General features: G+C 48.3%; 1 protein-coding gene, 1 long non-coding RNA gene and 1 pseudogene across 7 annotated transcripts; 1 reads left to right on the top strand and 2 right to left on the bottom strand.

Moving 5' to 3' along the window:
• Positions 1-46,864: 46,864 nt before the first annotated feature.
• On the bottom strand, positions 46,865-286,696 carry GLI2 (GLI family zinc finger 2). 6 transcript variants are annotated; one of them, XM_036236014.1, is made up of 14 exons: positions 286,299-286,696; positions 224,738-224,918; positions 104,161-104,266; positions 83,515-83,717; positions 79,930-80,115; positions 69,979-70,180; positions 68,325-68,541; positions 66,867-66,989; positions 63,799-63,933; positions 59,623-59,772; positions 55,989-56,153; positions 54,506-54,787; positions 52,650-52,974; positions 48,676-51,113 (listed from the first exon to the last, which is right to left on the bottom strand). In XM_036236014.1, the coding sequence occupies exons 2-14, from the start codon at positions 224,886-224,888 to the stop codon at positions 48,676-48,678; spliced, it is 4,683 nt and encodes a 1,560-aa protein (XP_036091907.1). In that variant the 5' UTR covers positions 224,889-224,918; positions 286,299-286,696. The 6 variants fall into 6 exon arrangements, with proteins under 6 accessions (XP_036091906.1, XP_036091908.1, XP_036091907.1 ...); XM_036236013.1 differs by lacking the exons at positions 224,738-224,918; positions 286,299-286,696 and adding an exon at positions 161,184-163,571 and having other exon boundaries at positions 46,865-51,113; XM_036236016.1 differs by lacking the exon at positions 224,738-224,918.
• On the top strand, positions 88,094-95,241 carry LOC107501919. Its single transcript, XR_001594897.2, has 4 exons — positions 88,094-88,231; positions 89,595-89,735; positions 94,689-94,778; positions 94,944-95,241. It is a non-coding gene; the product is annotated as an uncharacterized LOC107501919 (long non-coding RNA).
• Positions 209,415-209,533, bottom strand: LOC118614765 (annotated as a pseudogene).
• Positions 286,697-288,358: the final 1,662 nt, after the last annotated feature.

Raw genomic sequence — 288,358 nt, 5'->3', positions numbered from 1 at the left:
CCTTTACCAAGAGTATCAGGTGTGAGAGGTTAAAGGCAAAGACACCCACAACCAGTGACAAGGGTCGACGGGTCTGGGGAGAGTGCTCACAATATCCATCTTAGAGTTTTTGTCCAAGTCGGGAAAGCAACCTGGATGTTGGGCAAGACCTGGGTCTCCATTTTTCTGATAGTATTGTCTGTATCTGAAAGGGCAGCCACTGGGGTGGGGTTAGCAGTGTCCTCCTAAGTTCCCGTTCACCTGAAACTTCACAATGTTGCTAGGAAATAATGGAAAATAGAGTCTTTATAGATGTAATAAGTTGGGGTGAGACCCTACTAGATAGTGTGGGCTCTAAATCTTATATTACCAATTTTATTATAAGAAAACAGACTTACAGAGAAACATGCAGAGGGAAGGTGGAGGCAGAGATTGGCGGGTTACAGCTACAAGCCAAGAAATAGCAAGGATTGTTGGGAGCCACCAGAAGCTGGAAGAGGCATGGAAGGATTTTACCCAGAGTCTCAGAGGCAGTACAGCCATGCTGATACCTTGATTTTGGACTCTAGGCCTTCAATGTGTGAGAAAATGAACCTGTTTTTTTTTAAGCCACCTGGTTGTGTTCGTTTGTTAGAGCAGCCCTGGGAAACAGCAACCAAGGATGAAACTGCCACCACGAATCATAAAGCATCCTCACAGAAACAGCTGGGCTCTCCCTGCCTGTACCAGCCCACATCTGAAGTCAGCCTACTTGGCCTTTTCAGTTATAGGAGCCAGTAAGTTTCACTTAGTGGTTTCATCCAGGTAGAGCTGAAGTTTCTCTTCTCCTAACCGAAAGCACCATAAATGACATTGATTTTCTAACGCACTGTCTTTGGAGAAGATGCTGGATCTAAGTACTGAGGCAGGTGCCAAGCTGCCCTGGCATCAGCCACACTGGTGCAGTGGGGGGACTGCACCCTGGGTCCTTGGCCTGCCCGGGCCTGTAATACAGGGGCAAATCTTTCCTTCTATCCAGTGTGAGGATCCGGGCTCACAAAACTGTTCTGGTGCTTCCATCCAGGGGGCACATCTGTGAGGCCTAGTTTTTTCACATTAAGTAATTGATTAAAAACTGAGGAGGGGTTTTGCTATTTAATTGTTTGAAACCACAGCTCTTTCCCTATAGAATTGGCCAAAACACTGGATCTGAGTGACCTTGATAAGCACTGAATCTGCAGAGCCTCCCAAACTGGAGACTCCTTCCCTTCTCCCTCAGTGCTCATGGTCCCTGATGGGTCTGCTACTTGAGCAATGACAGCCTCATTTGACAGAAGGTTGGCTGAGAGGCAGGTCAGAGTCAGAATCCGTGCCCCCTGTGGTCCCCGTGGCCTCCGTGGCCCTGCCCAGAGCTCTCTGCATCCGACATCTGTGAGCAATACATCCTTGATTCTGCTACTTCGTTCACTCCCAAATTCATAAACAACATTTACCCAGAATCTACAGTGCATGGAGGTCTTGGTGAGTACTGAATTTTAAATGGCATCTCTAAACACAGCCACAAAGCACCTTAGCAGGTAAGCTAGTGCAGTTAGCTGTGATGGACTTAATTCCACTTAGCTGGCTGGCTTCCCCAGGAGACAGGCAGGAGGCCCAGATCAATTGCCAGCTGAGACTGTTCTCTTGCCTGGCAGTGTGCCCCTGGTGAAATGTCCCCAGCGCCCCAAACTTGCACAGGGAAATAAATGAAAAGGTGTTCTTTTCCTCTTCCTTCCATAGGCCCAACTGTTCTGAAATATTTATAGGGTACCAGGGGCAGAAGACTTCTGAGGAGGGAAGGCAAGGAGAGCTGGATCCCAGGTGCTGCAGAGATATGCCAAAAACAATTGAGCATTTGCCTGTTACCAGCTGAAGCTTTATTGGAGCTGATTTATACACAGAATTCTCTTTGAAGTCCATAGGATGCAACTGAGAGATTTCAACAGTTTGGTTTTTTGAAAATTTCCCTCTTAGAATAAAGAGGCCTGGAGCATTTGGAAAGGGCATAGAGGGATGGGATTTCATTTTGATTCTGCCTCTGATTAACTGCATCACCTTGGGCAGGCTAATTACTTCTATTGAATCGGTTTCGTTATCTAAAATCAGGATGGTAATTCCAGATATCACGGATTGCCATGGAGATTGCATGAGTTTATGAAGGACTATCACTTCCCCACAGTGCTGATCCCTGCAGGGGCTCCGGGTCCCATGGAAATTTTAACTTTTCCTCACTTGTCACTGGGAGTCCCCAGGGTCTGGCTTGGATTTTATGTACTCTCATTCTAGAGCTGCACAAAGGACAGCAGCTCAGTGTAAGCAGTTGTCTATCTCTAAGTTAGAGAGGACCTTAGCGATCCTTTTGCCCAACCTCTAACCTAATAGGGTGTCTCTCTTCTTTGTAGCCCCTAAAACATGGTCATCTACATTTTGGGGGATCACCTATGCAGCAGCAGAGAGCACAGTGGCCAGGAAGCCTTTTGTCTCAGCCTGAGCTGAAAACAGCCCGTGACTGCTCACACCTTGATCTCCAGTTCCATTTGCCACTGTGCCAACTCATCAACTCTTTGAAGATAGTCACACGCCCCTATAAAGTGTTCTGCTAAATGAGGTTCTCAAATTCTGTCTGAGGACCCTCTCTATCCTCCCTGGGGCCTGTGAAAGGCAGGTTCTAGGGGTTAACTTCATGTTACAGATTCAAGTATACAAAAGCCAATCTCCATTTTGAAATCAATTTAATTTCTGGTGCTGAGCTCCCATTCTGTTTGATGGATCCTAGTTACTCACACATAAATGGAGTCAAAATTAGTGATTTCTTAGCCATTGTGGGTTTAAGCTCCTATCAGTTCAGAATGCTCCCTAACCTCCTGGAACCAAGATGAGCAGGGGAAAGAGAGATGCTAGGCAAAGGCACTGAGTGAGGCTATTTCCACTTCTCAGTGGTCATCTGGCTTGTACTTGTATAAGACCAAGGTGTGCTATATCCTGTCCAGCCTCAGTTCAAGTTACAGCCAGTGCTCCCTTGCCATAGTCTGTGTACTCCAACCAGACTCCCGACTACCGTCTGGGGATAGAGCTAAGCCCTCACCCCATTGTACAGCACCTTCCTCTGATGTTTATGCACCTAGTAGTTCTCATAGACTTGCTCTTTCAGTTAACCTCAGGCCCGGAAAAACTCATAGACCCTCCCATGCCACTTCATAGTCAGGATGTTCTCTGGGGCTGTCTGTGGCTCTCTCAGACTTAGATACCACCCTGCAACTCTTCAAAATTCTACTGTCACACTGAGACCTGTATGTGAAGTTTCACTTCTCTCAGCCTGAAGAATCTCTGCACTCTTCCCCCCCAGATTTAGGGGACTCTGTTATGGTCCCCTTCCCCAACTGTCTCTTTGTTGATAGCTTTATCTTTATTTTAGAGATGTTGCCAACCCTTTGTTGTTAGTCACAGAGCACCTGTAATGCACCAGGACCAGGTTAACGATTCACGTCCATTATCCTTATCTTCACAGAGTTCCTGCAAGGACAGCGTTAGGTCCACATTGAAGATGACAGCACTGAAGTTCAGAGAGGCTACATAATCCCCACAGGGACCAGGGAGAACATCCTAGATCATAGCCTGGGAACATTGTATGGCACTCATTATGAGTCTCGTGCTAGAAGATGAGTTCATGGAGTCAGGGACCTCGGTCTGGATCTGGGACTTGGCACAGAGTACAAGTCTGTCACCATCTCCTGGCTTGCAAGAGCGGGGTATTGAGCAAGTGCAGGGGCAAGCTGGAACTGCCAAGGACAGGAAACCAAGAACAGCTGATGTGCAGGGGAACTGGTGTCAGAGTCAAGAGTGAACACTTCTCCTTCTTTCTCATTGTCTGCCCAGTTCTGCAAAGCTACTGTATGCTCCCTGTGAGAATGGCATTGACTCAGGCTGACCATGCAGGAAGTGCCGTCCAAATCCCTCCACCTCACCTACACAGCCCAACTGTTTAAAGTCTCCATGCCCATCTGATTTGTTCATACCTCCACTCTTGGTCAAGCCAGTTGTGGCTGGGAGATGGGGCCCTGGCAAGGAGTGTGGGCATGCAGGAAGTAGTGGGCATTCCTACCTCCTCACTCAGGGAAGAGCAGTTGTATAAATCCCGCTCAAGCTCACTCACCAATAACTACTGGATCGAGGACAAATGCCAATGTTCGGACCTTTTCCTGTAACATCAGGCAGCCATCCTTCATTGTTTTTGTTATTTTCTTGGCAGATTAGCTCTGTTGGCAAATGGCCCAGCTCAGTATCTGAGCCTATTGGTGAGCAAGTCCACCACTCCTACCCTGTCCCTTTTGTAGTGATGCTTCCCTCCAAGCCCGAGGAGGGAGCCCCTTCCAGGTTAAAAGTTGTTCATATGCAAATCATCTTCTATGAAATGGCAGAATGTCGCTTTCCAAGGGCTTCCAGAAAGGACAGTTCCGGGGGTTGAATGGCAGGTTAATTCTGATCCACAAATTAATTTTGTCTCTTTGTATATCAAGGGTGTGAGAGACTTATTTAATTTGAAATAAATGTAATTATAGAAATGAATGAGCTATCAAAATTTTAAACATATGATCCATCAATATTGGCATGATGTGAGTGGCTGGTTATTAGAAATAAAATGGGTCTTTGGCAATATGGAATTCAATTTCCCCCACAGTGTGTCTCATTATGTCTTGACATCTGGGTTAATGCTAAATTACAATCCTTAATTTTCAAATCGGAGCTTAATTTCTAAATAAGAGGTTAACATAAATACCCTCTGCAGCTGTGGGGCTTCTGGGGGCTCTGAGAAAAGAAACTTGCAGTCAGAACAGTCCGTGGTTTTGTGCAATTATCTGCATCTCCAAATTCTCTCCCACAAGTCGAATGCTGGACTTGGGCAAGTGGTAAGAACCATGGCAGCATTGCTCTGGCCACCAGACGTTTCCATGGGCTCCATCTGTTTGGTGTGACTGCCCGAGGCAGTGGAGAGTCTCTAGACAGAGCTGCTCTGCTGCCAGTGCACCCAAGGCTAGGATCCGGCTCAGAATCCGTAGACCCACAGCAGCAAGGCATTCGGGGGTGGGGGGGGGGTGGGGGTGGGGATTTATCCAGCCCTATCTCCTGTCAGATATCGCAGGGCAAGAGCAGTGCTCCATTTTGCCACTGACTGTCACTGAAGGGAATGCAGAGAGACTTCATAACCCACATCCAAAGATGAGCTGAGAAAAGCAGACTTTTATATAAGACCTGTGCAAAATACTACAGAGCAAGTGAAAGCCAAAATCATTCCATGAACTCAGAGGAAAAGGTTCACGAAAATAGTTCATTGCAAGAGCCAGGGTAAAATCTCAGCAAACTGCTTAGCAGTCTCCACAAGACACAGGGGACATGGCCTCCACCAAACAAGAACCAGAAACCTAGAGGCGGGCAGAGGCTGTGCCAAGGTCAGGGTAGTGTGGGAGAGATGGAGACCGTGCCAAGGAACCAACACGTGTGAGGAGAATTAACATCCTCACCAGAAGCAGTGAAGAGTACAGGGACTGGGGAAAATCGAATTCATGGCGTGGAAGACAAACTTGGTAAGTTCTCCTAGATTGCTACAAAAAGGGGGAAAAATAGATGTAAATGATAAAAATTAATAAACTATATGTTGAAAGCATAGAACAGACCTAATTTCATCATGAACTAGAATAGATATTCCTAAGGAAGAAAGAAGTTTCTGCTGCAATGACACCCCTCACTCCTTCACCCCCCAAATCAGACCTGATCCTCTCACCACATTCTCTAGCCCCTCATTTGCTATTTTGTTGTTCGCCACAGTCCAGCCTGCTGCTGCCGGAGCTCTTGGTTAAATGTTTTCACTTGTTTATTGATTGTTTTCCTTACTAATCTATAAACTCCCTAGGGCAGGAATTTTATCTTACTCACTGCTGTATGCCCAGTGTCTAGAACACAGGTCCTCAATAAATACTTTTTGAATAAATGATAATGTAAAAGTAACAATTGAGTATACTGTACTATCAAAAAAGATTTCTCAGCTAAAGAGCTGTGTATGTGGATCAAAAAGAATAATTCAAAAGCAAAAACCAACCAAGAAAGATATATATACTCACACCTTGCAAACCTTTTGGAATTACATATGAAGAAAAAATTCTTAAGCCACTAACCAGAAAAATAAGAGTTACATTTCAAGAAATAAGAATTGGGCTAACCTCAGAATTCTCTTCTGCTACTTCAAATACCAGAAAGGCAATGGAGCTGTGGTTAAACAATTTTGAAGTCTACAGTCTGAGATGTTACAGACAAATCACCTGCCAGAAGTAAGGACAACTGAAATATGCCTTCTAATATGCAATAGCTTCAGACCTCTGCTCTGTGTGCCCTAGTTATACAAAGACACAACTTCTACATCACCCCAAAGTAGCAAATCAGAGAATTAAAGAATGAGGAAGTTGTGTGATCAAACACCAGACATCCCCAGAAGGCTGGTCCACTCAGCAAACCTCACCTGCCTGCACCAGGTACACTACTGTGGTTTCAAGAATTTGGCAGGGCTGGGGCCTCTTTCCACCAATAGCCTCTGGGAGAAAAAGTAAAGCATGTAATTTAGTTATGAGGGTGAGAATAATCATCCTGGTGAGAATAATTCTGTAACTGACTGTAAAATAATCCACTGGAAACGACTCTCCTGGAGGCAGGGTTTAATAACAACCTCAGAATTTCAATTAAATGTGATTGCAATGATGTAATAACAACCATAGTAACAGTAATGATTATAGTCATAACAATAATATTAACAACGAGAAGAAGGAGGAGAAGGACATGGAAATTGAGAACAGCTAACATTGGGTGGGTCTTCCGTGTGCTAAGAGCTTTTTATTTAATTCTCATCACAGCATTTTTAGATCAGTAATATCATCATTCATTTCTATTTTAAATTTGGAGAAACCGAGGCTCAAAGAAGTTATACTATATTGTAGGGCTAGTTAGGAGCAGACATAGATTTGAGCCTGAGTAGTCTGCAAAATATATGTTCTTCCTGAGTGCGCGTGAAATGTTCACAAAGGTAGACCAATTTGTTAGACCATAAAATAAGTCTAAATTAATTTCAAAAGACTGAATCTCACAGAATATGCTTTCTGACAACAATAGAATTTAATTAGGAAGCAAAACAAAACAAAACAAAAAACACTGTAGAAAATCCCCCAAGTTTTGGCTATTAACAAACTTGTAAATAGCCAATAGTCTGTTGGTCAAAGAAAAAATCATGAGGGAAATATAAAAATTTTTTAAACTGAATAATGAACAAACAGCATCAAAAGTCATGGGATGCAGCTAAGCCAGTACTTAAAGGTAAATCTCAATTAGAAATGTTTGAAACATATATTTGAAAAGAAGAAAGGTTTAACATCAATGATCTAAATTTTCACCTTAAGGAGCTAGGAAAAAATATTGATTCTTTGGCCAGATAAATAAAACTGATAAGCCACTAGCAAGAACTGTCAAGAAAAAAAGAGAGCAAATAGAAATTACTACTATGAGACATAAAGTAAATAACACTGCATGTATACAGACATCAAAAGAATAAAAAAGGAAATATTGTGAACAACTTTGTGCCAGTAACTTTGACAAATCAGATGAAATGGACAAATTCCTTGAAACACATGTCTTATCAAAATTGACTCATTAAGAACTAGAAAATCTGAATAGCCCCATATATGCTATATTATATTTATAATTTAAAAATCTCTCCAGAAAGAAAATTCCTGGTCAAGATGGTTTCCCTGGTGAATTCTATCAAACAATGAAGGAAGAAATAATACTAATTTGACAAACTTTTGCAGAAAATGGAGGAACAGAAAATACTTTCTGACTTGTTTTATGAAGCTAGAATAACCCTGATACAATACCTGACCGAGGTATGAAAGGAAAAGTATAGATCAATATTCCTCATGAATTTAGACACAAAAATCCTTGTATTTGTTTCTTATTGCTGCTGTAACAAATCATATAGACTTGGTGGCTGAAAACAATACACATTTAAACTCTTACAGGAACGAAAGTCAGAATAGGGAATCAGTTTCATTTAGCTGAGCTACAGGTTGTCAACAGGGCCAAACTCCCTCCAGAGGCTATAGGGGAGAATCTCATTCCTTTCTTTCCTTTTCCAGCTTCCAGCTGCCTCCCTCTATCTTCAAAGCCACTGAGCCCTGTAGCATCTTGCTGCAGGGTTCATCTCACCTTCGCTTCTGTAGCCAAAACTCTCTCTGCCTCGCTCTTATAAGAACCCTCATGTTTACATTTTGTCCCACCCAGATAATCCAGGATAATTTTTCCATCTCAAAATCTTTAACTTAATAATATCTTCAAAGTTCTTTATGCCATATGAGTTAACATTCACAGGTTCCAGGGATTCAAACATCGACATCTTTAGAGGCCATTCTTTAGCTTACCATAATCCTTAATAAAATATTAGCAAATCAAATCCCATAATTACGTAGTAATCATGATTAGGTGTAATTTACCGTAAGAATACAAGGCTCGTTTAACATTTGAAAATCAAACAAAGTACCGAAGATGAGAAAACTTTCTGGGGTGATGGAAATATTCATTATCTTAACTGAGATGCTGGTCATACAAATGTATATATCAAATTTAATACTTATGGTGTGTATTTTACCATAAGTAAATTTTACCAGAAAAAGAACAAAGCAAGCAAACAAACAAACAAACAGAGGTCAGAGAATCATTCCAAAATTTTTGGCATGAACATCAATGAAGAAAACTAGGAGACAGATTTAGAGGGAAACCAAGTATTCACTTTCATATTTGTTATATTTGAGCTGAGACAGGCAAATAAAGATGTTGACCAGGCAGTACGTGGGGAAATGAAAGGGGTTGATGAGCTCGTGGTTGGGTGTGGGGACAGGGAGCAGGAAGGGGCAAGGGTGGGCCCAGGTTTTCAGCCTGGGTGATTCGATGGTTGATGGGGCCCTCTACTTTGATGGGTCCTCAGAAGGAAGGTGGTGCTAGCTAAGCTACCTGCCTGTTTCTCTTGGCCCAGAGGAAGTATAGACAAAGGATACAGCTGGGTTGCTTTTCCCTTATTGCTTTTGTGGCTGCATTTAGCAGAAATGCAGCTCTGGTGGCCAGTTGGCCTGATTCACTGAGAACCCCAGAGCTCAATTCCGTGCCCTGATCCTTCTCTTTGCACTGGAAGCTCCCGATCTACCCACATTGTGGCTACCACGGAGGACACTCTGCCTTTCGCTCTGGTCAGCATCACTATGAAGCCTGCCCTGGTGCCACCACTGGCCTTTCCTCAACATAGCACTTTTTTGAGCTCAAAACATGGAGTGCTCACACACTGATTTTACAGGAGATATTTGGATGAAACTGCTTGACACAGCCACTGTTTCTTTTAAAATTTTGTTTGGAAATAATTTCAAACTTACAGAAAAGTTGCAAGAATAATACAAAGAATATCCGGACATGCTTAACCCAGATTCACCTTTTATAACATTGTGCTGCCTTTGCTTTATCACTTGTGCTATATCTATCTCTATCTCTACCTCAATCTCTAAATACACACACACACACACACACACACACACACACACACGTATATTTAGATGTGTATATGTAGTTGATTCTCATTATTCCTGGTGGTTATGCTCTATCACATTGCCGTGAATACTGACTTAGCAAACGCTGAACCACTGCTCTTGGGGAAATGCAAGGCTAGGATCCCTCCAACCTCTGGTCACAACATTTTCATCAACTGATCAGCATATGCCTTGTTTTATGTGTGTTTCCATTTGAAGACACTTTATTTTATATACATTGTTGATTCAATAACATTGAACTCAGCTGACAACACTAATTTGTGGCTGCATGAAGTTATCTAACACACGTTTTCTCTGTAAGCCTTCTTGTGCTTGGGAACACTAGACTGTACTTCAGGACTACACTTGGGAGCCATTTTAAGCAGCCAAATTACCAAGAAAAATCACAAAATGTGGAAAATGTGGTACTAAATAGACCTGGAGAAGGACACTTGCTTACAATATAAGAGTGGAAACAGGAAAACAGTGTCACCTTGTTTGACCTCAGCTAGGAATGTGCACATCAGGTGATTCAAATTTTTTACGAGTTTTCATATGTCTGCAAATGACTGAAAGAGCACTGGGAGGATTGAGTTTTGTGTTACAAATAAATTTTAGTGAGTAAGTAAATTCTCAAATACAGAATCAGTGAATAATGAGGATTTACTGTGTCTCTGTGTCTGCGTATTAGTTTCATGTGGCTGCTCTAGCAAAATTGCCAGAAACTTAGTGGCTTGAAACAACACAAATTTATTCCCTTACAGTATGAAAGCCAGAAGTCCAAAATCAGTTTCTAAACTAAAGTTAAGGAATGCGCGGGGCTGCTTTCTTCCCAGTGTTCCCGGGGGAGAATCAGTTTCTTTGCCTTTGCCATCCTCTGGAGGCTGTTCGCATTCCTTGGCTTGTGGCCCCTTCCTCACATCACTGCAACCTCTTGCTGCTGTTGTCACATCTCCTACTACGCAGTCTCACCTCCTGCCTCTCTCTTACGGAAACCCTTTTGATTACATTAAGGCCCACCCATATAATCCAGGACAACCTCCCTGTCTCAAAGTCCTTAACTATATCATATTTGCAAAGTTTTGTTTTGTTTTGTTTGTTTGTTTGTTTGTTTTACATAGAAGATAACATTCTCAGGTTTCAGGGAGTAAGATGTGGACATTTTATGGGGGGGGTGCCATTATTCAGCCTACTAAAGTGTGCGTGTGTGTGTGGTGTACACACATATATACATGTATTCCAATTTTTTGAGAATAAATTGCATATATTATGCCCCTTTACCATTAAATACTTCAGTGTGTAGTTCCTAAGAATAAAGATTTTCTCTTATATAACTATAGTATAGTTAGCAACATCAGAAAATTTTAAATAGATACAATACCTAAATCTGCAGTCACATTCTAATTTTGTCAATTGATCTAGGAGTATTCTTTATAGCTTTCGTTTCCTCCTTCAGTATGGAATCCAGCCTAGGATCACATATTGCATTTGGTTGTCATGTTTTCTTGTCTCATTTAATCTAGAAGATATCCTTAGCTTTTTATTTGCCTTTTATGATGTTGACATTTAAAAAAAATACAGGCCTTTTGAAAAAGGGAATGTTGCTCATTTTTGGCTAGATTCAAGTCAAGCAACTCCTGTTGGAATACTATACAACGACATGTTCTTCTCAGGACATGCAGGCACATCTGCAGGCACATGTTGTGACATTAATTTTGATCATCCCAAGATGTGCCCCAGATTCTCTACATTATAGAGTTGTTTTCCCCCTTTAGAGAATGTGCAATCTGTGAGAGACACTTTAGATCATGCAAATCTCTTGTTCAACATCAATTTCCTCCCTTGTTCTAGCATCTGTTGACAATTCATGCCTGAACCAATCTTTACTGTCATAGTTGCAAAATGATGATTCTCCACCTCAGGTGCACCCCTAGAATTACCAGCCAGCACTCAGTGGTCCACTGTAAGCAAGAGGCCCATTCTCTCCCACTTAGTTATTTCCTGTTTACCTTTTTCCTATTAGTGTAAACTAGGGTTTCACAACTTCAGCACTATCGACATTTTGTACTAGAGCATTCTTTGTTGAGGAGGGGCTTTGAGGTATTGTAAAATGTTTAGCAAAATCCCTGGTCTCTTCCTAATGGATGCCAGTAGCCTTTCAGTTGCGGTCACCAAAAATGTCTGCGGACATTGCCGAATGTCCGTGGTGAGTGAAATCACCCCAGTTGAAAATCACTGGTAGATTCATGGATTCCTGTTTTTTAAAAAATGGTTAATACTCCTTTTTGTCCCAGATTTGGCCATAGGAGTCCCTTCAGTGTGGTTCCTATGTCCTAGTGATCTGTCCCCTTCAGTTTCCTAAGAACCTCCTCACTTTCTGTCATGAAAAGAGGTGCCAGACTTAGCTTGTACCATCCTTCCCTTGGCCCTGGCATCCATCATTTCTCCAAGGAGACTGATACAGTTGTTTTGACTCAGCTTTGTTAACAAAGCCTTGTCTCAATGTAAAATTAAGAATTGTAAGCTGTATCTAGTTATGTTCTAGTATCCCTGACCTTTCCCATATTCCTGACGTAATCTCATCTCTCTGCCTTGTTTGCATCTGTCCCAACCATGTCTTGCCTCTGTCCTGCACCTTCCACTTCAGCCTATTGCCATTGGTCTCCAAGTTGGGACATTTTGATAGGAATTAATGTTTTTTCAGAGTTCTAAGGGCAAAGACCCATTTTATCAGTAACTAAGCTTCCAGCCCCATGTGAGAAGGATTTGGTTCATATAACTGGGCCCTTGCTTCCTCGGGCTGGTGCCAAGGCTCTCAGGGCCTGCACTCCCCCAGACACAGTGAGGAACCTACACTAGGAGAGGACTCCGATGCCCGGTGGCATCTCTATCGGTGCCATGTGGTGATTGTCTTCTTCTCTTCCTTCTGGTCTATTAGATAACAGCCAGCCCCTGGAAGCTGCTATTCTGTATTCTAAAGGCGAGTGCTAGGTCAGAAGTCAGAAAGCAACTGGCACAGGAGGGGTCCCTAGCCTCTCATCAGTATGTTCTCGGGGCCAAGTTCACTTGCTACTGGTTGTGTAGGTAAATATTGAGCTGAACTCTCTAGACTGTGTGTCTCTTGAAGACAGGGATTCTACCTTTTTATTTCCCCAACTTTTTATTATTAAACATTACAAACATAGAAAACTTTAAAAAATAGTATAATGAACACCTGCAAGTCTTCTACTTATATTCAACAAATGTTCAAATTTTCCCTATTTGCTTTGTCAACATATGCACATAGATCAATAGCTCTTTTTTTTTTTTAACTGATCTTTTGAAAGTATGTTGCAGACATCATGACATTTCTTACTTAGATACTTTGGTATGTATCTCCTAAGAAAAAGAACATTCTCCTACAAAACTATTATCACATCTAAAACATTAACAATAATTCTTTAATATCTTCTAATATCTTATCCCTATTCAAATTTTACTGACTGTCTCAAGGTGATCTTTTCAAGCTGTTTTTATTTTATTTTTATTTTATATTTTTTTTTTTACCAGGATTCAGTCAAGTTTGACGCAGTTGCTGAAACTCTTTGGATTCTTAATTAAGAATCCCATGGATTAAAGACTCGAACATAAGACCTGAAACTATTAAACTCTTGGAAGAAATCACAGGCCATAAGATCCTTGACGTCAGACTTGGTGATGACATTTTGAACATGACACCAAAAACAAAAGTAAAATAAACAGGTCATTCAAAAAAATGGTGTAGGTGATAGAGGCTTTGTTCATTCCTCTTCTGACCAAATCAAAGTTGTGACAGAAACATGGAGCAAACAGCAAGCAGTTGCCTGGTATCTAGATACACAGAAGCATGACAACTAGGAAGAGAAATAAGAAATCACCCTGCAATGGTAGAAGGTAGAAGGGGTAAAGATGTGAGGCTGCCTGGTCCCTAGCAGCTGAGTGAGACAGAGGTTATGGCAGCAGCAGCTGGTAGCTGCAGACACCTCTTAAAGGGGCCATGTTCATGAGCAGACTTTGCCAGTGACAGACTTGTTCACTCTGAGCACCAGCGCTGGGTGGGCTGCTCCAGGGGCACCAGGGACTTACTGAGTGACACTGAGTTGTCACAGCGAGGGCCGGAGGCAAGGCTTTCTCCTGGGCAGAAGTCCTGGCAGAATCCATTGTCCCTCTATTGAGGAACAACTGAGACATCAAACTGGATAACAGAGGTCACTCCACCCAAAAGATTCCCTGAAACCCTGCGTCCCCCAACTCACGGCCCCACCCAAGCCACATTCAGTTATACCCTCAGTGAGTCTAGAGCTCCTTGCTGAGCAGTGCCAAGACTCACACTGGTGGAAGGTGGCCTCAGTTTCTAGTGTGGCCTCTTGAGGCAACTATAAGCACAGCATCTGTGGAGTGCTTGCTGAATCTTAACAGGTGACCCCAAAATGGCACAGGCTGAGGCTAAACTTGGCCTGCAGCTGAACCCCTCTCAAAGGACTGTGTCACTGGACCTACCTAACACACAAAGCCACGCTAATAAGACTGGTAGACTTAGGAGCTTTGCTTAGTACGTGGAAACAGACACAGAGAGGCAGTCAAAATGGGAAGACAAAGAAGCAGAAACCATGAGAGAACAGAACAGAGATCCAGGAATAATGGAGTCAAGCAATCTAACAGATGCAAAATTCACTGGTTATAAAGATGCTCAATGAACTTAGGGGAAGTGTAGATGAACTCAATGAGAACTTTAACAAAGAGATACGAAACATAAAAATGGAAATGAAATTATAAAATGGAACCAGTCACAAATGAAGAACACATTATCTGAGATGAAGAATACATTAGAGAGAATTAACAGAGTGGATAAAGAAGAGGATCAAGCCACTGATATAGAGGATAGAGAAGTCGAGGACACCCAATCAGAATGGCAAGAAAAAAAAGCCAAGACTATAATAATAATTTAAAGAGCCTACGAGACAAAATTAAATGCAAAAACATTCATGTCATAAGGGTACTTGAAGGAGAACAAGAAGTTGAATATATATTTGAAGAAATAATGATGGAAACTTTCCTCACCTGGTAAAGGAAATAGACATACAACCCCAGGAAGCCAAGAGATCCCAAAAAAGATGAATCCACAGAGGTCCACACCAAGACACATTATAATTAAAATGCCAGAAATTAAATACAAAGAGAGAATCTTAAGAGCAGCAAGAGAAAAGCAGTTAGTTACCTATAAGGGAACTCCCATAAGACTGGCAGCCGATTCCTCAAAAGAAACTATGCAGGACAGAAGGGCTTGGCACAATATATTCAACTTGATGAAAACCCAGGATCTACAACCAAGACTACTTTACCCAGCAAAGCTATCATTTAGAGTCAAAGGACAGATAGAAACTTCCCAAACAAAAATAAGCTAAAGGAATTTATCAACATCAACCCAGTATTACAGGAAATATTGGATGGACTTCTTTCAGTAGAAAAAACATGTATCAAAAACAAGAATTAAGGATGGCAATAACTACATTTCTATCAACAAATCCACAAATGGAAAAGAATTAAGTGCTCCAACCAATAGATAGAGTGACTGAATGAATAAGAAAACAAGGCGCTACATATGCTGCCTGCAAGAGACTTACTTCAGATTAAAAGACACAAACAGACTAAAAGGAAGGGGATAGAAAAAAGTATTGCCTTCATGGACTTAGAAGATATTGCACTGAATGAAATAAGTCAGATAGAGAAAGACAAATACCACACGATTTCACATATATGCAGAACCTAAAGAATGAAATAAACGATAGCAACAACAGAAATGAAAACAAACTCATTCAGAGAATACTTTTAGTGATATTAGATGGGCGGAGGGTTGGGGGGAATGGTGAAAAAGGGAAAAGAGATTAAGAAGTACAAATGGATAGTTAGAAAATAGACATGGAGATATAAAGCGTAGCATAGGGAAAATAGTTAACAATGTGATAATAAATATGTAAGGGGGAAGAGAGGTACTAGATATAGTGAGATGACCACTTTGTGAGTTATATAGATATCTAATCACTATGCTGTACAGCTGAAACTAATATATTATTGTGTGCCAACTATAATTGAAAAATAAACCTCATTGAATTGTATAATGTAAATACAAGCAACTAATTATCTATTATATTTCAATAAAGCCAGAGAAGGAAAAGTGAAATAAACAAATGGGACTATATCAAACTAAAAAGCTTCTGTACAGCAAAGAAAACCACAAACAAAGGCAATCTACTTAATGGAGGAAAAATAATGTTCTATGTCTTTTACACCTCAATTTTAAAAAATCAAAAACCTATTAAATAAAAAAGAAAGAATTCTCAAATATTTGCATTTCTTTTTCCCGTGATGTTAGCCTCCTACAGAGCCAGGTCATGTGTCCTGCAGAATGAGAGATTGTGTTCTTGTCACCTATGTCCTCATGCCTAGGGCAGGAGCAAGACTGAGCAGCAAAGGGGTTGTGAGCAGGTGAGTGGCCCTATGCGGAAGGGGTTTCCACTGAGCTGGGGCCTTAGGTGGGCGGTTCAGTTGGACGTGGGCCTGAATTCTCAGTCCTGCCCACCTCTCCTTTGTGCCCCACATGTGATGAGAGTTGATGGTCCATGTTTATTCTTTGGGAGGTTTATTATGTTTCATTAAATTTTCAGATTTTCAGCTTAACACCCATAATAATGCCCAGCAGAAATAAAATTCCATTCCAGGTATTCTGCCAAACAGAATTGATATTTACACTTAGGCTTCTAATAAATAACTCATTGAATTGCACCAAGAGCAGTGCATCAGTTGTAGTTAGCCAGTGTAGATCAGGAAGCCGCAAGCCACCTCTTCTGGGGGCCTCATTCCAAGGGGACCACAGCAGCACTGGCCTGGACTTGGGTCTTGGGAAGTCACTTTCAGTGCGCCTTGTGCAGGTTCATAAACCTCTTTCGCTACAGAGTCCTCTTTGTAAAATGAGGGAATAATAATAATAGGTCTTTCCTGCATTAGATAGGAGAGTTATATGCCATCTTGGTCCTTAGTACCCCACTAGACCAACTGCCTGGCCATAGTGTAGACTAAAGAGAATCAACCAGATTAAGGGGACAGAACCACTGGGGTGGGGGCGGGGACTTGAATAGAGAAGCTCAGTTGGGGCTGTGCAGGGGATATAAGTGGACTGATGAGCAGGCAGGGCACAAGGGCTAAAGAGAAGCAGGAAGGCAAACTGACCAGCTGAAGAGTCACGTGGGTTCCAGGCTTCTCTAGGCACAGCTGTGTGTCTGTCTTTCCTTGATGAGCCTTCTATTCCTTAGGAGGACCTGCTTATCACCCAGCTGGTGGGGGTAGGTGAGTGTACTGAACCAAAGGGTGTTGGCTGAAGCCATGCCTATACAGTGTCTAACATGGGATTTTGCAAGTGACAGGGGCAAAAGAGTGCTGATCCCTTCCCATCTCCTACCTTGTATGGCCTGCCAGGAAAGTGGGAGTGAGCAACAGTTTACAAGCCTGGAAAGGCTGGAGGACAAGCCCCTCGTCATCCGAACATCTAGCCATTTTCTGGCTCTCCTACTGTTTGGTTGCAGTATCCTCATGAAGCATTGACTGCCCTTCCCCTTGCCTTCCCCTCTCATTCAGCAGCCTTGTCAGACTGTGCAGTTGGAGTTAGCTACAGTCAGAACAGAGCTGGAAGCCAAGCACCAACTAAGATGAGCCTGAGAGTGACTCAGTGCTGGACAAGGACCCTGAAACCCAGCATGACCTGTAGAATCAGGGTGGCTGGGCCTTAGGTGTCCAAGTTGCAGAAAAGGGTGAGGTCATGCAAGTGTCTGGGGGAAGAAGAGAGGGAGCTGGGCCTTAAAAAACAAAGAAGACATGTTGCCGAGCTGAAGACCCTGGAGTCCTGAAAATGGCTTCTGGAAGGCTAGGAGGGGGCCTTACCTTCTTCTTATCTCCTCTGCAGTGCTCAGTGAAGCCTCTTCAGGACCAAGGTCAGGCAATGGGAGGGGCCCACTCTGGGTACAGGCAGCACAGAGGGTCATGATCTGTGGAAAGTATAAAAACAACAATGAAACAGAGTCAGAGCTGGCCTACTTTTTACTGTTACTTTGCATCAGCAATTCTAAATAATGTCAGTGATAGCATTTCCTCTGCAAAAAAATCTTTTGTTGATTTAACTTCAAAATAATTACTCTGGTTGAGTTTTTCACACTACATGCGTAAGCTTCAAATAAACACACTTTCATTACTTATCCGTTCGTAAACATTAGCTTCTATGTGGAAGATAATATGAGAACTGCCCTTTGCACAGTCAGCCCCTGACATGCACAGACTCAGCTACTGGTGTTGCAAGAGTAAATTCATATGATTCGGAATCATTCATGCTCCTTTCAGGCACAAGACACATTTCTAGCTCCTGTTGGAATAACCTGCTCAATCACAGTGATTGAAAAAAGAAAATCTTGGAATTTGCAATGCTGATTAGTATTCGAAATTGAAGACAGTGAAACAGTGTTAACTGTAAGATGTAATGTTTTTGTTTGGTAAGTGCAGCGTTTAGTTCATACATGAAATATTTTGGCAGAATTTGAACAGTACCTTTAAAATCTAAATTTATAGTAGTTAACATTCATTGATTATTTAAGAATAAAATAATAAATCAAGAAAAAACATTGCATCACTGTATGATTCAGTAATTGCCTGAGTTATACCCTTTACAGATGTTTTTGTTTTATTAAAAGTCACTTATTAGTTACAAGACAATTATTTACATAAAATATTATTACCTCAGCCTGTAACTAAAAGATCAAAGTTCAGACTGCTAGGTAGACATAAAAAGGATTGAATAAACAGTTAAATCTTTCCTTCAAAGTGCTGTAATATTTGATTTCTTTTCCTTTCAAGTTTTTCTTAATTTTCTTTACCTGAATGATCGTGTGTGTTGTGCATGTGATGTTCAATATGAGAAAAATTTCACTGTCAGTGTTTTCTTCTGGTCATTAGTCTTTTTCTGTCATGTGATTGTTACTGAAAACATTTCGTTGTGTGGAGGAGGCATGGTTAGAGATGGCCTCCTGTTGTCTTGCTCTGTGCACCACATGGAAGCATTCAGCAGCCAGTACTCAGCAGCCCTCCCTTTGCCAGTCAGGCTGTGCTGACTGTGTGGCCTTGGCCATGCTAGGGGATCTTTCTGTGCCTTGGTCTCTCTGTCTGGGAATGGAGAGATAACGACTCTCACGAGGCTACTTGGAAGCCCCTGGCAATCAGTCTCCAAACCCAAGATGGGTGAGGTGTGAGAGGAGCAGAAACCTAGGCCCTGACGGAAGACCTGTGGCAGCCAGCTTTGGTGTAAAGCAGACCTGGTTTTTCCATGCTACCCATGTGACCTTGGATAAATATTTGTCCTTTCTGAGTCTCAGTTTTCTCAGCTGTAAGAAGAGATCATTGTAGCTCTCTTTGAAGTTTGTGGTGAAGGTTAAATGAAATAATACACAACAAGAGCCTGACTCACCTCAGGCTTGCAACAGGCACACTGTCAATAGAAGTTGGTTTCTGTGGAATCACACACTTTTGGAAGAGAAGCAGCTTCTTGAAGGGTGATGAGAGACTTTGGGGGGACTGGAGGAATTCCAAGGAGGAGGAGGAGGATCATCTGACTCCTAAAGGAAGGAAAGACAATGCAGCTCCTTTCACATGCCGGCCGCACTGGCCTTCCCAATTTACCTCCAGTTCTTCCCATCATGCTCCAGGCTCCAGCTGGCCCTCCAAGGAAGCACACTCATCAGACTCACCTGGGCAGCTTTCAAATAATTCAGATTCCTGGGCTCCACCCCTAAATATCCCAATTCCATAGTTGGGAAACAGAAGTCGTGGTTTTTTTTTTAAATTGAGGTAAAATTCAGAAGAAATAAAATGAACTATTTTAAAGCATACCATTCTGTGGCATTTAGTACATTGACAATGTTATTCAACCATCATCTCTATGTAGTTCCAAAATATTTTTATCACCTAGGAATGAAGCCATACCCATTAAGCAGTCATTCTTAATCAACCACTAATATGCTTCCTGTCTCTATGGACTTACCTACTCTGAATATTTCATATAAATGGAGCTTTACAACACTGTCTGGCTTCTTTCACTTAGCATAATGATTTCAAAGTTCATCTATGTTATAGCATGAATCAGTACTTTATTCCTTTTTATGGCTAACTAATATTCTATTGTATGTATATAACCATTTTTTATACATTAATCTTTAGATAGATGTTTGGATTATTTCTACATTTTGACTCTTAAGCTGCTATGAACATTCATGTATAAGTCTTGTTCAAGTATCTGTCTTCAATTTTTGTGTATGTATATACCTAGAAGTGGAATTCCTGGGTCATTTGAAAACTCTACGTTCAACTTTTTAAGAAACAACCAAACTGTTTTCCATGGTGGCTGTACCATTTTACATTTGCACTAGCAATGCACAGAAGTTCCAGTCTCTCCACAACCTCACCAACACTTATTACCGTCCATCTTTTTTATTCTTGTTGTGCTAAGGGGTATGAAGTGGTATCCCATTGTGGTTTTAATTTTCATTTTCCTAATGACTGTTGATACTGAACTTATTTTCATAGATTTGTTGTTGGCCATTTGAACATTTTCTTTGGTGAAATGTCTATTCAAGTCATTTGCCCTATTTAAAAAATTAAGTTTTTGTCTTTTTGGTTTTGGTTTGTAAGAGTTATTCATATATTTTTCATAATAGACTCTTAGGTATATAATTTGCAAATAATTTTTCCCATTATGAGGGTGGTCTTTTCACTTTTTAAAATAGTGTTCTTTGAAGCATTAGAATTTCTAATTTTAATAATGTTCTATTACCTACTTTTTCTTTGGTTGTGTGTGCTTTGAGTATCATATCTAAGAATTCATTGATGAGTCAAAGGTTGTGAAGATTCTCCCTATGTTTTCTTCTAAGAGTTCTAATAGTTTTAACTCTCACATTTAGGTCTTTGATTCATCCTGAATCAAGTTTGTGTATGGTATGAGATAGGGGTCCAATTTTATCTTTTGCATATGGATATCCAGGTGTCTCACCATTATTTGTTAAAGAGACTGTATTCTTTCCCCACTGAATGGCACTGGCACTCTTGTCAAAAATCAATTGACCAGAGTAATATGGGTTGTTTCTAGAATTGACAGTCTATCCCTCTATCCTTATGCCTTTAGTATACCGTTTTGATGACTGTAGCTTTGTAATTAGTTTTGATACTGGGAAATATGAGTTCTCCAACTTTGTTTTTCTTTTTCAAGATTGTTTTTGACTATTTGGGGACCCTTGAACTTCCATATAAATTTTAGAATCAGCTTTTTCATTTTTACCCCACTTTCACTTTGTAATTAAGTAATTTGAATTTTCTATCTTTTTTTCATAGTCATTATAATTAAACGTTTTTCAATTTGTCGACCTCTACAAAGAACCAATTTTTGGTTTTCTTAATTCTCTTCACTGTTTTACTGTTCTTTATTTCATTTATCTATACTCTAATCTTCATTATTTCTTTTATTCTGGTAGTATTAAGTTTAGCTTGTCTTCTTTTATAGTTCCTTAAGGTGTAAAGTTAGGTTACTGATTTGGGATTTTTCTTCTTTTTTAAATATATGCATTTACAGTAATAAATTTCCCTCACAGTTTTCTGCATCCAGTAGGTTTTGGTGTGTGCTTTTTTAATTTTACTTTTATTTATCTCAGTGTTTTCTGATTTCACTTGTAATTTCTTCTTTGATCCATTTGTTTTTTAAGAGTACATTACTTAATTTCTACATATATGTGAGTTTCTCATTTTCCTTTTTTTAAATTGGTTTCTAGTTTCATTTCATTGTAGTTGGAGAAGATTCTGTGTACAATTTCAATTTTTTAAACTTTATCGAGACTTGTTTTGTGGCCTTACATATGGTCTACCCTGGAGAATGTTCTAAGTGCATTTAAGAAGAATATATATTCTGCTTTTGTTGGCTGAAATATTTTATGTTTGCCTGTTGGGTCGAGTTGATTTATTGTATTTATCGCTCAAGTCTTCTATTTTTTTATTTATTTCCTGTCATTTCCTAATTGGTCTATTTCTTTATCACTCTTCTGTCTTCTATTCATTTTCGAAAGTGGGTCATCAAAGTCTGAAATTATTGTTGTTAAGTGTCTATTTCTCCACTCAATTCTGTAAATTGTTGCTTCATACATTTTGAAGCTCTGTTGCTAGGTGCGTATATATTTATATTTGTTTTGTCTTCTTAATGGATTGACTATTTTATCAATATATAATGTCCTTTATTGTCTCATACAACTTTTTGTCTTAAAGTCTTTTTTGTCTAATATTAGTAATAGCTATCCAGCTCTCTTTTGGCCATTGTTTGTATAAAATATCTTCTTCCATTCTTTCATTTTTAGTTTATTTGTGTCTTTAGACATAAAGTGAATCTCTTGCAGGTAGCATATACATGGATCATATTTTTTAAATCTATTCTTCCAATTTTTGCCTTTTGATTGAAAAGTTTAATTCATTTATATTTAAAGTATTTATTATTAAGAGAAGAGTTACTTCTGTTATTTTGCTACTTGTTTTCTACCATTTTTGTTTCTCAATTCCTCTTTATTGCCTTCTGCTGTGATTGATTTTTTTCTAATGTAATATTTTGATTCCCTTTTCATTTCTTTTTCTGTATATATTTTTAGTTTTTGTCCTTATTAGTTACCCTAGAGAATACAATCAATATATTAATTGTATAACAATTCAATTTGATTAACGCCAGCTTAGTTTCAGTAGTATACAAACACTTCGATGCTTCATAGCTCTGTCCTTCTTCTGTTGTTATGTCACAAATTCCATCCTTATATATCGTGTGCCTATTAACATAGGTTTATAATTATTTATTTGTTAATTTTCCTTTTAAATCATATAGAGAAAAGGAGTCAAAACCACAATTTCAATGTGATTAACTTCTACATATATCTATGTAGCTATTTTACTGGTGTTTCTTATTCCTTCTTATGGCTTTGTGTCACTGTCTAGTAGTCCTTTTATTTTAGATTAGAGGACTCCCTTTTAGCATTTCTTGTAGGGAAGATATGTTAGTACCATATTTCCTCAGTTTTTGTTTATCTGGGGCTCTCTTAATTTTCACCTTCATTCTTTAAGGATTTTTTGCTGGATATAGAATTCTTGGTTGACATTTTTCTCTCTCTCAGCACTTTAAATATGACATATTCTGGCCTACGCAGTTTCCTATGAGAAAAACTGCTGTTAATCTTATTATGGATCCCTCGTCTATGATAAGTCACTTCATTCTTACTGCTCTCAAGGTTCTCTTTTTGTCTTTATCTTTCAGTAATTTGAGTATAATGTATTTCAATGTGGGTCTCTGAATTTAAGCTGCTTGGAATTTGTTGAGCTTCTTGGATGTGTAGATTTATTCTTTATAAAATTTTGGAAGTTTTTGGCCATAATTTATTCAAATAGTTTTTCTTCCTCATTCTCTCTTTCCTCTCCCTTTGGAACTCCCATTATGTATATGTTTGTGTGACCTGGTGTCCCACATGTCTCCTAGGTCCTTTCACTTTTTTTTAATTCTTTTTTTCTTTCTGTTCCCAGACTGGATTATCTCAATTGACCTTCTTTAAGTCTACTGATTCTTTCTTCTGCCTGTTGTTGAATTCCTTTAGTGAAATTTTCATTTCAGTTATTGTACATTTTTAGCTCCTGTATTTTTTTTTGATTCCTGTTGTAATTTCTCTCTCTTTATCAATATTCTCTATTTGATAAGACATTATCTTATCTGTGTTTATGGTTTCTTTTAATTCTTTGAGCATGTTAAAGACAATTGATTTAAAATCTTTGTCTAGTAGGTCCAATGCCTGGGCCTTCTGAGAAACAGTTTCTATTAATTTATTTTTTCCTGTGAATGGATTGTAATTATTTTTTTAATATCTTATAATTTTTTTGTTGAAAATTGTACCTTTATTGGCAATTCTGGAAATCAGGTCTCCCTCACTCCAAAGTTTGTTTTTGTTGCTTGTTAGGTTGTTGCGTGTTTGTTCCATGTTCTAAATTATTTTTGTAAAGTCAGTATTCTTTGTCATATGTGACTACCGAGGTCTGTGTTCATTAGCTTAGTGGACAACTAGTATTTTGACAGCTTTTTAAAAACCATCTGGAGCCCCCTGCTCAAGAAAAAAGAAGAAAAATAAAGAAAAAATAAAGAGGAAATTCTATTCCTCCAATCTTTGAAGCCTGGCTCTGTGTAGGGACCATTTACCAGTCTGTCTTAGCCTCCACATTCTGCTTGTATGGAACCTGAAGATCAGTCAGAGGAAAGCTTAGGGTTTCCTTGGGTATTTTCTGAGATATGTAAACTTGTTGATATTCTAGATATGTGAGAGATTTTAAGAGCTCTTATTTTCCCATTTACCCCATTTCCCAACCTCTTCCTTCCCAGGTTTTTTTTTTTTTTTTTTGTCTATCTATTACTTATCCCTACTGGCTATTACTTGGCCCCAGCTAGTGTGCTAATACTATGCCTTCAAACACTATTGGCAAACACCACCCTGAAAGCCACCTCAGCCCTGGGAATGATTTGAATTGGTAAAAACAAAGTCAGATCCTTGCCTCAGTAGTTCAGGGAGCCAGCAGAGAGGTCAAAATGCAACCAAAACTCTTTGAGAATAAGTGTCATATTGCTGTTTATGGCACTAGCGACCTGCATCTGCGATGATTGCTGTCTTCATGGCCACTACCTATCTGGGGAATGAGGGATAGTAGATGGGAAATTTTAAATCCCGCAATGCTCACTTACCGAAAGTCAGCAGTTTCTCCAACTCCAAACCTTTTCCCAGTTTTTTAGGTAGATGCCAAAATTCTGCAAAAGTTTATTCTAACAGTTTCGCCAGATGATTAGTAGCTTTCGCGGAGGGATAGAGCCTTGGCGTTTCCCTTGTTATAATTTTAAGTGCTGTCACAATTAGGTCAGAGTATTTTAAAATGGTCATTCTTACCATCAGAAAAGCCTGCGAAACATATTCCATGGTTCCCACCACAGGTACTGCCACTTGCCTAGCATCTCATGATTTCTCTTCCTCAAGTACTCATTCAGTGATGTAGTTTCTGGTTCTCTGCTCTTTGTGGTCAAGGTCTTCTGGGTCTTTTAAAATTTTTAATATCCTTTTTATTTTACATGGCCCTGGGACTTCTCATCACATCCTACTATGGCCCAGCCACAAGGCAGCTATGCTTCCTTTGCCCCTTGTCAGGAAGCCCAAGGCAGCTTGAGTGTTCTCAGGTCATGAACCCCTTTACTGGTGACCTTTTCACATGGACTTCTGTCAAGGCAAATCCTCCCACCCCATGAAACTGGCTTTTCAAAGCCCAACATTTGGAACAGTTGGCTTTTTCTGTCTTTCATCTGAAAGGTTAAAAATGCTAACCAGGGAAGGACCAAGGTTCAAGCTCTGCAACACATGATGAGAGGATCCTTACCAAGTGACCATTCTTTTAGTACACTTCTTGTCTTAGGTTTGAGAAAGGGCAGAAAGAAGGGTGAAATGGGAACAGGGTATCAGATATTGAGGGGAGTATGTCAGACACTTCCCTGAGTATGTCTTTTTAATTAGCTTTGACTCTCAGAATCATAGTATCATTTTATATACCTTTCACATACCCCCAAACAAATAAATAATTGAAACCAACTAGGATAAGAGGTTAATTTGAGATGAAATGCAAACGGAAATAATTTAGTTGTAATAAATCAATAGCATAACCATGTTGTAGGTTGTGGTGAAAAAATCATCTAAGTAACTATGGAAAAGAGTATTTTGACTGAATATTGTAAAGCTAAAGACAAAATAAAGTGTATATAAATGTTGTAACCTAGTTATTAAATGGGGTTCTTTCAAGAGTATGATAAGCAATTCTGAAGTGTTTTACGTGTACACTAGAATTGTACAAATAAGTAAATAAATTACAGATAATAAAAGCTGGGTTTCTCACTATTGAAGAAGTTGCAGATAGGGAAAGGGGGAAGGATAAAATAAACCCTGTAATGTTGGATTAAAATCTGAGAATCATTATGAACCCATGATATTTAATACAAATACAGAGATAAATACAGAGATGTGTGTGTGTGTGTGTGTGTGTGTGTGCGCGCGCGCGCGCGCATGGGTGAGTATGCATACGTGCATTTCTTAGCTCTGTCTGTTGAAAGATCTCGAAGCAATGGCATCTGGTAGCAATGAGCACACCTAGTGCCCAGATCTTAATTTCTAAACACTATTCTCCAGTGAAAGGAACCAGGGATCCATGGAGAAATGGTTGATTCCAGGGCTCAGGCAGGAAAAATACAAGGTGAGTCTGGTGGTGCCAGAAAGTTAAGAAATCCTCAAAATAACAAAAACAAACAAAAACAATTAGGAGGGCATATGAAAAGAACTTAGGAACCTACCTCAGGAGCTTCCAACAGTCAAAGCTAGAATAATTTGAGCAACAAAATAAATGATGTTGTTAGATTTTAACCCAAAGAATAAAATAAATAAATATTCAACTGCTTATATTGATATAAATAAATAGGCGAGAAGAGGCAGCTCTCCCTTGGTGTAATTCATTATTAAATGTAGGAGAAAAGAGAGAATCTCTCTCTCTCTCTCTCTCTCTCTCTCTCTCTCTCTCTCTCTCTCTCTCTCTCTTTCTCTCTGAGATCTGACAGTCACAAAATCTATAGTTGGCAGGCTGGAGACCCAGTGGAGCCAATGGTGTAGTTATAGTACAAGTCTAAAGGCAGGAAATGATCAACACTCCAGCTTGAAGATAGTCAGAGAACAAATTCTCCCTCGCTCTGTTTTTTTTTTGTTTGTTTGTTTTATTCAACCTTCAATTGACTGGATAAGGCCTAATCACTGGGGAGGGAAATCTGCTCTACTCAGTCTCCTGATTTCAATGTTAATATCCTCCAGAAACACCCTCACAGACACACCTAGAATAATGTTTGATCAAATATCTGGGTAACCTGTGGCCCAGTCCAGCTGACACACAAAATGAACCACTTCAGATGGCTCTTGGGTTCTCATTTAATCAACTGGTAAATAGTGGACCATTTACTGAGATGAGGAAGACTGGAGGAGAGGAAAGTTTGGTGATGAAAATCAGATTGGAGATGCCTATGAGACCTTTAAGGAAATGCCAAATAGGCAATTTCAAGACTATAAAAGTCTAGAATTCATGAGTGAGGAATACATTTGAGAATCCTTCATATGTAAATAGTATTTAAAGCCTTGAGCTGGGATAAACACACCTAGAGAGAGAAAGTAAAAGAAAGGGTGGAAGACTGAGCCTGGAATCCCCCACCATTCAGAGGTCAGCGGGATAAGGAAGGGTCAGCAACAAATCCAAGAAGGAATGGTCCTGAGGCCACTCATCTGTTCTTGTTTTAACACCGTCTGAGTTGGGGTCTACTAGTTGCAAATCCCTTTAACTAGACAGCCATCTGACCAAGATTCTCTGGCTTGTTCAGTTCATTTCAGTCCAATAAATATTTCTGAGTGCATCCTATGTATCCGGGCCTGTGTTGAAAAAGATAGGGCATCTGCCAGCAAAGGACTGTCTAAAGGAGGACGACTCCTGGCAGATCTCTTCAGTGCCCAGGTAGATGACTCTCATTTATTTAAGCAATAATTCAATGACCACTGATTGAACCCCTACTATGGTGCCAGGTACAATTAAAATAACTAAGAATACAAAGTCAAATGAGACATAGCCCTACTTTCTAGGAGCTAATAGTCTAGTGCAGCAGTCCCCAACCATTTTGACACTAGGTACCAGTGCTCCTGTGAGAATCTAATGCCTGGTGATCCGAGGTGGAGCTGAGGCTGTGATTCTAGCTCTGGGGAGCATCTGCAAATACAGATGAAGCTTCGTTTGCTCACCTGCCGCTTACCTTCTGCTTTGTGGCCTGCTTCCTAGCAGGCCACAGACCAGTATTGTTTTGCAGCCCCGGAGTTGGGGACAGTTGGTCTAGTAGGAAGATAGACCTAAAACAGATATTTCAATAAAATATGGCAAATTTTCTCCTGGGAGACTATCAAGATCTGGGGAGAAAGGGGTCCAGGTTCATTTGGCAGAAACCAACCACCTTCTGGTCACCCACCTCTTTCCCCATAACCTCATTGTCAGATTGTGATGCAAAGGTCATATCTAGAAGGAAATGAGTCATTTTATTTCATTTCATGTTTATAACCAACATATGTAACAGAGCTGTTCCTATTTCAATACTTGGTAGGTCAGGCAGATAAAGTTGAGAGGAAACAGACATAGCTACATACACACACACATGCGCACACACACACATGCACACACACACACATGCACGCTGTTCTCTGGCTTCCAAATTTCTTAAGTGTTAGGTCATTTTCCTCCCTGGCCAAATGGCTGTCTGCCGAGTGCTGGGGCGGCCCATAAATCGTCCTGCCCGTAATATAAAACACAGCCTTTATTGACAGCAGGTCTGCTCGTAGAAGCGGTGCTGCCAGCTCGTAAAGAAGGGCCTGGTGTCACTCCCACTGAGCAGAGGCAATAAAGGGCACAGGGGAATTACCTCGCGTTCCAGCAGCTGGCTGCACTGCAGGGACCATGGCAGCAAGCCTAATGGGTTTCTCCCGCCCCCCGCCACCTTATAAAGCATTACAGTTAAACATAATACCTCCCCAGCCCAAGAGAAATTTCTTTCAGGGAGAGAGGCAGCTCCCTGAAAGAGGGGTACTGTCCCAAAATCCTAACATGGCACCAGAATCCAAAATGTCAAATAAGAGGGAATTGACGTCTTTGGATCATCTTTAACATCTTTGCCTCTCCCCACAATGTATAGCTGGGCTCATTTCCATAAGGCTTACTGCTGCCCTCAGCGCCATCATCAGACCTTCTCAGCCAGTGTGCATGTGGATGACCCCAGATCAGCTTTCATTCTCCAGACTCCTGTGCAGCACAGCCCTGCTGGAACCAGACCCTCAGAAGCAGATGGTTCCCTCTCAGAATGTCCTCAGGGACAACTCACTCTCAATGACTAACTATCTCAAACTTTCTACACTTTTCTTGAGCCTTTGATTGCCCTTCTCCTGACAGACCACATTGACTACTCCAGGGGAAAGATAGAAGCTCCTTCTTCCTGATGCCAAACCTACAAGCATATCTCCATTTACTGCTCTCCTGTATCTTTCCCTCTTGTTCCAACAGGCTCATTGCCCATCTTGCTGTTTAAGGCCAGGCCTCCCCGCATTTTGGCCTCACCATTCTCTCTGGTTAGTCCTACTCCCCCTTGTCTATTTGGCCTCTCCCTCTCAACTGGATCACTCTCAGCAACTCTCCAACACACTTAAGTTTTTCTCATTTAAAAAAAAAACCAAAACTCTCTCCAGTTATTGTTCTCTCTTTCCTGGTCCCCTTCATTGGCAAAGTTTTTCAAAGAGTTGTCTTTAATTGCTTCCTTCATTTCCCACCTCCCACTCTCTGTGCACATATCAATCCAGCTTCTGCTCCCCACATGCCAACACAGCTCCTGCTCCTTTCGCCAAGAGTGAAAGTAACATTCAGTGAGTGTAAATTACACAGTGATTTGGAAGTTCATTTGTGTTGTAGGGAAAAAATACAGCAGGTAAGGAGATGGGGAGAAGGAGGGGGTTATAAATTTAAATGGGGTGGTCAGGACATCAAAGACATGAAGGAGGCGCAACATGACTCATATGTACACGTGGGGAAGAACTTTCCAGGCAGTGGGAACAACCTGTGCAAAGGCTCTGAGGCAGAGTGGGGGGGGGGGAGTATAAAAGGGGTAACAAGGAGGCCAGGGTGGATGAAAGGAGGAAAAACAAAGTCTGAAAGAACTTTGTGGGCCATAGGACTTGGGCTGTGGGGCGGGGGCAGAGGGTCAGTGCTAAGCAGAGAAGTGACATCATATGAATAAAACTCTGTGGAGAATGAGAAAAAGCTATAGGAGGCAAGGGTGGGAGCAGGTGGACCAGTAAGGAAGCTTTGGGTAAGATGCAGATACAGCATTGGAGCAGAGGGCTGGTAAACTAGCTCTCTCAGAGGGAGTAAAGAAAGCCCTGATCTAATCACTGTGGTGAAACACTCCCATCATGGCAGACTCACGAGGCCAGGTATCTAACAACTGGAAAGCAAATTTCTTGTGATCTGGTACTAGTGGGTTCCGGCACACCACAGGGGCCCCAGGAGTTATGGTAAAAAAGTAAAGAGACTCTGGACAGTCTCTAAAGTTAGAACCAAAAGAAGTAAGATGTGGGATGTGAGAGACAGGCAAGGGCCAAGGGTGACTGAAAGGCTGCCCAGTCTAATGGTGATTAGGAGAGTTCGTCATTGTTCCCACCCCTCCTGGAACCGCTCCTGGATTCTAGGGCACTCTGCTCTCTGCTGCTTCTCTTCTGTCTCTTGCCATTCCCTTCTAGTCTCCTAGGCAGCCTCATCTCCCAGTTCTGGCCCTCAATTGCTGGGACTTCTCAAGGCCCCTTTCTAGGCCCACTCCTCTCTGAGTCTTCACTGTATCCAGATGATCTCATCCACAGCTTCCATGACCTCTCACGTGCAGCTGACTCACAAGCCAGCATCAGGGCCCCAGTTCTCCTCTGAGCTCCAGACCCGTAACTAGCTGTAACACCTCTCAGGCTACTCTTCTCAGACGTCTTAAAAACACTTTAGACTCAACATGTGCAAGTCTGAACTCCGAATGCCCCTATCCTGCCCTACCCTACACTGTTTCCCCCTAGTCCCAATGACCCTCACCCATTTCTCAGATTCAGGTGAGTCCCTAACGCCTCCTGTTCTTACCCCTCATGTGAAGCCCTTTGCCGAGTCCTGTGGATTTCACCTCCTAAGAGCTATCAAATCCATACACTGCTGCCCATTTCCACCACCAGCCCTCCCTGGTTGCCTCCCACGGCCTCATGCCTGGGCTTCTGGCATCCCCTTGCATATCATGTAGCTAGAGAGAGGTTTCTAATATGAAGTCTTATTGTGTCATTCCCTTGCAAAACTTCTTTGATGCTTTCTGATGTTCTTAGAAACGTCAAGGTTTACTCTGGCTGCAAGGCCTTGCATTACTGGCTTCCTTCCTTTGGGCCTCTGACAGTGTGTCCCTGATCTCTGCCAGCCATTCCAGCTTGTTTTCAGTTACCCTCTGTACCCTGCTACCTTCCTCCCACCTCAGGCTCTCCCTTGCTCATCTCTTTGCCTAGAACACCTGCCACTGCCTTTTTAATAGGTCATACCTCAAATAGAGGCTGTCACCACTTTCTCAGAGAAGTCTTCCTCAACTTCTCTGGCTTGGCCAAATCTGCCTATTCTGTTGTCTCATAGCACCATGTACCTCTCCTTCATGACCTTGAGACCTGCAGTTGTTCTTTCATTTGTGAAAGTATTTGATTAATGCCAGTTCCCCCACATGTCTGTAAGCCTCATTTTGCTCACCACTGTCTCATCACAGTGAAGTGAGGGTGCTGGACCTAGACTGCCTGAGTTTGAATCCCAATCTACCACTTAGTGGCAGTGTACTCTGGGATGAGTTATTTAACTTAACTAGGGATAACAGTAGAACCATCTTATAGGGCTATTGTGAGGATTACAAGACTCAAATAATGTAAACTCCTATCACAGAGTAAAAACTATAGGTGGTAAATAGACTCATTGGCCCCAATTCATGCCCTGACCTTGGCCTCCCTGTGGGTGAAGTGAACTTCCTCCCCCCTTTGACTTTGGGTCAGGCAACGTGATTTGCTTTGGTCCATGGAAGGGGTTGAAAGTGTCAGAATGCCAGTTCTGAGTCCAGGCCTTAGGAGACCTTGCACATTCCCATTTATCCTCTTGAGCTTCTGCCATGGTCACAAGAAGAGTCTCCCCTGCATAACTGATGCCCCTTCAGCCTGGGTGACCCACACCTAGCTGAGCTTTGTGTAGACCGGCCAATCTCCTGCTTACCTGTAGATCAGTGAGAATAAATGACCACTGTTTTGATCCTACTAATTTTGGGAAGATTTGTTCTCAGTATTTAGTGGCACCAGATAACCTGCCCCAATAAATACAATGTGCTTGGCCCAGTGCCCATGTATGATAGTTCCCTGTCCACAGTAACTGTGGCACATCCCCAGGAAGGCCCTTGAAAGTCTTGCCAGACCTTCAGAGCTGTCTGCTCTTCATATGTCAAGTATCAGTGAGGTCTCAACCAGAGATGCAGAGCCATTGTGATAGATAGGTGATGATAGATAGATGATAGATAAATGGTAAATAGACACAGACAGACAGATAAAAATGAATCTGTTACAGGCATCTGGTCTTATCCAGATTTGAGGGCTGATCAGGCAGGCTCTTGCATTGCAGCTGACATTGGAGTTTGAAGCCCACAGGATAGGCTGTCAGCAAGGGAAGATGGATGTAAAGTGGAGAAGCAAGCATAAGCTGGAGCCCATGAGCACGAAACTTATATAGGTTCTTTTTACCTCTACTTTGGAGGTATAAGTGTTTTTCAGAAGCCAGGGCTCTTTACCATGGGACTAAACACACATGCCTGGCTCCAGAGTGGGGAGGGCTGGAGAGGATTTGGGAGAAGGTGAGAAGTTGCAGCCTAGTTCGCTGCTCCAGGACACCTGGGTGAGCCAGCAGTTCAATGACAACAGGTTTGTGCCACCAAGTGCTTGCTTCTTTCTCCTCCTACCCCACCCCCAATCTCCCACACAAATCTCTCAGTGACCCATCCAAACCAGAAATCCCAGGAAAGGAAGTCTGGGAAGTATGTAGTTAAGCCTGGACAAGAAGATACATCAAAGTCATCACACTTCATAAGTCCCCTTTGGACTGATTCTTAAGACAGAAGTAACTGACTAAATGAGTTCTTAGAAAGGTGGGACCGAATGTAACCTAGTCTAAGGGTATTTGTCTTTCCAGTTTATTAGCCAAAGAACTATTTCTGTGATGGTGGCATCTGGGGGGAGGGAGTATGGAGAAAGAGCGAAGGCTAGTTGAACACCCACCAAGGGTCAGGTGTTTTACATATTTGGTCTCAGTTAATTTTCAAAACAATTTTTGAGGTGGGCAACTTATCAAACATGTCTAACAGATGAGGACGTCAGGGTTCTTGGATTCTTATTCCTTCTCATAGACAGGCTGGAGCTCCAAAGGGAAGTGAAGATTTATTTTCACTATCTAGAGAAAGAACAGGTGATAAGCAGAAGGCTAGTCCTGGTCTGGGTGGAGGTTCCATGAGAAGTGAGTCGCAAGACACTTTTTAGCAGGGAAAGGAGAATTTCAATGTGAAGATTCAGTAGGCACACCATGACCCCAACAAAATTGGGGTTCTTTTAGAAGGGAAAGGGGTGATGGCTTGGGTAGGCAGTCAGCAGTCTGTGCCCCTGGTGCAGATAGGAAGTGAGAAGCCAAGGCATTTTTGTGGTTCTTTTGGTTGAGCTGCTAACTAGAGGATCTAGCACCCTCAGCTGTGAGAAGGCATCCACCCACACTGCAAAAACCAGCAGCCCCAGACATCAAGCGCAGGAATGAAATGTAAAGTAATGGTGCTCAACATTTTCAACACCTGTGTATACTTGTGTACTCACCACCACAATCAAAACAGCTCTCTCATTAGGAAAAAAAAAAAAACCCTTGTACTACCTCTTTGTACTGATATCGTTCCCTCACCTCAACCCCTGACAACCACTGGTCTGTTCTCCATCATGTTAGGTTTGTTCTTTCAAGAATGTCATATAAAAGGAATCATTCAATATGTAATCTTTTGTGACTCAGCACAAGGCCCTTGAGAGTCACTCAAGTTTTCTCATATATCAGTAGTTTTGACCTTTTTACTGCTGAGCAGTTGTTTGTATGGACAGACCACAGTTTGTTTATCCATTCATCTGCTTATGGACATTTGGATTGCTTCCAGCTTTTGATGATTATGAGTAGGGCTTGGGTAAATATTTGTGTATAGGGTTTTGCAAGAACATATATTTTCATTTCTCTAGGGTAAATACTCAGGAGTGGGATTGCTGGATCATATGGTAACTATGCTTAACTTTATAAGAAACTGCCAATCCATCTTTTGAGAGTGGCTGTACCATCTTCATACCCCCAGCAGTGCATGAGTTCCAGTTGTACCATATCTTTGCCAGAACTGTGTATTTTACAATTTTAGCCATTCTAGTAGTGATTGTATCTAGTTGTGTTTAAATTCATATTGCCCTAATGGCTAATTATTTGGAACATCTTTCATATGTTACTTACCATCCACATGTCCTTTTTACGAAGCATCTGTCTTTTGCCCATTTTTAAATTGGCTCACTGGTTTTCTTACTGTTGACTTTTGGGAGTGCTTTATATAGTTTGAATACAAGTCCTTTACTAAATATGTGATAAAAAATAATTTCTCCAAGTCTGTGGCTTATCTTTTCATTCTCTTAACAGTTTCTTTTGCAGAAAACATGTTTTTCATTTTGGTGAAATCCCATTTCTCACTTTTTTTCTTTTATGGATCATGTTTTTGATTTCATGTATAAGAACTCTTTGCTTAAGCTCAGGTCACAAAGATTTTCTCCTGTGTTTTCTTCTAAAAGTTTTGCAGTTTTATATTTTATATTAGATCTATGGTCTGTTTTGAGGTAATTTTCGTGTGAGGCATGAGGTTTAGCATAAGGTTCATTCCACCTCCCCCCCTCCCGCCCCATGGATATCCAGTGTTGGAACATCATTGATTGAAAAGACTATCCTTTCTCCATTGAACTGCCTTTGCACCTTTGTAAAAAATCAATTGGTCCTATTTGTGTAGGTCTTTTTCTGGACTCCCTATTTAATGAGCGGGCAAACATTTTCCCAGCGGGCCAAATAGTAAATATTTCAGGATTTGTGGGTCATATAGTCTCTGTCTCATTTTTTAAAAACAATTCTTTAAAAAATGTAAAAATTATTCTTAGTTCACAGGTCATACAAAAATAGACCATGTTCCAGATTTGGTCTTTAACCCTAGTTTGATGATCCTGCTCTGTCCTGTTCCATTGATCTATGTCTTTGCCGTCGCCAATACCACACTGTCTTCTTGATTGTGGCATCGTCAAAGTAAGTCTTAAAATCAGGTACAGTGAGTGCTCCATCTCTTATCTTTGTCTTTCAATTGGTATTTTTAAACTATTTTTATTTTACATAATTATCGATATGTTCAGATTTAGGTTTACCTTTTTTTTTTTTTGGTTTGTTTCTGTTTTCTCTTTCCTGCCTTCCTTCGGGTTATCCAAACATTTTTTTTTCGTGTTCCATTTCAACTTATCCATGCTGTTTTTGCATATGTCCCCGTGTACGGTTTGTTTCCTAATTGCACTAAGGATTACAATATACATGCTGAACTTTTTCCATCTACTTAGAATTAATACTTTGTCACTTCAAGTGGAGTATTGCTATCTATCTCCATGTAGGTCCCTTAACCCTTCCCCTCTATGTCACACTTGTCTTGTGACATCTAAATACACTGAAAGCCCTATCAGACGATGTTATATTTTCTGTTTTCAAATGTTAAACATATTTTAAGGAACTCAGGAGGAAAGAATAGTCTACTATATTTACTGTTCTTTTCTCATTCTTGATGCTCCAAGATTCCTTCTGGTATCATTTCCTTTCTGCCTTTACAGTAGATCTGCTGGCAATGAGTTCTCTTTGTTTTCTTTTATCTGAGAGTGTCTGAGAGATATTTTCATGGATACAAAGTTGACAGTTCTTTCCCTTTAGAATTAAAAAAAAAATGCACTTACTTCTGGTCTCCATGGTTTTTCATGAGAAATCTCCAATCCTCTGGGACAACCTCTTATTCAATTTAAAAACCTGGGTCAGGTCTTATTTTCTGTTTCAACTATTCTGATCTTACATGCCCCCTTTCCCCCACCTTGAGCTGATCACTCTTTTCTATGTACAACATCACTGTACACATCCCTTCATGTTGTAGTGATTTAGTCACATGCTGGAGTCACCCACTTGTTCTTTGTCATGTTTAGCAGGTGTGTGTGTGTGTGTGTGTGTGTGTGTGTGTGTGTGTGCGAGAGAGAGAGAGAGAGAGAGAGAGAGAGAGAGAGAGAGAGAGAGAGAGAGAGAAGAGAGAGGAGAAGGAGGGAGAAGAAAAGGAAGAAGAAGCAGGGGGGCGGGTGTTAAAAAGAAACAGCCTAATACTGATCACTTTTCAGGAAACTCTGAGTTCAGAGAATGTTTTGGGAACTGCACTTATTAGTAAATGAGGGTCCCATGTATGGAAGAAAGCCCCTGTACTACCATATAGGTGGGTCTTTCATGCCCACCTAGTTGCAGGAAATTTCCAGGTGGTTCAGAAAACAGTTGATTAAGGTTTATAATGTCACCGCAAGCTCCTTCATTCATTCATTCTTCAAGTTGGAAGGTCTTGGGTAACATTGACATCTTTTTTTGTGGAGTTCAACATGTGCATGTTTTAATGATACATTTTCTGGAACTACAACAGGCCAGTGGACTGCATTTTGAAGTTGGAAGGGCCCATCAGAGACTTTCAGCTTAGTGACAAGATAGCTATTCGTTCTACCATAAGACTTTGCCTGAAAGCCTTTGGCCTCTGCTCCGCTCCAGCCTGCCTTCCTCCTCTTCTTCTTCCTCCCCACCCTCCCCGCTCTCCATCCAGTAAAAACAAAACAAAACAAAACAAAACAAAGCAAAACAAAACAAAACAAAACAAAACAAAACAAAATAAAACAAAACAAAACAAAACAAAACAAAACCAAACCCAGTACCTCTCAGGGGAAGCCTCAAAGCTTCTGTAGCCTCATCTCTGTGTACAGACTTGTTTGTAGACATGAATTCCTGTTCAAATATATTCTGAAAGGGCCACTTGTAAGATCCAATTCCTTCCTGTCTCTCAAAGTTTTGTTCACTTCCCCTCCTCCCTGAACCCTTCTATAATTACGCAATTTGGAAACAGACTGAGCAGAATTAGTGAAAACTACTGATAGATTCCTAGGTGGTGGACACAGGAGACCAGGTAAATTAGGCATAGCTCCTGCCCTCGAAGAACTCACAGCTTACCTGGGACAGAGAGAAGGTACAGAATTGTATAGCACACATGGGCTGTACCCTCTGTTTATGAGTGCTGGGGGAGACACCTTACTTCTGGGATTCTATAAAGATGGGTTCTAATATTTTCACAATGTGCTCACAATCTTCCTGGGCCTCAGTTCATTTGGTATTGAAACAAACTTTTCATTTTAATTTTCCATTCTGTGGACATGTTTTGCATTTCTTCTGTATGGGTGATCAAGAGAGAGAGGGATATAAAATGTATAGGGGTTCCAGGTCTCCTGATCCCAATTTCAGCCAGATCAGCTCCACCTTTTCCTCCAAAAATTTATTTATTTATTTATTTATTTATTTATTTATTTATTTATTTAACATTTTATTTATTTTTTCCCCTCTTCTTTCCCCCCTCCCCTCTGACAACTACTATTCCATTGCCCATGTCCATGAGTCTCTGTTTGTCCTGTTCATTTGTTGCTTTTAGGTTTATATACCACATATAAATGATATCATGTGATTTTCAACCTTTTCTGTCTGGCTTATTTTGCTTAGCATGGTTATCTCGAGGACCACCCATGTTATTGCAAATGGCGGTTTTTTATCTCTTCTCATGGGTGGGGAATATTCCATTGAATATATGTACCACAGCTTCGTTAGTCAATCGCCTGTTGTAGAACACTTCAGTTGCTTCCATGTCCCGGCCACTGTGAATAATGCCGCTATGAACATCAGATATGAGTTTTCAAGTCTTTGAGGTAAATATCCAGTAGAGGGGTTGCTGGAATATATGGTAGATCGATTCTTAGTTTTTTGAGGAACCTCTATGCTGTTTTCCATAGTGGCTGTACAAATGTGCAGTCCCTCCAGCAGTGTATGAGGGTTCCTTTTTCTCCACATTCTCTCCAACATTTGTTATTACTTTTCCTGGTGATTATAACTGTTCTAACAGGTATGAGATGGTATCTCATAGTGATTTTGATCCGAATTCCCCTAATAGCTAGAGATGTTGAGCAGGATCTATTCAGGTCCTCTGTGCATTTTTTTGGTTGAATCATTTGTTTTTTTGTTGTTATTGAGTTGTATGAGTTTTTTGTACATTTTGGATATTAGGCCCTTGACAAAGGTGTTGCTTGCAAATATATTTTTCCATTCAAATGGTTGTCTCTTTACCTTGTTGACAGTTTCTTTTGCCAAGCAAAAGCTTTTTAGTTTGATGTAGTCCCATTCATTTATTTTTGTTTTTACTTCCCATGCCTTTCAGGTCAAATTTATAAAATCCTCTTTAAGTATAAGGTATTTGAGTTTAGGTCCTATGTTTTCTTCTGTGCATGTTATTGTTTCAGGTCTCATATTCAGGCCCTTAATCCATTTTGAGTTAATTTTAGTATGTGGTAATAGACAAGAGTCTAGTTTCATTCTTTTGCAGGTGGCTTTCCAGTTTTCCCAGCACCATTTATTGAAGAGGATTTCCTTTCTCCGCTGTATATTTTTGGCTTCTGTGTCGAAAATTATTTGCCCATACAAATATAGGTTTACTTCTGGACTCTCGATTCTGTTCCACTGGTCTGTGTATCTGTCTTGTTGCCAATACCATGCTGTTTTAATTACTGTCACTTTGCAGTATAATTTGAAGTTGGACAGAGTGATGCCTCTAACCTCATTCTTTTTTCTCTGAATGGCTTTGGAAATTCAGAATCTTTGGTGCTTCCACATAACTCTGATGATATTTTGTTCTATTTCTTTAAAAAATGCCAATGGGATTTTGATGGGGATTGCATTAAATCTGTATAATGCTTTAAGTAATATGGTCATTTTAACTATGTTGATTCTTCCAATCCAAGACTATGGAATATCTTTTTATTTCTTTGTATCTTCTTTGATTTCTTTTAACAGGGTCTTACAGTTTTCATTATATAGACCCTTCACATGTTTCATTAGATTTCTTCCTAGGTATTTTATTCTTTTTGTTGCAATTAGGAAATAAATTATTTTTTCCACTTCTTTTTCTGAAACTTCGGTATTAGAGTATAGGAAGGCTATGGATTTTTGAATGTTGATTTTGTATTCAGAAACTTTACTTTATTTGCTTATTGTTTCTAGTAGTGTTCTTATGGAGTGTTTAGGGTTTTCTATACAGAGAATCATGTCATCTGCAAATAGTGACAGTTTCACTTTTTCGTTTCCTGTTTGGATGCCTTTTATATCTTTCTCTTTTCTGATTGCACTTGCTAGGGCCTCCAATGTTATATCGAATAGCAGTGGCAATAGTGGACAGCTTTGCCTTGTTTCTGATCTTAGAGAAATGTTTTTAGTTTTTGACCATTAAGTATAATGCTGGCTGAAGGCTTGTCATATATGGCCTTTATTATATTAAGGTACTCTCCTTTTATACCAATTTTGTTAAGTGTTTTGATCATAAATCGGTGCTGTATCTTGTTGAAGGTTTTTCCTGCATCTATGATTCTTATTTTTCAATTTGTTTATGTATCACATTAATGGATTTGTGTATGTTGAACCATACCTGTGCCCCTGGGATGAAGCCTACTTGATCATGGTGTATAATCTTTTTACTATGTTTCTGTATTTGGTTCGCTAGTATCTTATTTAGGATGTTTGCATGTGTGTTCATGAGAGATACTGGTCTGTAGTTTTCTTTTATGTGTTATCTTTACCAAGTTTTGGTATCAGGGTGATATTGGCCTCATAAAATTAGTTGGGAAGTATTGCTTTCTCTTCAATTTTTTGTAAGAGTTTGAGAAGAAGAGGTATGAAATCTTTGAATGTTTGGTAGAATTCACTGTTGAAGCCATCTGGTCCTGGACTTTTACTTTTGGTAGGTTTTTGATGATTGTTTCAATTTCGATACTGCTGATTGGTCTATTTAGATTTTCCAGTTCTTGTTTCAGTCTAGGAAGGTTGTAGTTTTTAAAGTACTGGTCTATTTCTTCTAGGTTATTAAATTTGGTGTTATATACTTTGTCATAGTATTCTTGTATGACCCTTTGTATTTCTACAGTGTCTGTCATAATTTCTCCTCTTTTATCTCTGATTTGTTTTTGTGTTCTTTCTCTTTTTTCTTTAGTGAGGCTAGCCAGGGGGTCGTCAATTTTATTAACCTTCTCAAAGAACTAGCTCTCTGTTGCATTTATTTTTTCTATTTTTTTGTTGTTGTTTTCAATTTCATTGATTTCTGCTCTAATTTTGATGATTTCTTTCCTTCTGCTGACTTTAGGCTTCATTTGGTCTTCCTTTTCTAGTTTTTTAAGTTGAAACATTAGGTTGTTTATTTGGGCTCATTCTTGTTTTGGGAGATAGGCTTGTAATGATATGAACTTTCCTCTTATGACTGCTTTTGCCATGTCCCAAAAGTTTTGATATGTTGTACTGTCATTATCATTTGTTTCTATGTATTTCTCGATCTCTTTTTATTTCTTCTCTCATTCAGTTATTCAGTAGCATATTGTTTAATCCCCATATATTTGTAATTCTTCCTGATTTCTTTTTGCAGTTGATCTCTAGTTTCAAAGCATTATAATCAGAGAATACGGTTCGTATGATTTCAACTCTCTTATATTTGTTGAGGCTATCTCTGTGTCCCAGTATGTGGTCGATTCTTGAAACTATTTCATGTGCACTAGAGAAGAATGTATAAGCAGCTGTTTTGGGATGGAAGGCTCTGTAATGTCATTAATGTCCAGTTGGTCTAATGTGTCATTTAAGGATGTTATTCCTTATTGGTTTTGTTTGGATGATCTGTCCATATCTAACAGTGGGATATTTAGATCCCCTACTAGGATAATGTTTTGGTCTGTTTCCCCCTTTAGTTCTCTTAGTACTTCCTTTATATATTTTGGGTCTCCCTGATTGGGAGCATGGATATTAATAAGTGTTATATCTTCTTGGTGCCTGATTCCCTTAATCATTATGAAGTGCCCTTCAGCATCTTTCTTTCTCTTTTTATTTTGAAATCTGTTTCATCTGATATTAGTACCACTACTCTCGCTTTTCTCTGAATGCCGTTTCACTTTGAGACTATATTTGTCTTCAGAGCTGAGATGTGTCTCCTGGAGGCAGCATATGGTTGGGTTTTATTTTTTTTTTGATTCAATCTGCAACTCTGTGCTTTTTTATTGGTGAGTCCAGTCCATTAAGGTGATTATTGAAATATAAGGTCTTCTCTTAGCCATTTTATCTTTTGCTTTCTGGTAGCTCGGTGTTCCCATTGCTTCCTTGTCTTTGTGTTTCTGTTTTCTTTATTTTGGTTGGCTTTTATGGGTTTTCCCTCTGGGTCTTCTTGTTTTATGTTATATTCTTTGGTTCTGAACCTTTGACGTATGGTTACCATTATGAATATGTAAAGGATAGTTATATATATACAGTCATCCCTTTTCTTCTGCGCATACCTTATCTCCATTCCCCTTTGTGAATTTGGATCTTCGAATCCTCCCCTTTTCAGTCATTGTCTCAATTTGTCCTTATGTGTACTGAACATTTATTGCTATTTTGGTGTAGCAAATCTCTTCTTATTTTAAGCTCGTAATACCCTGTTGTAGTAAGAGTTGCACTCCTCTGCTTTTATGAACTTGCTAGTCACCTTACTACTAATTACGTGTGTGTTTGTGTGTGTGTGTATATATATATATATATATATATATATATATATATATAAATAATTTTCTTTTAGGTGAGCTGATCCCTTTCAGTATTTCCTATAATGCAGGCCTGTAGTGGAGAATTCCCTCAATTTTTGTATATCTGAAAAGGTCTTAATTTCTCCTTCATATCTAAAGGAGAGCTTAGCCGGGTACATTATTCTTGGCTGGTAGTTCCTTTCATTTAATAGTTTGAATATTTGATTCCACTCCTTTCTGGCTTGTAAGATTTGTGCTGAGAAGTCCAACAATAATCTAATGGGTTTTCCTTTATTTATAAGTTACCATCTTCTTCTCCCTGGCTGCACTGAGAATTCTGTTTTTGTCATTGATTTTTCATAATTTTAATACAATGTGTCTTGGCGAAGGCCTTTTTGGGTTGAAATAATTGGATGTTCTATTGACTTTCTGAATTCCAAGCTCCAGGTCATTCCTTAGATTATGGAAATTCTTGTAAACTATTTGTCTGAAAATGCTTTCTGGTCCCTGCTCCTTTTCCTCCTCTTTGAGAATTCCCATTATTCTTATGTTTCTTTCCTAATGGTATCATCGAGTTCTTGTATTTATCTTTCATTATTTTTCATTCTTCGGTTTCTCTCTTCTTTCTTCTTAATGATTTCTAGATTTCTGTCTTCGATATCACTGATCCTTTCCGGTCGACTCTATTTCCCAAGCTTGCTATTTCATTTTTCAACTCCTGCAGTGTGTTCTTTATGTCCAGAAGGTCTATTTGGTTCTTTTTGAAGGTTTCAGTCTCCTTGCTAAAGAACTCATTCTGCTCATTTAGTTGTTTATTCAATTCTTGAAATTGTTGATATGATTTGTTTTGTATCATTAAATTTTTTCAGAAGTACTATCCTGAATTCTTTGTCATTTAAATCGCATATTTCTACACCTGCAAGCTTATTTTCTGGAGATTTTTCTCTTTCTTTCTGAGATGCCTTGTCACCTTGGTTATTCATGGTGTTTAATGGACTATTTCTCCGCCTGAGCATTAATGGAGGTGTGTTTTGTTCCCCTCTCCCCGCCCCCAGAAAGATTCATTATGTAATGGTTTCTAGCTTGTTGCAAAGGTGTTTTTCTTCTGGTTTCCAGTAGGTGGCATCTAAGCCTCTTGGATCTCTGCTTTATATAAAATCTTAATAATGTCTTTTTTCCCTTATAGATGATTAATCACACTCATTACTCTCAGTCTTAGTTCCTGTCAGTGTTAGCGGTAGTTTTGGTAGTGTTTGCTTAGATTCTCCTGGGGCTTCGCAGTGATCTGTCTCAGAGGCTATGGGGTGGGGAGCCCTCTGGTTTGGGGGATGGGGACTGCTGGCTCAGCCTCAGTTTTTCAACTGTGGCTGGTAAAAATCAACTGTTGTTTCTCTGCCATCCTCGCTTTTCTGCTGTTCCCATTTCTCTGCCCTCTGCCCTGATGACTGAGCACTGCCTCTGGCCATGTGGAGCTCACAGCACTCACAGGCAAGGCTGTTCGGAGAAGCTGTCGCACTTTCTCCCCTCCCCCTCTTCCTTCTCCTACAGGGAGTTCCGGCTGCTGCAGAGAGGTAGCTTCTTTGTTTCTCCCAGTCCACTGCCTGACACCCGGGGCTCTGACCTGTGATAGCTCTTATGCTCAGATCTCACGCTCAGACGTGCTAGTGTGTAGTTTGGGTGTTTTTGTTGATTTTAGATGTTCGGCTTATTGTTTTTTCAGGGAAAGATGTCTCTCACTCCGCCATTTTTAATCCAATCTCACCTTCACTTTTAACTGTGTTCTTGACCTCATATAGCCAATTTCTTTTGAACAAAAGAATGTATGACTATTAAAGCTTGAAAACTACTAGATGACCAAGATAGCTGTGCCCATGACGCTCTGACCTTAAAGATCTCCACAAAATGGTTTGTGTAGACATATAAACTTGGAAAAGATCTCTGAGCATATCAAGCTATTGGCAAATTATAGAATTTGAGTTGTTATTAGATACAGTGGCAAATGATTAACAACAGGCTCCCAGACTCCCTGTGGTGAGGGGAAGGAAATCCTGATTGGTAGTGTTTGCTGACTCCCATGGTGTAAATTCTCTCAACGTGGCCTACTTCAAGTTACCCGTATAAAATCTCTGAACAGAGTTTGAAAGAGATGCATGTAATAGGCACAGGAGCTGACTTTGGTACATCACTGGTGACAGGGTACCATTTAATGACCCCACTGTCTTCCCCTTTTAGGATTAGAACCAACTAAGATACAGACTCAGGAGATAGATGGAGGATATGTCAGTCTCATTATGATCAAAGCTGGGTTAGAGGGTGCAGTAGGTTGGATTATTTTTCAGATATTTGTCTCCTCTAATTCTAGAAAGAATGTACTTCCCTCTTCTATTGATTTGGAACTCGGTTATGTGACTTGCTTTCTGTTCCAAATCTAGGCTTTAAGAAGTCTCCTGTGTTTTGCTTAACCTGTTGTACTTGTGCCATCTCTATTATATGTCTAAGGACTCTGCTGGTCCCAGGGGGAAGAGGCACTGGAGCAGAACAAACTGCCTCAGCACCCCAGCCTAGGCAAGCTCCCCTCAGCAGACTTGAGGACTCCTGAGCTAAATAAATGCTGTTTGTTGTATGCTCTGAGCTTTTGTGGTTTTCATTAGGTGGCATTATTGAACTTATTCAGAAAATGGCCCCTGGAATGGGAGGCTACTATAACAAATTCCTAAAACATGTAGCATAGGTTTGGAAGTGGGAAAGTTAGAGGTTAAAAAGATGACAAGAAAAATGTCGACCTGTGCTATGTGGTGAAGAAACATTTGGTACAATTATTACCTAAGGCAATTTGGGATGGAGGAAATGTACCTTTGAATCTGTAGAATTGGGCAGGCCGGTTTCCAGGCATAGTATTATGAACATGAGCTTTTTTGAGCTATATATGATAAGGTACTGCAAGTAAAAGATGAATCCAGAAAGGAGCGAGCCAATTTGCATGCAGAATCTAAAAAATAAAGTTATTTCTCATCTCCAGTCTTTCCAGTCACTGAAAGATCTTCTAATTAAGAATTGGCTTGGGGTGCAAAGACCCAAGCCAGGCAGTGCTAGTGAAACTCAGCCTCAGAGTAGAAATGAAATCAAGGATGTGCCCCCTCTATATTCTTGAGGTCCCCGAAAGGAGTAAAATGGCTTTAGAATATCCTCTTAGTGACAACAGTGTGCCTAGAAACCTTCAGGGCATGGCCCCACATAGCTTGATAAAGGGTACCAGTAATCAGACAGAGAGAGGCCTGTCATCAAAGAAATTGTGGGTGTGGCTTTAGCTCAGAGTAGATTGGAGTCAAATATGTAGAAAACTCATAATGTTTAAGAGAACTAAGTGGGCAAATATATTGTTAAGTGTGAAGTAAAGGGAATTGAGGCTGTTTGAAATGTAAAGGAGCTCAGGCTCCCAACTTTTTTCCGGAAGGAAGAGGTTGAAAGGGTTACTCTACTGACAGCTGCAGAATACAATGGACTGCAGCTACTCAAGGAACATTCTACCCAGAGTAGAGGTGCTGGCAACGTTTTCCCAGCAAGATTTCAGATGCTGTGGACCACAGACTGAGATGGGAGTGGTAACTGCAGTGATTCTAGCTGTTTTACCACTGTATGCTGGGTGTATGTGCATGGAGGGCAGAAAACTTTTTAGCTCCTAAGTCTCTGGGTCAAGAAGAGCCATATCCAGAATGGATGCAGGCCACAAAATTCCAGCCCTCGAGACTGATGGTTGACAAAATAGACTTTGAGGAGCTTGGTTGAATAGATTCAACATGTGGGAGGGACATGAATCTTGTCTATATGTATTGTTGCTGAGAAAAACTCACTTTCTCCCTCTCACTCTCATGGAAGGAATACACTTGTCAATGTCACTGATGATGAGTTTGGCCATATGACTTGCTTTGGCCAAAAGAATGAGGGGAAACTGATGGTATACTGGTTCTGTGCATAGGCCTAAAGAGGACTCACATTTTTTGGCTTGCTCTCTTGTGCTTCTGCCATTGCCACAAGAAAGCCAGCATCCTAGTCCTGGAGTTAGATGAGTCATGTGGGCGAATCCAAGCTGTCCCAGCCACTCAGCTAGATTAGCTGCCCCCAGCTGACCCATAGAGCTGCCCAGCCCAGCCCAGCCTATATTGGCCAACCCCCTGTTGACTCAAATTCATGAGCTAAATAAATGCTTAGTTACATGGTGCTGAAGCTTCATGGATATCATTATACAACATGATTATGGCCATAGTTAACTGATAAAGAAGATGTGGCTGAACTGAATGGCCAATATGGGCTTCTCAATACTGTGGCTCATCCAGTCTCGGGTAGACTGAATAACTTTTGTCACTGAAGCAGAGCAGAGATGCTTCCATAGGTCTAATGTGTAGTAGAGAAGGTGCAAAGCCCGAAGACGGGCTTTGAGAGAGGCAGAGGAAAAGGTGAGCCAGGAATGCTCAGCTCCTCTTCCTGAGCATGCAAGCAGCTAGGCGAGCCCTCCCCCTGGGAGAAGCAAGGCCAGGAGTAGGACTCTGGCTGCAGTCTTTCAACAAGAAAACACCACCCAGGGAAGTGGTGGCTTCCTGACACACAGAAAAGACCTGGGATGAGCTGAGGAAAGGAAACCTGCTAATTTCCATTTCCTTGGATGTTTCCTTTGCTTATTTACTGGAGAGCCTTTCCTCAGTCCACTTAGTTACATCCCACAGAATGTTTTGAGTTTAAATACCTTCCATGTGGCTTGGCTTCAAATGCTCTAAGTGGGGTGCCAAGGTTTTCTCATGGAGAGGTGGAGGGAGTATGGAAGGTACCTTCTACTCTCTCTAACCCAGTCCTGAAAACCCTCTTCCCTGTTCTTACAGTTTCAGGAACCATCTTGGGCCTCATGCCCTACTCGCTAGCTCCTCTGCAATGGCCTAATTTCTGTAATGGTTGATAGATCTCTTACTAGACCTGGGCCTTCCCTATGCATCTGTCAGGGCCGCTTCCCTGTGCTGAGCCGCTGCTCATGGTTCTTCTCCATGAGCCCCTTTGCCTAAGGCCAGTTGCTGGGTATCCTGAGGCTCCAGCTGCCTGCCTTGACTCTCCTTTTGCCTGCAACAGAGCACAGAGGGTCTGCCAGCCCCCACCTGAACTACTCAAATGTGCTCATCAGACTTCTCCTCAAAGAGAGGATTCTGACATGAGGAGTGTTTGGGATTACACTTGGATCTGGTATGCATGGCTCTTGGCATATCAACTTAGATGTTCAGACTAGCTTGCTGGAAGAATAGCCAGATATTGACTAAAATGCAAAACTTTGCCCACCCTCCACCCCCAGAGAGACAAGGAACAAACAGCCAGTAAATGCCTCAGTATTAAACATTTCTTGGAGATGGTGGAATAGTCAATTTTGACACTAGTAAGAAAAAAATACAGCCTAATTTCTGTTCAAATGCACCAAATTTACTGCCCAGGTTCTCATTAACTACTGTCAAAAAAAGAAGAAGCAGACAGACAAAATAAATTATGAAAAAATTACTTTTTTTAATGTACAAAAAGACTTATTTACAAGTTGAGCATGTCATCTCAATTCATAGCACGTAGAAAAAGCTAAAAATGCTTTGGAGATACAAATTCGGCTGGATGATTCACCTAGCGTATTTTCAGGGATGATGTCTTCTGTACAGACTATATACAGGGTGGGAATGGCTAGTGAAATCCTAGCTCAGGGAGTAAATGACCACCACAGAGCCCAGACCCCTGGACTTGCCCCAAGGCTGTTATTTGGACTTGGCCTTGACTTTGGACCCTAACATAGCATTTGATGTTCTGGGATGCAAAGGGCCCAGGTAAGGTGATGGCCCTGTCTTGTCTTGATAGTCAGTATCAAGCTCATAGTGGTGCATTTGGTTTTGGCAAGGTTGCCACAAATTCCACATGGAAAAGGGATGGGGGCATATGTGTGTGTGTGTGTGTGTGTGTGTGTGTGTGTATGTGTGTAGTGGGGAAGATGCACCAATTCACCTTATAGTATGTTAAGAAATAATGTCTTCTGACACCAGTTCCAAAATCCATTTGGGGATGGGGCTTGGTCACACCAAACAGGAAAGTTCAGTGATGGTCCTTGAGTCTCAGGAATCGACTCCTTTGCCCTCCCGTCTTCAGCAAAAAACACCATGCATGCCATTTTTCTCTGAAATGAACGAGATAGCAGAAGGAAGGGAACCCGGAAGATACTAGAACTGCATCTGCATGCCGCAGCTTGGATTAGACCACTGGGCTGCCGGTGAGTGGAAGGCATGGCCTGGAAGAACATAAGCAGAGGCTGCTACTGGGCCCTGGGGTTTCCCGTGGTAAAGTGGGTGGACAGTGCATTGGAAAAACAGGATTGGGTAAACATGTGACTTTCTCTTCCTACAGGAAACCTCCAGGGTGGCCTGAGGCTGAGCCCCGTGCACTCGAACTTTCTTGAGGTCCCATCCCACATTTGGCTTCCCTTGGTCCATCCCTAACCCACAGCAGCTCCAGCAGCCCCGAGGTATTTAGAAATAAGTGTTCTTTTCAGGAAGGGCGACATTCTACATGCATGAACACTGTAAACACGGTCTGGAGAGGCCAGGGTAGCTTTTGGGCATGCCCCTAGTATTACGATTTATTCTTTCCTTTTTTCTGGTAATACCCCCATACTTTATTCATTCATATACACTTGGACAGTCTGCCAGTTGCAAACTTGGCTTTGCAGGGTAGAGATGTCAGTTCTACCAAACTTGGAATCAGGATGTGCTTCCAAATCATCTAGGTAAAATCTTTTTTTCCTCTGTGGTGAGGGACGTTAGAGGTCTCAAGAATTAAGCTTCACAGAATTCTAGTGGCCCAGCAACTCCTTTTCCTTGCAGGCACTGGAATGAGAAGCTTATCTTCCTGGATTGGAATATCCATTATGGCTTTCAGATCCAAACCCAAATGTGGTTCCTCTACCCTCTCTCCTTGTGTACTTGGAAAGCCCTAGCCAACGCAATCCCTCATTAGCCAAATGACAGAGGCAAAGGAACCAGAGCAAAGTGGTCCTATAAACACCATAAGTGGGAAGCACTGTGTAAACGAGTTTTTCCTGTTGAGATTTTTTTAAAGTGTTCTAAAAAATGATCCAAAAGAAGACCGGACAAGATGCACATAAACTTGCCCTAAAAGCATTTCTGGTCTGAACCAGAAATTGGCAAACTCCCTCAGACCTATTAATACTATTTTGGAAGAAGATGAAATGGACGACAGCCCCATGCTCTGGGAATGGATGGTTCCTCCGGGTCCGCTCAGCGCCAGGGGCTGGAGCCTTAGGTCATCATGTTCAGGAACTTGCTCTCCTCGGCCAGGCTGGTAAGCATAGAGCTCATGTCCCCGACAGCCATATTGCTGATGCCCGTGGGGATGGAGGGCAGAGTCAGAGAGTTCCGGGGGGTGGTGAGGCGGGAGGAGTTCTGGGAGAGGCTGTGGAGGAGGCTGGGGCTCAGGGTGCCCGAGAGCAAGCTGGCGTGATCGCCGTCATCCATGATGGCGTCAAAATCAATCTGGGAAGCCTCCAGGAGCTGGGAGTCCACAGTGCTGGATACCTGGTTGACCCCTGGTGAGGGCAAGGGCTGGGACTGGATGCTCTCCGAGCAGGCCTGTGGCTGCGGTGGCTGGGGCCTCATGACCTGGCAGCCTACGTGGTTCTCTAGGCTTCCATTCTGTTCATACATGTGGATCTGGCCATAGTAGTAGAGCATGTTGTGGTCCTGGGCCCCACCTGGATCCTGTGGGGGCAGCTGAGGAGGCAGAGACACCATGGTGGCCATTGCTCCCTTGGGCACCGACTCTGCCATCTCCTGGTTGGCTGACACAGCAGCCATGGCATGGCCAGTGGCTCTGGCATAGGCAAGCTGCTGCCCAGCACGTACTGCACGGTGGCGGCCGGCAGGGCTGGGCTCAGGGGGTGGCCGGGGTTGCACTAGGCCAAAGCTTGATCCGGCCAGCCCAACTGTGCCTTGCTGGAGCTCCATGAAACCAGGCTGGTGGGAAGGCAGATGGCTGGGGCCCTGGCGGTAGCCCTCTTGGTTCATGGAGGTTGCCAGGTGATGGCTCTGCTGTGGGTAGCTCTGGGCTGGGTGAGATGGCGCCATCCCAGCCAGGGTGGAATTGGGAACCCCAAATTCCCTGTGGCTGCTACCCACCATGGTAGGGTCGGGAGCAACTTCCATTTGCTGGGGGAGCCCCAGGTGGCCTTGCTTGGCTGCCAGGTTGCTGCAGGATGGGGAGAACTGGTTGAGGGCCCCACCCATGGTACTGGAGCTCAGCTGGGGGTGGGCTTGGCCGTAGGTGGTATGGGGGCTCACAGTGGTGGTCATATTGGGACACTGGCCACCTGTTCCTGGCTGCCGCACCTGCTGCATATAATTTACTCTGGATGTGGAGGGGGCTCCACTGCAAGACTGAAGGTGTGGCTGTGTGCTCTCCAGGACCCCAGGGCTCGGCTGCAGGCCTTGTGGACTATAGCTTGGGTACTGGCCAAAGGTTGTTGGCTTCTGCGGCACCACAGCCAGGTTGCCCTGTGGAAAAGCTGGAGGCTTCACCTGGGTGGCCAGGACATCCATGGTGCCAGAGCTCACCTCGTTCCACTGCACAGGCATGTTGTTTTTGTTTAGGCTAGAGGAGGCCCCATATCCCAGCTGGCAGTCTCCCAGTACCCGGGCCGAGGGGCCCATGTGGGAGTCGGCAGCCGCCATCCTACGCTGGCCGTGCAGTCCCGGGCTAGGCAATTTGGAGTGCTCAGAGAAGCAAGTGCTTTCCGGAGGATATACCTGCGGGGCACTCTCATCCAGGGCGCCACTGGCATGCGCCTTGATGTACTGCACCACGTCATCGGGCAGCACAAGGTCGTCCTCGGGCAGCATGAGGTTGCCTTCAGGCCCCGCACTGTCTGTCCCTGCCACCATGGCCTCCATCACCGTGTTCTCGCTGATGCTGGGCGGCCGGGGGGAGTAGACACTGCGGGTCAGGTTGCCGTCGGTGCTAGTGAGGCCCTGCAGGCGGAGGCCGCGCCTCTCGGAGGCACAGGGTGGCAGCGGTGCGGGGTTCACATCGTGGGCACTGTGGAAGCGGTGCACCCGCGGGGGAGCCAGGGCGTCGGGCCGCCTCACCGGGTCGCTGGCCCGCCGCGCCCCTCCTCCCGGTGCCTCGTGAGGGAAGGCGGGCGCAGGCCCCGCATGGCCATAGGCCGGCCCGCCGCTGCCTCTCCGGGGTCCCAAGGCACGCTCGGGCATATCCAGCAGTGCCAGCCGGGCCCGTAGACTCCCGCGCTCCAGGCCAGGCAGCGGCGTGGGGGGCGGCCCGCCGGTGGCCGCTGCGTACTTGGCCCGCAGGCTGTACTGCTGCGCCGGAGTCAGGCTGAGCGGCCCTGCGCCGCTGCCACTGCACTGGCTGGCCTCACTTGAGCGCCGTGATGCATCGGTGGAGATGGGGTCGTAGGAGTCGGCAGAGCTGGCATGATGCGGGGGACCTGCGCCCAGGGGTGAGGCCTCGCTGGAGCGGCGGCTGGAGAAGTACGGCGAGATGCCGGAGGAGCGGCGACTCACGGTGTAGGCTGAGCTGACCGTGCTGGTGGAGCTGTCGCGGCGCTCTTGTAGGTGGCTCAGCATGGTCACCTCGCTTGCAGAAAGCTCTGACAGCCTTGGGTTTGGCAGCAGTCCCACCGGCCTGCCGCCCCCGCCGCTGCTGAAGTTTTCCAGGATGGAGCCTGTGGGAAAAGAGAGGGGTCAGAACCGGGAGGTGGGGGCTGGAGTTAGGGATGGGGTGCTCTGCCTGCTGTGACCAGACAGTCTTCATACCTGAAGCCCTAGAACCTGGAGCCCTTGAACAGAGCCTAAGACACAGGAGACACTCAATTAGTAATTTCTGAGAGGAAGGAGGAAGAAGGAACAGTAAGTGAGCACATGGTGGCCCCTATTGCTAAGCATGAGCAAGCAGAAGCCAGGAGTCCTGACCCCTGTCTTGGCTCTCGCTCTGTCTGGCGCCCCTGAATTCTCATTATGTCCGGTCCTGGTTTTTTTCCAGCTGTGGATACAATGTCCTCTCCACAGGACTGACTGGTTATTGAGAAGAGCCCTGGAGGGCCCTGGCCACAGCCTCTCTGTACTATAACCATCTGTGGATGGGGGCTGCCAGTTGGGCTCCCTACGACTGGGTTTACTGAGCAGGCTGCTTTTTGGGAGGGCCCAGAGACCCATATCCATAGAAGGGAGGAAAGACAGTAGAATGGGTAGGGGTAAATGAGCAGTGATGCAGGCCCAACAACAGCGCCTGCTGACCTTAGGGGGAGCTGTGGGCCTCAAAGGGCCTTTACACCCCTGCAGTGATCAGTCATTGGATGGGAGCCACCCTGGGAAGAGATGACCTTGGATGAAACAGCTGTCAGCAGTCCTGGTGATCTCTGTAAGAGCCTGAGAGTTGAAGGCCATCTACCAGCAGTTCCTTCAACAGCTGGGTCAACAAGTCCTCCCTTCAGGGGAGAGCTGGATGGTGCAGTGTCCACATCTCAATTATCCAGTCCTATGGTCCATACTGGGCTGTCAGTCCCTGGAGGGCAGCCTAGATGCTAAGTGCTTCAGTGTGCCTGGTGCCTAGCAGCATACTGCTTGGTACAGAGGTAGCACACAAGAAGTGCGTGGTAAAAAGAAATTTCCTTATATCTCAAAGCTTGATCAACACCTCCTGAGGCTGAACACAGGGCTGCCTCCTTCATGAAGTCCTCCCTACCTTTCCCCAGCTTTCTTCCTCTTATGTATAGCTCTACACTGAGCTCTGCCCTCAGTGCTATTTGGCTCATTCTTTGGGTGACTGTAACTCCAGTGGCACGGCTTTTTCACCATCTGTTCCTTCTAACCACAGGGACTGGAATTATATCACTGTTGCCTGGGGCGTTTGTGATAGTGCCCACAGCAGGTGCCTGATAAGTGACTGAACGACTACGGGGAAGACGATGCTGATGGCCTGCCTGTTTTTAGGTGGTTACAGAATGCAGCATGGTGTAGTTAAAATAGCATGGGCTTTGCAGCTACTCAGGCTTAGCTTAAGTCTCAGCTCTGCTATAGATCTGAGTGAGGCACTTTTACTTCTCTGGGTCTCAGTTTCCTAATCTGTGCAATGGACTGGTAAGATCCATCCTACTGTGGGCAGCCAGTGAGAGGACGCGTGATGTTTTATGGGCATGAACCTAATGGGGGCTACCCCAGGCTCTCTCCCTCCCAGCCCACATACCAGGGCCTCCACTTACCACTTCCCGGGAGGGGAGGCAGCTTGGTGTTCCGGGTGTGTGGAGCCGGCCCGGCCCATGAGCAGGAATCCTTGAGTGACTTGAGCTTCTCCTTCTTGAGCTGCTCTAACCGGTGCATGGCGGTCAGGTGTTGGCGCAGCTGCAGGCCACCAGTGGAGGGGTTGGCCAGGGCTGAAGCATCGGCCCCTGGGGGCGTGTCATCTAGAGCTGTCAGGTCTCCCAGGCTCCCAGGCATGTCCACACCGCTGTCATTGTTGGGGGCACTGCCCAAGGGAGAGGGCTCGCTGCTGCAGGACGACTGGGCCCCGGGGCTGGACTGACACAGCTGCAGGGAATGTGGTGAGAAGGTGCAGACTCAGAGATGTGAGAACCCACCTGGCTCCGCAATCACTACGCACCCTTGCACACCCAGGGGCAGGACCGAAGCTCCTGTATGGAGGAGCGTTCAGAGTATTGCTTCTCTAAACCTCGGCTTCTCCAACTATACGATGAACCTTAACTGCCTGTGGGATAGCGTTAGTGGATGGATGGAAAGCATCTGGCATAGAGAAGACATCCAGTTACTGTCAGCCCCCCTTAACCCCACCCCGTGGTCCTAAGCTCTCCCAGATGGCATCTGGGCCAGAGCCCTACCTGCTGAGCTTTCAACATGTGGCCACTTTGAAGCTGTGCCCCATAAAGGCTGCCACAGTCACATGAGGTTGACGTGAAAAAAGGTACTTAAGCATTCCCAAAAACCGCGAGTGCCCACAATGAAGCAAGAGCAAGGAAAGTCTACTCATCCAATGCCTCTCAACAGGCCAGGGGCAGGTTGCTGGAAAGGGAAAAGACGAGCAGGGAGGCAGAACTGCTGGATGTAGCCCTTGCCTAAATGGCCACCAAATCAGCCCTCCCTCTGGGTCAGGGTGGAGGGGGGCTGGGAGCTCATGGTACATGTGGACAGTGCAGAACTCCACAGAACCCAGGATCTGAGCCCAAATGAGGCTTATGTTGGATGTGGCACTTCTGGTCTTATTTCTAGGCTCAATGTCCCTAATTCTGTACCTTTCCTTAGGAAGCTGCAATGTTCCATTCTGCTCATGTACCACCTGACACTCCTCAACCTGGCACTGAAGACCCTCTACAGGTCAGTCCTTCCATCCTTGAAAGCCCTAACTCACACCTCCGCTCTGCCTTGTCCCCCATGTCGTCTTGGGCTCCACCACTTGCTCCCATGCCTGCCAGCTTGACTCCTGTGGCCAGCCTTTGCCTGTTCCGATGGTCCCACCTGCAGCACCTGCTGCTTACCTACCAAAACCCACCTTCCTGCATCCCGGACAGGCACCCAGCCCACCCTCACTCATGCCTGCCCGCCCACACCCCCACCGACCTCTCCGCTCACCTCAGTACCGTCTATCCTTAGGGGAGGTACAGTTGGGGAAAAAGAGGTAGAGACAAAGAACAGGTGGTTAGAACAAAAGGAGTAGAGACTGGAGGGGCAGGGACTCAGAGACAGGACAGAGGACCACCTGGGGCGATGGGTGCTGGTTGGAAATGCAGACACCAGGAACCACCCATGTCCCCTCAAAGACTGATCACATGGGAGCAGGCACCCCTGTTACTTACACCCTGTCTAGCAGAATGGGACCTGGCATAAGGCAGGTTCTATGGGAGGTCCAAGGAGGCAAAGAGAGGAAAACTCCAACTGGAGAGAGGAGGGACAACATCCTGCACTTATAGTGGGGGAGCCTGGGGTACAGCCCACAGCTGCAGTTGGGGCTCTGGGCCCTGGGTGGGGCTATGGAACTGCCCTTGCCTGCTGGGTGTGGCCTTCTGCAGGGTATGGGCTTGGGCCTCTGCTCCCCAACTCTGCTTACCCCGGAACTCTCAGTCTTGATGGCTTTGACATGCAGGCAGTCCTCCACGGCCTGGCTGGTGCTGCTGGCCTCAGCGCTCTCCTCAGAGCCCCGGCCGCTGGGCTCGGTGCTGGCCTCATTGTCCCCATTCTCCTTGAGCAGCGGGGCCCGGAGGTGCACATCATTGCGCTGCTTCTTGGTGACATGAGCATCTGGGCCGTGCACTGTTTTCACATGCTTCCGGAGAGAACTTGGGTCTGTGTATCGCTTGGTACAGCCTGGGATCTTGCAGATATAGGGTTTCTGGGAAGAGAAGCAGGCAGCATGATGGATGGGACATGAAGACAAACTCATACTGGGCATATTCCTCATTCTCCTAAAGCCATGCCACTTCCTTCAGCAGAGCCTGACTGGCAGTTGGAAGGTGTTCAACCTGTTTGCAGCCATGCTCTCTGGATGGAACCACACCAGCCCCAGGCCTGCAGGAACCCGCCCCACCAGCTTTGCCTGCCACCTTTTCCAGTGGGTAAGCACATAGTTCAGGGAGACCTCACCACAAACTGGGGACATAGATCAGAGACTGGGGACACAGAGCCTGGTGTGAACACAATGTTGCCTCCCCTGTGACCAGGGCACTGAGATTTTTGATATCAGTAGTGAGCGTATTACCTGTTACACCTGTGAGACAGCACTAGAACCCTGAGCTCTCTGATGAAGAAAGACACATTCAGGGAGACAAAGAAACTGGTTCTGAGTCACCCGGAATGAGAACCCAGGATTTTTGAATGTCAGTCCTAAGCTCATATACAGTCCCCCCACACCCACATACATACATGCGCACACATATACATGCACATTCACATGTGCATACATCCTTACACATATATCTACACACATCTACACACACCTAATACATACAAGCACACACATACACACATGCACAAGCACATATATACATATGCTTACAAATACACACCCACATATGTCCATATAATACATACACACATGTGCCATGTCCACATGCATACACTTACTAACACACACACATACACACCCTTCTCCAAGTCCAGCTCTTGTCTGTAGAGACTCTGAGGGGTTCAGATACCTTTGTGAATTCCTCTAACTTCTTATAAGCATTTGTGGCAAGTCCCTTTGGGGTCCAAAGTGTATCTAAGCTTTTAGAAAAATTCTTTCCTGAGTCTACCTGAGTGACAGTATTTGATCAGTTGGGCTGGGACTGGGAGGTGGGTATAATGTCCCATCAGCAGGGGGCTCATAGATTCAGCAGGACCAGGACCAGGACTAGAGGTTAGTGCATGTCCTAGCCAGCTGCCTAGGCTGTGGGGGCAGCAACCTGCCACTGGGTGCTGAGCTCAGACTGTGGGTCAGTGGTGAGGAGGGGCACCTGGCACTTGGCCACCTGGCCTACAGATGTCTAGAAGCCATGGGGCGAAGCATTTCTACATCTGTCAGTGCACGCCCTGTGCACACCCCGCTGGGGTACCTCATTGGAGTGGGTGCGGTTCTGGTGCTTGGCGCGGTCGGAGGCGTTGGAGAAGGCCTTGTTGCAGCCCTCGTGCTCACACACGTATGGCTTCTCCCCAGTGTGGGACCGCAGATGCGTCTTCAGGTTCTCCAGGCGAGAGTAGGCCTTCGAGCAGCCCTCAAACTGGGAAGAGGCGGGTTTGGTCAGTAAGGGTGCCTCAGACCCAATGCCTGACCTTGGGCCGGACACTGCCTCCTCCCCAGCCCTCCGTCTGCTCCACCTCCCCGGTGCACCAGGAGTGTGTACTTCAATAATAATATCTACTTTCCTCTCCGAACATGAAATTGACACATGGTCGCTCTAGAAAACTTAGAAAGGACTGAAAACTACGGTGAGGAAAATAAAAACCATTGCTTGCAGAATGATAGCTATTGCTGACATCCAATTAAGTCTCATTCTGGTGGCTTTGCAATTTATCCCTATACTTTTTTAAACCAAAATTGGGAACATATTATTTAGTTGTGTATTCTGTATGTTAAAATCAATGACACACTGAGAATCTTCCCATATCATTAAAAACTTTGAAACTATTATTTCTAACTGTTTCATAATGTCCCTCCCTGATTAGAACTTTTCTGTGCATCAAAATGCACTGAAAAGAAAATCCAGAGTCCTCCACGGCCTTGAGAAAGCCAGCCACCCTCACCCTCGCTCTGGTTGTGCTGATCTCCTTTGAGTTCCCGGACCCCACTGAGTTCTTCCCGGTGTGAGGCCTTTGCACATAAGGTCCCCTTTCGCTAGAGCTTTTCCCCTACCCCAACCCTCCCTGGCCCTGGAGTGGCTCGCTCCTTCTCAATCTTTTAGGTAATCTCCTTTGAGAGCATTTCTCTAATATTATCAATCATAATAATTACCCTTTTCCATTTATGCTCCCTCACACAATTTATAATGATCTTAATCTTTTTGTTATCTGGCTTCCCACTAGGATACAAGCTCCATGAGAGCAAGATCTTTGAGGTCTTGTTCATTTCTGTGTCACTAGTATGTACTGCCCAATGAAAAGAAACAGTTTTGGCACTCAGGAACAGTTTTGGAAAGAAAAAAAGGAAGAAAGGCATGAGAGAGCAGTAGGAAGAGAGGGAGAGAAAAAAGGTTACTATAGGAGGCTCTGCACATATTTCAAAGATACTGCAGTTGCATCCAATGCGCTTTTGAAAATTGCCCTCAGAATGACAATGTGAACCCCAGCAGGAGCTGTCTCAGCCTCAGCATCCTCCCCTTTATTCCTGACCAGTGTGACTGAGTGCACTTGGCTCCAAATGCCTTTTATCTGTTCTCGTAACTCATAGCTCATATCAGAGGGCTCTGGTTTGCTACAACTCAAGAAGTTAAGAAAATAACTTCCTGCAAAGGACTCAGAAGAGCCAACACAGTCTTGCAAAAGAAGGACAAATTTGGAGGACTGACCTCACCCAATTTCAAAACTTACTATAAAATTATGGTAATGAAGATTGTGTGCTACTGTCATAAAGACAGACGTAGAGGTCAATGAAATAGAGTGAGAGTTCAGAAACAAACTCATATGTATAGGGCCAACTCATTTTTGGCAAGGGTACCAAGACCATTCAATGAAGAAAGAACTGTCTCTTTAACAAATAGGACTGGGACAACTGCAAAACCATATGCAAAAGAATGAAGTTGGACCCTTACCTCACACCATATAAAAAAATTGACTCAATATGGTTTAAAGACCCAAATGAAAGAGTTACCCTGTAAGATTATGTATCCGTAAAGTTATATTTATGTAAATAAAACTATATATTTATAAATTATAAAACTCAGAAAAAAAATAGGCATAAATCTTTGTGACCTTAGATTAGGCAATGGTTTCTTACATATGACACTGAAAGCTCAAGCAATTAAAAAATTGTATTTTGTCAAAATTAAAAACTTTTGTGCTTTAAAGGAACTATCATAAAATGAAAAGAAAACTCACAGAATGGGAGAAAATATTTGCAAAGCACATATATGATAAGGGTCTAGTAAACCATTATAATTGAACGATAAAGACAAATAACTCAATTTAAAAATGGGCAAAATATTTGAGTAGACATTTCTCCAAAGAAGATATATTAAAAGGCCAATAAGCACATGAAAAGATTCTCAACATCATCAGTCATTAGGGAAACGCTAATTAAAACCATAATGAGATGCCACTTCACATCCACTATGATGACTATGACCAAAAGACAGCTAACATGTGCTGATAAGGTTGTGGAGAAATCAGAACCCTCACACATTGCTGGTGAAAATATAAAATCGTGCAGTCTTTTTGGAAATCAGCCTGGCTAGTCCTCAAAAAGTTAAACGTAGGAGTTATCATATGACCCAGCAATTCCACTCTAGGTGCATACATGAGAGAACTGAAAAAAGGTCCACATGAAAACTTGTACACAAATGTTCATAGCAGCATATTCGTAATAGCCGAAAAGGGAAAACAAGGAAAATATCCATCAACTGATGAATGTATTAAAAAACTAGGATCTATCCCATACAATGGAATATCATTTAGTTATATAAAGAAATAAAGTACCGATACATGCTACAACATGGATGAACCTTGAAAACATGCTATGTGAACAGAGCCAGGCACAGTCTACACATTGTATGATTTCATTTTTATAAATTGTGCAGAACATGCAAATTCATAGAGATAGGAAGATCAATGGTTGTCAGGGAATGGGGGAAAAAAGAGAATAGGAAGTAACTTAATAGGTATGAAGTTTCTATTTGGGAATATGAAAATATTCTGGAATTTGCTAGTAATTCACAAATTTGTGACTATATTAAAAATCATTGCATTGTACATTTTTTTTAAAAAAGTGAACTTTATAGCATATGAAATTTATCTCAATTAAAAATATAACTTGCTAACCAAAGTAGCATATTTCATTGAATCCTGGACCACCACCCATTTTAAGACAGCCTGATTTCAGAGATATTAAAATGTCTTGGAACCTATGAAATATGGCAATTCAAAAAGAAGAGTTCCCAGAAGTTTTACTGGTAGCCATATCAGTGCATCACTAGACCAGCTCCACTTTTAAAGAAAGAGCAATTTCTGTGTGTTAAAAAAATGTCTCACTAATTTCAGCCACAGATCCTGTTGACTCCATACGGGAGGTTTTCTAAAATGTCTCATGTTCACTTTTTTTTTTTTTTTTTTAACTCAGCCAGAGATATTTATAACCCATCATTGCTCAAGCTATGAGTCACCAATGAAGCTTTTCTCTGCGGGGTCCAGACTTTAGGGTGCTATTAAGCCAGCTCCTCTGTCTGGGGTCACAGCTGTGCTGTGGAGTTTACAGTCACACAGACAACCAGCACATCGCTACCATAGTTATATTCCCTGAAAGAGAGCAAGTCAAAGTTCTGGGACAACAGACAGACAAGGGGCCTCGAGGACCAAGACAAGCAGAAGGCCTAGGGAAGGGGCAGATTGACGACCCATCGGCAAGGCCTGTCCCAGGGCCGCTGCTCTGGCCCATTCCACCCAGGTTTCCTGTGGTCAGCCATGACCCACCCACCTGGCCAATGAGGCTGGCCCTATAGACGCTGCACAAGGAAGGGCTGTTTGCGAGGGCCCACTTACCGTGCACTTGTGGGGCTTCTCGCCTGTGTGCCGGCGCATGTGCACCACCAGCATGTACTGCGCCTTGAAGGGCTTCTGCTCCCGCGTGCAGGCCTGCCAGCGGCACACAAACTCCTTCTTCTCCCCGTGGATGTGCTCATTGTTGATGTGCTGCCGGGAACAAGCCCATGGAAGTGAGCCTGGCCCCCGACCTAGTGTGTGCAGACCACCCCCTCTCCCCACAGACCACCACCCACTATGTGCAGACCACCCACCCAACAAGACCACATCTCTATGCCAAGCCACACCTACTCGTGAGTTATCATTAGCGGCCATTAAGTGAAGATGTACTATGTACTAATATCTCTCCTGCACTTTCCAATTAGTCATCAAAGTGACCATGTATGATGGCCAAAGGCATCCCACTCACCCGGACTTGGCTCCAGGCTCTGGTATATGCTCCTGGGCTGCAAACAGTAGGCACTAATTAACTAGCGAGGCAGGCATGCACATGGTGAGTGCATGAGAAGCCTCTCCTGAGCTTGTCCCTATTGTTCCAGAGATTTTTAAATTAAATTTTTTATTATAATAGAAATGTAAATGCATCCTCATCTCTATTTTTAACAATAACTCAGTGGTTCCCAACCTTTTTTGGCACCAGGGACCAGTGCTCCTTGAGAATCTAATGCCCCATGATCTGAGGCAGAGCTGAGGCGGTGATGCTAGCACTGGGGAGCAGCTGCAAATACAGAAGAAGCTTCACTCGATGGCCTGCTGCTAACCTCCTGCTGTGCAGCCTGATTCCTAACAGGCCACATACCAGTACCAGTCTGCGGCTCGGGGACTGGGGACCCCTGCAATAACCCTTTTCACAAAGGTCCAGATTATTAAATTGCCCAGCGCCTGGGCAGTAAGTGATATTCTAACCCTGTCCATGGGCTCTGGGCACTGTGCAATGCTGCACCTGGGACAGAGAGTAAGCAGGATAGCCAAAGATAGTGCAACTGACCCGGCAGCATGGCAGTGCAAGCCCTGCTTGTCAGGCAAGTGGGTCCATCTTAGGTAAATCTTGGAATTTTTGGCAAACAGCCATTTCTGGGGGGGTGGTCCTCAGACCCATCTCAGCCAGCACTGCCCTGGCCAAGAATATGGGGGGGGGTAACTTTTCTATTTTTCCCACTCCTTGCACCCACACCTCTTGGCCTTTGCCCTGGCCTAACACCTGTGTGACTCATGGAATGGTTTCTCCTGTGATGTGGAGCCACAGGCCACTGACACTTTCTGTCATAGGTAGAGCAAGCAGCCCCAGGAAGACCCTTTGGATTTTAGTCACTTGCATTAATTATTTAACTGAAGGCTTCAGTCCTTCCTAGAGCAGAGGTATTACTGCCCCTGAACTTGGGGTGTATAGATATGTGTGTGGGACCTCCAGGACTTAGTCCCTAATCGTTTGGGTTGCTTATTTACCCAGGGAGTAGAAATAGGTGGTATTAGTCACTCCACACAGTAGAGTGAAAGAGTCCTTCTGCTTTCTCTTCCTCTGGGGCTTCTCTCTAAAGGCCACCCAGGAGCCTCCTCAGGTCTCATCCAGGTCCCATCCTTCCCCTTCCATCTCCCTCTTGGTTCAAGGTAGTGTCCTGCTGGTGTGTGAGTTGTGAGTCACTCTGGGTCCACTTTCCCACAGGGGGATGAGAAGGGCAGAATGCTCAGGTCTTGGAGACCCATTCTCTCTAGCCCCGTCCCATTCTCTCTGTTCTCAGTTCCCTCTCTACTTTCACTTACTCCCACAACCTCTAGACCTGTGCTGCCCAGTACAGTAGCTACTTGTCACTTGTGCTTGGAGCCCTTGAAATGTGGCTGCTCCCAACTAAGATGGGCTGTAAGTATAAACATATCTGTCTCGAAGACTGAGAATGGAAAAAAAAAAAAAAGATGTAAAATATTTCAATATTTTGTTTTATATTGATTACACATTGAAATGATATTTTAGATATATTAGGTTAAATATATTATTAAAATTAATTTCTTTTTTACATGTGCTCCTACATAATGTAATTGTGGCTTGTAGCGTCCTCCTACTGGACGGTGCTACTATAGATCTTTGCAACCTACAAGGCTGTCTGAGAGCTGAGCATCTAGGCACTGGCAGCACCTTGCTCTGAAACACAGAAAACCACCAGCCCTCATACTGTGAGTAACGGGCCCAAATGTCGTGCATGCAAATGCCAGCATTGCGGCAAGTAAAATCTACGACATTTTGAACTTCCGGGGAGATCGTATCATATTAGCCTCGTTTTCGATTTTTAAAGCTTTTCAAATGATAGAAATGTGTCCTGACAATGTCTTTCATATTTTTGCTAATTGGTTCACTTAGCGACAAATCGTTAATAATCGACTAAGGGGCTCCAGTTCGCTTGTGTGCTGGCCACCATTTATTTTCCCAGGGAGCAGAGAGACAGAGCTGGGCAGAAGGGCCTGGCTCTCCTCTCACGGGAGCCTGCTCTTTTCAAGGTCAGATGGAGGCAATCACCTACATCCGCAGTGTTGGTCTTAGGCACAGGTGGAAGCCTGCAACTGAAGCCTTCCTTCCTACACTGGACCTTTCTGCCTTTATTGGAGGAATTCCATCCCTGCTCTTCGAAGTGGACCCACTCATCATTGAGCACATCTCTTAGGTCCTGGTCTCCACTCCTCTGCCTGGGCCCTCTCCCGGGCCTGGATGCTGTACCTTCTCATGTTCTCCACTGGAATCTGATCTGTCCTACAACTCATAGCTCCCACGCCCCTTCTCCATCTTGGACTCACTGACCCCAGGAGGTGGTATAGATTGAAAAATTATGTTAGATTCCAGAGGGATTGGAGAAGACTTTGGTTTACAGGTTCTATGTCAGCTGTAATGGTTTCCTAGGAAATTTTAGGCTGAAAATGGGAAAAGAAAAACCAAAACACAAAAGAAACTTATGGTTTTGGAGAGCAAGTCACACAAATAGAGGAAGCAGAGGGAGTGGGTGATGTTCTAAATGCTGAGTTCCCAGTACTGGGGAGAAGGAATCTCATTCGTGGTGGCTTCTGGATGGAAATGGTATATGCCACGTGTGTGTGTGTGTGGCGGGGGGCGGGGGGGTCTACCCAGCATTCGAATTGCTAATTTACTGTAGAGTTCATCTTTACAGACACTCCTTAACGAAGAAGTGTGTGTTGGGAGGGAATGGGGGCTTATTCTTGAATTTAAATTCTTTTCTGGATTTAGAAATACTCAAGACTGGCAGGGGGAACAGGGAGAAGGAGGAAGGAGGGATCTACAATGTATGGATTGCTGCTCGCTCTTTGCTAAGTGCTTATGTTGGTATCACATTCAATCTCTACCCTCTTGTGGGATAGGATTCCCTTCCCTTCTACATGAGAAGAAACTGAGGATCACAGAGGTTAAGCGACTTGTTCAGAACTCAGCTAGCTGTGACGGAGCCAGGTTTAAAGACAGACGCCTCCCACGCTGAGCCCCGCTCCTGCTCTTCTCACTGCATAAACTGCCCCTGACTACAGTCGCAATGGATGCTCTGTAGAAGAGTTTATAGTGGGGACCAATGGAATAACTTGAAGGGCACACCCAACCTCCGTGGCTTTCTCTGATTTCTTAATCTGTCAGTGCCCAGGCATTTTTAAGCAGCCCTTGCTCTGATATGGATGTAAACACCCATCTGCACCTATGTGTACTGGGTCTCTGCGAATGGTCTCCAGGAGGAAATCACCAACTCCTTCCTCCATGGGAAAAACTTCTTTTAGGTTTCAGGGTCAGGTTTGTTTTTACCTTATGGACTCTGGCTGGTTTAACTAATCTTATTTCTCTCTTTGCATTATTTGCTAGGAAGCTTAGAAAATAGATTTATATGTGAAGTATAGCTCAGAGGACTTGGGTGTTTTCATACTAACTTGACTCTTGCCATCTTTTTTGTTTCTTTTCCTCTAATTTTCTCATTTTCTTATTTTTATTTTAATCTCTTATTATACTCCATATGTATTTGTAAGCTCCCTTTTAGAAATAGGCAGAGCACAGGTAGATAGCCGTGCCTCCCACTTGCAGAGGATGTGGCCCAGGCCATCTCCTAGAGCCGCTTCTCTCCAACAGAGGTCTGGAAGGCTGGGGGCTCCATGTGGTCTGGGCTTTGCCCTGGGTTGGCACTGCAGTTAGAGGCTTACATGCACCAGCTGCTCCTGGGTGTCATACTCCTTGGTGCAGTCTTCCCAGTGGCAGTTGGTCTCATAGATGACCACCTCGGCCTCCTGCTTACAGTCGTCCCTGTCTAGGTCTTCCTTGAGGTCAGCCAGCTGCTCCTGGGGGAGGAGCAGGGCACACAAACCCATGTGAGCTTTGTCCAGCCACCTGGCCCTAAAGAAAGGTTGTTAGCCCTGGGCGGATTAGGCCAAGGACACTGGGCTGGTACAGGTGTGGACACACATGCATGCGCACATACACATGCACACATACATGCACACACACGCTATGAGGTTTCTCAGGCCCTCTCCTCAGCTGGCTCCCACCCACCACTCTCCCGTCACACAGTTGTCCTGGGGCTTCTCTTTCCTCTCTAATTCTAGCTTATTCCAAGGTATCTCATCACATCCTGGGTCAACTGATATGGCAAGCAAAACAGGAGAAAGCAGGGCAGTGACTTTTGCTTATTTGGGTTGGTTTCCCCTGGGAGGAGCCGGGTTGGGCTCCAATGGCTCGGGGATGGGGCATTTTTATTCACAGTGCGTATGGAGCTGCTCCCCACTGGAGGCAAGAGAAACCCATCGTGCATCTGGCCTGGTCCTTCAGACCTCTCATTCTCGCACTGCCCCTCCTCCCAGGGCACACAGCGCACCCTGAGTTCGCACCCAGGATAGCACTCTGGACAAATGCTCTGCAGGGTGCATGAGCTAGGCATATTCTTCCAGTAGCAGTCTCCTCGCTAACAGCCCTACAATGTGGAAAGACAGGTTTGGGGAGGGGCTACTCACCCTCCCCAAGACACACAGTGAGTTCGTGGAAGCCTAGACCTAAACTTGAGTCTCCTGAGGATGACAGGGCTCACGTATACCCCTTCCAAGGTGGCAAAAGAAAGGCCCCTGAGATAGGCCTTCAGTCACAAGGAGGCAGATGTCAGAATGATTTGCTTTACATTTCAGACTATCTATAAAATGGCAGAATGTTCTGTCTTTCAAAAAAGCCTTTTGGGCAAACATTTATAGCTTAGGCTAAGGGGGACAACCTCTCCCCACAGTCAAGAGTCCCCATAAACTCCAGACGTTCAGCGAAGTAGAGGCTACAGCTCCCACATGAGCATTACTCCTAATGCTGAGTCCACTTCTAGGCGCAGAAATCAGCCTCATGATCCTGGCACTGGCTAGACTCACACTCCTGACCAACTTTCCACTGGAACGGCAAAGGACTCCTACAGGAGGGGGCCTCTTGTTGATTTTGAGTATACCTTTCCATTAACACATGTGTTCTGAAAGAAGAAATGATGGTGTGTTGTCCAAGAAGTCCCTGGGAAGCACTGGGTTCCATTAAATGGAAGGCGCAGAAGGGCCTCTGCCCAAATCTTTAGCAAAGGTAGGGCTGGGGGGTGAGGCCTCTCAATGCCCGTTCTGCACTTTCAGGAAAACTGGACATGGACTTATTACTTCTATAAGTTGCATGCCCTGCTGATTTCAAAAAAGACTTGAAGAAGCTGCCGGAGGACAGTGCAGGGGCAGTGGGTACACTCAGGCCTCCGGATTGAGCTGGGTGTCATCCTAGCCCGCGAATTTAAGGGCTTAGGCAGAGAGGAGGGAGTCATTGTGCTGCACTTTCTGCCAAGGGAAAGCATGCCCATGCACCATGCAAATGAGTCTGGTCACTGGATCAGGACACTGAGCAATATGGTGACAAACTCCTCACAATAAACAACTTTCTTGCTACTGACACAAGTGAAGAGCCAAGCCAGGCAAGAAGGAGGATTTTGTGGGGCTCCGTGGGCTGGTGGAAGTGGGGCAGAGGGCCCCCTGGTGCTCGGCACAGCCTCTGCCCCATCCCTACTGCTCCTGCGTGCTTATCTCCCCGGGATATGTGCCATCCTCATCAATTTCAACAGCCCCTGATGATGGCTGGCCTTGTGGAAACCATGCATCATGCTGAGATGCTTTGGCGTCAGCGAGGGGAAAAGAATCTGTCACCAGCTTCTCTGTTTGCCTGATAATAACAGGACCCAATATTTCATAAAAATTAAGTGCCTGGAGCATGCCCAATGGTTAACAGGTTTGATAAAGGATGGTGTGGCAGATGCGGGGGAGTTGGGGACAGGAGGCTCTGAGCATCTTTGGTATCAAAACTGGTGATTCTGCAGTAACGATGGAGACCAGGACACCATAAGAAGCCTGGGGGTGGGGCGGCAGCGGGAGGCTTGCCCTTGAGGTCAGCATTCACACTGAGCCTTTCTCATGACAGGCCTCAGCTCCAAGATTTACAGAGGAACCTGCACAAGGATCTCAGTCTATGGCAGGGTCATCCAGGGCTGTGGGCTGCTCCGCTCCTCACCTTCCCACTGACAATCACTTCCCTTTCTTCCCTCTGCACCGTACCATCCATCCCCTCAAATGTGCACTGAGTCCTTAGATAATATGATTTCACAGCTACCGTGTGCCAGTCCCTGTGCAAACTCTGGCAACGTGGCACTTCTCCCAAAGTGCTGCTCACAGTGCTGTGCAGGAGGCAGACAAAGTGACCCAGAGGCGAGAATGGGTGTCTGCACAGCTGCAAGCCCTATTATCCAGGAGAGTCAGGAAAGGCTGAAGTGTCAGCAAAGAGAAAGACATAGGGGACAGAGCTCCAGGGAGAGGTAGCAACTAGACAGGAGCCTGAGCCATTCAAGTGATACAAACAACTCAGTTTGACTGGAACTTGTGCTGCATGAGGGTAAGGTTTGGGTGGAGAGATGGCTGCAGCCCCAGATGCGTGCGCGCGCGCTCTCTCTCTCTCTCTCTCTCATTATTTCTCTCCCTCCCTCCCATTTTTCTTTCTCTTTTTTATTCAGCATGTGTTTGATAGCACGTAATATGCAGGGTGCTGGGGACAAAGCTCTGGTCCACTCTGCCCTCTCTGGTTCACTCATTTGCTCATTCGTTCACGCAGGCAGCCATCTGTTCATACATTCACCAATAGGGGCTCGATCCCAAGTCAGCTGTCCCAGAGGAGACAAGGCCTGGCTCCAGCCTGAGAATGGTAAGGATGGCCAGCAGGTTACCTGTGTCAGGGCCAAAGGGGAGGCTGGCCGCAGGCCCTCAGCCTCAGTCTTGACCTTGCTGCGCTTATGAATGACGATAGGGTTGACGGTGCTGCTCACAGCCGACTCGCTGTTCTGCTTGTTCTGAGGGAGGTTGCATAGGAGAGTGTGTCACTTTCAAAGTACGTTCTGTTTGGGCTTTACCTCTGGGACCTCCCCACACAGACTAGACATCTAGGCCAACCCTCGTGTTTGAAGTTTGAGAAACTGAGTCCTCTGAGCTCAGTCCTCTAGCCAGGGGCAGGGACAAGAGAGAGCCCAGAGCTGAGCCTCTCAGCACCTCCATCCCCACCATCCATGGAAATGCAACAGGCCCTCTCTATGGAAAATGCTGGGTACCCTCACTCCTGATCTGACAGCCTCAACTCCTCAGCCTGCCCTCCAGGGCAGCAGCCTGGCCAGCTGAGGGAGCAGGTTCTGAAAAGGGCCGGTTACTCAGAACAAGGGAGCCAGGGAGGCAGCTCAGGTTGTGCGATAAAATCCGACAGCCACTGTCTGAAGGGAGGAGCTAGGCAACAGCTTGGAGACCTGGGATGGAGAGGGAGGACATCCTGGAAGAGGGGCTGCTCTAGAATATTGTGGCATCTGCTCTTCCTCCCAGCCAGCACACAGTCACATCTAGGCTCTGCTCTGCCAAGTGGGTAGCCTGGGCAGTCACTTCCCCTCAAGAACCGTCACTGTGAGTGCTAACCAAAATCTGGGTCTACATGGGGTTCTGCGCACACACGAACTTGTATATATGTACAATGACCCAATGTAGGTGGCAGGCTCCATTATGCAGATGCATTAGCTCATGCTCAAAAAGCTTTCAGGAAAGTAGGGTCCAAAACACAATCTAACCAATTCCAAAGCCTGTGCCCTTCCCGCTAACCAATACTGTCTCTAAAACTCCATTTCCTCATCTGCAAAATAGGACTTTGTTCATCCACAGAATACTAACAACACCTACTGTGTGCCAGACACTGCGCAAACATGCCCAGTCTTGACAAAGGCTCATTGAAAAGGTCAAATGAGATGGCCTTTGGTAACTCATGCTCTAAAATGAAACTGTACCATATTATTATCCATTAGTCCATCCATTTCATATGGTGTGCATGGACTACCTACTTTGTGCCAGACTTGGTGAATTCTAGGGTTTCTCCATCTACTCATTGTGTTTATTGGCCAGGCAACCATAGAACTGAGGCTGGGTGCTAGCCCATGGTCCTTGGGGTGGTATTAAGATCTAGCCCAGATCTCCCGACCAGGATTCAGCTCGAGGCCCTTTCAATCACATGGCCTCTGCCCAGAATGCATCCTACCAGCCAGAACTGCACACAGTCCTTCCACAAGTTCTCAGTGTGAGAAGGCAATGGTTTGCCCTCGAGGGGTTCGAAAGAGTATCTGGTGGTCCACCCCCTGCTCTCTGTACCCACCCACCTGGTTGGTGTCACTCAGACAGTTGCTGCTGCCGCTGCTGATCTGAGTGGGCGTGGCATTGATGGAGGTGAGGGCTATAGGCTGCTGGGCCAGGAAGGTGGGCGAGGGCTGGATCAGGGGTGGCGTGTGTCCGAAGGCCGAGCCCAGACCCCTCTGCTGGCTCAGGATCTGCTGGTAGGCCACGGGGTTGATGGGATGGGGAAAGGTGAAGGCTGGGCTGCAAAGAAGAGCAGATAAGGTGATGGAGCCCAGGCTAAGGAGGGGTGGGGAGCAGGGCTCCGTTAGGCTAACACTTCATAGGCAGAGAAAACCTCACCATTGTTTTACCTCATTCGGGAACCAGCAGTTGCTCCCCACCGCCTTCCATCTCAGGCTTCATCTTCTGTGTTTCGCCCCCAGACTCTGCCCCAAGATGCAGCCTTCATTCCGGTAGGTTGGCCCACTGGAGGCACCAGGCTCCGTCTCACCTCCACACCCTAGCCCTTCACCACTCTGACACCTGAGGTGCACCCTTGCATCGCCGCTCTCTATGTGAGCCCCATTTGGCCTCTGAGGCCCGGTCTAATGCCTCTTCGTCCAGAGAGTGTGCCATTAGCCCTCCAGCTCATATCTTCTCACTTCTTTAACTTCTACCAGACTTCTAGGCTCTAGTATCATGCTACCTGCATATACACCACTCTTTCAAGAACAGGATGCTGAGGCAATAATGACCTCTAAGCCTTAAAAGATGCTGTGGCCTCCTCCTTGCTCTCTCTATGATCCCTCGCTCTGAGGGTTCAGGGCATTGAGGGTGGGGGAAAACTGACTGCCATGTCGTGAGGACACTCAAGCAGCCTTATGGAGAGGCTCTCGAATGAAAACCAAGCTCCTGCCAACGGCCATGTGATTGGCTATCTTGGAAAAAGAACCCCCAGGCCCAGTGGTCTTCAGGTGACTACAGCCCTGTCTGACAATTTGATTGTGGCTTCATGGGAGATCCTCAGAGATGGTGTGAGATGATAAATGCTTATTTTAAAGTGCTAAGTTTAGAAGTAATTTGTTATACAGCAAAAGGTAACTAAGATTTGTTATCACTTCTATTTCTGAGTCCTTGGGCAGGGCTCTCCTGACTGTCCAAACACCTTCTGGCCTCTTTCGGGACAGTCAGGGGAAGAACACGGGTTTTAATCAAGTTGGTTGGGCTCTGAGTCCTTGAAACAGTCAAGGACTGCACAGAGGGTACAGGGGCGGATGGTGTTGATGAGGTTTGGGCGTGTCGCGGTGTGACCACAGTGGGAGGATTGCTGCCGGCCACAGACTTGCATGGCCCAAGTCAGTGCCACTCCGTGTGTGGCCCCCAATGCTGGTCAATGGCTCGGCTGCTCCATGACACCCACTGAAATACTAGGAAAGTCACCTTTGATTTCATGATCGAATCTCATGACAGGCCCGGTAAGTCTTACGTTTCACATTTCACATCAGAAATTGTGTTTGGAGCATGAATGAGGAGCACATGAGGACATACTCAAATATTGGCACATTTCAATTTTCACATTCTTGGTTTGAATCAGTATGCTGATTCACAACAGCAACAAGAACTGTCTTTCTCCTCGGTTCAAAAGCATGCACCCTTCCCGCCGGGCCCCTCAGCCCTCTGCCTGCAGGCTGGGCTCACCTGAGGGTGCCCGCCGACAGGTGCCCATAGGAGCCACTGGCTGCTGAGCTGCTGCGGGAGTTGTTGATGTAGGCCACCAGCGAGTTGGGCGAGGTCCGGATCATCCTTTGTAGGTCGAGGCTGGCGTCCGAGAGCGGGGAGATGGACAGTGCGCGCTTTCGGCTCAGGCGGGGTGTTACCCGTGGGCTGGAGAAACGGGACACTGTGGGACGACCAACCAAACTCACATCAATACGGTGTTTATACAGGAGATGAAGTGGGGGAAAGGGGATTGGCAGGCGGGGGACAGGAAGAGCCTGTGAGGATGGTGTAATGGAAACTGGAACCCTGTCATTGTTCATGTGCCCTTGGGCAAGCAATATAGCCTTTCTCAGTCTCGGTTTGCTCATCTATAAAATAAGACTGGTCCACACAGATATGGTGAGCATTTGAGAAGCACAGGTCAGGTACCTGAATGAGTGACTATAAGCACTCAACACATGTTAGCACTTTTCCTATTCGGTATGCAGAGACCAGGGCTGGGTCCAGCCATGCTTAAGGCATGACAGTGCCTTTAAGGCACAAACCATAAATGAACCCACCTATGAAGCCAGCACCAGGTCAAGAAACAGAGCATAGAGAGTGCCCAGAAGCTCCTCTCCCCCCCAAGCCTCGCCTTCTAAACCCACCCCAAGGGCAGCCACTATCTTGGGTTCCTATTTTTTAGTATTTGCTTATTATGGAAATGGAAATCCTTTCTTATTCAGCTTCGTCATCTAATGTTATAATTTGTGAGATTTCTCAATGCTGCAATGTGTGGCAGTAACTGGCTCTTTTTAATTGCTATAGAGAATTCTACTGGGTGACTGTGGGGTCAGGGCAGCCTGCTGCCTCCCTGGAGGGAGGAGACCTATAGGGTCTGAGCGGGTCTGAGCAGGCAGAAGGGAGGAAGGCGGGCATTGCAAACTCAGGAACAGTCAAGCAGAGGCACGGAGGTGAACTGTGCCAGGTTGTGTGTAGCAGAGGGTATGTTTAAGCAGTCACTAGAGTTGTTTACAGGCAACCCTTCCAGCCCAAAGGGAACCTGAAGGCTACTGAAGGGAGGAAGAGTGGGCAGAGGCCTGTGGGACACAGAGATCTATTCCATGCAGGTATTCGAAATGCAATGTGGAGCATTTACCTGCCCCTGCTGTGCGCCAGGCGCTTCTCACACATTCCCTCGTTTACTCCTCACCACACAACCCTGGAGGTCCGTACTAACAGACCCCTTTATAAGAGGAAACTTGGGGTCAGGGAGGGTCTGGACACGGCAGAAACCTTGGCATGTGAAGAGTTGTCCAGTGATGTTATCAGACCATTTATAGGCTACTGTTTTGTCCAGAGGAGACACCCAGAGAGCAGACTGGGATATTGGCTGTACGAGGAACAGTCTGGAGCAATTGCCGGAGAGCCCTTGGGTGCAGGGAGCTCCAGCCTGGGGCAGGACATCCTCCCTTCCTACAGTTAAGTATGAATAGTAGTCTCCCTTTACTCTCGGGAGATACATTTTAAGACCCCCAGTGGACACCTGAAACTGCCGATGGTACCAAACCCTATATATAGACTATGTTTTTTCCTGTACATATCTATCTTTTCATGTCAGTATTTACTGAATGCCTCACAGGTGCTAAGTACTGTTCTAAGTACGTTAAAGTACTAAGCAGTTTAATCTTCACAATTGCCCTCTATGGAAGGGGCGATCATTATCCTCATTTCACAAATGACAAAACAAGTACCTTGCCCAAGGCCACATAGCCTTAATGGAGAAATGGATAGGAAGGCAGGCTGATAGCCATCCAAACCACCCACACACTGCCTCTGCTCAGAGTGGGGAGGAGAAGCGTCTTGGGGAAGGCTCTCAGGACACACTCACGCACACACACCACATCAGGGCATATAGCCTGTGCTGGGTGGCCACACTGGCTTGAAGTATGCTACATAGTCTCCCTGGGCCCCTCTTTGCCCATCTGGACAATGAGGGCTGCACGACTTGGTTTGTTGCGTTGTCGTGAGGACACACGGAGAGCACCAAGGATAGTGCCTAAAACAGAGCGCCTAAAACCCAGCAGAGTTTCCACAATGAAATTGTAAATTGATGTAGCTTCTTTAGGGGCTAAGAGGGCTGAGGGGCTAAATGGGTGAGCCTAGAGTTAATACTGGAGCAAAGGACAGCAAGTCTAGAAAAGACGACTGGGCCACACAGCAGTACACCTGTCACTACACACACGCTCATCTGTCCATTCGGGCATCCTCCAAGCTTCTTAGTGCTTATTTACTGAGCTTATGCCTTGTCAATCCTCACTTTAAAGGGAACTCAAAGTGAAATGCAAAAGTGAATCTTCCAAAAGACTCCTGTTACTTATAGACTGCGTGGCAAATGGGGAAATGCGCATGGGGGCGGGGAGCAGGTTGAGGAGGAGATCTAACATCAGGTAAAGTCAGAAATACATCTTTGCGATACAGTTTTACAAAAGGATCTTGTTGCTAACATTTGGATTCCCGCCCCTCTCTTGCGCCCCTAACAAGAGGAAGCAGGCCAAATCTGACAGTAGTATCCATCTCTGTTATTCCTGCCCCTCGAGGGAAATATGTTTATTAATGTGCCTCTTCCCTTGATAAATTACTAAATAGAAAGAAAAGCCTGGCACTCATTTCCCATGGCTTCTCTTGTGATTTACGACTGGGACTGGCAGAGCCATCGCATCCATCCATCTGAGGATGGGCCTGTCCTGACGTCCGGCAGCCGCTAGGTGACCACCCTGCCTGGGCACATGCCCAATACTACCCGTTCCTGTTGCCACTTGCTCCTGGATCTTGCTTCATTCTCTAGCTCTTTTGCACAGTCATGTGTTTGCTCATTCACCCATCAGACCCTTGCGCGGTGTTGACCGCATGCCTGGCACTGGGCTGGATGCTGTAGGGACTGCAAACAAGGAGGTCCCTCGGCCCTGCCCTCCTGGAGCTCGATGTCCAGGTGAGAGGTGAAAATGGTGGCTGCCGCACCATCAGGATCTGCTAGGTGCCACCGATGCTAGATTATCTTGGGTAATCCCAGAGTCTCAGGCGATGGGGGTGGTTGCTTTCCTGGGGTCACTGGGAAGGGCAGGAGATGTAAGAACAGGCTTTGGACCCAGATGAACCCAGGTTCGACCCTGCCTGATGGCTTTGAACTGGGTGGCTTCGGGTGAGTTGCTGAACCTTTCTGAGCTGGTTCCTCACCTGGAAGATGGGCTAACAGCACCTACTTCCGGGTGGCTATGGGCTACTGACCAGCCTATCATCCACAGCTCTGGATGGACCTCCTGTGGAGGAATCTGGGCTGAGGGTAGCCAGAGGGATGTAGGGGGTCTGGCTACACAGGACCTGGGCAGGGCAGGCACTGGCACCAGCAACTGAGGGAGCTGCTTCCCGGAGCACTAAACCCCAGGAGTTTTTCTGTGTGTGTGTGTCATATGCTGCTGTCCTCAGAATGGGGCTGGGACATACTTTCCCTGGGGACAGTGGGACACAGCCTTGTGGCAGGGCTCATGGACCGTGAATCCTCAGAGGTTAGGGAGTAAGCCTGCATGGTCCAACCCCTCACCCAGATATTTTATGGACTCACCAAGGAGATGTTCTAAGGATATCCAGCCTGAGGACCTTAACCAACCCCACATTTAGCTGTCCACACCTCCTCATCCCCCTATTATGAGAGAATGGAGAGCGCCTAGGCTTTTGAATCCTGAGACTTGAGACTGAGGCTGACTAGCACCATTTCCTACTTCTAGGATGAAAACAAAGAAACTTAGAGCTCTGCCCTCAGCTTTCTTACCTGTAAAGTGGCTTCATGACTCGTCTCAAAGGCCTGTATGCGCAGGTTTACCAGGTGACTGGTGTGTACCTCAGCCTGTGCCTGTACCCACCAGCCCTGACCCTCTGGGGCCTGTGGCTGAGTCTCCTCTGCCTCAGTCTCCCCTCCTGTCTGCAGCTGAGCACGGACTCCCTGACTGACTGGCTGCCCCTCCAGCAGCTCCTCCCGCCTCTCCGTGGTCTGATCAATGTAATTAGCTTCTGAACCCTCCCCCGCACAGACCCGCAGGCAGCATAAAGAACTGGGCGTCAGAACGGAGGTGACATCCGAGTCAAATTAGTGTCAATATGACAATAAAATATACAGCTCAGAGGAAATATGGGCTGTAAACAGACAACATTTCAATCGGAAACATTTCAATCTTCTCAGCGTGGTAGGAATGGGAGGGGGTGCGGCTGCGGCTGCTACCATTCTGCTGTTAAATCACCAATATTCAACAGCGTAACACAAGAAAATTCCATTTTAGGGCTCCAGTGACAACCAGTGAATTCCCTACTCTCCAGAGGACCACTAGGCAGAATGATAACCTTGGATTCCCTGACTGGTTATCTATTACCTTCCAAAGTAGCATCACTCCTCACTCTTCCTGCTATAAATCAGCCTCCTTTAAGAACAAGACACAGTGGGCCTTGATCGACCACCAAGCTCCCAGCAGAGGGAGGGTGGGCTTTCACGGGGAAGGCCCTTTGTCCTGCCCGCCACCTGGCCTGCGCCCCTGGGAGGACTGGGTTTGTTTTTTCAGCTGAACAAGAGCCCCATCGGGGGCCTCTCGGCCTTCCAGCCTTTCCTCCACCACCGGGGTGTCGCCCCACATAGGACATAGACATGACCCGAATGAGATTATTTCAGGCTTGATGGAGACAGAGACGGGGACATCTTCCTCAGATAGTACCAGAGTTCTCATTTCAGAAAAGATACAAAGTTCCATTTTTTTTTTAATCCCAAAGGGTGAGTCTATTAAAAATATAATATTAAATAAAGGATCGTGTAGATGGGCCTTGGCTAAATTACAAATTCTGCTTGTGGCCTGCCAATGAGTGAACTGGAGACACTGCTCTGCTGGACATCGACCCTGGTAGCCTGCCTACAGACCCTCTTCGTAGGCCTCCTCAGCCTGGCAGACCCAGTTTCCACGCCCCAGTTTGACATTCAAAGCCTCTGGAAACGTCTCTCTGTCCCACAGCTCTGCCTCCACTTGCAACGTAAATAGAAAGTGCTGAAAAAGAAGGTTGGGGCAGGTGGGGTGGCCTCAGGATGGTACCCCCTGTTCTGCTAAGGAGCTTACACAGAGCAATCCCACCAGCGTGTAAGCACCATGAAGACAGAACTCAGCAGGCTGTGCGCACTGCTGTGTCCCTAGCACCTAGAACCATGCTCGGCACATAGTAGATGCTCAATAAATACCCTCAGACTGAATGAAGGAAAGGAAGTGTGAGAATGTGTGTCACACGCACACACACACACACGCACACGGTCTCCCTGACTTCCCACAAGCTCTTGAGACCCCCCTGCACCTGCTCAGAGCTTACATGTCATGGTCTTGTTTATGAGCGGCTCCTAACACGAACACACATGTCCTCAGAGAGTCTCAGGGCCCTTCCACATGAGGTCTCCTGAGCTGTGCTATCTGGACCCCAGGACTACACAATTTTCTCTGTGAGAGTCTGAGCAAAAAGAAACGATGGGAAGATCCACTCATACCTTCACTGGGTGGACTGAAGCTTTCTGGGAGGTCTCTCTGGGGACCTGTGCAGCTGGGACCATTGGAGAACACCTGAGTGAGAGGCCTTTCCTGGCTCCCTCGGATCACAGGAGAGGTGGGGACGGGGGCATCCCGAGCAGGTCTGGGCTCAGCTGGGTACAGGCCTGGGCTAGGAGCCCTAGAGTATCTTAGGGTTGCACATAACCAGCTCATCCACATAGGCATCATACCTGAACAGAAATGGCTAAATCATTTTAAAACATGAAAGCAAAGGTTCTGCGTCTAGTTTCAACTAATTTGAAAAGAACTGTATTACGTAATAACAAATACAGGAGGTCATGCTGGACTACTCTGATTTCCTTGTTCGAAACTGATTGGGAACAAAGGAAAATAAATTGTCTATAACTAAAACCCAAGAGGGCTCAGAAACGCCCCCAGCCACCACAGACCCATGCCTCAGCCTGTGCAGCTGATATGCCAGCTCTGGACACAGTGACGTCTTCCTCTGTACTCTGAAGCCAATGGTATTCCTGAGACAGAAGTGCAGAAAGGCTCACAGTGGGTGTGATGAGTTAATTGGCTGCAACTGACGTGAGCTGGGAGTGCTCAGGCCCATTGATGAGCTCACCTCCTTACTCTTCCGCCTTCCTGGTTCTCAGATGCTCAGCTTCCAGATGCAGCCAAGTGCTGAGTGCCCCAGAACACAAAGCTGCCCTGTGTTCAGCCCCCTTCCAGGCTCCCTGCAAGCTGGCAGGTGGCCCGGCACAGATTCTTCCCTAATAAGTTTGCATCTTTCTACCCCAGGTTCTTTTGTGACTGCCACTCACTCACCCCACAAACACAGAGGCCTGCTCCTTGGCAGCCACGAACCTGGACCTAGAATATAAATACATAGACATACGAGTCCCATTCAGTGACAGTCTGAGAACCGCAGGTCCTACAGGTGGGTACAGAGATGCAGGAGCCCCTGGGAAGCTCAGTGGCTGGGCTGGGGCAAGATTGGGGTAGTGTCTTGGGAGATGTGCTGACTGACCTGAGTGCTGGGACCCATTGCAGGTTTGAGCCAGGCCAATCTTGAGCCTGCAGGAGAGGGCATTGTAGGCAGGAGCCCAGGGAGTGGTCCAGGAGCCTGCAGATGCAGCGGAGTGGTGGGAGTGCCATGTGCAAATTGGGAAAGACGGGCTGGAGGGGAAGGCCGCTCTACCCATGTTATAGTTTGAACTTTACTTTGAAGATGATGGGAGCCCTAGGGGCTGACCGTAGAATGGCCAACAGGAAAAGTGACCAATGAGAGGCAGGCAATGAGCCTGAGCTGAGAGGCAGAGCTGGGAGCGTGGCAAACAACTGGACGGCCAGGACGACCGACAAGGCAGACTCGGCTGCCCTGGGGGGCAGATGAAATGGATGGGCAGTGGCGAGGAAGAGGTGTCTAAGAGGACGGTGGCACTGGGCCTAAGCATGGGACAGACAGTGGTGCTGATAAATGAGAGACAAAACCCTGCAGGAAGTGGTAGATCTGAAAGGGGGAAAAGGATAATGGTGGGAAGAGGCTGGAACTAGTGTTAATGGAGCAGCTATTGTACGCCAGGCATTGAAGCAAGTTCACGCATGAGATCTTATTCAGTGTACTTAGTTCACACAGTGTGCAGGGCTGGATATTGCCATCCAGACCCTGATCAGTCCCACCAACACCTCCAGGCCCAGCTAACACAGCAATGACATGTCACAGGCAGGCCTGGTCTACATCTGCCCACAGCTCGCTGCAAAACCTCTCTGCTGCCGCCACCCCTACGAGCACCCTAGCTCTGGCCTTGCTGCTCTAGGCTGTGTTGGAACGCATCTGGCCCAGTGGGCCGTCCCTGAGGCCACGGCTCAGGAGGCTGCTCAGATGTGCAATGTTGCCTGGAGGCAATGTGCCCGGGAAGGAGCCGATGGTGTGACAAACAAGAGTGGGACTTGGAACCCTGACTTGAAACCTGAGCAAACCACTCGATGTTAGGAACCCCAGGCTGTTCATCCTAAAGTGGGAATAGTAACTCCAGCCCCAGCAGGTGGCTGAGGAGAGTCATATGGGAGCATGCGCATGAAGGCACAGGATAGAGGCAGTTCCTATTCTCACATGGCAGGTGCTCCACGTTTACCGTTTTGGCCTCTCCTGCCCTCTGGGGACACATGCCTGACCAGACCCCACTGTCCCACCCCACCCCTGGCCCTAGTTTCTCTGTGTCTGCCCACTGCCCAGCTGGCCAGGTGCCACCTATCCTGAGGCCCCTGGAAGGTGGGCCCCATTTCGAGGCATCTCATATTTGCATGTGACTATTGGAATGTCGGCAACCTGTGGTGGTTGTCTGGTTTCTAGCTTTGACAAGTTGTGTGTACACGATCTCACCTGAGCCCTATGTGCTCACCACCCGCTGACACCCCTCCTGCTCCCTATGGGAGCACCTGTAGGGATGTTAGGAGAAGGAGACAAGGGGAGCACGTGAATGTGTGAGTGCTTAGGGGGCCGACAGACCTGATTTCACGGCCTACATGTGTGCCCAGTGCTGCACTAAACACCGTCCTGGGGAAGGGGTGTGTGTGTGTGGGGCGGGGGGAGACAGACCCAGGGAGCTAATTCTGGTAATGGCTCTTGTTGTGCTCTGGGCTCCCCTAAGGGCATGGGACAATACCCACAGGAGCGGTGTTGGGAGGCTGCAGAGCTCTTCCCCAGCAACGCTCTCGTAGGGGAACAGGAATACCCAAGGGGCTCAGGAACCACATAAGACACACACACACACACACACACACACACACACACACACACACACACACAAGTAGGAGCCAGTGTAGGGCTCTGGAGGAGGCAAGATCTCAGCCAAGCCTTGGGAAGTGAGGGGCTCAGCTTTGCTCTAGCCAATAAGAAGGAACTGCAGTGGCCATATGGACAGGAAGCCTAGGGCAGAGTACTGGGGGGATGGAAGGGGGCTGAGGGGTGCAGGGACCCACCCACGCTGAGTCTTTAGCCTGCCTTACCCCACAGGACTGCCTTTAGCCTAGCAGGTACCAGGACTTCCCTGTGGGACCAGGCCTCTCTACTCCCTGCTTTCAAGGAGTGAGAACGCTATCCCAGGCAGGGCTTGAGCAGAGTGAATCTGCAGAAACCACCTGCCCGCCCTTTGCTGTGGTTTCCAGCTCTCCTGCCTGGCGTATCCAGCGTAGCCCAAATAGGGCTGGGCTTCAGGACCAGCAGGTAGAATGGCACTGACCTGCGGGGGCTATGCTTAGCCTCCCCCACACAAAGAGGGGCTCCATGCTGACCCCAAGAGTTCATGGTTAGGAGGCCACAGGTGCCTCTGTGAAAGCAGTGGTGAGGATGGTATTTGGTGGGAGGGAAGAATTTGGTATCTAATGGGCACCAAGAATTTTCATTTACACAGAGCACCTGATCTCCCACCCACCAAACATGCCCTGCCCACAGCCCCCGGCTTCGTTACTGACACCTGCGTCCTCCAGTGGCTCAGGCCCAAGCCCGTGGGGTTGTCCTTGATACCGTTCTTTCTCCCTAACTCCACACTTGATCTGGCAACAAATCCTGTGGCTCTGCCTTCAAAATCTATCTGAAACATGATTATCTCTCCTGCCTCTACTAACCTGACACCCTGCTTCCACCTTGCTCCTAAGTCTATTCTCGGATTAGCAGCCAGAGTGGGATTCCTTTTAAAAATAAGTCAAATCTCATTGCTCCTCTGCCCAACCGGCTCCAAGGGCCCCCTCTCATTCTCCATGATGATCAAAGTCTTACCCAGCCTTCACTGGCCTGCAGGACCAAAACCGGAACTCTGGTGCCCCACTCCAGCCCTGACTCTTGGGTGCTAGGCACACTGGCCTCCTGGATATTTCTTCTGCTCGGCAGGCATGCTGCTGCCTCAGGCCCCGTATACTTGCTTTCTCCTCTGCCTGGATCGCTCTTCCCAAATATTTCTGCACGGCTCACTTCTTTCAGTTCTTTTTTTTGAATATCACCTTCCCAGTGAAGATTCTTCAATTTCTTCATTTAAGATTGCACCCCCAGTCCACCCCAGTGCTCCCTAACCCCTTCCCGGCTTTGTTTGTATCTCCCTACGATGCCGTAAATTCCATGAAAACAGAGATGAGAGAGTTTTGTTCCCTGGTATGTCTGTAATTCCTAAAACACTTCCTGGTCCATGGTGGATCACTAAGCATTCGTGTGTGGTTCAGACCAGGCCCGCTGTGGACAGCATTTGTGGCTGGGATTGGGGCAAACCTGGACCCCTCCTTAGGGCTCCTCATCCTCAGAGGAGCTGTAGGCGCCTTCCTCAGCTCCGGGGGGGTATTGTCAGCCCCATTCCCTGTCCCACTCCCTGCCCCCAGCACTCACCATCCACTGGATTGAGGTAGTCATGGAGATGGGGAGCACCAGTGGCACCCCCAGGCTGCATCAGCAGGTCTCCATATGGTGTGGGATGGCCCGCCATGAAGGTCATCTGGTGGTAATAGTCTGAGGGGTTGGTCCCCGTAGGCGGGAGGCCAAACAGTCCCCTCTCCTTAAGGTGCTCATGGGCCACTGTGGGCAAGAAAGAGGGAGAGAGAAAGAAGCCATCAGAAGCTGGCAAAAGAGGAAGAAAAACACACACCTAGCCTGAGGAGTCCCCCTCAGTGCCCTCTAGCTCATCCTCCATCCCTCATCCCCCAGCCCCATGTCCACACTGAACAGACTGCAGAGGGTGGGGGGTGGGGCGTGCTTCTGCTGATGCGGCGGCTGGACCCTGGCCTCCCCACTGCATTCCTCCATTTTGCCACAGCTGTAAACACCACTCTCTTCTTCCCCTCCAGGCCTCACAGAAGGCCACAGCTCCCGTCCAACAAGGTCCATGGTCCAGCACAGGGTTCAAAAGAAAAAGAAACTGCAAACAGATTCCATGGTGGCTGGAGAGTTGGGCCCTGTCAGTCTTACCTGAACATTCAAGATGAGATCATGGCCAAGAGCTCGCCTGACCTGGCCAGAGAAAGCTCCTCGCCGGCCAGTCTACCACTCCCCGTCCCCTGGCAGCCGCAGAACCCGGGCAGTCTGCCTCCAGCCCTCACTTGGCCCTGCCGGGGCTTCAGCACAGGCAGGGAGGACACACTTCAGCTCTCCGGGGCCTCAGGGTTGTGGTGGCAGGGAAGGATAGAGCTTGGAAACCACTCACGCCCATTGCGGGCCCTGGCTTTTACCAGCAAGTACAAAATTACAGTCTTCCATCTGTAAAATGGGGTGATAGTACCCACCACTCAAATTACTATTAAGATTGATAGTGGCAGCCAACATTGTACACAGCGCTAGATGGGTGTGTGCAGGAATGGTGCTGAAGGAATCGCAGTCATTCTCTAATTTCACTATCACCACAATGCTGTGAGCTGAGGGACACCGTTACCCTTCCCTTAGCAGAGGAGGACTCTGTACTTAGAGATCTTGCCAAGGTAACACAGCAGGTAGTTTGAATCTAGAGCCCAAGTTCCTAACCCCTGTGCTCCATGGCCTCTCCGCTATCAGTCTTGCAAACACCAAAGGAGATCTCACGAGCACTAGTCAGAAAGAAGAAGCTGGTCAATGGAATTCTGACCTCCTCCTCCACCTCCTCCTCCCTGCCTCCTGCTATGTCCTCTAGAGCGGGATAGTGGAGGTCCCCAACCCCCAGGGCTGTGAACCAGTACTAGTATGAGGCCTATTAGGAAGCAGGCTGCACAGCAGGAGGTGAGCGGTGGACAAGTGAAACTAAGTGCTATCTGTATTTGCAGCTGCTCCTAATGTTAGCATCATTGCCTCAGCCCCACCTCAGATCATCAGGAGCATCGGTCTCTGGTGTCAAAAAGTTTGGGCACCACTAGTCTAGAGAGAGCCCTGGCCTCCAGCAGGATGACACTGCATGGCCAATGCCTTCCCTGGGAACAGCTGAAATGCCCTCTCCTTCCCTCCTTGCCTGCCACCTCCTCCCTGAAGCCTTCCCTGGAGTGTCCATTCATCCTCAGCACACACAGTGTGGTAGATGCTGCCTTGGGTTGCCGATCAAGTTTCCGGGCCTCATGCGGGCAGGCACTGGGCTGGCATAGCTGACAGAGCTGCTGTATGAGCCTGAACACTATCTTCAGTCATTTGGGAGCCTGGGTCAGGGGCAGTAAGGCCTTGGGGTATCTGGTCCTTTCCCTGTGAGCGTCAGGGCCATGCAAATTAGGCAAGCCCCCTCCAGTGCTGAACCTATGCCTGTTGTCTCATGGAGTTGGAGCCAGGATAAGTGGGGATGGTAGGAGCCACAATCAAGGATGTTCATATTGAAATCAGGCATAAAATCACTGCTTGGCCAACCCAAAGTCCCTCCTTTACAGGCAGCCGTGTCTCGCCACTTAGCTCGTCACGGGCTATGCCACTGTCAGCTGAAACTACAGTGTCCTTGCTTCATAAGATCTTCAGGAGAGTACTCTGTTCCTTGTACTCCTACAGACACTGTGTGGGGCCCACTCTGGCCCAGGCCGAGGAGCCACCAGATTTTGCCTCCTCTCGAGTAAGCCCATCACCATGCGTATTTGTTTCCAAGGGGTGCCGTGACAAATTAGTGCAGCCTTGGTGCTCGCAGTTCTGGAGGCTAGAAGTCCAAAATCCTGGTGTCAGCAAGGCCACATTCCTTCCAGAGGTTTAGGGGAAAACTGTTCCTTGTGACTTCTAGCTTCTGGGGGTGGTGGCTTCCTTGGCTTGTGGCAACAAGACAACATCTTTGTGTTGTCTTCTCTCTTATTTGCGTGTCTTTATTTATTTTTTATTTTTTTTTTTAGGCCAGGCAACCCTTGGTTGACCTCGCAGATTGCAAAGACCTTGTCAGCTTACAATCCCTTATTTTTTTATTTTTTATGCCTACAGCACCAAGTCTTCCTAGGTGGTCTCCCAACCAAGTACTAACCAGGCTCGACCCTGCTTAGCTTCTGAGATCAGTTATCTGCGTGTCTTATAAGGACACTTGTCATTGGACTTAAGGCCTGAGCAAACAATCCAGGGTGATCTCATCTCAAAATTCCTAATGTAATCACATCTACAAAGGCCCTTTTCCCAAATGAGGCAACATTCAGGTTTGGGAATTAGGGTGTGGACTTATCCTCTTGGGCACCATTAAGTCCCCTATACCACTTTCAGAGCCGGGGCAGCGTTTGGATCCTGGCTTGCATCCTCATGCTCTAGGCCAGCCCACCATTGGCTGGGTCGTCAGAAGAGGCATGGAGAAGCACAGGCTCACTTTTCAGGAGACAGTGGCTAAATGTGAAGGCAGTACAACCCTTCGGGACACCCCAACTCTGCATGAGGGTGCCCATGCAGAGTTCAGGCTGGGTTCTGACCCCAAGGAGCCATTTCACAATGATGCCACATTCCATTGGGTCATTTTTAGGTCCCATGGCAACAACCATTTGCCTTGTCTGGTTTTTTTTTTTTTTGGTGAAGAGAAGGCAAAATGCAAACCTCGTGGCCAGGAGAAGAGTCCAATGCTTCAGGAAGCCTTTCTGACATCTGGAGGCTAGAATCATTTTCACTGCAAAACTCCAGGCTAAGTCTTCTCAGATCTAGGCCTTGGCTTCAGCTCAGTCACATCTACGAGCTGGGCGAGGACAATTCCCTTTGGTGAGGATGCAGGTGGTGACGAGGGATTCATGAGGACCATGTTTCTAGGAACCTCTGCCCAAGGGCTCATGAGTGCATACTGCACATATCCTCTAGCCTGGCACTGACTCTGGGCTGAGAGGGAAGGTTTCAGTGGGCAGATTTTGAGAAGATGCACCTGGTTGTTTATTTTAACTTAAAAAAATTTTTAATTACAGTTGACGTACAATGTTATATTAGTTTCAGGTACACAACATAGTGATTAGACATTTATATAACTTACGAAGTGATCACTCTGCTAAATCTAGCACCCATCTGACACCAGACATAGTTATTACTCACCATCAGCAGGGCTGAGGCCCCTGGATGCAGAGATCGTGGGGAGCGTGGGGCTGCTGTGCATGGCGCGAAGGTAATGCTCCATGTGGGGGCTCACGTATGGGTGGGGGGCATTGAAGAGGGACTCCCCAGGGCCAGCGGGGTGTGGAGAAAGCCGGATCAATGAGATATCAGAGATGACAGGGCTGCCGCTCAGGGCAGGAGGCCTGCAGAGACAAAGGGAAGTGCTCTAAGACGGCATGGCTCGCTGAGGAGGACACATAGGGAACCCCACCAAGCAGCAGAACCAAACAGGCAACCTTTGGTTTTATTTTATATGCCAACGTCCCTTGGTATACATCAGTCAGTGAATAAAGGCTGCAAACTACTGTGTGCTGATGTAGCCAGCCCTTCTTGCCAGTCTTGTGTTGGAGATGGAAGTCTCTGCACACATGACTGGATTTGCTGGACTGAGGGCTCTGCAGGCCACACATCTGCGCAAGTTGTCACCACTTCTTCCCCAGTGTCTGCTCAGGGCTAGACACATAGTAATAACAAATTAATCTTTGTTAAATGAATGAATGCATGCATTCTACAAACCTATGAAAAACAGAACATGAAAATACTAATACCAGGGGTAAGACACAGAGAGCTCATATTCCTAACAGAAATGAGAAAAAGAAGAATCAGGAGATGCCCTGAAAGTGGAGAATTTTGGGCTTCAGTTAGACTGTCACTGGTGTGAAGTGCTCAGCCACAGCAATAACTGTGAAGGAAACAATCAGGATTCCAGAAGAGTTTTGAAATAGTGAGCCTTAACTAAAGTCTGGAATATCATTTTAGCTTTCCTTACACTGAATTCCTTCTAATGCTAACGAAGCTTCCCTTTTAGGATGCCCACCAACGGTCTGGCGCATGCCTGCCTCGGTCCCTCTGGTTTGGGCTGGCATGATCACAACCCATTTCTATGTCCCGCAATTGGCCCCCAGGGAGGCTCCAGCTCTACTCAATACAAGGACAGGCTTTTATACATGGCCTGCTCATCTGGGGCCTCTAAGCAGCTGTTAGCATGTTAGCTGCAGGGGTGTTTTGAGCTCATCTATTCCAAAACGTGCCCATTAAAGAAAAATCACAAGTATGTCACTGGGAACCTAATTTACCAAGATTTAATTTTCAAGTGTTTTTAGAAAATAGAGTTTCTCTGTGATTTGACAGAATGCAAAGGAAAAATATGTTCGAATCAGATAAACATGGATTAGAAGCTCAGCCTTTAATAACTCAGTGTGACTGAGCAAGTAATTTAACCTTCCAAGCCTCAGTTTCCTTATCTGTAAAATGGGGATAAATAGTACTGTCTATTTCATAGGCTTGCAGTGGGGATGAAAGTCCCCAAATTGATGCCTGAGACAGTCAGCCAGTAAATGAGAGCTGCTGTTAGAGCATTACTACCACACTTTGAGGGAAAAAATCAGAAGTGCCTGGGGGGTGGGAGAGCCCCCAAAGTCTTCACATGGGCTTGATGTTGGATGTGAAAGGGTACTGTTAGAACTGGTTACTTCAGAGAGGGAATGGTGTATCTGCTGGCTGGAGTAAACCAAAGATTACTGATTATGCTCAATAGAGCGTGAAACCATGCTTTCAACACAATGCAAACCAGGACCCAAACAGGTGATATCCAGATGTCTTAACATCTGGGTTAACAAACTTCCCACTCGGAGGCTGCTCCCTTGGCCTGGGTATAAGCATTCTGCTACATTATTTTTTAGCTTTTGCAGACAGAGATTGCAGTGGATGTGCAGCTCCAACAAATCTCCTAGGGCACCTCCACACTGCTGTACTTCTTCCCACACCTATTCTTGGTCTCAGTGCCTCCTTGCACCTTATACCTTGTCAGGCTAATTCTTTGTCCTCCCTCTAAGCCCAGGCCACAGGACCTCCTCAGTGATGCCTGGGGAATCTCCTCTTGTCTCAGGCCCTGGGCTCATTGGGGAGGCCCAGGAGTCCTTTACAGGGGTTCCTGGCTGACTTTGGGACAGCGTTCCATAAAGGAAGTATGGCTGCATGGCCACGAGGAAGATATGTGAAAACTCTAGCACCAACAAGAAGGATTTGGGGTCCAGAGAGGGAAATCACCCCTCTATGACTTGTGGTCAGAGAGACACAAACCAGGATTCAGCCCAAGTCAGCATCACTTGCAGGATGGTGCTGTCCTCATCCCAGGGGCCACACCACCCCACCAGAGGACTCTGTTCCTTTGGTGTGACAGGGCAGGAAGCTACTGCCATACTCCAAGACAGACTCTGTAGTGGTTGTGGTGAGATGGGTCAGCTCACAGAGCTAATGAAAGGTACACAGGATAAGCCCTTGCTTTTCCTGATGCTGGGGAGGCTGCTGGTCCTGGTCCTCGCAGGGGTGGCATCCGGGCTGACAGAGCCTCCCTGAGGAGGCAGAACCAAATGCTCCTCTCTGTAAGCATGAAGCAGGACTAGATTCTGGAGGGTGTGGGAGGCATTCGGGGCCTGGAAGCGGTGGGGCAGGAACCGGCACCTGGGCACTGCCTGCCTTTTCCAGAGCACTGGTTCCCTCACCAACCTTGGTCCTTTCTGCTTAGCTGAGCACCCTTGGCCAAGATGCTGCCCCTCTCTGGCACCTCACCAGGTTGGCACAAAAAACAACAAAACAGAGCTGGGCACTTGGTAGGGGGTTAACAAGCATGGATTCCTTTCCCTTCTCAGTAACAAGTCAACTTGGGGTGTGGAGCATCTACTGACCTGGGCACCAAGTACCCAAGACAACAGGCCCAGCCACCAACACAGCCACAGACACCTGCCCGGGTACCTCTGGAAAGCCTCCCTAGATGTCCCCTCTGCACAGCACCACTGGGCTGTGCCATTACCTGGTATCTCCTCCAGACAGGCTGACTGTGTGCCAGCCATAATGGGCAATATGCATGTATTTCCTTTTTTAATCCTAATAATTTACAAAGTAGGTGCTTTATGCCCATTTACAGATGGGAACACGGCCAGAAAGGCTAGGTCCCTTGCCCAAGGTAGCAGGAAGTGGAGTCATAACCAACCCAGGTGGGTCTGGGCCTAAGCCTGTGCCTGAGCCTGTCCCCTCAACAGAGAAGTGAGTGTTCTTGATGACTGGGGTTCTTTGTGAGCGGGCCTTAGGCAGGCGCATGATCAGGGAGGGAGGGGCAGCACCTGAGAACGGGACAGCATTCTCCCCACTGTGTTTCAGTTCCCTTTTTATCTTCACCCCTACTTCGCCCCATCATCACGCATAATCCAATCCAGTTCTCAGGAGGGAGTTAGAACCGCTTCCTCACACTGTGTTGTGAATGACTGATAAGGATCCAGGGGCAAGGATGTTCCAAGAGATGTCATTCTGACATAGCAAACAAAGCGAAAGGAATTAATCTCAAATGGCAGAATTCCAAGCATTATTAATGCATTGGAGGATCAGAGGCTTCCCAGCAGCCCTGAAATCACACCAAAATTGCCAACCTACAAAGCGGGTCCTCCAGGGACCAAAGGTTCTTTTTCTTGGATGTTTGGTCCCATCCCAGGGCTCCACCAAGAGTTCCCCGCCAAGTTGGGTGCTTGCTGCCAGCCCTGATGAACTGACTACCATGCCATGGGACCGCACCAAGAAAGGCATGTGCTAGGAAAATATGAGCCCGGATTTAGGAACCTCCCCCCCCCGACAGCCCCCAACTGCAAACTTCTTTTTCTTCTACTTCCACGCCATTCACTGTGGGGTCTGACCCCAGTCTAAGCTGTGGCCTGTCTAGGCCTTGAATTCTGGCAACCGGGCAGAGATTCAAGGAGGTGGCCCTGAGGATAGGAGGAGAAGCCAGCTGTGTAAGCTTCTTTTGAAAGACGGTCAGTCTTCTATGTTGTAGATACACATGGATGCAAACTCACACACTTGTAGGCCGCAATCGACCAGACTGGCAGTCAATCTTTTTGCAAGCTGCATAGCTTGGACACTATTTTTCCCTTCAGTCCTGTTCTGAGGTCATCTGAGCCTAATTCTACCAGTTGTTTCTTAGTATATTTGTTCATATTCCCAACAAAATTGTCCCACGCACTTACTCTGTGCCCAGAGACGAGTAGGAAGCTCTGAAGATGCAGACCCACAGGTCAAGTAAGCAGCAAGCAGTTTGATAAAGGCTCCAACATAGGAATAAATTCCCAAAATGCCTTTAAGTGTGACAGAAGGCTCCTCAGAGAAGGTGAAATTTGGGCTGGGTTTGAAAGGATGAAGAGAAGTTTATGAGATAGTGCATCACAAATCAAGGAAGCAGCATGCGCAAAGAAAGGCTGGTGTGCGAAGGTTATGCATGAGGGGCTGGAGCACAGCCCACAGGGACTTTGAGCTGGATCTGTACTGGACCCACACCCCTTCTGTTGGGGGTGTGGGAGGGGTTGGGGTGGCATGTGATCTGAGTCCAGCTGAGCAAAGCATGCCCTATCCCTAGGCACCATGATTGGTTCAGAGATGGGCATGTATTCAAGACAGCAGCTTTAGCTGGACTCTAGGGAAAAAATGCTCTCTGTCCACAGGGGTTGTTAAGCAGAGAGGATGCAAGCAAGTGTGGAGCTGCTGAAGGTGTAGGGGGAGAAGCCAAGACTGAAGATGATACACAGAACATCAGAGCTGAGAGATGTTTCTTGAATTGGGTCCCTGGATATGAATCCGGCTTCAGCAGCAGCTAGTACTCTTGGCCTTTTCAGTACGTGAGCCAATACATTTGTTTGTTTGCTTGTTTGTTTAAACCAGTTTGAGGTGAGTTTTTCTCTCAGGAGGCTGCCAAGGTCTAGCAAGGCAAGCCTTGACTAATATGGCCACCCCTTCCCGGAGTGATCCTGGACCTAGCATTCTGCAAGGCAGACTTGAGCCACAGTTCCTTGGTCAGGTCCACTTTCCTACCTGCAGGACTGAAGGGGAGGGCCCCTGCTGAGGGCAGCAAGGGCAGCTGTGCTGGCCCTCTGTGTGTGGACACGAGACACAAGCAGGGGGCTCTGGGTTAAGAGAAACAGTCAAATATACTCCGTGTGTGTGTGTGTGTGAGAGAACATGTTGGTGACAGGAAGCAGTGCATTGCACAGGGCCCTTGCTAGGCCTATTCTGTTGCAGTAGAAGACTCCCGTGCTTCCTCCCAATGTTGGTGCTGGCCTGCTGGCTGGGCCTGGCTCTGACTCTCTAAAGGCTGGGGGCAGGCCCGGGAAAGGGCTACTCCTTAGAAGAGTCTTTCCTCTTTCTTCTTTTCCTTCCTTCCTGTTGGTAGGGGTCCTGCAAAGCCCCTGGACAAGATTTTAGGGCCAGGTTCAAAGATTAGGGTGATGGCCAAAGGAAGAAAGAAGGAAAAGGAGAAAGTGAGAATGGACAAAGCAAGCAGAGACCTAACTGGGTGGCTGTTGTTCTGGCCTAACTAGATGCTGCAGTTGGGGAGCTACTACAGCAGGGAAGCTGTTGCTGCTGCTGCTGACTAGGTCCCCAATATTCGCCGGACACCGACTGCGTACAACGCATCCAATGACTTTGCAAGGCAGGTTTTAGTACCTCCATTTTAAAGAGAAGGAAACTGAGGCTCGGGATAGTAATGAGACTTGCTCAAGGCTGCAGAGATGTTAAGTAGATGAGCCGGAATGGATGCTGGCCTTTCTGTGAAGTCTGACTCGGTACTGTGACATCTCTAACAGTCCGCCGAGTGCCAAGCTTCTGCCTCAGCTATCTCTGCTCTCGAGAAGTTGAGCTTGGTGTCCTTTTGCAGGCATCACTTCAGCTGGTCCTCATGCTGACATACCAAACAAAGGGAAAGGAATGCTGGAGGTGGGGTGCAGGCTGTGGGGAGCCCCCACACATGTGGATAAAGCCTGGACTTTCTGGGTATGAATTACAGCTCTGCTACTTACTGCGGTGGACCTTAGCGGTGCTATCTGCCCCTGAGCCTCCGTGTCCTTGCCTATAGGACATGGTGATGGAAATTGCCTGAAGCGCAGCTGTGAGATGTGCTGAGCTCAATGTGGAAAGTGTGTGGTATGGCCCTGGGTGCTTGGTAGGTGCTCAGCCAGTCTCATTATTTTTTTTCTTAGATTTAACAGATAAGCAAACAGAAGAAGCTCAGAGGGTGAAGGAGTGGACCCAGCCCACATCTTCAAACATCAAGTCCCAGGCGCATTCCTCATGTGCTGGTTCAAGATTTTTGGAAGGAAATGAAAGAAAAGGCCTAGGTGGTGAGAACCCTACAAGGCCATGGCCACGTGTAACTCAGTATCACACTGGCTGGGCCTGAGGGAGCATGTCTAGACTCTCGGAGACAGGCATCATCCCTGGGAGTGGGAATGATGGGGACACGTTCCTAGAGGGTGCATGACTTCCATGGGCTGGAGGGAAAAGTAAGACTTCGCTCGATGGGAGAAGGGAGGGCGTCTGACCTAAAACGCAGCCAGAGCCAAGGTGCAGGGGCAGGAACCAACATGCTCATGCTCCTTAATGCAATGAGGAGAAGGGACGGAAGTGCAGGGATTGGGGCCCTGTACCCTACCCCTGGTGCCTGTTTGGAAAAGCGGACAATGCAGAGCTGAGGGGTGCTGACTCATCCAGACTCAGCATGAGTGTTGGGGCAGGCTCTGCCCCTTGAGGGTCAGGAGCTGGAGGAAGGACCCTGGCAACCCAAAGATGCCCTTCCTGCTGACTTCGTGTAAAGACCTTCTGCGTAGATTAGCAGGGCCAGACTCCGGAAAGAGCAAGCCCTTTGTTTCCCACTGGGGCCCGGCAATACTGATTTTATACTCCTAACCAACAGAACTACGAGGGAATAATTTTCTGTTGTTTTAAGCCACCAAGTTTGTGGGAACGTGTTAGGAACTACTGTAGTATGCAAGCACGTGGTGCTAGTGTAGAGAAGGCCCCAGGAGGCTTGGACATAGCCATCATTATTACTGTCACCAATCTTCTGACACTGCCAGCTCTTAGAGAGCAGGGCCTGCCTAGTTCTCGGGACAGCCCAGCCCCCATGGATGCTCCATCAGTGGCAGGCTGGCAAGGAAGGGAAACGCCCCTCCATGCTGGGAGGGCACCTGAGCGCTCTGCTCCACCCACCTCGTGTGCACAGGGCTTTGGAGCGTGCCTTCCTGCCTGTCGCCCAGATTACACGGTCACTGACTCCTCATAGCTGAATGCACCCGAACACAGCCCCAACACGCCAACCCTCCTACCCCAAGGACAGCTTCCTCACAAGCACCGGTCTTGCCTTCGGGCTGAGATGCTACCACCCACCAGGATCACAGGGCCATGGGTGGGGTTGGCGGGCTCTGAGTGGAATGGCCATGACCTCTCTGCTATTGCTTAGCTGCTCGGGGTCAGGCACCCACTTTCTCAGAAACACTGGGCAGGTGGCCCCAGGCCCACTGATCTGCTAGAAGAAAAATGAATTCGCTAAAGCTGTTCTTGACACTCTGAGCTACTCTCCCACCAAAACTGGGATTCTTACTGCCAGCGCTGGGCAGGCACATGTCTGCTTCCACCAGGGCAGCCCCACAGAGCAGACTAGGGTCCACTGCTGCAGGCCTAGGTGGAGCTCTATCAGGCTTCTCTGGGTGGAGTTCAATCTCCTTTCCAAAGGTTTTGGTTTAGTTTAGTTTTGTTTCTTTTTTGCTTTTCTGTCTTTTGGGGACTTTGTTTTTGGTATGTGAAACTATCATTGGCAAGCTTGCTTCCATGTTTTCCACACATTAATTTGAAAAGTTCTAGAAATCACGTCCTTTTCAAAATAACACTCAAGGGGGTTGCCGCTGTAAAGAGATATACAGGGAATTCTTTTGGAAAGCACCAGAGAACTGCCCCCACCCAAACCGGAGCAGGCTTTATAAACCAGCAAATAGGACAACCATGAACAGGGGCCAGCCATGTCTAAACATTCACTGATTTGTTCATGTGTTCATACATCATTCCCTCCACCAGCCAATGTTCGGTGAGCATGGGCTTCTGACAGCACTGGGTGGTGCCCTGGGGGTCTGAGGAAGACTCAGCCAGGACTCCACACTCAAGAATTGTGGTAGGTGGTCACAAACCCAACTGTCAAGTGCTGCACCAGGTATGATGAACCCCAACACTCCCAGGGTCCACCCTGAAGCTACATGTGCACACACGTCAGCAGAGCACATGAGTATCCATGAGGCTGTGGCAATGACAAGCTGCCAAGGTGAGGCTGCCGGGTAGGGTGCCCTAGATCCAGCCATGAGCTCAGAAAACTACAACCTGCCCAGTTCATGGTTCACATGGCGCCCTGACAAAGTCACCATGCTGGGACCTGTGGGGTCATGGAGGAACTGTGGACACTGACTGCAGCCTGTAAAGAGAACACGAGGCACTAAAGCAGAAAGAAGGGTGGGAGGGAAAGAATTCTTCCACTCTGCTGGGGCTATCTCAGAAGGCTTCCTGGAGGGGGTGGCATCTGAGTTGGGCCTAGCCTATTTTATAGGGAAATGAAAAAAAGGCAGTGAGAGGTGCAGACCTGGTGTTCTATGGCAGAGAAGTGGAACAAAGGGCAGGTCACAATGGGGAACAGCTAACAGAATCCATGGGCTGAAGCTCTGAGCAGACAGCTGGGTGGGAAGAGAATGTGTGGGGAAAACCATAAAGGAGATGTAAAAAACCCGAGCTACGTTACAAGAACTTTCCTTCATCCAGGGAATGAAGAGACCAGGCGCAGACTGGGAGAAGCTATCTACAACACGTATAACTAACCATGGAATGAGTAGCCTTTCTATATAAAATGCTTGTTTAAATCTAGAGGAAAATGACAATTCCATAGAAAAATGGGCAAAATCCCTGAACAGGTATTTCACAAGAATGAAACATTATTGGCCAGTAAACATATGAAAGGATGCTCAGCTTCATTAGTAATAAGGGAAACAGAAAATGAGAATCACAGGGGGATGCCATTTTGGCAAAAATTTAAATATTGATGAAATCACCCTAAGAATAAGGAGGTGGAGCAAGCTGAGTCCTCAACCCCGGCTGCTGTGAGTGAGGGTGGAGAAACCACCCGGCAAAAGTCCAGCAACACCTAGGAGGGGTAAAACATGAACAGCCTATGACTCAGCAATCTCATTCCCAAGCAAACACTCATTGCGAAGAACGGGCTGTGCCCGGGGTCTGGAGGACGGTACAGGAGCATTCGCTGCAATAATGTTTAAAACAGCAAAGGCAGGTGCATCCCAGATGCCTGTCAACACAGAGCAGTGAGAATTAATAAACTAAGGGCCTCACGCATTAATGGGTGAATCTCCAGAACATAATTCTCGGCATGAAAAGCAGATTCCCAAAGAATACATCTATGCCAATTCCATTTATATAAAGCACACAAAGCAAAACTGAACAATGAACAGTTGGAGGAGTCACCTGCAAGGTAGATATTACAGATGCCAGGGGATGACAAACTCCATACCCCAGAATACGTGGAATAGGAGGGTCTGGGAGGACAGTGGAGGGGCACACAAGACCTCGAAGGAGCTGCCACATCCCCAGTCCTTGGGCTGGGCAGGGCATCAGGGTATATGTCTTCACATCTTAACTATGCGTTTGCTATTCTTTGTATGTCTTCGATATTTTATAAGACTAAGTTTTTAAAAAGGCATAGCTGGATGGAAGCTGGCCTCTGCTTAGCAGCTGGCTGAGTGGATGGGGTTCTGGGGTGGAGAGTGGAGTGGCCACAGGGCTGGGAGTAGAGGACTTGTGTGGGCTGCTGGAAAGCAAGTGAGGTTCAGTGGTTGTCTCTCTGGTCACCCAGTGGACTCATCTGGGCCACTCCATCTGTCCGCTGCCAAGGCTCCCTCCTGGCTGGTCCCAGCCCATCCGTCAGGACTGCTCTGCAACCGACACACATCGGTGTACACACGCAGTCCTTTCGCCCCTCCGCTGACCCTGTTCCATCATAGACCTGCACACTCCGCCAGACCTAGCTGAGCGCCAGCTTTCAGCTGTCACTCCCTACGCAGAGCAGTAATAAAGAAATCACTGTTTTCAGCTGACAAAGAGCAGATTTCTTACTAAGTAAACACTGATGTTTTCGTAGGGAAATTAGGTTATAAAATTGCGCCTACAAAGAAGGCCATACAGATGGACTTGGTTAAGCTCTAGCCGCACAGGCAACGGGGGTTAATTCAATTGCCCACCCTTTATCACGATTTTTTTCCCTTTGGAGCAGGAAGATAGGAAGGTATCAGCTTTTCAAACATAAAAACCCAAAAGCATAAAAAATAAAAGGGAAGGATCAAGGAGGCTTTTTTCCTAGAAAACGATGGCTGGTACTCAGCTAGGCTGGGTGAGAGGCCTTGGATTTGAGCCATGTGTCCAGGGTTGGGGCGGGGGCAGGCAAAACGCAGCTGGCCCTGGGGGAGGCTTATGGGGGAGCCGGTCTGGATTAGCCCTCTGCAGGTGACCTGTGGCATGGGTTAACCTCAGGGTAGGAGGGGCCTTTGTCTGCAAGAGGAGCTGCCCCTGGCTGAGCACAGCTGAGCAGAATCTTCCAGTAAGTTACGGCTTTACGGGAGCTGTCATATCACAGGGTAAACGCAGGGGCCCTGGAAGTAGAGCCCTGGTGGGAATGAGACTTGGGGTCTTGGAGGTCGGGGGGCATCTTTAGTAGAAGACTTGACTTTTCATTAGACTTGACTAGGGGTCTGGGTTTAAGCACTGAGGAAAGGCCTGGGGTGGAGACTACACACAGGGAACCCCCCCCCCCCCAACTCCCCTCACTGGGGAGAATTCCTCAGCTCCTCTGGCCAGCCTGCCAAAGTGGTGTGTGGAATTTCCTTTCCTGGATGCCTGTCAAAACTAGATGGATAATCCCGAATAGTTTAGATAAACGTCTTCTTGGAGCTGGGTGTGCTGCTGGTTTTTACCAAGCTTTTGTGTCCATTACTATGTGTAAAGAGGGCCCCTCTTTCATGTTGGCATTGGTGGCTGCCTGGGAGCGAAACGCCTCACTGAAACGGGCAACCCACGAAGGTGGTGAAGCCCCCTGGTGGGCTGGGGGTGGGATGGGGAGAGGCAGGCCTCCTGGACCTTTCTGCTAATAAATGCTTTTCCATTCCTGGTTACCTAGTGCTCGGCGCTCTCCTGCAAACCCCTTCCAGCACACCACCCTGTAACTGTCCCGTTTCTCCCCTTGCCCCTCCTAGACCATGAGATCTATGTGGACAGCAAGACTGTGCCCCCTTGGGCCTGTATCCCCAACAACCTGGAACAAGGCTGGCACACATAGGCACTGGGTGAGTATCTTCAAATAAACCTTCCCCCATGAGTTAAGCAACAACTAATCTTTCTCTGCTTTGCTTGGGCGGGACAGGTCAAGTTCACATTTCAGAAATGCAGCTCCTGGGAGGAGAGGGTGAGGGAGTGGCTCCCCCTGCACCCAACATATTTCTTCTCCACAGGCACCGGGACACGTTATCGATGCAGCAAGATGGCTACAGTGATGGAGGCTTGGTCAGCGACAGGACTCATGCAGGGGATTGCTCCTGCATTCCCTCAACAAATGATGCAGGCCAGTAGGAGTGACCCAGAGGACAGCACTTGGGATACAGATAAACAGCAACAGTGACTCAGGCTGAGTAAATAAATGCTTCTGGCCCTGGAATCAGCTTCCACTTAGAGTGGACAACCTGAACACATGCAGTGGGAGAGGACGACCCACCTTGAAGGGCAACCTACCCCACCACGACTGAAATTTTACTATTAGTGATTAATTCCTTTGGATTACTTATTGTGCCGTTCCTATGTTTGTCAGTCAGGATTAGACACTGTAGCCCCAAGACCTGCGGTGAGATGCCCCTTGCTCTCCATGGATAATCATGGCATAGAGAAGAACTCAAGCGTAGGGAGGGGTCCGAGCTCACTTACTAGCTGAGTGATTGTGGAAAGCTCTTAAATTCTGGTAACCGCCAGTTTTTTTATGACTTGTGGAGAATGTGAGCCACCTTACAGGGTGTTGGGAACACTGGATATGATGCCGTCCACCCTGAATCCAAGAGTGCCTGGAACATAATGTGGGTTTCCTTTTAGTGTCCACATGAGAGTGAGAAGAGCACAGGATTGTCCAGCACTCAGTATGTTCCAGAAGCTGTTCTATGCACTTTACTCACTCATCTAATCCTCACAACCCATGTGGGGGTACTGCTGCATTCCCATTTTAGAGACAAAGAAACTGAGGCTCACAGAGGTTACACAGCCAGCCCAAGAATAAAGAGGGCATGAGTGACAGAGGCAGGACTTACACTCTGCCCCATCCTTTTCTGCCTGCATCGAGGGGGTGTGTGATGAGAAATGCCCAAAATGATGGAGGACAGGAGAGGAACCAGCAGGTCACCTCCAGCCCTGCGGGACCTTTCCACCAGGCAGCCCTGCATGCCCTCCCCGTGGCAGACCCGCCTCATCTCTGCACATCAAGATGTGCTTCACTCCTGGGCCCTCCCTCCCGGGCCCTCCCTCCCCTCAGCTGACCACATGGACTCACTCTTATGCCCAGAGCCAGGCAGCTCCTCTTCTGCGAGGGGCCAGCATTCAGCCAAGATCAAAGAGCAGGCTGCCTTATCAGACACGCTTTTCATTAAACTTTTACAGGCCAGACTCTATTATAAATGAGCTGTCTGTGCCACGCTGCAGAACACCTTCCTAGAGCTGAGAATCTGAGGCTCTCTACATTGAGAGAGTCTTTAGCAGAGCAATTGGGGCGGAAAGTGGGCCTCTGGGGTCAAAATGCCCAGGTTCAAATCTCATCTGTGCTGCTTAGTTGGAGAATGTCACTGGAGCAAGCAGTCGACCTCATTGTGCCTCGATTTCCCCACTTAACAAGTGGGAGTAACAATGCTGCTTTCTTTATAAGGTATCAACGAAGGTTAGGTGGCATAATCCGGAGGGCTGAACCCAAGATGCTGTGACTGCCCAGAGAGAAGAAAAGGCTAGTCTGAAGGGGTCTCTAAGGGTCACTGCATCACCATGAGCCAAGGCTTCACATCTGTTGGTCACTCAGTCCTCAGATAGCTATGGGAGGTTGGTGTGCTGCCCTATAAACTCCTGGTGCCAGAGTTTTCTGGGCTCCATGACTACCTGCCATTCGATTAATCTAAAGAAGTGGTCAGCCATGGCAGGTTTTAAGGAGCACTTCCTGGAGAAAGAAAGGGAGCAAGGACCCAAGTGGGGAGGAGGGACAAGGCCCTTGGTGGGAGACCCCAGGCCCACCCAGCCTCTTGGCTCAGGGGCCAGACAAGTAGACCGGTCTTTCGGAAGTCTCGTCTTTCCACGAGTCCCTGAAAAGAAGCACGCATGTTTGCCCAGGGAGGAGAAAGTTCTCTGTGAAACACAAACAGAGTCAGTCCTCTATGAACCGTGAACCTGATGGGTTGTGCCAAGAACCAAGAAGAAAATATCCATGTATCTGTCTGCTTTGCCTTGGTGACTGGCTGAGGGCAAAGCTATCAGGGCCCAGGACGGTGCAGGTGAGTTGGAGGTGTGTGTTTATTAATCTCACAATAAGCTAGTGCGGGCTTTATGGAACACTGACCTTGGAGAAATTCATCTTCAAATCCCCCTGGACTAGAAGTTCATGAGCTCAGGCAGCAACAGCAAAGAAACGACTTTCTTAAGTGAAGCACACCAGCGGAGGGGCTAAACATCTCCATTAACAAGCAGTCACCAGGACGAGGTGGCGCTCAGACATCCTTAATGGCTCTCTCAGGGGGCTCTGGGTAATTTGCACGTGTGACAAAGTGTGCAGATAATGGTGGGAGGCGGGGGCCCTCACACCCACCAGCAGGCATTCCCTCTCTTTCCTTAAAGTACCTGGGCCAGCATGTTGACTTTACAGGAATTGATAGCCAAGCCCCAGAACCATCTGTCCCTAACAAGAGCCTCCCTCCTCTCTCCTTCTCTGTGCAGGAGGGCCTTGGCCGTGGCCACTGGAGCAGGGCAGCTGGGGGTCAGGGATGTTAGTGGCCAGGTATAGAGAGCCTGGCAAGAGGAGGGAGATCCTTTCCATGGTTGAGATGTTGTAGCTGTCTACTCACCCTCTAGCCCCCACCCCAATATGCTCACCTTCCTCTGCCAGCTGAGAATATGAATAGATTTAGATTAATTTTGGGGCACTGGATCTGTGAATAGGAGATAAAAGAGAGCCAGGGGGGTTTTAACACCCTGTATCCTGTAGTAGTCATCATTGAAGGAAAAGGCCCTTCAGCCTGGTGGTTCCATGACTCTGGAAAGCCAACACACACCTCTGGGCTTGCTTTCTTGAGCATAAAATAAGCAAGGTGGCCTGTGATGGTCCCCAGACTCTGGCCTGTGGGTACTTGTAACCAAGCAGATTCTAAGACCTTACTGTAGTCTGAAAGAACCGGGAACTTCTGGGGTCGGGGCCTAGGCACGTGTATCTTTAAGACACATCCCAGCTCGGATTTGCAGCAAGGTTTGAGAAATGCTGCACAAGGTGGTCTCTGTAACCCTCAGGGCTGGAAGCAGCTGGAACTGGTCCTCTCTGAAACCCCAGGACAGGGCTGCGGTGGGAAGGAGCCCACAAGAAAATGGTGAGTTGATGGTCAGTCCCAGCCTCCTGAACCAGGAACCTGAGTTTCTACCTTGCCCACCAAAACACACGCGTTCACCCTGGCCCCAGGCAGCCAATGCTCCTGCTTGTTAGACTGCTCACACAAAGTAACCAGGGAGCTCTAGCTGGGGGCCTTGCCACATCTCGGCCTTAGTCCCCACAACATCCAAGAGCTAGTTTCCAAGGGGGCAGGGGCGAGGAGCGTGTCCGAAGTACTCCTCTTTCCTGCTGGCAGTCACCAGGCAGTGGAGAGACTATGGGGCCTTCTCTTCCCACCCTGAAGAAAGAAAGAAATCCCAGAACCTCAGGAGCATGTCGCATGGGGAGAGGGGGTCATAAGAGAACTATGCCTGAGCAGCACAAACAACCCCCTCACTTGTCTCCCTAGCACCTGTGGTTTACACAGATGAAACGTGCTGCGCCGGGAGTCCACGAGCAGAGCCATTTATCCTTCCGGAGCCATCTGAGCACTAGTGAGCTCTGCAGGTCCTGCTGTGGTTTGTACCCCCAGGTGACTAGGACAAGTGGCTCTGGAGAGCGGGAAGCCGTCCAGCTGTGCTGGCTGGCTGGGTGGGTGGGTGTTCACGCGCTGAGCTCCACCCCTGCTCCTCCCATGTGTAGCTGCCCAGTTGGAACAGTGTGAAGTCAGCCCTGGCCCTGCTCCCCTCCTGCTGAGGACCATGATGACAGCTAATGACCCCCCTTCTGTCCGTCTTTAACTGCTCCTCCAGTTACCCTGAAAATAAATCCCATTGCTCTCTCTGCTCCTGGTTGCCAAAAGACAAAGTCCAAACTCCTCAACTGGGGAAAAAAGACTCTCTTTTCCACCCCCAGGGGTACTTCTTCAGCCCCATTTCCCACCTTCTTCTGTCACAGTCACCCAATAGTAGCCTCTTCCAAGGACATGCTATGGCCTGCCTCTGCCACGTGCATCCCTTGGCCTTCAAGGCAAGTAGAATAAGAGTAATGATAATCATTGTTAACATCAATTAAATGTTTCCAAACTCTTCTAAGAGCTTTACTTATAGTACCCAACTCCATTCTCAAAGTAGATGGGGCAGGTATCCTTATCCTGCCCTTTTACACATGAGAAAACTGAGGTTTATTCCTTCAGGTTGGTCAGCCCTCCAAGGCTAGTGATTTCAGCACTGGGGTTTGAGCCCAGGTAGCCTGGCAGGGCCCATGCCAGCAATGCTCCTGCAGGCCAGGACAGGGCTGAGGAGGCCCGTGGTGGAGCCCTCCGTGCAGGGCCCCGAGCACTGAAGCTCGATCACCAGACCATGCGAGCTACTGGGCCAGGGTCCCAGGCGCCTGAGCCGAGGCCCTGTGCATGAAAGCAGCAGGCAGAGGCTCCAACTAGGGCTGACAAGAGACGACACCGCACTTCATTTGCTGCGCGACGTGTTATGTAATTAGACACATTTGGTGGCGGCAGGGAGAAGTGGTCTGTAGCAGGGGCTTGACGGAGCGGGTGCTCCACCAGGCTCTGACCACATTAATCACAGGAGCCACAGAAATAGGGGCTGTTTTTTCCCTCGGCTTTGTACTGCTTCCCACCTGGACACTGAGGGCAGGGCTGAAGGAGTGGGCTTTCCAGAACTTGCCTTGTCCTACTGTGGCCTGGGTGGGACCAGCTGTCCTGATAAGGTAGAGCCACTGGAAGCCCAGCCCAGCCCAGCCCAGCCCAGCAGGACGTGGGCTTTGGGAACACTGCTGCTGCCCGTCACTGGGGCGTTCACCAGACTAGCCCTCGCTTGGCTGGGGAGGGGAGGCTCGTGCAGAAGCAAGCACACCCGATGTGCAGGGATGACCCATGAAAGTCAGTGCACTTCTCTGGGCCTCGGCATCTGTAAGATGCAGATTCTAACCCCATCTCACAGAGAAATCAGGAGGTGAAACACCAGGCTCCACGGCAGAGCCTGGCCTGCTGCAGGCTCTGTACAAATTACTGACACCCTTTATTATATTCTACGTTGCCACTGGGACTTGGTGATCCCAAATGGGCTAAATAACAACCTCCAGCGAGTTCCAGGTCCTAATCCCTAAGACTTGTGAATGTACCCTCTGGGGGAAAGGGGACATTGTAAATGTGGTTGAGTTAAGGACCTTGAGAAAGGAAGATTATCCTGGATTATCCAGTGGGCCCTTAAAGCAATCATAGATGTCCTTATAAGAGAGGTGGAGGGAGCAAAGTACCACAGAAGAGGAGGAAGGCCACATGAGAACAAAGCACGGGGAGAAAAGGGGATGTGATAAAAGGTAGGGGAGGGGTCCTGAGCCAAAGAAATGAATTCTCTCCTGGAGCCTCCAGAAGAAGCCAGCTCTGCCAACACCTTCATTTTAGATCAATAAGAACTACTTTAGACTTCTGGCCTCCAGAACTGCATAAGAATAACATATATTGTTTTAACCCACTAAATTTGTCATAATTTGTTATAGGAGTAACAGAAAACTAATACACTTGCCTTCAGTTATCGAGTCTAGTGCAAGAGCCATCCAGGCCAGTGAGTGACAAGAACATTTGCACAGGCCCGATGGCCTAGTCAGACCTCCCCTGCTACCTGCCTCTGTCGCCTTCTACTTCTCCAAGTGCTCTGGCCACACTGCATTCCTCGTTGCCCAGGAAGAAAGCAGGCCCAGACAGGGGACATGACCTGTGTCCAACACAGAGTGGTGAGTGGCAAAGCCTGGAGAGAACTCAGGGGTGGCCTCTTGGCCACAGCTCTCTACTATCACAGGGAGCGGCAGCACTAAGGGCCCCCTCATTCAGCAACAAGTGCTTTCTGCAGCTACAGCAGCTCAAAGCTGAGCTTGTAGCAGTATCACCTGGAGGGCATAGTAAATATGGATTGTGGGTCCCACCCCAGAGTGTCTGACTCAGCAGGTCTGGGCCAAGGCCTGAAACCTGCATTCCCAACACCCCCCAGGGTCGTGTATTGCTGGTTCAGAGGTCTGGGGAACAACTAAGCTGGGTGCGTGCCTTAACAAAGGGCGGAATATGCTTTCAAAAAAGAATGGGCTGGACCCCTTCGGTGTTCACATCATAAAAATGCTCCCAGGAGAGAGGCCAACTGAGGGACTGGGCTTAGGGAGTTGTAATCAGGTTTCTAATTCTCCTAATCCTTAAGTGGATGACCTTGATGCTTAGCTGTTTAACCTCTCTGCTGCCTCAGCTCCTTCATCTGTAAAATGGGATGATATGAAATGCACATCATCCAGGGTTGTTGAGAGGATTAAGTGAGAGGAAACACATAAAGTATTTACAACAGTCATTAAGGTCAGAGTTAATTCGAAAAATAGCATTCACCGATGGTGGGGTCTTCCTATGTCTCTGTCATTGCCCCTAGGTATGTGACTAGATATGAGCCCAGATGTTCATCTGCAGAGTGATACAAACCTGCACAGGCGCTTCCTGCAGGGAGCCTCAGCACTGCCTGTGTCTCTGTCTCCAACCAGCACTGGGCCCCTTGCAGGGAGCACTTTGCTGCAGGCCTACTGTGCCCAGGATCTGTGTTGCTGAACCAGCGAAACATTTCTCAAGAGGAGAAAATCAGCATTTCTACCCCTATTCTAGATAAAGACTCAGCTCCATTAATAGGCTTAGGATTCTCAGATGCCACCAACTAAGCAATTTTCAGTGATCCGTTAGCTCTAAATGTATCAACCTCCCAGAAGCCACTGGAGCTGAGGTCTCACCCATCTGCAGCTGGAGGGCCCCGGGAGGCGGGCAGAGGGCTAAAGTGGGCACGAGGCCACCAGCAGCAGGTCCTAGTCAAGTGGGAACCAGCTACATGAACCGAAATAAAATGAAAGGTTCCCAACACATCGAAAGACATGAGAGAAAATATCCAAATCTGGGACAATTTGAACAATACAACAAATAGTGATAACCAGGGAGTATAACTCATAGAATAACAAAATATCTATGCACTTATTTAAAATAAAGAAATGAAGAAATGGAGGGGGAAGGGACAGCTCTTCCTTACAGTAAAAGTCCAAAGGATAAATGTGGAAGGAATGATGGAAATAGAAAAGCACCACTTGGCAAATGCTAGTAGTTCCTGTTTCTGACAAGAGCCAACAATGGTTGTTAAAATTAGTGGATGAATTTATGATGAGAAACAGAATATTCACATATTACCAAAGTATCACCCCACAATCATTAATTACAAAGGGACCAACTTTAAAGCTGAGAACCTCCCTGAATCAAGTGATGAAAATTAATCTCCAGTGATGAGAAGTAGTGCCATGATGCACCTCTGACACAACGTACTAGGAAGGGCACAATGCCACTTTTATTACTATTCTCCAAGTAATAAATTCAGATAAGTTCTAAACTTAATCATGAGGCATCATCAGGCAAACCCAAATTAAGGACATTTTATGCAGTAACTGGCCTGTCCTCTTCAAAAGTGTCAAGGTCACTAAAGACAAGACAGACTGAGCAACTGTCCTGGATTAAAGATAACTAAGGTGACAAGATGACTAAATGCAAAGGCTGAATCCTGAATGGGAGAAAAAAGATACTAGTAGGCAACTGGCCAGATCTGGGTAAGATTTATAAGTTAGTTAATAACAATGTATTAGTGTTTTGGCTCTGTTAAGATGTTAACATTTGAAGAACTGGGTGAAGGGTATAATGGAAATCTTTGTACTATTTTTGCAACTATTTTCATATGCCTGAAATTATTTCAAAGTAGAAGATATTTTAAAAAAATAAATAAAACTCCTAAATTTGCTCTGCCATGGGGAAGCAATGGGGGCGCCCAGAAACAGGAGTCACTTGAGGGCTGGGACACCTTCTCAGTCACCTGCCTTTCGACCAGGCACAGTGTTTGCCTTGAACACAGTGAGTGCCCAGTAAGTATTTACTGACTTCATTTCAGTGGGACCTGGGAGAGGCAGGAGGGTTTGTCTTCAGTGAGTGGAATGTGTGAAGAGGGCTGTGCACTCAGCGAACAAGATCGTGCACTTACTAGATGTCAGACATTGTCAATACAGAAATGAGAGGGCAGCACAGAGCCTGCTGGGAAGCAGGTGTGAAACATCGTTTCTGTGTGGTAGCGGATGGGAATTCGGGAAAGGTCCCACTCAGTGTGGGGGAGCTCAGCACTTCCAGGAGGGAGGTGGCAGCTCCTGAGCTGAGGATTAGAGGATCCATAGGAGGTGGCCAGGAGGAGGGGGCATTCTAGCAGGCTGGGCAGCAGGCGCTGAGGCACAGGGACATGTGACAGGGTCATGTATGCTGGAAACACAAACAGGAACTTGGACGGATGACATGTATGGGTCAACTGACTCTTCATAGTAGGTCCCCTGCTAGGCAGCTGTGAGGAGTAGCAGAGATGTTGAGGGTGAGGGGAAGGTGTGGGCCTCTTCTGGAAGCATATAAATGGGGTAGCAAGGGCACAGGTCTTCGGGTCATAAAGACAAAGAAAAGCGACATCAGCCACCAGCTTCGAAGCCCCAGGTAGGAATGCAGAGGAGCAGGGTTAGGTATAGTGAGACAGCACTGGTGACCCCCCTTCTACACGGGAGTCTCAAAGCAGGGAGTAGGATGAGGCCCCAAAGTATAACTTCGAGCTCGTCTTTATCGGTCGACCCTGTAATTTAGGGTCCAAATTGGGACAGCTGAGGGAGTAAAAGGGGCACTATGAATTATTATGCTGGGACAACATATAACGAAGGTCACCGTACTTGCGTGGGACCTCTGGCCTTGGAGGGATTTCCCACTGTGTATGTGAGTGAAGGACCCAAGGTGCTTACGGGTACACCGGGAGAGTCTGGAGCCTTGGAAGCGGGGATGTGTGAGATAGCAGTGCTTCCTTCTCAAGTAACCAGAGGGGAGCTAGGTGTGCACATCCCGCCCACACGTTCACACGTTCACACAGGGTCCTGAATGAGTACACTCTTGGGCAGCAAAAGCTCAGGACGATGCAGATAAGGAACTCCAAAAAGAAAAACAGCGGCAGGAGAGGTGGCCGAGGCTGGCAGGCCGGCCTCCCCAGTGGCAAGTGACTCACATGCTGGGGAGACGGGACGAGGGCAGAACTTACCCGTGCATGCCATGGACAGAGTGAGGCTCGTAATGGTACCGTCCTTCCTGGTGTCTCATGTCAATCGGTAAGGGAGCATGGAACGGTGGCAAAAGGTGCTGCGGCACTGTGCAGGGGGAAAGAGAAAAAGGACTTCAGAACCTTTTCCCCTCCCTCGAAAAGCAATTTTCAAAGGGCTTTAAAGCTCAATGAATTTCAGAGCAAGAGCAGTCAGGACAGGGGGCTCTGAGGTGCCCTGGCTATCACACACCCACGAAGGGGGATGAATAAATAATCAAAGTCAGCCTGAGAACCCTACATCTTTCACATAAAAGATCCCCAACCGCGCTCTTGACAAAGACAAGCAGCTAAGCGCTCTTTGAACTCGGGGAGATTACAGGCTCGGCCGCAAATCAGGGCTGACAGAGCCGACAGGCTTCTGCCCATCCCGGCCTTGGCTGCGTGTGGCTCCGGCAGCCCGGGGTTATGGCATCCACACGGGCTGGCAATATTTACCTAGAACCATCTGTGAAGCCAGGGCTTGTTCCAGCTGCAGCCAGCGGACACCTTTGTGGGTCTGTTAATTCTCCTGCTCTTAATAATAATTACTGACCCGAAGTGTGCTGGCAATGCCTCTAAGATGCAAATACCAACTCGTGAGCATCGGTGTCCAGAGGTGAGTCAGCCCCTGTCTGCACTTGGCCTGCCCTCAACAAATCATCATAATTGTAGGATGCTCTTTGCTTATTAAAAAGAAAAAAAAAAAACTCCTATGTACCCTGGAGGCAAACATAATTATAGGCTCTAGGAAAACAAGGCTCTTTAAAAAGTAGTTAGACTGGGAAAAAGGCTAAAAAGTAGAGATTTCTCAGTTGACTCTCACTCAGGAGAAAGGCCACGGGGCCAGCGAGAATCAGTGGTGAGTCCGAAGTGCTGACTAGTTTAAAGAAATGAGAATGGTTTGTTTTACGTGCGCACAGTCAGCTGCCTGCCAGGCCTAGGAATGATGCTGCTGTTTCTGTGCAAACAGATTCTGGTACCTTATTGTAAACACTATGAATTCTTTTTTTCCCTTTTTTTTTAGTGTGGAAAATATACATAACAGAAAATTTACCATTTTAACCATTTTAAAAGTGTACAGTAGAGTACATTCACATCCCTGTGCAACTGTCACCGCCATCCTCCCACAGTACTTCTTTCATCTTCCCAAACTGAAACTCTGTCCCCATTAAACACAAACTCCGCATGCTCCCCGCCTCCCCACCCCTGGCAACCACCATTCTACTTGCTGTCTATGAATGTGGCTCAGAAAAGTGAAACTGCACAGTATTTGTCCTCTTGTGACTGGCTTATTTCACTTATTATCATGGCCTCAAGTTTCGTCCATTATACCCTGTGTCTGAATTTCCTTTAGGGCTGAATAAGCCTTATAGATATTCCACATTTTGGTTATCTATTCATCCTTTGGTGAACACTTAGTTCAAATGCTATGAATTCGTAAAAAGAGGAAACTTTTCTCCTGACATTTTAACCTTAATTTTTCCACATTCAATTTTATTTTCATAATTCCACAATACTAGCATCTTCCATGGGGGCTGGAAACAAAGAAAGCAAAGCTTCTCGTCCTGATTAAATCAATATGCCAAACACAGACTCTACAAACCTTGGGCCTTAAAGGGAACTGGCCTCTGAAATGTAGGGCCAGCACTGGCCTGCTTCCACACAGGAGACAGACTGGACTGTCTGGAACTCCCTGGGTTGGGGAGGGTTGGGGATCAGCAGGGAAACAGTGCTCACCTCCCCAGAGGTGCAGGAAAGGGCCTTTATGATTTTATTAGTGTGACCAGGAAAACAGGATTACAATATTGTTAACAAATAAACATGGTTTGCTTTTGCGTATTTCTGAATGTTTCCCTGGATATCTAAAAGGCCTCTGAAGCAGCCAGGGTGGGTGTTACTGCACCCATTTCACAGATGAGGAAATGGAGGCTAAGGGTGATTTCGGCTCATAGTCACAGGGCCAAAAGAAAATGACAGAGCCAGGAGGACAATCTCAGAGGACAGCTGGTCATGCTTTTCCTTCTGCTCAGCATGAATAAACACTCAGAGGCAACCCTTGGGTACAAGCGGGATGCCTGAGTCTTCTTGTCCGCGGATGCACACACAGTACCAGGCCTTGCTCTAAGTGCTTTGCATATCAACTCCTAGGTCTTCATAGCAACCCCGGCTGCATTCACCCCAGAACTCCTGGTCTTCCCACTGTTCAACCCCATGTGTTCCTTTCTTCCCCAGTGTTGAACCTGCAGGTTTCAATCAGAGCCCAGACCCCACCCCAACCAACCGGGCCCCTGCCTAACTAGCTATGAGCATAGATGTTGCTCTGTGTAAGATCAGTGCCACTTCGTGCAGGATTAGAGTGCTTTAACATCTACAGGAATGAAGTGCTCATGATAGCTTACCAGGTAAATATGAAACGAAGGTGGCATCGAGGCTGACCTGGCTGCCCACATGTGCACGTGTGCACGTGTGTGTGCGTGTGTGTGTGTTGAGGGAGGAGGAGCTTGAGGCTTCTGGAAGAAGCATAAGGGACAGCCACCCACAAAGTCCTGCTACAGTGGCGGCTGCTCCCTTTTTTCTGCGCAGTCCATGGGGTGAAGGCTGTGGAGGTTACCAGAAGTGGCTTTCTCTTCCTCAAGTCAGGGTGGCAGGTCAGGACCTCCCACAGCCTCTGCTGCCCTCTAAGCAGCTGATACTCATGGAATGGGCAAGCAATAGAGGCTCTGGCTGTACCCTTGTACCCCTCACCCTCACCCGGTTGGAGTCCTCAGGAGGAGCCTGGAAAGCACATCAGAGTTTTCTCCGGTCCAGGCACTGATGTCAGGTTGGCTGACAGCTTGAGTGTGGCCAAGTCCCTCCCAGGTCAGAAAGTACAACCCCAGTGAAGTTTGCTGCCTCGTGGGGCTTTGTTTATGGGGCCTCACTAAGGGTTACCATAAACCCTGTTCTTATTCCCATTTTTCCAGGAAAGAACATTGAGGCTCTGAGTGGAGTATCTGCTTTTGGGAGAGCAATGATCAGGCAGTCTGTGGCTTCATTCTCTCTCCGCCACGAAGCCCCAAGTGTTTTCCCAAAGCCCAGCCTAGCGTCCAGCACACAGCAGGCCCGCAGCAACAGGGCTTCTCAGCACACGCATCCAACATGGCAGCAGACGTGCCTGTGATCACCTAGCAGGTGATTTCCAGACTCTTCCAGCACCCTCAGAGAGGCGATTCAGTCCATTCACATCACTGGGGCTAAGTCTGGGCAGCAGTCACTGTAGGAATAGTCATTCATTTGTTTGTTGGTGCCTTCCTTCATTCATTCATTTGCCTTGTATCAAGGGTATGCTATATAGCTGTCCTAGGTCCTAGGAGCAGTGTATTGATAGTCCGCACTGCCACCTTCATAGAACTAAAGAGCTTCCTTAACCAAGAGGGGACAAGCAGTGAACAAACCAGCAAATACATTTATAACTTAATGTCAGAGAGTGATGGCGCTAAGAAGGAAACCAGGCTGGGCAAGAGACAAAGAGACTGGGATGTAGGGCGGGCTCTCTGCAGGAGAGGGTGCAACCGGCAGGGGTAAGGGCAAGTGCAAAGGCCTGGACTGGGGAAGAGCTTAGCAACTTCAGCACCAAGAGAGGATGGAGGCAGGAGAGACAGAAGGGAAGGTCCTGCAACACTGGTCAGGATGTGGGAAGGACTTCGGAATTTCTTTTTCTGGGTGATTAGGGGAGAAGCCAGTGGGAGGAGGGGTTCTAAGCAGAGAGGCAAATGCTCTGGTAACACTTTTCAAAAGGCCACACTAGTAGAGGCAGGAGTGTGCACTGGCCAGGAATCCCATATTGGCACTGCCACTAGGTGGCCATGGGACTTTGGAAAAATTACGTCCCCTTTCTGAGTCTCACATTACCCATCTGTACAAAGGGGATTAGATGAGCTCTAATTTCCTTTCTACCAGAACTACCCTGCTGTTTGTGAATGGTCACCCACTCCCCAGAGGAAGAGCTGTGCTTAGCTCAGCCAGTGACACACTGAGGCTTCAGGCAGGATCCCTCAGCATGCCACAGAAGAGGCTCTGGGAGCAAACACTGTTGTGCCTTTATGGCCCTATCTGTACAACTCACTGACACAGTGGCCCCTCTACATGTGCTCAGCCCACCAGCTGCAGGTCCAGTCACCTAAGCCCACTTGTAGGACACCACCCCTAAACCTGTCTCTGAGACCAACCTTAGGTAAACTGAGGATGAAAACTGACCCTGGGTCATCTGAGGTCTCAAGACCTTTCAGACCAGCAAGGAGTGTCCCCACACACCCCTGAAGAAACGTTCAGAGGTGGGTGCTTTGCTCAGGGCCCCTTGGCCAGGCCCAGGGAGGAGAAAACTCCACCGTGGACCCCTGTGAGAAATCGCTCTGTCCAGAGGCCATCGGCAGCACCCATGGAACATGAAGACGGACATGAAGAACAAGAGCTGCCTTCAGTGACATGCTGAAGGAGATCTTTCCACACATTGTTTTCATTGTGGGCTCTTTTTTCAAGTTAAACAAAAATCCAAACTAAATCATGTCCTTCCGGCAGAAGGGAAAACACACACACACACCATATGCTATTTCAAAGAAGTGGCTTTCTTTTTAAGTTTCTAAGGAAGAAACTCTAAGATGGGAATTTTCTATGGATCACCCAACCCCCTCTGAAGAAAACGAACATTTGTTTTTGATCTTACACAGAAAGACCAATAATCTGAGAAGCCGAGGATGGTGGTGGCGTGCGTGATGGCTTTTTTTTTAACCCCCAAATTTTTCTGTGCGAAGGTTTAAACATATAATACTCCTTGACTGGTGGTCTCAGGGGTGAGGTGACATGTGCATGGGCAGTGTCCCTGGTATAAGGATCTCCCTGAGTGAGTGAGTAGGGCACTGGGAAGGGGCAAAGGGGGCCTCCTCTGGAAGCCAGGCTCCTGTTAATGTTCCATTAATGATGACTCTGGTTAATTTCTGCAGGAAAGGATGGGGTGGGGTTAGCAGAGGGCTCAGACAAAGAATCGGGAAAAATGGGTCATCGAAACATGACCAGGCAGCTGCGTCAGCAGCCAGAAACATTCTACTCGGATGAAGTCATGTGTTGCTACAACATGGAGGCGCTGCCCTGAGGGCTGAGCTCAGACAGGGGCCTGAGAGGCTAGCCCACAGCCAGAGGGACCAGCGAGGGAAAAGCAATCATCTTCCAGGAGACACTGGACATGTTGGGGACACACTAGCTCTCTGGGCTATCCAGCAGGGTCTCCAGGTATTATGGTCTCTTCCACTAAGACTGCAAGAGGGGCTTAGCTCAGAAGTCCTGGCTTAGAACCAGGGAAGAAATGGGTTTCTGAAAGCTGCCTTAACCCATCAGTGACTGAGGGATGGTGCAGGCAAGTGTCTCTGGAAGGAGGCCTGTATCTCCTGGCATGATACAGGTCTGAGTTATGATGAGGCACAAACCCATCTTAGTGCAGTCTGTGGGGCCCTGGAAGGGAGGCAAGGGGACAGAGCAGGGCATGGATCCCTATCCTTCTTAGGCAGTCGGTCTGTCCCGAGGGTCATTGTGCAGGAGTCAATGCTGTGGCTGTATTGTGGACATTTTGATGGGCTTCAGGTGGCCTCTGATATGCTGAAATAGGCATTCCAATCTGGCATGGCTGGGGGACCAGGGAAGAATTTCTCGACCCCAATTTCTCTCAAGCAAGTGAGACTCTTGCTTGAGATATTCTATTAATGACTAATTGATCATGTTCGTTTCCTTTTAAATTTCTTGCATCTAAAGTGATATCCAGTGCATCCGTCTCATTATTTTTCTTAAAAGCAAACGAATTTTGAGAAAGTCACAGAAACAAATTCACACTAAAGTGTAGATGACTCACCAGGCGGCTTTCCTCCTAACAAAAGGACCCAGGCAGCAAGAGATACCCATACCTTTGAAGAAGGAAGGTGCTAGTGTGGAGGAGAGAAAAAAATGGCAGACAGGAGGGCTTGAAGTAAAGAACAGTGAACTTTACAGCTATATTGAAATTGGCTTGCTCCTGAGTTGCACATGAGTCAAATGACAGTCCTAAGGGTGATGACCTGTCCCCATGGTCTGAGGAGTTTGGGATAGGAATGGGAAGCAAGTGAGCCATAAACCAGATAGACCTGGGTGTGAATCCTGGTTTTGTCACTTCCTAGCAAGTGACAAGCAATCAGAGAGCTTCAGTGTCTCCATCTGTGAAGTAGGAAGGACACCTGCCTGCCTACTGTGCAGTGTGCTGTAGCATCTGGCACAGAGCGGGAGCTCAGTAAGGGGTACACTTCCTTTCCCCATTGCTATGAACCTCAGAGGAGACATGGACAAGGCCCCAGTGCTCTGGTCATGACGAGGCCTTTTCCCTGATCCCTGGAGTAAGGGACACTGAGATACATCTGATGCGAACTCAGATGTGGCATCTATGGCTAGATATGCATTCCATGCACACTCAGTGACCCTAACTCACTGTTGTACAGAGTGGGGACAGGCAGAAATGACAGGTTATGGTGTTGGGGCATTGCAGGAGAAGTCTTCTTTGAATAAATCCCTGCTAGCTGACACCCCCATCCCATGGGAGGCTCAGACCGGCTACTCTGAACTCCAGTTTTTGCCACTGTTCTTTCTCTAGTGTCTGTGCCCATACTGGCCAGGAAAAAGCAAACAGATGAGGGGACTCACAGGTGGCCTTGTAGTTCCAGTGAACATCATTGTGAATTTTGTTTAAAAGGATGTTTTAAAAAAACAAAAACAAAAAACATCCCCTCCTCATCTGCCTTTAGCCACATTGCCCTATGCTGCAGAGGAAACGTAGCTCCGGAAAGTTAGAGGCAAAGAAACTAGAGGTAGAAGAGGGTGTGACAAGGTCTCAGGCAGGTGACACTTCCCATGTGCTGGAGGGCAGTTGTTCAGAGGCTGGGATCCCATCAATGATTCAACTGCCTTAAACCAAATCCAGCTCTCCTCTCCAGGAAGCGAGGGGGACAGATGGCCTGGACAAACGCACCTCTGGAAGGACCAGCCCATTCCAACAGAGAGAGGTTGCTACTCTCCATTCCACCCTGGATGCTGTTAGTCAATGAAGCTGGTTAACACTTCTTTGGAGAATGAGAATGTGAAGGTGCTTTGCAAAATAAAAAATGTTAACTGCGTGGGGAAGGGATGGCAATTGGTACCTCTATTTTGTGCCCTGATGACCCAAAAGATGAACCAGCTCTTCCGGTGGACACTAGCTAGTTGCCTGCTTGGCTAAGGTCTCTGTTTCAGTCAGTAAAGCTGGTTCATCATGAATCCCACAGGGCTGGACTCCTCGCTCTCTCCCACTGCTGTGCAGACCCAGGCCCACTCCTCGAGGAAGCTGGAGCTAAGGCTTCTCAGAATATAACAGAAATGACAACACTAGCTACAAAGAAGAGACCAGATACTCTCTCCCTTAGCAGCACTGGGCTGACCTGGGGACATGATGTCATTCAGACAAGTCCCTCTAACAAGGCCCTGACTGGCACAGGCTGTGGATGCCCCCAGGTCCAGCTCCTCGGCCTTCTCTGGAATCCAAAGCGGGGCTGCTGACTACCCAGGGCACAGCTCTCAGTTCCCGGCCTGCTATGGCCCAGAGGCTGGAGGTCACACACACATTCTCCCCCCAACCCCTGGCCCACCTAAGGCTTCCCTATGCAGTCAGTGGAGGAGGACCCTGCTCGAGTGCTCTGGAAGCCCCAGAAAACAAGAGGCACAATCCCTGTGCCAGGGAAGCTCTATGGAGGCCGTCTGCAAAGCTGCAGTGTCTGACCCTGTGTGATTCACAGGGTCCACAGAGTACCGGCTGCCAGAACGACCTTGAAGTCAGGGACAGGAGGTTTCCGTGGAGCCTGCAGCAGCTGGTCAGGCTCTTTGGAGGAGGTGGCTTTGGAGCTGGGCTCTGAAGGGGCCCATACTAGGAGAGCTGGAGGGAAAGGGGAAGATGACTGGTTCTTTGGGGTCAGAGGCAGTGTTGACAGAGTCCAGAAGACTCGTGTCCTGGCACAGAGCTGTGGGGAGTGTGAATCCTGGCCCAACCATGGGGCCTCTCCTATACATACAGGACTAGAAACATCTCTTCCTGGGGTCATCAGGGGATTAAAGGATACGCACACATGAAAAAGGCATACTATGAGCACCTAAGGCACTACCATCAGTGCTTCTCAGACCTGAGAATCATCTGCAGGCTTTATTAAAATACCGCCGCTGGGCCTGAGAGTCTGCATTTATGATTAGTGCTCAGGTGATGCTGATAATGCTTCTCAGGGACCACATTCGAAGAACCATTGGCCTATCTTACCTTTCTACATTTCCAGCACCCACTACAGCGCCAGAATTCTCATTTGTACCAGTAAACAAGAGGAGATTATTTCTCATATCTGTGCCTGCGATGCACCGCACTAGCTGGAGAATGTGTTCAGCTGGAGAAACTCAACAAGGTTGATGACAGAGATGTCCCTGAGTGTGACATTTGAATCCCCGTGACTACCACGCCGTTCCATGTACCAGGGTTTCTAAGTAGTGGACATGGGAGGGGGGAGGCTGAGCATCACGAGGAATGCAGGCTTTCAAGGCATCTTAGTGTCTGCTCTTCCATGCTACAAGAATAAAGGTGCATGTCAGCGCTGGGGAAAGCCACAGGAGATGGTGCACTGAGACTGAGTGTGGCCTCAGTCCACTTTGAAACTGGGTTGATTTCCAAGGCCAACTCTTTAGACATGGAGACTCAGATGGCCGAGGCTTCCCCCAGTGGGAATGAAGTCCCTGGCCCAGGCTTCAGAACTCAGAAGCACAAAAATGAAGTGGAGTCCAGGAAAGACTCATTCCCAGCGGCCAGGCAAGTCTGCTTCCAGGCCTCCTGCAAATGGCACTATTATTCCCAATAATAAGCCCTGGACAGGCTGCTTCCAGAGGCCCTTTCTGATGCCCAGGCACCGCCCCACAGGAAGCACTTAATAAGAATAATAATATCCTGAATGGCACTCCACAGCGTACAATTAAAAAGTGTTTCTGTCTCACTTGGGAGGGGGGAGGGGAGAAATGAAAATCAGACAGGAAATTCCAACACCACAAGCTGGCTGGTGTCCGGTGGGCTGAGGCCCAGGCTGCTTGCTTGCACAGTCAGACCTGCCCCCACACAGAGCTTGGCAGGACTGGGGCCTAGCGAAGGCCTGCCAGTACACACTGCCTACCCCAGAGCCTTGGGCTGGGCTTTAGAAAAAGGTGTTGCTTGACAAAATATGACAAACTAGCTGCTGGAAAGAGAGAGAGAACATGGAGCTGGGGCCAGCACAGCCACTCCACACAGGCGCAGGGCCCTGAGGCTGGTCTCCAGAGCAGGGTGGGTAGGGATGCACAGGGATGTGTACACTCTAAAGACAACGTGCTTGACCAAATGTCACAGGGAGGCCAGAGTTCAGTACCATGTGGCCCTCACTGCACAGGATCATGGGTAGTCCTGGGATCTGTGCACTCTGCTACAGACTGAATGTTTACGTCCCCCCTAAAATTCATATGTTGAAATCCTAATGCCTGGTGGGATGGTGTTTGGAGGTGGAGTGTTTGGGAAGTGATTAGGACATGACGGTGGAGCCCTCGTGAATGGGATTAGTGCCCTTATAAATAAAAGGGATCCAGAGAGCTGCCTAGCTCCATCCATCACATGAGGACACAGGGAGAAGTCAGCCTTCTATGAACCAGGAACCAGACACTGAATGTGCTGATGCCTCGATCTCAGCCTTTCCACCCTCCAGAACTGTGAGAAATGTCTATCGTTTAAGGCCCCCAGTCTATGATATTTTTGTCATACAACCTGAGCTGACTGAAACTTCCTCAGACGGTGGAGCTAAGATAAGGGGAACAGGCTACAGGAGGTAGATGTGCCCTGGACTAGGGGCTGTAAGGTCATTGTGGACAGCATTGAAGCCGGAGCCCACACTGTGGCCAGGCCTGGCCCCATCACGAATACACTCAACTTTCCTGTGCCTTGGTTTCCCCATCTGTAAAATTAGGGGAGTGACAGAACAATCACACCAGAGGGAGACTATACAGCAGAGATGAGAGGACATGTGCCAAAGGCTTGTGCAGGGTCTGGCACACAAGAGGGCCCAGGAGTGCTGGAATGGCCATCTCCACGGACCTCCTGCCTCTCTGGCTAGGGTGGGAGATTGGGGGAAGCTCCAGAGAGACCCTGGGGAGATGACTGCCATTGTAATGAATGTGACAGGTTGCCAAATGGTTAGGGTAGACAAGCGGGGTCCCACATTAGAAAATCTCAGGACCAGAAGAAACCTTAGAGGTCAAGCCTGATTAAGTTTGAAAAGTGTCTTGGCCACATAGTCTGTTCCAAAGAAAGTAGTGAGCAAATCTATCTACAATAGATTTGAGGTCCAGGAGATTGTGATTTCATAGGTGTCCCCTGCAGCACAGGTCCCCAACTACCAAGACATGGACCATGTCCTGTTAGGAATTGGCTGTACAATAGGAGATGAGTGGCAGGTGAGTGAGCGAAGCTTCATCTGTATCTGCAGCCGCGCCCCAGCGCTAGCATCACTGCTTCAGCTCCGCCTCAGGTCATCAGGCATTGGAGTCTCATAGGAGCACCGGTCCCTGCTACCAAAAAGTTTGGTGACCACTGCCCTTCAGGCCTCCAAAGGACCTTGCAGAAACACAAATCCAGGCCAGGGACCTGGAGAAGAGTGATCCGTAAGCTGGTGCCCATGTCCCAGTTCTCCTTCTACCTGTTACAAAAGCTAGGAGGACAAGGTGGCCTGGGACAGATGCGGGCATTCCAGTGTGTACCCAACACTGCACACTTACCCTGTATGGACGTTCCCCAGAGTTTCATTGCCCCTGGCAGAGCCACCTGCCAACTTGTACCAGCAACGCTGTCAGTTGGCAGCTTCAATGCTGTCCTGTGAGTGTCTGAAAAGCCCACTTGTCATGAGGGTCAGGGGACATTCAGCCCTTCCAAGGAGAGTCTAAGTCACTCTCTGCTTGGTGTTCTCGGGTCCCCAAGGTATCACTTGCCACTCTACTTTCTTCAGCAGCATCCAGCTCCTTTCCTGCAGAGCTCTAGCAAGAGGTTTCCCCAATCTGGTGCTTCGGTCACGCCTCATACCCTCCCCAGAGTGCCAAGAGCGCCAAGAGAGCCTGTGGTCACTCCGCAGCAGTTCTGGATGAGGCCGCAACCTTCAGTCCCTACCAGGCACTGCTGATGCGTTCCTGGGCTGGCTAAGGCAGCCCTTACTCCAGGGTGTGTTTTAAGGCAGAGCCGGCCAAAGGCAGTCAATGAGATTCAAAGCCAGGCATGGACTCAAACGGCCTTCAAGTATCTCTGAGCACTGTAGCCTCACTTACTTACTTTCCTGCAGTCAACAGCTAACTGCTTTTCATTCCTTCACTGAAGCGGGCCTCTTAAGGACCACTTCTCTGGAGCCTCTTGTCAGTGAGGTCCTAGTGATCATGATTCTCACAGAGATCTTTTCCTTAAAACAATCTCTACCCAAAACTAGTCTCTTCTCTTAGTGCCTACTATGTGGGCCACATATGTTATCTTAAATTTCCTAGTAGCCGCATTAAACAAGAACTAAAAAGAAATAGGTAATAATTTTAGTAACAATTTCGGTGACCCAGAACATCAAAAATATTATCATTTCAACATCTAACCAATACAAAAATTAATAACAAGATGTTTTACATTCTTTAATTTGTATTATGTCCTCAGAATTGGTTGTGTGGTTTATATTTACAGCATATCTCAGTTCAATGCAGCTACATTTGAAGAGCTCAGCAGCCACGTGTAGCGAGTGGCTGTCTTCCCGAACACCACAGGCCTAACCACTTATCAATATTGATGTCTGACTGTCAGGGCAGAGCAGAGTGTGTCTGCCTTGGACGCTGCCCACTGCCTTCCCCACAGGCTTGGGGAGGTGCTCCAAAACAAAGCAGTGGGTGTGCAGACTTCTGAGACCTTTTGACAAATAAGAGGGTTCCTAGAAAGCAAAGCCCATGCAGGGTGTGCAGAGCAGGGCCGAGCTGTATGACATTTCCGGAAGCCTGGATCCCCGAGCAGCACTAGCTCCATGTAATTCTGGATGCAATACGCGCCTTTCCCACCACCCCTCCCCACACTCCAGCCCGTGACCCTCCACTGCTGCTGGTGGAAAGAGGAGGTGTGTGTGGTGTTCTAGACACCGGCTGTCCACCGGCAGGAATGAAGGCCAGTCCACAGAAACCCTGGGAAAAGCCTATTAGCCCTATCTCGTTGGTGGCAAAACTGAGACACAGAAAACACGGCCTCATGACCCAAACCGCTGGCAGTGAGCAGGGCCCAGAATCTTGTTTCCTAGAATGAGACTGTGTAAGAGGCAATAGAGAAGGGAAAAAAAAAAAACTCCAAAGGCTTCCTGGACATCAAAAAAAAAAAAAAAAAAAACACTCTTGCAAAACAATATTTTGATGAGCTAAGTGTGTGAATTAAAAACAGACGGAATCTACTGCCTTTAAAATAAACAGGGTTTAAAATCTAGGGGCCAACTCCCACACATAATGTATTTCAGGGCCAGAGAAACCAGAGCTTTACTTCCACAAACCCAAGAGTGGCCTGGCCCATTCGCTTATTCAGGGTGATGTGGGCAACAGCTCTGCTCTGCAGGCTGAGCTCTGCCCCAGCAAAGGGGACCCAGAAGAGGACCCTGATTCTTTGACAGGCAGTCCCTAGGTCCTGTCGTTGCCTGTGGAAGGGAGTACAAAGCCCAGACTCTCCCAGCACTCTCCTGATCCTGCCCCCAGGATCAGATCCCAGAAAGCCCTCTCTCTTTCACACCTCCCAGCCTAGAAAGCCCCTCCTCACCATGCCCACATCTTTCTTATCACACCAACTCATAAACAAGTCCAGTTCACACGTGCCTCCTCTAGGATACTTCCTGGACCTTCCTTCTGCCCCGCCTCCAATTTGGGCAGACAATATGCCTGCTGCACCATTTCCTCCAAGCCAGTCCAGTGTTTGGCATGGAGGGAGTGAGGAATATGTGCTCACTGAGTAAGTGAATGAATGAGTGGGTGAACAAGGAAGTGAATCTTCTCACTGCTGGAAAAGAGACTGAGGATAACACGGGCGGCTGAGAGCTGCAGACATCCTATATACACTAATTTAGGACCTAGGAGTGAAGACTTGCTGCACAGAGTAGTAGTTCAAAGAGCAGTAGCAGTAGATACAGTAGTAGTGGCAAACGGTAGTCACAGTCTGCATAATGATGCTTCTGTCAGTGATGGATGGCATGTGCGATGGTGGTCCCATAAGATTATAATGGAGCTGAAAAATTCCTATCACCTAGTGACATTGTAGCTGTTGTACTGTGGTCACGCAATGCATTTCTCTCATGTTTGTGGTGATGCTGGTGTAAACAAACCAGGGCTGCCAGTCATACGTAAATAGATACAGCACATACAATTATATACAGTACATAATACTTGATAATAATAAATGACTATATTACCAATATATGTATTTACTCTATTACACTATTAATGTTATTTTAGAGTGTACTCTTTCTACTTATAAAAAAAAGCTTGGTGTGAAATAGTATGCTGTGTTTTATGCCCAGCATAAAACAGACAGATGTCTCATGTTCACTGCATCCCTTTTTCTTGTGCTTGATTTAATCTCATATTGTTTTATAAATTTAGCTTAAGTGTTCAGTGTTTATGAAGTCTACAATAGTCTACGATAGCATCCTAGGCCTTCACACTCGCTGACCCACCGGGAGCAACTTCCAGTCTGGCAAGCTCCAGTCATGGTAAGTGCCCTATACAGGTGTGCCATTTTTTATCTTTATACCTTATTTACTGTATTTTTATAGTTTAGATATGCAAATAGCCACCACTGTGTTATAGCTGCCTACACTATTCAGCACAGCAGCATGTCATACAGGTTTGCAGCCAAAGAGCAGGAGGCTACACTGTACAGTCTAGGTGTGTAGCAGCCTGTACCATCTAGGTTTGCGTATGTGCATGAAATTGCCGAATGACACGTTTCTCAGAACATATCCCCACCGTCAAGTACCACGTGACCACAGGATCAGGCAGAGCAGCAGCATACAGAGCAGTAGTAAAAGACAGGAGTGATGGTAGACAGCCTAGTAGTAGCAGACACGGCGGTAGCAAACTGAGTAGTGCAGTAGTAGCAGACAGCAATCATAGCCAGAGCAATAGCAGTAAACAGAAATAGTGCAGCGTGCTCGGCTTATCAGCTAGGACCCTCAGACTTCCAACAGAAGTGGTTCCAACAGCAAATGCCCAGGCTTCCAACACGCTGAGCTTTCCTGAACATGTGACATTTGTTAACTGATTTAACCCTCATAGTGCTTGACGGGGAATGTTATTACTGTCATCCCTGTTTTACAGATGAGGAAACTGAAGCATGGAGAAGTTCAGTAACTTAGCTGGGGTTAGTCACAAGGCTAATCAGTGTCATTACCAGGCCTCACAGTCATCTCAGGAAATTCAGACAGTTTCTTACAGGTGAGACAGGACAGTGAGACTTCTTTTAGGATTATGAAGATAAAGTGTGAGGCTGAGGAGGCCTAGAGCCTGGTCCTGTGTGCCCAGCTCCCTGTCAAGAAAGCCTGGGACACGCTTCAGTGTGATCAGAGCCACAGGTGTGTGACGGACGAGGGAGAAGTACACGTGACCTGGCAAGGAGGAGTCAGACAGCCAGCACACTCCAGGAGACACAGGGCTGGAATGGTGGTATTCCCACTTTGTTCATAGCCTTTCCAAAAGTGATGATGACCCCCCAAAGGAAAAAGGCATTTCACACAGCAGCTTCTAAGTGCTACCCAGGGATCCAGCAAGTTGGAGGCAAGTCCAGGAGGGACCCTCAGGAGGTGGGTTATCTGTTTTCCCCAGCTGTGTTCCTGGTGGCTGCTAATAACCCCCATGGATCATTCTGCCTGGCTCGGAAAACGTGCTGACTGGCGTTAAAAATGGGCCCCTTTGCCGCCCATGGCTCAGTGCCCCCGCAGCACATGCGGGGTGCTCCTTGTTAGCATGCTACTTGTATAATTAGGGTGGTGAGGATGGCAAAGGGCCCACCCCAGGTCCCCAAGAGCAACCGCAGTTCAGAAAAAGCACCCACCTGGTTTTGTGCTGATTAATGATGGGCCCCACTAATAGCCCTGCTTAACACAGGAGTTTGTCAAGATTAAGTAATTGCCTTAAACAAAAAGTGTATTATCTTTAAGGCTCCGCTGATGAATGACTAGTGCTGGGAAATGGGGTGATGGATGTTTGTGACTTCCTGCCACCATCCCTCCCCCATTTGCATAAATTAAAACACAGCCCTTGATTAGGATGAGAAGCCTTACAAACTCTCCCGAAGAATGGGGTGGCCTCAGGCCCTGCAATCTCTCTGCCTCAGGCCTGCTGGCTACTGGGAGACCCCAAACTGCTTGTTAGCATTACAAATTTCTGGGATGGGCAAAGGTCCCACTGGCAGAGGTCACCGGATACCCCATGGGCATCTAGGTTGGGACAGGACAGCTGGAGGGAAAAAACCACAGTACGAGGAAAGCGCAGATGCTATCAGGGGCCCTGTGGAGACCCAGAGGGAACGGGATGAAGAGCCCCACACACAGCTAGCTAGCTCGTGCACACCTCAGCATGGAGAAACGGTCACGATCGCTAAAGTCTTGAGCTATTTCACAAGGTTCTGCTGTCCACAGGGTTGTGTGAACAGTTGGCGGCCTGGGACAAGCTGAGATCCTCACGTGTAAAATGGGTTTAAATGAGGTGGTGTGCACAACCTAACAGCAGTCCCGCTGTAAGTGAACGTTTGTATTTTTACACCTCTGGGATTGGGTTCCCAGGTTTGGGGCAATGCAATCCATGTCCCTACTGCAGGCCCCTTGAGCATTTCACACTCTTTCCCTCCAGATGGCACTTTGGAAGAGAGAATTCATGGCAACGGACAGAAACACATGCAGTGGGGGCTGGAACAGACATGGATAGGGCTGGCCAGAGCGAGTAACCAGTGGAAGGGCAGCTGGGGAGCAGAGCCAATCTAAGAGTAGGGGGATGGGAGAGCCATATTTAAGAAGAGGACAACAGGGTCCAGCTCAGCTGGGAGGAGCACCCCAAGTATTGAAGGGACCTCTAGGTGACCACCTGTGGGACCCTCATCACCAGCCAAAGGCAGAGGGTGCACTTATTCCCAAGAAGTAATGACAATGATCCTGCTGCAATCCTGTGGTTTCTGGTGACTCAGGACTGGAGCTGGGGGACCCTCACAGCCATTCTGGAGTTAGGTCTTCAGCACGAGCTGTGGATGACAATGTACCCTGATTCTCCTCACTGATCAGAGATGCGCTTTCAGGGCAAAGGAGGAGGGTGACTTGGCGCTAACCTGAAATCCCGGTCGGCCCACGTCTCACTTCTGCCAACAGTCTGCCCACCAGCCACAAGCCATGTAGTGCTCTACCCAGCAGTTGATTCCACCTTCCTTTTGGGCAAAGGAAGATTCCCAAACCAAACCACCCACCCAGAATCTGCCTCCAGGCTAGAGCGACACCAGTCAGGGCCAGGAGCTGTTCCCATAACATCGGTTTTCCTGAACCACATCTTCAGGGCCAACGCCATATGTGGTGGGAAGGGGCCAGGGCCAGGAGCTACAGCAGTGGCCAGATCTGGGTCAGGGGGCCTTCCCACCTTGGAAGCAGAAACAGTGCCTTCTTCCAAATCCACAGGGCCCTCCCGCCTCACAGTTCTGGAATGTGTGGAGCCTTAACCCAGGGGCCCTCGCTTCTCTTCCCTTTGCAGGTGTTGGGAGGCAAACATGGTGAACCATCTACAAAGCATAGGCTCGCAAGGTGGAGCAGACCAAATGCTCCAGGCACAAGGTCCACACCATGTAAGCGTTCTGGAAAGCTGTCCCCACAGGGCTGCCAACCAGTGGGAAGGTGGAATGTTACTTCCTTGTTCTACCCAAGTACACATAGATGTTACCCTGAAACTCATGTCCATGCTCCATGCTCTGGCTGGTCCTGGGCAGCCCTGCTCCCACTACCAGACCACTCAGGCCAAAGCCAAGTGGAGGCTGAGTGGACAGACCACCGGACCGGGGCTTGAAGGGCCTCCTCAATCACCACTGGACAGATAGTCTCTGCTCACCCCACAGGGCTGTGGGGCAGGTTGCGAATCTGTCCACGCCAGCCTTCTAGCCACCTTCCACACCACAAACATGAAAGAGGATCAATAAATGCCCCCCAGGAGGGCAGCAACCTCCACATCTGTATTGTTCACTACCCTAATGGGACTATTTTTTCATGCCGAACAGTCCAGTGGTGAAATGTCCAGAGTGTCTACTGCACGGCATACAATGACGAGACCTGTTCTGAGTGCCTATGCCAGGCGGAATCCTATGCACTTGATATTCATGTTTCTTTGCTCTTCACGTCAACCCTATGTGGGTGGGCACTGCCACTAGCGCCACTTTACAGATGAGAAAACCAAGACTTGAAGAATATGCAACTTGTCCAAGATCACACAGCAAGTAACTGGCAAGGAAGGATTTGAACCCTCGTCTGTGATTCTAGAGCCTGAGCTTAACCATTTTCCCACCCCGCCCATCCCGGTGACTGCTTTTTTATTATAACGTGGCTGGCTGGAAAATGGAGAAGCACAAGCCCCTGGTTGTGGAAAATGCATTCCCCATGGCTATGTACGTCAGCACCACAGGGTCTTTCCAAGAGAGGCCCTTCTGCTCGGAGCCTTCAGGGATCACCCAGCTCCCGGCTCAGTCTTCTCCACCGCACAGTCTTCAGAAAGGAAAATACTCTGGCCCTGGTCTCACTCTTGGCCCGCAGGAAACACACAGGTGAGCAGAGGAGGGGGCCAGGAAGGCCCCGAGATGAGAAACAGCAGCGTGCTCTGTGCTGTGACAGCATCGTTGGCAGGGCGTAAGTAAAGGGTGGCACAGGGGCAGTGGGTGGGGTTGGGGTGTTCCACATCTTACATGACATTAGGGACATCAACAGACGCTAGTCCGCTGGCGATGGAGAGGCACTAGGAGATTTTATGCAAGGGAGTGACAGGGTCTGAACTGCATTTTACTTCCAAGGGTGTGGGGATGGGGTGTGGGATGATGCTGGGGAGAGGAAGTAAATTAAGATGCAGATCTTACCCTGGGGTGATGGAGGTGAGAGCTAGAGGGCCTCCGCGGGGGGAGGGGGCGGGCAGAGGGAATGGGTCGCAACCGTGCAGGCTACAGGGCCAGCAGGGCTTGGTGCTGAGTGGGTGTGGGGGTGAGTGAAGAGTGAGGCTGGCCTGGTCAAGCACCCTGGGTGGGGTGCTTACTTGGGGCTTAGGTGGGTGTTGGTGTCCCCATCTGTGAGAGGGGACACAGGAGAGAAAGGCTGTTTCGAGGGTCTGAAAATGGGTGGTTTCTGACCTGGTGAGTTTGAGAGGCCCGTGCAGCATCAGCGGCCACATGCAGGGACTGGCTGCAGAAATGAGGCTAGAGCAGGGGACAGATTTTAGGGCAGGCTGTGGTCTGGGTGACACTGACTGGTGGCTAGAACCCCAGGTGAGAATGACTATATGAGGTGAGTGTGCAAAGGGGGAGGCAGAGGCTGGGAAACAGGGCTCCTGCTGGAGCTGTCTTATGCTCACCTGGCCTCTCTGGCCTTCTGACACTGAAGTGTAGTCTGTGAGCTGCTGGCCTGGCCAACGAACTCAGGGCCCGGGTGCCCTGCTCCAGATCCAGATGCCTGGCATCCAGTGCAGGAGGAGGGGTGACCCTGCAGTCTATTCCTAGCACCCCTGAGCTCAGTTCTGACTGCAGTGAGCCGTATCACCACTCATGGGTGCAGGCAGGGACAGGGGAAACCACTACAGACATATGGTGCCCCCAATCCAGATCAGAGTTTAGGAGCCCGAGTCATGCCTAAGCCCCTGACTTCCTGCGGGACACATGGCCCAGGACTCACCTGTTCCCACCATGCTGCTGGAGCCAGAGCCCTGACCTCACCCCCATGTGGATGCTGCTGCAAAAGGCTAAGCAGGCACGTGGCTCTGCCGGTGGTTGGCACAGTGTGTCTTCTCAGAGAGAAGCACCAGCTCTCCTCTGGCCTGCACACATCTGTCCAGGCTGACAGTGGACTCAGTAGGTAGTCAGAGCTCAGCAAAGGGGAGGGCAGGATGAACTAGGTGTAGTGACCACCTGGATAGAAACTTGGACTGGGACGGGGTGGTATAGCCCACTACCTCATCAGTCCCTAGTAACTCCGGGGAGGCAGCCAACATCCAATTCACAAGCACATGCTGTGTCTTCAGGTCTATTTTGGGTCTCTAGTGGAATAAAAAGGGCAGAAGAAGCCTAAGCCCATCTTGAAAACCCGTGTTCCCACAGAAGAGCCCTCCAGACGAAGGCAAAAAACCTTCCCTCTGCCCGAGCTGCACCCCAGGCCCCAGCCCTAGAGCAGCTAGGGCAGCAGGCAGAGAGAGATTTGCTAAAATCGGCGTGGCCTTTGGCAGCACCCCACCTCCCAAACAGAGTGGGAAGTCATCCCAGGCTCTGAGTGTCTGAGTAGAGGCAGGCTTGGTTTCCTAATCCTGGCTCTGCCACTTACTGTGTGACCTTGGTCATTTAACATTTCTGTGCCTCAGTTTCCTCTTACGTAATTTCCTTCCTTTGTAGGGACATTGGGAGCAGGCGGTGAGATCACAGAAATGTAACCTTATGCCCCAGTTGGCTGTAGGCACATCTGCCCCTCAGGTAAACAGCCCTCCCACCCTCGAAGGTGGCAACTTGGAGGATGCACAGTGGACAGGCAACCACCACCCCCCTTAAACTGTGGGATGCCACACCGAGGATCCAGCACTTTCTCCATTAGCAGCAGGCGGGTTTGAGCTTCCCTTTCCTTCCTCCTTCTTTCCCTCCCACCTCACTCCTCCTTTGCAGGAACTAAGAGCCCCTTTTTACAGCCCCTCATGCAAGCCCCAGGGAGCCAAGGCAGGCAGAAATGACTGCTAATACTTCCAGGCACATTTACTGAAACCTTTTGACACGGAGGATATTTTTATGAGATAAGTGCCCTGTGTCGGTATCAACTGGCAAGTTTCATTGCTCACATTTCAGTCCTGCAAAAAGCCTTTTTCAATCACTGTCCGTGGCAACGATAAACTTTAATGGCTGAGGGAAAGCCTGCAGCTCAGGCGCTCTCCGTCCTTCCATATCCCTGCCCCATGCTGCCATCAGACTTCTCTCCCCGCAGGGCCAAAGGCCCAGGCAGGGGGGCAGACAGAGGGGGTGCCATCGTCCACCCCCAGCCCCGTTCCTCAACCACAGGGATCGTGGGCCCTGGAAGCATATTAGAAACACCAGGGAATTGAAAAGGCCAAGTCCCAACCCAGCTGTGATAAACTGAGACAATCTCTAGGATGGACTCTGATGCATTCATGTTTTTAAAAGCTCCCGGGGGATTGCAATGGGCAGCACACACTGAGAACAGCTGCACTTCCTCCCGGAAGCCGAGTCCTGGGTCACAGCCCAGTCTTCCTTTGGCAGGCCACTATTTTGCTCATGCATGTGCACACAGACATACAGTCTTGCACCAAGGGCCAGGCAGATGTGCGGTTGTGTATCTGACAGTGAGAACCAGAACCCAGAGGTCACAAGGTCACACAGAGGAACTGACATACTCTCAGAGCCCAGGTCCTTGCCATTTCCATCCATTACAGTCATGTTTGAAATAAGCATCTGGGCAGAAGAACAGTCTGGTGCTGTGATATGGCAGTCAAGGTAGTGTTCAAGAGATTATTAAGAAGAAAAAAATGAATCTATGAATGAAGGAATGAATAACTTCTACCTACAAGAAACTCACTCGACCATCTGTGTCCTACAGGTAAGGATGGTGCTTGGTGCTCCCCAAATGCTCACTTCCAGAAAATCCTAGCACATTCCAAAACTCAAGGCAGACGAGGCCTCTGTCCTCCCTGTCACTCCTGGCACTATCTACAGAGCTGTGCCCATTGCCCACGGCTGTCCTCACAGGCTGAACACGACTGAGGTGAGCTGAGGAGGACGGCTTCCTCCCTGCCTCTGTGTCACACTCCACGCTTGCCCCTACCCCAGTGCTCTCTCACTAACCACCCACCAAACTCTCCCCAAGCTCATCTCCCGCCAACCCCTGCACACCCACCTGCCTCAGCGAGCCCTGACTTCCCTGGCCCACGTGAAGTCTGTTGGTCTCCTTTGGAACATCTCCTACTGGTCCGTTCTCATAGCTTCTTCTGTCATTATCCCTCTAAATACTTTAAGAGGAACAAATATAGGATCAATAGGAGGCAGGGGACAGGGAGTGTTCTGGGGTTCTGTAGGCTCACGTTCACTTGGTCATTACTGCCAGCTCCGTTAATGTCTGCTCTGTGGGTCTTTGCGTGTCTTGAGTGTGGACAGAGACTCTGTTATACCCTATACAGCAACTCTGGTAGAAATTAAGACACAAAATGAAACAAAGCACCAACAAGGGCTGAGTGTCTCAGAGGCTGGCTGATTTTTCTCATCCATCTTTGGCCAACCCATCCTCTCAAGTTGTGCCAAAGTTAAAGGTTCTAAGGCAGAAGCTTCTAGAAACAGTCTGTTGGCACTGAGAGTGGGATCCCATCTCTTTCACTGAGGAAGAGCACTACCAGCACCTACTACCAAGAGGCGGGTGGGCAGTTTAAAGATATTTTCTGAATTGCCTTTATAAACCAAAGCAAACCAAACCCAAATCTGAATATTTCCCCCGTGGCTGTCTGGCCCCTAATTCTGCCATGGATAACTGGCCTCAATAAATCCCGCCTCTGCCATCCATTTCTTGAGTATCACCTCCCTCCCCTGCCTCGGCTTGAACCATTTATTACACGGTCTCAAAATGAACAACTTCTACAACTTCCAAACACACTCACACAAGCTCCACCTGTCTTCCCTCATCTACAAGGCAACAAAACTCATTTCATCTCTTTGGTAGATGAAAAAAAGCCCAGCATTGGGGACCAATTAAACTTTTCCTTTGAAATGCATGCATGCTGTAGATGGCTGAGGGTGAACTCCAACCTCCGATGAAATAGGAACCAGATGCCAGGACTAGAGGGGCTCTGGCTAATGTCACAGCTCAGGTTCATGGCACCAGCTAGAACCATAATTTTAGCCATCACCTATGACAAGAAATGCAGGTCTCCTGACAGCTCCGTGAACACTCAGTATCTCCCAGCCTTCAGTCCTTCTTCCTCCTTATTTTGCACACTTAGAGACCTGGCTTAAGCTTAATTCTTCCTCAAAGTCTTCCTGGAATATACTCAAGCCCGAGTGGAAGATTTCCTCTCCCACTTAGGGCTAGGAGTGCTACAAAGGTACGGTCCTTGATCACAGAGTGTCAATTACTATTAACCAGCAGTAATTTCTTCTCTATGTAGAATGATGATTTGTTTTCTCAGCAAGCCCTCCATAACCAAGTGTTAGGCTGCAGTGTGCTGATAAATGTAAGCAACCAATTCTTGGTGGGAGGTGGGAGCCCTAGTTTGTGGCATTTGTCAATTTCCATCGTGTAAATGCTCTCACCATGGCCGATTTCAAGTTACGAACCAGCGATCACTGAACTTGGAGTTGGAGATGTATACAATGGGCTCTCGTGTGCTAGCGCTGGCTTCAGCAAGGCACTGCCAAATTGGGTCTCCACACTCCCGGTGAATACTTCCTGAAGCAAGGACACCCTTCTTTTTTTTTTCATTTTGACAAAGACATCTTGATTTCCTGAAAATTAAACAATACCATTTTCTACCTGAAAACAACAGGATTTTTTTCTCAATGAGAATAGCCAGTGGTGGTGAAACACTCCGCTGGAAACAACTGTTGGAAATAATCTGGTAATACATCTCAAGGATTACACCCTTTGACTCATAATCTCACCTTTTTAATCTAATTCCAGGGCCAAAACCTAAGTGGAGCAAAGTGCTGGCACAGAGACTCTGATCACAGTAGAACTGATGATGCCAAACAATTGTGGGCAATCCAACAGTTTGATAAAGGGGAAGTAGTTACATTAAGTCTGCAGTCAGCTTTCGAGATGATACTGCAAGGATTTTATAATAAATAATAAGAAAGGGCATGCTCACTTTCTGAAGTTGGGTTCCGCATCCGTTATCTTTCTCCCAGGGGCCTGTGCGGACCCCCTTGCTCGCCCGTGCTCACCAGAGGTCTAGCTGGGCGTCGGGGACATGAAGACCCTCCCCAGTGGATGCAGCCTCTCTATCAGAGCCCTGAAGTAATGGGTTGGCCGAACAGATGGGATAAATCAATGCCAAGGACGCTGTCACCCTGGGCAATCCTGAGCCACTCAATTTTCATGTGAATTTAGCAGCTCTGCATGGTTTTTAAGAACCCAATTGTATCCTGACACTTTTTAAATGATACCTCTTTACATCCAGCCATAATTTATCTTTTGCTTAGCAGCAGCTCCACTTCCATAACCATTTGGGGGTAAAAAAAAAAAAAAAACCCACAGTGACTTCACTTAATTTACAATAGTCTACATTCAGTGAAACACAGATGACAGAGGTTTGCCAAATGTGAATTTCATGTCAGCGGGTCGTTTTGGTAAAGCTTAAGTGGCTTTATTTTGAAAGAAAATACACATTTAAAACAATGTTTACTGATTTGAGTGAGGGTGAGGGTAAGTGTGTGGGTGTGTGAGAAAGAACTCGTGCTAGTACAAACCCCCAGAGCTAAGATTTATAGCCACCAGAAAAGAGGCTATTTTCCGTTTTTACCTAAAAAAGTAAAAATGATTTCAAATTCTTGAAAAGTTCAAAGACACACAAGTGAACAAACAGATGCTCTGATGGGTCTTCACTCTTCATTTTCAAGGCACAATGCCTAACCTGAACTTGGGGATCAGCACAGAGAGGGTCACCTGGGCCTCCTCTACCATTCTGAGCAAACCACTCAACAGTGCTGTTTTCCACTTTTTTTATACAAGTATGGCCACATACATCCCTTAGCTCTTTTAAGAAGGGCTATGAAAGTAAAAGACGGTAGGAGGAAAGATAACAAATAATGTTTATCCAGAGCCTCAAAGGAAGTGGGCACTGTCCCCTCATCTTTTAATCCACACACCCTGCATGGGGCCGGGTTTATCATTCCTATTGTACAGAGAGAAACCAAGGCGGTAAGTGTTCAGATACCATGCTCAGGGTCACCAAGCTAGTTGATGAGTTTTTTTGAGAGTTCATGGAGAAAATGACAATTGGGTTCACCAAATAGAAGTGACTTTAATATTTGGAAATTGCCTGTCTTGGGCCTTGCTACTCAAAGTGTGGCCCAGGCACCAACAGCCTAGCATTAGCTGGTGTGCATTTGAAATCAAGAATCTTGGGCCCCATCGACCTGCAGATCCAGGAGCTGAATTTTAGCAAGATCCTGGGGTGATTATATTGTACGTGGAAGTTTGAGAAGCACTGGTCTAACGGATACATTCTGTTAAGAAGGAATGAGAAAAGGCAGGGAAGGAAAAGACGAGAGCAGCAGCCAGGACATAAACGGATTCGCACAGCTAGGGAGCCAACAAACGAGCTGGGGCCCATTCTGCATCTGGCTCTCTGAAGAACCTGCCCACCTCAGAACCCAAAGCAAAGCACACTTCCCACTGCAGTTCTCAGTGTGGCCCCAGGGAGCAGGGTAGAAATGCAAGTGCTGGGTTACCTGCCCCAGACCGAGGGAATCAGGAGCTGGGGATGGAGCTCAGTAGTCTGTTCAGCAGGCTGGGGTGCTGGAGAACCCTGGGCACATCCCCACAAAGGGCCACTGTCTCTTCACAGAGCCATTTACATTTTACTGCAGGCCCACACCTGGCTTGGACACCAATAAGAAAAACAGCCTGCATTTGTACTCACTGTGCCAACCTCATTTCTCAAGCGTATTTTCACCCAGCACCTCATTTAACCCTCACAACAGCCACAAGAGCAAGCTGGGCACTGGCTTTTCTACTCAACAAATGGGAAACCGAGGCCCTCTTAGAGGTCCGGGGTGAGTCTGAGCAAAAAGCGATTCCACGGGCTGCACATGCCCAGCCTCCTGAGTCTCTGGTGCAGCTCGCGCAGTTGCCCTCACTTGACAGCAATTTGCACTGACACAGCCAACAAGGCTTCCCAGACCCCAGGAAAGGTGGTGACCCCACCCTAGCCCAGCTGGGAACATGCTGCGACTGTCCGTCCATCCACCCATCCTCCAGTACTCGCCTTCCACAGCTACAGCCTGGCGAGCAGTGAGCCTGTGTGGCGGTGGTGGTGGTGAAGGGGGGGGGGGGAGGGGAAGAGACATAGAGAGAATTTCCAAAAAAGGAAGCTCTCAGAAGCAAACCCCTAAAGCAAGAAATGTGTTCTCTCCCCTACCCTGGGGCGTTTGCTTCATTATTACAGGGATACAGGGATCTGCAAAAGCCATCTCCCACCAACATACCCGCTTGGAAAACTCACATGCACACCTGAGGCCCAGCTGCAGTTTCGCTCACAATGAGCGCAAGGAAAGAGCTATCCTGGAGAGGGCGGGATGCTTGCATCTAGAAGAGGTGCCAGGGAAGGCCCCAGTGTTTAGTGGAGAGATGTACATGTGTGAGCAGCCAGACATTCTACCAGAGGGAGTAAAGAGAGGAATGCTTGTCCTTCTCATCACAGAGCCTTCTAGTCTGCCCCAGGTCTAGAGGTGCCATGAGCTAACGACCGCTCAGGCTCTGGGTTTAGAAGTGGACATGGGCACGTGTGCCTGCATCGCTCTTTCATCCAGAAAGATCCAGCTATACCAACTGGTGCCTGAGTCATTCGGGCAAGGTTACTTTACCTCTCTGAGCCTCAGCTTCCTCATCTAAAAACTGGTAGTAATTCTTACCACCCAGTGTTGGGTGATGGTAAAATGAGGCTCTCTATGTAAAGTGTCAGCCCATAGTGGATGCCCTGTACATGTTTATCCCCGCCCTCCTCCACCCCGAAGCTGGGTTCTGTGTTCCTCTGGGAGAGAAAGACAAGCACAGCACAGTTAAGAGTAAATATGGGCATGCACGCCCCGAGCTAGGGGAAGCCCTCACTTACAATCATTTGAACTGACTTCTGTGACTGCTCCAATTTTATAACACTCGATATTTATTTAGATATTTATTCTTCACGGTGAAAGCAACGTATGTTCACAGAGATATTTATTTTTCTCTATAAACACAGGAAACAGAAAATAAAATCCCCAACTCACAGGGTTGGAATAATTTTCTTCGCAATAATTTTGTTTTTGTTTTTAAAAATCTACTATAGCTGTGTACTATGCCAATGCATTTTACTCTCATTTGTAAGCGGGTGGTATGGATGACAACTGAATCACACAATAACAGTAAGAAAAGACAACAGGTCCTCACTGGGAAAATAGAGGAAGGTGGGAAGGTGGAATTCCCAAGGGTTGCCACCAAGAGCGGTCTAATTGGACATGGCATTTACATCGAATGCATAATAAAATATCACTCTGCTGGATGGAATTAGTGAATGATTTCATGAAACTGGGTGAGAAAGGCTCATAAAATTTTAGGGCCCTAAAGAGATGATCAAGTCATATATGTATAGGATCAAAGATACTATAAGTCTGACCTAAGAGATTGTCAATCAAACCCATTGTTGTACTAACATGGAAACTGAGGCTGCGAGATGTCACCTGCCTTCCTGAGATCACATATGTTAATGACGAAGCCTAAGACAGCAAACAAATTTCCTTTGCTTGTTTTATTTTTGCTTTTGTTTTTCCCCAGAATACAGAGGGCTGTGAGATGTGAGTCTGAGCATGTAATATAAAGTGTCCTTAGTTATGATATAAGTAAGACTATGAGACTGGTGAGACTATTCCCTGCAGACAACAGAAGCCAGCAGCTCTGTCAAGAAAGGCTCACAAAATATCAGGCAGGTGTCATCAGAAAGGACAGCTGGCAGAAGCTTTCCCCTTGAAATCCTGTGCCCACAGTCTTGATGCCTCCTAACAAAAAATAAATATTTCGATTGGCTTTTTTCCCCACTTTTATTTTTACCTCTTATTAGGAAAGCAGAAGCATGCAGGTTCCTCAGCATGGAGAGGCAAAGCTGAGAGAAGACATGATTCGCTAAAACTGTGAGCAATCTGGGCAGAGTGAGGGAGCACAACTTCCAGACAGAGAGAGATTTAGGACCCAAAAGATGGAGCCCTATTTCCCCTATAGGGAATAAACTCAGGGACTGTCCTCCTTCTGAGGCTGACACAGACAGAGAATCAGGAAGTCTGGATGTATTGGGATTGAGAGGTACATCACGGAGTGTCAATGGGGAAGTGTTCAGGGGGAGAGCCCTGATATTTGGGGCAACCTAAAAGTGGAGACTTCTTTTCTTCCATAGAGCATTTCTGGGGCATCTACACTCCCATCCCTCTGCCCTCCCCCTCACTCACACAGGGCAGAAGAGGGGATGCCTTCCTCCCTAGCCCCCTCAAGCACAGGCCCCACTTTGACTTGTTGATCCCCTTTTTTTATGATCCCCTTTTTTTCTTTTCTCTGACCACCTCTTCTTTTTAGTTGACCCGATTACACTACTCACATTTTAGAGTCTGCCTCTAGAAACACACAGGGTAAAAATGAATAAACAAACCTCATCAAGAGTAAACTTTTGGTGCTGCTTCAGTGATTAATATCCAAGCTGGGGGGATTCCTCAGGAAAGAGAGAAAAAAGGACAAGGCTTCACGAGTTTTGTATATATGTGTTTCAAAGGAAGTGGAGACTTGTTAACACTCCCACCTTTACAACAAAATGCCAGTTGGTGGTGGTGCCGTTTTGCCCCAGAAACTTTGACTGCTGTGACCATGGCACTGGCAGCTGCCACCTCGGTTTCATCCTTCTGCAGGGAAGGCCAACTCCCTGTCTCTGTAAATACAAGTCTCACCCAACTCTGTTGGCCTGGCTAATAGACCTCAAGATTCCATTCCTCCTCTGCCTGGGCCCTGCCTGACCCCACCCACTCCTAGGTAGGGAAGACATGTCCTCCGGGTTCCCGCAGAACCCCAAACGGCCTTCTGACATCTCAGCCCTGTGACTTCCATAGTCTCTTCCACTGAACCTCAGCTCAGTGAAGTCTGGGACTAGGACTAAGGTAGAGGTGGGGGGCTACCTCCAAGGAGTCCTCAGTCAGGGACGGAGAGGGAGGGTGGGGAGGAAGGAGGGGGGAAATCTGAGCCAGGCCCAATGCTGAGAGATGCACTGACCAACGAGGCAGGTGAGAATCCAGCTTTGCAGACCCACAGAAGGAGAGATGGACACAGGGAAAACTGGACTTTGTAACCCTTAGCTTGATAGGAACCACACACAACCCTAGAACCTGCACACAGTTCAGACACCTGCTGTTCACTTGTGAGCATTCTCCTGATCTCAGTTTCCGCATTGTATAGTGGGAGGGAAGAGCCCCATTTGTCTGTCTCATCAGGAGGTGACGAAAGAGGAGTCAGAGTTGGAAAACCTTAGCAGCCATAGGAGGAGGACTGCTGGCTCTTTTTAAAATCCTTCATTTAAAAAAGAGAACAGGAAGGATATACGACTGGGGAAGACAGGTACTTAAAAGCAAGTCTGTCTCCCATCTCCCAGACCTATCATCTTCCACGAGGTCTACTCTCTCTCACAGAAATACAAATTTCTCGGGGATCGAATTTTTACCTCAGTTCTAAAAAGAAAATACTTAACTTCCCCTCCCTCCCTTTCGAACATGTGACCATTCCTTCTGTAAAATTCATTCAATGCCAAGTCCAAACAAAACTTTTCTGCTCCATATCACAGCCAAGTTGCATTTTCAGTTTTCTTGCATTTTTTCCCCCATCATTGTTGGCTTTTCCCTTCCAGTATCCCAGGAGGGGAGAACTGCTGGCGTGCAGCAGAGAAGCTCAGGCTGGCCTGGGGGTCGGGGGAGTTGTTTGTGAGATGTCCACAAGTCTGGCCCAGCTGGGAAGCTGCTTTCCTCACTGTCAGCCATGTCCCTAAGGAGGTGCCCATTGGGCACTAGAAAGCAGGAAAACTGTACTTATACTGGAAGAGAGAGGCAAACTGGGGGGAGTGAGGACCTATTTGTGTGTGGGCTTGAAACCAGCTGATGCCTCTGCGTGCCTCTCCCATTTGCAGCTCTCTTAACAAAGCTGAGACTCCTCCCTCTCCTGGCCTTGTCAGGCATTGATTTAGAACCATCAAAATCGATGTCAGTGGACCCCTAGACCCACGCCCTAGCAGTAAGGGTTGACTCAGCACTGATGTTCTAGAAAAAGAATGATAGGAAGGGAATGAAATGCATGAAGGAACAGATCAGGCACTTCTGATAGCTAGAGGTTTAAGGCCTCGAGGGCACAGTTAAAACCTAGCCCCTCTGTCAACCTGGCAGTCCGGAGTGGGCTCCGGGGTGCTCTCCTTTCTAAGAGTACAGGCATCTGCCACTAAAATTACATTAAAAAAATAAACAAATGAGTTTTGCATTCAAAAAGTACACAGCTTTGACAGACAAGCAAATGCTTGGGAAGAACCACGAAGGCAAATTAAGGTCAAAAATAAGACCCACTCCCTTTCCAGTGAGTTGGATTTTCAGAAGGGCGATAAAGAGAAAGGAAGGACGAGTGTGCTCTCCAAATGCAGCTCCAGCTGCCACAAAGCCCCAGGAGGACCCCCGCCACCCCTTTTAAGACTACTGTCCCCATGGTGGGCCTCCCTCGGGCCTTGGCCTTCCCCAGTGATTAACATGCAGTGGCTGCAAAAGAATGTGAATTTATTCTGCAGGGAGGCTGAGAGGTGCAGGGGGTCAGGTGGCTCATCGTTAAATCACGCTGCTGTCAACCCCACACAATTCCTTCCCCCTTCGGGCTGGCCATTACTTGGGCTTATGCAAAATAAACAGCTTTGCAAAATTTCCCCCTAGACAGGCCCATAAAGGGGCCAAATGCACCCAGAGACCCAGAAAACTGGCTGCCTCCTGTTCAGCTGTTTGAGCTGGGGAGTTTGGATGTTTCCTGTCCATCTTTTCTTAGTCTACTTCAAGTTTTCTTCTTTTCTTTTTGGTTGGTTTTGTGCTTAGCTTTTCTTCTTTCATTTTTGGTAATTCCTCCCAAGACACTACCATGAATACTGTTAACCTATTCTTGTCTGCCTCTGACTCACTCCCTTCACTTTCTTTCTCGCACTACGTAAGACTTACAATTCCCGCTTTTCTATGGGGGAACTGAGCCATGAGAAATCTCTTACAAACGCTCCCAGAAAGGAACCAGTTCTCAGAAGATCCTTCAAGGCAGGCTCTGCAGCGGGGGCTGTGAAGGCTGTGGGCACCCAGCAAGAATCCTAATTGTCCTGGAGCCACACACATGCCCCAGGTGGGGGAGGGGAGCCAAAGCAGGGCCACCAGATTTTGAAAACAACTCTTCCTTTCTCGGGGAGCTGGGTTTGCTTATTCACCTTGAGCCCACACTTCTCCCCCTACTTCTGTTCATGAGCAAGAACAAACTAAACTAGAAACAGGAAATAGAAGTTCCCATTAGCTGTGCAACTCAGCCTTCCTGGGGACAGGCTGAGTGACTGCAATAGCTAAGATGGTCGCTCCAAGAAACTTGAGTCAAAAAACTAACACCCATGTGCCAGGTGACACGGGCTCACCTGGACAGGGGTCGCCACCCCTTTTTGCACAGGAGGAGACTGAGGCATGGAGATAAGCTTAATGCATGGTTAGTGCTGGGCTGTTCCACCTTCAAGTCCACAGTGTCTGCTGGAAAAATGGCAGCAATCCCATATAGTCCGGGTGCCCCAGAGGCAGACCTGGGGTCGGGGACACAGTGCAAGGGGTATATTTTGGAGGTGACGGGCCAACTGTAGGGTAGCCGGGACATGCAAGGGAAGGAGGGCAGCTAACCAGGGACTTCAGCACCCTTCCTACGATTCTGGGCAACTGGGCTTAACACCACAGAGATCCCTGGGAGCCTGTGTAGACTTGACCAAGGGGTGAAGGGGCCAGAGCTGTGACACACCAATTCTGCCACAGCCATTTGTTAAGTAAGGTTGTTGACTTGGAGTGCTAACTCCCTGGCATCTTAGTCTGTCGTTAGGGCAGCACCAAGGGAAAGCCTTTAGGCACAGACGTGTGGGTTCACAAGACCCAGGGGAGTGGTCAGGAGGCAGGACTAAGTGCAGGGGATAATGTCCTCTGCCATGAATGTTAATGGTGCCAAGTCGGCAGGCTGCACTAGAACTCCTCCCTTGCTGGGGCCCCTTGCTAACTGAGACAGAAAGCAGAGTTTATGTACCCACTTTCCTGATGTGCAAATAGAGTCTCTGCTCTGCCTAGCAAAACTAACACTGAATGGACCATATGCTTCCCTGGCCCAGACCTCAGCTCTCCCAGACCTGGGAGACTCTAGCCCACAGGAATATCTTCTCGTGACTCAGGTTAAAACAAGGAGAGGACAGCCTTGTGACTTGAACAAAGAGAGCACATCCTCCCCCCTACCCTCCCCCCCGCCACTGCTCAACCCTTACTGGGAGGTAGTGGGTAGGGGACAATAGAGCAATACTTTTAATGAACACCTATTCAGAGTGTTGGAGTCAGTAGTCGAGGAGATGACAGCAATCTGCATAGCCGAGCAGGAGGTCACAAGGCTAACAGTCCTGCAGTGTTGGGGGAAGGGAGCTTCACCCGCTGTGCCTCAGTGGGGTCTGCGCTGGTCACGCATGGGGGATAGAGTGGAAACAGTGGTCCCTATTTCAGAAGGCCATTTTCTCCCAATGCCACAGGTCTCTGTTCCCAGCAAAAGTCCCTTTCTGATACTTTTCAAATGCAGTCAGGGTGCACAGAGGAGGGGCCAGTCACAAGGAAGAAAACAGTGGTTAAAAAAAAAAAAAAAAAGCTAGGGTGGCCCTTCCACTCTCACTAATTCAGGAACATGAGCTCCCCGCCACTCCCTGAAATGGAAAGGCTCCCAGACCCCAGCCCACTGCTGCAAAGCCTTCTAGGACATGCTCTCCCTCCCTCTCTGGCCCTAATCTTTCCCTTCCCTCTGGCCCAGGTATCAATCACGTTCTGCAAATCCTTTCAACTATTTGTGTTATTTTATTTATCAAACTCTTACATAGCACTCACTATAGACCAGGCACTTACAAAGGCAATTCCTTTACTCCTCAGAACCAACCCTACAAGGCAGACCCCCTCCTGTCCTCATTTCACAGAAAAGGAAACTGAGGAAGGGTGAGGTTAGGCAGAGCCAGAATTCAAATCCAGGCAGTCAACTATTACTCACTAGGCTGTATCACCTCTCAAAGAATTTCTCGAAGAACGCTTGTTCTTCAAGGCAGTCAATATCCCCTCCTCCAGAAAGACTTCCTTATTTCCTCCTTTTCTCCTCCTTTTCCCTGGTACCACGTTCCTGGTTGAAGCTGCCTGCTGATCTCATCACAGCAAATTCGTGTACAGCATTTGTGCTGTTTGGCTCACTCCTCCACCACACTATCAGCTCCCTGCAGCCAGACAGCCTGTCTTTCCATTTCTGAAAACCCCATGCCTGTGCCTAGTGGGTCTTCCAGAAATCTCTGCTGACGAATGCGTTCATCAATGAATGAACAAATGGACACAATGCTGGGAAGACAGTAGGAGAAAGTTATCCCCAAGAAACACATGACAGGAGGTGAAAATGTCTAGAAGAGAAGCAGAAGATACCTGTCATTGCTCCTCCCTACTACCTGACTGCCAGCTTCCGGAAGCCAAGCCATTTGGGACCTCTGAGCCCAGACCTATTGCTCACCAGACTCCTATAGGCGCAGATGTCCCAAGGGAGGCCTGACCCCTTGTGAAACATACAGCTTGTTTACCTGGGGCGGAGCTAGTGAAGACACATACTTAATCCACATTGCATTTCTAAATTTTTTTTTTTTTATTTTGAGAACATTTTGGATTCAAATGCAGTCATAAGAGATAATAGAGAGTCCGCGTATCCTTTCCTGAGTTTCCCTAACGATATCTTACAAAATTCTAATGAAACTTCGGAACCGGGATACTGACATTGATATAATCCTATCTTGCTCTGATTTTCCCAGTTTCACTTATATAGGCATACCTCATTTTTTTGTGCTTCACTTTTTGAATTCCATAGATGTTGTGTTTTTTACAAATTGAAGGAAAGGCCCTCCACCACAAGCAAAAAAACAAACAAACGAACAAAAAACATGACTCCTCAGAACCAACCCTACAAGGGTTTATTGCCAAGACTCACTTTATTGGTGGTCTGGAACCAAACCCACAATATCTTCGCGGGAAACCCGTGCTCATGCGTGGGTGTACGTGCCTGCAGACAGGCTCTGTGCCCGTCACCTCAGGGAAGGGCTGGACACTTCCATCAGCACAAGGATGCTTCACGTGCCCTCTCATAAGCACATCTGCCACCTTCCTGTTTCAAACCCCTGCCCAACACACACTGCTTTTGACTCCTGGTAATCTGTTCTCTGAATTTCGTCATTTCAAAAATTTTATCTAAGGTTACAGTTTGTAACCTTGTGGGACTAGCTTTTTCACTCACCATAATTTCCTAGAGATTTATCAAAGCTGGTGTATGTATTGAGAGTTTGTTCCTTTTTACTGCTGACTAGTATTCCACGGTTGGGACATAGCACTGTTTATGTAACCATTCGACCACTGAAGGACATCTGGACTGTTTCCATTTTTTGGTTATTACAAATAAAGCTGCTGTAAACATTCATGCACACGTTGTTCTGTGAACTTAAATTCTCACTTCTCTAAGATAAATGCCCAAGAACGAAATTGCTAGATCACATGGTATTTGATAAGAAACTGCCAGGCTGTTTTCTAGAGGGGCCACACTATTTTACATTCCTACCAGCAAGTGATTCAGGTGATCTACATCCTCTTCCGCATTTGGCGTTGTCACTAATTTTTTATTTTAACTGTTCTGATCGGTGTGCAGTAGTATGTCATTGTGGTTTTAGCTTGTGTTCCCTAACAGCTACTTAAGTTAAACATCTTTTCATGAGCTCAATTGCCATCTATAGATATCTTCTTTGGTGAAAAGTCTCTTCCATGTCTGTTGCCCATTTTCTAATTGAGTTGTTTCTTTTTTCACTGTTGTTTTGAGTGTGCTTTGTTTATTTTAGATACTAGTCCTTCATCAGATATATGGTTTGCATATATTTTCTCCGTGGGCTATCTTTTCATCGTCTTAACAAGGTCAAAAAGCAAAATTCTGTAATTTTGGTGAGGTCCAATTTACCAGTTTTTCTTTCTCATGGACCATGCTTTTGGTGTCAAAATCCAGTGCCTGGCCCCAGATCCTGAAGGCTGGTTTCCTAAAAGTTTTCTCATTTTATCTTTTATATGCATATCGTTTTGACTTCTCGTGTCTATCTTAGTGAAGGAATGTGTGCTCTCTGAGGTAGGAGGTATTCTTCCTCTACTTTTACCCGCCCAGATGTATACCTCCCAACCACCTTCTGAGGACTGGCTCAAGGTGGCTTATGAGTTGGTAGAAAATGCACATGAAACAGCCATTTAAGCTTCCTTAAAACATCTTAACAGGCTACACTAGCCCCACATACCTTCCAACCTTTTTCAACAGGCTTTTTTGATAGGCAGCACTAGAAAAGGGCCAAAAGAGGCCTTTTCTCTGTGCCCCACCCCCCACCCCATTTTCCTCCTTCCTGAAGATCAGGTACAAAATGCATTCTGTTCCCCTGGGGTCCCACTGGCATGTGACCTACTGACCTCACCCAGGGAGCATCCCTTTTCTGGACCAAGTCCTCACAACCATCTGGCCTGGGCCCTCTTCACTGCACCCTCCCCACCCTGGGGAGAAGGGAGACTCGGTCCCTGCCTGGTGCTTGGCTGGCAGATCAACTATCTCCATTTTAACTGTTAATGAAGAGAAAAAGGAACATTAAGCCACTGCTAACTGACAAGTCTGTGAATTGTTGGGGGTCCCATGAAAAAAAAATTCGCTACTGAGGACTCAGCCAACACTGACTTGTTTGGGTCACCTAGAGCACCTCTCAGGGACGTACCGACCCCGGTGGTGATTCCTGGCCCTGAACTAGACCCTACAAGTGGCAACTCTGAATAGAGGCCCACTGAAGAAAAACTGGTGTCACCAATGATAGACAACTTGCATCATGTAACTGTGACTGTGATTAAAGAAGATTGTAATCCAAAAAATCTCACCACCCACCATAACCAAACCAAACTGCAACTGTAGGCACATGTCTACACTGAACGGCCGGCTTCTCAGGGAAGCATGGCCCCATGGTCTGTCTCTAGCTGCTGCCCACCTCCCAAGTCACACAGCACAGACCTTTTGTATCTGAAGGAAAAATAAGCAAGGAAAAAGGAGAAGATTAAAGTGATGACAATGTTGCTCTAAAGGAGAGATCTGGAGCCTTGGGTCTTGCTTCTAATGCTCGGAAATGATGACATCAAGGGAGCAAATAGAGTCACCGGGCCTCACTGATGTCTCAGAGAGCACCCAAAATACAATTTAAACATTTCCCACCTTGCCAAAAAAGACAGCAAGAAAACTGGTTTGCAGAGCATTTTGGCAGCTTAAAGTGTTTACCCAGGCAAAGAGGGGCCTTCCCCCTACCCTGTGGGCAGACACCCACTCCTTCCTACCCATGCCCCATTCCTTTCTCCCTCTGGAGCTTTCTTTTCAAGATAGAATGAAGGCAAGTGACAGGGCAGGGACTTAATGGTGCCCACGCAGGGCTGGACTGGAGGAAGGCCACTTCAAATCACTTTGGTAAACCTGAACTGAGCCCCAGGCCACTGTAGCTGGTAAAAAAGCAGGAGTCTGCAGGCCAGGTCCTGCTAGCCGCATCTAAGCTGCTGTTGCCTGGCCTCTCCCCACCTCAGAGTGGACTTGGTGGGTCCCTGAGTGAGAAATAAAAGGGGTCTGTGAATGCACTTCCAAAGCCGCTTAGCCGCCTGTCATATTGATCTAGTACCACACTAGGATTGGGCCCTGTCAAGGACCTGGGCAAATGCTGGTATTAGTACTCTCTTTCCTCTTAAGGGTTTGTTGCAGCCACTCTACTGTTTCCCGAGGAGGAGACCCCCGACCCTGACAATCCATCAAGTGAATGCAAATTGTGGCCCAGACAAAACCAGGCAAACAGCACCCTGCTCAGGATAATGGCCTCTGTGGGAGAAGGGCCCTTGCAACAATGATTGCTGTGTACACATCCCACTAAATACCCACACTTCTGATTAGCCTCATAATGATTTGTGTGTGCACCCGCCTCCTTTGAAATGCTCCCAAGTACATGGCACGAGTTGACTCAAGGCTAACCTCAAACAGCGGCCTTCCTGGGCTGCCCAGCGCCAGGGAGCTGGCTATACAGAGCTCTCCCTGCTGTTGATTACAAGCCTTGGGAAATTCAACATCTAGCCTGGCAAGGAAAAGAGCACTTCGAGAGGGTGATAATCATAGGCTAGATGCTTTGGCTGGAACTGATCTAATTTGAGCATCAACTCAGGTTCACTGAGAGGATATTCCCAGGTTGCCCCTGAGATTCATGTACAAAATAGGATACCCCTCACCCTGGCATAGGGGCCCTTGGAGGACTCTTTGATGGCTGTCCACCACTTACAAATGTGGGCATTTTCAGACAGCATCTAGCCACCTGCTTTCAATGACCACAGGAATGTATCAGGACCAGCTTCTGAGATTTGTTTGCGAGGCCAGGCCTCTTCCTAGAGTGTCACTGGCGCCTACAGAAAAGAAATGTGGGTGTGTCGGGTGCGTGTTTTTCACCATGTATTTCTGGAGCTGTATCTTGGGCCCAGACCTCTCTTCTGAGCACTGGATTGCTCTCACGGTCCCTCGCACAAGCCCCGGACATCTTGGAAGTGACACATCCGACAAGAAGACGTGGGCATCTGGCCCTACAGCCCCTCCCTTGCAGGGAGGCACTGCCATTCACTCAGCCAGCATCATCCTGGCTTCCACCTTGCCCTCAAGTCCACGTAGCCCACGTGGCTCGAGGCCAGCACATCTGCCACCACGGCCCTACTCTAGGCTTCTTTGTCCTTGTCTAAGTCCCCGCTGCCTCCTAAGCAGCTCCCTGGCCTCACCATGTCTGCCCCCACCCTTCCGTGCCCCTCGGGAAGGCCAGCGTGAGCTTTCCAAAATGCAGGTCTGACTCTGTTACTCTCCCTCATAGACTCGTTGGCAAAGTGGGAATAGGGACGCCTTCCTTGTGCGGTGGGTGTGAAGAGCACGTGCTAGCTGGTGGAAGAAGATCTGGCAGCCAACGGACACTCAATAAACAGAAGCGGTTTCCTCGTTTTGTTTTCTTGGAATCACAGAGTGAGAAAAGTACAGTTTTATTCTATTAGCTCAGGGTGCTATGTGTTAACAATGACAGCCTGAATGCTAATAACGATGGCTCATGTTAAAGCACCCCTCCCTCACATAACCGAGTGGGGTTCGGTGCCACCTAAGTCTTTCTCCTCCAACTCAAAGCACAGAGGCCCTCAGTTTGCAGGGAGCAGAGATGATTTTATTTTTAATTGTTCCTGAAGGCCTCAAGCCTGAGCCACTGCCCACCTGTTAGATGCCCTCCAGTGCCAGTAGCCACCTCACGTGCTCCGTTTGTCCAAGTGGGCACTGGACGCTGCCTCCACCACAGCCCTCTGAGGCAGCCAGTGAGACAAACATGAGCCAGGAAGGGAAAGGCCGGGAGAACACATGCTCCCCCACGAAGAGAACAGAGAGGAGCAGGAGAGGCCACCTGCACAGCCAAGGGGCAGGAGGGGACTGGGCTGGTTGGAAAGGCCTGGCCAGTGTGTCTGAGGCTGGAGCAGACAGGCACAGGAGTGTCGCCCACGGGCCAGTTATCCCAGAACCCAGACACATTGTGGCTGGTACCTTGGTTGTGAGGGGTTGCCTTTGAGACTCCAGCCTGCCCCGTTTGTGGTGGCATCTACTCACAAAGCCCAGAGGGGCTGGCAATGTGACCAAATCGTTACTCTCTGGGGAAGGGGTCTGACAACATAGTTCTATGGCAATGACAATGACAGAGTCCATTATAATAGGTATCTTTTGTTGACCAGGCTCAATAGAGCCAGGCTTACCCTCAGGAGGCCTGTCCATTTGGGGCCACAGACTCTCACGGGCAGTAGGCTGTGGGGCAGCGCCTGTGGCTTTTACTTCTGGTACTCTCACAGTTCCCTGATGGGAAGAGGGGCATCAGGGATGGCTTCCTGGAGGTGGTGACATTTAAGCTAGCCTTGAAAGGCAGTCAGACTTGGATGGTCAAAGAGGTTATGATAGGGTACATTCAGAGAAGAGGCTTCCCTCCAAGAAGGAGAGCCAGAAATGGACACAGGTTGCTGAGGAATAGTATGGGGGCTAGAGTCCAGGCACATTGGCTGACAAGAGCAACAAGATTAGGGAAAATATGGTGCAGTGACCTCTCCTTCCGGCCTGGTGAGGTGAGCAGATATCTGGCCTCGCTCCAACAGGGAGGCAGGAGAAGTTCTGGGCCTGGGCATGTGGCTGTCAGGATTAGCTCTTGCTGACTGCTGCCCACTCCAGATGGACCCTGATGGTTGTTCTAATGTCACTTGGCTTAGAGGCGGGTGAACCGCAGGGACCAGCCTGATTAAATCCACCATCTCAACCCAGACCCATAGCTGTATATCTCTAAAGTGGGGGAAGTGACACCTCACAGCCTGCACACAGCTTCATTTCCGAAAAGAATGTGTGAGAGGGGGAAGGTCAGGAGACAGGCACAGCCATAAATTTGATGGAAGGTTTAGCTGGAAACCCCATTAAATCCACACACGGCTCGATGCTGGGCAATGTCCTTCCCCGAGTCTGCTGAATGGGGCCAGAGAGGTGAGGGACTCACTAAGTAATGTCCTCATTTTTTGGTGTCTCCTATTACCCAGGGGATGAAAAACCCATTACCCATAAGGTTTAGTGGCACTTGGTCCCAGCACTGCGATACTGTCCTTTACCTGAGCCCTCCCCCTTGGCCAGCATGCGTGGCAGTCAGCCTCTGTTGGCCTGTCTGTCCACTCCACCATCTGGGTGGATGGCCTTGCTCTCTCGGCAGCGCTGGCCTCTGCCTCGCTCCACGCGGACTGGTAGGGCCTGAGCAGTGGGGCAGTGGATGAGTTCGTGTTCTCTGTGCTGGGTGGCTGTGAGCCCAGCACTGGGCTGCTTGCTGCGAGCTGCCCATGGTCCTTGAACCTCAGGTGGTAGCCTTACAAACGTATGAAATGAAAGCACAGGGGTGGCCTACAAAGGGTGCAAATGCCATTGCTAAAAATCATGCCTCAATACACGCATCACCTAGGGAGGGTCCAAATCACAGATTATTTTACCTGTGAGAAAACCTCCTTGAGAAAAAGAGACTAGAGACATGGGTCTAACGGCCTTCCTCTACCCCTACCATCCACCAGTTGACAGAGCCATACCTGCCACTGGGAAGTAATATCTGTCCAAGACTCAGCTCAAGAACCACACGAAATGGTGAAGATGATAAAATTGGACTCAACACTTAGCTGTGCAACCTTAGTGAGCTACTGAACCTCTCTGAGCCTCTGTTTCCTGAATGTGTTAAATGGGATCATAATGATACTTCTATGAGCATTGTGGGGATTTAAGGAGTAAATGTTGTAAATGCTCAGTAAGTATCTATGAATATCACACCTTTCTTTACTGCAAGGCTGGCATTCAAGGTCATCTTCCTCTAAGCCTGATAGGAGTGTGGACTTCTTCATTAGAGCAGGTGCAAACAGAAGGCTGACACCCTTGCAGGAACTGAAGGCATCCACCCTGCTCTTTCTCCCTCAGAAGCCCCAGCTAAACATATTTTATGAGGCCATTTATGTGATATTCTGGAAAAGGCAAAATTATAGGGAGAGAAAACATAACAGAAGCTGCCAGGGGCTGTGGGTAAAGGGTAGGAGAGAGACTGAAAAGGGCAGGATGAACCTTTGGGGGACAGGGAACTATTCTATAGCTTGACTGTTATGGTGGTTACACTACTATACACATTTGTTAAAATTTATGGGACCATACATCTCAAAAGGGTGAATTTTACTGCATGTAAATTATAGTTTAATAAACCTGACTTAAAAAAAGGAAAATGAAGAAACAAAGATCCAGTTCAGACCAGATGTGAGACTGGGTGTGAGGTCAGACCAGGTATCTTTGTCCTGGAGGGGAGAAAGAAGGTCTAGAGTAAAGCAAAGAATGTCAATAGGGCCCATGAGCAAACGTCTTAGAAGTCCCTGCTGTATGAAAGGGTCAGATAACCAAAGGACACGACAGATAGAGCAGGGAGGGCCCAAACCCATCACTCTCAAAGACAGCTGGCCCAGATCTTCCTTCAGGGGCCTGGTGGCTCTGCACTGTGACTGAAACCCCTGTCCTCTCTCCGGCTTGCTTTTCTTTCCTCCAGCTGCACTTCCCAAGTTCACAGAGCATCCAGGACATCAGGAACACCTGCATTCCAAAGGCGAGACTGGACAGGGGGTGGGGGTGGGGCTCCCTCGCCTCCTAGCTCGGCACCCTCCACCCTGAGTACCATTCTCCTTTGAGGCCTTCACCCCTTCCCTTTGGGTGAGGGGTCCTGGAGACAGATCTGCTGGGAGCTCTCGGCCTACAATGCCCGACTCTGCCCTCATCCGACCCTGGGCTCCTTTGAAGCTGTCGTGTCTCCTGGAATGAAGTCCAGGGCTGTCCCACCTCCGTCCTTCCAGAGGCAGATGCTCCCCAGGGACACAGTGACTGTGGGGAGCCACATTCATCCAGAGACTGGCTATAGACTCATTAGGTAAAACCCCCGAAGTAGGTTGATTTGTTTGATTTCCAAGCTGTATCTCCCCTTCTTTATACTTGAACAACAGTGTGTTCTGGAATTAAGTGGTAGGGCTCTATTGGTCCCTCATTACATTCCATCTCAGTGACCTGGTCCATTGAGAGGTATCTTTGGATTCTGGGTCACTGGGAGCCCCAGCTCTCTTGCCATTCCACAGGGTTGTGTTGCCAATTCCATTTGCCTTCCCTCCCCTCATTCGTCGATTCTCTGTCTTACCTGCCCTCCCACATCCAGGGAGCCCTGGGAAAGGCAAGAGAGGTGGGACTTTCTGAGGCTGGACATTGTCCCAGCCTCAGCACTTCTTGGGTGCGGCATGTATAACTTCAACAGGGCATTGGGGAATAGTGCCCAAAAGCTCTGAATTCAAACTGTCTTTCCTGAAAGCATCACATTCAAGGTATTTGGAGAGGAAATGACAATTCTAGTGGGACCTCTGTGTACCTAACACATGAACCTGCTCAGATAATCAATCCTATATGGTTATTGCCTCATCCCCCATCTTATAGATGCAGAAACTGAGACTCTGAGAGGTCATGTTATCAGGGTCACATGGGTAGCTTTTTCTGCCATGAGGTGCTGCCTTTAAGAATAAAGAATCCAGTAATCCCTCTACTGGGTATTTACCCCAAAGACTTGAAAATGCGTATCCCAAAAGATATTTGCACATCAATGTTCATAGCAGCATTATTCACAGTGTCCAGGACATGGAAACAACCAAAGTGTCCTATGATAGATGACTGACTAAAGAAGCTGTGGAACACATACACAATGGGATATTACTCAGTCATAAGAAGAGATGAAATACAGCCATTTGCGACAACATGGATGGAACTTGAGATTATCATGCTAAGCGAAATAAGCCAGACAGAAAAAGTTGAAAATCACATAATATCACATATATGGGATATAAACCTAAAAGCAACAAAGGAACAGGACAAACAGAGAGAGACTCATGACATGGACTACAGACTAGTGGTTACTAGAGGGTAGGGATGGGAGAGGAGGGGGGAGGTAGATGGTTAAAGGGGGTCGAATATAGGGGGGAGGGGAGGGTGAAGTGGGTAAAGGGGATCGAATATATGGTAGCTGAAGGAAACTGGACTTTGGGTGGTAAACACACAATAGAATATACAGATGTTAAATTATAATGTACACCTGAAAATTACATAATTGTATTAACCAATGTTGACCCAATAAACTTAATTAAAAAAAAAAGAACGAATAAAGAGAAATATTTTGTTTCCTAGGGGAGAAATACCTCTCTTTCTGTTCATAAAGCCAAGTGGAAGCTGGGCTGGGTCCTATGTATAAGGACCAATAAAAACAATGATTCAACCCCAAATTAAGCTCCACTCCACCTCAAATACCAAATTTTTTCAAAACTAGTACAAATCAAATTTTGCTTGAGAAAGACATAATTTAGCTTTTTATAATCCTTCATATGCAAATAACTCAGTTCTTACCTGCTCTTTCTGGTTTATTCCTGCTGCCTAGGATGTCCCAGGGCTTGAACAGAAAAACCACAAGCTTTGCCTCTTAGTGCGGCAAAACAAGGTTTGTGTGTTTTTGTGAATAACCACATATGTGACCTGGTTTCGCCTCCTGAGGGCAGAGCTGGGGGCCCAGGGTAGAGGAGGGAAGATGGCTGGAGTCTGTGAAGGAGGGAAGGAGGGACAGAGGGTGTGGTGGGAGGAGAGATTTCCGACAACAGGGACAAAACCCGCAGAGCCTGACTTAGATAAGGTGGCCCTTCCCAGGCTGGAAACGTGGGGAAAAGTTCATCAGTCCCTTGCTTTAAATCTGAGTGAAAAGTAATTAAGTTTGCCCAATTCTCTAATTACAATTCCCAAGTAGCAAAACCCCCATGGCTGGGCACTAGAAATTCCTGTAAAACACAATGAGGATCCAAACATGCGGACAGAGGACAGAGCTGGCAAGAGACACGTCCTGCTTTCCCATCCCTCACACTCAGAGTCCTTAAAGAATCCCTTTCCTCTACTGCAAGAGCCTCCAGCGGGATGCGGGTTCAGAATCGGGGACATCCGGCCTGTCGAATGCTGTGTAGACAGCTGGGCAGAGTGAGCTGCAGCTTTGCAAGCTCCAATTTTTTCCTCCCCTTGTCTCCAGCACGACATGCAGATCAAGATGAAAATACACACACATCTCTCCACGTGAACATTTTAACCGGCATTTAAAATCCTAAATGCTGAAATATAGCCAACTGCGGAAGCTCAGCTAGATGCTAAAGAAAATTACTGGTTTACTCCAGTGGCTGAAGGGTCCCTCTCACGTAGCAGGGTGGGTTAAAAGCTCCCCATTAGAGCAGCAGAGTTTAACACACTAAATTGGAATCTACTGGTCTTCATCCACAAACTCTTACGTAGTAATTATGGGTTATTGTGGGGTGAGAGCCAGCCATTAAGGGACTGAAGCCTGATAATCTTATAGGCATCCAGCCTGAGACAGTGCTGCAGCCAGAGATGGACTAGCGGCCTGGCTAGGGTGCCGTCCATCGTCTACGAAGCCCTCCTCCTTCCAGCCTACTGATTGCCCGGCACACCACTGAATAGCCCTTATCTCCTGCCTGGAGAGAGTCTGCAACAGCCTCCTGGACGGCCTCTTCCTCCATCTTCACCAGAGCAAGAATGCTAAAACCAACCTGACCCCACCCACAACTCTACCAGCATCACGGCCCCTCCAGGCCTGGCTGCAGCTGACCCTCCAGCCCTTCATGTCACTCAGTCTTTTCCACTAAGAGTCTCTCTAATACTCGATCTTTTTCCATTTCCCCCATTGCTCTGTGAACTCCTCTAGGCTGGGCAGTGCCTGGCTAAAGGCGTCTAGCCCGAGCCAAAGCCGGCTGCGGAAAGGCAGGAGCTGGGTACAAGAGGCACCCAGAAGCCATACAAAGTGAAGTCCCTCTTTGCTGGGCAAGGAACCAGATCTACCACTGAGGTCTGGGAGGGTAACAGTGCCAAACATACACTTCGTGGCTGCACCCAGACTTGGGTGGGTACTGACAAGGCAGACCTGAGTCAGAAGTGGGGGAACTCAGAGGGCTTCCAGAAGAAGAAAGATTTTTAAAACCAGAAAAATTAAACCAAGTTTGCTTTCTTCTTTTTGCTGAAGGATATGAGTTTAAAAAATAATTTTCATATAGTATATATAATGCTTTATTCTGCTTTTAGTTTTTGAATTGTACTGTGTCATTAAGAGTCTTCATAAATATCATTTTAGTGTATCCATACTGTCTCATTCCATAGAAGAGCATTAATTTACTTAAACATTCCCCTTTACTCAGCCACGTCTTCAAACACTATAAAGTGACTTTACTATATCCATGATTCTGCTTATGTAGCTTTTCTTGCATCTAATTATTTGTATAAAGAGATGGTCTTTCTTGGTTAGAACCATTATTGGCCACGAGAAGTAACTAATATATCTGACTAGAATATTATAAGGAGAAAGGATTCTGTCTTTCTTATTTTTTTTTTTTCAGGAAAAAATAAGAGGAGGGAGGAAGCCACAGTAAGTATTTGTGGCCAAAGGAAGAACTAATAGGTAAGTCAGTGTGTGAGTGACTATACCCTTCAAGGTCTATTTTTCTGAAGTTCACAATTCTTTAATTTCCCACCAGGGACCCAGGCTCAGCCAACACTTTCATGTATCCATCTCAATCTGAACAGTTTTTCCTAGATGTTAATATCAAATAATTTCTTTAAAAAAATAAACAAATAACCTTTTAATAGCGAATTCCAGTATCAAAACCGAAGCGACTGGTATAACGACTCTGGACAGCTGGCAGCATTTATTAGAGCTGACCACACACACACCTAAGATCCCACAGCCTCACTCCTGGGTATGTTACCAGCAGGAATGCACGTATATCTTCTCCAAGACTGTACAAGGATATTCATAAGCAGCACAGAATAACCTCAAACTGGAACAACCCAAATGTCCATCAACGCCAGGACAGATCAGTATATTGTGCTACATTCATACAAAAAAATGAATAAATACTATTCAACAATGAGAATGAACAAAACACAACTACATGTAACAACATGAACGAATCCCCCAAACATAAGACAGAAGCCAGACACAAAAGTGCACACACTGCACAATTCCATTTATATAAAGAACACAAGCTGAGCAACACAATTAGAGGCTGAGTATGGCTGTCCAGAAGGTGGAGACTGGACAGCACAAGGGGCTCCAGGATGCTGACCATGGTAAGTTTCTTGATCTGGGTACTGGTTATATATCTATGTTCAAATGATGACACTTCACCAACCTGTACACTTAAGATGTGTGCACTTTACTGAATGTCTGTTATATTTGAACTTTTGAGGGATACGAGATCATTTTTAATCCTCATCAAAATTCTTTACTTAAAAACTTTCTCAAGTGTTTGTGTGTGAGGCCCTAGAGACACCAATAAGTGACAGGATTTTTCCACCGGGTCTGCAGTCTAGTTTCAGGAAGTTCAGACTGACATGGTAGGATGGTCGAGTATCAGCAGGGCTTGGCACAGGGCCGACAATGGTCAGGAGTAAGCCTCCGTCTCTGAGCCTGCTGGAGAAGTGGTCCCCACAGTCACAGGGGAGAGGGGGTGGGTTAAGCGCCTCCCAAGTTACATGTCCATGCCACACTAGACCTTCTCAGACCTTTTGCCCTCCAACACACTGCCGTCTGCTGTGTGAATGACAGGTCTAGGTTCCGTGTGGCCTGAAGCTTATGTGATTTTAGTGGGGCCTCTTTAAGAGAAAGAATACCAAGTAATGAAGCTACAATTAAGCATAAGGCCATGGAAGAGGGGATACAAACAGGCCCTAAAGCATAAACCTCCACTGAGTGGGTCTGTACCTCAGCGGGAAGACAGGTGGCTGCCTTAGACATGGGCCTGCCCCAATCTGTCCTCAGGTGCCTTCCAGGGCCTGCTCCAGCTCAGCTCAGCAGAGCCTTGTTCCTCCCTGCTCGCTGCCCAGGACCGGCACGCAGAGGCCCCATGGAGAAAGTCCACTCCTGAGAAGGTGCTACCTCTGCCATCTGGCCCACCCATATCCCTCCTCTCCAGCCAGTTACAAACCATCAGAAGGTAAGACCCCCTCCTGCTGGTCCTCCTCTACTCATCTTGTTTCTCTGATGAATATTTAAACCATATGAAGGGATTTTTAATCTTCCTTCTGATAAGATTTGACCTCATGTATTTTTGCAGATGAGATTTCTTTTAAATTTCTTTTTCAGTCACAGTTGGCAGACAATACTTATTGATTTCAATACTTAATACAATATCAGTTTCAGGTGTACAACATAGTGATTAGACATTTATATAACTTAGGAGGTGATCCCCCCAATAAGTCTAGTACCGACCTGATACCATACATAGTTAAAACAATATCACAGACTATATTCCTTGTGCTGTACATAACATCCCTGTGACTATTTTTATAACTGACAATATGTACTTCTCAATCCCTTCCTCTTTTTTGCCCACCTCCTATTCCTCCTCACAGGAGATGACCATCAGTTTGTTCTCTGTATCTATGAAGTTGTTTGTTCTGTTTGTTTACTTATTTTGTTTTTTAGGTTCCACATATAAGTGAAATCATGTGCTATGTCTTTCTCTGTCTGGCTTATTTCACTTAGCATAATACCCTCTAGGTCCATCTATGTTCTCACAAATGATAAGATTTCTTCCTTTTATGATTTATGAGTAATATTCCATTGCATATATGGACCATATTTTCTTTATCCATTTGTCTATCTATGAACACTTATACCAATCTCATGAATAGGAAGAATCCACATCATTAAAATGTCCATACTACTCAAAGTAAACTACAGATTTAACACAATTCCTATCATAATACCAGTAGCACTTTTCAGAGAACTAGAATGAACAATCCTAAAGTGTACAGGAAACCACAAAAGACCCTGAATAGCCAAAGCAATCTTGAGGAGAAAAAAAAAAAATTAGGAGGTAACACACTACCTGATAACAAACTATACTACAAGGCTATAGTAATCAAAACAGCATGTTACTAACACAAAGACAGACACATAGATTAATGGAATAGAACGGAGAGACAAGAAATAAATCCAAGCCTATATGGGTGAATTAATCTATAACAGAGTAGGTAAGAATATACAGTGTGGTAAAAACAGTCTCTTTAATAAATGATGTTGGGAAAACTGGAGAGATACATTCCAAAAAATAAAACTAATAGAAAAAAAAAGTTTCTTATATCATATACAAGAATAAACTCAAAATGGATTAAAGACTGAAATTAAGACCTGAAACCATAAAACTCTTTGTAAACTCTGACATTGCTCTTAGCAATATATATATACATATTTGGATATGTCTCCTTGGGTAAGTGACACAAAAGAAAATATAAATGGGGCTGCAGATGAGATTTGATCTCAAGAATCTTTGCAGCAGGGGTGTGCTTGTGAGCTGTGACGGGCATGGCTGTATGGCCAATGCTCTGCCCCAGTTTGGTGTTCGGTGCGCCTCCAAGTCAGAGCATGGCTAGCAGGACACTGGGGAAAGGAGCCTTCTCTTACACTATCCTGAGGAGTTCACTTTCTAAAGGAGAAATGCTGTTCTTACAGAAACAGTAGGGCATCCTGGGTTACTTCCAACCAGCCCCAGGAAGGAGGAGCAGCCCCAGGAACACACATCCCTTTTCCAAGTATACTACCCCTGACATTTCCCCTACCTTCTCCTCTCAGCTTGCCACTGAAAGGTGTGTCTGATCTGCGGCTGTATATTCCTTTAGATATTATAGTATTTGAATGAATCACAATGACTGGAAAATGGATGTGGGGAGGGAATTAAGTTTCCTGAGCAGTTACTATGTACAGGTGCCATTTTCTGACATCTGGACAAAGCGAATGAGTTGTAGAAATAGCAACAGCTTTGAAGGCAGGCAGAGTTTGGATGGGATCCTAGCAAGCCTCACCTCACTTTCCTCATCTGTAAAATGGGAATAATAGTACTACACAGACTTAGTTTGAGGACTAGAGATAATAGATAGAGTCTGGAACAGCAAGGACCCAATAAATGTTGGCTGTTGTTTTTATAAGTTTCTGTACTCTTTATTGCACAAGTAATAGATGCATTCTGTTCATGCTTCATTTAGCAATGTTTCTTAGTGATTGTCCATGTCAGAACAAATACATCCAACTCACTTTTAGCTATTGCATATTATTCCTCAAGATGGAAATGCCACCGTTTCTTTGAACCATTTCAGGACTGTTTAGGTTGTTTCCAATATTTTATTGTAAACAACGCTACAGGGATCTTTCTTTGCGTGCCTCATTGGGTCCATGTGCAACTGTTCTTTCAGGTAGAGCCTGAGAAGGGAAAATTCTGATTACATGCTGCCAAATGCCCTGCAGACCCCATGCTCAGCCTACACTCCACCAGCAACCTAGGAGAGTGCTCATTCCCCCTGCTCCTGTCCTTCATTAAACATTAGCTGATTTTTAAGTATTTGCCAATCTGATGTACACTCTGGTACTAAGAAGGTTGAGGGATTTTTCTTATGTTTAAATTATATTTATAAATCTTCTATTAATTGACTATTCTTATAGTTTATCTAATTTTTAAAAACTGGACATTCTTTTTTTTTTTGTTTTGTCAAGATTTCTGTCCTTCGGGTGTATTCCATACGTGGGACATGCTTTCTCCTAGTCTGTCACGTGTCCCAACTTGGTTGATGGCATCTTTTTCATACAAAAGTTTACAATTTTACTGATGGCTGCAATCTACTTTGAGATGCATCAAAAATCAAATGGAGCCGAGGACAGAGAGAGGCACAGACAGATGGAAAGTAAAACGATAATGGCAGAATCAGATGTCATGAATTTCCATATAAAATTCTTTCCACTCTATTGAATGCTTAAAAACTTCAATGATAAAAGGTCAGAAAACAGTATGCAGTTTTGATATGGTCAAGTGTATCATCTTTTTTCCTTGATGGCTTTCACATTCTGTGTCTTATTTAAAGCTTCACAAGGTAGCCAAAGTGCTGGGGTGAGTGAAAGAGCCCCCTTTTATAAGTTTATTTTTAAAAAATTTCTGTTCTTGAATCCATTTTCAATTTATTTTTGTAAAGAATACAAGGTACAGATTTAATTATTTTTTGTTCTGTAAGTCATTTTCTTAATAGTACCTACATCTAACGTTGTCAGTCCATCCTTCTGTGCTGATTAGAACAGCGGGCATTGTTAAAAACAAACTACATTTCCAGTTGTTCTTTTACCTCTTTTTGGACTCTTCATTCTGATCCAGTGCTCCACCTTCGTCACTACAGCTTTATAATGCAGCTCAACAGCTGAGAGGGCAGACCTCCCACCCCCATCGCTGTCTTCTCCTGCAAAACCCCCATCACAGTCTTGGATCTTTAGGGTCATTTTCTTTTCCGTGCGAATGTTACACTCAACTTGGAGAATTCCATTAGAGTCCTCCTAGGATTTGGATCATGACCGATTGCACAGAATTTATAGGTAATAGCACACCTATTGTAGGATCGTTGTGAGAAAAAGAAGAGATATGGAGTCTGCAGAGGGCTTAGGACATAGCTAGCAGTCAATAAACAGGAGCAGCTGTTATTATTATTCTTGTTGATTGCTACAAGCAGGACACACTGCACCCTCCCATCTCTTCTAATCTGAGAAAACACTCTCTCTTGAAAACTGTTTTTAAATCCATTCCAAGTCCGGCCCCTTCACTGATTGGGCCATTTCCCCACAAAAAGAACTTTGCTCCTTTAGCTCCTTCCTTATAGACCTCCTTCTGAGTGAGCAGCGCACAGGGCAGGAGTCCTCAAGCTAAGATGCCCAGCCTGAGTCATTTCTCGGGTTTTTCCTCTACAAGTTAGTCTACTTCTCAAGGCTCCTGAGTCCACATGGGAGAGCCCATAAACGGCTGACAACAGTGAATCAGCCTCCACTCTGCTCATATACCAGTTGTTGACAGGTATGGCGCATGCCTGTCTCCAGGTCCCAGCTTAGCAGGGGTGCCTGTGTGGACAGTTAGCCACAATGCCGGTACAGGCACCACAGCCACCCTGTCACCATTTACCCAGCACAGACAAGTCTCATAACACTTAACACAACAACAGTGGGCATCACTTCCCACTTCATGGAGGAGGACACAGGTTCCAGAGCAGAGCTTCAAGTCAAAAGTGAGGAAACTAGGACCCAAACCAGGGACCACCTGATAATGCTGAGCTACACTTCTCATGATGACGATTGGCCCCAGGGCCCACAGTCTTAGAAACAAATATCCCTTGACAGTCACTTATAGGCCAGACCCTTGACTGAGCTGAGGTTACAAGCCCCTAGCTGCAACTTCTTCTGGCACCTCCATTCCTTTTTCTCCTTTGCTGGGACAGCTGCTGCCACAGCTTGCAGCTGTTGACAAACTAGTCAGCGTGCTGTCGGGGTGTCTTTCGGAGCCGCCTGCACCCTCCTGAGCAGAGAGATACCTCATCAGTGTGCTATATTTCAGCCCGGAGAAAACAATGCATGCCAAGAGACCATAAACAACAAGTACAAATGCTACAGGTCACAGATGATAGATGCCACTCTCAGACGTTCGACGTGAGCCTCACTCACACAGACAGAAGTGAGGCCTGCTTCTGGGCACATTCGTCTTCCCCAAATGCTGACGCAGGGAGAAGTCAGCACGGCCTGCCCTCCATACACATCTGGAGTCTGCGAATCCCTGGCCCCCCACCATTAGCCTTTCTCCTGATGGGGAAGCTTCACTGTGTCTGATGAGTTTCAGTATTTCCAAGCTCTTACTATTCAACTATTGGTCATTTCGATTATGATCAGAACTTTTTTTCCTTGCCACAGGTCCAGAAATTTTTCTCTTTGAAGAAATAAAGTTTTGAAATACCCAGCCAATCTTTGAAAAGGGCTGGCCAGCCAGTTAAGAAATCAGGCCAAACCCAAGGCAAACAGGGGCTCTTGCACAGACCCACCGAGCCTTCACAAACTGGGCTCTGTTGGTCTGAAGGGTAGTTCTGAAAAGGAGGCACCATGTGGTTGAGTGCCATCACCCTGGCCCTTGGGGTACCAGCTGGGCCTATAAGCCAGGAGCCATCTGGGGTGAGGACAGGCAGTAGTTGGGTACTTCCCCTGTGGTCAGAGTCTGCAGGCAGTGGACTACAGGATGAGCTAGGCCAATAGAGGACCCCAGGCCTTGGGGACACGACTCCTTCCTGGAGCAACTTTGGACACAGAGACCTGTGTGACCTGGACAAAGTGCATTGCCGGCTGAGGAACTGAGCAGTCTACCCTACAGGTGACTGCAAGGAGGCACGAAAATGCTGTCAGTAGTCATATAAATAAGCAAGATTTTGTGTGGGTCCTGTTCAACAGTGATGGGGAGGGAGACATGCTGAGATGGACGTGGCCAGTTGAGGGGCCCACTGAGCCAATGCTCACAACGCAGCCTCAGGTGGGAAGGTCAAAAACACTCTTCAAGCATTATACAGGGGACTGAAGTATAGTCTGAGGACTGTTGAGAATCCCAGGACCCTTTCAGGGGGCCTGCCCATCAGTCAAAACTATCTTTAAGACACTGTCTGCCTTTTTCATTCTTATTCTCTCAGGAGTGGACAGCAGGGGTTTTCAGAAGCTCTCATAGAGCAGAACAAATATAGAAAAGATATGAGAATGCTACCTTTTATGAGGTCGGACAGTAAAGAGGTTTGAAAATTGAAAACAATGCCAGTCTTCTAATTTTGTTGTTGTTTTGGAAAGTATTTTTCATTAAAAAAAAAAAAAGGCTTATTTTCAATGACATGAAATGGGTTACTATACTTTTAAATGAGTTTAAAATGTCTTTTAAACATCTCGGTTATAATTTCTAAGAGCACATATTCCAAAATTTTACCACTGGCTCTTTCTGGGTGGTATTTCTTATCTGTCAATCACATGTATTATTGTAATCAACTGAGAGAAATAATTAATTTTTAAGTTTTAGCCAGTCCTGTTCCAAAAAGTTCAGTAATAAATGAACAGGTAACATTTCTGGGCCCTTCCTATGAGTCACGTACTGTGCCAAATGTTTCACGAATGTGGGTTTACTTAATCCTAATGACACCTATGGATTATCAGCCTCATTTTACAGAAGAGAACCTGAAGTTCAGAGCAAGGCTGAGCATCTTGTCCACGGTCATGCAAATAGGAGGTGACAGAGAACCAGGACACCAAGCCTGTGTCGCTGACCACTGACTTTCTCTGCAGACCCTCTGGTCTCAGGGTATGGCCGTATGTCAAGAATCACCCACCTCTCCTTGGCACTGACCCCACAAGGCCTTCTCACTCTCCTGTGTGGACTTCATCACTGGAGGACAAGGACTCAACTCTCTTACACGCATCCTGCAGTCCCTGTGTCCACCCCTGCTTTGACTGGGAAAGTGACTGACGGACTGGACCAGGCAGCAGCAACACCTCAGCTGAGGTCCAGACACCTTTTTCTCTCGGGCTCACCTTATATCAGAACCCAGACCCAGCCTCTGCAGCTGGGACTGCCAGCGCTTTGGAAGCAAGGTCATGGCTGAGGGTCTACTCTGGTCACAGACCTCCAACCTCAGCTCTGGATGACAGCATGGGCTTAGAGCAGGTCATGGGGTAGGTTTCACAGACTAGGATCACACTGGTAAGGCTGTTTCCAGTCTGCTGACCCCAGCCATCAGCCCACTCACCCTTAACCGCCTGGCACAATGACAAACTTTGTGCTCCCTTTCCCACCTGTACAACTCTTTTGCTTGTGGCACAGTGTGATGTTGTAGCCAGCCTGCATGTCCCCCTGTGCTCACCCTGGGAAGGACCAGGACTTTCAGCTGATTCCTGAACTGGTGTGCTTGCTGTGGGAGTCGAGAAACATAATAAATGGGCTCAGCTCCGTGTGCAGCACCTAATTTGCAATAATATTGAAGTCTCCAACAATAACTCATTTACTCTTATAATAAATATATAAAAAAAGACAAATTGCTACATTGAACATGCATTTTCTTCACTGCAAGTAGCTGCTACCCCAGGGAGAAAGCCCTGTGCTGCTAACTAATAGTAAATCCTTTGGAAAATCATGTGTCATAATGATGGACAACCGGGGAAGGGGTATTAAATAGATTTAGAGGTTAGCTACTCTAACAAGAACAAAAGACGTCCTTTGCAAACCTGCACCTATAAGAGCACAATCGGCTGTGATTAGCACTCACCTTCTGACAGCCCAGGTGCACAGAGGAGAGAAAAGTTTCTGTCTCAGACGGGTGTCAGGATAGAGAGGCAATAGGGAGAGGGAACATGGAGGAGGCCTGGGTGTGTGGGGGCTCTGGCCCAGGACTCTGCTTTCCAGCCCTGCAAGGATCCGGGATTGAAAGTATCACCTTGTTTCCAAGGAGCCAGCCCACTTTGTGTGCACCCCGGAACAAATGCTCACGGCGCACCTACCACACTCAACATGGGATAAAGAAGGTTCTGAAGGTGTCCACATCAGGGATCCCTGAGAGCACAGGCCAGCTTTGACTATCAGTGCTAGGATGGCTGTGCGAGGTAGTATTAAAGCCCAGTGGCCCTGGCCTGGAGGACAGAGTTGAGGAGATGAGTGCCTGTTTTCCTGCTGGTTTGTGACTGGTGTAGCCATGACTCATTCTTTCCAATCCATTCTTCCAAGTCCCAGATTTGCTTTCCTCAGTTTGGGAATCCTGGTCTCAAGGACAGCGGTTGACAGCTGTGTCCGAAATCCCGGGCGGCCCCTGCCTTTCCAACCATTGCTTGTCAAACTTTGAATTTCTGCGCAGGCCCAAGGCTTGGCCCAGAGCTGGTGGCTGCCAGCTTCTCACTGAACCAAAAAGCAAACATGGGGTTTGCATTACTGCCTGCACGCTGTTCACCAGACTCCACAGGAGGGGTTTCCGTGTGGCAGAGGAAAAAGATGAGGTCAAGGGGGTTATATGATTTGTGGAAAATCACATTCCCAAAATGGCGAAGAGAGCAGTCCCACCCTAGGCTCCGGGGCTGCAGGCTCTGGCTCCTCCCAGGAGCTAGGGTGGCCCTCTGGCAAGATGCGGTCCTAGAGCTGGGTGTGGAGCCGACATGTGGCACAGACACTTGTTGGAATCAAGGGTCAGTGGAACATCTCAGCAGCAGGAGAGCCAGAAGCATCCACACAATCTTGCCACAGGTGTCCAAGGCTGCTGACCCTACACCTGCCCTCCAGTGATGACCTGGCACTGAACTGACATGGCTGGGAGTCAGTGCTATCTGTGAAATCCAAGTTTCGGTAGATGTCATTGCAAGTCAATTTCACCAGTTCCCTATGAGATGTAAGCCAAGTCACTCTCCTCTCACAGCACTCGGTTTCCTCGCCCATAAAATGGGGAGCTTGCCTACACACAGTCACTAAAGTTCTTCACCATTCATTCATTCTTTCAGTCACTCAATAAAGAAAATGTTTTCCAATGGAACTAATGATACAATATACAGCTATGAATAACTCACTGAGACAGAGATAATTTCATGAAAATTATGATGCAAACCTAGCTTTTTCCCCCCTAAGAACATTAGTCTCTCCAGCACCAATACTCAATGGCTTTGCAATTCAATCCTAGCTAAAGCACACAGATGCCACTTACATTTTTGATAGACTTTGCTTTAAAACCCAGTACTACACATTATTAGCCTAACATACTTACACATTTTAGGATTTGGAAAATTTTCCAAAATGGTCTAGAAAGAGAACCAAGCAGAGAGAGCGCAGGAGGGTCATCCCTTGACCTTTGGGAAGGGGCTGACTTGTACTTCCTTCCTTCCTTAGCCACTCCATTCCTCTGACTTCAAAGTACAAACACACAGATTTGATTTCACTTTATGCCTTTGGGATTGCCAAATTGTTCCTTCGCTGGCTTCCAGCATTTCACTTCTAGAAACCTTTCTATAGTTTAAGCAACACTGCCTGGTGATTGATGACCATTTTTGCAACTGCTATCAGTTTACTATTTTAACCAATATATCATAAATCAGGAAGAGGAATGCTGGGTCCAACTGGAGAGTGTAGCTTTTGCTCATTACTTGGGAGGATTATAGCCATTTCATAAAATCCATTATCTAGGGAAAGGATCCTATTGGCAGGGGCCAGCAAAATTCATTTCATGCTTCAAAAGTTTGTGATGGGGCTGGCCAGAAAAAAAAAACTAAATTGTTTGGAAGGTGGGGATCATGATTTGTTTAAAAACCACAAATGGCCAAGACTGAGCTGTGTCCATTATACCAAATGGCACTTTGTACTCAAATTCATGAGCACTGTCATCCAGGGCCACTTCCCTGACCACAGCTCTGCCCAGTCTCACAAATGGCTGGATGGAGGAAGTGCTGGTCCCCTTCCTGTCCCCACTCCAGGCCAGGCCACTCTCATCTGTTTCATCTCTGTCATGATCCCTTCTGTGGCCTTCTGCTGTTGTCCTTCCAGTCCTGTCTCAACAGAGCAGATAAAAGGGATGTTCCCACACTGCCACGTGGTCATGTCCTTCCCGCTGCTCTGAGGATCGGGCCCCAACCCTCGTGAGCTATGATATCAGGCAGCTTGTCTCCTCTCGTCTTGCCTCTACCCATCTCCCTGCCCTGCCTCATTACCGGGACAGTGACTTTCCCTCTCCTCCTGGAGCACATTTACTCCTTCCCCCTCAGAGGATGGTGACATGCTGCTCCCTCTGCCGGGAATGGATGCCCTCTATAATACGGAAGAGTGTCTTTCCCGCCGACAGCCACTGTTTCTGAGCTATCCACTACCTGTGGATTTCCAGCCATTTCTCCTTTAGCAGTCACACGCTGATTTGATACATGGTTGCTGTCACCATTTCCCCTAAAGGCAGCCATCAGGAAGGCCTCTCACCTTACCTAACTTGTTTCCAGTTTTCAAAGGGGAAAACACAAATGTCTCAGGGACCAACCCAAACAAGGACAGGGATCAGGGGGCCTCAGTCCCTGCCAGTTCCTCTTGCGAGGGTGCAATTTCCTCTACACCAGGGAGCAGCTAACAAGGCCTTAGAAGCAGCAACCCCTGCACCCCCCTCACTGGAATAAGACCCCAACATTTAGGACCCCTGGGGCCCTAAAGGCCAGGCCAGGCCAGGTAAGGGCTTTTAGGAAGCCAAAAGAAGAAAGAATCAAAAGGATGTTAAAAAATAAAAGGAACAATGAAATAAAAAAAGTATCTTCTAGATTTTGCCAAGCCCCTAGAACATTCTTTTTAAATATAATTTTGTTTCTTTCTCTCCTAAACTCAACTTTCCCCAAATTCATTCCTCATGTGAAAACAGCATCTTCCCCAGAGAAGCTGTTTTAACACACACATTTTTCTAAGTAACTCAGAGCCGCTCTGCTCAGCAGACAATAAAGATTCTTGTCTGCGAGTCCTCCTTGCTTCTAAGACCACTGGGAATTGAAGTGGCGAGTCGGAGCTCTCAGAAGCTCGGCTTTGCCAGATCTCAGAAGATACTCCCAGTTCAAAGTTCTTGCTGGCACCCAGAGAGTTTGAGGGGCTCCAAATATGTCTGTCTGGAGGAGGGAGCAGGGAAGAAATCCTAGCATCAACATGTGAATTTTCCTACCGCCCCCTCCCTGGCAGCCTCCCCCGCCCATCCCCATCACGAAGCAGGAGTCACTGAACTTCTTTCACGCTGTTTTCTCTTCAGGCCCTCCGGTCCTCCCTCCAAGTCCCTTCTCTCCTCCCAGACAGTAGTCTGTCCACCCAGCTTTTTTTCGCGCCCTCCCCCGCGCCTTTCTCCCTCCTCACCCCCTCCTCCCCTCCCCAGCAGGGCCCCCCTGCCTTGCGCCTACTAATTCTCATGGCTTCAAACTTAGAGCTCCGCAGACACAAGGAAGGGAACGGGAGAAAGCAGCAGGCCAGGCCTGTGCAGACAAGAGCCGCCGCCTCCTCATTTCCACTTGAAGTGTCGCAGGAAAGGCTGCCTTTCTCCTTAACTTACCCCGCTGGCCTGGAGGGAGGAGGGACGCGGCCTGGAGGGGCGGCAGGGCTGGGAGGGCACTGCCTGGCTCAGAGGCCGCCCGAGGAGCCCGCGGGATGGAGCAGCGGGAGGGAACATCAAGTGGCCGCTGGGAGGGAGGCGGGGCCGCATGAATCATTTATGACCGGGTGGCGGGTGGCTGAAGGTTTAGAACGCGCAAATGCACAGACTGGCGTGACTTGGGGCTGCTGCTAGTGTCGCTCCTGTCCACGGGTGACTTTCCCAGGCTGGGAGCCACATGAACCCTTCCTGTTGAGAGGAACGGCCCCTGTGTTTGTCCTCCATGAGGCAGGGGCTGTCCCAGGGCAAGGGTCTGGAGCTTGCGTGACATGATGCCTCAAGCTTAGGGTTTTGCAACCCCGAGAAGGGGATTGCAAGCTGGGCAGGATCTGGAGGGACACCTGGACCAGAGGGCTTGATGGGTAAGAAGGGGAAACTGAGGCCTGGGAAGGTGGGGTGTCTTGCCCAAGGTGTTTAGTGAGGTTGTGGAAAAGGCTACTGTCCCGTTCCTTCTCTGGAAGGTTCCCTGGCTGGCTGCAGCTCCCCTATGGAAACTTAGAGCCACAGGGCCAGGGAGCAGAGTTCCCTCAGGCAGGGTGGCCCCTCACATGCAGGGGTCACAGGAGGGTCTGACCCTACCTTCAACCAGCTGAAATCTGAAGAGTTTCAATTTTTTGAATGTGGAATCTTTTTCAGGCTAAGGAAAATCATTCCCCATCTGTCCTTGTCCTTTCCCTGCTACGGGATGAGGACAAGGCAAGTATCTTGCGACAAGGGGTTCCCATTAAACAGAAGGGTGAAACTTCATGGCTTTCAGCATGTGTTTCTGCCAGGTGAGTTCTGCCAGGACCACTGGTCCCACCTGACCCCATTTGCCGTGTGCAGAACCAGTGGGAGGATATTGTTTTTTTCTGCTAACAGAGTGAGGAGAGGCATACTAGGGTGACGAGGGGTCAATATCATTATCATCTTCCCCTTTTTCACTCCCAATGACATTCTCTACCATTTTTCCCCATTTGATCTCAAGGCATCGAAAATGTGAAAAGCAGCCATTCTGTCCCCAGAAAGGAGATCCTGCCTAAAGTAAAGGATTAAACATAAGTATAAGATGTTTGAGATTTACCCCAGGACAGGAAGTAGGGGAAGGGCCTGACCTGGAGGAGAAAGACTCCAGAACCAACCACCCCTTCCTACGCTCTGACCCATCCTGGTCTCACTCTTTGTTAGAGCTCCCCGATTCCATGTCCCTACTTGACACCCTCTGACTGTCCAGCCCCGCCTGTCCCCCATGGCCTTCCACAGACACCTTCAGAAGCAAAACTTGCCCCAAAGTGAGACACGTTTCCTACAGAGGGGCCAAAGCCTGTTGGTCCCCCTCCATGAAAGAAGGTTGGACCCCCTGTGGCCTCCCTTGGATCTCAAAGAAACGGTGTATAGCCCCCTCAGCATGAGGAGCAAAGAGTTAGGCCCATACATACCAAGTGCACCCCCTTCTCACAGTCTAGGCAGTGCTGCCCATGGGCGCAGGGCAGGGGCCGTGGCTCAGCCTGCCCGCCCATCAGCTCCACCACTCCTCTGAAGAGAGGGGGTTCGCCCTGCCTGAGACACACTGAGCAACTGACACCAGGAGCAGAGCACACGGCATGGCCCACTGCACTCATAAGGGGCTACATTAGCAGGCATGGGCAGCACCCGGTTCTTCAGACCCCGGGCCAGCACTGCTCAAGCCCTGCACACTCCCTCCACACTCCAAGCAGCGGCCCTTGAGCTGAGTCAAGGCTGCTTCCTGGGACGGGAGGGTGGGGGAGAAGATGGCCAAACCAGACGCTACTCGTGGAGTTGCAAAGGGTCAGAGGTTTGTCTCGGTCAATTACACAAAAAGCTCATCCCCAAACCTCCTGCGTCAGCAAAAAGGAAAAGCAGACCCCTTCTGGGTGGTACCGCCTCAGATGGCACCGCAAAGCCCACAAAAAGAAAACAAGGGAAGTGACCCACACTTTGCCTCAGCCTCAGGGGAACACAAGGCCCAGGGAGGCTGGAAGCTGGTGGAAGAAAGCCTTTGTCCCTGTCCTGAGAGAACCCTTGCCCGGAATAGACACTTCCCCCTGGTGGTGAGGATGGCACGGAGCTCCTCTCCCAGCTCCTTCAGTTCAGAATGCTGACCTTTCTGACAGGAGCGTGTGGGTGGGGGCAGGGGCCAAGCGACACCGACATGGTGAAGGACTAGCCTAGCAGCTATTTGCCCGCTGTGAGTTCACTCAGTGAGTTCTTCTCTATTTAGGGCACGTGGCCATTCTGGAGCTTCCAAAAGTACTACAGTGACACTTTGAAGTATTCTAGAAGCTCGAGATGTCTCTACCCCAGTCTCCCCACCTCCCAACCCTGCCCCTCACACTACTCACAGACAGCAGCGAGAGTGGCAGAATCCCAAGACGTCTTTGCCCTTCCTGCCCCTCAGTTTCCCAGGAGAGTGTTCAGAGCCCAGAGGAGTCATTATTGATATGGAAGAGACTGCTCCGGCTCAACCCTGACAATGAAAGCTCCACAGAAAGGGCTGCTCTCTGGGACCCACATTCATCTCCAGAGACAAGCCTTCCCAAGATGTTTGCCACTCCCCCTGTTCAGGCCTTCCACACACAGCCATGACTCATGACTCTTTCCGCCAGGCCCAGGGGGCTTTAAAGAAATCCCTTTCTGTGACTTACGAGTGTCCCCAGAGAGCACAAAAGCCATGCTATGTCTAATGACCTTCCCAGGTAAGACAGGGTAGAGCTGTCATTTGTAAGTGGAAAGTCTAGCTAACCAACCCCTATCCCTCCCCCGCTCTTCCCCTCAGAGTTTCAGATACATCGGGTCTACACAGAGCAGGGCTCATAGGCCCAAAGGAACATTTTGAGCTGCTTTGTCCTGGGAGATAGCAGGTGGAAAACAGACATAGTCTAGCAACAAACCCATGGCTGCAGCTAGCCTCTGTGCTCTCCCCAGCCTACCAGAGCCATGTTCCTCGGAAGCGTGTGCAGGTCCCGTGAAGGAGGACTCCAGCAGCCCACCAGTGTCCCCAGCTGGCCTCCCGACCCTACTCTACTCTCATGGAGCTTCCTCCAACAGGCTGTCACTCTGACACCAGTACTCCACACCCTAAAGCTCTGGCTCCCCCAAAGCCCAGTAAATGACAACCAAATCTAGTTACTACCCTTGGGAATCTAATTCTCTACTTGCCTCCCACATACAGGCTATTTTGCTGCCAAACTGGCATTTTCACTGACCTAATATGCCTGCAGGTCTAGCACACACCCTCATTCCTGCTCTTGGCATCTCCTGGGCCCTTCTAAATCCACTATCCTCTGAGCACAAACCTTCCTGGCTGGGCCTCCCTGGGGCGTATGTGTACATTTGAGGGACATGACACATCAGACCCCTTTATTTTATTTTGAATGCAGGCTGTTCCACTTACAAATGAGCTCTGTTCTCAAAGTTCGTATTTTATAAATCAATGATTTGGAGCTCAAATACATTTTTCCCATACAAAATAATGTACAGTGGGTGGGTTCCCAGGTTAGCCCTTAGTAGGTTTCCTGGTTAGCCTGCAATTGCCAAGGTAACCCATTGTATGGCTAAAATAGTACACACTTGCAGTGAAAACCTCTATCTTAAAAATACAATACTAGCAATTAAGCAGACTAAAAGCCATTAAGCATATGATTAAAACAGAATAAAGACTTGTGTGTTATTCATGGTAAGTCCTAGCACTTGAAGCAAAGCAGATGCTCATCATAAAAGCAGAGATGGCTTGGATTCCACAGCCGGGGTTGTGTAATCTCAGAGTTGAGGGGGAACAGGCAGGCTCTGTTGGGCCAGAACAGTCCTCGGACAATGCGGGTGTTGGCTGGGGCCATGGCGGGTTTGGGGGTGCAGAGCGGTGGCGGGTGGATGCAGAAGTACCAGTGACAGCTCTCTCAGGGGAACTCAAAGCAGGCCTGTGCTTCCAAGGTCTCCCAACGGCCCCTCTTGACCCACCAACGAGCATGTAGTCTTCTCACTGGTCTGCTGACCTGAGGCAAGAATACTTCCTCTTCTTCAATAAGGCCAAGCTGCAAGTGGTCTAAGCCAGGATCTCCTGCGGCCCAGCCACAGCAAAGGCTTCTTATATGGTTCCCGTCATCTTATAGTCTGAAGAAGCAAATTCTGTTAACACTGATGAAAACTGAGGCTCACTGACGAACACAGCTAGTAAGCAGCAGAGCTCTCATGAAGCTCTCTCATACTTCATACTCACGGGCAAATGAGGGGGCCAGGGGTGGCCTCTCTTTCCTCTGGGTGGGGAGGGGAAGGAGACACATAGGCTACAACTTCATGCTTCCAGAGAGTGCAAATGACCTATAATGTGCCTTATCAGCTCTAGGTCAGGCCTCAGTCTACTGCTGTCTTGGGCCAAGTGGAGCCCCTCTCTGAATCACGGCTAGGCCGCACACTTCATCCCGATTGTTAAAAATCCCCTCATTTACTCAGAATTGTGGAGTTCCTGCTCAGCAAGGGCACTGGTGAAGCAATGATGAATAAGACAGTGTGCATCTCCTTAAATATCTGAAACACAAGAGCTGGGCCCCACCTGCTGGGAAAGACACCCTTGGCCAGCCCACTTGCACGCTAAGTGCTTATGGTAGACTCATCACAACTACAAAAGGGCTTCTGGCTCTATCAGCTTTTGCCAATCCACCCAATGGAAGAGGCAGATGGATGGACACTGCTCAGCACACTAGTAAAGAAACAGGAATGCCTGAAATCCCATGGCCAGCTGGATGACAGGACAGACCCAGGACTCCTAGGAATGCCCAGAGAGTGAGGACTGCCTTGTCCTTAGCACCTTGCACAAGGCCTGGCATACAGTGGTGCACTGGCAGAAGGGTAAGTAAATTATGTCCTTCTGTTGTTAGGAGGCATCCCCTATGTAGGCATTTCTTCCATGTTTAATAATGCCTTTGGGAGCCAGAGTTCACCTGAAGTTCATTCCAGGTCACCTCTGAGGTCTCCTGCATAGACATCTGCTCTTTCCATGACTTCCCTTCATCTAGAGTCCTGGACTAAGGGGTTTGGCTTCCTCCTGCTTCCTCCCCAAGGTGCAGGTGAGCAAGAGACTCTGGACAGGAGAGAACAGGGAAGAGTAGTCACAAAAAACTCCCCAAGATCCACAGTCCTGGGTTAAGGGATCATCCAGCCACCAGACTACCTCCCCGTTGCCATCATGCAGCAGGACGCTAGAGCCTTGCCTGCCCAAGACGGGTGCCTTTTCTTACTTGTTTACTTTGGGGAGAAAGAGAAAGAAAAGACTTGCTCACGGGGTCACATCACTCCTTCTGTGGTAGCTGTGTGTCTCCGAGTTCTTCTCCCCATCTGGGGTGGCTCACCCCTCAGATGTATAATGAATCAGGCACTCGCTCATTAATAAAAAATGACAAGCGATCATCTCATTGAAATCCGCCAAGCTGCTGGAGCCCGCAGACACAATCCTTGCCTGGCTCTGCAATTCCTCTGTGGGCATGCAGTAATGAGTCTGTGGGATGGACGGGCCAGCTAGTGAGCATCTTGTTGCTTACTGGGCAGGTGGGCAAGTCGTCTTTCCAGGGTGGGCAGCGCAGGGCCTACAGGCTATGCCTTTTTCATCTCTATTAACAACTCAGCAGGCCCAGGTTTCCCCAAGGTGAGCAAAGCAAGAGAATGTCATCAAGGAGTGAGAGCTAATCCTACCATGGCATCCTCAATCCACTGTGTCCATGACCCTAAGGGGTCTGAGCCTCGGCTGGACTTAGAGACCGAACAACATGACTGCTTTCAAAAGCAGCTAAGTGAGCAAAAGGACTTGACAGGAACCCAGATAGCTACAGGCTGGCTTGCTCCAGCTCTAGCCTAGCACCAGAATCCCCTCCCAAGCTCATTTCACCTAGAGCTGAATCACAGGGAGGCAAGGCCTGGAGCAAGGGAAATGCCCCAGAGAACACCTGCAGGAAGCCTCCCAGGCTTCTGTAGCCAGCTAGTACATTTTGTGTTTTAAACTCACTTTGGCATTCACTACATATGGAGGGTTCTATGTCCACTGCACTGTTCTACAGGCATCGCCGAAGCCTGGAAGAACAGGATCTGAGAAGAACAGAAAGCCCCGGGATGGCATCCAGGCTGCATCACTCCAGGCTATGTGCCCTCGGGGACATCAGGAACAACAGGTTCCTCATTTGTACAATGAGGATGATGAAGCCTTTTGTGCAGAGAGGAATTTAGAGCTTTAACCCATCATCCATCACACAGCTGTTGCACAATAAATGACAGTTATTATTTGGGGTACAAGGTTTTGAGGGCCCAGTCGTCCAGCCCTCAGCCTCACTCATCATCATTTATATCAGTTACATCACCAGCATCACTGCACACTCACCGCCTGTGGGTGTTGCATCAGGGGCCATAATGAATCAGCTTGAATTTCCAGGACAGTCCAGGAAGGTAGGAACATTAACCTCTACAGGATTGGAAGTGGAGTAACTCCTCCATGGCCGCAGGGAACTGAGTGACAAAGTCTGACTCCTTCCTCATGCCATGTGTCTGGCACCTGTGATGGCCCTCCGCTGCTCCAGAGCCCTCGCTGACTCCCTATTAACAGCCCTCGCTGACTCCCTATTAAGGCTCCATCCCGGGCCCTCCTGCACATGCTTCTTCCACAAGACCCTTCCCCAACGCAAACCAGTTATACCCATGCTCTCACACATCTTCCACCTACCAGGATGGCAGCCTTAAATGCCCACCCTGGATCCCTCCACACTCATCCTTGACTATCATCCTGCAAGTTGGCCACCTGTCCGGAGTGCCCCTAACCACTCCAGATCACAGTTTGACTGCTGCCAAGTTCCGCTCCCAAAGTCCTAACATGGGCCCAGTCTGAGGGGAGGCTTTTGAGCTTCTATAAGGGTCACTGACAGCGGCCTGAGCACGGGCAGCTCCAGCACCTGGGCTGGGGGCTCAAGTGACTCTCAGGACCTGCAGTGAAGGTGAGGCAAAGATAATAAGCCCAACTGTGCAGCAAACGAGCTTAGGTTAGGCAAGGTGGGACATGAAGTGCCAGTGGTCATGACAGCTCTTGGTGTCACTAGGACCGGAGCCATGCCTCGGGGTATCTTGTGGAGCTGAAGAAGACAGATGTTCCTGGCCACAGGTTGACCACTCAGTCTCATCTCAGCTAAAGATCAGGAGATGAGCTTGGTCCTTTCTCGCTGCCTCCTGTCTGGAGGACCTTAAACATCCTCACAAACCTCATCGATCTCCCCATCCGTCCTCCACACTGCAGCTGATCTGCCTGGCCTCTGGGAGCAGACAGGGTAGGGAGAGACTTGCATTTCTATATGCGCTTCAGTACTGTTTGCACATGTTCTAGAAAGCATGTATAACTTTTTAATAACAAAAAAAGGGGGATAATCTATGAGGTTGTTGTGAGGCTTAGCTGCCTCATTCATCACTCATTCATTCAGCCAATACAGCTTCCCGGCTCTGCTTTCAGGAAAACGGCCCCTTCCTATGAGTGGGGAAGGGCCGCATTCAGGTGCCCACGACATTCCAAGATGAAGGAAGGGTGGAACAGAGAGAGCAGAGAGCTCCAGATTCTCAGGCAGAAGGCCTGGGCTTCTGCTTTTATAACCAGCTTAATGTGTGACCTCAGGGTGACCCCCGCCCCCTTTGAGCCTGAGTGTCCTCACCTATAAAAAGGACAAAGACCCCTCCCATCTCTGACGTTGCCAGATGTTTGGGGGATGCAGGGGCAGTGTCCCAGAAAATACCAAGTAACTTGGGAGGCCCAGCCTCGGGCAAGCCTTTAGAAGACTGTTGAAAAACATCCTTGTAATGAGGCTATTAAGCCAGGACATCCTGAGGTGTGGGGCGGTGACGCCCCACTCTGTGGTGCCTTGGCAAAGCCTGGTGTGGAGGCACAGTCAGGGCAAGCACACTCCAGTCCTGCCTGAGCCTAGAATACGCAGGAGATGATCCATTGCAAAACCCGTGCCTCGGGGTGGAGTCTGCCCTACATTAAGAAACACTTTCCAAATGAGATAATTATTTAATAGGTAATAAATGGAGTCAGGGAGGGGCCAGAGGGAATTCAGTTGATTAAGTGCCTGTGGCCCCTAGCACTGCATGCCTTCCCCAGAGCTGAGCTTCTTGCCCTCGCCTCCTAGTCTTCTCATTCCCAGCTCACCTCTGCCACCTCCCAGGTATTGGGAACCAACCCGCTGGCCACTGGGCTACACAGAGGGCCTGTACCAGAGGGCAACAGGCTGGATTCAAGACATCCTGCACTCCAGCAATTCAGCAGCTTCTCTCTGTCCCCGACCATCCCAGGAGACTATAGGGCACAAGAGGGAAGGCAGCAAGATGTGATGAGACAAGGGTAGAACCAGAAGAGAGCCGTGGGCAGAAAAGTCAGAGGCTGCCCAATGCTGTTCATGGCTTGGTCCTGGCCCAGGAGTCCTACATCCTCAGAAAGCTTAATCTGGCTCTGCCCATTCCAGCTCTACAAGGTGGAAGTGGGGTGTCAGAGGAGGCCTTGAGCACTCGCCAATCTATGGCATGGTGTGATGGGAGAAGGCATCACCCACCGACCACTTGTGAGGGACCACGTGCAGTGCCTGCATGCACTTTGAATTTGCACAGATTTGTTTATATCTTGTTTCTTGACAAAGACGCTGAACCTCAGGAAGGTTAAGTGACTTATCCAAGGTCATCAGCCCCAGGAATCAATCCCACCCTTGCCTGACTCCAAACATGGGCTCTTTCTACAGCACCGTGCTCTGCACCACTCCACCTGCCCAGAGGACTTGGCAGGTGCTTACCAATGTGACTCCCGGCCCACCTCAACATTCTAGACAGACATCAGGCAATCTCAATCTCAAGGAATTTGTGTCTATGGTAACTCCTCCATCAACCCACAAAAGATGCTTTGGGCGACTCCTCCAAGAAGAGCTCTAAGAGAATTAGAAGCAACATGACTCTGAGTGAAGGGCCTAACAATCTCTGCGTGGGTCCCACCGAGGAACAAGTAGAAGCATAAGTAAATGGTAAGGAGAATCTGCAAAGGCCAAAGGTTATGATCAAGTATGAGTGCAAAAAGAAATCAGGACATAGCGAGGAAGTTGTTGGTCCACTGAGGGCTACATTCAGAAGGTGAGACCTGGATAGAAACGGCAAGAACATAATAGATGATTGATAAAAAATGTGTTAGAGAAGTAGGAGTATAGGGTGAATTGATAGATGAGTGGATGAATAGGAGGCTGGGTGGGTGGGTGGATGTGTGGATGGAAGGATGTGTGTGTGTGCATGCATGCATGTGTATGTATGTGCATGCATGTGTGTCTATGTGTGGATGTGTGGGTAAATGGAAGCTCTATAGTCAGGGCATTTCCTCCTTTCTCTGTCTCTACCTCTCAACCCTACTTCATTCTTCTCTTTCCTCTCCTCCATAGTCATTTGGTTCAGATCTTCTGGACTTTTGCAGGTGCCCACAGAAGACCATCAGCAGCTTCAAAGACTAAGATTCACAGCACATCTCGGAGTGCATCATGAAGTTGTCCCCTGGTCTTCAGACTAGCACAGCCAGAAGGCACAGAGGGATGAGCTTTCCCTCTCACCCCATCTTTAGCAGCCCCCAGCTCACATATTTACTACCTCTGCCTGCCCAGGCAGCTCCCACCTCAATATAAATCAAAGAGCTCCTGGGCTCCATTCAACTCAAAGACAGCTTATTCCCTCTGGGCCTGAAAATGAGCCAGGTCCGCCAACTCGCCAACAGTTGGAGTTACCCATCAGGGGACTATCTGTCTGGATTTTTATCTCCATTCTGCCAGGCACCGAGGCTTCTTCAGATGCCCCTGAGAAATGCAGAGACAGCCAACAGAAGCAGTCCAGGAAAATACTGGCCTAAAGAATAATGGGAGAGCAGGGGACAAGCAGGTATAATGACATAGGGCTTGGGCCTGCAAGACCCCGAGGATTAGAAGGTCCTGGGAATTCTTGGTGCTGGTGGTAGTGGTAGGGGGTCCCATGAACAGCTGGGCCAGTTTCCTCACACAGTGGTTAGTCCTGGGCCAAAGCCAGGCCCAGGCACTGCACAGCCCAAGGGCAGGAGGGACTTGTGGTGGTCGGTGCGGGGGGGGGGGGGGGGTATCCATTTTAGAATGAGATCCCTGATGGTCAAATCTCTGCCCAGCCTACCTTACCCAAGGGCCATTTGCATCCTGGCCCAGGAACAACCTTCCATGTGAGTTGCCTAAACTCTGATGTGGGGCCCAGAGGGAAGAAGCTGGAAAGGTGCAACAGTGGGTGATGAGCTGAGCAGCAACGAGGGCTCCAATTCTGGGAGGCCAGCCACCAGAGCCAGCATCACAATCTGAGATGCTTGAGGCAGGCAGCCCCATGCCCTCAAACACTTCTGGGCAGTATCATGAGAGGAGCCCCAAGGAAGCAAAGGGAGCAGAAAGGGGAGGAGGACGTTCCTCGAGCTTCTCAGCTTAAAGTGGCAGAAAACAAGATGGATGGGTGGCAGGGACAGCCCAGCCTCTGGAGTCATCAACCCAGGGTTGAGTTCAAATTGCAGCCCTGCTTAAATAACCCACCTCCTCAGGCCTCAATCTCCCCTTTGTAAAATGGAGAGGGGACAAGTACAATGACCTTGCTATCATCAAAAAGATCTGAGACAAAGCTGGTCAAAGTAGGCATTGCACAAATGGTGGCTGGTGTCGTTTTAAAGAATGGACCTCGCTTTCCTTGAATGAGTGTTATAGAACATATGCGTAACTTAATGAGAGTAGAGGTAGTCTAGCAAAGGGGTTAAGAGAGGCGGTCTGGGGTCAGATGGCCAGGGTTGGAAGCCTGGCACTACCACTTACTGCTGTGGGACCCTGAGGCCAGTTGCACAAACTCTTCAGTCTCCATTTGTTCAACTTTCCAGTGAGGACCATGAGACTATTTTCTAGGGCGGTGGGAAGGATTAAATACGTGAATGCATGTAAAACAGAGCAGTGCCTAGAACCGTAAGAAACGTTAGTTTACAGTACTGCTGTCACATCGCCCTACCTGGGAGACCTCATCCCTTCCCAGTTCACTGCGTTTGGGAACAACCTTTTGGGAACCCCACACTTTGGGGACTAATTCCAAACCCTGAGAACATCCTTAGTGATGGGGAAAGAGTGGCATTCTGAGGGTGTCTTTCATTTCTCCCTACTCATTCCGTAAATCTGAGAGCACTAGAGATACAGCCCTCATGTGAGACATGTGCTGACGATGACCTGACTGGATAGGCCATTTGGGTAAAAATTGAGTGTGGCGGTGACCAATTTCCTGGACAGGCTCACTCACTAGCTTTGAAGATAACTCTGAGGATGAGAACAACCACAGTGGACCAGGCTGAGGGCCACTGCCAATGGCAGCTTGGAGACAAGAACCCCTCCAGCAGGTCCCAGGGACCCACGTTCTCACAGAGTGGTGTCTGCTCAAATTCATTGCTGTAGGACCTTCCTAATCAAATGTAAATGGTTTATCTATGTGAGTTTGCATGTCTGCTGGGTACTATGCTTTCCTCTCCTGGTGTGCTGTATTTTTAAAAATTCCGGCATCGATAAAGCTCCTCGCATATGAGGAAGTCAGAGTCATTTGCTGATGGCCTCAAGGAGAACTTGTCCCTTGGGGGGCTGTGGGCATTGCTTCTCCCAGCCCAGGATAGGGACTTACCCCTTGCAGGCCCTGGAGTTCCCGAGTATCCAGCATGGGGCTAAGCCAGGGTATGTCCAAGTGTGGTCCCAAGCCCACTGTATCAGCATCATCTGGGACCTCAGCCTTTTAAGCCCCATTCCAAGTCTACACTTCCACCCCCGCCCCTGGCTAAGCAAACAGCCAGGCACTCAAAAAGTCAATTCTGGAAGACATGCCTTCCTTCTGGCTTCTGCTCATCCGCAGATGTGTCCCAACATTATAAATGGAAAAACTGAGAACATTCGCAGTGGAGATCAAGCTAATGGGTGACATGAAAAATAGCCCACCCTTTATGCAGCTGTAACTTTTTGGGATTCTCGTGGCTGCTCAGGGACTCTGGTTTCATCTGACTGTCATAATCTGCGGGGGAGGAGAGAGCCACACACTCAGCGATGGCACTGAGAACAGTACCCCTTGGAACTCTCACTGAAATGGGACTGTATGGCAATTGTGACACAGCCTCCAGCCCTCAGAGAAGGCCCAGAAGAAGCTGGCAGGCAGGTCTTCCTGGAGGTCGGGCCTGAGGAGGACCAAAAGGACAAGGAGGATTCCTGCAGACCTGCAAGGATGCTGGCTTGCGCCTAGGCCTTCATACCTGTTATCCTCTTTTCCTAGAATACTTTGCCAAACTCCTTGTCGACCTGAGACTCAGCTGGGGCTCTACCTCCTCCAAGAAGTCTTCCTTGACTCCAGGGTCCACCCCCCTCCCCCCCGGACTGCCTTTTGGCTCTCTTTGCTCTTACTTTCCTACATTGTAACTGTGTACACACCTGATCAGTCTGTTTCTACCGGACTGTGAGCAATCTGAGGGCAGGGATCTGTCTTATTCCCCAGTGTAACCCCTGGTACACAAAAGGCATTCAGTAAATGCTGACTAAATGAAGCAGTAGTCAGAAACAGGCTCAGGAAAAGCCACCAGCCACTACGGACAAGAAGTGCCTGTTTCCTTCACTGTCACAGATGAGCTTGCCCCCGCCACCACCACAGCTGTGCAACTGCATCCCCTGGACCTCAGGCCCATGACACCCACGCCTGTGACCATGACACAAGCCAGCATCTCTCACAGATGCTGGGAGGGAGGATCACAGCGAGCCGCCCAGAAGAGAGCCCTTGACTCCTGGGAAGACACGGAGAGGGGCTCAGCACACACATGCAGAAAACATGGTCCTCTCCCTCCCGATTTCAACCACTCAGAGTAGCACAGAGTAGCACAGGGTAAACTTATCGGACAATGCCGAAAGACATGACAATGCCACCTTCAGGTTCTCTTGTCTTTTCCTCGCTAGACAAAGGTCTACTGACTCAATATACTTTAACAAACAAAAGCGCTAACAGCTAGAAACCACAGCCCTGCATTTCCACGCCAGTCCTTGGAGACTGGTCTCAGTGCTCCCCGTACCTGGGCCTGGGTCCACCTGGGCCTTGCCTGCCCACGACCTGAACCAGGCTACAGCAAGAATTTTCTACCCCAACCTGATGGTGGAACTGAGCCACAAAACTGCTCCTCCATCTCCTTCCAGGACTCCTCGCCACTCTCACAGCGTCTCTCCTGTCCTGCCCAGGCCTCAGTCTCTGCCGACCAGATGGCAGGTCATTTTCTGAACTCAAATCTCCGGCTTCTGTCCTGGATCAAACTACCCTGATCTTAGCAGCCCCGAGTCTCCACACTCGTGCCTTCTTTGTCCCACTGAGAATCATCCTTTCATCTTTGGCTTAACCCATGCCACTTCTCCGGAAGGCCACAGGCGTGGCATATCATCCCATGCTACTGAACACCCTCCGTGGGCCAGGTCAGTGCTGGCTCTTGACCACCTTGCAAAGGAGGTGCTATCCAGCCCCTCTGAGTGAGCACAAGTGGGGTGCAGATAGGCAAGGAGCTTGGGATTTTTCTGAGGGCACACAACGAGGAAGAGGCCAGGCTAGAAGGCCCTCAGCCTGTGCAGTTTCCATTCCAAGCAGTCTTCTTGCTCCCCCCGCTCTGGCTTCTTCTCTCTCACAGCGCTCATTATACCTCAGAGTCTGATCCAGCTTTGCACACCCAGAGCGAGCGTGATGCACTGCACACAGTGCTGGCTGGCTATTCCATGGAGTGGCCAAAGCCCTGGTGCCCTGCCAAGCCTGCTCAGTACCGTGAGCTCAAGGGTCACCTCCTCAATGGGATGTTTGTATTCCAAACCAAAGGAATGAATTTGTAATGGTGGAATTCCAGGCTTCAGCCTCAAGTGGGCTGGGGAGGCAGAGAGGTGTCTGCAGGCAGAAAAGCCTTCCTCAAATCAGTCTTGGAAAAGCTGCCTCTGCTGTGCATGTTTACAATGACGCCGGCTCCAAACACCATTCCTCAGAGACATACTCATCCTTCAGTCCTGTGTTGACTTCATTGGTGCCCACACAGCATGCCGTCTGAGGCTGGGATGCCAGTGGAGACCTGGCTCTAGTGCCAGCCAAGGGTTGGCAGGAGCAGGGAGGGTTTTAGCACCTCTTCTGGCCTGAAATGGCCCCAGTCGGGCTTGGCACAGAGCTGGCCCTACAAATGGGTCCCCAAAGGATGCTCCCTGCACAGGAAAGAGCTTTCCCGTGTCTGTGTCTGTTTTCCGCCGGCCTGGGCAGAGCAGGCACAACTGCACGTACTCTGGTCTGCACTTCTCCTCTGTTAGGTCCCCTGTAGGAATCCAAGCTCGGGATTTGCCATCAAGTGTTCTCCATGCAGGAGAATGTCCTCTAGGCTCTTGGGACATTGGGCTCAAAGCCCAGAACTGCCAAGACTCCCTGCAGAATCTTACCCGCCCACTCTGGGACTGGGATCTCTTCCTCTAGAACTTCTCAGAGTGGCGTTCTAGGTTCCTCAGGCCCCCATGGACCTTCTTTCCACTCACTCTTGAACTGACCAGTGTATTGCCCTCCCACTGGACATATTTGGGGGGCCTCTGCTCAGCTTAGCCCATCCCCACAGAGATTCTCAGCAAACCCTCTTCCTAAGGCTCATTCCGTGACGGCTCTCCGCACTCAAACGTTGCCTCCTCAGGAAGGCCTTCCTGGACGCCCAGTGGGGAGAGTTTCCTTGTCACTCTCTCAAACCCTACTTTCTTTATTTCCTTCTGTACAGCCCTCACTGGAATTGTCTCATATGCATTTACTTGTAGATTGTCCATTTCCCTCCCAGAGGTGGGCCCAGGACCTCCATGGCAACAGGGACTGAGATGGCTTAGCTCGCTGCCCACTGCCACTGCCCTGTTGGCACTCATTGCCCTCCACGCTCTGGAACTGTATGAGGACTTCCACATAGATGTCCTCCCACTCCGCCTCCCCTTATGGTTAGTTCAGCTCAAGATAGGCCCCAAGGACAGGAACCAGGCCTAGCCTATCTGTGGGTCTTCCCAGGACTGTCTAAAAAGCCCCTAACCAACAAAGGCTTCCCAGGCAGGGCTGCATCTCAGAGGAGGAGCCAGGTACATATACCTCAGGGAACAGTGCTCATGGAGCCTCTCCAAATGCAAAGACCACTACTATTCCCAAATGCAAAGACCACTACCATTCCACTGGCTCTGAACTCACCTGGGGCCCACTGGCTGTGTTTTTGCATCCCTGTTTTCCAAAAAAGTAAACCCAAACAGAGAAAGCTAACACAACTAAAAATTCCTCACTGGGGAGGTTGCCCAGCCCCACCCCATCCAAGTCTCACCAATAGGCTTAAGCCAGTGGTTCCGTGGCCACCCTGGGGCTCTGGGTCTATCCCAATGAGTTCCCGTGGCAGACTGTGGCCCATTCACGCTGTCTCGTTTTAATTTTTATGACTCATTTTTTGGCTTTTTGAAAAAAAATCTAGGCAATTCTGCATGATTTTTTAAAAAATCACACAGGATTATAATGAAAAGCAACAATTCAGTCCCTGCGATCTGAAGGCACCTACTTTTAACTCTAAAATTTTTCTACTTTTAGTTTCTCCAAAAGCTATGTGATCTATAAAAGGAATACATTAAAACATCATGTTTTAATTCTTTAATCATATGAGCTCAGTGTTTCTGATATGTTAGTTATTTATACAGAGGACAACTCAATTCATTTAAATCTCTCCAACACACAGGAAGTTGTGTGTAAGGCCGCTCCTTTGTCCTGGTGTAATGATGACACGACCTTCAGTACTTCCTGGCACGTAGAATCTCTGCTGATGCCTTTCTCCAGCTCCACTGGGTCCCTCATCCCCTGTATGTCTGCGCTGATTCAGGAGGTGGCTACACAGCTTGGGCCTTGCCATCACTTCCTCTTTGTCAGTCTCCCTGCTATGGTCCCGGGTCTTCCCTTCCTTCATCCACTCCCTCACTTTAGATCAGAGGATTCTTGAGTAACTGTTAAAGAAAGATGTGTGGGAGGTAAAAGTTTTGATTCCTTCCTGCATGACTGGAAAGATCCCTCACCTGAGTGACAGGCTGACACTCTGATAATTTCATGCATGCTTGCCAGGGCATTCACTGTCTACGTGTGCGGGCTGCTGCTGATGAAGAGGGTGGTACGGTTTGATCCTCCCACCTCAATAGACCATCTGGTTTTTTTTTTTCCCATTCTCTAGAAATTTTTAGAAATGTTTATTTTTGGTTATCTGAAATTTCACCAACATAAATGGGATTTTTTCAAGTGCTAGGCACACTGAAGACGATTTTAATGTGAGAATTTTTGTCCTTCTGATATGGGCAATTTTCTTGTATTAATTCTTTTATAATTTTTCTTGTATTAATTCTTTTATAATTTTCTCTCATCTGTTTTCTGTTTCAGTTTTTGGAGCTTCCATTAATTATACACTAAATCACCTGCCTTAATATTCTAGCTTTCTCTCATTTTCCTCTCATACTTCCCTTTGCCTTTACATTCTTTTTTTCCAAATTTATGAGTCACCTTTTATCCCTTTAATGAATTTTTTATTTCTACCACTATATTTTTAATATAAAGCTCTTTTTTAGCCTCTGAATATTCTTGTTTCATAGCATCTTGTTCTTGTTTTATGAATATAATGCTGTATCTTTCTGAGGATACCAACAGGAGAGCTATTTTTCCACTTAAATTTTCATCTCTTCTTGAATTCTGTTTCTTTGAGGACTATACTTTGCCCATTGTCTATGCTGACATTGTAGATGGCTTTCTTCAGATATCAGTTAAACCTTGGACATCTATTCATCATTAAAGATGTCGGGAAGTTCTGCACGGCTGTTTGAGGCTTGTCCAGTGGAAGCTTAAGCTGGTCCACTGGGGGATCCCTAAATGCCAGAGTGCAAGAGTCCTGGCTCTGGGGCCCAACACCCACTTGATCTGTCCTGGTAGCCCAAGAGAGTCTGTTTAGTTTCTCTACAGAAGAATCTAATTATCATCAACACTAACGGCATAAAAGACAAACACCTGATACTAGTCATTTCCCACAGGGGTGTCAAGAAGAAGAGAGGGGCCAACTCCTGTTTAATTATTATTTTTTAACTATCGTAAAATACATATAACAAGAAATGTTATATGTATTGGCTGCAGTTCAGTAATGTTAAGAACATTCACATTCTTGTGCAACCATCACCACCATCCATTTCCAGAACTGCTTCCATCTTCCTGAACTGAAACTTCGCACCAATTAAACAATAATTCCCCATTCTCCCATGCTCCAGTCCCTGGCAACCACCATTCTACTTTCTGCTTCTATGAATTTGACTATTTTAGGTAACTCATATAACTAGAATCATGCAATCTTTGTCTTTTGTGACTGGCTTCTTTCACTTAGCACAATATCCTTAAGGTTCGATCATGTTATGGCATATGTCAGAATCTCCTTCCTTTTTATGGCTGAATAATATTCCATTGTATGTATAGACCACATTTCATTTAACCATTTACCTGTCATCCAACTACTCTTAAAGCAACTCAGAGGAACACCTGACTGAGAATTCAGTCCTGTCACTGTCACCGAAAGGTAGGTGTCCCACTCAGGTCTTCCAAGACAGCATCCTCTCTCACAATGAATGTGTCCACCTGTGAGCTTTCTCCATCTACAAGGTTCGACCCAAGGCCCACATCTTGTTTTCCCTAGTCTCCACTTCATCAGTGTGGGTGGCCTTGACAGAGGACTAGCTATTTTTAGTGGAAATGCAGAACTGCCACCATGTTTAGCAGAAAAGGCAAAGGAGCCAAGGAGACTTCTTTCTCCTTCAGATCTTCCCTCCCCAGTGTCCTCTTCCTGCCAGGTCTCTCTGCAAAAGTTGCCAAGAATAGGATGAACAATGAAATACAGACCTAACTTCTCTGTCCTGAATACTCTGCCTCCAGCCAAAATTAAATGACAGGCTGGAGAGTGAGAGACAAACCCAGACCAGAGTCAGGGTGCTGGGTCCCACCCTGCTGCTGACTCACTGTGTGACAGTCACTGCTCTGGACCTCTCCAGTCTGGACCTCTCCAGATAAGACAGGGGTGGGGCTGCATAACTCTAGACATCAAGGAATTCTTGATGTAGGAACCCCTAGTCATCACTGGTGCAAACCACAGGCCAGGGACCAGTCCTCTCCTTTCCAGGGGTATTCCACCAGGCAGCTCTGTGAGGCTGGGTCTGGAGCTGAGGAAGCTTTTTCCTCCCAAGTTCTGAGGCCAGGAGTCCCAAAGCCTTGCTCAGGTGTGCCCTGAGCTGCCTGCCCTACAAGCTCCATCAAGATGTAGCCAGGATTTTTCACGCCTTTCCCTCTTCCTCCAGGTTCTGAGGAAAGCCTCTCTGGCCGCTGGCTTGTTATAAGGGCTGCTCTGAGCACTGCCCCCCCCCCAAGCGCCTGTCATTAATAAAAGATAAACAAGAAGCACGGTGCAGGGCTGCGACATCTGCTGCACCCCCCTCAGTGGGTTTCCCCCTTTCTGGGCTTTAGAGCAACATGTGGTGGGGGAGGGGAGTTGGCCAGGACCCAAGTGCCTTCTAAGCCTCCAAGCTGGGTCCTAGCCTCAGCTGGATCAAATCAACCGCCTGGCTCCAAACAGGAACTCCCACTCCTGTCCCCCACACAGCCAAGCAGGAGCATCTAAGGACCAGACTCTCCCAGCTCACTGGGGAGGGCTCAGCAGCTTTCAACACTGATATGCCCAGTTACCGCACCCCCCATCATCAACTTCTCACTCAAAGTTCTAGAATTGGCAGGCCCAGAAACACAGCTATCACTTCCTTTCCGAAACCACTGGAACCTCTGAGACAACCCCGCTGCCTGGGTGTCTGGTGGCCGCGTGCCCCTTGCTCTTTCTCTTTGGCCATCTCCTCTCCTTCCTGGTCCTATGACAGAGACCTGGGGGGCAGGGGGATTTGTGGGGCAGCATCTTCCCCACAGCAGCATTATGACCCTCAGGAGCACTTAAGCCTTTGCAGACCTCTTCCTCCATAAAACAAATGTCTTATTTTAAAAATAAATATAATCCAGACTTCTTATTTAAAAAAAAAAAAAAAAACCTAAAACATTTTTGTGGGCCCCTAACAGCAGTGTGAGTCCTCAGCACTGTGCGCACTGGGCCTAAAAGAAACCAACCGGACCCAGGGCCAGCCTGCCACAGGGTAGCCAACTCATCCCGGTTTGCCCGGAACTGTCCCAGGAATGCCATCAGGTCTGGGCAAATCAGGACAACTGGCCACCCTACCTGTCCAAAGTTCCCCAGAAGCATGGACAGTCAGGGTGGTGTAACCATCACCACCCCACATCTGGAGACTACACAGAAGCAGGCTGAGCCCTGGCCACATGTCAGGCCTGCAAGGAGCTGCGGAGACAGCTGACACCCGCGTCTGTTCCAAGGAGCTAGGTCCGGGGATCAGAGCCAGGAACAGACACTTCTGCAGCACCGGCTCTTGTGCAAGGCCTGGACTGGAGACGTGCTCCATCACTCCTCTGAGACCATGGGCCCCTCCACCTGCACAGCAACTCTAAGATGCAGGTCTATGGACATGGATCTTCTAGGTAAGAAAATATAAATGAAGTAACTTGCCCAAGCTCATCGACTTTGAAGGGGGAAGGCCAAGGACCAAGCCCCTGAGGGTCTGGCTCCAAGACTGGAACACTGCTTTCCTAGGGTCAGACCCTTCAGGGGACCAACAGTGTTGCTATTCCTCCCTCTTGACCACCACAGTAGGGTGGCCTGGAATGGGTGGGCAGGACAGGTGCCTTGGTGTGACCAGGGGTGGCAGGAGATAGTCTTGGGGAGGTGCCGGCCTCTCATGGCCTGAAGAACAAGCATAGTCCTACCACCTGGGCTGCACTCAGCCTGCCCCAAACCTCCTGGAAGCCAGAGGCCCAGCAAGCTATGAAGAGCCCTTGGAGAGCACTCTCTTGAACAGTACTTAGGCCAGGGCCTCTCCCAGACCTAGCTAGTCATGGTGAAGGCCCATGAAGGTTTTTGGAAAACCTTTTCTGAGCAGCTCTGTAGAATAGCCAGAAATGGAGCCCAGAACACAACCTTTCTCTGCCAATGGCTGGAGCATGGAAAGTCCAGAGCCACAGTTTGGGTCTATCTCCAGATCCAGAGGAATGGCTCAAATGAAGGGCTTTCGGGAAAGTGGAAGGAGGCTGGCCCACAGCAAGAAAGTGAACTGCCAACTGGAGACAATCTAAACTGTGCACACACCTGAAATAACAGCACCCAGGTGGGTCTAGCCCGTGCTTGGGCCTCCACCAAGGACATGCCCTAGTGGACCTGGAAAAAGGTGTAGTCACCCAATGACACGCACTCTGGCATCAGCCAGGCCCAGATCCTGGCTCTGTCTCTAACCAGCTCTGTGACCTTAGATAATACCACTAAGCCTTTGTTTTTCCATCTGTAAAATGGAGAGAGTTGTGAGAGTCATATGTGTTAATCTGTGTGATATGTAGCCTGGTGGTGCCTGGCAATTAGAAAAACCTCAGTAACAACCTCTCTCGAACTGTTATATATATATGCTGGCACAGTGCCTGCAACCCAATAAATATTTACTAAGTACATGATTTACCACCAAAATCTAGGTATTCCTGCAGGTATCACTCATTCCATGATTCAATTCAGGAAACTAAAGCTCCCAGGGTCCAATCTTTGTCCGAAGTTCATTAGCGGTGAAATCGGCCAAGTCAGCACAAGAAGCCGACTGGAGCGCCCAACAACTTTCCAGCTCTCCCAGAGAGCGCGCCTCCCATCCCCAGGCCACCCAGGGCTGGGTGGGGTGTCTGAGGACAAGACAGGCAGCCGACCCCAGCCAACTGGCAGCTGCAGTGTGCGAGCACCGGCAGAAGGCCGGGCCAGCGTGGGCGTTTCTGGGCCCCAGCTGAGCAGGGAACGCACGAAAGGCCTGATTTATCTGGCTTCTCGAGTGAGATGTTTCCTCCTAGTGCAGCAGTAACAACCAAAAGACAGGTACTGGGGATGATGAAGCCTTGCACTGTTTGCAACTCCAAAGCACCACTTTCCCCCATTTTTTTCTCACTTGCTCCCCTCGCCAGGTTATGCAGGTGGTAATTCGAGGTGGAGAACAGGAGAGAGGGTTCACATGTTCCTCACCAGGGACCACCAAGAAATCTTTCATGACACTATGTGGGCCAAGGGAGTCACCTACCTAATTGGCACCTAAAGGTTTGGGAGTGTTGCTAAAATGGGGTGTCCCAGAGGGTAAGTGCCTCTTGAGGTATAGATTACAACACAAAATTACCCTTAGCATTTTGTCTTGGTGACCAAAGACATAGTCTAAACCCACAACCTCCAGGGAAGAGAATATTCATTTCCCTTCTAACTAAAATCAGAACATTGTGGAGCTCAGAGGGACCTTTGGGAAATCGGTCAACCTTTCTATTTTATAGGGGGGAAAAGGAGGTAGGTCTTCTGCCTCCCCAGCTAGTGCTCTCCCACTGCACTTGGTAGTGAAGGGTCTGGGCAGAGGGTGGACACCTACCATGGAGACATGGGAAATGGGGTTTGTAGCCAAGCAGGGCTGCAGTCACCAATTTTACGTAGATTAAGTCTAATGTCATTAGTCAATTAGAGCAGGAGTTGCAAACTCCAGCCCGGGGGCCAAATCTGCCCCCATCCACGCTGTTTTAGTAGCACACAGCTTTGCTGGATCATGCACTGTCCATGCTACAGAGGTGAGTAGTTGAGAAAGAGACCATGTGTATGGCCTGCAAGGATTAAAATATTTACTATCTGGCTCTTGACAGAACAAGTGTACTGACCACTGATTCAGAGCTGGGGGAAATGGTAAGCACACCCTGCCAGGAAAGACACAGGCTCTTGTGTGACATCGGATAGGACCCTAGCCCTCATGTCACAGAGTGGGAAACAGGCCCAGCCCGAAATTACATGGCAGGCTCCAGAAGAGCTGTGCTGCTCCTCCCTGCTAAAGCCCCACGCTGCCCTTGGACCTTGAGCAAGGACCCTCAGCATCATGGCCCTCCCGTCACCCCACTGTGACCCTAACTGACATGGAGGTGTTGTATTTGTTTCCTTTTCAAAGTGTTCTCCAAGAAGAAACAGGAAACCTAGTGTCCTGAAACGAAAGCTCTGACGCCTTGTCTGAAATTATTTTTACTGACAGCAAAATATGGACTTGGCACGGCTATAAGGAAAGACAGATCCTAGTAAAACCTGCCACCTTGCATCTCAGATGGGTCCTGCTGCCGCGGTCCTGAGCAGGCCTGGGGAGTCATGGTGAGGGGCCTAGCTCTCCACAGCACAGCCAGAAGCCTGGGTATAAATCCTGGCTGTGGGACCTTGGGAAAGTTATGTCACCGCCTGAGCCACAGGTGTCTGTCTACAAAGCAGGGGTGATGACGGCATTGTTGGGAGGACTGGATGAGAGCATCCCAGAAAAGAGTAAAGAGGAAACAAGGCTGGCCCAGACCACAAGCTCGGTAAATGCTATCATTCACTGTCACTGCATCCTGGAATATAAGAATGAAAGGCAAGCCTCTGTTTAAAGGTATATGCAGCAGCTAATAACAAAAAATGTCTTCTCTTATGTTAGATCAAAAATGAACTTTCTACCAAATTTAATGCTCACATTATTTCAATGCCATCATATATCTCGTCTTTAATTTGGTGAGCCAGGTTTTACAACTCATTGAATGAATCTCAACTAGATTTCTTCCTGGACCACTGAAAGTCTCATAAGCAGTTCTCATAGAATATATTCATTTAAAATACAATTAGAAGGCCCTTTGAATTCATTTGCAGATAATCTCTAAACCTGACAAGACTATTTCCTATGCCTTCTACTAACTAATTTCTCTTAGGTGTAAGCATTTTCAATCACTCATTCAGATACTGTACTTGCATGTTAGTGGATGAAGGTCTTAGGAAAATTCCTCTATCTGTAAGTTCAGCCCACAGGCCGCTCAGGAGGCCAAGGCCTGTCCCACACCAAGTAGCTTTGACCTGGACCACTGGTTATTATTTCAGAAGTTAGGAGCTCCCTGTAAACTGCATTCTGTACCCTAAAAATATGTTCAAATATACGAAGTAACAAGAACAAGACGAGTTCTTACAGCATTGTTCGAAAATAGCAGAAGATTGGAAATCTAAATATCCATCAGAGAAGGACTCGTTACATGAATTACGGTCCGTCCATATAATGGAATACCAAACAGCCATAAAAACAAATGAAGAAGCACTTCAGTCCTCATATGGACCAATTTCCAAGATACATTGTCAAACAAAAATAGTAAGATGCCGACAATTGCATTAAAAAACATATATATGTATGTGTGTGTGTGAATTTATAGATAGGAACACATATATAAATATTCACAAATATATGTATTATTTATGTGTATACAGCTAGAATATCTCGCAAAGGATATGTGAGAAACTGGAGATGTCAGTTGTCTCCAGGGAGTGGAACTAGTCGGCTGGCTAGGAGACGGGGTTGGGAGGAAGATGTTTTTACTTTTGTAACTAGTGAATTTTGAATCATTAAAGTTAACAAAACAATGACAACAACAACAACAACAAAAACTTAACAAAGAGCCAAATGCATCCAACTGTCCCTGATAAAAGGGTAAACTGGAGCAAAGAAGAGGGTGGGGGCTATATTTATCTTTCCCAGATCCCACCAGCAGCAGCAGCAGCATCACCACCACCACCACCACCACACCACACACACACACACACGCACGCACGCACTCTCTCTCTCCCTCCTGACTGGCTTTGTCACGGGACCCCCTGCTCACTGGACCCCTTCTCCCCACCCAGGACCAGAAGACCCCAGCTGGCCCCTCTGTTAGCACACCTGCTACACGCTGCTTTGCACGGGGTTATATGAAGTCACTGACCCCACAACACCTAGGACAGGCTGGGAGGTAAGTCAGTTCTTCTCTGGCTTCCCTGCACCTGACGGACCAAAGGTAATGAAGAAATGTTTTAAGCAAACACTCAGTAAATACTATTTGGATGAAGCCACAAGAAATTCAGGAAGTAATGATTAAGAAGTCAGCATCATAAACCCCTAAATTCAATGTCGGGGAATCACTACCACAAAATTATTATAGAGAAGGATGCACTCGCAGAATGATCACGTGACCTGCAAAGATGACTCAGCAAGGACGAGGTTGAAATGAGATACAAGGGGCCCTCCCCTATCTTCAGCAGGCCCTGTCACAACCTGAAACGTTGGGCTTCCTTGGTGTGACATGTCTGAAGGAGCCTTGGTCTCAATCCAAGAAGGCCTATGACCCAGCCAGTAGATTTTGGAATAAAGCAGATACCAAGAATTTGCTCCCCTGAAAACTGACCATTTCATGGGTCTTTTGCCTGGAGTGAATGATAATTACAGCTCTTTCCCTTGGGTTTATTGCCCCCTCAATCTCATTTTCTACCTTTAATTTTGTATATGAAAAACAACAGCATAGTGACCTGATAAGGTAAGCTAAAAGCTCTCCAGTTCAATAAATACAATGAATATCTATTTAGATGCACATTTGGGCTGACAAGAAAAGACCACCGGGGGCAGAACACCAAGAGGAAACCTGAAGACCAAAGCAGCCCATGTGAGCTGATGCTGGGAGACCCAGGAGTGGGCCTCTCACTGTATGTAACCCAGTGATCTGTTTTAGCAACAATGCGGAGAGACGACAGGAGACCAGGAGACTGGGAGACTGGGAGACCGGGAGACCGGGAGATCGGGAGACCGGGAGACTGGGAGACCTGGAGCCCGTAAAAAATGAGAAGTGGGAACTGAAACCCACCCCCACGTGCCGTCAAGACCACCGGAGGATTACAGGCTGGACATTCTTCAGTGCCTACCTGCACAGGGTCATAGCAAGAATGCCTGAGTAATTATACTTGTGCCTGGGAAATGAGTGGAGGGTTTTTAAAAGTCTCCTCTGAGTATCTGTAACTACCTGCCTGCCCTCTCTTTGGGACGGTTAATATTTACAGTCCCCATGGGGTCCAGTAACCTCCAAACTATTAAAAAAAAATACAAAGTTGATCCCACACCTGTGTTAGTCCTGAGGAGTCTGGCAGAGCCATATGGAAAACAACTTAGGCCACAGATTCTTACAGATAAAGCTCTATTCACAATCCAAAATTTAAAAATGTACCCACACACGCATATACCCATGACCAAGAGTCAGCAGATACCACAAAGGACATCAAAATCAGTTTAAGAGAAGATGAATAACTGTGTAACAGAAAGATAACAAAGATGGGTAATAAAAAAAAAAAAAAAGCTGAAGAGACATGGAGGATAGAATGAGAAAGTTCCAGAAGGAGAGAACGAAGAGAATAGAGAGAAAAGCATAATTTGAAGAGGTGACAGATGAAACTTTCCAAAATTGAAGAAAAATTAAGATTTAAAAATAAAATAAAATAGCTATATACCAGAACCCATGGGGTATAACTGAAGCAGGACTTATGATATATGCTTTCATTGGGGAGAACAGAAAAGAAGAAAGGATAAAAAAAAAACAATCATTAGTGCCTAATTCAAGGAATTAGGAAAATAACACCTGTGCAAACGTAAAGAAAAAAGATTAAGTATATGGGATATGAAAAGAAATCAATGAAATAGGAAACAAACAAAAACAAGCAAAATAATCAAACAACTTGATAGGACTAAGCTAGCAAATCTCTCTTAAAACCAATCAAAAACAGAGAAAGCACAAATAAACGTCATTAGGAATAATGGGAGGAACATAAATACAAATGCTGCCAATAAATTTGGTAACAGGAGAAACAGACCCATTCCTCGAGAGATGGATTGATGGATTTAATGAAAGACAACTCAAAAAGAAATGGAGAGTTGGAAGTCCTTCTAGCCATTAAAAATAAACAAACATAACTTTAACAAACAAAACTGGGCTGAGGCGGCTTTGCAGTTTGGCTTTACAGACTTTCTAGGAATGGATAATCTCCAGCACATACAAACATTTGAAGACAATCATTAACATATATTTGACATGTACAAATGTGAGCATATACATATGTATACAAATATATTAACATATAAATATTTTAAGATAATCCTTAATATGTACAAATACTTGAATATTGAGAAAGGGGTATACAGCTAATATGGTGGATATTTCAACTAAATAAGAACAGGGGAGTTAATTTATAAGCGAATCTCACTGCTGAGCACGAAAGCAAACGTTTTAATGAAAATATCACCAGCGAAATCCAACAATGTAAACTCAGGTGGGTTTAACCCAAGAATCAATGATGTGACAACAGAAATCTATTAATATAAAAGTCATCACAATAAAAGGATAAAGAAGAAATTTTATGATTATCTCAATATTTACAGAAAAGCATTGATAAAATTCAACATCCATTCACAATTAAGGAGCCTTAACAAAATAGGGACAAAAAGGAAATTTAATTCTAATATAAGAAATTTACCAAAAATCATTAAACATTATTCATATGGTAATATTTCAAAATTATTCCCAAGTCAGGAATAAGAAAAGGATGCCCACTCACCAGACTTCTGAATATTATTAAAATTAATTCTACCTATATCTTTTTACTTTTTAAAAGTGGCTCTCAGAAATTTTTAAATAACATGTTACTCACATTCATATTGTGATTGTGTTATTGGACAGTGCTATTCCAGCATGTATGAGGCAAAAAAGAAATAAAGATATAAGAATTGGAAAAGGAGGAAAAAGAACCTTCGGAATTTGTAAATGACATGACGAAATAAAATACCTATAAAATCTACAAGGATACATTTAATGAGATATCAACAAGGCTGCTGGAAGTAGGATCAACATATAAAATATAGCTACTTTCCCAAACACGAGCAATAAAGAATTGGAAACTATCATTTTTAAGTATATATTTACAACAGCAACAAAACTATAGGGCACTCAGGAATAAGTTTTATGATGTAAATTATAAAACTCAACTAAAACACATAAAAGGAGTATTAAGTTAAGACCATAATCATAGGTGGGGAAAATTCAATATGACAAAGATGGCAGTCTTCCCCAAATTATATCAAATCGATTCAATTAAAATCCAATCCAATCCAATCAATTTAATTCCATTCAAAATCCCAACAGGGATTTTCATGGAATCTAAAAAGTCGATCCCAAAATTCTCAAGGTAGAACCAAGGCCAAAGCAGAGCCAAGACAGTCCTCAAACAAGATCGGATGAGGGGATTTGCTCTATATTACACTTAACATAACTGATAGTAACTCAGGCAGTGTGTAATGGCACACACAGGAACCAACGGCCCAACAACAAAGTAGAGAGGCCAGAAACAGACCTATGTGTGTATAAGGAAACTGACATGTGACAGCTTTTGCATTTAAAAAATAAAAAATAGAGTAACTTCCATGCGAACAATTGATTATCCACATAGATGAATTTATCCCTATGCCATGTCAATGACAAAACAATTTGAGCTAGATTAAAAAACTGTATGTAAAAGTATACTTGTATAATTTTTAGGAAAATATCTTTAGAATCTCAAGGTAGGGAAAGACCTCTTAAACGAGACACAAATAACGTGCCATAAAGGAAAAGAATGAAACACTTATTATGTTAAACTATACAACTTTTGTCTCAATAAATAATACCATATATAAGAATAATGGCCAACCAAAGACTGGAAGAAATTATTTATAACACACCTAAACATGGAATGATTAGTATCTCTTTAAAAAATAAAAAGAAGAAGACACCCTGGAGAAAGAAGAACCCAAACACCCAGTAGTCAGATGAAGGGGTACAAATTAAAATAAAATCATTCGCATTTATTAGATGGCCAAGAAAAAAAGTTTAATAAGGTAAATCGTTGTTTGAAAAGTGGGGAGTAAATTTGCCCAGCCACTTTGGAGAGCAATTAGGCAGCATCTAATAAAGCTGAAAACGTAGGTGCCCCACAGCCCAGCAATCCTGCTCCTGTAGATACACTGGGGCTTTCAACCTGTTCCACACGACGCAAAAAAATATACTTTACATGGCACTGTAGTCTTTAAGGGAGCACGCACATGCACGCATGTGCACGCATGTGCACACACACAGACGTATGACTTTACTGCTTGCAATGTGTTGAAATTTTCTGTTTCATCTTTCCAAATGCCGTTTGCTACTCACAGAACTGATTTTATAACCCCTGCCCTGAAGAACTCCTTGTACATGTACACAGGAGACATGCTCCATCCACAGCAATAATGTTCGCAGTCTTAAAAAAAAATGTAAACCACCTGAATAACCTCAAAAGAAAAGTAGATAAATCAGTTGTAGAATATTCACTCATTGTGGAATACCCAGAACTTTCAACGAGCAAATGAGAGCTTTAGGTGGTGACATGGATATGCATCACAAAAACATAATATTATGTGCAAGAAAATACATCTAGACACACAGTAAGAAAACACACTATATGTGGATATGCACATACACAGTAAAAATATAAAAACATGCCTGGGGATGAGCAACACGAAATCCTCTAGACTGAGGTTACCTGGGGACTGAGGGGGAACAGGAGTGGGTAATGGAGTCACAGAGGGGCAGAGTGAGGTCTAAATGGGGGAGTGCCCTGCGATGGGTCCGAGGTCCACCCCAGTAGGGCCTGCTTTACCACTGACATTGTTTACAATTGCCAGGGCATGACACCGATATTTCGACAATTTGATGTTTGTTTCTGAGTTCTCTACCCTGAATATTCCTCCACTTTGATATGCCACTGATCAAAAACAAAACAGAAAATGACAAAGTGTGTGGAGGTATGGGCATTAGTTAATTTTTGTGTATGTTTTAAAAAAAACTTTATATATATATATATATCTCCACACACACATATACACACATATGTGTGTGTGTGTGTGTGTGTGTAGCGTGTGTGTATGTGTGTGTATGTGTGTAAAATCTGTTTTTTCCAAAGAAAAACAAGCAAGGATGAAGTACTTTCAGACCCCCATTACACATAAGGTCAAACCAGTCTGGAGTCTGTCTAGCTGGGGCCTGGAAGGCCTCAGCTGACACCTCACAGGTGTCACCTCACGGGCAGGCCCACCCAAAATAGTCATCTATGCAGTGTAGCAATGCTCAAGTCAACATTTCTCTAAGGCTACATCTGATCAGCTCCCACCACAGCCTCGTGTGGTTTGGAATCAGCTCCTGGGCAGCTCCGTGAGACTCTGCCTTGGCTTCCCTTTCCTGCCTCAACTTCTTTGTCTGATAAATAGGCACAGGGACGTCTCCTCATATCAGAGATGTGGAGCAGATCAGATAGACAACACATGTGCAAGGGAGAGTGTGATGGCATGGAGCGGCGCAGCGTGGGGCTGCTGCCGGCCGGCGAGGCCTCGGCCTGCCCAGAGGAGGGGTGTGTCCATGCTGGGAACATGCCGACACCTGCTGAGATGGCACAGCTGGATCCGCCACACACCAGGCTTGTTACTGGTCTTCTTTAACACTTACGGCAACCCTGAATAGCTGGTGTCATTACCCTCACGACAGATGGAGAAACTGATGCGCCAAGTCCTTCTCCCAGCAAACACATGTGTCACAGCTACCATTGAGACCAGCCTCCATTTCTGACTCCTGGCAGTACTCTCATTCTGTCGTAGCTTCCTGCAGCTAAAAGGTCACCATCAACTCCACTCATGCCATCCCCAGATCCTGGCCGCCACCACTTGACGATCACCTTCCCTTTCTTGGAGAGATTTGCTTCTCGTTGGTATGGTATGTTCATCAAAAACCACGGTCGCTATCAAAATTATAATGTTTATCCAAAAAGCCTGCCTGGTCACAACTGCAGCCAAGTGCCACTGCAACTAGTGGAAAACTAGCTGAAAACCTGTGCAAGTTTAACCAAGAAAACCTGAGACAGAGAGTCACTAAAAAGCCCATGTGAGGACTGCACAGCAAGATCTTTCTTTACACATAACTTCTCAGCCCAGGAAATTAGGATGCCATCAAGAAAATGCCTTGTACACAATCTACAGAAAACGTGATGACTTGCACAACTGGCAGCAATGACTGCGTGGCAAGAAACAGTCACCAGCAACACTTTGCAAAGGAAGCCTGGAAAAGGTCTATGAGCAAAGGGTTCTTTCTGTAGAAACCGGAATCCATCTCACAACTCCTGATTATTTGTATTCACTAAATTTTCTTATTTTCTGTATTCTTAATGTGCTGACTTGACATCCGGGCTTCACTGGGGGAGAGACTGCCCATTCCAAGGATAGCCAATTCTTAAAGATAGCAAAAACTAGCAGGAGAGCTTGCCTTTCATGTGCAAACCAATCCAAAGACCACATTCTAAACCTCCTCCTCCATCTAGCTCTTACACTTCAGAAGGCAATATTTGCTGGCCCTACTCACCCTAAGGCCAGGTGCCAGACAGCTAGAGACAGCCCTGTGCCGCAAAGCCCACTGAAATTATTCAAACTAGCCAATCCTAAACCTGCTTACCTTGTCTTATCCATTCCTTACCATAAAAACCACAGCCAAGGCTCCTGCCTCCTGACCAGCCTGGCACATCCCTGTGTGACCCCGCACGGTGTGGCGTCCCCCACCTCCTGGGAACTGTGAGTAGTGACCTACCTTTTCAGTGCCAGTTGCCTCCTGATTGTTGGCCTTGACATATCTGAACAATATTAAAACTTGGTCTTTGAAACCCCACTGTACATTACACAGGGGATCCGAAGCATGCCGTTGTGGGGTAGTGAGCACCCCCAGAGCTGTGCAGAGGCATTTAAAGGTCACTTGGAAAGCAGACTTAGGGACAGGCCAACAAGCCGTTGACTTCAGCAGAGCCAGACCAGCCAACTACAGACCCCTTATGTGAGAGTTACGTGTTTTAAAAACTGCACTAAGATGACTTTGGAGGCCTGGGGATTTGTTTCCAACTGAATTTTAAACCTTGGTTTGTGGATTCTGGTGAAAGAGATTCATAAATTCAAATGCCAAGTGTCCTTAAATGGCCTTCATGTTTCCTAACTGCCATGAGGAGGTTTGGGGAGCTAAGGGATCCTCCTAGCCCAGGAGCCCTGGCAGGCATCGGCTCCCCATTGGTGACCAGTGGGGTAGAGGGAGGTGACCTCTGAAGAGGGAGGTAGCAGCTGTGACATCTGAGCACCAATATCCACAGAAAGAAAAGACTCAAGGGAAGCAGCCTGCTTGAGTGGATCTGCTTATCCATGGTGGAGACAAGACTTCAAGTCAATCCCATGACAACCCTGAAAAAGTGGCCAGATTCTATGTCCTGCAGAGGGGAAAATGCTCTCACAGAGGTGCAGTGACTTGCTGCCCAAGGTCACCCAGTCAGGGATGCAAACCCAGGCTCCTAAAACCTTACATGACACAGTTTCTGAGCACGCACTATCACATCGCCATCCCTTAGGGAGGAGTTTTTTCCAGCTGCCCTGGTCCTAAAGGATTATGACATGGAGCCTCTAACCTTCCTGCTGCTGCCCAGTGCAGACTCCTCCTCCTGGGTCTGCCGTCACCTAACACAGCCAGGTGTCCTCTCAAAGACTCAACAGCCTGAGGCCCAATAAGTGAAGTGACTTACTCAGGTCACACAGCCAGGAGGGGCAGAGCAGTCCTCCAGCCCAAGTCCAGCTCCCTTCAAAGCAGAAAGCCATTTACTTTCCAACTGCTGAAACATGCTCGATGGGGAGCCACAGCCAGGCATACCCCAGGGGCAGGGCAGGGGCCGATCAGCTCAGGCCTGGGCAAGAACTAGAAAGTAGACCCGCTTTCTCCTTTAAAAGAAGACACAAAAGCCAGCCCCAACGGGCCAAGTTTCCTGTTTGAATACTGCTGTCTGCCCTAAGCGCCCTGGAGGCAAAGGCAACGAAAGCTTGCATTCCCAGTGCTCACAGAGCCAACCACCTCTTGCAGGCAGACTCATCCCACCACCTGGAGAAGGCCTCGGAGCCCCTACTCTTGTGGAACTAGCTGGCACACCCTGGGCCAAGAGGGCATGGACTGGGGCCCCAATCCAAGCTGACCCCCTGATCACCAAATGAATACCACACAATGTTCCCAGTTTTTTACTGTTGGTTGAAAGAACCAACTAAAGAACTCACTGTGTGCCTGTGTGGGGCATCATGTTTCAAGGTACCCCACAGATGCAGCCCAGCATGGGCCAATCCCACTGGCTGCTTCACAGGCTGAGACTTTGGGCAATAATATTCAGAGCATTTCTGATTTTGGCAGCATTTGGAAATCCTTACTACATGGAGGCACTTTCTAAGCATGACCTCATTTAATTCCTACAATAGCCCTATGAGGTGGGAATCACGATTAACCCCATTTACAAAGGAAAACAGTGGGGCCTGGAGAGGAACTTAGTAAGGGTCCGAATGGGATTCAAATCTGTCCTCTCAGCTCCCAGAGCATGTACTACCTCTCTTCCTGATCCTCTTGCTACCACTACAAAATGAGACAATGACACATGCCATCAGGGGCTGTGACAATCAGAAACAATATAAGCAAAGCTCTTTTCACAGGTTCCAGAACACTAAAGATGCTCTCAGAATGGACACTGCGAATTTGCTGACCACCCCCAACCAAGAAAATGGAATAGAAATACTCTGAGGCAAGCCTTTTCTTCCTGGATATGATGGGCCTGTCTAGCTTGTGATGTGTGTGGCCTTTCTCTCAGGAAAACCCAGGTGCTTTCCTGGACACTAAGGCCGCCCCTGGGCACCTGTTCCCTCACTGGAGGGCAGCCACTGTGCCATGAGGGCTTTCCTGGGAGGAGCACTAGCTGACTATACAATAAAAGCAATGACCAGGGGCCTGGACTAAATTCCCTCGAGGAACTTCAAAAGTCTGCTCCCGGGCCCGACAGAGGAGGCCAGGCATCAAAGCAGGGGCCCACTGCCATTCAGGACAGGTCTCGGTGTGCAGAGACAAACACAGGAGAGAGGCCAGAGACAAACAAACAAGGAGAATGAGAGAGAAGGAGAAACTGCAGAAAAGAGCCGAATAGCAGCGATTCAAAGAGACTAAACAGAAAAAAGGCAGAGAGACAGATACAGAATACAGAGGCAGAGAGTGAGACAGTGAAATAGAGACAGAGACAGGCTCTGAATGACACAGCTCTACCCGACAGTATCAGTGCACAGCCCACACGGCTGCACCGAGAAGCCCACTGAACGCTGGACCCCTAGGATGGCAGGTATTCAGACCAAAGATAGAGATGGGCTCATGACCTGCCCGGGGTATGTGGTCCGTTAGAAAGGCCACCACCTACCACCACCAAAATCCCATCCAGTCAACAGCAAGCAGTGACACCTACCACAATTTTCACCCAAAGCTCTTCTGCTTGCTCAAAAGCCACCTCCTGTAATTATGTACACAAACAGGCACACCTCACCTTGAAACACGTGCCCACTGCTTGCTAAGCCCCGTTGCAGCTGAGTGCCCACCACGGTACTGACCCAGAGGGGTCAAGCTCATGGGAACGTGATCCCACACTTGCCTCTGGGCATCCCAAAGCCTCGAAAGGAAAGGGTCCTGGTGAGCCTGTAGGATTGCCAGCCCACACGGCCCGCTCCTACAGCTACCCTAGTTCAGGCAGGGTCTCCTCCATCCCAGACCCTGACCCACAGCCCCAGCCAAGGCAGCAAGTGGGAAAAATATGGGATGCCAGGCATAGTGGGATAGTAGTATCAGGCAAAGGGGATAAGGACCTCCTAGGACACAGTTAACTGTGCCCAGTCTTATTCCTCATATGCATCCTATGAAATAACCTTTGTTATCCCTATTTGGAGATGAGAAATTGAGGCTGGGCCTTACTAAGTGCCACACAGCCGGTACGTGGCTGGGCTGGAACTCAATCCTAGCACTGTCCAACTCCCAGGCCTGAGGTCTTAACCTTTAAACTACCTTTGAGTAAACTGGCATCATAGAGACATGAACTGTGGCCAGAAATACGATCAGAGACTACCACAGTGGACTCGCTCTGTAAAACACATACATAGTTTACTGAACGAGTAATCTGCTTTAAAGCATTCTGTTTTTCACAACTACATCTATATGTGTGACTACGTGAACATGTGGTCTATGTGTGTTTAAGTACATGTGGCTGTAAGAGTGTGTGGGAGATGTGTGTAAGTCTGTGATGTGCGTGCAAGTGACAGTGTGTGTGATCACAGAAGTTTGTGCATGTGACTGTCAGTGTGCATGCGTGTTTAAGTGCATGACTATGAGCATGTGTAAGGGGTGTGTATAAGTGTGTGCACGTGTACAGAAGCGTGTGCTGCATGCCTCCTCCGAGAGCCCTGGGCCCTGTCTCAGCCTGGTGGGGCCGAGGCAGACCTTCTGGGAAGGTCGTGAGGAATACTGAATATGGAAAATCATTTTTTGAGAGCTGGAAGTCACAGTCTCAGCCGAGAATCCATTTTAGTAACAAGAGAAGTGGAATAACGTGGCAAATTATAGTGTCTGACCAAATAAATTATTCCTTTCATTTTACCATTTTGTTTGGAGGAGAACTTTAAACCTCATCTCCAAGCATATTCAGCAAGTGCTTACTGAGCGGATTTGGCTGTAATTAATATAAATTTAACTTTCTTTTCTTTCCCAAGGCATGGAACTGGAGGAGAAACGGGGCAGGGCAGATTTCTCTGGGCTGTGGGCTGGGTGAAGGTTTAATAGCTTTACAGACCTGTGCAGGCTGCAAGGGCAAAAGGGAGAGGAAAAGTATAAAACCTTTAATTGCTACTTCCCAAAATAACCTCAGCCCGCCTGTAATAAGCTTATGCTGGATTTTAATTCTTTTCACAGAGAAGACAAAATCAGATTTAAATTTCTCAAACCAACATATTTTCCCCAGCCTCCGCCCTCAGCATCTGTCTGGAAGTCTCGGGGACAGGGGTTCAGACAGGAGGCTGGCCTCACAGCACTTTCTCAGGGGAGAGAGGCCTCGAGTACAAATCAGCGGTGCCGCAGAAAGCCTGGGGCAGCGCCCCAGTGTGCTCCCCTCATCTGCGAAGCGAGGGGGAGCTCAGACCTCAGCTCCAAGGTCCGTAGCAGCTTTAAAAGTCCATGGGTCCTTGGGCCTGCTCCCCACTGGCTTTTTAAAGTATTTAATTTTAAAATTGTGGTAAAATATTCATAATATAAAATTTATTATTTCAACTATTTTTAAGTGTACAATTCAGTGGCATTAAGTACAATAGTTGTGCAACCATCATCACCATCGGTCTCCAAAACCATTTATTTCCATCCTCAAACTGAAACTGTCCTCATTAAACACTGTTGGTTACCCCTCCCCCAACCCCTGGCAACGACCATTTCATTTTCTGTTCCTATGACTGTGACTACTCCAGGTGCCTTATATAAATGGAATCATACTGTACCTTTCTTTTTGCAAGTAGTTTTTTTGCTTAGAATATTGTCCTCAAGGTCCATCTATGTTGTAGCATGTGTCAGAATTTCCTTCCTTTTTAAGCCTAACATGCCACTGTATGTATATGCCATGTGTTGTTTATCCATTCATCTGCTTAAGGACAGTTGGGTTCCTTCCACCTTTTAGCCATTGTGACCAATGCTGCTATGAACATGAGCGTACATATATCAGTTCAAGTCCCTCCTTTCAATTCTTTTGAGTATATACCCAGAAGCGCAATTGTGGAATCATGCGGTAATTTTATGTTTAATTTTTTTGAGGAATCCCCATACTGTCTTCCATAGTGCTGCATCATTTTACATTCCTACCACCATAAGGGTTCCAATTTCTCTACATGCTCACCAACACTTGTTATAATTTTTTTTTTATTGGCCATTACGGTGGGTGTGAATCCCACTGACTCTTAATCACCTGTTCCCAAGCAGGGCCCCTGGCTCAGTTAGGCTGGATTCACTACTTAGCAAGAAGTAACTGCAGAAACTTGCATTTGGGCCAGCCCACCATCCTGAAAGAAGATGGCAGTGGGGCGAGGACCATTTTGCTGCAGGTTTGCGATTCTGGGCTGGCTCTAGATGAGTCCCTGAAGCTCTCATCTGATCATTGATTCACTCAACAAACATTTATTGACACGTACAGTGCCACGCTGTTCTAGGAGCTGGGGATGCAGCGTTCCCTCATGGACTCGGGATGAGATAGCAAGATGGTGGGAGCCCACCAGTCCTGGGAGCCCCAGAAGTACATGTTCCTGAGATGTGTAGGGAGGTGCCGTGCAAATGGAATGTGCCCAGAGTTTGAAGAGAGGACAGAGGAAATGGGAAGCTGGGGAAAGCTGCCTGGGCTGATCTGAAATGGGCTGCAAAGGTTCTCAGTGGGGGCAATAATTACAGAGAGATTTAGCTGCCTGATTCTCAAATTATTCCCTGGTGTGACCTGAAGTAGAGAAGCCACAGGCTTTGAAATTCAACAGGCTGGGGTCCAAACCCACCTCTCCCATTCGTGTGACTGGGAGCACCTGCTCGATCTGGTCTCAGGTCCCTAACCTATAAAATGGAATACAGGGGATTCCCATCTTTTGTAGAGATTAAAGGCTGAAGTCTGTACATTACACAAAATTCTCCATCAGCCCAAATCACCTTGCACACCTCAGGGAGGCCCCATGTGGATGAGGACCTGCTTCCTCATGAGTCCAGTTCAGGGGGCTGCTCTGTGGAGACACAAGCTGCCCCCATCCAAGAAACGACTGCGAGAGCTGGAAGTGTTCAGAGGCCCATGTACGTAAACTCTGAGGGCATAAATGCCAGAAATAAAAGTCTAGCTCAGGAGCTCATGATACAGGAGACAGGAGTGAACGTAACCTGATAGAGACCAGTGACGCTTGCTCCCGCCCCCATTCCAAGGCGGCTCTGACACCCTCAGGCAGCAGAAGAGTGGGCAAGGGCATTGTTCAAATGCATGCACTCCATCTCCTTCTGTCTCAGTCTCTCTCACTCTCTCACATACACACAAGCTGAATTTGCTGAGTAGGGTGCATGCAGGTGCATGCCAGCCACAGCTCCCTCCCAGCCCTCCCTGCTGGACTGGCTGCAAGCATCACAGCTGTCTCTGGACAGAGTCTGGCTGTGGCCCAAGGCTCTGCTCTGTCACAACAAAGGCAGCCGTCACCCAATAGCCTCCCATGGTGCCCTGCAGTGAGGGCTTGTGAGGTTCTCACCCCCGGCATCCTGTCCCTCGCTGGGACACTGCTGGTCCACAGCTGGAGTGCAAAGCTCTGAGCCCCTGAGGCTCGTGCAGGGACATCTGTGAACCAGCAGACAAGGAAGGAGGTGTCCCTGTGATCTTCTGCTGGTTATCCAAACATTTCCTGGCAGGCAGGCCTAGGCCCTGCCCAGCGGAGCACAGACTAATGGGAAAGATAAGTTATTAGATGGAGACACACAGGGCTCTGAGGGCAGCAGAATGCACCAGGAAGGGGCATGTGGAAAAGGATTGCAATTAAGGAAGGCTTCTTGGAGGAAGTGGGAAAAGGATGGGGATGGGGACATTGCAGCTAAAGTTGCTGCACAGCTATTCTCAAGTGAGAGGTGTTTTAATGTGGGCACCGGGAGTGTCTATGGAGATGGGCAGGGCCAGGTCTTGAGCTTTATCCTGTGGGCCTGAGTTTCTAACCTAAGTGATGAGCAGGCTCCTTTGAAAGTAATAAATTCTATCAGGTGTACGTCGTGGCTTAAATTCTCCCTAAACTCCCAAATAACACTTGTGTGTTGCCAGAAGCCCGCGGACTCCACTGTGATAAATGCCACGGGGATGTCCCTCTCAAGTGGTGTTGCTAACAAGGGACTTTAAGTCCCAGTGTCTCACTGTGGTTTGGACATCACGCTGTGGGGACGTCTTCCCTTACAACAAGGTTCCCCAGGGTGAGCCCGAATTCTCCAAGACCACAGAAAACACCTCAGAGCTAGTTTGAGAGGTGCTGATATAGGCCTGCAGGGAAGAAAAGTCAGAGAGAGAGTGACGGGTATTGTAGGAGGCAAGGATTTGGAGGATCACTCTGAAGCCCCAGTGCTCAAGAGCGCAAGAGCCAAAGCATAGAAGGCAGGCCTGAGGAGCACCCCCTTTGTGGAGGGTGAGTGGACAACTCACATGAGAGGGGGTCTCCACACTCTTGGGGGTAGAGCTCTGCCGCCTGCCACGGGACCTTTGGGGAAGCGAATAACCATCAAGATCAATACTTATCCACTGCCCCTAGCATCCCAACTCTGGGCTCCAGAGAAAGAGAAACTGTTTTCCTTTCCCATCCCACCCTCTATTACCCTGTAGTGCCCCATACTCATTCACGTGACAACCGTACAGTGAACTCAGTGTTCACATTCACATCATTCTTGTTTCTGTGACTTATCCCCTCCTACTAGCTGTGTGACTTGGGGTAAGTGAGTTAACCTCTCTGAATCAAAGTTCCATTACCGTTTTTGCTATGCTATGGCCTCCCACGTTTATTTAAAAAGAAATAGTCATCTTAATGTAAATCATCCAAAATAAGAACATTTAGATTTCTATAGCTGATAAGTCAGAAAGGACAATTTTTTCTTGATTATAAAAAGTTAATCCATCACAGAATTCCATTAATTAACTGCCTTTATGCATAGAAAATGTGATATCTTGGTCTCTGTGTGGTTTTTACAGGAATGGGACAAATTACATAACGACATGGAAAGCTAAGGGACACTACACATGTAAATCCTTCTGTGGACGCAGACAATGGGTCCCAGCAAGGCGGGTGCAGAGAGGAAAGCCCCCCTCTTTGCCTGCACCGTCGACACCGCCCCGGCCCCAACCCCGACCCCATCTATGGGAAACCTGCAGGGCTTCGCTTCCACGTGCTCCATAAGATGCCACGCAGGAGTGTTTCAACCAACCAACCACCTAACATGCCCTGGGCCCTAAGCTGAGCCTCATCTCTCCTCCTCAGAGCCCATAAGGGGAGGAAGGGAGCAGTCCTTTGTTAAGAGAATCCAGGGAAGCATTCTGAAGCCTGACTCCAAATTCCAGGTGCCCCATGGATGTCCTCAAGCCGCCCACTTCCATGTGCTCCCCCAGTTCCACAGCAAAACTGCCACAAGCAGGCAGATGACAGGAATGTTAAATTAAGTACAAGTTCTCAGGTCAGATCCAGACTGAATGTTCCGTGGTGTTAAAGCAAACTTCAGCATCTACTGGGCAAGAAGTGTCCCCTTGTCTGACTCTCTCATGCCTGCCCAGTGATCGGAACCTGCGTCTAGAAATAGAGGCTAATTTAATAATGGTGAGGGTCCTCTCTCCCCCAGCCCCCACACAGCTCCAGTCCCTTCCCCCGCCAGTATGGCTAAATTTATAGATTTGGGATTGCTGTAAATTATAATGTAATTATACTGCGCCAGGGGCAGCTTCCCACGGCAGAAATTAAAAAGCAATTCAGGTAAATGATCTTTAGCTACAGCAGAGCGTCCCTGCAGAACTCATTAAGTCCAGGGACCAAACGGCATATCAAAGATGGTGTGCAGCCTGCTCCGTGTCAAACACTGCCTCATCTTGGAAACAGGGCCACCAGTGGGGACAGGCACAGGTCCCCCCTCCCCCCAGACACCTGCCTACCCTTCACCTGCCTCTTTCACTGCAGACTCTGCATACACCTGTCCAAGTGTCTCCTCAACATCCTTTTGGCCTGCCAGTGTTAGACCACTCCGTGGAGATGCCTACGGGGGAAAAGGGGAAACTAGGGGAACCTAAAGAAGAGCCAGAGTAAAAGGTAGAAGATGAGTTTGGAGTATATTTAAAATAAAATCAAAGGGGAAATTAACCATTTTGGTTTCATTAGTGCCATTTCCTCTGAGGCTTGGAATTCTAAAAACCCAGAGAGTCATTTTGTTTTGTTTTGTTTAATTTCCTTAATTGAACCTAGCATTAAAGAAAATTATTGCATAGTAAGAAAGAACTGGAAAGAAATATGCTAACACATGAACGATGGAAGGAACAATCAGGGGGAAAATGTGATGATGTTCACTGTGCTTTTCTCTGCATTAATCAAATTTTTAGATTGGTTTAATAATCAGAAAAATAGTAACATGTAAATTGCACAAGTGCTCCCATTTGCTGTCCTTATGACCTTTCCTATTACTGATGGGGGGGGGGGCATGGGCGGAGCACCATCTCTCTTGGTGTTAATCGTGGCAAATGGACACAAGGAGTCCCGGAGACAGAGACAGTCTTAGGAGTTGGGGAAGCACAAAGGTTCTGGAATCCTGCAACCCACCGGGCTGCTTGCTAATAATATGCTTCCCAAAAGCCATATGCCTTAAGCTACAGCCCAAACCCTTCCTCCCACCCCATGCCGCCTTAAACACCTAGTGTGTGCAGGGTGCTGAGCCCATAGCACAGTGTGGAACCAGTGACGCTCTGGAAGGCTGCCCTCATGCACACTTCCTGTGCGCTTATTGCCTGCCAGGCACTGTTCCCAGTGCTTCAATTATAACAACTCACTGAACCCCTGCAATAATCTGTTCACCCATCGGGTGGGTGCTTTACAGATTGAGCACTGTGCCCCAGAGAGGTGAAGCCTCTTGCTCGGGAACCCATCCGGCTGGTCAGTGGCACAATGTGAATATGTACTCAGCCAGGCCTTAGCCACAGCAGCCTCCTCTGCAAATCAGAGGTGTGGGACACAGCAAACACCCATGGACCAGCAGCCCGCTTCCCTGAGGCCACTCTCCCCAGCGCCCTGTGGAGTCACAGCCCAACAAGAACACCCACTTGTTACTATGGATCGTGACCTGGCCCGGGGAGACTCGGCATGACCAAGCGACACTGCTATCCAGCTGGGTGGCCCTGGACAGGTCACCGAACAGTGAAGAGCCTCAGCTTTCCTGTCTTTAAAATGGGACTGCATCTGCCTCTGGAGGTTGTGGCAGAGACTTGCATAATCACATAAAGGAATGGTTGGGGAAAAACAGAAAATGCGTCTTTCCAAGTAGATGTGATAGCACACGACTTAATCAAAGAGGAAGAACAAGGGAAGGGGAGGGGGCCTGAGGCCCCACTGAGAGTGTGTGCCCCTCCCAGGCCCACCCACACCCTCTCCTCCATATCCTCATGTCCAGCTCTAACAGGCATCCAGGCAGACCCTACCACATGCCTGTGAGGCTGGGCCTCTGGTCGGAGGCACCGCTGGACGCTGGTTACCAGCCCCTCTGTTGGTGTGACAGCCTAGGCCACAGTGAGACCAATGGCACACCCTCCCCAGAGCTGAGATTCCCTTCTAGCTCCACCTAACTATCTGCCAGATTTGCTAGTTCCTTCTACAGTAGAAGTTCACTCCCTGTGTTGCTCAGCTGAGACATAGGCCTATCCCTAATTTGGATATTTTTTCCCCAACATCCAGTCAAAATAGTTAAAGACATCACATACCATGCCTAGTACCTCGATCCATGAAGTCCAAGAGCCAGGGAACCACTGGGTACATCTGTATTCTGCAACTTAGTGAACCTCTCTTGCATAGATGTCCCCAGGAAACACTGTCCCTTTCACATCCCAGCGGCAGCTCCGCCAGCTCCGCCAAGACAGGCTGCCTGTCAGGAAGGAGCAGGTTGACCGGGCTTGGTGTTCCAGGCCCCCGCACACACTTTTTCCATTTCCCAGGGAAGAGGAGGCAGGCGGGCTCCTGGGTCTTGGCCAGGCGACCGAAACCACAGGGAGGCCACACACTAGTCACTGAGTCGGCACAGGGCATCCCCTTAGAACGGCCTCCTGGTCACAGACTGCACACTGTAGCAGTCACCTCGGCACACTGCTCCTTTGGCTACTCAGTCCTGCACAGCCCGGCAGACGGAGCCCCCTCTCTGAGCCCCCGAAGCCACAAGGCAGGCCATCCTCCCCTCCTGCTGCACTGCCAACAAGGCACAGGCCCCTCACCAGTGGGGACACTCGAGCGTTCGTTGAAGGAAAAATCCATCGTCCCCCCACCCTATTCGAAAGAGAAGCTGCTCTCCGCCAGCACCCACACCCTTTCCTTTTCCACTGAAGTTTTTGCCACTGCGGAAGGGGAACTCTCACAAAGAAACGCAGACACACACCGCACCACACGTATATGGACGCTGTCCAGAGACCATCCCCCGGGTGCTCCTGAGCCCCACACAGTCACAGCCAGCCTACCTGGGGGTTGCCGGGGCAGGGTCCCAGGCCAGGAGCCCACCCCCGGAGAGCCTCAAGGCAGCTCTCTGCCTGCTTCTGCCACCAGCTTCTCTTTCTCCTGCATCAGCCTCTGACGTTATCGCCTGGAGAGGGGGACTAATGCTCACCAGCTGGTTTGGTGGTTTAACCCTCTCGGGCTTCCAGGGCGTCCAGCAGGGATGAAAGCACACAGTCCCCCTAACAGGGGCCCCAGAGCCGAGTTGCTGTGAATTCAGCAAATATGAGGAGGGCAACAGCTGAGAGTTCAGATTAGACGAGAAAGCGGGGCCCGGATGGGCGATGGAAAGAGAAACTGTTCCAAAAACCCACCCTCATTCCACTGTTCTGAATCTAAGGGAGCTAGAGAGAATTCGGACTGAGCTGAGAAAACCAGACAGAGGGCAGAAGGGTCCAGCCTAGAACTTTCTTCGTCTAGGGTGTGATGTTTCAGGAGAAGCTGCTGGAGAAGGTCTCCTCCAGCAAAGCAGTCAACAGTCCCCAGATTCACACACTCTCAGCTGCCACCCTTCCCTATGCCTGTGCTCAGGTTCTGTTCTCTGTGCCCCACTTTTCTGCATAGTAAACTCCTATGCATCCCTCAAAACCCAGCTCAGGCATGCCTCCTTCAGGAAGCCTTCCCTGCCTCTCACCTCCTGGGGCAGGAAGAAACACCTGGAACTAACTCTCCTGAAGTCCTTACCATACTGAGCAGCTAACCTATGCTTGTCAGTCCCTCCTCCTGGTTGCTGAGCTCCCTGCGAGCTCAGATGGCAGGGCATTTGCACAGTGACTGACACAATGACTGGTGACTGCCTACAACCAGATGAAGAAGCTGCCTTTCACAAATCCTCTCAGACTTACGATTCCCGAGACCAAGGCTGCTATTGGGGCTCAGCTACAGGCAAAACAATGGCAAAAGGAGAAAAATAGGAGGGGGTGGATGGGTAATATACAAGCATTCTCTATTACCAGTGTCCTATCACCTGAATTATCTACTATCAACATTTTTAAAGTTCAGCACAAACCTCCCTGTCTGGAGGCCACTCACCCCTCAATCTCTACCAACTGTAGCCAGGAACCCAGAAAGGACAAGAAGCCCCTGGGCCCCCACCTATGCTTCAGAGGCCTTGCACTATGTAGAAGGGCCCCTTGGGCCCTTACTCAGTGGCCTTACCTAGAGTCTCGGTTTAGAAGCACTTCTAATAGATTTATATGTTTTTTTAGCACATAAACCTAGAGTAGGTATGAGTTAAAGAGGGCGGCGTGTTGTAGCTATTCCAAATAAGCAGATTATTAATAAGAAGATGGGAGGAGGGAAGCAGCACTTTGAAGAAAGAGGCGTCTGCACTTGGGGCTCAGACAGACTCGAGTTCAAGTCCTGGCTGAACCACTTAATAGCCGGGTGGCCTTGGCAACATGCTAACCAGTAGGCCTTCCATAAACATCTAAATGCTTTTCGAATTAAACAGAATTGACTAATTAAATTTGGCCTTGAAGGAGCTTTGGGATTTGAAGAAGCAGAGACCAAGAAGATGTTGGGGTAGGAGAGGTCCCCTGCAGAGAGTGGCCTGAGAGCCCAGAAAACTCAGGAGGCTCAGAAGTGCTTGTTTGGGCTAGGGGTGTGGGAGGGAGGAGGGGCGATAAACACAGTGTGTTAGTGGACCCCGCTGGTCTTGCTTGCCTCAAAAAACACCCTGACTCACCAGCCGCAAAGCCCGCACTCTGTAAGAAGCTGGCCATTGTCAGAGCCTGGGCTGGTCTTGGCTTTGTCTGCACTGAATGCCCAAGAAGTTCAGCAACACCTGAGGATCTAGCCAGTTGGAAAGGTCAGCACACACCCTCATTTTTGCTTTGCTGTCTTCTCCACACACACTCCTTCTGGGGAGCTGCTTAGAGATGCAGGGCTATTTTCCACTCGGAAAGGGAAAAAACTCTGAATGTACCAAATGGTAGCCCTGACATCAGACTCAGGCCTGTCCATTCCAGGGCGGGTGCTGTCAGCCTCCACCATCCTCCAGGACTGGAAGAGGTACTGCCATCCCCATAGGAATAGATAACAGGGCTCTTTGGAGTTTTCTGGTTCTTCTCATCACCTTTCTACAAGGGGCTGGGCTCTGACCTCTGCCAGGCGCAGGCGTGAGGCCAAGTGGCCGCTCGAATCAAGAGCAGGATACCTGGGAAGGCACTAGGGCAAGGAAGGAGCACAGGCTTCATTCAGTCTTCCCTTTGCTCGTGGGACCCGGTGAGAAGGCCAGACCTCCCCTGGGCCTCATGCAGAGGAGTGCGGCACAGGCCTTAGGAAGCTGCAGGCAAAGTGGGTCCCATGGCACCAGAATCTAGTGTCATCTGGGAGCATAGGTCTCAAGTTTCTATCATACATGAGAGAGGGGGTCAACATGATGCTGTCCCCTCAGAGGAAGCTCTGGAGAGGGACAGGTGGTCTGAGAGTAGGTCGAGAATATAAAAAATTAATAAACATAGCCACTTTAAATGGGGCTGGAGCTGCCATGCCAAAAGAACTGGCTTGCATGTTTTATGCCCCAAACCTTTACAATGTTAAAACTGAGCAAGATAACACTTGGACTGGGCCTAAAGCAACATGCGCCCCAAAGAATTGTTTGCAAGAATATCAAGAATGATGGCTACTAGACTGAAAATTAAAAACATCCTTTGAAATTGGTGTCACTGTTATATTATCTGCACCAATAGAAATGCCTTCCTTCTATTGCTATAATTGTTCCCCTTCCCTTTCTCACAAATGCCCCTTGCCTTTGCCTCCTAATCAGAACATTATTGGGCTTCTGCCTGAATTAATGCTTCCCAAATAGCTATTCTTTGATCTCAAATGCTTGTTGCTTCTCATTTTGAAAAGTCTTTTATTTTTAGGTGAACAAGAGGAAGCCTTAAGCATTCAGCCAAGATACGGGGCGTCAGAAGACCCATGAATGTCAGGTAGGCCTTTGAGTAAGTGGATCTGGAGCCAATGAGATGAGTGTGGGAGTCATGAGACAGAGACGGCTGAGAAGGTCAAGCCCCCCAGGTGAGTATGAGAGGGCTGTGAAGAAGGCTCCAAGGAGATGAGAGCTGAGGACAAGCCCCTGGGACCTTGGGTCAAGGGAGAGACAAGGGGGCAGAACACGCAGAAGCTTCAGTTTCCAGAAGCCAGGGAAGGGGGTGGGCAGCAAGCACTGATGAGACTGTAAAGAGGCGTGAAGACCACCCACTATACTGAGCAGCATGGGGAACACAGGGGACTCATGGAGCCATCAGAGAGAAGGGATGGGGAATAGTCCTAATGGACAGGGAGCAGACGGCTCTGCCAAGGAATGAAGCTAGGAAAGGGGGCAGGGCAAGAAAGTGTAGCCACAGCACCGGTGTGCCCAAGGGGGTGCAGGGGTAGCTCTGAGACCCCCATGCAGGTACTGGGGGCAGCTTTGTACTGTGGCAATGGAACTAAGCTGACACTTCATTTCCAAGAGCTCCCTTCTCGGTATGGTTCCAGATTAGGGCTGGTCACAGTTGAAATCTGTGTGAGGTTTGGAGGCAAAGTGATGTAAAGCAGAGGTCTACTTCTAGGGCAGGGCAAAGTCCCAGCATTTTCATAATAATACCAAGACTTGATTTGTCTCTCTCCTCTCATTGTACATTTAGAAATCCCTACCACCCTGTAAGCAGTATTTCCAAGTGACTAGAGTATGATGATACAAAATAATTCAGGGGTAAAAAATATCTATCCAAAGTGCGAGAAAAGTGCGAGAAATCCATTTTACCAATAGATTTTAATGAACAGAATACAGAAAGGTCTTTGATATGGTTTCAGATGCCATGTTACTTATTTAAGAAACAACCACATGTCAATTCTGATGTAGTATCAAAGAAGAATATCGACAATTAACCAAAAAGGCTTTTTAATTTTTCAAAGGATATTTTAATCCCTCCCTTTTCTAACTCAGTATCTTATGTAAGGCCAGATTTCCTCTACATATTTCAACCAGAAAACATATTGCAACAGATTGCGCGCAGAAGCAGATATGAGAATCCAGCTGTCCTCCATTAAACTAGAAATTAAGGAGATAGATATACAAAAGTGCAATCCCATTTTCTCAATATTGTTTTTTTTTTTTACTTTGGAAAAGTTATTTTTCATAAAACAATGGATTTATCATTATTTTCAAATGAATTAAAAATTAAAATATTTTAAAGTTTTCTCATTTTAAATTTCTGGTACTGTAGATATTGATAAATATAACCCATATAAGTGAAGTTTTTGGGGGTTTTCAGTCGTTTTTAAGAAAGCAAAAGTTGGGGAAACCTCAGCGTAAGGCAGCACACAGGCTACTCCCACGCATCACTGCTGATCTGTGCCTCCTCCCCACCCCCGCCCCAAACATGAGCAGAGCTGGCTTTTCTGGTGCCACAGAGCCCCTGGGCCAGGAGAGAACATAGGTCCCAGGGGAAAGTTTCTTCTGCAGCTCCTGGTTATGTCCGTGTGAGGTTGGGAGGCAGCAGAGGGGGACAGACGCGAGCTCTAACTGTCCCCACGGTTCCAGTTGGTCCACACTATCCCTCTAGTCACTCCCAGCCTTCCCTCCCACTGTAGACCCACTGACCTATAACAACTTTGGCCCAATGCCAGACGCAGAGACTGCGGCCTTCCAGTCTGCTGGGTGTGGGTTGGTCCCATCGAAACCCTTGCTCCGTGTCACTCACGTGGCTCTGCTCCTCTGATAGAACCATAACTGGTATGGGGCTGGGTATCTACAGAACTACAGGGCATGTGCAAATGACCCTGAAAGGACAATCAGGGGCTGGCCTGGTGGTCGGAGAGCAGAAGAGGGCGATAAAGAAGAATGCTGTTCGAAGGCACACAGGCACCTGTGGGAGGGACACTACGAAGCCGGAGAGGTGGACAGGGGCCTTGTGTGCCCACAGACTGGGGACTCAGCTCATGGTGCCAGGGAGTAACCATAGATGGTCCCCTCTACTGATGTATGAAGGGGGCTACGGGGTGGCTGTATGGAAGGCAACAGTCAGGTAGATGTCCCCTCTACTGATGTATGAAGGGGGCTACGGGGTGGCTGTATGGAAGGCAACAGTCAGGTTGCCTCTCACTCCCACTCCCAATTTTTGGACATGGTGATTTGCAGCTCTTGTTACAGATAGACTGCAGCTCCATAAAGGCAGAGATGCCTTCTCTCCCAGGCTTCATTGTGCTTTTTATGAGTAAACATTTCTCGATAAAGACTTAGTGTCTGCAGAGACCCCTTCATCCCCCAAAGGTAAGGGTTTAAGTGGCCTTCTAACTGCTGTTACTTATCTTTACAACAGCCAGAGAGAGCCTGCTCAACAGCAGAAGCTTTCATTTTGCTATATATATTTTTAGTGACTGGTTATAAATCCGGCTCATCCCTGGGGCTTGGGGCTGAGGGTCTCCTCCATTCCAGAAGGCCAGGCTGGGAGAACCATTCCCGTCCCTGGGTCTCTGGGCTGCTGGCACCGACTGTCCTCAGGAAGGCAGGACACGGGCCCTTATCTCTGAGGATGTGCCAAGGGGACCTTCAGGACCCCCATGCCTGTCTCTGGCCCCTTCTCCACACAGCAGCCTCTGTCCTGTCCTCTTGTTCTCTTCCCTGTCAAACCTAACTCTCAGCACAGAATCTGATAAACTCATTTCCACCGAGGACAGGTGTTTGACAACAGCCAGGTTGTTTGCCTCCTCCCTGGGGAGTATCCACTGTACCACATCCACAAGCAAGTGTCTACAGGTTCCCACACCTTCAGTCGGGTCCTGGTGATCTATTACAACCATTCATTTCAGCCTCACCTGCTTTTGCTACAGACAGAGGGCTCTCAACTTTACTGACACATAAGAGTATTTTTTATACCTACAGCACCTAGTCTTCCTAGATGGTCTCCAATCCAAGTACTAACTAGGCCTGACCCTGCTTAGCTTCCAAGATCAGATGGGATCAATCTTGTTCAGGGTAATATGGCCGTAGACCAACATGTCCCTCCTTCTTCGAGGACCCCTCCTTGTGGTGCTACCTGTGGAACATTCTGGCAGTTCCTCTCCAAGGCTCTCACCTGGTACTTCTTGGGGGAACTTTGTGTTCCCTCATGGGAAGCTCAAAAGGATATTGAAGGAGGGAAAAGGATAGGCCTGGTCACTCCAGGTACAGCCCAAAGGAAGGACAAAATAAACATAGGAATGCTTTCTGCTTCCAAAGAGCCAGAGCTCTGAGTCCATCATCCACCAGCAAGTGTCTACAGGGGCTTATACAGCTTGGATATCCTTCCATTCCTCCTTTCAACTAGCTGCAGTTAGGTGGACATTTTTATTTGGCCTGCCCAGCATTGCATGGGGCCTGCCCTTCCACGCACAGGCCCTACAGGTCATGAAGGCTGACCCTCTCCCCACCGCAGGGGTATCTGTGAAGCCATGTGTATACCACACAGCCTGGTCTCAGAGACTGGCTCACTGGATGCCAGGGACCGAGGCCGAGCCAAGGCGAAGACCCCTGGACTTTTGCTGGAATCACCTGGAAGGAGATGCTTCTCCATCAGAGCTCAGGGGTGTCTGGCCCACATTCACTTGTAGCAACTCTTTGCTCCCTAGATACTCACCAAGAAGAAAGCCAACCAAAAGTGCTGAAAGAAACAGTATCCCAGTGACATCAGTGGGGTCTCAAGTATAGCCAGTCATGGCTTCAACATTATGGAGGCTAAGAACTTCAGGTAATAATTTAAGAGGGTCTAAGTAGCTTTCTGTCACTTGCAACCAATCATCCTGGCTCAGTTTCTATAGAGAAGAGCCACCCCTTCAGGTCAAGGTACTGCCATCTTCCTGTATCCTCACACATCGCACGTGGCCCTCTTGGGGTACGACATTAAGTCTGGTTGTCTGTCCGTCCTCCAGGGCCTCTAGCTGAGAGCCGGCCTAAGGGGTGGGCACGGGCCTGGGGAGAAGATAGACATCTCCTAGAGCCAACAGCTGGGACTTCCCGAGGACAAGGTGAGGCCATGGTATAGAGAGTAGGAGGATAGTGAAGGGAAGGGGCAAACTCGGGGCCCCCTGCCAGGACAGGGGAGGTGGGAGGGTATGCAGACACCTGCAACTCTAATTATGCCGACTCTGCCTCTTTCCAGCAGATGCAATCTGCCTGGCACCTGCCCTCTGCATATGCAGCTCTGAAAAAGGCCTGTGACACCACACATGGGCTGGGAATACCACTGAGCAATAAGACACACCCCTCCTGGGCAACCTACCCCAGGGCAGAGAGAGTGCCCTGGCTTGGGAGTTCCAGATCTGCTCCTTACTGGGCTCCCTCATATGCTCACTGTGTGGCCTTGGCAATACTTTTCCCCTTTCTGGGCCTCAGTGGACCAGATGGCCCCTGCACAGAAGAATCTGGCCCTATCCAGCTGAGGGCATCACAGAGCCTCGGCTCTTCCCAGCAAAACATTTGATTTTCAGCAACAGAAACCCAGGGCCTCCCCCGCCATGTGGAGTAGTTGGTGGGGCTGCTGGTGTCACCCTGGCATAATGGCAGGCCATCTCTCTCCACCCTGCCTGACCTGGGCAGCCCCCGATGCTGCAGAGCCTACGATGCCTGCCACGATCAATTATGTGGAGACCAAGGGAGGACATAATCTGGTGATAAAGGGCTGGAAGTTAGCTGGAGGCTGGTGCTCTTTCTAAAGTGATTTACTTAGCTCCCCTCCACACTCGCACCCTTAATGTAATTATTTACTTTGTCATTAAACACCCTCCTTCCACTCCAGTTATTTTTAGAGTCTCTGAAGCCTATAGAATTGGCTGGGGAAGTTGCTCATTGGCCAGGGGAAGCCAGATTCCCCCAGGGGGCAGTGATGCTTCGGAGCCTGGGGACAGCCTGGGGACTCATGCTGGGGTTTCCAGAGGATAAGACCAGAGCCAGAGGCCACAAGCCATCACCCCTTGCCCTCCCTAACTTTCTCATTCACCTTATCCCTTCTTTCATTCCTTCATCCTGCTTCCTTCCCTCCCCCCTTCTTTCCTTCTTTTTCTAAACTGAAGTATAAGTCACATACCATAAAATTACCCCTTTAAAGTATACAATTCAGTGGTTTTTAGTATATGCATGGGGTTGTGCAGTCATCATCACTATCTAATTACAGAGCATTTCATCATCCCCCAAAAGGAACTCCATACCCATTAGCAATCGCTCTCCAGGCCCCATACTCCCGTCAGCCCCTGACAACCACTAATCTATTTTCTGTCTCTCTGGGTTTGTCTATTTCAGATAGTTCACAGAAATGAAGTCATAGAGAATGTGGCCTCTTGTGTCCGGCTTCTTTCACTAAGCATGTTATCAAGCTTCATACATGTTAAAACATGGATCAGTAATTCATTCCTTTTTATGGCTAAATAATATTCCATTGTGTGGATATTCTGCATTTTGTGTATCTATTCGTTAGCTAATGCACATTTGGGTTATTCCCAGCTGGGAGGTATTATGAATGATGTTGCCATAAATATCTGTATACAAGTTTTTGTATGAACATATTTTCAATTCTCTTAGGTATACACCTAGGAGTGGAGCTGCTGGCCTTGCCTCCCTTTCCTAGTCAGCTGGGAAAGCTGTGCACCAGGTATGCTAGCACTGCTGTGGGCTGTGGTCAGTTGGAAAGCTCGACACTGCTCTGGCAGCCAACGACACAGCCAGGAGTTGCTGCCGGCCGCTCACTAGCCAATGAGAATGATGACAGCAGCCCCCGGTCATCCACATGCCAGACCTTCACCCTCCACAGAGCTGGCCAGGTAAGCTGCTAGGCCCACATTTTACAGATGATGTAAGGGTAGCCCATGTTCATACGATGTGGACCGCCAACTGCCTGCCTCTAACTGAAAGCACCTGCTGCTTTCCTTGTCACCAACACAGTCTAGAGGGATGTGACCAGTGTCCAGACTCTGGGGACCAAAAATGGGACAAAGGTTTTAACTATATTCAACCTCAGAACTCGAAGAGGCAGCAAAGTACATCTTTGTGGCAATTTGAGCTTCCCTTTCTGACCTTCTCCCCTGGGTCAGCTCAGCTCCCCCAACACGAGGTATTCTAGTGCCTGAAGGCTGTCACTGGAAAGGTGCCCGGTACATGGTAATCTAGGTAATAAAAAGGGATATAGGGCAATGTGAGTCTCTGCACAAACCCAAGGCAACAGCTAAAAGGTAAATATCAGGCACTCAGCTGTTGGGGTAGTAGTTTCCTGCCCTAGTCACCATCACCACATCACACCATGTAGAACCACCTCTTCTGCCATGCATGCTTCTTCCCCTGGATGTTCCTCTATTTCTGTAATGGCAGGTACTGAGGAAGGTGTAAAGATTGTGTCTGGTGTCTACTGCCCAGCACCCCGCCAAATCCAAACGCTGCGTCTCAAATACTGCTGCTCAAAATGGGCTGGAAAATCAGACACTGAAATGACCCTCCCCGACCACAGGCCTCATGTCTAACGTCTGGGTTTCAGACTTCCCAGTCCCTACAAGCATAAGCCAGTGGTCCACACCCACTGGGAGCAGAGCCAGGACACAGTTGTAGAAGAAGATTCCAGGGTAGTCCCTTAACACAGAGGCCTTCTAGGCCCCTCCCCTCCATACCCACCCAGAAGGAGAGGATGGCTAAACCTTGAGGACGGTCCAAACAAGCCATGTTCACCCAGGGCCAGGCAGGCAAGGGCCTTTAGCGTCCACGTGTGCTGTACAGCAGCTGGAGGGCACAGACCCAGGACAGGCCTCTGGACACAGCCTCATAGGGCTTCCCAGCCCTGAGGCAGTGCCTGTGCTAGGGCTGGGGAGTGAGGGAAGCCCCTCTCCAGAAGGCTGACAGAACCAGCTGCCTTCAGCCATTCTCAGATCCCAGGACCTTTGCTCATATTGTTCCCCTTCGCACATCACAGGCAAACTGCAACTCCTTGTGAAGAACTCAGCTCAGAGTCCTGTGCATTCATTCATTCGTTCACTCTCAAATATCTACTAGAAGCAGAGACAGGGGAGAAAATGGTGTAGATGATAGAGGCTCTGTTCATCCCTCTGGCAACCAAATCAAAGTTGTGATGGAAACAAGCAAGGAGCAGCAGCAAGAAAAAATCACCTGGAATCTAGATGAACAAGCCATACAACTAGGGAGAAATCCAAGAAATCACCCTGCGATGGCAGAAGGTAGGACAGGGTAAGGACGCAGGGCTACCTGGTCCCAAGCATCTGAGTGAGACGGAGGCTGAAGCTGCGGCAGTGGCAGACGCCTCTTAAAGGGGCCGCGTCCGTGAGCAGATTTCCGCAGTGACAGACCTGCCTGCTCTGAGCACCAGTGCCAATTCGGCTGCGTGCAGGGGGCACCAGGGACTTACAGGGAGATGTTGTCAGAGTGAGGGCCGAGGCAAGAAGTGCCAGCGGTATCCACTGTTTCCTGTTGACCCCTCCCCACTCCCAATGCTGGACTCAGAGCCGCCATAGCCATGACGTCATCAAACTAGATAACAGAGGTCGCTCTGCACGAAGATCCCCTGAAACCCCACCTCCCCTAACTCTGTGGCCCCACCCAAGCCACATCCATTTGTGTCCTCTGCAAGTCTGGTGCTCCTTGCTAAGCACTGCCTAGACTGACACTAGAGGCAGCTGGCTTCGGTTTCTGGTGTGGCTTTTGAGGCAACTATAAGCACAGCATCTGTGGATTGCTTGCTGAATCTTAATAGGTGGCCCCAGAGGGGCAGAGGCTGGGGCTAAATTTGGCCTACAGCTTAACCCCTACTTAACAAATCCACACTAATAAGACTGGGAGACTTAGGAGCTTTGCTTAGTGCATAGAAACACACATGGAAAGGCAGCCAAAATGGGAAGACAAAGAAACAGAAACCATATGAAAGCACAGAACAGAGGTCCAGAAATAATGGAGTCAAGTAATCTAAAAAATGCAGAGTTCAAAACACTGGTTATAAAGATGCTTGATGAACTTTTAGTTAAATGCAGTGATAATTCTAACAAAGAGATAAAAAACGTAAAAATGGAAATGGAAATTATAAAAGAGAACCAGTCTGAAATGAAGAAAACATTATCTAAGAAGTTTATTAAGTGGAATAAACAAAGGAATAAACAGACTGAATCAAGAAGAGGATCAAATGAGAGGTCTAGAACACAGGAAAACCAAGGACACTCAATCAGAATGGCAAAAGAAAAAAGATGCCAAGACTATAAAAATAATTTAAGGAGCATATGGGACACTATGAAAGGTCAAAATATCCATCTGATTGGTGTACCTGAAGGAAAACAAGATATTGAACAGCTATATGAAGAAATAATGATGGAAAACTTCCCTAACCTGGTGAATGAAATGGACATACAACCCCAGGAAGCTCAGAGAATCCTAAAAACCAGGAATCCAAAGAGGTCCACACCAAGACAAATCATAATTTAAATGCTAAAGGTTAAGTACAAAGAAAAAAAAGTCCTAAAAGCAGCAAGAGTAAAGCAGATAGTTACCTACAAGGGAACACCCATAAGAGTGACAGCTAATTTCTCAAAAGAAACTATGCAAGACAGAAGGCCTTGGCACAAAATATTTAATGTGATAAAGACCCAGAATCTACAACCAAGAATAATTTATCCAGCAAAGCTATCATTTAGAGTTGAAGGACAGATAAAGTGCTTCACAGACAAAAATAAACTAAAAGAATTTATCACCACCAAGCCAGTATTACGGGAAATCTCGGAGGGACTTCTTTAAGAAGAAAAAACATGTATCAAAAACAAGAATAAAGAACAATAACAACTACATTCCTATCAATAAGTACCTCAAATGAAAAAGAATTACGTGCTCCAACTAAAAGATAGAGTAGATGAGTGGACAGGAAAACAAGACCCCTACATACTAACTACAAGAAACTCAATTCAGTTTAAAAGACACACACAGATTAAAAGGAAGGAGTTGGAAAAGATAATGCTTTGATGGACCCAGAAGGTATCTAAGTCAGACAGAGAAAGATAAAGACTATATGATTTCATTTATAGGTGGAATCTAAGGAATAAAATGGACAAATGAATCAAAAACAGACACACAAATATAGTAGACAATTGAAGACAGACAGAGGGGAGGGAGCTTGGGGGGCTGGGAGAATGGGGTGCAGGGTTAAAGAAGTACAAATCAGTAGCTGATGGATGGTCACAGGGATGGGGAGCATGGCATAGGGAATGCAGTTAGCATTAATACGTTGGCTAGGTAGGGGGTTAGGAGAGGGAGGGAGCAATTGGAGGATCGTTTTATGAACTATATAGATGTCTAACCAATGTACTGTATATTTGAAACTAATTAAAATTTAAAAATTAAAATATATATATATATATATCTATTAGAAGCAAATGTGCCACTCTTGAAAAAGTTCTAGAATAATCATAATAATAGCAATAATTTTACTAAGAGCAGTAACTAATATAATATAGGTACTATCTAAATTCTTTACACTGTTTATCTGCAATCATAGTCCCAAAAGATAAGTATTTTGCCCATTGTTAAGATTAGGACACTAGGGTTCAGATCAGCAAATGATACCTAACTGGGAAGTGGCAGAGCAAGGATTCAAACCTCATCTGCCTAAACCTGAGCCTAACTGGCCAGTGGACTTGGCTGGCTGCCCGGAAGCAGTCACTCCATGCACCCTCCCCTGTAGCTTGCCCTCAGTCCTACCACATTTTGCCAACACCTCTTCAGTAACTTCTTTCCAACCATCTGATCTGATTGTGAGGCTGTGCTCTATAGGACCCCGACTGGTCAGAGAGAGAACATGACTGCAAGCAGTGGCCTCACCAGGGCCCTACTCAGTCTTTAGGGCCTTTTCAGCTGTGCTTCTTTCCTGCAGTTTCCCTGATTACCCCAGGTATCCAGTAGTAGCCTCATCAGCATCCCAAGCAGGGATGTCTTGTTTCTCTCATGGAGCCACAAGCTCTTGGGGACAGGGACTATGGCTTCTGTTTCTTGGATGCCTCCCTTCACTCTCCCCATCTGCCCTGTCAGGTGCTGGTACAGGGCTTCAGAGAGGGCAGTGGTTTCAGTCATATACACTGCCTTTCCCATAAGTATGCAGGAAAAAAAAAAAAAAAAGAGGCTCCAACAGAGCCACAGGACTTCAGTCTACATGGTCAAATGGCCACGCACTCACCTGGGATCCCCAGCCACCCTTGGGCCTCACTTCAGAGCAATCAGAATGCCTTCTCCTTCCCTACCCAGTCCCACAGGTCCAGCCCACCCTTGCCATACCTGGCTGCCAGACACAGGGGCCTCTCCCTGGACTCCTTGCCTCCAGCCTCTCTGCCTAAGACCCTTAGCACTACAAGTTGAGCTTTCAAGCTGACTGACATGGCAAGAGTCTGCCTTAAACCTCTAAGGCTGTTTCCCTAATGTCTGGGGAAGGAAGACTGGGGAGAAATTCCAAAAGCTCCACAGGCCCCCAAGGCTGGAATCCCTCTCAGGCCCCAACTACAAACCCACACTGGGGCCACAAGGGCCAACTCGCTGAACCCTAAGTCTCTGTACTCCCCCGGGGCCACCCTGCTGCTCCCCACACCAATGTCCACCCGCCCTTCCCTCTTTCTACCTGGTGAGACCCTACACATCCCTAAAGGCTCAGTTCCCTGGGTCGGATTCGTCACTTTCTCCCACATGTCCCAGTAGTGCTCTACTTGTGGTCACTGGATGCCTCCAGGTGTCCCTCACTCACCCCAAACACCAGGCCTGACTTCAATATCTTCAAAATGAGATCGAGATCAGAGGCAGTGAGACCTGGCCACAAATATAAAATAAATTATACCCCCCCCCCCCGCCAACACACACACCAATGATAAATGGTTCTATTAGCAAACCAGATTGTTAAACTCCGATATAACAGAACGCAGGAAACTGGGGCCCATCCATTCTCCCTCCGGCGCATACTGAGTTGTAAATAGGTTATTTTGTGTGTAAATAACACATTAAAACACAGCATTAGCTGTGTTTTTTGATAGAGAGGAAATTGTTACAAATAAATAATTCCGGACAGGAATGTAAAATAAGCCAGATTTAATAGTGCATGCCTGGTGCAGTCGTGTTAAACATGCTAAAATGATAAACCCCAGAATATACTAATAGTAAACTATGCACTGACATCAAAGTAATGAGGCTGTATTTTTACCAAGCTTTAGAAATGCTAAAATTAGTTTTGACAGAACCAAACATCAGAAAAATGTTTCTGACATAAACACTGTCAATTTGGGGAGCTGGAGTTTGGGCCAGGAGGGGGAGAGGGCTGGGGGCAGCTGTGTCCCAGCCCATGGGCAGTTCCTAGGGAATCGTCTCTAGTCCCACTGGTATCACTAAGTTACCATTCGTACTCCTTGTCTCTGGACCTCAGTTTCCACATCTGTAAAAAGAAAAGATTCAAACTAGATGATGTCTAAAGCTTCTTCCAGTTTGATAAAGTCATCACTACTTACCCATGAGGGGTACATGCCAAGACCCCCAGTGGATGGCTGAAACTGCAAATAGCATTGAACCTTATAAATATTATGCTTTTTCCCATACATACATACTAATGATAAAGTTAAATTTATAAATTAGGCACAGCAAGAGATTAACAACAATAACTAATAATAAAATAAAATAATTAGAACTATATCCTGTAATAAAGATTATACGAACGTGGTCTCTCTCTCCAATAACCAATCAGATAACCCAAATGGCTACTAAGTGACTAACAGGCAGAGAACATGTATAGCGTGGAGATGCTAGACAAAAGGACCGTTCACATCTCAGGCAGGATGGAACAGGACAACACCAGATTTCATCACTCCACTCAGAACGACGCTCAATTTAAAACTTGTTTGCTTATTTTTAGAATTTTCCATTTAATATTTTCAGACTGAGGTTGACCGTGGGTAACTGAAACCACAGAAAGAGAAACCGCAGATAAAGGGGCAGGGGGCAGGGCGACTACTGTAATTGAGAATAACTTCAGAGCTTTTCCCAACGCTGCAATGGTTTAACATGTACAAGGAACCACAAGAAATGTGTCTGTCAGGCATGGCCAAGGGCCCAGAGAGAGAACAAGAGTAGGAGCCACAGCTCTGCCCTTGGTATTTTATTTTAGCCTGGTGTGGGCACAGCTTGCCAGCTCACGTGCGCCAGCCAGAAAACACAGCGATGTGGGTCTCAAGGGCAAACGTGTGGGTCAGCCGCCACAGCCAGACAGGGGAGCCAGGCCAGGGCAGAGGCTGTCTCCCTGAGCACCAACCCTGAGCTGAGCCTCAAACACTGCACGGGGCACGGAGAGGCTGTCATGGTAGGGACAAGTGGGGCATCCCATCTGATTGTAGACGGCAGCTTTAAGTGGTGTTTAGGGCATGAGATCTCGGCGTCGTGCATGAGTCTATGATATGCAGGAGGAATGCTCACTCAGGCTTATGTCACTAACATTTACTTTGTCTCTATGCAGGCACCCTGCCAGCCACTCTACAGACACTCTCCTATTCCACCTCACCATAGTCAGAAATTATCTCCATTTTACAGACTTCAGAGAAGTGAACTGCCCTGTCCCAGAACACACAGCTAACAAGTGGGGAGCTGAAATGAACCCAGGTCTTTTCTGCTGTATTTTGCTATGGACCAAAAGGAGCCTCGAGCCCTCACCCTCCAGGACCCAAGCCTATGCCAAGGTGTCATCAAGAGTCATTCAAACTACCCAGATTATGCCCGGGTGGTCATACTACATCACGCTTCCTTGGTGTGCAAAGCTGTCAGAGGAAGCTGAGCTCTGCTCTCCGAAAAGTCTGGTAGGAACTAGCTGTTTAGTGCGGCCAGGCTGTTAAAACAAGCTTGGAAGCAGCATCCACAGCAATCCTGAAAATCACTTAGACAAGAAAAATTGCCCACTTAGTCACACTTGAGTGCACTTTGGGCCCAAGGCGAAAGTGTGTGGCTCTGGCCAAGCAGCTCAGGTAAGCCGAGGAGGCTGGCCCAGTTAGTAAGTGCCAGGGAACTCGGGACAAAAGCTGGGGCCAAGGAGCAGGCCAGTCCCAAATGACCCTGATGCCAGGGACCTCGGCACCAACAGAGGCAGCTGCCTGCACCAGCCCACCAAGCAAACACCTGGCATGATAGCATCAGATGCATCCCTTCATTCAACATTGATTTATCAGGTGTCTGCATTGCTTGGGGGGCGGGGGGGGATGGCACCCACACTGATAAACAAACAATGCTCTGCCATACGGTGTGGGGCAGGAGGTGGCACAGAAACAGAGAAGGCAAAGACACTAGGGTCTCGGAGGTAATGATCAATGTAGGACATGGTAAAGCCCATGTGTTCTGGGGAAATTTCCTAGCCCTGGGCATCTCAGCAAGGATGCTCACAGCCTGACTCATTTACATATTCTGGTATTTGCACAGCATTACAGGACAGATACATTTACCTCCCCACTAAGCAAAAATGAACCTCAAAGAAAATTTCAAAGAAGCCAGCAGGGGTGGCTGATATGAGTTTAGGGGGCATGGAGGCCTCCTGCAGCAAGGAACACTGTCCTTAGAGTTATGCAGTATCACCTCTCATTAATGCTTGGGTCATAATCACCTCCAGGGACCCAGTCCATACCTTGAGCCAGCTGTACCCAGTGACCTGGGAAGCCTGTTAGACATACACATGCCCAGGCCCCAGCCCAGGAGATTCTGTTTCTGCAGGTCTGGGGAAGCCTGGGAGTCTATGTTTATTACAGTCATCTCATGAAATTTCAAGGTGAGGCTAGCTTCGGTAACCTCTGGTTCCACTCTCCAGGGTATAAGGGAGAAGGCTGAGTTAAGGAGGCCAGAGATGTGCTAAGGGCACCTAGACAGGACAGCCTCTGGCACTGAGGAAAAGAAGGACTGGAACCCAGGTCTAATCTCCAGGCCAGTGCTCCCTCCACCTCTCAAGTGAGAAGACACCAGAAATCTGAGCTTCCTACCCACCTGTCTGGCCTCAAAGAGTCAGCTAGCAACAAGTAGCAGTGAAGAGGAGACTTTCTAAGTTATAGCCTATAGACTTAGAAAAGGAAAACTGGTAATAGTTGTTAAAGTAAATAGTTAAATTGGACCTCACATAGAGCTAATTCGCGCCCAGCGCACAACATGTGCTAACTCAAGTAATTATTACAATGCTATGGAGCAGGTTCTATTATTATGTCCATTTTACAGATGAGAAAAGTTAGGCACAGACCTGCCCAGGAGCAGCAGGGCTGGGCATTAACCAGGTGACCTGATTGCAGGTCTGGGCTGCTTCTTACTACTATTCGGCACTGAACAGCTATGAGGTATCCTACGCCGGACAGGTGGGAGCACATTATATGTCTTCTGTAACTTCTGCATAGCAGATCCATACATGATCCATACTTTACTTATGGAAAAACTCACCCTATCTCATGCAGCTAGAACACAGAGCCCCCAACACTTAGGAATGCATCAGAATCACCCCCAGCTTACTGGGTCCCACTCCCAGAAGCTCTGCTGCAGGAGGTCTGGAACAGGGCTCAAGAATTTGCATTTCTAATAATTCCCAGGGATGCTGATGCTGCCAATGGGGGACCATGCTGGGAGGGCCCTGACCCAGCACACAGTGTTGCTCAGCGTAAGAGTTAGGTGTTGGCACATCACAGGGTTTCTAAAGCCTGCGTGGCTATGTGACTTCAGAGACTAGCAAAGCTCACTGGATCAGACTCAGCTTGGAGTTTTATGGCTCCAGCCTTTCTGATTGTCCCAGCCCAGAAGCTTGGAGTGGCTGGGTTCCTGGTGCTTAGCTGAGACACACAGAGAGGTTCAGAAATATTTTTGGGGGGAAAAAATGCCACCGTTGAGGAGGAAAATAGGACAGTATTTGGGCAGCTTCAGTGTAAAGCAATGAGAAACATCTGAAGCAAATTGCCTTTAAAATTACACCATTTTAAAAATTAAAGGGGGGGAAAAAAACAACTCTAGGCCAAAATGTGTTTTTAAAACTTTATGGCCTCCAAAGTGTTAGCACAACAGCTAACAAGGCTGGGGAAAAACCTACCAGCCATAGTTTTGCCGTCAAGAGATGCTCCTGCCAGGTGATTCAACTAACCATTCCCCAGTCTGACCACAGTATGACTTTTCCCTTTGGTACAGCTGCCTCTGCTATGCAAAGGTGTTCGTGACACAGATCCTGGCTCAGGGAGGCAGCAACTCTGAGTGGAAACACCCAGCCCTAGCAGGTCCAGCCACATGATGCCTTAGGGAGGTCAAGTGACAGAGGCCAGCTGAGCCAGGTGACTTTCAAGGTCCCTCTGCAAATAAGTCACAGTCCCACAGATCTGGCTGTATAGAAGAGAGCAGGTGCTGTTAGCCCTTGGGCAGATGAGGGAGCTGAGGCACGACGACAGATGAGACCTGTCCAAGGCTGCTGTGCAGACTAGATGCTTACCATAGAGTACCTGTCAGTGAGCTGGGCTTCAAGGCCCAAATCACCCATGAACAACCTAAAATCACAATCTTAAAGCAAATACCAGAAAAAGACTCTCACCCAGAGAGGCAGCTGGTGGCCTAGGGCAATTCCCTTCCCCACCCCCACCTTCCACCTCCATCTTAAGTCTCATATCCAAAATGGAAGATGTTAAAGGAGAGGCTCAGGATCCAACTGCTCACGAATGAGACTTGCTTGCTGTTCCAACCTGATAGCAGGAGCTCTCGCCTGGGCTGTCCAAGCTTTGCCACTGGGGATGCCTGCTTCCATTACATCCCCTTGCCTCCCTCTGGACTCTCATGCTCTTGCTCATTCCTACTGTGCTTGAGATCAGTGTCTGTCAGGTACCTGAGTGAGGCTTCAGATGCTATCAGTCGCTCATAGCACCTCTGCCACCTTCAGCAGGCTGTAATAAAGATTCATTGTGATGAGATTATAAAGACTTTGGATAGCATCTGTCAAATGCCCTGACAACAATGAGGCCCCAAGAAGGGAATGGTTTGCCACTCTAGGACCCAGGGATGTTGTTAGAACTAGGACCCATGGGTGCCTTATGGGTTACACCACTGGGCCTCCATCACTCCATGGGCAGAATGCCATCATCACAGTCCACCAGCACAAGGGGACCTGCTCCGAGATGCCACTCTTGCTTTGCTCCCTACATGAACACCCACTCTCCCCTAACTAACTCCAGGAGGGTCCTTCCCCGATAGGCTACTCAGAGGGGGGCGGAGGGAGAGGAACCGTGAATAGGCACTCCAGCAGCAGCTGCACCCGACTCGAAAGCTCCAAGGACACAAGTCACCTGCACGGGGCAACTGGGGCAGGCAATGAGGGGAAGGAGGCCTGTGGGAGTGGGCAAGACAGTACACAGGGGTGAGGGTAGGAGTGGGGCAGAGCAGGATGGATGCCTCCACGGAGCTGCTACACTCCAAGTTATAGGCTCACTATCCACGTCCCTTCCCTAGATGGAGAACCCCTCAAGCCTCTGTCGTTATCACACCACTGGTGATAAACAGGTGTGATGCTAGAGGGGCTCCCCCTCTGTCCCCCAATTACTATCTAATTACTGCCTAAGTCTGTTCTCTGCTATGATGACACAGCAGTAAATTGTACCATGTGGCAGTTCATGATCCACTGATGGTTCCAGAGAGACAGACCCAGGCCCAGGCAGAAACAGCTGAGGGCCTGAGGCAGGCCCGAGCCAGAGACACACTGAGCCGGCTTGCCAGAGCTCCCTCAGGCCTAGACACTCATGCATCAGTGCATCAGGCAGGGAGACAGCTTGAGGAGGTGCCACAGGCCAGGGTAGGCCCTGACCCAGGGGAAGAAACAGACCATGTGCAGACACAGCCAAGCGAGGACTTGACTCCTACCCCCAGGCCTCCTCTCCCCTCATGTCTGGCTCTGGACACCACCCTTCGTGGGACTCCACCCTGGGCTTTGGCTCCTTCTTCTACCTGCCACTAACTCCTCCTCACAGAGAGAAGACCCAGAGAGCCTGTCTTCAAGGGGTGTCACCCAGGTCAGGAAATCAAACACCTGCCTCCCTGTGGAAGCACAAGGTGGTCCTTGGATATCCCTCTCCTGACCTGGGCCACACAGCCTAATAATGACCTCTAACTGAGAATCACAGGGAGGAATAAAAATAAATGTGGCAACAATGAACTAGAGGTCCTCCAGTTCACTCTGGGAGACACTGACTGCTACCCATTCTGAGTGTGGTTCCAATTCCCTGGGCTCTGGCCCCAAGCTGTGCTCAGCATGGCCTGTGGACAGCAGCAGCACCTGCATCATGAGCACTGGTTAGAAATGCAGAACCATAGCCCCGCCCGACTTACTGAATGGTGCAGTGCACTTGAACAGCCCCCCCATCGTGATCTCCATTCACATCAAAGTGTGAGATGCCGCCCACACTCACACACCCGCCCCACCCAAGGCAAGGCAGATTTCCTGCTGCTCCCGGGACTGTGCTCAGACAGCAAGAGCAACAGGGCATGACTAAATGCACTTGAATAAAAAGGGAAAGAAAAGAAATCTAAGTCTCTCCACTCCTCAGAGACAGAAATAGTTTTGTGGCCTCCAGATGGACTGCGCAGACACAAGGGGAGGTCTCGCCTTCCCGCCAAACTTTCCCACCGGGATGCTGGCACAGACCAGTGGAAACCGTAGAGTATTTCTCTTTGGGGCAGTAAAATGAGAGGCTGTGGCTCAGTGTAGTCCTTCTGTTATAATTAAGTTGGCCAGAAATTCACCTAAGGATACTAAATTCTGTACCTGACCCTTTAATTACAGCCAAAAGGGATCAGGAGACAATTACTTTCCAAAATAGTCCCTGGCGGGCCAGAGGCAAGAAAGAAGCAGAGTCTCTGGAACATCTCAGATGTGCCAACCGAACGCGTCAGCCACCACGGCCTCCCTTCACTTCCCTTTCCTCTCCAGCTCTCAGGCCCTCCTGCTGGAGTCTGAGTCAGGCCGGCCCCGGGGAACCTGGAGGCTGGGGGTGAGCAGACCTCTGGGAAAACCCGCAGACATCCGTCACAGTGCCTGGGATCCCCGTGAGCAGGGGTGCCCTCCTCTTCACCCGCCATAAACCCAGCATGCCTGCCCGATGACATCGGCCACCGGTCCAATTAAATCCTAACGGGCTAATGAAAAAGACCCCTGCTGCCCACCAAGTGTGCAAAACGGAAAGTACCTCCTTGGGCAGCTGCCGCCGCAGCTGCCGCCACCGTGGCCACCGCCAGGGCAGAGGCCTTCCTGCCCGGGTCGGGGAAAGCGGCGCCCTCCAGGATCGCGCTTTCGGCTTCCTTCTTCTCCGCGGCAGTGGCTGACGTGGACGTCTCCATCTTAGCCGCTCATAGTCCTGGGTGGCAGCCCTAAGGAGAAGACAAAGACACTCACCAGCGCTGCCCCCAGACCCAGCCGGGAACGCCGACCCAGATTCCCCGCCGCCGCGTGCGGCTGAAGCAACCAACTCAATTCTCTCATAATTGGGAAGGAGGGTTTAATTAATTTTGAGAATTATTAGTTCTGAGATTCATCTGGTCTTCTGAACGACCTCACGGACAACAGCTGCACATTTTCATTATCTTTTACTCCAGATTTTTAAAAACCTAAGCAACAAGTTCCTACTGCTGTGAGTAGTGAGTAGCAAAAAGAACTGCATTGAGAAATGAAGTGAGAATCACAGGCTTCTCCAAGTAGGAATCACAGAAAAATAAAATTGAGAGTGAAAGCGACTAAGGGGTCCTAAAAGAAAAGCCATTGTTTTCCAGTCCCTTCCCTGCTCACCAGCCTCTATCTTTCATTTATTCATGTGTATGTTCATTCACTCATTCATTCAACAAGTTTTTCCTAATTTATTCACTTGCACACACTTAGTCAATATAGTCTTAAGTCCCTATTCGGAAGCAGGCATCGTGCCTGGTGCTGAAGATACAACGCATGGAGTTTACATTCTACTTAAGAGATAGATAATAAATAAGGGAGGAAATAAATGTATATTCGGTTTCAGTTAGTGAGAGGTAACATGGAAGAGAAAAAAGAGTGGCAGATTCCAGCAGGGGAGGAGGGGCTTGCCTCGCTGAGGTCGGGATGGGACACCACACACCACAGGAAGGGCTCGGGAGGCCCAGGGCAGCCAGAGGGCAGAGGCCCAGTAGGGAGGAGGCTGGCTTATTTGAGGAGCAGCAAGGAGTTGGGTGGCCCTGGAGGGTTTTGAGTGGAGGGGGGACATGACACCACTCAGTGTAAAGGGGTCATTCTGCCATTGTGAGGAAAACAGATTTGGGGGGAGAGGCACTACTGCAGTGACCCAGGGAGGTACAATGGTGGCTTGGGTAAGGAGGCAGTGGTGGAACGTGGACGCACTCTGAAGGAAGAGAGGACAGAACTAGCTAGGGCTTGGATGTGGCTGTGATGGAGAGAGGCATTGTCGTGACTAAGGGAAGAGTCCCCAGGGATGCAGGGCACGGGCAACACTCCGTCTCCAGCTGGTAGTGGGTCACAGCAAGTGTTTTACTGATACGCTTCCTCACTTGCAGATACTGCTGATTCAGAATGTGTATCAAACATTAGAGAGTAGAAATTCGAAAGATTTTTTTTAAAAGACGGGGGATGTCAAAGATGGCTCCTAATTTTGACTGAGTACCTGGATGCATGGATGGTGGTGCCATTTGCACCTGGATGCATGGATGGTGGATGCACAGTAGGTGAGAAGTAGATTCGAGGGCAGAAATCAGGAGCTCAGTTTGGGCCATGTTAAGTTTGAGATGCCCATTAAGACGTGCAGAAACTGCTGAAATGCAGGTTAGTGCTCAGGGGGTAAAAGCGAGAGATGGGAAAATGGCAGCCACAGGGGCATTCCAACATTTTCAGGTCAGAAATAAAGAGGAGAAACCAACCAAGGAGAGTGAGCAGGAAAGGCCAATATGAGGAGGAGAGGAGGAGAAAGAAAACACACACCAGGAGAGTGTGGGGGTCCTAGAAGCCAACGCAAGAAAGAAAGAAATGCCTTAAAGAGGAGGAACAATCAGCTCCATCACAAGCTACTAGAGACTGAGAAGATAAGGCCTGAGAGCTGAGATGGTGTAGTCACATGGTGGTGACTAGGGCCCGGGTGGGGGTCAGGGAGAGAGTGGGAAGAAAGTGGAAATAGAGGCTATCTCTCAGGAACCTTTGCTGTAAAAGCAGCAAAAAAAAAAAAAAAGAGGGTGCGGGCAATAACTGGAGAGAGTCAAGGAGGTCTGTGGTGGCTGTTTCAGAGGGGAAGTAGACGGATTTTCGTGCCTGTGGGAAGGGAACGCTCTAGCAGAGAACTTGTGGATTGCAGCGTGGCAGGAACCAAAGGCAGTGACCACTTCCATCCCAGGGGCCTCAAGGTTAAATCTACATCTGCGGGCCCCAGAATTTCATTTTACTAAATTAGCATAGTACTCTGGTGTCCTTCCAAGTAGAAAGCTGGAGTCCATGAGAACAATAGGTGTGATGCATGAGAGATGGTCCACAGTCCTGCCGGCAAGCCAAGCAAACAGCCCAAGTTCTGAACCTCCTAGTTTTGTCTGCATGCACTGGCCCATACTCTTTCCACAATCTTTAAAAATCTGTCTCCAGAAAACCCGAGGCAGATGTGGGACAGAGAAGTCTTCTTGAGGATTTTGATGAGTTATGGGGTTTCCTTCGGCCTCAAGATTCAGGAATCACTGCCTGATCCTTAAAGCCTATTTGTATAATCTGTTTTTTAAGACTCTTTGAATAGCCCAGACCTCCACCTTCTCTGCTCCCTTAGCCTGGCCAAGGGAACTAATCCCCCTCTCAGCCACTTGAGCTGCACCTTGGGGTCACCTTCCTCCTTCCACCATTCTCCCCCCACATCTGATCGGCTACAACTGCCAACACTTCTCCAGTTCTGCCTCTCCCAGCTGGCTGCTCTGTACCAGGCATTCTTCCCTTCTGGGTGGGTCCTGGGTAACTTCTGCACCACTTGGTCCCCCTTCAAGTAGTTCTCTGCTCAAAAGCCAGGCACCTTCCTCAAAACCAAATCTCACTGTATCCCTCTCTTGACAAAGGCCTTGCTGAGGCCCCTTGACCTTCAGATAAAGTCTTCCTGTGTCTACCTGAGGCCTCCTCTTCCCACCTCCAATTCACACAAGCTCCCTTTTATGCTCCCAGGGATTCTGCTCGAATTACGCCACCCACCAGCAACTTTCTGTGTATGATAGAGTCCTACATTTCCTTCAAGATGCCATTCAGATGTCACCTCCTCCAGGAAGCCCTCCACTCCTCTCTAGTAATGATCACTTCCACTCCTGGACCCTTGCAGCAACCAGACACCCTCTTATTGTATTCGTCATCACCTCCAGGTCAGGAGCTGCTCCCCACTCAGGCTGGCATAAAACAGCTGCTCAGGAATGCCCGTCAAAGAGAGCTACAAGAGGACTTTTGTGGCAGGACATCACAGCTCTTAGAAATACAAGTGATTTTGTGAACAGCCTGAGTTTTCCTCCCAAGAGCTCAGGTGAAAAAATTTAGGCCCAACTTTGAAACACACCTTGAATTTGCAAGTAAAAACAAAAACCAAATTATCAGCTGGAACAACACAACTTTTTAATAAGTGTTTACCAGGTGCCAAATACTTTACCAATGTGATATCACTTAATCCTCACAATGTTTTCTAGAGAAAGATATCAGTGCTCAGAGAGGCTGAATAACTTGCCCAAAGATACTCTGGCCTTGAACTTGGGCTGTCTGGCCCCAAATGTGTGCCTTGAAACACCAGAGAGAGCTGTCCCTCCAGTGAGGATCCTGGAGTACAAAAGGACTTGTCCCAGAATTCCCTGGTAGGCTTTGAAGTAATTGAGTGTTGGGCCCCTCATTTATGGGGTGCATTGTGCCTGACAGAAGCGGTATTCGGCATGGCCTTGTCCTAGTGCCATCCTCAAGGTAGTGAGATCGGTGGATGTAGACTGCCGAGTCAAGGGCTGGCCAAAGGCTAAAGTTCTGTCTGGGGCTGCTTGCAAACACCATGGCCCTGCAGGTAGCACCTGTCTGCTGAGGCTAATCGGGGTGCGGCAGGGGAGGAGTGTGCAGTTGTACATTCATTCACTTTTATTCCTTAATTCTTTACTGACAAGCAGCTTCATACCTCACATCGCACTAGGCTGGGAGCTGGGTAGGCTCCACACCCACTTCCAAATGAATTGGGTGTCCCTCCCCTGAGTTTGGACCCACCCCCACCATCATGGCACCTCTTGCACAGCCTGGTCATAATATGCTATGCACCCATCTGGCTCCCTGCTCAACTGGGAACCCTCCAGGGAGGGCTGAGCCATGCAACCCTGGTTCCCCACGCCCAGCTGAGAAGGTGCTCAGGCCCCTTGCTGATGGGATGAGGTGGCACAGGGAACCAGGCCTGCATCTGGAAGGCATGGGGCTCAATGGACGAGAAACCAGCAGAGGACTCAAGGCACTCACAGGGTCACCACATGTGACCAAACCCAGGCTCCTGGGAGATGTCTTCAAATGCAGATGAGGAAACTGAGGCCAACAATTCAGAACCTTAAGACTTTAGCACTAGGGATGCCAAGGAAAGAAAGATGCTCAGGGATTGTGTCAATTTCTGTTAAGAGACAAAACAAGACTGGAAAGAAGAGTGAAAAAAAAGCTGTGGAGGTTCCTGGGGAACAGTGGCTGCAGCTCCCTCACGCCAACATCGCCACCCTGCCCTGCTGTGTTGTCAGAGTGATGTCATCATCCCTTAAAGAGGATTCTTACAGAGGAGGAAGTGAGCTGCCTGAGGCCGCTTTCCACAGAGGGAAAGAGCAGGTCTAGGGCCAGGTCCTCCGGCCTAAGGCTACCCCGAAGTCTCAAGGCAAGGCCACCAGAGGCCCAGGTAAACAGAGTATGGTGAGGAAAGCTATTTATTCAGATTCCCACTACCCAGACTGCTTTCTACAACCCAGGAGCAGATGTGCACACGGAAGCTCCTGGGGTTCCATGAGGGTCTGAGGGGAGCTGACGCAGCCAGGGGAGGCCCCTGCAGTGCCCCCACACCACAGGCTCCATCTTCTACAGATCAGCCACTGCCCTCCCCTCCCCTCCCCTCCCCTCCCAGGGGAAGAAGGCAGCAGACAGATCCGAGAGGCTGTGTAAATCATAGGAATTAGCAGGATTAGCGCAATTTCTGGGTAAACACCAGGCGCCGAGGGTCCCAGGCAGCCACTTTCACTCTCTGAAGTTCCACTGATCAGAGGCAGATGTCTCAGCCTCCTTGACAGCCTTACCTGGGCCCCCAGAGGCCACCTGGAGACAGCAGGGGGGCTGGGCTCAGGGTTCCCAGACCTCTCAGTTGGGGGTCCTGATGGTCTGTGCGGGGTATTTCCCACAGACTCCACAAAAGGCTGCAGGACAGGAGGGGCCTTCCAGCGGGAGGAGAGTCAGCACTCCAACTTTGCTCAGGACACTCACACTGCTCTAGCACATCCAAACAACTCACAAGAGGAGATGTGACCACACTTTTGGGGCTCTACTTAGGGAAGGAGAAGCATGGGCCCAGAGCCAGCAGGAGCCCCCTCTCCATCAGAGGACTGCGCACAAGTCACCTGCCCTTCTGGGCCTCGGCACCCCCTGGGGGCACCGGCAGCACCAAGAACCTCTGGAGGCATTCCTGGGCCTTCTCCTGGAGATTCTGATTCTATGGATCTAGGCGGAGGGTGGGGAACAAAATAGCCACATTTTTTAAAAGTCCCATGAATATTTCTGAATCACAGGCAGGTTTAAGAAAAACTGCATGGGGTGCTCATAAGGTCACTTCCAGACACCCTCGTGCAGAACAAATAATTTATAAGTTCCAATTACAACAAGCCTACATAACTTGAATGGAAAAAAAAATACATTTTTATCTTCATTCACTCGGAACTGAACGTTGCTGTCTCCTTTAGGCATGAAAGCAAGCGTCAAGCCACAGTGCCTGTGAGCCTGCCGTGAGCACAAGTCACAGATGTGTCCATGCCATGTCACAGAAATGGCTCTGCTCGCCACAGCGTTGCATGAAAGGGTGTCATCAGAGCCCCTGTCCTGGCCAGCTGTACCGGCACATAAGCACACGTATTACCACAGCACTGCACTGCTGCCTCAAACATTTCATCACTGCAATCCGTACAATTGGTTCCTTTCATAATCCTACATATTTTATTCTAGGTATTTACTGCATATTTCTGAGGATGGGTCCATGGCACAGAAAAGGTTAAGAACTCTGATTGAAAAAAAGACTGACTTGAAGAATAAATTAATTATCAGAGCAGAATAAGAGAACCACTCTGAAACCTGAAGTCCCGACACCCCCCGCCACCTGGTTGCTTTGAACTCCTCTAACGAGTGAGTCACAGGAATTAGAGCATCTTCCCAGGGCGAAATCAATCTCCAGGAGAGAGATGAAACCTCGCCCCCCAGCAGCTGCCGATACGCTGGGGCCATGGTGTTCTCAGCTACTCCTCTCTGTTCTCAGCAATGATATGTGCGCCCAGGCCCCATATACACAGGCATGCATGTGCACACACAGAGCACATAGAACATACAACCATATACACAGCCATACGTGTGCATGCACATGCACACACACTCAGATCATACACATAAGCTCACATGATACAGTCACAGGTGTGCTCTTGGGCACACATACACACTGTCACACATGCATACATGGTCACATACCATACATACATAGACACGTGTGTATACATACAGTTACATAAGAGATGCACACTCACATGCACATGTGTGTGTACAAAGATACACACAAACACACACACATACACTAGAGATAAACGCCCACCCTGCCTTGATCACAGAATTATTTTTAAGATCAAATGAAATAAAACATGTGAAAAGTTCCCGGAGTGAAACACATTGCCAACACAACACAGATTAAAGGTAATGATAATTATAACCTCATGAAAAGAGAGCAGGACTCCCTCCCTCCCCCTCTCTCTCTTTCTCAATCTCTCTGCTGGCCCCAAGGTCCCAACGGCTCATCCTGTATCCTTCCTGAGTGGCTGAGTGCCAATCATTTCATCTCCCATCACCTCGGTGTTGGCATCTGTAACATGGACATTTTAAAGGGTGCTCCTGACCTACTGAGGGGGGCGGGGGGTGGCGGTTGTGACTCCCTGTGTTGAAGGCATGAGGGCGCCAGACATGGGCTTCGGCTCAGCTCCACTGCCCTTCCTGGATCATAACTGACACTCTCTCTTCCATCTTCTATAAGGGAAGTGGGTGAGGTGAGGGTGCCCTGGGCTTACATTAAGCTAGGGATGATCTGCTTGCCCTTCGTGGCTGGGACAAAATAATTCTATTTTTAAATATGTATATATTTTATTCTCACAAGTGAGAGACATGTTTATGCTTGGACCAGTGCAGTCCACATCAGCTGTATGTCTTTGGCCATGTTCCTTCCCCTCTCTGAGCCTCCATTTCGCCCCCTATAACATGGAGCATCCTCCTGACTGCCCAGGGCGGTTGAGAAGACAGTCAACCTTCCCAACACAGGCATTAACACATATTACAGCAGCAGCCCCCCAAACACTGGGTCCCTATTGGAGTTTGACCCAGAGTTGGCCAGTCAGGAGAACCTCTGCAGGTAGGCACTGTTCTCCAGCTGGGCCAATTTCCAGCTGGAAGTCCAGGGCTCCTGCAGGCTAAATGGGCCTGTGTGGGACTGCGTGTGCCCCCCACCCCCACCCACTGCACCTGTTTTCAACTTCTCTGTCCACCTGCCTTGGCTCCATAGGTGAAAACAAGACCTATGTGAGACGGCTGCACCCGGGGCCCAGCGGCATGCCTACAACACGGGGCTCAAGGCCTGGGGCCAGACAGGGCTCTCGACCTGTAACTGACCTCCCACCACCAGAGTGGGGTGGGGAGAGCAGCCCTGCCACAGCCTTGTCCCCTGGCTCCTCCCTCTTCTGGTGGTGACCCAACACTAGGAGGGGAACCACACAGCTCCTGCCTGGGCTGGCCCCACCCCTTGTGAAACCCTGGCTGGGGCCTCCTACAGCCACTGGGGAGGAGGACAATTCAGGAGGGGAACCAGTGCCTGTAGAAGACCTTTGGGATCCTGGCCTGGTCACATATGGGGAAGAAGGCCAGGCCATGGATACGAGCCGCCCCCAGCCCATAGACAGTGACGGGGTGGTGTACGCTTCCTTCCAAGGTAATCAGGAACCTCAGATGCAGCTAGTGAATGAGGCCCTGGCACACAGTAGCCACTCCTTCCCCAACTCAGACTCCTGTCTCTGCGCGGGCTTGGCACATGGCCTACTGCCCGCCTGCTGCCCAGTGTGGACAATGAAGGGAGACAATTTCAGAAAAGAACAGAGTGCCTCTGAGATTTCCCATGGTATACCATGTGGCGCCTTTAATCCTATATAACTCAGAAGAAGGGTCCCCTCAGATGGTTCCATCATTCCTTGGACAATCCCTTCCTGGTACTGAGAGCTTTGTTATCAGAAAAAGAAAAGATCAGAACCTCTAAACACCTGTAGGTGCCCACATCGGGCCAGCTCCTCTCCTCATGTCGCACTGCCTGGCATCGTTACCACCCCAAAGGGCCAATATCATGATCCTAACTTTACAGTAAAACAAGCCCAGAAAGAGTAAGCAACCCACCCAAAGTCACAGAACTAACATGTGGCGGTGCTCATGTTCCAATGTAGGTTCATTGGATTTGAAGCCCAGGGATTTTCTACTTTTTCCACCACGACCAAGTTCTTTAAGTATATAGATGCCTGCCCACATGCAAGGAATATTATAGGGGTGTCAAAAGGTACAGTTTATAGAGTTCATCATATTTAGCAGTATATGCTAAATGTCAAATAAGTAGCAGAGACTTTATTCCTTTGGGAGCTCAATGAGAGAGGGCTACTGACTGCAGAGGTCCAAAGGAGTTTCCAGATGACTATCCGATCTGCCCTGTGGCTTCAGGACAGGGAATAAAAGACCCTTGAACTTGGCCTGCAGAGAGGCAAGGGAAGGGTACTCCACGGGAAGGGATGCATGAGCATGTGCTCTTGGAACATTCTGGAGGGAGAAAAAGAGAACGTTTTCACAGGGAGAATAGATTGGGAGATAAACCAAGTTCAAGGGGAGCTGTGCGGCTGACAGGGTCTCGGGGAAGGGCAGGCTGGGGGAGACTGAGGTTTAGAAAGAATGCACCTTCTTGTCTCCTGGTCTTAGACATGCTTCTGCAGCACAACACAGCCTCCTGGCTCGCACAATCCAAGCTACTTCCAGGTGCTTCCAGGAGCTTCAGACAAGAGGCCTGGAAGGTGGGGCAGAACCCTCACCCTCCTGCTGTGGCGAGAGGTGGGTACCATGCAAAAATCACTCTCCTAGCGGGTTCACTTGCTTCTTTATCACTCCCTGAGTGTACAAAACTTCCACATTTGCCCAGCCCCTGGGTTTGCCAGTGTGCAGGAAAACAGATAATTAACCCTAATTCACTGAGTTGCTGGGCCGGAACAGCAGCCAGCTTGGCCCGATGGGAAATGCAGGCCTTCCTGCAGCAGGCAGCCCCAGATAAGAGGAGATGGGTATCAGGAGGACTGGAGCTGGGTAGGATGCTTTTTTTTTTTTTTTCCTGGGAAAGTGTAGGTAAGAGCTACATTGTGATTGACACTTCAGATGGCATCATGACTTCCATTCACTTGTACTCAGGTTTTTTCCCCAAAAACACTAAGGCCATCTCCATTCCCCCTGCCTTTGCAGCCCCATGCTTTACTGCCCAGAACATTCTTTCATCTCCACTCTACCCAAGGAAGCCATGCTTCAAAACCTGGCAAGCCTGCCCTAAGGCCTTCCCTCGCAGAGTTTTATTCGGAGCTCCTTGGTGCTGCTTCTGAAATGTTACGACACTCCTGGCACATCGGCAGCTGGCGCGTGCCGAGGGAGCACAGTGAGTGCAAGCTCTGGGGAGAATGAAGGCCCACATGCTAATTCCAGCTCCATCTGGAGTCATCCACGAGAACCAACCTGTCCCAGAGCCTCGGTCTCCTCATCTGTACAATGGGGATGACAATGGCGAGGACTGAAAGCGCAGGCCTGGCACGAACTAGTGCCAAGCTCAAACATTATCATCGATGCAGCCTGGGCAAGACTGGCACCTGCCTACCCACTGAGGCAAGAAGACCTGTCCCAGGCAGCGCTGGGGGGCCACCTCACCAACAGGAGGCCTGCTGGAGACTGGACAATTTGGCCTGTCACAGCCCCTTCCTCTCCAATCTCCTTCCTGCCCCTCCCCCAACCACTCAAGTGCCTCAGACTCTAGAGTTTAATGTGGAAAGTCTCAGGTTAGTACCTTTTTGGAACGTGCCATCCTGCTCAATTGCAATGTCCGTTGTCTATCCCCTTCCTCCTTGGAGAGTCCCAAAGCTACAGAAGCCCCAAAGGGCTGAGGTCCCTCCCTGACCCCCACCCCCAGCCTCCCGCACCAGCACACTTCCAGCAGAGGCACGCTCCCAACTTGGCTCCTCCAGGAGGCCGCCTTCTGCGAGGCGAACAAGGGGCCACTGTGTGGCTGCCCAGCCAGACCCAGATATTTTAACAGCTGCATTGTGTGTTTCTGAGGCACGATTCCTGAGCGGGGAGGAAAAACAAGCTTCGCCTCTGCCCCAAGGAGGGAAAACAGACCGCCCTGGGTAGGCTGCAGTGGGAAGGCCTCGGCAGGAACCCAGGGCTGGGCAAGGCATGGCCAGGAACAGGCTTGGCACACAGGAACTGGGGCACCAAGGCCTCTGCAAGGGGCCCCTTTAATCCAAGACTGGGGAGGGAGTTGAGGAGTAAGGACAGAGGCCCAGTGAGTGGAGAAAATCCCTAAGGAGGCTCTGAGGGGAAAAAAGTACAAGAAAAACAGGGATGTGCCTACAGAATGAGGTCCAAATCTCACCTTGGGATCTGCCTCACCTGCCCCGCCAGGCTCACTCCCCCACTCCTACGCCCACCCAGTTCCCCACCCAAGCATGCTCTTTAACATGTCACCCACTGTAGTCACACTGTTCCCTCTGCCTGCAATGCAATTTTCCCAAAGTCCTCTCTGCTGACCTTCCCACAGGGCCAGGTTAGGGGTAGTCCCATCTCAAGCCCCCTCAGGTCAAGTTCCATAGCACTGTAGTTAAATTAAGTACCTGCTTACATGTCTGGTCCCTATTATACTCGACCCAGAAGCAGGCTCAGTCATCAATGGATGACTCTGCACAAATGCTGACTCTTAAGCCTACTAGAATCCTCCCCTCCTCTTAACTTCCCTTCAGGCCCCCATCCCCACAAGGTCAGGATGGCTCTTGTGACCATTAGCATTCTGGGAGGGGGGGTGTGGCTGAGGGCCACATAGAGGATGAGCCTAGGCTGGCTTGGAGGCGGGTGCTGTAATCTAGTCATAACGTCTGCCTCAGGCAGTGGTTGCCAGCACTGCTATGAAGGTCTTCAGGGTAAAATTGCTACTGGTATATGAATGCAGCCCTTCCCTTAAAATGTAAATTCCTTGAGAGCAAAGATTGCTATGTGCAGTACTTATACTCGTTTATAAATTACTGAGCACCTATGGTGCTGTAGGTACCCACCATTTTCAAGATAATAAAAACTCAAGCGCTCGTTGCTTAAAAGATGCTTTTCGAGCCACTAGACACTCAAAAGGGCCAGCAGAAATGCAGCCTAGGGAGTAGCTTTTGAGAGTCAAAGGCATGGTGCAGGTGGCTGTCCTAAACCCGCCCAGTCATCACCCAGACCGCAGCCTCTAGGGGATCATGGGGACCCAGGCCTTTGCCCAGGTAGGACGTAGGAGGCTTGAAGACCCAGATCAAAGCTTCAAACATCTTGGCACAAGTGACCCAAGTCACAGATGCTCTCTTGAGGAGGGGGCTGGGCAGTCTGGACCCCATCTGGGCAGCAGAGGCAGTTCTAGGTTGCTGCAAGGAGCAGAGGCTCCCCCTCCTCCACTGCTGCCCCTCAGAACTTAGGGGTGTGCTCTGGGACTCACTGAACCCATCCAAAGCTGAGAAAACCTTGGTTTGAGTTCTCTGCTTCAACCTTGCTGAGGACCCTTGAGATCATGAAGCTGACTTGCAAGGAACCACTCTAGAGCCCAAAACTACATCTTCCTAACCGCTTCGATCTTCTCCCCTGATCTGGAAGTCTAGCACCAAAAAGGGGGCTCTCAAGGAGACCTCTCAAAGTCATCTCGTCCAGCCCTCGGCCAGCCTGTTCAGATAAAGAGCAGTCCCTTGCCAATGGTGCAAAGGGGCTGTCCTCAACTGACCACATTACCACCCTGCCTCCCCGCCCCCATCCCCAGCAGCATTGCATCCTAACTCAATGTGCAAATCTGGGAGGGTATCCCTCATCTCTGGGCTCAGTACCCTACCTGTGACATGAGCAGCCCAGACCCCCAGGGAGTGTGTGTCATGCCAGAATTAGTAGAAACAGGAATTCTGGCATGTGGGGAGCACAGACAGGATCCAAGCAAATGGACCCCAGCGACCTGCATTCATGATCCAGCAACTGTATACTGAGCACCAACAATCTCCAAGGCCTGAGGTCACCCTCTTCATGGGTGGTGCTGAGCCTGGGGTAGAGGCAGGGCAGGGGTGGGGAGGGCTGCCTGCAGATTTGGGGCTGCTGCTCTACCTCTCAAGGCTCTGGGGTGAACCAGGCCGGTGGGTGGCCTAGCTTCCTGGTTCGGTTTGTGCAGCACCCTGCTCTGACTTGCCCAGCTACGGCTCTCCCCACACCTTCCAGGTGATGCCCACACCCAGCCCTTCTGTCTGTGCCTCTGCCAGGCTTCTTTACTCAAACTTCGCCAACAACCAACGGCCAGAACCACTCTGGTGAGTGAAGCCAATAGGAGTGTCCTGCCTTTGGCTGGCATGAGGTGGAAGAAAGGTACCCCAGGCCTGCCTGCTAAGCTGTCCCCTGGTGAGCCTCAACCCTGCACAGTCCAGCTTCCCCCAGGCCCCGCTCTTTTTCCTATATGCCCAGGAGCCCATGTGCCCTCATATGGCCTTCCTGTCTCCTGGCAGTCACTGACCTAGCCTAAACCAGGTGTCTGGGCCCCCAAGCCTAGTACCCTGACACCCAGCCTAGCTCTGTGCGGGTTAGCTGTAGCCTGGGCATCTGCCCAGAGAGTCTGGGGAAGTTCTAAGGGCTCCAAGACTTGAATCAAGCATTCTTCCTTCAGGTGGCACACATTCCTGAGGGCCTGCTGTCTGCTAAGCCTACGACTGCCACCTAGACAACAGAGGTGAATTAAACACAGTACTACTCTCCCAGAGCTCCCAGCCCAAGGAGGGAGACGGTCAGCAAGAGAAATAAATGATGATGACCCAGAACAAGCTTCCTAATAGAGAGTTAAGCTCAGGGGGCTGTAGGGAACCTTGGCTAGCCTGAGGGAGGTCAGGGAAGGCTTCTTGAAGGAAGGGGTGAATAGCATTTTCCAAATGAGGACATGTCAGGTCCAGAATGGTCTGCTAAAGCAGAGGAGACCACAGCAGATGGAGGGCAGTGTCTGGGCAGCAAGCAGGAGGCAGGGCAAGCAAGAGGCCCTGTGGCTCTGAGTCTTGGAGGTCAGTGTCCAGCAGAAAATGAGCATTTGCCTTTGGTGGCCCCCTGTGCCTATGAGAAAATATCCAAACTCACATCTGGGCACAGCAAACCCCCAAGGCCTGGGTCCTCCCTGCCTCCTTGGCCTCAATGCCACCAACTCACATCTCGCCCTCTACACGGGGGTAGGTCCAGAAGTCTGCAACCCCCAGACACTACCTCTATGCTCAGACTCTTTCCCCAGAAACACCTCTCTCCCCACCCCTCCCTAATGAACTCCTGCTTACACCTTTAAAGTTAAGGCTGGTGTCACCTGCCCCACGAATGTTTCCCAGTGCTCCTACACCATGCTGGTATGGTGTTCCTGCAGGCCCCACATCAACCTGGGTGTCCACAGCACAGCTGTCAGGGAGACCTTTAAAATCCACATAACCATCTGGGCCACTCCCATCCCAACACACCACCAGTCACATAGTCAATGTCCCATAAAAATGCATTCAGTGAGAGGCATCAGAGTGAACCCAGTGTTCTGAATGAGCTGTCTCCTGGACTGTCCCCAAACCATGCCCACTAGAGGCTGCCACACAGTAGATAGCAAGTAACGGTTACTTAACTGACTCTGAGAACCTAACAAAAAGAGGCAACCTAGCTGGTTGCTCATATCTTAGAAAGTGCCAGACAGATCTCAATGGCTAAAATAAATAATCCCTACTCATTATATGAAATTCTACCATTAGCCAGTCACTTCTTTGAAACTTTTTAGTTTTCAAGAACAGCCTATTAAAATGCAAACTGCCCTAGAATAAGGTCAGGCCTTAAGTGGTTATCACATTAAAGGTTCCTTTCCCTAAGTAGAGGGAGGAGGAGGGAGGGGAGTAAAGGGAGAAACTGTGGGGATGGAGTGCCAACAACCCACAACCGTTTTGCTGACGGCTGTCCTTGGCTCTGACTGTAGGTCCACACCCTCCTGATAAAAGAAACACATCTCTCTGCCTGCTCCTGCACTTCAGCGTTTCTTGGCATGACACCATACGCAAAAATTAAGTGGCTTTGTAGTGTGTGCTGCTGGTTGTTTTTCCCTCCTTTCGATGAAGCTCTCCAAGACACACTCAATCAGGCCCCTTTGTTCCTTGGGCCTTTGGAAGGCTTCCGGAGAGGAAATGAGTACTCTCTAAAGCCTGAGTGGACACGCAGCCCCAGCCCCGCAGGTCACAGTCTCCCACCGCTCCACTGCAGGCCTGACGTGTGATGGAGGTGCCACAGGTGAGCTCTGCTTCTGGGCTCCCCAACCAAGACTGTCCCTGGGAAAGTGTTCACGGATGTCCCCTTCCCAGGTGACAGGCCATGGTGACACACAGGACTTCCTCGAATGGAGTCCTCCAAACCAGCAAGAAGCCACAGAAAGAGTTAACAGGTTTAGGTGCCCCTTGATCACCGACTGTCACCCTCAGTCATTACTGGGAGCTGGGCTTCCCCCATCCAGGGCACATCTAATGATTGCAAGGCTTTGCTCCCCAACATCAAGTCTGCCCATTCAAACAGGCAATTTTCCAGCTCCTGGATCCAGTGCCTCTGTCCACGATGTTGTCGCCACGCCCAGTCAACCACCTGTTGACAGGGACACAGTTCACCAAAGGATCTCGTCAGGCAGGGTCCTCGTGGAGGTCCCAGAGATCCTCAGAGATCCATCCGGAAGTCAACCTCTCGTCCTACTCAGGAACCCTCTACAGCAGCTATTTTCAACTGGGGGCAAATTTGCCCCCAAGAAGACATTTGGCAATGTTAGAAAAATTTTTTATCGTTTCCAGATTGTGCTACTAGCAACTGGTGGGCAGAAACCAGGAATGCCGCTGAACACCCTACAACAACCAGGACGGCCTCCACGACAGAGACTTACTCAGCCAAAATACCGAAGGTGTCACTCTTGAGAAATGCCGATCTAGAGTATTCAACACACGTTGTCATCTAACTTCTGCTTGAATAACCCTCGGGGATGGGGAGCTCACTACCTTTTGCTGTAAGGAGAGGCAGTGTGATGAAACACTGAATCTGAGGCCTGGGTTGGCCTCTTGCTGGAAACTGCAGGCAAAGTGACCCAGCTTCTGCTCACTTCAGAATTTCTAAGTGGAAAATGGAGCTAAAAATTATATTTCAGGATTATTGCAAATGAATTCACGAGTACAGCACTTCAGACACAACAGGCATAAACCAAAGGAGATGGTCTGGTTTTAGAATGTTCCAGAGAGCAGAACCCTAGCTATCCAGATGACTGCTGGAAGCCTACCGCCTTCTTTAAGTCCCCAGACTGTCTCCCTGATACTGTCACAAGTCAGAAGGGACAGTGAGGTGGAATGTTCATTGCAGGAATAGCTACACTTGCAAATGCCGGCAGCAATAGCCATACTAACAGGAGGGAAATCACATGTAACATATCAGTATTACAGCAACACAGTGGGATGGTACCACAGCTACCTTAGGCCACTGTTATGAAGACACAGAAATACAGAAATATTTAACATGAAAGGTAAGTGAAAATAAAACGATGCAGAATGCACACGATAATTAAAATAAAGAGAACGTGTGTGCATGGGGAAGACAATTTACAGGGTTAAAAATCTCTTGTTAGGATGATGGGATTTGGGGTAATGCAGGGTTTTGGCAATGATCTTCAATGTAAAAGTTTATACTGGCTTTTTTATCCCATTAAAATGCTATTTATTAATGACTGTAGAGAAAATAACAGGAGAAACTACAAGTCTAGACTTGCTTCTGGCCATTAAGGAAACGGGTATAGGAAAAAGTGACCGTGTCCTCTGCCAGTTCTCAGGGGAGCCCCCCAGGCCTTGGAATGGGGGTCGCCGCTCCCAGGGCACCAACCCCAACAGGGAGAAGGAGGAAGGTGGCCTACCCGACTCGACAGCCCACAGAGCAGACCCTCCCTTCAGCGCCCGCCAGAGCAAGCTCCACTCCCTCTAATTTCACGCCGAACTGTCACCACCTCCCTCTTTTCAGAGCAGAAGCCAAGACTGAGAGGAGTGAGGCAGTGGAGACACAGCCCGTGGTCTGACCAGCTTCCACAGCCCCCACTGGGTCCAGCATCCAGCAGGGAGCCTGATTCCCCATCCTAAGTGAGGACCCTCCCCTTCGGAAGCCAGGAAACTGGGCTGGCAGATCCCCTCCTGATGAGGCTGCAGCCCAGAGACCTTGCCCCAGGCTGGCCCCAAATCTTAGGGAGCACCAAAATTAAATTATCAAAAATATTTTCAAAAAGCTCTCAAAATGTCAGTCTCCCCACAATATGAACGGATAACCACTCCTTCCACACTACCCCTCTCACCGGGGCCAACTTTAGTTGTCCCTAGAGAAAAATGTTTAAAAGCTGAGAATTAGGCTGTTTTATTCTTCCTTATGCTTGGCCGGAGCACCAGGGCCAGTGCCTCTGAACCATCCCCGCCTAGAACCCAGGCCTCACGAGGGCTACAGCGCTACCAGGTCTGGGAGGGCCTTTGCGAGACCCTCCGAAGTGGAGCGGGCCCTGTGGGCCCCTGTCCACCTTCCCCTCCTTGTTTCCAGGAGAGAGAATGGCCACAGAGTGACAGATGTGGAAGGCTCAGAAAGGAAGCAGAAGATTCAGAAAAGGCAAGAGTGGAGATGATTTCGGGAAGAGAAAGCAGGAGCTGACGTGAAGCAAAAAACATCCGCTTCCTTCCTCAAAAGGGACTGGATATGCTTTATCACCTCTCCCAAACCAGATGAGGGGACCCCAAGAAAGATAAGGACTTCTGGGAATGTATTCACACTCCTCACAGAGCGGCAGAATCATTAGGAGTGGAAGGAGAGCCCCCAATAATAAAGCTGAGAGTGCTGTTCTTGCCTCCAGTGACCAAGTGTCCATCCATCCGTAGCTACTGGGCACCTGCTAGGCAGATGCCAGTATCCCCTTCAGAGGGAAAAGCTGTACTCAGAGAGTTCCAGCCACGTGCTGAAGTGACGTCACACTCAAACCCAGGTCTCCTGGCGTCAGCATGAGTGCTCCTTCCAATAGGCCACCACCTTTCTTTAACTCCTCCCCAGTGTCTGAAATGCCACCACTAAGAGGCTATCTGTGTAGGTTCTGTTTCTCCATTTCCACGAGGCTTTGTTAAAATGACATCTTTGAGATATCTAAAAGAAAACTGAGGTGAAGGGTTAAATACCTAGCGGGCCACTTCCCATACAGGAGCTCCTCCTACGTCATCTCATGTCCACCTCCTTTGCATTTTGACTTCCTGTGAGGATGGTACTATTATGATCCCCATAAGAGGCTAACACTTACGGCCTAGAGTCACAGAGACAGTGGCAGCACGGTCGGGTTTGACTCCAAAGCCCCAGCCCTGTTCTTCTGAGAAGTCCCCCTCATCTCAGGCCATTTACCACAGGCATTCCTCCCCGCACAACAGACTGACCCCCACAGAGGGCGGGCAGGTTGGGGGAGGCCAGGCCAGTGGCAGCCACTGAATGCCTAGCTTCTGCTGGGCACTTACCTTCTGTCCTCTCATCTCATCCTCCCGACAGCCCAGGGGGGCACAGCTAGTGTCTCCTTTTCCAGACGAGGAAACTGCGCAAAGAGAAATTTATGCCAAGTGCAAGAGACATGCGAGTGACACGTTGAAGCCACTCAGGACTTGGGTGCCTCAGAGCGGAGGGTGAGCCAGCTCCAGGCCCCGAGACAGCTGGGGATGCCACGGGTGCAGCCAACAGCCTGACAGCTCTGGGAAGAGGTGGGACAGGGGTCACGGTGAGAGCCTCTGGAGACTGTGTTGCTCAGAAATGCATCAGAAACCCTCTAGAGAGCTCGACACAGGGCTTCACTGGCCAGGGGAACTGGGCTCTGTGAGCCTTCTCTGCCATGAACTGCCTGGAGAATCCGCCTTCCTCTCAGAGCCTTGGTTTCCACATCTCTAACATGTGCGTGTCAGATGAGACAACTTCCAGGGCTCTGCGAGCTGGGGTTTACATGCTGGAACCGAGGTTCCGAGCAAAGGAGAACACTGAGCAGTGCAGGAGTAGGGAGATGAAGCCACTGCTAAGGAAACCAGGGGCTGAGAGACGAGCCTCTAGTGGAGCTAGACCGCTGACCCACCGGCTTGGCTCACAGGACACTGGGGAAGAACCAGCAAGAAGCCAAGGCCTGGCTGCCAGCTCTGTTCTCAACACATTTCTGGGTCTATGGGCCAGGTCTTGAGGACACAAGACCCTTGGAATTTGCCACCTGTGGAGACTGCCCTCGGGGCACTCACAGCAAAGCTGACAGGCAGCAGCCAGGAAAGGTGAGACTGGGTGTCAAGATGTGCAGCTGGCAGGGGACAGCTGAAAAGAAGAGCGGAGTGGGCAGGGCCACAGGGAGAGAGAGGCTGTGCCAGGCCAGGAGTATGGGTTTTATTCTGAGGGACCTGGGGAGCCAATGAAGGTCTTTAGGCAAAGGAGCGATATGATCAATGTGAATTTACAGTGAGACTTTCTATCACGATATAAATGTTCCTTGGTACTTGGCAAACCAATGGCATATTCCAGATGGCTCGTAGGTCCTGCACAAGCCCCTACTTTACCTGTACCGGGTGAAGCTCCTGACCTTGCAGTTTCTGAACACTGAAAGAGGTATATAGGCTGTGAGGGTGGGCTGGAGGGCAAGTCTACCAGCAAGTCACTGTTATTGTAACCTCTGCTAAAGGGCAGGGCCATCTAATCTCCAGGGTGTTGAAGTCTCCCCACTCAGAAGCATGTGTTAGAGGCCATCTGAGAAGGTTGTGGGTACCTGTACCAAAGGAACAGTGTGCTCCTACTGAGAGGTGACAGCTTGGCTGGTGTCAGGCAGATGCGGCTCCCAGGCCAGGCACTGCCATCAGCTGAGAGACCCTGGCAGGAGGCTTCACCTCCCAGAGCTGTAGTTTCCTGTCTATAGTTGACAGTGATACCATCTGTTCCGTGGGGTACCTGGGCCTCCCTTCATCCCATTATCCCCTCAGATCCCACACCACCTGCCTGCTAGAAACTCCCTACTCTTTCAGGGGAAGTAGAGTGAATGGCAGCTACCCCTGGAAAGACCTCTACAGGGTCTGCCTTGAGCTGTCATTTGTCTGTGATGTGTGTCTTTCCCTTCTCCCTTATCTCTTACTCTTTCTATTATTCCTTTCTTTCTTCCTCCTTACCTTCCTTCACATCCAGCAATGGGACAGACAGCCAGGGCGCTGTGTGTCACAGAGATGGCTGTCTCTGCTTATCAAAAGGAAAGAACAGAAGACAGCATGTGGCTGGCATGGCTTCCAATCTCCTCACCGGAGCCCAGCAACCAGAAGTTGGTCTCAACACGTCTTCCTCATTTGAATTCAAGGACAGTCTTTCCAGCTGCTAAAGGGTGTCCGCATATGCACGCGCGCACGCGCGCGCGCGTGTGTGTGTGTGTGTGTTCACATCAGACTTCCCCTTTCAGTGATAACTGCTAAGTAAGGCCTGAGTAGTAGAAGCCTTTCTGAGAACTGAGAAACCCAAAAGTGTTTATGTACTACGAAGAAAAAAAATGTTTGGCTGAATCCACATTCTTTCACCATGCAGTGATGTCTACTGGGCTGAGAAGAGATGCATGTGTTGTTTTCCTTCCCTGTTTCCCTAAACACAAGCACACCCATGACACAAACACACACACCCACTCAAACACACTCTCACACATATTTACACTTTCTGACCTCAGACAGTTCAGACCTGTCCTCTGCAAGGTTTGGTAAGGAGAACAGAGCATGAGGGGCAGGTCCTGGCCCGGGGAGGCAGGACTACAGAGTGGTTAAAGAGCGAGGGTTAGGGCTCAAGCTGCCTGAGAGTCTAACGCAGCCCTGCCCCTTATTTGCTGTGTGCCATGGGCAAGCTAGTTAACTTTTCTGTGCATCAGTTTTCCCCATGTAAAGGGTGAGTTAGATACCCAGCACAGAGAAAGCCCTCAGTAAGTGTGAGCCATGATTATGACTGAACCACACGAGTCTATATCCTCTTGATGGGCAGGGAAGATGGCAGACACATTGGGCTTGGGCCCTCCAGGCCATGGCTCCAGATGCCCCAGGCATGGTTCCAGGTTAGTCAGTCCCAATGCCTCCTCCAAGTCCAGTGTTCAGACTTTGTGGCACTTTTCTCCCAAGCACCAGTGTGCTAGACATCAATGCCGGTAGTTTTCAAGGCTGCCCAAGAAGCCTATAAGCCAGGCACTGGCTGTAGACGGTCCTGGCCCCACTGCTCAGCCTTAGCAGGGATCTCACCCCTGGGCAAGACCCCTGGTCATAATTTGTCTCAGGAGGCTATTGGACTAGCCAGCCTTTCTATAGAACCTTCAGAAAATAGCTCACCTTCCTGAACTACAATTCGCTGATTTGTAGAATGGAGGAAAAACGGTACTGATTTCACAGGGTGGAGGTACGTCTGTCTGCATGTCTGCGAGTAATTTGCACAGCCAGCGCATACCGTACTCACACAGCGCTGGCACACGCCGGCACGCGGAAGACAGCGCCTTCGCTTTCATTTTACACAGGGAGTGGCCGGCGTGTGTGAGGGGGGCAAGTGTACGTTCTTCCCTGTGCCTTCTGCTGCCCTGAGAGCCTGGCTCCTGGTACAATCACTACGGGGTCTCTTAACACAGATTCTCCACCTTCCATTTCCCCTGAAGCATCCACCAGCTCAGGCAAGGCTGGTGGCCCAGGTGCCCAGACCCGGTTCTGGACCTGGGGCTATGCCCCTCCACTGGTTCACCTTAACTCTTCCACTGCCATAACCAGGAGCATACCTCACAAAGCCTCTGGTGCTTCCCACCATGCCTGGTAGCTTCCCTGTGACAGCTCCCAAGATGAGGACAAGCAGGCCAGAGGCCTTGTGTGGTGAGGGATGTCAGGCTCTCCAGCACCTCACCTGGAAGCCCCCTGCAGAAGGCCCGCTTGGCCATGCCACCAGCTCGCCGTATTCCCACTAAACACAGGTAGACATGGCCTGAGGTGACTTCATCCCTTGACCCCATCCCACTGGTCACAGGTACAATCTGGGTCCCCAACTGTCTACTCCCAGATCCCTCAGAACCTGAGCAGAGTGCCAGGCCAGGGCCTTTCACTGGTCCTGTCACCACCTTCCCTGAGAGGGACCACAGAGAGCAAGACTTGGCCCAGCACCTACGTCACCTGTCCTGGGAACCTGGCAGACAACCCACTTCGCTTCCCGAATTATTTTCTCCATCTGTGTGGGTGACCCATGAACTGCAAAGATTGAATCAGGCTGATAAGGGGACAGCCTGAGTCACAGGAGAAGTGCTGTTGTGACTGGATAACTGTAAGTTCTGAGAAACTGAGGAGCAGCCAGGAGCCCAAAGGTCTGCCAAAGAAATGAGCACCTCACGACCCGGGAGGAGGCCAGGACAGGGGCAACTTCACAGCCCTGGCTTTGAGGACCATGCCCATCGAGGGATCTTTCACTCAACAGGGGAAGTCTCGCTCTGGAGGCCACGAAGTACAGGAGGAGGAGAGCCCATCAGTGGGGTGGTGGTGGCAGCTCTGTCTGCAGTGGGCACCTGGAGACCTTCCCACCTCTGAGTCTTGCACCATTAGAACCCTGCCCGCCGCTGCTTGGGGCCTAGCCGATATTCAACACTACTGGCACTCCTGGCAAGCCCGGGCTCCACTGGTGAGAGCTGTCTGCCCCCCATGGCTCCCCAGCAGCTTCTGTACCTCAAGAGTCTCCACTCTGTCCACATTGGCCTCACACGCCCCAATCTACACCCAGATACACTCGCCACTACTACCCCATGCAGGGTGTCCTCTTGGAGGAAATGTCTGCCGAGACCAACAGGCTTTATCTCCTGCTGCTGCTGGGCGCCTCTGCCTCATACCCCTGGCTCATTCTTCCCCAAGATGTGCAGGGCGCAGGTCTGTGGGTCCACGTGGTGGGAGCATGGCCCAGCAGATCCCGGAGTGCCCCCGGCCCCTGGCCCATCTCAGATCCATCCTGCGGGACATGCACCAGCAGCCGCAAACCCACTACAGGCACTGGGCCACAAGCACCGGGGCAACTGTGCGAATCTCCCCCTTCCCTCGTCTCTTCCAGTGCTCACTCACCCCCCACACACTCACTGCCTCACACATTCTCACTCACACAATCTATAACTCACATGCAAACTTCTGCTCTCACACTCACTCAAACACACACTCATAAACTCCCAAACGTACTTACACACTCACACTATCACATATTCACAGACTCACAGGCACATGTTCATTCACACTCACACATTGTCTCATGTTCACATACTGATACACACTCACACACCCACTCAGGAAGTCACACTCCTTTACACTCACACATCCCCACTTACAAACACATACGCACACGCACACACACACACACACTGACAGTGCTGTCCCCAGGGTTGGACGTCCCAGTCCCTCTCTGACCACAGCAGTGCTTCTGCTCACTGCTGGGGAGGGGGCAGCATGGGGTCCCTCCGGAGAAAGAAGCCTTCTGGCCATGAGAGGAGGTAGAAGCCCTGGCTCTGGGCAGAGGAGCCCTGCCTTTGCTCAGGGCCCCTGATGCAGACCCCAGGCCCCAGCCCCACCTACATAGCCCCAGAGGCCCCACCCAGTTAGAACCTTCCCACACACCTCCCACCAGCCCTTCTGGCCCCTGTGGGGAGAAAGCCAGCCAAGATGCCTCCACCCTGTCAGCCCCAGGCCTCTGCAGCCCCCACACCCGACAACTTCCTCTGGACCTCACAGCTTCCTGCTCACAGGGAGGCGGGCTGGATGGAGGATCGAAGCCCAGTGGTAAGTCCAGGACTCTGGCCACACCCTCTGCTTCCCACTCTCTCACTCACAGGACCCAGCCTATTTTCAACATCAAGACTCACCGAGCTCCTTCCCAACACCCATCAGAACCCACTCCCCAACCTCACACAAGCATGTCTAGGACATGGGAAGAGTCTCTGGACCTACAACAGGCCAGGAGTCTGCTGGGAACCCAGAGGAAAAATTCTAGCCACCAAACATGCTGGGGCGAGCAGATAGGCCAGGGCTCTCCCAGCTCCCGTCAGCCTTCACTGGGAAGCCAGCAGGTAGCAGGCAGGCCTCCAGTAGACATATACCTGGGAGCCTGACTGGGGACCAACCTTCCCAGAAAAGCACCCCGGGGCCAGGACTGTGACCTGGTCACTTCTGAACCCTCAGCACAAACTCCTTGGCTGGGCAGGCTCACACAAGAGGCCTCCTTCAAATTTCTGAATCAGTAAACACACGGGTCTCACTTCTAGTCTAGAACACACTGGGCTCACAACAACTCCTTCATCTGGCCCCGTGACTCCCTCTGTCTTCAACATCACACTCCCAGCTCACTGCTTAATATTTGTCAACTTCTGCTCTCACATTCACTCAAACACACACTCATAAACTCCCAAACGTACTTACACACTCACACTATCACATATTCACAGACTCACAGGCACATGTTCATTCACACTCACACATTGTCTCATGCTCACATACTGATACACACTCACACACCCACTCAGGAAGTCACACTCCTTTACACTCACACATCCCCACTTACAAACATATACGCACACGCACACACACACACACAACACTGACAGTGCTGTCCCCAGGGAGCTTTTCATCCAATCCCTCATCTTATAGATGAGGACCTATGGCTGAGAGAGGGTAACACACTTTCTTGAAGCAGTACAGCAAGGCTGGACCAGAACTCACCTCCTACTCCCAGCCCTGGCACTGTCTGTCTAGCACATCCAGGGCTCAGGGTAGAAGCAAAGACAAGGAAAGGAAAGGGCTTGGGGTCTAGAGCCTACTCCGACCTGCCTCATGGCACCTGACGGCCCAGTCCCAAATCCCCCAGCCCTCTTCACCATCCCACTTGTGTCAGGTGAGCCCATGGGACTCAGCCACAGGCCTCCAGGGCCTCTCCCATCCCAGAAAGGGCAAAGAGCATGGCTGACACCCTGACACGCCAAGTGCTTCAGGAGGCAGAGGACGGAGCCCCATAACTGGGTCACAACACATGCACATGACCCCCAGGACATTTCTTAGGAGTGGCGTCCCAGCTTTATAGGCATCTCCACGACCCACAGAGATTGTCCTGGCCCAGAGCCTTGGGTTCTAGAAACCATAACCCCCAATCCCACACACCTGTCCAACCTTCTCAAAGGCTGACCCCACCCAGCCCCGTCCTCAGGGCCTCAGGCTACAGAGTAGGAGTCAGGTTTGCAGTCAGACTGGATTCCAAAGTGGATAGTTCCTCTTATAGTATAATGCAACATTTCTAAGCCTCTGTTTCCCCACTTGGAAATTGCGTATAACATAACCTGAATTGGGAAGATTCAGTGTGTCCACATGTGTCAAGACTAGTGCCCAGTAGGCACTCAATGCTATTGCCTTCTCTCCCCACCCCCACCCATACCATCCTCCACCCTGCCTGGGCACCTGATGGGGGTGGCCTAGGTAGAGGAGCTGCCATTGCTGGACAACCAGCACCCAGTGTGGCCCCCATCTCAGAGGGCTTGCTGGAGCCCTGTCTTGCTGACAGGACAGTCCTAGCCACCAAGCAGAGCTGAGCCAAGGAGGGAAGTTAGTACCTGCATGGGCAAGAACATTAAAGAAGACCCAGGGGTTATGGGCCATGGAACACGAAGTGACAGGAGCCCAGGAGGAGGGTCAGGTCTGTTATTCCGTGGGCCGGCATGCCCCATCTCAGCCACAGCACAGTCTGCACTCACTGGGGCCATGCCATGTGCCAGTGTGGCATATACGACCTGTCCAGTCTCATGGAGGGACGATTATTCCCACTTCGCAGGTGAGGCGGCTGAGGCAACTTGCTGAAGTTGACACTTACGACCCAGGTCTATGGGATATTCCAGATGGCAGGCTCTCACCCTTTTTGCTCTCCAGCCTCAGAGGATCAGAGAAGCTGGCGAGAGACCCTGGGCACTCCGCTGGGAGTGTACAGGGGAGCAAGGTGCTCCCACTCCTGAGGCGGACACCAGCCCACTCCTCCAAGCACCATGAATTGCATTTTGCCCACTTATGGAGCATAACCTTCTGTTCACAAGTGAAGCCGTCACGGCAGGCATGCATGAGAACACCACCAACCACCTCTGGCTGGAAACCACTGAACGGCACCGGGAGAGGTAAAGTATATAAATAACACGAGCGTCATGGAGCATAATTATTAAATGTTGTCATTTTGGAAGAAAATTAATTAGCAATAGCTGTAGCTGTCTTATGTCTGCTTAAGCAGCGTGCATCTCAATTAAAATTTAATTGCCACAGCTTCAATCACAGCAGGTTAAACGGCTTGAGATGGCGAGCAGGCTCATGTCTACACAAAGCTTAAATTAGCATGGAGTGGAAGACCTGTCATGGAAAGGGAGGTGAGGCGGCAGGCAGGGAAGCTGGCAGGACAGCTAGGTCCTGGCACACCCACGTGCCAGTGCCTGCCAGTCCTGGCGAGGGGTCGGCATTTCCAGGCATAGAGCTGGGCGTGGAGGATGGTTCCTGCACCTCCCACACAGACCCGCCACTAGGAAAAGAGATTTTACACCTGGCGAGAATTAGGTGAGTTCTCAGGGGAGACCTGATGGTGAGCAGTGGGTAGAATAGGGTCTAAGGTGGAAAGGTCAGATAGCTGACCATGTGCCATCTGCTGGAGGGGGCAAAGGTCCAGAGTAAGGATGGCCAATTCCTGTGCCTACAGGATCATGCAGGGCCAAAGGCAACAACAGAGAGCAGCAGTAAGGACTTTAGCAAACTGGAGGCCACAGGCCCACTATGGAAGGCAGTGGCCACTGCCCCACCTTGGCTGCCCCTTCCCACGCAAAGGTGAGGGTCCGTCCAGACTTTTCAACAGAGTCAGGGATGGGTTTTTTTTTAATTTTCCTGAGTTTTAAAACACAGTATAGGCCTAACCTAAGGGTTATTGATACTTGACCATTCATCTAGGAATTTCTGCAAATAAATACGCACCAAAAGGTATCCTCTTAGAAAGTAGATTAGTGGTTGCCAGGGAAAGGGGAGTGACTGCTAACTGGGCTAACTGGGCCTGGGATGTTTTTTTTTTTTTTGGCGGGGGGGGGGGGGGGCGGTGATAAAAATGTTCTAAAATTACATGGTGGTGATGGTTGTACAACTTTGTGAATATTCTAAAAACCACTGAATCGTACACTTAAAAGGGTGAGTTTTATGATATGTGAACTGTATCTCAGTAAAGCCGTTTATAAAAAAATAAAGAGGTATAGTTTTTACCTCAAATGCACCCAACAGTTGCCAAATTTCTCATTGACGCGCCTTTCACTCCTATTTCTCGGATGTCTTGAGGGCCTGGTACAGGCTGGCTCAGGGTTAAGAGCTGGGCACACAGAAGGGGAGCCCTAAGCCTATACTCAATGTCAGTGGAGCTTATGTTGCTCTTCTAAATTGTCAGATTGAGATTTAGATAATTTAGAAGTACCAGTGAGGCTGCCAGTCACCTCAAAATTAGGATGCTTAGAAGTGAAGGGTGGTAGATGATGGGAGGGAGGGAGGAAGAGAGGGAAGAATGGGGGAGGAGGCCAAGAAGGAAGGAAGGTGAGGCCACTCTGGTCAGGAGCCCAGCCCCAGCAAGCCCCAATGGTCCTCCAGTACCCACCCGGTCCAAACTCATCCTCTTCTCCACGAAGGCAGAAGCCCCACTTTGAGCCCCAAACTGCGCCTCCCGCATCGCAGTGTCAACGGCCCGGCACGTGCAGTTCTGCTGATGCAGCCACTTCCTCCAGCCCCAAGCCAACTAGGAGCTACCTGAAGGCAGGAACTGTGTATGGGAAGCTCCCAGAGGATACACAATGAACGAGTGGCATTTATCATCTCTTTAGCACCAACCAACACCCCACCTGACACAGAAGGCGCCCTGCTAGGGCTGAGGGCAGCAGCAGACAGCAGTGGGGGCCTGGCACAGCATCTGGAAGCAGGAGATGGGAACCGGTCGGCATGTCAAGCTGAGCAGCCCGAATAAGACACATTGACTTTCCCATCTGACAAGCAGCACCCTCTGCCAGAACTATCACCACAAGTGACGCAAAGCCACGCACAATTCCTTCCTACTCAAGCTGCAGGCTTTACCTTGCCTTTTCAGAAAAGAAGAGTCTCAGAAAGTCGCCCGCCCTTGGGAACACTGATATCCTAACTCTGTAACTGACTCTATGGGTCTACACTCTAAGACCATCTCTCTCACCTTTTCCCTAAAGTACCCTAAGACAGACACTTTATTCAGGTCTTATCAGAGTTTCCACTCTGACCCACTTATTCTGCTTCAAGTAATCCACCCCACAGGGAGACTTCAACAGCTGTTACCTACAAAGCTGCATGTCACAGGAAAATGCAGAATGCCAAAATAGTGAAAACAATCCAAAAGATCCAAAATACTAGGCTGGTTAAGCAATCACCGCATGTCCAAATGATAAAATATTCGCCATTGAAAATAATATTTACAGACTTATTTAATACCATGAAAAGGGATCATGCTAAAATACCGAGTGAAGAAATCCAGGATGCAAAGTGGCAAATGCGGTAAGATATCATACCTGGAGGAGGGGTCCTGGAAGGAAAAGTACCTGTCACCCTTAGCTGCTGCTAAATGATGGCAGTGTCCTTCATTTATATTTTCCACATTATTACTTAGTGTGGGGATTACTTATTTATAATTAATAAAAATATACCCTACATCATTTGTCCACAGCAGAAGATATTAAGGTCCTCTCCCCACCAAGCACCAGGTGTCAGGTACCCAGAGCTAAGAGACTCCGCTGTGCTGGGCCTTGGGACACTCAGGACAGCTCCTTCCTGCAGCTCAGCCTGAAACTGGCCACCTGTCTCCAGCAAAACACTCGCTCATTTACTGAGTACACCCTGGGTGCCAGGCACCACACCAGCTCCTGTGGTACCAAACTGAATGTGGTCTGTACCCTCAGAAAGCTTTGCTCTGTGGAAGTGAAAAATAAGGGACGGTACTTAATTGCAGAACAGAACATGAGTCTCTGGGAGCTGGGGAAGGAGTGGGGAAGGGAAGGCCATCCCCAGAGGGGGGAGGCCTTGGGTGTTGACAGAGAATTTGAACATTATCCCATATTAAGGTTTGCACAAGACCAACAGCACCAACCCCTGTGCTGGGCAGTGGCAGGCATTGCTAATCAATTACAGCACATTCCCCCCAGCAGTCCTGGGGGTCCTTCTCATGTAGAACACCATACAGCCTCTTTCGATCAAATTGCCCTTACAGAGAGGCCAACCCTCTTCCATCTGTGTATGGGGGCAATGTAGTATCTAAGCAAGGCAGCGGCATTACCACAGAGCATTTGACACATTCGCTATGTTGAAACAAGGGTGGCCGGACAGAAAGGAAACCAGGAAAGAGAAAGTGTAAAAATCCAAGCACCATAGGTATAAATATGAGTGTGCAGTCCCTAAACAATGTGGAGGCCCTCCTCCAGGAGCAAACAACAGGGAGGGGGGCGAGCAGGGCCACAGGGACACATGGTCCACACTGGCCATGTGGCCATGGTCCACATGGCTTCCTCTCTCCTAACTCTGAGAAGACCTGGCCAGGAAACCCAGCAGGCCCTCTGGAAGGAATAAGACTGGGCGTACTTGGCTGAGCAGCTGACTGCACAGAAGGTCTGCCTCAGGCTGCTTACCGCTGGGGTGGGCAGAAGGCTCCCCACAATGGCCCAGCACCCGCCCAAAGACTCAGTCTCCCAGCCAGAATGGCTGTGTGAGCTACACGCACTGTTATTCCAGAGCACATGGCTTCCAGCAGCACACATCCTGTCTTCTCGAGGAGAATGCAAACATCTTTGAGAAAGGGAAAGACCCTTGACTTACCCCTTAGATTCACAGGACTCAAAGTTAGAAAGAAGGGCCCTTAGAAAATACCCAACCTGATATGGTCATCTTACAAATGTGAAAGCCCGGGCTCAGAAATATGGTGCCATCTCCCCAAGGTCACAGAGCTGGTGTGCGACAAAGGAAGAGTCAGCCCGAGTCCAGTGCTGTCCACTGCACAGCTCCATCTCCTGAGTCCAGCAGAGCACTGAACATAGAGGCACGCACTAACATTCACTGAGTGGCCAGTGCACGCTGAGAGGAGCGGTGCAGGGCCGACACCCTGCCTGCGGGCTGGCCGGGTGGCTGGAGGCCGCTGCCCTCTGCACCAGCCTGCCTTCTCACTCAGAGCATACATGGAGACCTCGTGGAGCCAGGACTCACGCAGAGCCCATCAGTGGCACTCCTTGTCAGGATCAGATGGCTGCCCTTTTGTGTTCATTCGGGCATGCTTTCCAAAAGACTCTCTGATTTGCTGCCACGGAGCCACATGCGGCCAGGCAAAACAAGGGTTCCTGGTGGGCTCTGCGCCTGGGCAGGCATGGCAGAGATGGACGTCAGAACCAGTGTCTGGGCTCCAGAGACAAATCAGACTTGGTGTCTACAGGATGTGCACTGGTGTGGCGGGCTCACAGAGGAGGCCTCTTTCCTTCCAGTCCCTACTGCCTGTCGGGCATGTGGAATCAGCACTGGCAACACAGCTACAATTGTTGTTGTTATTGTTGTTGTTGTTGTTGTTGTTGTTGTTATTTTTATAGAACACCCACCAGGCACCCCACACACTGCTGACTACATTCCAAGAGCGACCTTTCCTGACACACACCATGCTCTGAGGGCTCCTAGCCCCATCATTTTCATGATGAGGTGACTAAGGGTTCCCAGAGGTTCACGGTATTGCCTTAGACCACAGACTAGAAGAGGGACAAGCAGAATTTGGACCCAGGTCCCACCTTGTACCATTCCTGCCTCAAATCTCCTGCTCACCAGGAAGCGGGCAGCACACTGCCACCCTCCAGATGTCCCAAGTGTCGGGCACTTTCCTGGTATCGCTCCGTCATTCACAAACACTCTCAGGTGCCTTTATATCTCAACTGGGCACCTGGCCCAGACCCAAATAAAGTCTGCTCCCCATTCCTAGTACCTCCCTCTGGTCTAGCTGAGAAGACAGACAGGTAAACCATCACCAACACTGGATCTGTGCCCATGAAGACCTGAGGTGGGGTGTGGAGGGGGAGGTGGTGGGGTGGGGAAGGCATTCCAGCAGGAGCTGGCCAGGCAAAGGCCCAGAGAGAATGAAGTCGTGAGCACCAATGGGAAGGTGGTGATTAGGAACACAGAGGATGAGTGTTTGGAGGGCAGAGGCTGGGAACATGGAAGTCAAAGGTAATAGAACAGCATATGGAGCCACGAAGTTGCATAATTCCAGGGGACACTGAACAATGTGTTCTAGGTAAATTTGGCCCCAACCAGAATACAGAATGAGTGGTGCCTAGAGTCAGACCATGGCCTGGGCAGCAGAGCCTGCTTGGATTGGGAAGGCACAGAAAATGTTCTCAGCTCCATTCTCAGACAACTTGGGGTTGGGAGTGGGCAATAGAGGCTCCTAACCCAGAGAAAGAAAAGCCCCTGCACTGGCATTGGGTTACAGGGCCCCAGTGACTCACAGACACCAGCAGTGCTCCCAGCAAATGAGTCAAGCTCCTCCAAGAGATCGAATATCAAAGGCCAAGCTCTCAGAGCTTCTAGCCAAGTCTTGAGCACCCACCCTCCCAGGTTTCTAAGACCCAGGCCAAGCTCATTTCAAATCAGCTGCTCCAGGCAGCTCCCTCTCCTGTAGGAACCACAGGCACCCACTCATCAGCCAGGACCTGTCCAGCCATGTGAACTGCTAGAGGCTGTGCACTCACGTGCACACGCGCAGTGTGAACATGGTATTTATGCACTCAAACTTCCACACACTCTTATATACTTAAAACCCATGCACAATCAGAAATGCACTCACACACAGATGCATGCACAATGACACAATAACACTGCCACAGACAACATGCACACCATATACACACACACACTTTCTCTCACACAGCAGCACACACATGTACGTCCTCGTATGCACACACCCAGGAGCACTGCGGGGGCAAATCTCTGAGCTTGCCTCCTCTACCTCAGGGAGATCATTTCCTAGAAGGTGAGCTCCAGAGTTCAAAGTCCACATGGTTTACAATTGCCTTGGCAGCAGCAGAACTTGGTATTAAACTTGAGTCATCCAACACAGGCTTGGGTGATGCCCCAGTGGCTGGAAGGGCTGGGCCAGGTTTCTAGGGCCTGTAGGGGACTCTTGCAAGGACAGGTTCCCAGAGATGGGGCCAAATGCAATGGGGTCTGAAGTTCTGGGGTGCCCCTAGGCCCCAGGCGCCCGGGGTGGGGGATCCTAGAATCTTTCGCTCTGCAGCAGGAAGTGCCCACTGGACTCAGGCAGCACTGGCTGCCCAGCGCTGGGTATGGGCTCACCAACAAGTGGGGTGCATGCTTGTTTTTGTCCAGGTTACTGAGGAAGCTTGCAGTGCTGCGTGAAAAGGCCCAAGAGCCTCTCCTGATTTTCCTTCATCCCTCCATCTGTGGATCCACTTGTTCGTTCATTCAACACTGGCTATGGGTACCAGCACCAGACACCAAGCTGAGTGCCAAGTAGGGACCCAAAGTCAGAGTGGACCCTGGGGGCAGGCAGGCAGTGGCCTCTGGGGGAGAGAAGAGGTACTTCTGTCACAAAGTGTTATGCTGTTGGGTCACTTCTCAGTGAGGAACCTACCTCGCTATATCTCATCACTGAGAAGCCATAAGGATAAGGCCCACCAGCCTGGAAGAAGCCCTCAAATTTCCTGACTGAATAAATGGCTAAAAGAATGGGGATGCCTGCTCAGCTCCTCAGGTACATTACCCATCTGTCAAATGTTCCTGGCCCCCTTTTCCAGACCCCCCTCCCTCCTCCCCAGAGCCAGGCCCATCCAGGCAAAGCAGAATGGGCTGGGCATGAGAGGCTGCCGCTGCTGGGCCCAGCACATGTGTGTGGGAGGCCTTTGTGGACAGGCAGACCCAGGCCCTCATGTCCTGGCACACTGGCTTTATCAGGCCTGAGCAGGATCTGTGGGTCCCTATACAAGGGATGATCTCTTCAAGCCACAGTCAGCAAACAGAGGAGGGGCTGACAGATCTGCTGGCCTCCATGCCTCGGGACAGGGGAGAGCCCCACCCTCACAGGGATGAGGAAGGGGCCATTGGGTTTCTTCTTGGGCCTCCTGGTGGCAGTTGCCACTCAGAACTCTCACATGCCAAAGTATCATCCAAACTGCTACTGTCATTTCACCTTCATGACAAGCCTAGAGGATCTCCACGCCATATGGAAGGAAACTGAGGCACAGAGGGACACAGAGTGCTCAGGTCACACAGCTAAGTGACCAGGTTGGCCTGAGTCTGAAGACAGGGGAGGGCAGAGTCCCTCGTTGCTCAACAAGTCACTGCATAGATGCAGCCCATCTGTTCACAGCAGTGGCTGAGCGTGAAGAGGCAGGTCTCCTGGTCTCCATCCTCCAGCAGCCTAAACACACGTCTTCTCATGTGCAGGTAATCAGGCCCAACAACAGCACCCAATCCTACCACAGAGAGCCCCCACATGCTACGCTTGCTGGGGCTTCACCTCTCTGAGCCTCTGGGTCCTCCTCTGTAAAGTGGGGACCCTGCAAAGGCAGCTGTGAGAAGTGGGTGGAAGAATGCAAAGGAGCGCTGAGCACGGAGGCTGGCAGAGTCCATGCTCAAAGGAGACGTGAGTAATATCAGAGTAATATTATTATTCTACCACCACTGATGCTGCAGCTTTTAATTTAAAATAATGTGCCAAGTACGTGGTTCGGACTGGAGTAAAGAGATTAGAGAAGAGTCTGGATAGCTCTAGGTTCCAGGAGTGTCAGGATGGGCATGGACTGAGCCCTGAGGAGCACACAGCAGCATGACAGAGGCAGCGGGAGCAACGAATGGCAGTGACACCAGCCTCAGCAGGAGAATGACAGCCACTAGGCATTAGGTCTTTTGATGTGCCTGAGCCAGGACCCAGCACTTCCTAGATATTACCTTCCTCCTATCTCCCAAAGTCCACATAAGTGGTACTAGACAACCTCCTCTTCTAGAGCAGAAAAGCACTTGAGGGTCACACGGTTCCCTGAGTGGGAGCCAGGGCTGTAGAGCCTAAGTGAGGTGTGGTGACCCAGGCCAGGGGTCACAGCCAGGAGGGGGCTGCTGGAGAGAGGGCCAGCAGGGCATAGGGCAGAGGGGGTCCATGGATAAGGTGAGGAGAAGCCCCCTTGGCTCCCATGCCCCCATGCCAATTTGGTGAGGGTATTAAAAACTTTCTTTTCAATTACTTCTTTCTTGAAAATTACTAATAGTACTCTGATGGAGATGCGACTTAATTTCCCAATTGGTTTGGAAATGAGGAGACCCATAATTGTTTGACCCTCTCACCAGCAGCAGACAAGGAGAGGGGGTTTGGCTCCTCAGAGGCTGAGCATGGATAAAAACATCGCTGCTGAACGTGCTTGGCCCCAGGCGCCAGACAGCGGTAGGGTAGAGGCTGACAGTCTCCCTTGTGCTCTGCTCCCTGCTCAGCACACCCGAGGACCTAGCTTCGTACTCTATTATACTTGGAAAAGTTTTGAGCCCACTGTGCCATGGCTACCTCCTCAGGGGTGCCAGGCTCAGTCCCTCAGAGAAAGTCGGCTCTAAGTAGCCAGATCGGACTGCCCCACACAGCCCCAGGCCCATGGCCTGGAAGGTGGGCAAGCACAGAACACCCCACAGACGAAAGGAAAAGACAGCAGGCCTTAGGTAGAACCCACATCTCATTCTTGCAAAGCCCCCGAGAGATGAGCATGATCACATTCACTGGACAAATGAGGAGACTGAAAGCCAGGTGCCCAGTTCCCTGGGGAGGCCTCGGTCTGACTCTGAAGGCCAAGTTCTTTCCACTCGGGTTTCCCTCCAACTCCACTACCTTCTTATGGATGAGTGAATGCAAAAACGCCTTCAGTCAGGGCTCCTAACCAGTGACCCTGAAAACTTGGGAGCAGGCCCCACACAGCATGTTCTTATGAGTAAAACCTCTAGACCCAGCCCTGGAATTTCACTAGGAAGTTTTTAGAATCTAGCCATACGATAATATAATGAGAAGGGTCACTGATGTCAACTCTGTCATGTCATATTATCTAAGTAACTCATAAAAATCACCCTGCAAGTAGGCATGATAATATCCCCCATTTACCAGTGCAGAAACTGAGGACAAAGGTTTTGAGAGCAGAGCCAGGATTCCAGCAGGCCAGCTGAGCACAGACATGCTCCTCCCCTGCCTGCACCACCTCCCTGGCTTTCTCATAGTTATGATGAACTCTCTTCACGCTACAGGGATGTGGGGAGGTCCTCTCCCATTTCTGAGGTGTGGTCTCTTCCAACCACTGTCTTTTCTTCTCTGCTGAGGGCAGCCTCCATGCCCTTCTACCCCAGCGCTCCTCCCTGAATCTTCTCTACACTCCAGGAACCATTTTCTTCTCCAGGTGAGGAGCCTGGGGTCAGAAGCCAAGGGGCACCCAGCACTCTGCATCCTCGTCATGTGGGCACGTGTTCGTTGGGGCCTGCGAGGTCATGCTGACTACCCTTCACATGCCTTGGGGGCGGAAGCGACATGCTGGCCACGTGTTTCCTGGAGAGACTGATGTGTCCAGACTGAGGCGCCACAGCTGGACTGAAGGCTACGAGGTCAGGAGGGGTCAGCCAGCTCCAGACGAGCTGAGGAACAGCAGGAATAATTCACCCCAGCCTGGCCTTGCCAGCATGAGCCTGTGAACCCTTCGTGTCCTGATGTAAGTAAACACCACCCAGCCACGCGAGAGAGGATCTGGGAAGGAGACCCAGACGTTCCGAGACCTTGTCCACAGAGGGACTTTTGTTTGGAAAACAGGCATTATCACTGTGACAAATGCTGTCTGGATTCCAGGAGTACTTTTCCTGCTGCTTTTTAAATTCCAAACTCTCTCTACATCAACATCTCCCATCTTACTCCCCATGTCTCCTCGGGCCCACGCTGGCACACGCCAAAAGAAAACCAGGCAGCAAACTTCAAAAACAAAGGAGACAGCAGTTTCGGAGACACCTAATAACCTCCATTTCACCTCCACGTGGATGTTAATGCAACCGGAGCTTAGCTGCCCCATAGGGCCCCTCTCATCCTGCACAGTCGCCTGTCTCCCTGAACAACCCCCTTCCCAAACCAGCCCTAATAGGTTCTAACAGAGGGGAGACAGCTCCGAGTTTTCACCCTCTCCCAGCCCTAATGGCGGTCAGGAAGGCAGATCCTCCCAGCCCACTGCCCAGCCAACCTCGTGCATCCCACCAGGCCCCAAAGCCATCCCATGCCCTCTCCCCTCAGCGTTTGTCTGTTCCTCACTGATGGAGCATTTGCCACCCCCCTCCCACCTCTTGTTCCCACAACTGCCTTGGATCTGCTGCCATATTTGGCTCCTCTGGCCATCACTCATTCATTCCACATTTACTGAGCACCTACTGTGTGCCCAGCACCAAGGCTGGGGACACAATGAATAAGACACAGTGACCTGGCCTTCCAGGTGCTCTCAGCGGCCTGAGAACGCAACAGGGAAAAAAACCAACAGAAAAGCAACAAGGAGGACAGCGGGGGAAACACGGGAAATGCGCCAGCAGAAAGCAGCATGGGTTGTTCCGGAACCACCAGGCACCTAACTGAACTTGGGGAGTGAAAGCAGGACAACTTCCCGGAGGGGGTGAAGCCTAATATGGACAAACACCGAGCTGAGCCTGCAAGCAGGGGCTTTACTCATCCCCTGTTCTTTCTCTCTCCATCCACTTTCTGCTGTCCCAACCAAGCCCCCACCACTCAGCTCCCAGCTCCTACCACGTATTACCAGATCTAGAAGATGAGATGCTATTGCTCCTGCCTCAAGAAACCTACAATCTATTCATTATTCCTCCTAGCACGGAGCCCAAAGGGAGGCACAAACAAGCCACGACTGCACTATCAGTAATAAATACTTTAAGATCTGTCCTTGTCTGGGCAGGGAGGAGGGAAAGGCTGGCAGGCCGGGAAGCTACTAGGACAGGGAAAGCTGAGGGGCGACCCGTCCCTCTGGATCATAATGACTGAAGCAACAATCCTTCCCACCCTCACAGCCTCCTCGCACTCGATTCTGTCATACTATGTCCAAGAAGACGTGTGGCCCCCACAGCCTGCAGATGGCAAAGGGGCAGCAGTGAGTTCAGCCCACCCCAAGGTGCAGGCCTTGGCAGCTGCAAAGCATTCTGGGCTGGGGTTCCCCACCCCCCAGAGTCCCCACTGGGCTGGCGCGCAAATTACCACAAAAGGCAAATATAGACAGAGGTGGAAGGGCACTGCAGGAGCCTGCCTGGACTGGCAGGGGAAGGCTTCCTGGAGGAGGCAGCATTGATGCTTGGTCTCCAAGGACCAGGAGTCTTGACAGAAAGGAACCAGGGGTACTGTAAACATAGTACACAGTGTTATAGTTCCACCAGAGGGAACTCTAAACTCTATTTTAATCTCCAAGAGGACCCATCCCACTGAATCCCCAAACCCTACTTCAGGATACAAAACCTGCAAATTCTGAAGCTTTCTAAAGGCACAATGTACATACTCCCAATAGAGCCCAAAACCCCACCATTGGGGCTGGCCTCACTCAAAGGCTAAAAGCCATGACAAATGACTCGTCAATGCCTCACACGAAGCAGCCACCACCAAAGTAAGCAATAGGCCATGCAGTGAAGGGGGGCTCTGTCCCCAGAGGCTCAGGAGAAAAAAAGTACAGGTCAGCCTAAGGTCACCTTCCACCTTCTTCCACTGGCATCCAGGACTAGGTTCAGAGTGTGAATGGGGGACTTGTACCCTGAGGGCACCTGAGAGAGGCCTTGTGTTTCCAAGCTGGGATGTTTGGAGAAAGGGCGGTATTAGCTAAGAGGAGTCCTTGGGCCCTGGGGCAGAAGAGGGGTTCAAGGAAAGACCCCTGTGGAGTGGGGACCAGACAGGGTCTTTAGGAGGGCAGGGCCACAGTGCCTAGAACCAAGGGAGTGCTGACTGAACACTGGAAAGCATAATAACAATCATCTGTTTCTTTCACGGGGTGTTTGCTGCACGAATAAATGAATTAATGTTATAGCTCCTAGTTTCTTCATAAGAAACAAAAGCAGACGAACCAACATTAACTTAGAAGCCTTTTATTGCAGGAACATTTTAACACTCTTAGAGAAGGAACAACTCCACACTCTGTTTTAGAAGTGCTGGGTCAACAGTAAACAAGTTTCCTTAGTGCAGGACTTCTCGGAGTCTTTGAAATAGCACTACGCACTTTCAAGGTCCTGGAAAGCCACACAGTAAGTGGCTTCTCCCAAGCTCACTTGGGCACCAGCACTTTACGCCTATAGAGCTTGTGAAAAGGGGAGTTGCAGAAAGCAAACTGAGGAACCTTCCTACCCTTCTCCCTCCCACAGCACATGGCATAAGCAGGCTGGCTGCACTCACCCCATGGGGCCTACAGCCCGATGCCCGGCTGTGATCCAGCCCCTCACTTCCATTCAGGGCGGTGGTACAAGTGAGTGAGGGTGACATTAGGAAAAGGCTAACCTGGGAGCATCAGTTCTTTAAAGCAAATTGTAAACATTCACAAAAACACCTGTAGTATATCTGTGTTATGAGCAAATTGCTGGGACATACCTGACAATCTTATTAGGAAGTGTGTTCTGGAGATGAGAACTCTGCTCTTGACAACTTGCAGCCTGGGTGTCCTCTGGGCAGCGTCCCATGCCTGGGGCACGTCTGTCCCCAGCACGTCCTTTGACAGCACTGTGGGAGGCATCCACTGTGGGAGACATCCGCTGCGGCCCTCAGCCAAAGGCTCTGCCCTGCCTGGCTGACACTACAATCTGGGCACCAAGAGCCACATGTCGCCTATGGTACCTCATCTGGGTCAGGTGCCATTGGAGCACAGGGGTTGTCCTCCCTGAAACCCCAAGGATGGGCAGACACGTCTAGGTGACAATGCAGAAGAAGCCAGAATACTTTTGCTCGGCACAAAAGGTCTGGCAAACACTGAGGAGCCATGTCACCCATGTGGTTTTTCTTGGAATCTGGAAGGAAAGTTCTTAGAGCGCGGTATCCTCACAGGGCTATGCTATTATTTCTCTGGACAGAGGAAACTGGCTTTGCAGCCAGCAGCTTGGGGAAACATAAAAGGCTCTCTTGTTGACAAAACTCACTCCTACAATAGGATCTGCCCCCAAAACCTTTAGGCTTGGGCCCTGACTTGCCTTTCACAGCCCCGCCCCACAGACACATCACCGACACACCAAGTCCATGCTCTGCTCCTTTAGTAGAGGCAGTCCCAAAAGCCTGTCAGAACTTCCTCCAGGGGACACGATACCACATGCTGGGAACAGAGCATGGCTCCTTGTCATCCTGTCAAGAAGGCTGTAATCAGAAGGGGGACTCCACACCACATGGGTTCTGAGCCAGCCTCTCCTTGATACTTCCTGGAAAGCTCTGCCCATGGGCCAGACAGCAGCGAGACCCCTGAGCACCCACTGGATACCCAGCCTTGCTGCACTGAGTCCCCTGCTCAGGACAAGCTATCCATGACTTTCATGAACAAGATCTTCGCCAAGAGATATTCCTCTAACTCCCCCTCACTTTCTCTACCAGCAGCCCAGACACGGTGGGTCTTCCCAGGCCTTCAAGTCCCCTCAACCCAACAAACATGGCCTCCCTCCCTTTCTCCCTTCCTTCCTTCCTTCCTTCAGCAAATGTTGATGACCAATGGATGTCAGATGCTCTGCTAGGTGAAGGGGACACAGAGATCTGAGGCCCAGTTAGTTGACCACAAGTCTGACAACAACCAGACAGGAGTCTGTCTTGGGGAAGGGGCAAAGCGGGGAGGATGTGGCCAACTGAGTCCAAGGGGTAGGGGTACATTCACAGAACCCAAGACCAGTCCAGTTGGAGCAACAGGTTAGCACCAACGCACAGCTGGTAATGAGGCCAGAGCAGGGGGAAGGGCCAGACTCTGAGGCCTTCTAGCCAGGCTCCAGAACCCTCTATCGCTTCACTCATGTGGTCCCCCATCCAGAATGTCCTGTCCTTCTCTCCACCCAAATGCTGACCTTAGCCTCAAAGCCCTCCCCAGTTCCCAGCCTAGGAAGACTCTCCTCTTCAGATCCTGCCAGTCTCACGACATGCAGCTTAGGACTCCACGTCAGAGCCAGGGGCCCTCAGGTGTCTCTTTAGCCCCAGACCCTTGCTTTCCAGATGGAGGAACAATGGCCCAAAAAGAAAGAGGGCTCTGCTCCTCCAGAGGCCTCAGCCTTTACGAAGGGGCGGAGCAAAGCCGGGAGTCAACAGACCTGGGCTTGGTGCTGAGTCAACAGCCCCCTTGTGGGGGGCTGTGTCCATCTCAGGGCGAGGCCTCCCCTTCCCCTGTGCCACCTCCAGCACAAACAACCCCAGCCCCTCGACATCCTAAGGGTCTGTGTATTTGTCTGTCTTCCTCCACCCTAGCCCACCACTGGTGACTCTGTAAAGACAAGAACCAGGAGTCCTATTCAATGTCACATCCCCAAGTCTGGACCAATGCTGGCTCCCAGTGGTGCTCAATAAATGCTCATTGGATGGATGGATTGTTGGATAGAGACACAAAGAGAAGAAACAGGGAGGGGTGGGTGGAGAGGTAGGAAGAAAGTGGCTGAGTCAGTCCCAGATGAGAACATGCTCTCCTCCACCAACTTGTGATTCTCCCCTACTCCAGTCTCAGTCAGAAAGCTGGAGACCACAGTGTGGAGGGAAGAGCTAAAGCCTCTGGCATTATCAGGCCTTGATTCAAATCCTAGCTGATGTCCTTGAAGCTGTGTGGCCTCAGCAGGCTCCTTATGAACACAGCACCTCTGTTTTTCCATCTCTAACCAGGCCTACCAACAGAAACCACCCGCAGTTAGCTGCTGAGAGAGCTGTGAGGAACACGGGGGAAGTCTCAGGCACATTCTGTACCCCGTGTACAGGACGGCCTGAGGCCCATCTGCTCCCAGGGCCAGGACCCCCCCATGGAGCTTCCTAACCCAAACCAAGAAACCCCTTCTTAGAGGCCATGACTGCCACTGTCTTGGGCTCCTGGTTCTCATTTCAGGGTCCCAGGCATAGCTGACGACTGCCTCCCTGTGCTTCAAGCAGCACGTGGCACCAGAATGACCCAGCAACGTGGGTGCCGCCGTGCACACCTCCAGTTACCTGCATCTCTGCCATCAACTACGCTGAAGATAAAAGGCACCAGGGCCTGATTTACTCTGTTACTTTGCCTAACTTTCTAATTTGCCCCTTCAGCAAATTTGCCCCTTCAGGAGAAGAGAAACAAAACTATTCTGGAAGCCGCGCTCTCTAGCTGAGTGAAGATACCCAGTCCGGGCCAGGGTGGGCTCTCCCACCCAGCAGAGGTGCCTCCAGCAATCGCTGCTTCAGCTGAGCGTCCACCCCAACCCCCACCCCAAACTGCACACACCAAGAGCGCCATGTTCTGCACTGGAGCACCACAGAAGCTCACGGGAAGCCCCGCATCCCCGGGAATGCAGGGGGCTGCTTGCTCCTCCTGCCCCTCCAGGTGTGGCCCTTCCTGTGCGGTGAGTTCCTCTGCCTCCTTCACCTACAGCATGTCCCCTGGTGATGCAATGCATGGAGGTCAGGTGTGTGCCAGAGAGAGGGGTGGCAGGTGCTAGACCAACGGAGGTAACAGTGAAGACCTCGGAAATGGCCAGAGGGCCGGCACTTTCTCTAAGGCCCCCTCCTGGACTCCAAAGACTAAAAGCCCCAAGTTTAAAAAAAAAAAAAAAAAAAAAAAAACCAACAGGGTCATCTCAAGCCACAGTGCATGAAGGAGTGCCTGGCCTGGCCAGTAATGGGGACCGCTGCCCAGACCTGGGGGACAGAGGACCAGGGTCTAGGGAGAGGGCCTGGAATTAAAGCAGCAGCTTTCTGATGCCAGAGTCCAGTGGCAGGGACCCAGGCCACGGTAACACATGGACCTCTCCACGATAGATTCATACATGGGCAGGCGCCAGGCGCTCTCTTCATGTCCAGCCCTTGCCCAACGTATACATGTCACTTCTGACAGGGCTGGAGGAGGAAGGATGACCCTAAGGGCGGGTGTTGGGCTAAGCCCCACAAGCGGCAGCACCACCCAAAATGCCACCCAAGCAGTTTGGTACAAGCATCGCTAGTCAGAAGAGGGGCTGACAGCCGCACAGGCTCTGGTGCTCCTGGGGAGGACAGCCTTCTAGAAGGTGGCGACACAACCTCAGAGGCTGAAAACTGGGTCAGCCTGGCCTGTACTAGTTTTGTCAATGAGAAGAGCGTTGAGGAAAGAACAGGCAGCAAAGAAAACAGTGGGCCGGGGCCTGAGAGGAGGCACAGGAGGTGGCTTCCAGCCCAGAAGCCAGTGCCCCCATGCCTCTCTGCGTCTCTCTGCCATTGGGTTCTAGCCGCAACTTCCTCTTGCCTCAGCTAGAGCCAACCTGAGGAGGGAGAAGAGAGAGAGGAGGAAAGCACTGTCCCTGGGTGGGGCAGCGTGGCAAGAGGATAAAATGCTCCCCGAGGAGGACATTCTGGTCCCCACACCCACCTCCTTGGATCCGGAGCCCCACAAGCCCAAGGCTGCCTCCCTGGTTCCTTCTTCCACTCGCTGCCCCGGCCTAGCCAACATTCTCCCCTCATGGGTCTATGCCCAAAGCCTTCTCACCATGTCCAGACTCTAGCAGCTGGTGACATCTGCTATACAAGGTGAGCTTCTCCTGGGTGACCTGCCTTTCTCCTGCCACACCATTCTCATTCATTTCGAAACCCAAAGAAGCTATACTAAGATCCACACCAGTGGTCAGATGGGAAGAAATGTTTGGCAATGGTACTGGCTGCTGCAGAACCAAGGTGCAGCCCAGTCTAGACCATCCCTCCTCCCTTCAGCCCGTGCTTCCTGCGCCGGACAAGGCTGGTCTCAGCAGACTTCACAGAGTCCGTCAGGACTGCACAACAGGACAGTCAGGGTCACAACTCCCCGAGACAGGGTTTGGGGGAGAGAAGTATGCCTAACGAAAATGAACTATAGGACAGGAATCCAGAAGGACCTGGAAATATTATGGTAGTTTTGTTTTGGTTTTTGAAAGGAGGCAAATGGAGAACTTTAGGGCATGTGAGAACAGAGTAAAGAGAGACAGGAGCGAGGTCTGAGAAACCACTGAGAACGAAAGACTGACGGCTGTGGGCCAAGCTGACGGAAGCATGGGGGAATGGGGAGGGGAGGTGGTGTTCATCCTTGGCCCAACCAGCCAGGGGGGAGGCAGGTAGTTAGGGCTCATGGGGACAAGTCACCAAGGAACTCGGGTGATGATTAAAGTGAGTCATCTGCCTAGAATAAACTAAAGACAGGCCTCCCCACACGAGTGCCAAAGGGGACAAGTTCCCCAAACCTTCTAACACCACCTCCTGAGGTCACTCAGGCCTCAGGGAAGGAGTCCACTCCACCTCCCTCTCCTAGGAAGCTTTGCCTCTTTTGATCCTTGGAAGGTTGAGACTTCCGGGCATCCTCGCAAAGGCCCAGGGATGTCCTCTGGGAGGCCCCAAACCCTCCTCAGAACCCACCTTGAGGCCACTCCCGGGACAAAGGAAGCTGCCGGAAGGTCTTAGAGTTGGTTTGGGCCTTGGGCCAATCTAGCACATCCCCCTCACCTGACAGATGCAGCAATGACAGCCCAGAGAGGTGAGGGGCTTAGCCAAAGTCACAGTGAGAATGTCTCACCCCGCCCTTCCAAGGCTGACCCAACAGTACCCATGGAGGAGTGCCACAGGAGGACAACTAGGACCATGAGGGGCAGCCCCAAGGACTGAATCCCCTCACTAGTTGAAGGGTCCATCAAGGTCTCTCACCCCGGGGTGCAACATGCTGGACTCTCCAGTTCTGCAGCTGCACTTGCTGGCCATGTGGCCTCGTACAGCTGGCATCTCTATGAACAGAGAGACCTGCCTGTGGGATAGGGGACAGGGAGAATCACAGGAGATTGGGCACAGGAAAGGCCCAGCCCATAGGAATGGTGTCCCTCTCTCTTGAATAAAAGGAAAGGCCAGCAGTACCCCAATCTTGAATGAGGCTGTGTGTCATGCAAAGGCCACTGTCACTTATGCACTGAGGCTTCCCCTTCTGCACAAAGAGAGGACTGCACGGGTGGGACCTTAAGGTCTGCTGACTGTCGCTCAGCTTCTCCTTCTGGGTTTCTGGCTCCCAGGGGGGAGCCTGGCCCAGTCTTTGGTCAGTGGGCTCCCCAGAGCCTGCCCGCCCACGGCCCTCTCCATGGCCATGGAAGGCAGAGGCAGCTCTCCCAGCCTACTGGATGATTTATAGCCTCCTCCAGCCACCCTTCCCAAGGCTGCAGGCCCAGCAGATATTTTCCACTGCCTCAGTTGAATTCAAATGTTAAAGGAAGCCCTGGGTCTGGGCCTTGGTCCTAGCCCTGACTTCCCATCTCTTGAGCACTCAGGCAGGCCAGAGGCCCAGGCCAAACATCTGCGCCTAGGAATCAGCACTCCATCACAGGGGAGGGTGAGACAAAGCCCAGCACCCTGCAGCCAGGCCCCCCAGCCAGTGTGATTCACACCAGGCCGTTCCCACTTCCGTTTTCCCCTTTCTCCCCATGACAACATCTTGAACGAATGCCTTTGCTGGCAAGCCCGAGCACTCTGGGGTTTTCTGCCCCGACGCGGCTCCCACGCTCGGCTGTGCACACAGCACTTGGACAAACTGCTGAGATTGTGTGTGGTGCTAGAACTAAAACACAACCCCAGCCCACACACATGTTCTCAGAGGCCTGGCTCCCAATGGGTGGGCCCGCCAGGATGACTGACTGGTAAGGTGCCCTGCCTCTTAGCACCAGGCCCTTCCCCAGCCACCCTCTGGACAAGCCAGACTTTCCTGTCAGGTCGTGAGCACAGTCAGGGGGTAAGATCAATCTGTACTGTGGAATTCTCGACACTATTTAAAATGGGAAACGTCCCTCTGGAGAGAAAAATACAAATTAAGCTTTCTGCTTCCAGCCAAGATGGAATAACAGGGACAGGTTTCCACCCGAAACCACCACATAACCAGAGAAAACATTTGAAACAACGGTTTCCGAGACACTGAACATCAGGCAACAAAGAGACACTGGTCCCTGAGAGACAGAAACAAATAGGGTGGTGAGTTCCAGAATGTCCCAGGCTGCAGGGCAGGGAGGGCGACCTAATGCAACCTGGTGGATTCCTTGACCTGAGGAGGTAGAGCTGAAGTCCAGGGAGACCAGGGCAGCTAGAGTTTGCATGACAGAATGACAGAGAAGAGAGCTAAACAGACAGGACATCAGAGACCTGCAGGGTTCCCCCTGGAACACTGCAGAAAACAATCAGCACGCGCAGTTTCCCCAGGGCCAGGGAAAGAACCAGCTGAAAGGATGAGAGAGCACAGAGCCCTGCACCACGGGGCCAATGCCTGTTCCTGCCTGCCAGACTGGACAACTTCAAAAGTCACAGGGCACTGGGTAGAAAACTCAAGGATTCTGCCTCAACAGTGAGGAATAATTAGCCTCGAGCTTCGGTTCCATCTAACAAATCTTAAGAGCAAGATTAAACCTTCCAAGTAAATCAATAGTGTTCCAAAGGAGGCTTAAGAATATTTATAAGAAAACAAAAGAATAAAATGTACAATATCCTGCACCCATCAAAGATTACCAGGCATGCAATAAAAAAAAAAAAAAAATTAAAAAAAAAGGCCAGGAAAATACAACCCATAATGAGAAAAATAATCAATTAATCAAAACTGAGCCAGAGAGCAGACACAGATGTTAAATTTTGCAGATAAGAGCCTTAAAACCGTTATTATGACTATATTCCATATGTTCAAAAATTAAATGGAGAAACAGAAGACATAGAAAGACCCAGTCAAACTTCTGGAGATGTAAAATACAGTGGATGTGATTAGTGGCAGATTCATGAATTTGAAGAGAGAGCAATAGAAAATAGTCAATGTGAAAAGCAGAAAAAAATTGCAAAAGAAAAGAGCATGTGATCTGTGGGACGACTTCGAGCTGACTAATATACATGTAATCAGAATCCTCAAAGGAGAAATGGTGAAGAGAGGGTAGAAAGAAGAAATATTTAAAGAAATAATGGCTAAGAATGCTCCAAAACTGATGACAACTACAAACCAAAGAAAATCTTAAAAGTAGCCAGAACAAAGATTATTACTTGTGACTTGTTTCATAATTACAAAAGACTGGATTCACGAAGAGAGTATCAGTCCTAAATGTTTATGCACCTAACAAGAGAGTTTCAAAATACATGAAGTAAAAACTGAAAGAATTGGTTTAACACTTTAAAGCCAATCAATACGATTCACCATATTATCCCATCTGGCATCAATAATAAGACAAGGATGTCTGCTCTCACCACATCCAGTCTACACTAAACTGGAGGGTCTATGACCAGTTAAATAAGGCAAAATAAATAAATAAAATGCCCCCAGGTCTTAGGGAAAAATTGAAACTGTCTTTATTCTCAGATGATGTGAACATTTACATACAAAATCTGTTCAAAACAAGATAGAACAATATATAAAAATCAATCACATTTCTAAATACTAGCAGATTGAATTTTTTAAATACCACTTATGGTAGCTTCAAAAAGCATAAAATATCTCAGGGCAAAGTTGAAAAAAAACAATGTATAATATGTATACACTAAAAACTATAACACATTGCTGAGAGAATTTAAATAAACCCTAAATAAATGAAGGGACGGACACACCTTCTTTGTGGGGCCAAGTACTCAATATTATTAAGATGTCATCTCTCAAATTTTTCTATATTCATTACTATCTCGAAATCTTAAAAGTAGGGTTTTTTCAAGAAATTGCCAAGCTGATTCTAAAATTTATATGAAAATACAATGAAATCGGCCCCAAAATAAGCCCGCATATATATGGAAAACAATTTTTTATAAAAGTACAAAGGCAATTTGGTGCAGAAAGAATAATCTTTGCAAAAAATGGTACCAGAGCAATTGGATAGCCATATGCAAATAAATAACTTTGATCCATATTTTGTACTATATATAAATATTAACACATTAACTCAAGATGGATCATAGACCCAAATGTAAAGACTAATACTTCTAAAAAGAAAACATAGGAGAAAATATTTGTGACCTTGGTTTAAGCAAAGATTTCTTAGGTACAATACCAAAAGCATGATCTATTAAAAAAAAAATTATTAAATGGAGTTCATCAAAATTAAAATCTTTTATTCTAAAATAAACACTGTTAAGAGAATGAAAAGATAAGCCACAAACTGGGAGAAAATATTTACAAAGCATATAACTGATAAAGAACTTGTATTTAGAATATATAAAGTATTCTCAAAAACAAATAATAAAAAAACAAACAACCTAAGGTAAAAAAAAGAGAGAGTTGCTGAGATACCTCACCCAAGAAGAAATGCAGATATCAATAAAGCACACCAGAAGAAGAATGACATCATTCATAAGGAAAATGCAAATTAAAATTATAATGAAGTACCATTATATACCTATTAAAATAGCTAAAATTCAAGATTGACCATTCCAAGTGTTGGCAAGGATGTGGTGGAACTGGAACTATCATTACCACTGGTGGGAATATAAAATGGTAGGATTCACTTTATTAAACAATTTCTTAAAAAGTCAATCATACCCACTTCATGACCCATTTATACATACCATATGAGCCAGACATTGCACTCCTCAGTATCTACCCAACACAAAAGAACACCAATGCCTATATACTGACTTGTACATAAATGACTGTTCATAGCAGCCTTATTTGTAATAGCTGAAAATTGGAAACAACCCAAATGTTCATCAATAGGCATGTGAGGTAACCAATTATGGTATATCCCTATGATGGAATACTATTCAACAATAAAAAGGAATGGACTATAGATATGTGGATGAATCAAAATAGTTGTGTTGAGTAAAAAAAAAAAAAAAGCCAGATCAAAAGAAAAAAGAAAAAAAGAGTACACCCTATATGGTTCCATTAATTTAGAAAATGCAAACTCATCCACAGTGAGAGAAAACAGATCAGTGATTGCCTGAGGAAGGCGAGGAGGTGGGAGGGACAGATCACAAAGGGACAGGAGGAAACTGGGCATGACGGATATGTTCACTACCTTGATTGTGGTAATGGTTTGCATACGTTAGTCAAAACATCAAATTTTACATTAAAAACCCCCACTGAGATGTAGTTCTTCTTCCAACTAGCAGGTTTGCAAAAATCAAAATATTTAACAATTAGACCATTGGAGTGAATGCGGGGAAACAGGCACTCTCATAAGCTGCTGATGGGAATGTAAACTTCTCTGGAAGGCGATTCCACAGTATCAATCCAGATTACCAAACTCTCACCTTTATACCCAGAAATTTCATTTCCAGGGATTTGTATACTCATGTATGTGAAATGACATAACGTTATTCAATGCAACACTGTTTATGATACCAAGTGTCCATCAAGAGGGACTGGATAAGTAAACTGGTATAAACCACACGATGGGATACCCTCCCGAACTTAAAGAATGAAGACGATCTTTACATGCTCACATGGAGCAAAGAGGGAAAAGGGTAGGTTACAAGACAAGTTCTACCTTATGCTTCCATTTGAGCATAAAAAGAAAAAAAAGACTATATCTTCATTTTCATTCTACTTGCATAAAACTTATTTCTGGAAGGATAGACACAAAAACTATATCACTAATCGGTTCTGAGAGAATGGTGTGGGTGGCTGGGCTACAGCAATGCTAGGAAGCCTCTACGCATATGTATATATGACTTTCTATGCCTTTTGAAATTATTCACCATATGAATATAGTACTATTCAATAAGTAAATAAGCATAATTAAAAATTTAAAATAAGTGAAAACTAAAATGAAGTAGGTTGCTCTACAGGAAAGAGAGCCAAGGCGTACTGCTAAGGGAACGTGGAGAAAGCAACTGCTGAACACAAATGTAGTATGACCCACTTGTGTAAAAACAAACAATAAATTATTGGTCTACGTCAACTGAGAAATGCTGGAAAACATACACGTGCCTGTTACCAGTGGTTACTTCTAGGGAACAAGATTTGGGGGGACCTTCTCACTCCACATTACACATTTCTGAATGCTTCAACTTTTTTATCCGTTTTAGGTTTGTATCAGAAAAAAAGCTGGCTTCATGGGCTGCCCTCTGCTGGGGCAATTACATTTTTTAACCACTAGCCTAGAAATATGAGTAAAGAGTCTTAAACATGACTCCACCTTTGGGAATTTTACCTCGGTAAATTTAGCCAAAGAACGTGATCAGTTACAAAGATTTACATCTTGGGAAAACATACACGCAACAAGTGATGGTAAATGAAAAAAGTAGATTACAAAACAACTGTGTGATGTGATCCTATGAGTGTGGAAAACATTAGAAAACATAAACAGGAAAAGTCTAAAAGGATATCCACCAAGAGGCTAAGGGGTTCCCCCTAGAGAACCCAAGAATGTGGGCCTGAGGCCATGGTGACTTTTACTTTCTTCTTTCAAAATCTCTTTTCAAAAAAGAATCTCTTTTCATAATTACTTAACAAATGATGTTTTGTTTTTAAAATTAAAAAAGTATACTAATACTCTTAGAATATTTATATACGAAGGTATTTTTAAAAGAATTACTTAAGATAGTGAAAAAAATAACAATTTTATGTCCAAAATAGAAGAATCAACAAACACATTTTGAGAGAGCCAAAGGCAGATACTTACCAAGAAATACTAAGTAAAAATTACAGAATGTAAACTATAAACCATACAATCTCAAACCTGTAAAATATGGAGAGAGGGGGGAATAAATATTAATGGAAAGATCTAGACTAGAATTAAGTAGACTATAAAACGAAATATTTTTTTTAATCCAGGATAACAAATCTGTTACTGTAATGTTTGGGGTGGATCCCTAAGAAGGGATGAAGATGGGAATAGGACAATTTGGGGTTAAGGCGCCTCACTCTAGCTGTCCTATCCAGCAGAATGCCCACTGAGCAGCTGTAGGGGGCTGACCCTGTGGGAGCCACATGATCGGCAGCCTCATGAAGCATGCATCTCTTCTCTGACCAGCAACTATCTCCAACCTTGAGCGGATCCAATAACTAGAGAGCACAGCCACTTCTGGAGGGATCTAACAAGAGAGCTACACTTTGGAAAGCATGGCAGGGGAGAAGCAGCACTGAGTCATCAACCTCAGGGCCAGCGAAGCCTCTGGAAGTATGAAGGTTGGTACCATAGGTGTCTTATTGATCTGAGACATGACAAAAAATCAGGCACCTCTTAGAAACTCTCCCTGACAAGGAATGATGCCTTTTTCGGTCACAGACAAGGGCACAAAAGTGCCCAGGTTCTAGTGAGCACAGACACTGCCTTGCCAAAGAGTCTTTCAACTGGACAGTCACCTTCAGGAGTACTGGCCAGAGCACCAAACAGATGCCAAGCTGGGTCACACAGAATGAAAGGGTTCGGATGCTTTTTCCACTAAAACATTCTGCCTCCCATCTAAAAACTCTTCAAAGTGGGTATAAAAATACAGAGATAATGTGTGGGGTCCAAATGAACTATAATACATGCTTAGATTATATAAAAATGCAATGCTGCTATATCACAAACTAATCATTTTATAAACAATTGCTCTTGCTCTCTCAAATTAAGGAGGCCGATCTGAAGACTGTTTGGCTAACTCATATTTCTTAAGAAAACTGTCAAAAGAAATTAAACAAATGTCAATTTTTTCCCATTGAAAAATTTCCCAGAATTCATTCATCAGCAAACATTTACTAAGCACAAATAAACAGACAATGGTAAGACAATATTATTGAGTGTTATAAGCAAGGAAAATCCCATGGACAAGTGAGACCTAGGTCTGAGGCAGGAAGGACTCCATGGAGGAGGCGATGCTTGAGTTATAGGTTTCATGGTTAGGAGAGGAAGGGTATGCCAAAGCAAAGGCCTTTAAAATACCTGTAATCAATGGATGGAAGATGGATGCATGGATAGCTAGATGACTGGATGGATGGCTGGCTGGCTAGCTGACTACTACTACCCTTCGGTCACTAAAGGTATTCCTGAGGATCACAGTGGAGTGTTGTGATAACCAGGTTCACCATTTCTTTCATTTTACACAAGCTGTCCCCTTCAACGGGCCCAAGAAAGAATTATCTTTAAGGAGCAAGTCGGGAATAGTTGGGAGACAGACACCATACCCCTTATCTACAGATGGGCAAGAGTTAGCAGGATGAAAAGAGGTACGTGCATATTTGCTAGAAATTCCCTCTTTTCTGCCTGGCCCACCTGGCAGAAAAGAACCTGAAAAACTGGGTCAGCCCAAACCGAAGAGGGGGAAAATGAAAAGGTAAAGCTGCTAATCACTCTACTGTATATCAAAATCCCAAATGTTCCAGCCCCAGAAAGAACCTGGGTCCGCCAAGTGTTTATGTCCCATGACCTATACATAGATCACAGGTGACGGTAATTTGGCAGAGCCTTCCTTGAAATTACAAAGCCTCCCCTTCAAGGTATCACCAGGCTCTCATAAAGGGCCCCTCTGCAGACTGCTGGACCCTCACACTTTACCTTCCAAGTAACACTGAACCCCTGGAGGTTCCAGAAATGCCACACTCTGTCCATTGATTACCCAAGTTCATTTGTCTGGACCTCTCTTCCTTCTTCCTCTCCCCCTCCATGGGCAAAGTCCCCTTTCTGAAAATCCAGTTTGGTTCTCTCCTGGAGAAGGCCCTCCCAACTACTCAGGTACAACTGTCTGGTTAAATAAATGAGTCACTGCCCAAGGCCCCAATCCCTGGGCTTTTCATTATCCTGACCCAGGAACCTGAAATCCCTGACTAGTAGCTGCCAGCAGAAGTCTGGTACAAAATTCATCGTAAAGTAAGAATTTATCAGCCTGGGCCAGGAAAACAGATATATCCAGGTTCTCTCAGAAAACAATTTGAGGCAATTCCTGCTCCCGGCTGACATTCCTAGGTAGCTGCTTTTTGAGGTCACACTGGCCAATTCATGACTTTCCTACAGTAGCCTCCCTGCCAGGGATGGAGAATAACGGAAGAAGATGCACACTTGACAAACCTGCTGAGATTTTGGAGGCCTCTGGCTGTTAACCAAGTTAGCAAGGTATGAGCCTAGGCAGTGATCATAATAAGTGCTGGGCACAAAACATATGCTCCAGTAAGTGCTAGCTGATTGGCTGATGGATTACACAAGGAATTCCTCACTGATGGCAACTGCCACACTGTTTCAAATTCAGAGCACAGGAAAGAAGGCTTAAGATTGCCAGCTTGGTAGATGAGGTGTGGAAAGGGCACTGCTGTCAGAGTTGACAGCCCCAGCTAGAAGAGGAAACTCCATGACAAAGTCTTGTTGTGTCATGGTCAAGAGAGGAAGCTTGCTGGTGACCTCCACCCAGGGTTTGTCAATGGCAGCATTGATAACATCTGAGGCTGGATAATTCTTTGTCGTGTGGGCCACCCTGTACACTGCACAGTGTTGAGCAGCATCCCTGGCCTCTACTCACTAGATGCCAGTAACAACCTCCCAGCTGTGACAACTAAAATTGTCTCCAGACGCTGCTAAATGTCCCCTGGGGAACAAACAGCCCTGGCTTTCCCATGTGGCATACCAGATGCTCCCAGGGCAGCACCAAGAAGCCGACTGCAGGAGAAGATCCTGGTTTGGGTGTCAGCAAATCTGGCTCGGCTCAGGGCTCCGCCTCCCACCGCCCAGGCAAACATGGAGATGATGCAACATCTCTGAGAGTCACACCAGCTTCTCTGTAAGCCCACTCCTGCCAGTCTACCTCCTTCCTATCCTTCTTAGGGAACTCTTAAAAACACTACAGACAGGCCCTTCAGCCCAACCTCAGTGCGGATCAAACTGCCAAAAAAACCTGCTCAAACTGTGATACAACAAACTGGACCCAAAGAGGATTCTGCTTTCTAGCCATGAATCAGGAGACAGTCATCATGATATCAGCACACGCAGTTTCTTATGCTGGAAAAGAGAAAGAAGCCATCCGAGGGACCCTCAGGCCAGAACTCATGGCATATAAACTAAGGCGCTGATTTCATAAACTCACTACGTTCTGGTTTCTGCAGGGCCTGAAGGCGATCTTTCACAGCAAAACTGGTGACTACCAGAACCACGTGATGATCTTGGCAAATCCACCACAAAAGAGAGCCCACTTCTCTGTGATGTCCTGAAGCAGAAGCAACTTGATTCTAGTTTGTTTGCTGCAACCTCCATCCAGCAATAGCTGACCAAGCAGCTGAATGGTCTTACAACCTGCTGAGGCCAATCCTGGATTGTCCATCAGCTTTAGAAATGCAGTGCTAATACTCTCTTTGTTAAAGAGAAAATAACAAAGGAACTGAGGGACATCACAGGAAGAAAACATTAATCCTCATCACCCCGCCCTAAAAACCTTTAATAAAATGCAGATTTCAGGGTCCGCTCCACAGGAATTCTCATTCAGTGGGTTCTTGCTGGGGCCTGAGAATCTGCATATTTAACAAGCTTCCTACCTGAATCCCAACCAGGAGCCCCAGGAACCCCACTTAGAGATGCTTGAGGCCTTATTCTCAGCTTTGCCACTATAACTCACTCCCAGTTCTGACTCCATTCTCTTATGCTATTTCTCTTTTTTGTATAAGTGCTTCTCAGGAGAAGAAAAAATTCTAATTCATAAAGAGATCTAGCAATTAAAAGACTTTCTGATATATATGTGTATCAAGAAAAAGATACATATCACACAACCCACACTTAACAGGAAGAGTAAACTAACATACTATGTCATGTAGGTAAAATGATACACAGATGAAAACATCTGAATTACATTCGAACCCTACCACTTTGTTCCACCCTACATCAGCATACCTGAAAACTCCTGCTTGCATAATGGCTAAGTCAGATTTCTTCTTTCCTTATATAAACAGGCAACACATACACACCCAGTGAACACCAGAGACGTCCCCTCACCTTGATCTCCGCAGACAGCGAGGGCCAGCCCTAAATACACTGTCACTGCCTGGACACACAATGTATCACCACAGTACAACCCACCACTGTCGGCAGAAATGTCTGAGTGATGTGCCTTCAATCTTTCATCAGACTGAGATGACCTCAATTTTTGGAGAAATAAAATCAAAACTCTACCCTTATCTTCAGAGATCTAAGACATATTTATGTGTCGGCCCTCCCTTCAACTTATCCGTAGCCTTCAGGAAAGTCTGAAAAGGCCATCACAGGCCAAGAGCTCTTCCCCCACCCGCTCCAATGTCCCCAAGTCCACCCCATCCGTGCTCATCCTGTGACCACATCTGGAGGTACCCTGAGCACTATAGCTGGCTATGGAGAGTGACGTGGCAGCAGAAGGCAGGGCACATTCCTTCAGAGGTGCCTCACTACACTTGTCCCCAGAAACAGAGGCAATGAATGACAAAATCGCACACTTCCTCCAGACTCTGATCCTCCCACCCTGACTGAGAGGACTGAAAGAGGCGGGGGATGCTGATTCCTAGGATTTTAAGCTGGAGGACCTGAGAGATCCCATTTGTCAGCCCCTCCTTACAGAGAGAGGAAAAGCACTGGAATGACTGGTCTCTCTCTCCCTGAGGATAACCTCCAATAGGTTCAGGCTCATTTCTCTTCACAGTGCATTCATCTATCACTCATACTCTCTTCTTCAACTTCTTCCAGGGAAAAACAGCCTAAAAGCATTGTATATATATAAGAAAGTCTTCCCAGCAGTTATGGCAGGAGTATGGGGGATGGGGATTCCCACCTTTCTACACCACTACCTCTTTCATGGGCAGGTCTAAATGACTCGCTCTTAGAACGGTCTTAACTAGCAAATGACAAAGTTGGAGACAGGGGATCAGAGCCCCTTCACCCTCCACCCCCTGGTTCAGTCATACTCATCCTTCAAGACAAGTTCAAAGCAAAGCTTTCCTTCATCCCCAAAGTGGAGTTAGTTCAGTCCCACAAGATATGGTACCTTGACAGTCATGTTCTAATTATTTAAATGTATTTGTGATCACCCCCAGACTTGGTAAGACTTCTATTCCCTGCTTCTTAAGCCACTTTTTGGTGAACTGTAGATTCTTAAAGAATCAACAAATTAAGAGCTGTTTTCTGGCCATCAAGGTCTCCCTACACTGAAAATACTTGCAGTACTAATCTCCCCATCTCAGGTTTAAAAATATGGACTTGTTTTTTTTTTTTTAACTCCCAACATAATGAATGAGTTTAAATATTAGAAGTTGAAATTATTAAGTAAATCATTTCACCTGCAAAGCTTCTATTTGCATAACATTAATTCATGATGGCAGCTAAAACAAATTCATCACATTCTGCATATTAGAAGCTGATTTATGTAGGAATTGAAAAAAATCATGAGCTCAAAATTATGTTGACATGATGTACGTGCTCAGTGGAGAAAGATTTTTCTCTTTCCTTCTTTTTCTTTTTCTTTTTTTTAAAAAATCATCCAAACAACTGAATTATGGTAAGAAGGAAAAGGATTTGAGGAGAGGAAGCAGGCGAAGGACTGGCATCTGGGAAGATGAATAATGCTACTGCCTCACGTGTGTGGCAGGCTCTCGGTGCGAGTACACACACACACTCCAGTTATTAATGTCAAGTATGCCAAAGATACGCTGGAAAATCATTACCATTCATCGCCACTAACCGCCATTAAATTTCAATCAATTCAACTTAGCACAAGTGTACTTGAGCGGCCCTTACAGTTCCTTATAAATGTGGCTCAAAAGTCGGGCATACTTATTGCATTGTCCACCACACAAAGAAGCATTGCTAAGCATCTGCTTGGACCTCGGACGGATGCTCTTTTAACATCCTAAGCATTCAAAGATCTTTCTTTTTCTGAGCGCTAAGAGGTCTCCAATCCCTACAGGTCAAGACGAATAGGGAGCAGGGGAGGGTGTACTATTTTAAGAAGCTACCATTCCTTTCCAGCCTTTGGAGTGGGGACAGGGCTAAAGAAGGCCTTCCTGGTTACAATCTCGCACGTGCCTTGCAGGAAAAGTTTCTGACGCCACAGAAAGTTTGGTAACTTGGCCCCTCTCTCTCCCTGCTCTGGTGAAATGTTCTCAATTCACTCTGCAAACTGTAAACTAAACTCGAAACCCCTTCTTCAGTTAAAGGGGAGGGCAAGCCAGTCAGAAGGGGGAGGGGAACCAGCTGCAGACCATGGCTGGGGCGCCTTTTGGAAAAGGAGCCTTTCCCAGTTGGGCACAGGCTCCTGGGGACTGCTCCCTACAGGGACGCTGAGACCAGCTCCGAGTCTCTCCCCTGGTGACAAAGGCATTGGCGCAAGGCGCTCTCGATCTGGCCCGCTGGCTTTCTTCCCTACTTGCCATGAGCAAGGTCCTGCCTGCTGCCACTCGCCAGAGGCTGCCGGTGCGCAGCCGGGACAATGTGGCCATTGTTCGGGTGACACAGACCAGGCCGGGAGGCAGGTGGGAGGGATGCGGAGCGGCCGGGGCACCGGCAATCGGGGCACCGAGCGCTCCCCGGGCACGGTCACGGTCCACCGGCTGGGCACCCACCTCCGCACCCCCACATCCTGGCCTGGAGGACCAGTCCTCCTCAGGGCTGATGATGGAGCAGAGGAGCGGGAGAGAAAGGGAAAGGTGAGACAGGAGAGGGGAGCAGAGAGAGAGAGAGAGAAGACAGTAAAGAGAAACAAAGGAGGCAGGGAGAAAGAGAGGGAAAGAAATAAAAAAAAATGCAAGAAAGGAGAGGTAGACATCAGGAATAGAAGGAAAGAAAAGATAGAAGGGAAGAAAGAAAGAGGGTGGAGGGGGACAAAAATAGGGAAAGAAAAAAAGACAAAAAGGAAAGTAAAGCGAGAAAGAAGAGGAGGTGGAGAGACAGACAGATACCACAGGATGCCCAGGAAGCCTCCTGAAAGAGCAAGAGTTCACCCTGTTTCATAGAGGGAAGCACCTCCAAACCCAGCAGAGTCAGCAAAGTAGCGTAATCACACCAGGGGCTTTGCTTAATTATAGGTTTGAGAGCTGGGGCTGGGGTAAGGGAGATACTTAACTATGTCCCAGGAAAGGCCCAAGCACTCAAATGGCCTGTAAGGTTGGGTGAGGGGGGCAGGGAGAGGGGGAGAGGGAAAAGGGAGAGAAGGAGAGAGAGAGAGAGCACCCACTGAGCCAGGATCTTGCTGGATATGGCTGGGATCTACAGCGTGGTAGCCTAAGGCTGGCGGGGAAGTCATCATGGGCAAGCTATAATGTTCAGTGGGGACAAGGGTCCATGTGCTGAGCCAGTGCTGGCCTGCAGTGAGGCCGAGGGTCTGGGGAGGCCCCGCCTCTGCCTGCAGCAGGGCCACCCACCCTCCTCTCCTGTTTGCAGGCGGCCAGGGGCCCTCAGCCCAAGGGGGAAATCAATCCTGTGCTAATGAATAAAAAGTCCCCTTTATTTCACTGCTGTTTTTGGTTCATTAAATTTTCCACAGATTTGCAGAGAAAAAAAAACATAATCAATAAACCCTGACAAAAGTGAACGTGTGAAAAAGGCCACAGAATGGAAAAGCGAGATAAAAGTGATATCCGATCACAGATTTCAGAGGCAGATGACAAGCTGGGGCCGCTGAAGAATCTCAATGGACCATCACTCCTTTGCGGCTTCCCTTCCCTTTGCTGAAACTCTTCATTCAAGACAATAGTAAATGCACTACAACTTTTTTCTTATGCTAATGAATGAAACTGGGCACTCACAGTTAAAAAACACTCTGCCCAGCAACCTGAGTTTTTTTTTTTTTAACACATATGCACACACACAAAACCACATTAACTTATTCAACTTAATCCCAAATCTCAAAAACAGTTTAATATGTACTCTTTGGTCACACCTTAAATTAGTTCTTTCCCCCCATTCGTATAAAAGAAACTAGACTCAGAACACACACAGGATTTTTGAGGATGTTTTGTTGATGAAGGAACTGGGGTAAATAAGATACTAACTACGCAGAAAATATGTTGTTATCATTGGTGTATTTTCCCTGGGCTTTAAACATTAGCTTTGTAGGGTAAGAATGTTTTGGTCACCTTGAGAATATTAAAACAATGATCAGTAACTTGTTTTCTTAAATCCTTTATATTCCACAGCAAACACTCAAATTAATTTTAGAGAAAATGAGTAATAATGAATCTGGAGTCACACATTTATTTGAAAACCACAAAGCTGTTGCTCTTTACCAAAGGACACTACCAAACACCAATCTCAAATGACCCTTCCTCAGTCAGCTTTCAAATAAGCCTGAAGAAACAGTCACAGAGCGGCTTTCCTCCCGAGGTCTTTAGAAGCTGTAAGCCTTGTTCACTGAAATTGCTTCATATTCTGCTTGCTGGTACAATCACCTATTCGGCCTCTCTGAATTTTCTGGAATCAGAATACAGTTTCTCTCTTTGGCATTCTTCGTGTGTTTCATTTGTCCATGCCGCTGACACTTACTGAAAAGAAGAAAGGGAAACTGCTTCCCCAGGGTTCCTTTTCAAAGGGCTGGAGCCCAGTGAGAACAGCTGCAGCTGTCCACCCGAGGTTCACCTGGCTTAGCCGCACTCATGCACCAGGAGACGGGCCCTGGCACAGGTAGAAACCACCCCCCAACATAAAGAAGCAAGGCCGGTTTGCTCTACCTCCCTTGGGCCAGTATCATGAGTGAGCATGAACGTCACTCAGATGAAGGAAGCCTTGCTGAACACACACTTTTGCCAGGAAAAGACAAGCTGCCCTACCCCTAGAATACACAAGGATAGAGGACTTGGGTTTTGAGCTTTAACAAGCCAGCCACGTGTGTAGGGGTCACGCAGGCTTTCAAAGTGCACATAACCTCCAGGTCTCATTTAAAGGGAATTGCTGGCATCTGTGAGGTGAAGTCTCTAGTGTCCCCCACGCCCTCAGGCCCTGCTGGAAGAAGGGTGTTTATTAGGCAAATATCCAATTTTGTCTGCCTGCCTGCTGAATCCCTTGGTTTGCTAATCCAGCCCTACAAGCTGCACTGTGTACAGGGCACTTGTGGGAGTACAAAAAGCATGAAGTATTTGTGTATTTTTCAGTCTGCAGTGCAAACAAGCCAGCTACAGTATACAGCCCCCAAGCCCCCCGAAGCCAGGCAATGAGCAGCTGACTAGCGGCCCTGTGGGCCCCTCTTCTGACCAGGAAACTCAAAGGATCTCCTCTGTTCTATGTCCTCCCACAAGTGGGCTGGAGCATCCCTGAGAAGGTGGAGTGACACTCCATTCTAAGGCCATCTGGCCAGAAGGGCTTCGTCTAACTCCACACACACACTTCAAGGTGGGCCAAGTCAAGAGTTCCCTCCAAGGCCACCGCCAGGGTCGATGTGAGTTTGGGAGCAGTTTGAGAGGCTTTGCCAAAAGAATCTGAACCCCGTGCAAATTCCTCCCAAAAAAATTACCAGGAAGGATAAAAACATCTCTAAACTGTCCCACCTTGTTCCTCGGTAAGCCTGGCCCTGATTTGGGAATGTTTCTCCCTTCTCATTCTCATTTGCACCCAATGACTGCTTTGAAAATAGACTGCTCTGACCACAGTCTCTCACTCAGATGCCAGACCAAGGTGCAGCGGTTTACCTGAGGGCTATCTCCTGGGCAGCGGGCCCCTTGCTTCAAAAGGGATCTTCCTGCATTAGTTTACATCCCCACGCCTCAGACTCACTAAATAACCTCACGAAAGTAGTATATTTCTCAAAGTAGAGGAGAAACACAAAACCACCCTACATTCCACAAAATATAACTAACTTTGAAACTCTCAGACAAGTGACAACATTCCCTATGTCTGGGTTTGGTGGAATTTAAATCTGGAAGAGCACGATTTCCTGTTAACCCTCAGCTGTGGGAGAGAGAAGCTGCAAGTCCAGGAAAATGAAAGCAAGCCGACATGAAGAAAGGAGGGAGAAGAGAGGTCAGAGGCTCAAGAAAGAGGGAGGCCCTTAAGGGGAGCTATCTGCCTGGTCTAGATTCTACAGTCTAGAATTTCTGCCTCAAGGCAGACCAGAAGCTGGGAAAAGCCTAGAGAGCATCAAAACCCAAAGCAGCCAGGCCTGGCCAGGGTCCCTTCCCCTCCCCTGAGAGACCAACCTAGGTAGCCACACAGTGGATTTCCTCCGCACTAAACAACTGCAAGGTCGCTGCTAGGCAGGGGAGGCCTGCCTCCGACAGCAGGAAAAGGGAACTCCCAACCAAGGTAAGGAAATGGGTGGAGAGGGGCCTTGTAGGTGAGGTGGCTAGAACAAACAGACCTCATCAGGGGACTTGTGACTAGCCCGCCTATTGCCCCGCTTTCCACCGCTGTATATTTTGGATTTCACAGTTTATTTACTTTACTTTTTGGCACCGAGCCCCCTGAGCATGCCAATACAATATTTGTTTAAACACTATTTTATGCCGCTTGCGAGGGAAACGTTTACTTTCAAATTCTCCAACATCCCCCAGAGCCTCATCTGCAAACAGCATATGAGCGTTTTACAACTGCTCCCTTTATCTGAAGCCGTCGGGATTAAACCTTCACACGCCTGGCGAAGGCGGCGGGAGTGGTTCCAAGACTCGGCTGCGGCCACCGGGCAGCAAAGCCCGCGCCAGAGGCGGTGCACCGAACGCGCTGTCCGAGCGGGAGACAAGAGGAGCGCCTAAGACCCCGGGGAATCGCACCATACGCTACGGAAAGGTCTACGGTTCCAGTCGAGATTAAATCTGATAGCCACATAAAAATTATACAAAAGAGAGGGGGAGTCGGGGAAAGCACCCGGGTCGGGGGGCCAAGGCCCGCGAGCGCCTCTGCCGCGCGTCACAGGGGCGAAGCGCGCGCGCAGCTCCATCCCGAGTTTTTCACCCAGTAAAAGTCCAGTTTCCGAGAAAATGACAGCAATTCTTGCCGGGCTGAAAAGGCGCTGAGTTGGGTGGACTTCCAGCTCCCCGACGCGGTTGGCGCACTCTCACACACACACACAAGCACACGCTCCTTCCTCCTCCCCTCCCTACCCCAACACCCGCCCCCGCCACCCCCCTCCCGTCCGCCCTCGTCCGGGGAAAACGCTCTCTTCCCTAAACCCTTAATAGGATTGGCGCCCAACTATCTCCGCGCCTCTCCCCATCCATCACACACAGATCAAGTTGCAGTAGTGGATTTTTCAAATTCCTCAGCAAATATACTTGTTGAGAGATTGGCGGGGGGGGGGGGGGGAGTGCGGGAAGAAATGATGAGTGGGGGCAGGGATAAAAGTGAGGGTTGAGGGGCACGAGGACCACGCGAGGGATTATGTGCGGATCCCTTCGGGAAGTCAAGCGGATTTCGGGGCGGAGGACAGGGGTGGGAAGGAGGAGGAGGTGGAGGAGGGAAGCGAGGAGGGGGGTCGAAGAGGAGAGCCTGACCGAGGGGGAAGGGGCGACAGGGCCTGATGAGGGGGAGGAAGGAGCGAGGAAGAAAGAAAGGCAGGCTCCGGGACGCGTCGTGCGGAGAAGTGCAGTTAGAAGTTTACAAGTGGCTGGCTGCAGCCGCTCCACACACAGCACACTCCCCTAAGACACACTCCGACTGCCGACCTCCCGAGCCTCACAGCATCCCAGCCTCCAGTGCTAACCCCCACCTCCCTTAAGAACAGCTCCCGGGTCGGGCGTGGTGGAGACCAGGCGGGGGCCGGCCCGGTTGTGCACCCGTAGAAGAGAGGCTCTTTCCCCCAGGTAGGAAGGGAGATGCAAAATCGCTCCCAGGCCACGAGTTTCTAGTCCGGGACTCTCCGTTTATTTCCCCGCCCGCCTTAGCCAAAACCCTAAGTGGGGCCGTCCCACTAATACCCGGGCTCCCTCTGCCTGGTGCCCCCATCCCCGCTCCGTGACGTGGATACCCGGCCGAGGGACCCTCCAGGACCGCACAGCGTCAGAGCCAGCTCGGGATCGCCGGGGTAGGGGGCACTTCTCAACGAAAAGCAAGCAAAAGAACCCAATGCAACTTTACCGAGGGAGACAAAAGTTTGCCTCTAGCACGCAGGTGGCCTCTCGGGCGCCGGGCGGTGGCTGCGAACCCCCATCCCAACTTGGCGACGCGCCGCGTGCAGCCGTGTGCAGGGGCTCGGTCCGGCCGGGGCGGGGCGGGCCAGGCAGGGGAGGGAACCGACAGGCGAGAGGGGGCCGGGCCGCCCCTACCGCCAGCGGGTGGGCAGCTCTCCGAGGCTCCGGCGCGCCGCGCGGCCCGCGTTCCTTCCTCCAGCTCCTCCGGCTCCTCCTAGCCTGCCTCCGCGTCCGCCGCCGCCTCCTCCCACTCCTCCTCGAAGTCTCATTGATGGGAGTTTGAAAAAAAGTCCGCGGAGCCGTACTGCCTCGGCTGGCGAGCTCCGGCACTCCCGCAATCCCGGCGCCGCCCGGACGGCGCAGCGCCCCCGCGCGCACGGCTGCAGCACACCCAGCGCTGCGCACCCGCCCGCGCCGCGCTAACCCGCCCCAGGGGACCCGGGAGCCCCCCGGGACCGAGAGGCGAGGGGGAGGCGAAGGACGCTCCTCCCCAGCCCCGAGGAGAGAAGGCATACCTACGAAGAAAGTTCAGAGAGCGAAAGAGTGCGCCAATCTCCAACACATTTTTTAGGCGCGGGTTGGGGGCGGGGGGGGGGGGGTCGCTAACTCAAGTCAGATGAGCACCGGAGCTGAGGCGTAGGAACTGCTCTGTTTTCAATATCTGAAATCACCCTCCCTCTCCACCTCCCTCTTCCCCTCCACCGGGAGATGCCCGGGTCGCTGCTTTCAGTGCGCCCGCTTCTCGGGGCGCCAGGGCGGAAGCCGGGGACAGGAGGAAGGAGGCTCTGTGTGGACCTTCTCCAGCCAGGAGCTCTCGCAGGTGCCGGGGGTCCTGCACAGGTTGGCGAGAAGCAAAGCAGCCTTCTAGGGTGGATGCATGTGTGTTTTTAGGGAGGGTTTTTGTTTTGTTTTGTTTTTAGAGACTCCGCTCAGGCAGCGGCAGCCAGATGGGAGTAATCAGAACCTAAAAACAACAAAGGAAGAAGGAAGAAAAAACCTTGCCGAATTTTGGGGCCAAAGTGTGTATGGGGGGTGTGTGTGAAAGAACTTGCTTCAGCAAGCCAGGTGACAAGCCCTGGGCCCTCAGGCCGCACCGCAGCTAAGAATTGAGCTGCCTGGCTTAGAGAAGCGTGTGTGGGGGACAACTGGCCAAAGTGTCCCCCAAACCCTCAGGGGCCACCACCAACCTCTCCAAGACTGCTTCATTGGGAGAATTTTTAAAATTTTTCTTCCAGACGCTTGTGGAGCACTTACTATGCGCTAGGTGATACATTTTATTTCTTTTATATTATTTAACCCCAACGAGGTAGGTTCTCTAATACCCAGATTTACAAGATGAGAAAACTGAGGCTTAAAGAAGTTAAGTAACTTACCCAAGGTCAGAGCTCTTAACTACCATCCTCCCTGAGTTTCAACAGGCTGTACAGTTAGTTCAACCAAATTCATCCAGTGCAGGGTGATGGGAGCATCTCTCCCTCAACCCCTCTTCCTACGGTTGCATTTTATCTGGAATGCAGGGGAACCAAAGGCTCAGAGACCCGATTCTACTCTGCCTGTGAGGGTATGACTTTCACAGGCCCATTTTACTCATGTAATTCCTTGTCAGTAGCCCCATACACCGCTGAGCCTCCTTAACTTTATTTCTCACTTTTTAATCAAAAAGGAACTATTATGATCTCCATTACCTATTATCCTCCTTACTTCTCCTTACCGTCATGAAAGAAGCAACAATTTTTTCTTGACCTAGAGGGAAAAAAAAATGTGCAGGACAATATTAGAGTAATTTGATGCTAATTTTGTTTTTCTCAAATAGGCTCTTCGGATTGGAGGGTGGGAACATTCAGGGTTTTTAAAAAGCAAAACTTGTAGAAGCCAATGTATTTATCAAAGGGAAGAGAAGTTTGAAAGGGGCTTTTTCTTAAAATATGATTGGATGCACCATTCCTTCATGCTATTTGTTTAAATTCCTGCTGAGTTTTCAGAACACAGACTCTAAGGAGACAGAAA

The sequence above is a fragment of the Rousettus aegyptiacus genome, unplaced genomic scaffold (genome assembly GCF_014176215.1).
Source record: "Rousettus aegyptiacus isolate mRouAeg1 unplaced genomic scaffold, mRouAeg1.p scaffold_m13_p_2, whole genome shotgun sequence".
NCBI classification, from domain to species: domain Eukaryota; kingdom Metazoa; phylum Chordata; class Mammalia; order Chiroptera; family Pteropodidae; genus Rousettus; species Rousettus aegyptiacus.
This window is presented reverse-complemented; position numbering and strand designations above follow the sequence as displayed.

Excerpts from the sequence above, each read along its gene's own strand:
- GLI2 (XM_036236013.1), bottom strand. The coding sequence starts at position 161,340 with ATGATTCATGCGGCCCCGCCTCCCTCCCAGCGGCCACTTGATGTTCCC. Across the intron at positions 80,116-83,514 it reads GGGCCTCAGCCCTGCTGATG|TGGCCCATGAGCACCTTAAG; the intron begins GTGAGTAATAAC and ends TCTTGCCCACAG. Across the intron at positions 66,990-68,324 it reads GTCTGAGTGACACCAACCAG|AACAAGCAGAACAGCGAGTC; the intron begins GTGGGTGGGTAC and ends AACCTCCCTCAG.